The sequence below is a fragment of the Hermetia illucens genome, chromosome 5 (genome assembly GCF_905115235.1).
Source record: "Hermetia illucens chromosome 5, iHerIll2.2.curated.20191125, whole genome shotgun sequence".
Lineage (NCBI taxonomy): Eukaryota > Metazoa > Arthropoda > Insecta > Diptera > Stratiomyidae > Hermetia > Hermetia illucens.
Genome location: NC_051853.1, coordinates 112,599,422 through 112,887,779, shown reverse-complemented (window position 1 = coordinate 112,887,779; position 288,358 = coordinate 112,599,422). Strand labels below are relative to the sequence as shown.

At 43.2% G+C, this 288,358-nt stretch overlaps 1 protein-coding gene across 1 annotated transcript; it reads left to right on the top strand.

Moving 5' to 3' along the window:
* Positions 1–238,950: 238,950 nt before the first annotated feature.
* LOC119658214 lies at positions 238,951–240,072 on the top strand. The gene has a single exon (XM_038065480.1). The coding sequence runs from the start codon at positions 238,951–238,953 to the stop codon at positions 240,070–240,072; it is 1,122 nt and encodes a 373-aa protein (XP_037921408.1).
* Positions 240,073–288,358: the final 48,286 nt, after the last annotated feature.

Genomic DNA, 288,358 nt, shown 5'->3' with positions numbered 1-288,358 from the left:
ATTATCGACTCGGTAGTTGTAGGACAAGCAACTAGAGGCCAAAGAAACCTCTTCAGTTGCTATATCGATTATGCCAAGGCTTTTGATAGCGTTCCGCATACCTGGCTAATCGACATCCTACATCTGTATCGCATTGATCCGAAATTAATAAAGTTTTTGGCGACAGTCATGGAAGGGTGGCATACCACCTTGTCAGTCCGTACATCTGAGGGTGCTAATACCTCAGAGCCCATCCGTATTCGGAGGGGCATCTTCCAGGGGGATTCATTGAGTCCTCCATTGAGTGCGAACTGACACACTTGATGTACCTAGATGACATCAAGCTGTATGCTGGTACTGACAACCATCTTAGAAGTCTGTTGCGAATAATTGACATGTTCAGCCGTGATATTCGGATGGAGTTTGGATTAGACAAATGTCGAATCCAAGCCATTCGCAAAGGTCATCACGAGCCGCATGCCGGACATAGCATTGGTGACCTCCACATCGAAGCTATGACCGAGACAGACTTCTACAAGTACCTAGGAATTCTGCAACGAACCCATGCTCGAGTTGGTGATCTGAAGGAAGCTCTGCTGTCCGAATTCCTGCGACGTGTAAAGCTGGTGCTGAAATCGCATCTCTCGGGGAAGAATAAAATAAGCGCGTTGAATGTATTCGCTATCCCTTCACTGGCTTATGCATTCGGAATATTGCCGTGGACGAAGACCGACCTGGAAAACGTCCAGCGGCGGATACGGACAACTATGTCCAAATTCCGAATGCATCACCCAAAGTCTGCCGTGGAGCGGATGAACCTGCCTCGTGACATCGGAGGTAGGGGCGTGGTTGACGTGGCGGCACAACATCATCGCCAAGTCGACTCACTGCGCGCTTATTTTTACAGTAAAGAGCAGGCGAGCCCCTTGCATGCGGCTGTCTGTAAGGCAGACTGCGGACTGACTCCACTTAACTTGAAGGATCGATCCTTCAATCCTCTGAGTGGGGTGAAGTCGGACCAAGAGCGGATCGATGAATGGAAGTCGAAGGCAATGCACGGTAAACACGTGAATTGTCTTTGGCAGCCATTTGTCGATTTGCATCTGTCGAACAGATGGCTGTGTGCTGGGGAGCTCTTTGCTGAGACGGAGGGGTTTATGTGTGCCATTCAGGATGGCGTGGTCGCCACCCGAGCTTATAAAAAGCTCATCATGAAAGAACGGGTGGAGAACGACCAGTGCAGAATGTGTGGTTCGGCGTTAGAGACGTTGGACCATCTCATTTCTGGCTGTACTGTTATGGCACCGGTGCAATACATCACCAGGCATAATGCTGTATGTAAGGTTATCCATCAAAACCTTGCATATAAGCATGGGCTGATCACGGGGACATGTCCGGTTTACCGATATGAGCCGCAAGCAGTACTTGATAGTTCTGCTTACAGCATGTATTGGGACCGGCAAGTTCTGACTGATCGCCATACAGCACACAACAAGCCTGACGTACTGTTAGTTGACAAGACGGGTCGCTCCGCGTATATTATTGATGTTGCTATCCCCCATAATAGCAACATTGAACGGAAATACGTGGAGAAGAAGGTGAACTATGAGCCATTGGCTCGGGAAATCAAAGAAATTTGGCGTCTCGAGCGGGTGGTTGTAGTTCCCATAATATTGTCAGCTACAGGTATTGTACCTAAATCCCTCACGGCTTCCCTTGATGTCCTGGGACTTTCGCACAGTCTGGTTCAAACCATGCAGAAGTACACCATTCTGCATACGTGCTCGATGTTGCGGGGAGTACTCGACGGATTCTCCCACTGACCTACCACCGGCCACCACCACCAGTGCCCCTTTTAGTTTTTAAGTAGGCAGGATCGTCCGAGCCTAAATGCTTGGCACTTAGTGCTAGTATTAGGTAAAATCCGGCATCTGCCGAGATTGTGATAACTCGGAAATAATAATAATCGTTGGCGCAACAATCCATATTGGATCAGGGCCTTGAAGTGTGTTAGAGCACTTCATTCAAGACCGTAACGGTACACTAGGAGGTAATGTGGTCAGCATTGCGCTCGCCCGAGATTATTACCCTGATTTGACTCAGGTACTCATTCACAGCTGAGTCGACTGGTATCCGACGTCAAATCACGATGCAAATTCCACTGCCACCAGTGAGATTTGAACCGCGACCTTCCGTATGACAGCCTAGTGCTCTAACCACTGAGCTATCCGGAAACGTGGTGATGAATATTAATTAAATAAATAAAAAAAGATGGGGAAAATATTCAAACTGAGGCTAGTACAGACACATTTCCGAAGTCCAGGGACTTAACTCGTTGCTGCCGCTTGGATTTCTGATCAACCATTGTGTTGGGGTGACCCCTCAGTCTAGCTAAGTATTTATTAGCGGAACGCTCAATTTCTTCAACTGTTGTTCTGATCTCTATAACAATTTATAGTTCAGAGAAAGTGGTGATTTTTTGTGAAGCATCTATAACAAAATTTTGAAGTTTCAAGCTTTAAGTTTAAGTTGCTGATTAGGTATTTAACGTGATTCGATTGTTGTTGACCTTCATTTGAGGACAATTTTTCGTAAAGTGAAAGTTATTTGCACACACTTCGACTCGCTAACTTTCATCCTTTACATTTGAAGCCAGTTTTCTACTTCTTTTAAAGGCTATTCCAAGTCCAAAGAAGCTATTTTTGGAACTACGTGTGAACATAAGATTGAGGTGTTGTCAGCAAAGGTAACAGTGACGGCTAACCCGCTAACAGGAAAATCTGCCGTGTAGAAAGATACAGTACAGGGCCGAGTACACTCTCCTGAGGAACTCCTGCTCTGATCTTATCTTGCATTGTTTATTTCTGATACAATCTGGTTGTCTTGTTCTACTATATCGAGCTGTTTTCTAAATCCGAATTGATGATCAGGTATAATGTTGCTTTCCAATGATTCGGGAATTATCTGTAGCTGTAATATAGTAATTTGAGTGCTTTACTGCCCGCTGTTTCAACATGAAAGAAACAACTAAATCATTCCCTGGAGCCTTTCTAGGATTAACTTTTCTATCAATAATGCTTCCAATAAAAGGCAAAAAGTTGACTGAGGGTTTCGTCCAGATCATAGGCAGACGGGTTTCACTTAAATATAATTCATACCCATTACGTGTTTGCGATTATATTTAAGTGGAGCATTTTCCATCTATCGTTACTTTCGGTCCCGCTGCTCCCAGGGCAGAGGTGAAGCAGCGTCTGATGAGTTGCCTCTGCCCTGGACGAAACAGGTGCCATGACCTTGCTTTTGTGAGCACATGGTTTATGAAACGATTGTCCCATCTTCCTACATTTTTACCGACTATATTCTCAAAAGACGCCGACATTTTATCGACATCACTGACTGCAAAGCCGTTCCCTATGCCACCACACAGGACCTCAACATCGGTCATTAATTGTAACGTGATGAACTGATTGACCCGTCGCGGATTAAACGGTAGCGATTTCGTGAGATTGCTAACCATAACTAGTGTGGAAGAACCTTGAAACCAAGTAAAAGACGCGATTGACGCGAAAGACGTTTTTCAACCGAGATGCCTATACTGGAAAAAAGTCTGAAAAAATAAATAAAGAGTCGAAAGTTAGTTTTCTTAAACCTGTTTTAATTCTTTATGTCAGGAAATATTTCGTCAACGACACAAAGTTCCTGGTATGCAACTTCCAATATTTATTGATCCGATAACTCCGGAGATCTGAAATATTCTTAATTTTGATCCAACAGGGTTGAGTTTCTTTTGTTTTCATTAGTTAGATATCCCAAGCAGAATTCCAAAATATCAACGAAAAGTCAGGTTTACTAAAAAAGAACAGCGATAGAATCGACTGGACTTCTAATCCTAGCATAGGCTTTCAATTTACCTGAAACTGCAAACATTCTGATTTCGCAAATATTTGCACAAAGGCACATTTAATTGCCATCGCCATTATCCATTAGTGTAATAAATATTCACATAATCATTAACACCCCGTAATTATGGCGATTCCTTTTCCAGGCAGACAAATCGAGCCAGCCAGGCTTTGCCCCAGTGCATTTCCCGAAATTAGTATTCCAGCCAATTATTTTCATAATTTATTTATGACTCCAATCCAAACGACTAAATTCCTAATTTTCCCAATTCAATCCGTGAACGTTTCATTACCTCGAGTAAATCATGATGTCCCCTCCTACCGAACTCTTTGCAGTACGTAAGCTTCATGCAGGCAGCGCAGCGTTCACACTAACACCACGTGTGGAATTAATCCAAGTGAATGTGATTCCTTTAACGGGCACACCGAAGTCAGTCCTGCTCAATTCATGTGTTTAATATGCAGAGGAGTACTCCGAACGGTTTCCTGTAAATAAAATGCAAAACCCAAATTATTTATTGCAATCTGATCGCCCAAAACCACAGCTCCAATGTTTACTCTATCGTTATAATTTGAGGAAGGGAGTCCTTAAACTGAAATTGGACTACGCCACTGCCAGCTAATTGATGCATTTGCACAGCTTCCATTGGAAGGAGGAGTCAGAGCAGTAGTAATATTGGCAATGGAGCCAAGGATTTACGAAGTGTTCAGTGTTCAGTAGTAGAAACGCAGGTACGGAACTTTGTACTGCTGTTCAGATAGCATGAGCTAGAAAGGAAGCCAAAAAAGTCTGACAGGCAATTATACAGAAAATCTTATCAACCTTTAGTACTCGATTTTTCTGTTTTTTTTGAAAGTACCTTTTCTCTTTTTATAGTAAAATCCTTTTGAAGGCGCTCCTCGAATTAGTACCTCGAATACTTACTATGCAAATTATACTATGTTTGCATACATATATAGCATAGTATTTATTTGACTGGAAACAAACCACGTATGTATATGCATTTAGTTTGTCAGACAGCTCCGTTTAACATACATAATTCATACAAAGGAGGCAGGTTTTGAACTACTACAACTTTGTTATTAATCAGTATCAAGCAGTATCACCAAAGTTCATAATGGCCTGCTCTGCGGTGATAATCGCCTATATTATCACATTTTTATGATTCGGATAGTTTCTACTCAGTTTACCTGAAATATGGTAATATTATTATTAGTTTTAGCTGAATACATATTCCAAAGGTTGGCTCTTTGATTTTTTTTTCAAACTTTTGGACCAAGCGGCTTCTAAGAATCATCCCTTGAAATATGATCTCGTTCCAGCCCCAGCGGTTCCAATTTTACTATTAGTTCAACCAAGACTTAAAGGTCTTAAATACCACTAATCGATACCATTCACTTGTTTCTGACATACGTAGAATTGGGGATGCTCCTCCCCTCATACTGCATGCGTGGGTGTTCACATTTCCAACTTACCCATTAAATTCCACCCCACTTATTATAACCGTTTCTGAGAAAAGGGAAATAAGTCTCAATAAGTTTTTAAGGTTTTCTTCAAAAGACCTAAACCGATCCGGACACCATTTGATGGACATATGGGAACTATGAAATTCCATGCATGCGGTGAGTGACATAAATTTATGTGCCGTTTTAAAGGGGGTTCCCCATACATGTAAAGGGGGGATGTAACATTTTTTTTTCATCGAATATAGTCAAGTGGGGTATCAAATGAAAAGTCTCGATTAATACTTTCGGAACCCGGTCTTAGTTTTGACATTTGTTGGAGAGGTGGGGAGTGTTGGAGGTCGAAAGTGATCATTTATTTAACGGGCCCATTCTCTGAAACTACCCAAAGGAAAAATCTAAAAAAAATCAAAAGTTTGCCACTCTATGATGCCTAGGCTGCGAAATATATTTCATACCGATATCCTTTCAAATAAAGTTAATAATTGTATTTTACTATAACTTTTAGTAATTGGCTGCAAAAACCCGCTTAGGTTCATCCTAGTACTATGAAATGCAGTAATATAGACCATAGCATAGAGCATGATCCTACCAGGTTTGGTGGAAATTGCACTATGATTAATAAAGTTATAATAAGTCAAATTTGTCGTTTCTTTACAAACTCAATCCTTTGAATGTCAATAGCACCCGAAAGAGGACGTGTGTCTATGCTGGGAATCAAACTACAGTTTCTGACCATTCAGGCGGTTTTGGCCCATTGTACCCACCACCCGCGTCCAACGGAATATTCCGAATTCATTAAAGTATCGCAGGATTTACGTTAGTGGATGTGATGCTACCGGTCGCTACATCTACACCGAAGATTTGTTGCCTGATGCGTCCATAGGCGGGGCATTCACATAGGAAATGCTCCGTAGATTTCGCTTCCTCATTACAGAAGGGACACGTATCATCTTGAGTAATTCCTATTCTGAACATATGCCCAGCTAGTGAATTATGTTCTGTTAGAATGCCCACAATACACCTGCAAGTTCTCCTGCTTTTCAACAGGATAAACTTTGCGGTACGCATGTTCGGTTCTGGCAGGAAAAGTTTGGTGTATCGAGCAGCATTTAGGCTCTGCCATCTGTCATTGTGGGGAGCTTGTTTTCAAATTTTTGAAAATAGACTTAGCCAATGCTACTGATACTCCAATTGCTGGTTCCGGTCGCGGCATAGGGGAGGTTGACCCCTCTTTCGCTAAAGCGTCCAAGATTTCATTTCCCTCTACGCCATGGTGACAAGGTACCCAGAGTAGTTTCACCGCATTGAATCTAGAGATAGAGTTCAAACGGTTTCAGTATTCCTGAACGATTTTCGACGTGATCAAAGAACTACTCAACGCCCTCAATGCAGCTTGGCTCTTACTGCAGATTGCGATGCGGCTGCCCTTCAACTGTTCGTCAATCACGCAGTTCACCGCCCCTGGAATCGCATAAACTTTGACTTGATAAACCGCTGCATATTATCCCAAAGGAAAAGCCCACTTCTCGTTTTTATTCGAGAGGTAGACTCCGGCTCCACAACCCTCTTCTGTTTTTGAGCCATCGGTGTAGAAGACTTCCGTATATCCCGCCACGCATTCCTCTGGGACTTTCCAGTTCTCTCTAAGCTTCAGAGTAACTTCATATCTTCTACCAAACAGATGTATGGGGACACGACAGTCGGAAGGCATTGTAAGAACTGGATTCAGTCCCCCCAGTAATTCTTCCAATGCTCTATGCCCCCCACGTCCGTTGTTTTCCCATAGATCTAATCGAATTAGTTTATGAGCTGCTCTCATTGCAGTGCTTTGAATAAATATATCCAGGGGCTGCACATAGAGTAGCGCATTCAGAGCTGCGCGGGATGTCGTACTCATGGCACCAGTGATACCCAGACACACAGTTCTTTACAGTGCGGCTAGTTTACGGTGAAAACCTTTTTGTCTCTCCCTAACTCACCACACCACGGGTGCATATACGACCATCGGCCTAATGATGGCAACGTATATTCACATTACCACATGAGGCCTGCGTTCGTTTGCACAGCCCGTAAACGGTGAGAGCTCGTTTCATCTTTACCTCTACATGTTTGTTCCAAAGAAGTTTTTATCTAGAGTGACTCCCAGATATTTCACTTCTTGTTAAAGGGTAGTACCCCTCATCTCAGGGAGGCAAAGTCAATCCAATTTCCTCCTTTTTGTGAATAATGGTGATTTTATTTGGATTAACTGAAAGACCATGTCTGAGGCACCAACTGTCTATCAAATCAACGACACTTTGTGTATTCCTACACACTGTTTCAAGATCCCGATCAATAGCAAACACAGCCACGTCATCAGCATAAGGTTGAGCGTGTATTGACAAATTTTGCAGTTCGCATTGTAGTGAGTCGATGAGCATACTCCACAGAATTGGTGAAAGCACACCTCCTTAGGGGCAGCCCCTTCGTTACTTCTGCAATCAGATAGCGATCTACACCCACCTCAGCGCACAGCAATCTCTGCGTTAGCATAGCATGGATCCGCTCAATTAAAGTATCATCAACACCATTCCATCTGGCGGTATCACAAAGTTGTTGAAAAGGCGCATAGTCAAAAGCCCCTTCAATGTCCATGAACACCCCCATCGCGTACTCACCGTTCAAAGTTTCATCCTCTATCTTTGTGACCAAAGAATGAAGAGCACACTCACAGAAGTTTCCCCGATGGTAAGCATGTTGGTTTCATTAAGTGGGTGCAACATAAGTGCGTTTTCACGAATGTGACGCTCCACCAGTCCCTCCAAACTTTTCAGCAAGAATGAAGTCAAGCTGATCTGTCTGACGTTCTTTGGATTAGAATAGTCATCTTTCCCAGGTTTCGGTATGCAGACTTCCTTAACCTTTTGCCAAGCGGAAGGCGCGTAGCCCAGAGCAAGGCATCCTCGAAAAATGTATCTTAGAGGTTGCTCTAAGTACTCCGTACCCTCCTTAAGCATTGGCGGATAGATGCCATCCATGCCAGGTGCTTTGAAATGTTCAAAGGACAGTATGGCAGCTCTCACCTCTTATTTATTTATTTAATTAACGAACAACAAACAGATAGAATTCCAATTAATTATTGTCCTCAGGAGGAGGAGGAGAAAGCAAAAAACTTATCCTACTTTTAAAATTACTTAAAGTAGGGAAGTTAAAAGGACCAAGCTGTTTTGCATTATAATTTCGGGAAAGCCTGGGAATCGGGGAATGAAATAGACTTCATGGGTAACAACCCCTTTCGAAGAGTTTCGGTTCCCCTTGCAGCAGAACGGTCAACTCTCTTCCTGCCACTTCTCTCACCTGTCCTCCCAGGTGGTGTACTTCTTGGAGAGCCTGTGTCTCTCTTGCGCCTTCCCCAGTATGCTCTAAAGGAGTCTCGTTTCGAACAACTAACGAGCCTCTTATATTCATGCTGTGAGTTCCTGAGTTTCATCCTAGGAGTTCCTGAGTTCCATCCTAGGAGTACTAATTTTAGCACCAGCATACAGGACAGTCTCGTGCATACATATGCAAAGTTTAATGGAAACCCGATTATTAGTGTCAAAGTTCTAACAGTTCAAACTTATCCATTTCATGCGAATTTACCGGATCCTAAGCCATACAAATAAGATGCTGACGACATAATTGACGAGAATGATCGAAATTTGAATGAAATATTAAAATTCCACTCATGAAAAATCCACTTCTCCCCAGCCTACTTTAAAGTTTTGTGTGAAACAAAACCTTATTAGGATCGAGTCGATGTCTGTCTGTCCGTCTGTCTGTCACAGCCGATTTATTCGGAAACGGCTGGACCGATTGTCATGAAAATTGGTAAGAGTATGTGATCTGTTGTTCCCTTTACATGCAGCAACTAGCGCCATTTTGTGTTAAGTTTAAGGGGGGCTCCCCATACATGTGAAAGGAGGCTGCAAATTTTTTTTTCTCAGAATGTAGCCATATGGGGTATCAAACGAAAGGGCAGTTTATTTGATTAGGGTGAGGATAATATCTATGGGTGTAATATGTACGTATATCTTGTAATTTGGAAGAGAATGAAGGAATGAATGATGAAGGAATATTTAGGATTTGTAGCTATATAGGAATAGAAAAATGTGCGTTGAAGTTTCTTATATAAGATGAACACAAAACCTTTATACCTGAAGCGCGAGCTTCCGGTATTCCGACTTGTTTGTATCTGTTGTAGGTTAAATACTTCGCATTTCATAATAATACTAAACTCAGAGTGTGAATCATATGTGGCTGACTATTATCAATACAGGGCCTTCCATCAAATGATTTAGTTAAATCGCTTTCTAAAAAATAGAAGGCAATTGAATTTTTAGCTATGTGACACGCAGCTGTCGTCGTGATCGGTTTCGCCATTTTATTTTATCACGAGGCCTTTAAATCCCCATCCAGCGTATCAAGCCACCATTGTTTCGGCCGGTCTTTTGGTCACTTACTTCGATGTTCAGACCAATGTTGGTAAGTGAATTCTCTCACAATTTTTTCACGATCGGTGCAACCCCATATCGATCGCGGATACTCTCATTTCGGATGTGATCAAAATGTGTCACGCCACTAGTCCAAAGCAGCATCTTCGTCTCCATTACCGCAAGACACCGTTCATTGCCTTTAATAGTCGATCAACACTCGGAACTACAGAGAGTGGTAAATGGACGACATTCCGGTAAATTTTAGATTTGAGACGTTTGTTGATACGTCAATAACAAAGAACACCAGTTGTGGAATGCCATTTCATCCAAGTTGCGTTAATTCGTGAAGCGCTTTCATGGTGCAGTTCTCCATTGTCTGCTAGCATTGACCCGGGATATTTAAATCGCTCAGTTCTGGGCAGGTTACTGCCATTGACAGAACCGAGTTATGCTCCTCACATAGAGAAACACAAAAACATTTATACCTGAAGTATCAAGCTTCCGGTTTCCTGACTTGTTTAACATACCGAGGTAAACCGGTGCTCATCCGCAGCATCTTCAACTGGTCTCTCTGGAGGAACTCGATACTAGATGTACACGCTGAGCCCCACAGCTGGATTCCCAAAGTCCATGTTGGCATTATGACAACTTTGAAAAGTAGACGTTTGCAGTCGAGTTCCAGCTTGAAGTTTTCCCTTTGAAGTCAATACATATCTTTGTCCTTGTCAGTTCAGGGTGAAAGTTACATGACAGCATTTGTAAGTTTTTCGATGCTACCTGAGAATTGGTGTGGATTCTTAAAATGGCAGTATCATTTCCAAACGTTAAAGTAATCAGATTAGGATCAGTTGATAGATGCAACGTATAGATGAGGTAGGATGGCGGTCCAAGGACACTGCCTTGAGGGACCCCAGCTCGGATGTTTTACTCGAGAGATATGAAGCTTTCGTATTTCACCCTGAATTTGAGCTCCAAATGCAGCTTCTTCGTTTTGAAAATTAAGCCTTCTTGCTGCAATTTGTCGAAAGATCGCTGAACAATGCGTACTCCTTATCTCAGAGACGATCCTGTGAACTTGTTCGATTGCACCCTGCTTCTCTCGATAGCAAAAGTGGTGTCACGTGAGTGATATCAATAAATAGGTCATATCCTGGAGCTTCCTTTGGGTTCGCTTGATGAACAAGTTGCTCAAGCTTTTAATTTGGTTCTGAATAAGCTTTTCATCGGCGTAACCAGAAATATTTTTAGAAGTCTTGACTACATCTGCGGTAAGTAGGGGAGGTATACTTTTTTCACCTTAAAAATAGGGTTTTTGATGACACCAATAATACAGAAGCTATCATTCTCGAGACCAGCGATCAACCGAAAATGATTTAAGGTTCGTTGCTATCAATTGACGGCAATCTGCGCTATGAAATTGTTCATGCATCGGCGCAAAGTGGATGAACCGACGCTCTACAGCCAGTGCCTTTTTCGATTGTTGTCATAGCGAACGTTTCAAATTCAGTATCTACGTAATTCTCCCTGTCTCGCTTTGGTTCCGATTGCTGATCTACCACTAGAAATAATAAAGACCCGTCGTTTTATGATATTGTTGGGTCGGGGGCATAATATTACACGAGCATATGAGAATATCTGCGGTTGATATGGGATTGGTATAAGCATGAAATTCTCGCTACAGGAGGGATACAGGAACTAATATTAAGTTGGATATCGAAGTTGGTAGAAACGACCAAAGGATCACCGAAACGATGATATTTTGATACGACACATAGTAATTTGAGAGTATCTCGACCCCAAATAACTTAACCACTACTGCCTTTGTAGTCAACACAATTAAAATCCATTTATTTAAACCAGTGGTATATAAAGGTGAGGCATTCGGAGAAATGTGTAAAATTTTCAGGAAGAAATATTATAAAATAAAGCAATAATAGCAATTATTAGGAAACATCTCTGAAAAAAGAAAAGTTGCAGCGCCTCTCATAACTCGGTACTGGATAATCTATGTAAAACCAAAAATTTAAAGTTCCTTTATTATATAATCGCTTGCTCCAAGTAACAGTGAGATGGTTTTTCGAAAATTTTTGCCAAAAAAAAATCTGCTGTTATTGCAAAATAAAAAACATTAAGAAATTTTGTGCAGAAATAAACACTATTTCTTCTTCTATAAATTTCAAAAGGATAGACGCAGTAATTTTGGATTTATGTGGGGCACTTTCGGGGGACTTTGAAAACGTGAGTTGTGGGAAAAACGTTTTGAAAACTAGAAAAATAGGAATAAAACATTCGAGCGAGCTGTGTTTTAGTTCACACTGAATCATCGAACAGGGATGTTTCTGCCATCCATAATGTCTAAAGCACCTTTTTGGTCCTGTCTATGATGAATCCTGCTTTCTCCGCTCAGTTTATCGGATCCATTCACTAGCGCTTTGTCTACCACTGAGTCATATAAGCTGTAATCTCAGCGGTGTCAGAGGTTCCACTCAAGTGCTTTGATGCTATTTTCCAAATAAATTGGTTCGAATGCTCATGGTTGTTCTGCGGAAAGCATTCGACAAATTGGTCCAGGAGGACATCTTTACTCAGACCGCCACAGATAGGCTTGATGGCATCCAGAACATCCCTGTAAAGAGCACTATACATATGTTTGAACGAATCCAATGAATCAGCAGCTGCAGTCTTTTGCCATTAGAATCATGAGTCACACTCACCGAGTCCTGTATAAGACGTGGCTGCTTAAAACGCTGTATCTTACTTAATTTTGCTCCGAATCATCTCCAATTTTCTCACAATATTCTTAAAAGGTTCTCCATTCAGAAAATCGAATAGAAAAAATGAGAAAACGTTTGCAAGCCTTCCGCCCCCCCCCCCTCCCTCTTAAGTAAGCAGTTCTTCGTCTGAGGAAATGATGATAATCCAGTGTAAGGGTCCTTTTTGGGATATACGCCAGTTGCAGAACCCTGAATTGCCCCGTTTTGCAAACTTAATTAGAGAATTGTAATGGTTTATTCGATTGTGTGATTGCCAAAAACTTTCCGATCAAGGTTGACTAACAAGGCAGAGCTTTTCAAAAAACTTAAGAAAATGGTGTCCTTGACCGTGGCCGTCGACGTGGAGTTGCACGCCGCTGTGTTACCAGGCTCAAGAATGTGCACACTATAATCCATCTCTTGTCATTTATAAAATTTTTACGGGTCCTTGATTCAGTGTGTGGGACTTCACACGAATCAGGAGTCTTACAGAAAACAAACGGAAAGCTACAATGGGAAAACGAATAAAAACCCCTTAACTACGCTTGTCAAGGCATACAATTTGAGACCAGATAGAGAAGACCCAAGAAGAATCACATACTCAATCGATGTTGCTCCTCTAGGAGACGCGACTTTTGTAGTTGCTATTCTGCCTTCATATCATCATGTGAAAAGAAGTCAGGAAATCGGAAACTCAACAGTTCAAGTGTAAAAGGTTTTGTGTATTGCTTATATAAACATATTTGAGGCATTTATCCTATTCGTACCTAGCTCGGAATGTTTATGCATTTAGTTTGTCAGATCACTCACTTTAGCATAAGACTCAATTGCATAGCCTATATTACTGCGAAATTGATGATTCTAGGATAAACTCTGGGAGGTTCCTAGTAAATTTTTAAAAATATTTTTATAATGAATCTGAAAATGTTCTATTATTAATTTTATATAAAAGGGGAACAGCATGAAGAGGCCATTTTGAGGCCTAGTTACCATAGACGTGGACCACCATATTTCTTGTCAGATATTTGGGATGGGTATTTTCTGAGAACGGGCCCTTGAAGTAACTGACCCTTTTCGGCCCTCCGCACTTCTCCCCTTTGAAACTAATATCAAAATTAATACAACTTCGAAAAATACTGTTTAAGATCTTTCATTTGATACCCCACGTGACTACATTTCATCATCATCAACGGCGCAACCACCGGTATCCGGTCTAGGCCTGCCTTAATAAGGAACTCCAGACATCTCGGTTTTAGGTCGAGGTCCACCAATTCGATATCCCTAAAAGCTGTCTGGCGTCCTGACCCACGCCATCGCTCCATCTTAGGCAGGGCCTGCCTCGTCTTCTTTTTCTACCATAGATATTGCCCTTATAGACTTTCCGAGCTGGATGATCTTCATCCATACGGATTAAGTGACCCGCCCACCGTAACATATTGGGCCGGATTTTATCCACAACTGGACGGTCATGGTATCGCTCATAGATTTCGTCATTGCGTAGGCTACGGAATCGTCCATCCTCATGTAGGGGGCCAAAAATTCTTAGGAGGATTCTTCTCTCGAACGCGGCCAAGAGTTCGCAATTTTTCTTGCTAAGAACTCAAGTTTCCGAGGAATACATGCGAACTGGCAAGATCATTGTCTTATACAGTAAGAGCTTTGACCCTATGGTGAGACGTTTCGAGCGGAACAGTCTTTGTAAGCTGAAATAGGCTCTGTTGGCTGACAACAACCGTGCGCGGATTTCATAACGGTAGCAGTTATCAACGGCCTCAAAGTTGTATTCTCCTATCCTTATTCTTCTTTGTGTTTGACCAGTGCGGTTTGATGCTGTTGGTTGATTCGTCTTCGGTGCTGACGTTGCCACCATATATTTTGTCTTGCCTTCATTGATGTGCAGCCCAAGATCTCGCGCCGCCTGCTCGATCTGGATGAAGGCAGTTTGTACGTCTCGAGTGGTTCTTCCCATGATGTCGACGTCGTCAGCATAGGCCAGCAGTTGGGTGGACTTAAAGAGGATCGTACCTCTTGCATTTACCTCATCAAGGGCAGGTTAAAGAGGACACATGATAGGGCATCCCCTTGTCGTAGACCGTTGTTGATGTTGAATGGTATTGAGAGTGATCCTGCTGCTTTTATCTGGTCTCGCACATTGGTCAAGGTCAGCCTAGTCAGTCTTATTAATTTGGTCGGGATACCGAATTTTCTTATGACCGTGTACAGTTTTACCCTGGCTATGCTATCATAGGCGGCTTTAAAGTCGATGAACAGATGGTGCAACTGTTGTCCATATTCCAACAGTTTTTCCATCGCTTGCCGGAGAGAGCCAATCTGATCTGTTGCTGATTTGCCTGGAGTGAAGCCTCTTTGGTATGGACCAATGATGTTCTGGGTGTATGAGGCTTCCGGCCTAGCAAGATAGTGCAGAATATCTTATAGATGGTACTCAGCAACGTGATACCTCTATAATTACTGCACTGTGTGATATCTCCCTTTTTATGTATGAGACAGATAATGCCGCGTTTCCAATCTTCAGGCATTGATTCGCTGTCCCATAACTTCAGCATCACTTGATGAACCACTTGGTGTAACTTGTCGCCTCCATATTTAACCAATTCGGCTGTAATTCCATCGGCTCCTGGCAACTTATGATTTTTTAGCCGATAAATTGCACGGACTGTTTCTTCTATACTTGGTGGTGGCAGTATTTGTCCATCGTCTTCAGTTTGCGCTAAGTCAAACTCGCCGATGTTCTGGTTGTTCAGTAGCTCATCAAAGTACTCAACCCATCGCTCTAATATGCCCATTATGTCGGAAATCAGATTTCCCTCTTTCTCTCGGCAGGATGAGCATCGAGGTGTATAAGGCTTCATCCTGCTGACTTGTTGGTAAAACTTAACCACCTTGCTCCCTGTACTTTTCTAGTTCACAGACTTCTTGGTTCTCCCAGGTTTCCTTTTCCCGTCTGTGAAGTCACTTCTCCGCTCGACGGAGTTCGTGTTAAGTCTCTGCGCGTGCCCGCATGCTTTCAGAATGCAACATTACTCGGTATGTGGCATTCTTCCGTTCCGTTGCTAGTTTACATTTATCATCAAACCATCCGTTCCGACTCCTTTTGCGGCTGGGGCCATGTATGCTTGTGGCCGTATCCATGATAACATTCTTCAGGTGATTGTGATTCATCTCCAGGTCCTCTGTTGACTGCGGTTATTGCGGCATCCATTTCCCTCTTATAGGTGTCGCGGAGGACTGTGTTGTGGATGGCTTCAGTGTTCACTCTCACCTGATTGTCAGAGGGGAATCTAGGTGGTATTGTTATTCGAGCTTGGAGCACCATGCCAACGAGATAGTGATCCGAGTCTATATTGGCCCCCCTGTATGTTCTGACAGTCAGCAAGGTTGAGAGGTGGCGGCGTTCGATCAACACATGGCCTATTTGATTGAAAGTGGTCCCGTCTGGAGAGGCCCACGTATGTTTGTGGACCGCTTTCCGCGCAAACCAGGTACTTCCAACAACCATTTCGTGTGACCCTGCTGATTGAATAGTCCGCGGTCCGTTATCATTTGTTTTTTCGTGTAAGCTATGGGAGCCAACGTATCGCCTGAATACGGGCTCCTTCCCTACTTGGCTGTTAAAATCGCCAAGTATGATTTTAATATCATATCTGGGATAGGCTTGGAGGGTTCGTTCTACTACCTCGTAGAAGGTATCCTTCTCCAACTCTCCTCAGTAGGTGCGTGAATGTTAATGAGGCTTATATTTCTAAACTTGCCTCGCAAGCGCAGAGTGCATATTCGTTCGCTTATGTTTTCAAACCCCATAACAGCAGGCTTCATTTTCTGGCTGACTAGGAAAGCTACTCCGAGCACATGGTTTACTTGATGACCTCTCCAGGAAACCGGTCCCTGCCCATCGCGTCTCTTGTAACGCTGTTATATCAGCCCTATATTGAGACAGGGTATCGGCTAACTGATCATCAGCTTTATCTCTGTACAGGGAGCGCACGTTCCATGAGAAAATGCGGAAATCGTTAATCCGTTGTCGTTGCCGGGTTCGTCGTTATAAAGTCCATCCTGTCCGAGGTTCCTTTCGTGGCTTCTATATTTAGTGAAAAGAAAATTGACACCCCTCCTTTGCATGTATGGGAACCCCTTTCCCCTTAAACTTAACGTCTATTGTGGAGCTATGTGACTCTCCACATGCGAGGCGAATCACAGGTAGTACCTTTGAGAAATTTCGAATCAATAAGAATATATGTTTTTAAGGTATAAAGTGTGACAGACAGACTAGACAGACAGAGTAAACTGTTTTGAATAAGTTTTTTTTACATAAAATCACAAAACTTGAGGTTGCCCCTTACTAGTGCCAGTTGCACTTAGTGAATGAGGAGCTTTAATTAAACTAATTAAAGAAAATCAATTCAGGGAATTCATAAGTTAAAAAAGATAAGAAAGAGTAAAACATAGGAGAGCAAGAAAAGACTAAACTTCTTCCTAAATTCAAAATTGAAATTCATTAATAATAATATGAAAATGAACCATGGAAAATTCCTCTGAAACATCACAACATCACTAAGGCGGGATATTGCTAGACTGATTCAGATCAGCACTGATGATAAATAAAGTGCAGAGGGTTTACAGAAGCTATGCCATCCCCAGTGAGACACCCGTAGTTAAAATTCTGGACACACTAAAGCAAAAGCTTTCTGTCACATGCAGTGGGTTACGACGGCCGTGTGTAGATGAAAGGGAACCTAGTTAAAGTAGGGTAACTCCGCCACGTGATCTAATAAGTAATAGTGGGACACTGACAAGAGTCAGGGTTGCTTTTAATGGGTAATGGTCCCTCACAAAGAGGTCAGTATCTTTTGAAGAATTCCAACTCCTAATAAAGTTTCGTTGTCAGACCAAACTTGTGAGCAAGGGAACTATGGGTTTCGTTATACTTATAAGGCGCTCAACTTTTCGAAATTCTTGAGAAATGTTCATTGTTGCTTCCATGATTTTTTCTTCCGTGTTCAAACTATCAAATGAGGCAAGCTACTTTAACTGTAAGACCTGTTATATTAATTTTTTTAATTGAAGTCTCAAATCTAAACACATATTATTCATTAAGTACTCCTGAGCCACAAAATCGAGTACCAGACTAGCAATGGCCTTAACACCAAGAAACTGACAACACTATTCGTTTGCACACAAGTGACAAGTAATCTCTAACAGCACAGAAAATTTGTTGAATCAAAAGTTCATATGTTGTATGCATATATGGGTATATTTGCATCCAAGAGGAGGTTAGGCACATCATTCATTAGATAGTTGAATTCCACAAACGATTCTCGAGGGAATGATTCAAATTAAGAAAACATGGAATTCCGGTGACGGTTCATCTTCTGAAATTTCGTTGGGTTTAATTAAATTTTGAGTTTTTTTTTCATATCTGTCAAGATTAACATATATTCCACTAGGACACTGTGTAAGTTCGTTTGTTAATACGTTGAATGCCAAGGAGAAACGCTGTAATACTAATAGAGCTTCTTTGCGTTCAAGAGAAACTAGGGAGTCAAGAAATACCACTTGTATCAATGGCTCTGAATAATTGGCACTCAAGGCGCCGTCAAATAGATACATAACATATGACGCTCAAAGTCTTAACGACTGCCTTACTATTGTATATTCTGTCAAAGGCTGAAACGATTTCCTTCTTCATATTCTGTCAAATAAATAAGTTGCTTTTTCGGTAAGTGTGGAGAAATGAGAATTGTGTCTATACTATTAAGTACTGCATAAGAAAAGTTTTACTTGAACGTTTATTCCCGAAACTAGTTTATACACAAATCAGATGGAAATATGGTATACAGTTTGGTTAACCACAATAATTTCTCGGAACCTCTAAGCTTCATGGTAAAGGACCGTTCGAGACGGAATTTGAACTGGTTATTCTCATTGACAATGGCGCTGCCGTGTTAGCACCGGCGTTGTGTGATTTCTTATCGCAGTAGAAAGAGAGAAACTTTATTTATTACTATCTTTTTAGGAAACCACATGAGGGAAGCAATTACAAAGCGGAAATAATCCTAACCGTTGCGCGCAAAAGGAACTGTTCAGAATTAATGTTTGAGAAGAAATTAGAGGATTGCAGTGGGATTTTTATTGTGATTTGATGTCAGATACCAGTCGACTCAGCTGTGAATGAGTACCTGAGTCAAATCAGGGTAATAATCTCGGGCGAGCGCAATGCTGACCACATTGCCTCATACAGGGTACTGTAATCCTGTAGTGTACCGTTACGGTTTTGAATGAAGTGCTCTAACACACTTCAAGGGCCTGATCCAATATGGGTTGTCCGGCCAACAATTATTATTGTTATTTTATTAAAGAAAGCACGGCAAGACGAATATTCTCCGTGAAAATACGCTAAGTACAGGTTCGATTATGATGCTTTGCAAATAAAGGGTTAAAGGGGTTCAGATACATAACGAAAGTCTTCAACACGACATCCTTAACGATACTTGTTCATATCTGGATCAAGTCATCTCCCATTTCCCTCCCAGTGATAACTATTAGACAATCGACGTGTAGTGAACAAACATGAGGGGCGTCCTAGCACACACTCTAATACAGAGACCGCTGAACCTGGTAAGAGGTATAAATTGTGCCCACCCAAATGCAGTGGAATAAAACTGTGTAATATACGCCTTAGGTGGCAGACCAGTACAGTTATTACATTTGATCGACCCTTTTAGTAGGAGTTCGAGGACTACAAAATCACCATCATAGATCGAAAACGTGACCCACATTACAAATAAAATACCACCAACAACAAAGGAAGGGAAACCTAAAGCTATAATACGAGCTAGTAATGTAGTGAAAACATCTTAGGAAAATGAGGAACTGCGCCAAGAGCTGAACATGTTAGAGAAACAGCTAAGCTCGCAAAACGCAAGAGAACTCCAGCTAGTTCACTTCCAGCGAAGTGCTGCAGCCCTGGTGTAAATGAACCAAAAGGAAACCACACAGATGAAAAAGAATCGGCACGAGGAACTTCATCGGAAATCATTAGACAAATTCCCGCGTGCCAAAAATACGACATTGTAGAAGACTTAAAAGAAATGGGTTTCAAGATCTTAGACTACGTAAGCGCCAACACCCAACAAATTAGAGAGGCTGTGAGCAAAAGAATTACAGAAGCTAAGACATAAAGAGCCATTACTGCTTAAGTTAGCTGCTCACGGAAAACGGCAACGTGAGCCGTGGAAAAACACTACAACGCTTTTTCGGATCTAGAAAATAGAATATTCGCAGGTGATAAGATAAAACGCACGAACCAAAAATGACGATGGTAACCAAATACGGACGGAAACTATTTTACATACTAGTAAACTAACGTAACAAAAACACCCGATGTTATTTATTTTTTCGTAACTAAGCAGATTTCGGAAGAATACATCCTTGTCATCATCATCATCTTCTAGATACCCAAGGGCCTACATGCTTAACCCCAGTCAGAAAAATGGACCATTACCCAATATGCCGTGCAAAACTAAACGTGCCTCCTAATAAAGGTTCTGGCTATGAACTTGTTATAGGGAGAATACTAAAAGAGTTGCCAGAAGATGGTCTAATCAAATTATTGCAACTAATTAATGCAGCTTTCAGATTGAAATACGTCCCCTGACAATGAAAAATGGCCGAAGTTTATTTATTTAATGAGGACTATGCACAAAAAAAGAAGAAGAAGAAATTCCTTATTGCATATTATCCTCAGAGGGAGTAGCAAGTGAATGACTTATTTTACGCTTAAAACTAGAGAAGGAAATAGAGTCAAAGGACCCAAGCTGTAGGGCGTTGTAGGACCGGCATATCCTCGGGATTGGAGAGTCGAAGTAAATCTCGAGCTCCGCGAAGGGTACATAAAAAATGTACGCACTGCGTGTGTTATGAGACGAGGCGATACGGAATGTATAATAATATCCGAGTTTGCGGAATAGTCCATCAGGCAATTGCTGAGTTTGAAAAGAGTACACATATCAAGGAAGATACGGCGTTCCTATAGGGAGGGGAGATTAAGGGTGCGGAGTCGTGACGAATAATCAATCCGTGGAAGGTTCTTTTTGTAAAAGAGGGTCCGGGTGAATTTGCGTTGTACAACTTCAGGAGCGCGGCAGTCACGGATGCGGAAGGGGACCAGACTACACAGCAATATTCAAGAATGTTTCTGACAAGGGAATTAAAAAGTGTTAAGGAGGGCTGGATCGAGGTAAGGTCGGAGGAGGCACGTAGGATAAAACCAGACAATTTGGAAACTCTATTGACGATGTCAACGAAGTAGGAATTGAAACGAAGTTCTTCGTCGAATATTACACCCAGGTCCTTGCAGGAGGTCAGTAGTGAAAGGGGTTAGCCACTGAGTGAATAGGAAAAGGATGTTAGGGAGGGTTTATGCGAATAGCACATCCAGTGTCATTTGTTGACATTCAATGTTAGCTTGTTGATCGAGGCAAACCATTTAAGGTCGTCTGCGTAAAGCAAATACGTGCAGGTGAAGATGGAGGCAAGGCCATTGATAAAAAATAAGAAGAGTAGCGGGCCAAGTATAGAGCCTTGGAGAACACCAGGAGAAGGAGAGAAGGAAAGAGGTGAGTAACTATGAAAAAAAAAACTTTCAGGAACGGTATGAGAGATAGGAGGAAAGTCAGGAGGTGACTGAGGGAGGAAAATCTAGTAATGAAAGTTTAGAGAGGAGAATGTTATGGTCAGCGGTATCAAAAGCTTTGGAGAAATCGGTATAAATAGCATGTACCTCCTGTCGTGAATTCAAGCATTAAGCTTTTGAGAGTGAAATTATAAAGAGACGCCGCGTTCTAAATAAAACATTTGCTACCCTAAAAAACCAATCGAGTTCCCAGGTAAATAGTAATAATGTCGCGCATATTGATAACTACATAATAAACAAATCGAATATTGAACTCAGTAATAACGAAATGAAATTGTTAAATAACAGTCTTGCGTTCGCGGTACCACGAACCAAGGTTGTCGACGAAACTGTGGTGAATATCGAGGCGGGTATAAAATCCTTGGATAACGAAACCAAGGATGAAATTCGTTCGGGTCTAAGTAAAATCATCATCATATTTGGAAATTTATATCCAAGGGGGATTCCAGCCTGCTCCGATTTTTAAAATTAGCCCGCAGCCCCTCGTGAAGTTCGAGTTATTTGTGGTTTAGGTACCGAGGTACTGCATACAGGTTGTTACTATGGCCGGACAACTTTGTTTTCTAACACGAACTTACTTAGTCTGACAGCACTGCACGCTACAGCATATTTAATGTGGAGGTCTAGAGTACAATCAAAGTGTCTGCTGGGCATTGCGACAGGGCTCCAGTAGCACCTGCTCAGCCGGTCTGTTCTGCCTTATTGAATTTCGTTCTATTGTACTTTCTGCTTAGCGTCCGCTACCACACATTACAACAGTACCTTAGAATAGGGCGCGCCACACATTAGAACAGAATGGGGCAGACTACAGCTATGTACATCCAGGGAACCATCCTTCGCTGGAGACCTAATTTCTTTCCAAGGGCCTTTCGCGGGAGTAGGAGGCTCTGCAGGCCTTCTTAATCCGCTATCCGGGTTCTGCGGTCCACAGCCATAACTTTCCCAATGGTCCTTCTATGATTAGGCTCAACATGGAGGAAAACATCCCTGACAGCAATATCACCAAGTTGCCACCAAACGCCATCAGCTTTCATCCCACTTTGTTCAATATGCATAGAATTTCGTAAATCATTCTCAACCAGAGGACCCTCCCATTCTATACTGGTTAAGACTTCCTTGGTGACGTTCTCACTAATGTCGTCGAATGATCCCTCTATATGCAAGAATTTCTCCATACTCGAACCTAAATAGACATCTTCCAGGGTATACCAGCTCTTCGCAGGCATAAGTAGCGGCTATGTTTGTTTGAGGTGTGATATAACTTCTGATCAAAATATGAGTAGAAATTTTGACCATAAAACTATTATCAAAGCCAGTCGTCTCTCGGCTCCCGGATGAATGAACATGTAGTAGATCCGGCGATTCGGCAAGCTATTCGTATCGGCTTCCGTTCTTGCCTCTACGCTGACTGCTCCCCGATATCGGTGAAAAGTAGAATCTACTTGCATTATTTATCAGTTGCTGACTTGAGATTTCACGCGTTCGCTACCTACTCTAAATAGAAAAGAATTGACCCTCCTATGATACAACCTGGATACGGGAATGAATGAGGGAGGTCGCACACTTACAGAATAATAGCGATTTGTTGTGAGCACCGCAAATAAATGTGATAGCGGCAAATCCGCCGCCCCTCCTATAATACTACTGGAATGGGAGATCCTTATGCTCTTCCGGAGAAATTTCTGTATAGTTAAGAAGTCACTATCTTTTACCAGCCCCATAGAGTGGTCCTGTTATCCATATTTTGCTAGATTTTTATCATTCTGCTTAATAAAATTCATGACAACATTAATGGTGACACCCTTCGCGAAGCGGCCACTTTTACCCACTTATAAAACAAACCACTTTTACCCATTTTAGATCGGCAGTCAAAGCGTAGATAGGTCCCAACGCAAAACTTGGATTGGTCCCCACGATGGGGAAACGCCTGCAGAACCAACACCAACAACTCTACTACCAAACCTTATCCCCATCTCTACATCGTGATCGCTGGGAGTTTTTTCTTAATGAAATACTGCAGACGAAGAAGGATGAAGGCGAGTTTCCCGCGCCGAAAACGGGACAAATTGTACCAACTGGTCCTCCAGGTTGGGGTTGGGTAGGGCTAACAACGCCACACGGAAAACTGACGTTACGGAGCCACAGAAGTAGCCGACAACTAAAACTGTATAACGATTTACCCATTTTCTCACGGAACGTACACTCTCTGCACAGACCGAATGTTGCTGAGCAGCTAGCTGGTACCCTCTCCCAATATAAGGCTGATGTAACAGCGTTGCCAGAGATGTACTGGAAATGGACCGGTTTTTAATAGAAGAGGCACTTCACCATATATTATAGCGGCCATCCTGTAAACCACGTGGTCGGAGTAGGTTTCTTAGTCAAATGCAAAAAATGAAACCTGTTCTTATCGGCTTTGAAAATATAAGTGGCTTTGAAAATATAAGCTATGAACTCTGCGTTTGCGAGGCAAATTTAAAAACATAAGGTTCGTTAACATTCGCGCCCCTACAGAGGAGAATTCAGAATCGGAGAAGGATAACTTCCATGAGATAGTTGGGCGGACCCTCGAAGCCTGTACCAAGTATAATATCAAAATTATGCTTCGAGATTTTAACTGTCAAATAGGCATGGAGCCTGTACACATTTCGGCTCCCGCGGCTTACATAGGGATACCAATGACAACGGGCTGCGGATTATTCAGTTAGCAGTATTCACGAAATGGTTGTTGAAAGTACCTGGTTTGCGCAGAAAGCGGTCCACAATCATACTTGGGCCTCTTCAGGCGGGACCACTTTCAAGCAAATTAGCCAGGTGCTGCTTGGATGTAACCACCTCGTTGACATAGTGATCTGGCCTCGAATTACAACAACGTCTACAATTTCCTCTGACAATCAGATGAGAGCGAATACTGAAGCCATTCACAACACACGTAACTTCTATAAGGGGGAAATGGATGCCACAATAACCGCAGCTAACAGATGTGGTGGAGATAAAGCAGCAGCAAATGATCTTCACAACCACCTGAAGAGCGTTATGATTGACACAGCCACAAACATACTTGGCTCCAGCCGCAGGAAAGGTCGGAACGGCTGGTTCGACGATGAATGAGAGCTAGCGACGGAACGGAGGAATGCTGCATTTTCAAAGAACGCAGGCACGCATAGAGACTTATCACGAACACAAATATTACCACCACCAAGGATAGAAGAAAGAGTTACGAGGAGTTGGAATTACAGCCGATTTGGTTAAATATGGGACCGACCAATTACACTAAGCGGTTAATCAACTTATGATTAAGGTGTGGGACAGTGAATCAATGCCTGACGACTGGCAACGAGGCATTATCTGTCTCAGACATAAAAAGGGATATATCACGCAGTGCAGCAATTATAGAGGTATTACGTTGCTGAGTACCACCATCACCAGATATTCTAGGAAGGACTCGCCCAACACATTATTAGCCCATACCAAAAGGGCTTCACTCCAGGCAAATCAGCAACAGATCAGATTTTCTCTCTGCGGTAAACAATGTAAAAACTGTGGATAAAATCCGGCTCAACTGGTTGCATGGGTCTCCTAATTCGTATGGATGAAAATGATCCAGCCCGGAAAGTCTATAAGGGCAACATCTATGGTAGAAAAAGGAGACGAGGCAAACCCTATCTGAGATAGAGCGATGGCATAGCTTAGGACGCCAAACAACTTTTAGGGATGTCAGATTGGTGGACCTCGGCGGAAAATCGGGATGCCTGGAGTTCCTTATTAAGGCAGGCTTGGTCCGTGGGTTGCGCCGTTGGTGATGATGAAAGTTAGATCAAAGTCAAATGTGTAGCAAACATATCAACTAGATACAAAAGAAGTTCCAATAACAGGTCGAGCGGATGGTAATATGGTTGCTTTAGTGGCTCTGGATACCACGCATTCCATTCCAAAAGTATAATTAGGAAGAGTATAGACCATTGCACAAAAAGCGTAGGTCATAACATAAAACAAGTCGCGAAACCGGAAGCAGGACGCTCCAGCTGTGAAACGTTTTGTTGCTTTTTTAAGGAAGAAAATTTGGCTAGGCGATGGTTTCACTTGTATATAGCTCGTAACGCATATACGTTAAATATACCGGATACTCAATTGGATGTGGTACGGAAATTTTACCTCGTGTGGAGTAGTAATTTGACGAAAGGGGGAGAGTTTCACCTACTATAATTATATTTGTGACGACAGTATGATGGTTCCAATTAAAACCTGTTTTACTTCATGGATCTAGAATGGGCTTAACTGGGTTCGCAGCCTTCTTCTTTATCTTTGGCCTTTGCACCGTTTACAACCGGGGTCAAGCCGGAGTAACCGGTGGCGCATTTGGTTCTACGGAACAAGGTAGAATCTTCGTCTCCATTACAGCCAAACGCGGTTCATTGTCTTTTATAGTCGGCCAACACCCAGAAGCACAGAAGGCGACAGGGCGAATGACATTGAAGCGGATATTTGGTTTGAGACGTTCGTTAACATGTCGATCAGGAAGGACAACTGTTGTTGAACGCCAGGTTGCATTAATGCGAGAAGCAATTTCATAGAGCAGTTTTCCATTGGCTGGTAGCATTGAAATATTTAAATCACTCAATTCTGATAAGGTCATTATTACTGACAGTAGTAGTACTTGTTTCACGGGGACTGGTCCTCAAAAATTCAGTTTTATTCAGATTCAATCTGAGACCATGTTGCGTGAAGCAATCATTTAATTTTTGGGCAAGTTGCTCGAGATCATTTTTGCTATCAGCCGCCAGGAAAACATCATCTGCATATAGTCTATAAGGCGCTAGACGTAAGATTCCCCATGTGACAGTATCGTTATAAAGAACAAAGAGAGAGAGAGGAGAGGAGGAGAAGAGATAAACACCGACAGAGACGCGAAATATTTTATTATAGATACACTCGCCGCATTTCGAACTTTACTTGTCGGATGGTAACTAGTAGAGTAATTGAACCCAGCGCATGAATTCTTCTGGCACTAATTGTTGTCGTAGAGCGTACTAGATTAGTTCGTGTGGCACAGGGTCCAACGCTCTCTCCAGGTCCGGAAATGCAATGTTGAGAGGGCGATACTTCAGTAAGAAACTTGTCGAGGAGGCGTTTGTTTTCATGCCCCTTCATTTAAACATCGTCATTGCAAAGCTGAGCATCTCGGTTAAAGTACCGTTTACTTGGCTTTGGTTGCAGAGGCCGCTTTGAGGAATTTGGCTCCACGAGTCTTCCACAATCGTAATGATTGATAATCGTGTAAGTGATATTATTTGTTCTTTCTTCTCACGAAATCGCCACCATTTAATGCGCAGCCAGCCAGTGCGTACATCAAGCTGTTTTATCGGTGGCTTGGTTCGCAGGACGGCAATCAACTGCCGATGTTGAGCGCGATGGTTTCATGGGGAAGGGCTTTGCTATTAGTGACGGTGATACAATGTCGACGTCTTATGACAATAATGTTAGCTTGCGTTTTACTGTTCCCACTATACATAAAATCTAGGAAGATGAGCCAATCCTTTGATGAACCATGTATTCACAATAATAAAGCCATGGGCGTCCGTTAAGTCGACTATACACTCGCCACCCTCATTGCATGTTCCAAATCCTTTTGCTCCATGCATTTGTTGTCGTCTACCTTTTCCCCCACATGACCATTATGGTCGCCTACAATGAGGCATCATAAGGCACGTTACAGTCATAAGCATTTTAAAGTTGCCAGAAGGCATCTTTCTTGCCATTAGTTCCACCTCTCTGTGGTGAGCTTCATCAGCTGGTCATCAAATCGTTCGACTTCTTTAATGGCGTCACCGAGATGACAATGACAACACCATATTGAGTGTGTGGGCTCCCAAAATAGAGAATATCCATTTTGCCGCATACGCGTTCTATGTCGCTGCTCTTGACACCAGATCATCGGCTTTCCCGTAGGAATGCAGAAATCAATGCGCCTTTTTCGAAGGGCTCTTGCGAGTTCCTCGGGCTTTGCGTTTCTCCGCATGACCGGAACCCATCCTGCTGCGCAGACTGAGATGAAAGGCCCTGCGCTTCTCCGAGACTTTGGACTCAACACGATCTTTTTATTTTTAACCATATTTGATGCGTTTTTTCGGTGGCCTGTCGCGAAACCTGTCACCAAGAGAGATCAGATAAGATTTTGTATAGTGGAATAACTCCGACTGTATTTATGTCTTTCCCTGATCTCAACATTTTATTTTTGTTTTACTGATAATAATTCAAATTACGTTGCTTCAAAGGGACCTTTCGTTTGATACCCCACATGACTATATTCGGTTGAAAAAGTTGTATATCCACCTTTTGCATGCTTGGGGAGCCCGTTCAGCACCGGTTTTCGATTTTTTATTTCTTCAGGAATGAATTATTAATTTTAGGCAACCAAAGTGCTTGCTCAATTTAATTGTGATCAAGTATTAGCATTACTCCCGGGAAAAATGTGTTGCAACTATATAAAAGAATAACCAAGGTTCCAGTTATAAACACTCCGCACTGACTTTGCTTAGAAATGCTATAAAGTATAGGAGACGTAGAAATTATCCCTAATTACCTCGTGCTATCTTGCTGGTACGTTCCTAATAATATACTGATTTAAACAATCCTTTGAATGCTGCAATATTTTACGACAATGTCACTATATTTTAAGCGATTCAATTATGTTTTGAAAAGTTGATGTCATAAAAGGAATTACGAATGACCCATAAAAAATATTAATGAACGACATGGATGCAATTCTGGAAGTAATTTCCCGGCTCAGGTAACAAAAGTCACAACTTCTCATTTCGACTTGGACGAGAACAGGAACCAATTTGCTACTCATAATAATTTTTACCTGGGACTTGTTCTGGCTTCGGCTTTCCTATTTCTGTTCCGTCATTTTCTTATTTTGGTCCTAGCTAGGGCTTTCTGAGAATGTTTTTATGTATTTTATGAACGACACCACGTCCTTTGCACCTCCTTCGCGCAAGCTAGTTAGGCAAAGAGACGGCCATCCCGGCCGTCCCTTTATTAAAAGTAATAATTTATGTTCACTTAGAAGATGAGTTTCTTAAATTGGAGTGCATAACTTTTTTACGGTTGGACCCTAGTCCATTGCAGGACGCTTGATCTGCACATGATAGCTGAAATGAGATTGTGGTTGTAGTATTGGAAGGTACAGTGCGAGCATCAGCATGCAGAAAGAGTTGACCGCTAGTAGGAAGGCACCACTAATACTTGTAATAATCAGTAGGACGATAAAATATTTAGATCTTCACATAAACTCATCCTTTTTGTTTCCTCCTTTTTTCTATTATTTTGTACATATTCGTCATTATCATGAGTCCTAATATACCGAACTTCTTATATCCTTTGAAGTAGAGATCCCTATAAATTGTTGGAGTTGAATATTAAAGTTATCCCAGAAATATTTCACTCCTCCCGTTTCATGAATTTCTCGTAAGTTCGGAAAACAACGGTCGATTATGTCTCCTAACTCAAGGATTTCGTTAATCCTGAAGTCTATGGTGATACTACGATTTATGCTCTACTTTATAGGCGAACCATAAAAAAGCCATCACAGTTAATTTTGAGGCAATTTGTTAGTCTTGCAAAGTGGGAAACGGTAAAGCCAATGAAATTGAAAAGCAATATGCACCCTTAAATTTTATTGCTGTTTTCTATCATCGCAGTTGGGTTTGCTGATTATTTAATTGAGTGGCAAAACGAGATGGGGTGCTGCAGATCAATTGCCAGCTTTCGCACAGTCCTTGAAATCCATCCGATTAAAGCAGGTTGATGTTGAAATAAGCATTTTATTGAATGCCATTAACAGAGTTTTGAAGTAAAAGTGAAATAGCTTTCTAACGGTTAACGGACAAATACTTTGAAGACTACAAATTAGCAGAAATATTCTTGACGAATAGTATATAACTTGTTTGCATTTGTAGGAATCCAACGCTGTTTATTTTAGGTATCTTCAAAAGTATGGTATGAAAAAAGCCAAATTGAGATGGTTTCGTACACAATATTACACAATACAATACAATATTTAAATAAGAGATAGAGGTTGTTGTCCCCATTCGAAAAACTTTCATTTCACGATACTTTTTTAAGAATTGCGGGGTTGTAAGTCCGCATCCACTTGATGTTGGACCGGATCAATTGGACCAATTCAAGGGAATTCACTTGTCGGTATCGGATGAGCCCTCTATGTTTGATCACAAAATAATCACATTTGACATTGAGAGCAACTCCGAAATAAGAAGAATAATAAGGAATACCAGGAAAATGGATTGGGATTCCTATGCAGCAACAACATGGTTCACCTTCTAGGGAGCAGTGTCATCAGGGGCGAAGTGAAACTAGAAACAGTGGTGGAAAACCTCAACACAGTCGTCATTGACGCATATGACGCCAGCTGTACGGCTAAGATAGTTAAATCATAAAAGGATGTACCCTGGTGGAACCGAAACCCAACAAGAATAAGAACAGAGGTACGAAAACTCTTCAAACGGACAAAACAAACCGGCGACCGGTCGAGGTACAAAAATGCAGTGACTGCGTATAGCCACGCGGGGGGAAGGGGAGGCAAAATGGCACAACTTCAGGGAATTCTGTGAACGGATCGAACAAATCACAGAACAACCAGATTTTATAAGGCTGTAGCCCAATATCCGCTTCCTATTTGAAGAAGGAAGATGGGACATTTACCGAGAAAGAGGAGGACAGAAATCACCTGCTTCTCAGAATTCGTTTCCTGGGGTCCTACCACACGGCGGAAGGCGACAAAATTCTGCCTGACACCCCAACAACAAATAAAAGGGAAAAAGAAAAGCTGGAAACTACCAAAAGAGGTATGCTCAGAAGCTAGGCTAAGATGGGCAGTGGGAACTTTTAAACCACTGAAATCACCTAACACTAATCCACAGAGGCCCAGAAATTACCTCAGAGTCTCTTCAGAGGGTGGTAAGGGACAGCATAGTCCTAGGATATGCCAATGGCATGGAAACAGACAAAAGTGGTCTTTATTCCGAAGGCGGGTAAAAAGGATCCGTTTCACCCTAAATCTTTCAGACCAATTTGTCTAATTATATTAGAATTAACCTTCTAAAGTGTAATCCCCTACATGAGTGTCAACAAGCTTGCCGGGCAACCCGGCCAACTGAAACTGCTCTGTATCAGCTGACAGATGTACTACGCTATGTCATAGAAACAAAAGAAATAGCACTGTGTGCGTTTTTGGTTATCGAAGGAGCATTCGACAACACATCGCACAAAGAGATATAAGATGACCTAAGCCGGAAGGGAGTCCCCGGCTTTCTAGATGGGTAAAATGCTAGAGAGTAAGCAAATAGAAGTACCGACAGGTGCAAATTTTATTGTCATGAATACTACTCAAGGTTATCCACAGAGTGGGGTACTATCGCCGCTTATGTGAGTATGGTAGTGGACGAACTCCTGGACGTGCTAACAAATACTGGAATACAGGTCCAGGGTTACGCGGACGACATTGTTTTAATATGTAGGGGCAAATATGAGGAGACCTTATGTGATAGAATCCAAATTGGATTAAGGGTTACTAATGCCTGGTGCAGGAAAGTGGGACTTCGTATCAATCCAGATAAAACCACTATAGCACCATTCACTAGGAAACGTAGACTTAATCGCCTGATAGCCATAAAGTTATATGACATGGAGGTGAAACGAGAAACAGAGGTTAAATATTTGGAAATTACGCTAGACTCTGAAGGAAGCACGTCGGAAACACTTGTCGGAAAGCCACGATGGCTCTGATGACTTATAGGTCCATAGCAGGAAAAAATGGTGTTGCAACCCGAAGATACTACTTTGGATATACAGTGCGATAGTAAGGCCAATGATTACCTATGGGACGGGAATCTGGGCAGAAAGAACTGAACTCAGCACACTAGTCAGGGAGCTACACAAACTCCAAAGATTGGCTTGCGTGTGTGTTAGTGGGGCAATGAGGACATGCCCAACGGCATCACTGGAAACCCTTCTGGGATTACCTCTCTCCATCTGCACATACGAGTTACTGGTTGGTATATCGGCGGTGTATAAAAGATAAAGGACCGGTACTAACACGCAGCCTTGTGGTACGCCTGCTGTTATGAGGTGATTCCTACTGACACTGCCTTTGTACTTAACTTTGAATCATCTGTTTTCAATGTAGTTATAGCGAATCTGGTGGAAGTTATTATTAGGATGGCTTGAGGCTATTTCGTACTTCAGGCCTTGGTGCCACACCTTATCAAACGCTTTAGCTGCGTCTAGGAATATACAAAGACATATTTTCTTTTGTTCGGGGGCTGTTTTGATTTTATTTACTATATTGTGTACGTGCTCCATGGTGGAGTGTTTCTCTCGAAATCGAAACAGGTGTTTTGGAATAAGCTTTCTGCTTGTTATTATTGGCCTTAGCTTATCTAGCAGGTGCCTTTCGAAGATCTTGGAAAGGACGTGGAGGAGACTAATTGGTCTATATGATTTCATTTTTGTTCTGTCTTTCGCTGATTTCGGGGTAACTATTTTCTTATCGTCTTTCCAGTTTGCCGGATAGTAGCTATTTCTGAGGATTACGTTAAAGATATGATATAGGGTGTAGGGATTTTCTTTTTAGTAGGAGTTCTTTGATTAACCTGCCGGTTATCAAGTCATGCCCGTGGGATTTATTGGTGTTCACTTTTTGAAGCTTTCTCTTCAGAGATGCGAAGGAGAGTTTGAGTTGCCCAACGTTATTCGATATATTGTCTGTATGTGGGAATTCGAAGTTTGTGAGTTCTTTTATGTTTGCAGTCAAGTGTGTGAGTCGAAGCTTTTGTGATATTTGACCCAATTTGTCCTAGTCTTCACTAGCCTTGGCTCCGCATAAGTGAGAGCAGGGACATCGCTCGGAGTTATTATTGTTGGTGAGTGGTCCGATGAGAGATCGATCGTTGTTACAACCTTGATTAGGTGTCAGTTGACGTTTTTTACAACTTCGAAGTCGATAATATCGGGAATTTTGTTGGGGTCAGAAAGCCACTAGATGGGCGAGCCTCCTGTTATGCAATGTAAGTTGCTTTTAAATATTGATTTAAGTAACTCTTTCCTTTTAGCGGTGCTTAGTCGGGAGCCCCAGTGGGCAGATTTGGCGTTATAGTCTCCTGCTGCAAATAATCTGGTTCTTAGTGAGTTAAATAGCTCATCGAACTGGTCCGCTGATATTTTGTGCTTGAGAGGGCAGCAGATTGCGGCGACGCAGATATCACCAAAGAGACCCCGAATGCTAATTGCTATGTAATGATATTTTGCAGTTGTCTGCAGACAATTGGGAAATGTTTAATCGGGTTTCTCACAAGGATTAACGTGCCCCATGTGGTTTATCTTCCGCGTGGGTGGCATTCTAGCATGTAAAACTGTGGCGCGGCAAGATTGACAGCATTCGAAATTCACTGATCTAATGAAATCGCTCTGGTTGCGTCGGCTCCCGGAGGGCACCCAGGCGGTCCTCGCGTGCGTCTCCGGTTCCTTGGAGGCACTGGCAGCTGCGGCCGGCAAGGTGCACGAAGTGCATAGCGGCCGTTCACCAGTCGTCGGACGAGGTGGGCGACTTAAGACGCGAGATAGCCGCCTTAACAGCCAGTGTGATCGAAATGCGGGCGACGCTGGACGCTCAGCGTTCGGGCGCCAGATCACGATCTCCCTCGCAGTCTGCTGCTCGAAAAGAGCGATCGGGTAGCAGGTCGTCAGGACAGCCTACGGACTGAGGCATTTGCTGGTACCATCGAACATTCGGCGATAAAGCGACCAGATGTACGCTACTGTGTAAATTCGTGCCTACCGCAAAAAACTTGGTCCGCGGGGGGTCCTGGCGACGGCCACACAGAATGCAGCGCCACGTCGCCTAACGATTTTTGACCCCCTCAGCAGGCGCAACTACCTCGTGGATACTGGCGCGGAGTTTTCGGTTCTTCCTGTACCCCGGCACCATCGACTATTTCCACAAGCTTTAAAACTGGCAGCAGCAAATTCATCCCGTATCAACACCTACGGGTATAGGCAAGTGGACGTGAGTCTTGGCTTGCGTAGGACATTTGTGTGGCGTTTCAACCTGGCGGATGTCACCTTCCCCATACTAGGCACAGACTTCTCGTGTCACTATGGTTTGCTGGTGGACTTCCAAAACAAGTTTCTTATAGACGACCAACCTTAATTCGTCGGACATCACCACAAAACCATGGATTTTGAAAATGTTCTTGGTGGTGAGGTGGGTTACTGAGATAAGCATGATATGACTTCACAGACGGGAAAAGGAAGCCTGGGAGAACCAGCAGGTCTGTGAACTCGAAAAGTACAGGGAGCAACCGCACCAGGTGGGTAAGTTTTACCAACAAGTCAGCAGGATGAAGGCTTACACACCTCGATGTTCATCCCGGCGAGACAAAGAGGGAAATCGGATTTCCGACAGAATGGACATATTGGAGCGGAGGGTTGAGTACTTTGATGAACTACTGAACAACCAGAACATCGGCGAGTTGGAGGTCCCGCCAACTGAAGACGACGGACAAATAGTGCTACCACCAAGTATAGAACAAACAGTCCATGAAATTCTTCGACTTAAAAACCATAAGTCGCCAGGAGCCTATAGAATTACAGCCGAATTGGTTAAATATGGAGGCCAACTACACCAAGTGGTTCATCAACTTGTGCTCAAAGTGTGGGACGAATCAATGGCTGGTGACTGGCAAAGAGGCATTTCTGTCTCATACATAAAGGGGGAGATAACACACACTGCAGCAATTACAGAGATAGCTATAAGACATTCTCCGCCATCCTGCTAGGCCGGATAGTCCCATACGCTCAGTACATCATTGGCCCGTATCAAAGAGGCTTCACTCCAGGCAACTCAGCAACAGATCAAATTTTCTCTCTGCGGCCAGCGGTGGGAAAACTGTTGGAATATGGACATCAGTTGCACCATCTTTTCATCGGCTTTAAAGCCGCCTATGATAGCATAGCCAGGGTAAAACTGTACACGGCCATGGGAGAATTCGGTCTTCCGACGAAATTGATAAGACTGGCTAGGTTGACTCTGACCAATGTGCGAGGCCAGACAAAAGCAGCAGGATCAGCCTCAAGACCATTCGACGTCGACAACGGTGTACAACAAGGGGATGCCCTATCAACCTGGCCCTCGCGAAAGTTATCCGTGATGCTGAGGTAAATCCGAGGGGTTTTTTTTTTTTTTTTTGGGAGTAGGGTAGGTGAATGCGTTTACGCATAGAGTGTTGGACTCCCGCAACAGCACACTGGCGGACTACCAACTAAACACTTCCCTGTCATCAGAGAACTAGCCTGGAACCGTTTGACACATTACTTCGGGCTAGCCCTCCCGCTCTCCCGGCTTTGGGAGCCTTCAAGTCAGGGAATTCCTTTCACCAACGGGAGGGGAGGGGAGGAAGGGAGTTGTTAGTTCAGGGAACCCCTTACCGTCCGATCCCTCTGCCGGTTGAGTTCAATCTTCTTCGTAGTAAGAAGAGCCCGAACATAATGCGCAATACGATTCCAGCTGCCAGCGCTCTTCAGCATCTCTCTGACAATGTTGTCTGGAGAGAGCTCCCCTGTGTTTGCATAAAGCTGCTGGCGGAGGCCGTCCCACCTCTCGCAAGAGAAAAAGGTGTGTTCAGCGTCATCCGCCACTCTATTGCAGAACACACAGTCAGGAGATCGCGCCTTCCCAACCCTGTGCAGGTAAGACTGAAAACCTCCATGCCCACTTAGAAGTTGGGTAAGGAAGTAATCAATCTCACCGTGCTTTCTGTTCAACCACGGGTCTAATTTGTCGATGAGCCGCGCAGTCCACTTGCCCCTTGGCTCATTTTGCCAAGAAAGTTGCCACTCGTTAAGGGTGCGTTGACGTTCTTCACGGGCAACCACTTCTCTTAAGTTTTCGCCCTTACGGCGATAGATAGCTTTGCGCTCCTTGGCAAGGAGGGCAACGGGGATCACTCCCGCAATCACCATCACAGCCGGTTCGGAGACAGTGCGATAAGCAGACGCCACTCGCAAAGCTCCCCGCCTCTGCACTTGAGCGAGGCGTTTACGATGCACCTCCTTGTCAAGGGCATCAGCCCATACCTCCGCACCATAGAGAAGGACGGACTGTGTTGCTCCCATGAGGAGACGTCTCCTAGTTGATATAGGGCCGCCGACATTCGCCATTAGCCGACTCAAGGCCGCGACTCCTGCTGCAGCCCTGTCCGCGGCTGCTTTGATTTGCTCGAAGAAGCTCATCTTCGAGTCGAGCGTTAAACCAAGGTATTTAACCGTTGGTTTTGACTCTATAGTCAACTCGCCGATCGATATGGGACGCAAGGTCGGGATTCTTCTTCTGGTCAGGATGACTACTTCGGTTTTTTCCAGCGTAAGGTTGAAACCGTGAGCAGTCATCCATCCGCTTACCCGTCGCATCAATATGCCAAGTCTGCTTTGCGCCTGTTCAACAGTGCGTCCGGCAACAAGTGCCGCAACGTCGTCTGCATAACCGACCAGGCGCGACTCTTCGGGCAAATCGAGTCTCAGCAGACTATCGTAGGAAGCGTTCCAGAGGTCCGGCCCTAGGATGGATCCCTGCGCTACTCCCGACGTGATTTCCATCCTCCTCTGGCCCTCTAGCGTCTCATAGAACAGGGAGCGGTCTTTCAGATAATCCCTCAATATCCGCAAGAGATAGCTTGGCACGTGAAAGGAGTTCTCTAGTGTGCCCAGCATATCTGTCCATCTTACGGAATTGAAGGCATTTCTGACATCAAGCGTTATGATGAGCACTATCCGTCGAGATCGGCGGCTGTGTGCCCCGGCTCGATTAAACGCATCTACGACCTCCATAACAGCATCCACTGTAGATTTCCCTGTTCTAAACCCGAACTGCCTTGCGGATAAGTCCCCGGCAGCACGGATCGCTTCAGCTAGTCTACCCCTGATGAGCTTCTCGAGCACTTTTCCGGCCGTGTCAAGCATACACAGCGGTCGGTATGCAGACGGGAGCTCCGGATCTCCTTTACCCTTACGGATCAACGCGAGTCTGGCCACTTTCCAGCGAGAAGGAAAAATGCCCTCCTTCAAGCACGCGTTGAACGCTTCGAGCAGCAATTCTGGCCGTTGGCGGAGCACCAGTTTGTAAACTTCCGCCGGGATGCCATCGGGACCTGGCACCTTCCTGTTTTTCATAGTGAGAACCGCTTCTTCGAGTTCTCCCATTGTGAAAAGGGGGCAATCCACGACGCTTTCCGCGCTGTTTACATCAAGCCGTACAGGGTGTCTGGGGAACAATGCCCGCACAATGCGGTCCATCTGGTCGGTGCTCAGTATGCAGGGCTTCCGCAGAGCCCCGATTTTCCGAGTGACAAGCTTATAGCCAAGTCCCCACGGGTCATCATTCACCTCATTAATAAGATTTTGCCAGCCGCGAGCTTTGCTTTTATTTATAGCGCTGCGGAGTCTCCTTTTTGCTGATCTATATTGTGCCTTTATGGCACATGCCTCCTCGTTGGCGTACAAACGTTGTGCCAAACGGCGGAGCTTATGACACTCCTTCCGTAGGTCGGCAATTTCCGCCGTCCACCAGTACATAGAAGGCTTGTCGCGCCTGGGGCCTCTCCGGGGCATGGAAGCCTCACACGCCGTCGTTATCAGATTCATCACTGAATTTACGACGGTGTCAGCTGCGACACCACCACCCCCCGGAGTGCCCCCCAGTGCGGCCCTACCTGCTCCAAGAGCTTCGACGAACCTTCCGATGTTCACCTTCGCGATATTCCACACGCAGGGGGAACGTCGTGTTGGTGCTCGCCGGCAAGTAGCGTCAAACACTTCGAACGCAATGTACTGATGATCACTTGCCGAGAAGTCTTCTAGGACTCGCCACCCGTCCACCGATGATGCCAGAGATTCCGACGCAAAAGTTATGTCGGGAATGCTTCCTTCACAACCTGAGCGCCGAAACGTTGGCGTGGATCCGGTGTTTAAAATTACGAGCCCCGTTCTCGCCGCCATTTCCAGAATCCGTTTCCCTCTGGAGTCTGATTGAGGCATGCCCCATTCAAGAGCCCTGGCATTAAAATCACCGCCAACCAGGATTCGTCCCTCCGTGCTCGAAACGGCGTCCTCCAGAGCATCAAGCCGGCGTTGAAACTCCGGAATCGACTCATTCGGCGTCAGGTAAACGCTAAAAAACGTTATCCCTAAACACCGGATCCAGGCAAATCCGTCCCCCGGCCTTCGGCAAGAACACGAAGTCGAACGTCGTCCCGAACCCAGATGGCAGCGGTGCCCGATAAGTCGAGATACCATGAGGACGGGTCCTTGTTTCGGTATTGCTCGCTAATCAGCACTAGATCAGCATTTGCTTCCGCAGCGAACTGCGCTAGCAACTGGTGAGCGGTTGCACTCCGGTGCATGTTAATTTGCAAGATGCGGATCATGGCGTTCGCACCCTAGCCCTCTCCAATTCCGCCCTGAAGATCGGACACCGTCCCGAGCCCGCAGTGTGTGCGACGCTTTCGCCAGATGCGCCACGATCCCTGCAGAGAACACAACTCTCGCTTTCCTTGCAAGTCTTCGCTTGATGACCCGCTTGGCCGCATCTCCGGCATGCTGTCCTCCTGTCCGGACCCTTGCAAGCTGCTGATGTGTGTCCATAGTCCAGACACCTGTAGCACTTGGTGGGGACTATCCGCATTCGTACCCTGCATACTACCCATCCGATTTTGATTCTCCCGCTGTTAAGGAGTTTCCTCGCATATTGCTCGGGGACATCCACCACGGCAAGTTTTTGGCCTCGAGCATTTACAGAGGTAATAGCTACCCGGGCATTGGTTACCTCTGGACACGCTTTAGCGCCTCCTCTACTTCCACCTTTTCTGTGAGGCAGTCAAGATCCCGTATTTCCAGAGAGCACATGGGTTCTAGGCTGGAAACAAGGGCCTTCTCTCCCAATAGCCCCTTGACCGCTTCGCAGAACGTGCTCTTGTTGGTCGTCTTTGGGCCCAGTTCGACGAGAACTCCACCACTCCTCGTTTTTCGTATCGAAGACACCTCTGCTCCGTTCTCCTCGGGTTTCATCCTGTAGCGGATTTCACTAAGGACTTCCGCAAATGTCTTGCCTTCCGTCGGCTTAATGAGCAGAGCCGACGATCTAGTCCTTCTTCGTTTCCTCGTTTTTTCCGCTACTGGCTTTGGGTTGGCAGCCTCCTTGTTTTTGGACAGACGTGTCTCTGGCGCCGGAGTCCGTTGTTTCTTTTTATCCTTTTTCGCCTTCTTTTTTTGGGCCTTGGAGACTACTTCGATAAAGTCTCCTTCAGGCACGTCGTCCTCTTTCAGCTTTTTCCCCTGTTCACTTTGCAGAGGGCTCTCTGCGGTCCGTTTGACGCAAGCAGCATTCTCAGCGGGGAGTGCGACTGTTTCTGCTCTACAATCGTCCTCCGCTGCTCTCCACGTGCGTCTATAAAAGGAAATGCGGTCCAGTAGTTCCTCCAGTTCCATCAGCCCCTTTCGGATGAGCCTTTCCTCTTCGGCTCCAGCGAGGACGGTCGAATGCATTTCCACTCGATTTGTGTTCAAATCCATCTGCTCAGGACTAGCGTTTCTCACTGAGCTTACTTCCAGGACAGGGGCACTGCAAGGTAATGGAGTTGCCATCCCCGCACGGTCAGTCGCACCACTTGATGAGGCTTCCTCTTTATTTGGGCGCGAGGGGTACGATCCTCTTTAAGTCCACCCAACTACTGGCCTCTGCTGATGATGTCGACATCCTCGAAAGAACGACCCTAGACCTACAAACTGCCTTCATCCAGATCGAGCAGGCGGCGCGAGGTCTTGGGCTGCACATCAATGAAGGCAAGATAAAATATATGGTGGCAACGTCAGCACCAAAAACCAACCAACAACATCAAGCCGCACTGGTCAAACGGGAAGAATAAAGATAGGAGACTACAACTTTGGGACCGTTGATAATTTCTCCTATCTAGGGTTGAAAATCACAACCAATAACAAATCCGCACACGGTTTTTGTCAGCCAACAGAGCCTATTTCAGCTTACAAAACCTGTTCCGCTCGAAACGTATCACCATAGGGTCAAAGCTCTTACTGTACAAGGCAATGATCTTGTCAGTCCTCGTGTATTCCTCGGAGACTTGGGTTCTTAGCAAAAAACTCTTGGCCGCATTCGAGAGAAGAATCCTCCGCAAAACCGGGATGTTTAGAGTTCCTTATTAAGGCAGACCTAGACCGGATATCGATTATTGGGCCGTTGATGATGATGATACCGTTGGCATTCCATTGTACTATTTCAAGGGTGAATATGGTTTGGTTTGTTTGGCTAGTATCTCTATTTGGCGGGTGAACATGGACAACATCTGCTGCATGGTAATGGTTAATCGCTATGTTGCTAAGGTTTGTCACGACTCAGCTAGTGACAAAAGAAAACGCTTATATAGCAGTGGCTCAATTATATTTATTGATCCATAATTTATACCTTAAGAGCTAATTTCTAATCTAGGTTACAATATTGGTTCATATGCTCAAGCTGAGTAAGCGCAGGCTACAAGTCGGTTAAAGCAATATGATTCAGTACCAATGTGTTTTCTGCTTATTCATAGATAGCACATATTTTATTTAGTTTAGCTTAACTGGAACTAATGAATTTAATGCTATTATATTTTGATGGTACATTTCACATGAATATAAAGGTCCGCAGGTTATTAGAATATGAAGAATTTCACTTTGTTGCGAGTTGCTGCTATTGTCAGGGGGTTTCTGACTGCTTCTGAGTATCTAGCGGTCTTTTGTGGGTGGTAATTATTAGGTTGAGCGATACCATGACCATCCGGTTGTGGATAAAATCCGGCTCAATAGGTTACGGTGGGCGGGTCACTTAATCCGTATGGATGAAGATGATCCCACCCGGAAAGTCTATAAGGGCAATATCTATGGTAGGAAAAGAAGACGAGGCAGACGCCAGACCGCTTTTAGGGATATCGAATTGGTGGACCTCGGCGCAAAACCGGCATGTCTGGAGTTCCTTATTAAGGCAGGCCTAGACCGGATACCGGTTGTTGCGCCGTTGATGATGATGAGTTATTAGGTTGAGTGCTATTTGCAATTTGAAGGTTAGTTGCCTTGCTGCAGAGGAACCTGTTCTTTGGAACTGGGCCAGAAATCACGTTATTGGTTGCCATTTTAAGATTTGCTTGATTCCCCGTTTCTACATGGGCTGCCAGTGGTCCGCTGAACTGGTTTGCTTGTTTAAAATATCTCGAGCGTTGGCTGATTGAGAAGTAAACCGGCAGCCCCTGTTGTTTGTCGTGTGGTTGCCATGGTAGCGGCTGTATCTTTTATTTCTCGGTTATTTTCCTTTTTGTTGCAAGCGTTAGTTGGGTGAAATTCTCCACATAGCTTTTCGTGTTTCCGAATTCTTGGCAATTATGGCATTGCACTGGCGTCGATCTTTTGAAAAGCTCTTCAACGGTAATTTTTCAGTGGAGAATATAGCGTATATTGTATTTTGAATGAACTTCACCCTTAGGTGTTTTGCTAGATTTTGGGGTCAACTCAACCTTAAAGATAGACTGCGGTACCTTTGCCCTATTGTGAATATTGTCTTTTCAGATCCTCGATCGATATTATGGTCAACCTCTTTTATTACGACTCTAAGGCTTGGTACTTTTAAGCTGATTGGTGTAATAGTTTTTATGCAATGATTTTAACCAACTTACAATTTGAGTGTAGTGGACTTCTTCGGATGCTTGAATTGTTGTGCCCTACTACTGGATTCTCTGACATATATTGAAGGTGGTTTCAACTTTATCATATCCGCTGCATGTACGCCTTGCTGCTTTTGGGAGTTAGGATTAATATTAGCGTCCAATGTAGCGTGTAAGTTCTTATTTTTAGTGACTTTACCCGCTCGCTTAATAGCATTGATTTGGGGGCTACGTTTTCTTTTTTCTGTAATGATAACATACCGTTCGATGCCTGTTTGTATTATCCTACCTGTTGCTGATTTTGGGCAGGTGCTGGTAGGATTGATGGCGGTTGGATCTTGCACCTGCATCTCAGCGCAATCCGTGGTCATTGACTTTGCCAGTACCTTTGTATCAGTTAGCTGCTTACTATTAATGTTTGCTTTGCACAGTTTGCACAGCTGTAGGCTTGCACTTTCACAATGTGTCACTTATTGTGTGTCACTTGGACTATAGCACTCGCGTTTGCTTGCTTGCATTTTTATTCAAGCGTATTTTACATTTAAAAGATAAAAGTATTATAATTATGTTATTTAATCGGCTCTTATAGCATTCCATTGTGTATGTATGTATTTCTTAAGATTTTTCGCGACTTTAACCTTTCTATCTCTTCAAGTTCATTGTGTGAAATGGAAGAAATCCAAATAGATCATATGGGGTCCCTTGAAGCAGAGGCATTCGGGGCACGCACCATGTTCTCCATCATATGGAAAGAATAGAGCAGCATGAAAAGACCACATCAAAAGCCCCAACGAATAGTGGCTGAAAAAGAGGTCAAGCAAGTGTGTAAAGCCACAAGTGGAGAAAAAGGCACTAACCACAGTATGCACCTGACAGTATTATTCCTCGAGTCATGATTTTTCCACGGGTCCATTTTAAGGAGGGTATGACACAAGGAGCGTTTCCAGGCACACTTGGTTTAGCCACACCCCCACCGGTTGGATGACATCACAGCAACCGATTCGTCGAAGTTATTAAGAATTCTATTCCCCTGACCTTCAGTTCTGCAGGGAACCCTACTCTATTAATTTTTGAAAACGAAGAATGTCATTTCTCCCTTGCTATGCAAGGAAAATGGCATTTCAGTTTTGGCTTTACCTCCCCATGCAACAAATGAAACTGTGGTGCGGCAGGATTCGCAGCATTCGAAATTTATTTCGAAATTTATTTCGAATGCTGCGAATGCGGTCAAATAGATGGCGCGGAACTCTCCACTTGTTTTAGAACTCGCCACGGGAGTGGAGGATTAGCGGTGAGAAAGTGCCGTTGGTTGGGACAGGAAAAGACCGCATGGAAATAAGCCGGTCTCTTCTGTCTCCAACCTTGGCGGCGGACTGTCGCGTTTTAAAGAAATTAAAAAAATAAATATTAACAAATATATTTACATATACATCTTGAATAAAACCAAAGATCCAAGCAAATTCCTGGTGCCTTCGGTTGTGAAATATTTTTGAATTTTAAATGATATTAAAGAAATAAATTGCCAACTTAGAACTGCTTTTTGAAAACTACAGTGGTGACCCCGACGTGATGATAAATACTTTGACGCCGTCTCTTGCAGCGGTTATTACTTTAATTGATTCCTTTTTTTTTTAAATTGAATATAATATGAATGTTTAATTTAATATCGTTATTAAACTATTTTTTTTTTTTGAAAATTCTACGTAGTTCTTTAATTAACTTTTTCGCAGTTCACTGCACAGTTGAAATAAAATTTGGAGCAATATTATTCGACAAACTCAGCACCCTAGGCACTTTTCGTTGTATTGGACGTTGCAATGGTCCTTACAATTAAAGCTGGTGTTGGCGGCTGCTGCCGTGGCGACGGTTGTGGCAGCGGCTGCGTAAATGCTGCGCGTTCTCGGGGTCACCACTGTGGTTTTCAAAGAGCAGTTCTAAGTTGGCAAATTATTTCTTTAATATCATTTAAAAGGCCCATCGGACCCGCAAGTGACCGCCCTCGCGGTGCGCGTTCCTCCGTTTTGGCGACAGAACCTGGAGCTGTGGTTCATACATTTGGAAGCGCAGTTCCAAATGTCCGGAATCACATCGGACGCGGCCCGCTTCAACTACGCGGTGGTCGGCCTGGATGAAGGGTCGATTCTTCTGGTGTCCGATGTAGTGAAGTCGGCATCATACTCGCAGCTCAAGAGCGAGTTGATCAGGCGCCTGTCGGCAAGCGAGTCGGCAAAATTAGATCACTTGCTGACGGGTTTAACGTTGGGTGATCGATTGCTTCGCGAAATGAGGCAATTGGGTGGGAGCAAGATCGGCGATGATCTGATCAACTCACTCTGGCTGCGATGGCTCCCGGAGGGCACCCAGGCGATCCTAGCTTGCGTCTCCGGTTCCTTGGAGGAACTGGCGGCGACGGCCGACCAGGTGCAGGAGGTGTACGTACGCCCAACCATAGCAACCGTTCAACCACCGTCGGATGAGGTGAGCGACTTAAGGCGCGAGATAGCCGCTTTAACAGCCAGCGTGGCCGAGATACGGGCGACTTTGGACGCTCAGCGTTCGGGTGCCAGCTCGCGAGCTCGCTCACGGTCTGCCACACGAAAAGGGCGTTCGGGTGGCAGGTCGTCAGGACAGCCTACGGACAAACGTATTTGCTGGTACCATCGTAACTTCGGAGATAAAGCGACAGGATGTACGCTACCGTGTAAATTCGCGCTGACCGCAAAAAACTAAGTTCACGGGGGGTCTTGGCGACGGCCACCCAGAATGTAGCGCCACGTCCCCTAATTATTTTCGACCCCCTCAGCAGGCGCAACTACCTCGTCGACACTGGTGCGGAGGTTTCGGTTCTTCCCGTACTCCGGCATCATCGACTTTACCCACAGCCGCTCAAACTGGCGGCAGCAAATTCCTCCCGCATCAACACATACGGGTATAGGCAAGTGGACGTGAGTCTTGGCTTGCGTATGACGTTTTCGTGGCGTTTCATCCTGGCGGATGCCAGCTTCCCCATATTAGGCGCAGACTTCTTGTGTCACTATGGTTTGCTGGTGGACTTGCCAAATAAGTCCCTTATAGACCCCACGACCAACCTTAATTCGTCGGGCCAAGTGGTATCTCACACTGATAATAACCTTTCCGTTCTTTTGGAAGACATCACCGACTCTCGTGTCCGGACACTCCTCCAAAAGTTCAGCCACATTACTACCGAGTGTAGTTTCTCAAGACAAGTGAAGCACAATGTGCAGCACACATTATCACTACTGGTTCCTTCGAGAAGATCCGGGAACCAGTAGTGATAATGTGTGCTGCGTCCTCTACCATCCCAGAAACTGGCTATTGCACGAAAGAGTTTGAACAACTCGTTCAACAGGGTATCTGCAGGCCCTCAAACAGCTGTTGGTCTTCCCCACTGCATATGGTTCCTAAGCCAAATGGCGAATGGCGCCCCTGTTGGGATTTCAGAAAGCTAAATGCACAGACTGTTCCTGACCGATATCCAATTCCACTCATCCACGACTTTGCGCATCACCTCGCGAATTGCCGCATCTTTTCGACCTTGGACTTAGCCAAGGCTTATCACCAAATCCTAGTAGCTCCTGAAGACATTCCAAAGACGGCAATAGGCACACTCTTTGGACTCTTCGAGTCCACCCGAATGACTTTCGGATTGTGCAATGCGGCGCACACCTTTCAAAGGTTCATTCACTCAGTTCTGCGAAACCTCGATTTCTGTTTCGTATATTTGGATGATGTTTTGGTCGCTTCTTCCACTGAGTCTTAACCCATCTCGAGTGCATTTTTCAACGTCTCTTTCAGGCCGGTTTAGTCCTAAACGTTGATAAATGCAAATTCCTTCAAAAACAGGTGAGATTGCTCGGCCACTCCATTTCCTTTGAAGGAATACAGCCCGACCCAGACAAGGTGCAAGTAATTACCAGCTTGCCGCGTCCGAAGACAGTGAGGGAGTTGAGGAGGTTCTTGGGCATGCTAAACTTCTACCGTCGTTTCCTGCCCAAGGCCGCCCATCACCAGTCCATTTTGAACGCGTACTTGTCTGGCCTCAAAACAAAAGACACGTGAGAGATTGTGTGATCTGAAGAGGCTGTCCGCGCGTTCGATAAATCCCGACAGCAACTGGCTGATGCTACACTCTTGGCATTTCCTCTGCAAGATTGTTTTGGTTGATGCCTCTGACATCGCAGTAGGTGCTGCCCTTCACCAAAAGGTGGATCAGGTCTGGCAGCCGTTGAGTTTCTTCTCGAAACAGTTGAATCCTGCTCAACGGAACTACAGTACCTACGATCGCGAACTGCTCGCCGCGTACTTGAGCATCAAATACTTCCGCTTCTCTCTTGAAGTTAAGCCGTTCACAGTGTTCACGGACCATAAGCCTCTCACATATGCTTTGAAACAAAAGCCCGGCAAAGCGTTCCCTCGTCAGCTTCGACACCTGAGCTTTATAAGCCAGTTTACGTCAGAAATCCAGCACGTGTCCGGCAACGATAACATAGTTGCTGACGCTTTGTCTCGTGTCTCCGAGGTTAACATACCCGTTTCACTCGATTTCTCGGCTATTGCCAAGGCGCAGGAGGATAACGCAGCACTTCAGAGCCTCAAATCCAACCCCAAATACAAATTTCGGGAGTTGCCCATCTTCGGCTCAAACCTCTTGCTCTGCTGCGAAGACTCGGAAAAAGGACCCCGGCCATACATTCCGGCCACCTTTCGCAAGGAAGTGTTCCACGCAGTTCACGGCTTGGCGCATCCAGGCATCAGAACAACAAATGGGCTAGTCACCGAGAAATACTTCTGGCCCTCCATGAACAAGGATGTCAATTCCTGGGCCATCGCATGCCAGAAGTGTAAAGTATCCAGGCATGTAAGGAAATATTCGTTTTGAGAATGAAGGGGGTCCTAAGTCCGCATCAACTTAATGCAAGACCGGACCAACTGGGGAGCAACTTACTCCCTCTTTTCTGGTCCACGGACCCCTCGCTTAGGGCTTGCACCCAAACTTTTAAAAAAAGTCAAGCGACGACGGCTTTACGGTTTCTTACCAGGGCAGAGGCAAATCGTCAGACGCTGCCTCACCTCTGCCCTGGGAGCAGCGTGACCGTAGCGGCTCGCAGATGCTGAATGCTCATTTATATAATTCGTAGAACACGACATGCCTACGAATTATATTGAGCGCAAATCCGCCTTATTTACCAGAGCTTGGCCAGAGCTGAAATATTCGTTTTGAGAAGGGGCAGAGGCAGAGGTGAGGCAGCATCTGACGATTTGCCTCTGCCCTGGTAAGAAACCGTAAAGCCGTCGTCGCTTGACTTTTTTTAAAAGTTTGGGTGCAAGCCCTAAGCGAGCGGTCCGTGGACCAGAAAAGAGGGAGTAAGTTGCTCCCCAGTTGGTCCGGTCCTGCATTAAGTTGATGCGGACTTAGGACCCCCTTCATTCTCAAAACGAATATTTCAGCTCTGGCCAAGCTCTGGTCAATAAGGCGGATTTGCGCTCAATATAATTCGTAGGCATGTCGTGTTCTACGAATTATATAAATGAGCATTCAACATCTGCGAGCCGCTACGGTCACGCTGCTCCCAGGGCAGAGGTGAGGCAGCGTCTGACGATTTGCCTCTGCCCTGGTAAGAAACCGTAAAGCCGTCGTCGCTTGACTTCATGTAAGGAAAGAAGTTGGCTCATTCCCCCGCACTACCAAACGGTTCCACACGATACATCTCGACATAGTAGGACCTTTGCGAGGCTCACACGGTTACAAGTATTGCCTCACAATCATCGACAGGTTCACGCGGTGGCGTGAGGCAATACCTCTGAAAGACATTACGGCGTAGTCTTGTTCCGAAGCCCTCTGTCGAGAGTGGATACCTCGCATTGGCGTCCCTGCAGTGATCATCACTGACCAGGGAATACAATTTGAATCCACCCTTTTCTCGGAGAACTCGCTGAAAACCGCATTGTGGCACGCGACGATCGTCCTGGACTCAAGTCTTGCCTCTCGTCCTACTCGGCTAACGTACAACCCTCCGAGAGGAATTTGCTGCCAGCCCCGCGGAGCTGGTATACGGGGAGAACCCAAGACTCCCAAGCGATCCGGTCTTCGGCAAGAGATCGGATCTCACAGAATCGGGGTTGGTGCGTCTGCTGAGAGACAATCTCCGACGCATCAAAGCGCCACCACCCACCCGACACTCGTCCACACCTGCCTGTTCGCCCAAGGAACTGGACACGTGCACGCACGTCCTGGTCACGACGGATGCCGTCCGGAAGCCGTTGCAGCCTCCATATGAGGGCCCGTTCTCGAGCGGGGAGAACATTTCTTCCGGCTCGAGATCGGTGGACACAAAAAGCAGCATTCGAAATTTATTTCGAATGTTGCGAATGCGGACAAATAGATGGCGCGGAACTCTCCACTTGTTTTAGAACTCGCCACGGGAGTGGAGGATTAGCGGTGAGAAGGTGCCGTTGGTTGAGACAGGAAATGACCGCATGGAAATAAGCCGGTCTCTTCTGTCTCCAACCTTGGCGGTGGACAGCCGCGTTTTAAAGAAATTAAAAAATAGATATTAACAAATATATTTACATATACATCTTGAATAAAACCAAAGATCCAAGCAAATTCCTGGTGCCTTCGTTTGTGAAATATTTTTGAATTTTAAATGATATTAAAGAAAAAAATTGCGAACATAGAACTGCTCTTTGAAAAGCACAAAACCAACCCAACGACTGCATGTTGCTGTTTTCGGGCCATTTAAAACTAATTATAATGCAGACCTTGGCTCTTGGATGATGCAGAACCCTAGAAAAACATCATCAATTTATAATCCAGCATCCTTCATCAACACGACGAAATCTATGAGCGATACCATGACCCTCCGGTTGTGGATAAAATCCGGCTCAATAGGTTACGGTGGGCTGGTCACTTAATCCGTATGGATGAGGATGATCCCACCCGGAAAGTCTATAAGGACAATATCTATGGTAGAAAAAGAAGACGAGGCAGACCCTGCCTAAGATGGAGCGATGGTGTGGGCCAGGACGCCAGGCAGCTTTTAGGGATATCGAATTGGTGGAGCTCGGCGCAAAACCGGTATGTCTGGAGTTCCTTATTAAGGCAGGCCTAGACCGGATACCGGTTGTTGCGCCGTTGATGATGATGTTACAGTATAGTTTCAGGATTAAAAAAAAAGTGAAATACATCCATTAGTTTGATATGTTTTTGCCGAAGCAGACTTTTTATGCAGTTATGTGACTGATCGACTGCCTGCTCACATTGTGGATAATCAACCACCTAGGACACATGGTTACTCAAAGCAGAAGAACGAAAAACTGATCGAAAGTCGAGGACGAACTGCAAGAGTAGAGAGAAGTCGGTTCCACTTTCCAAGAAGAAGGTAGCCAAAGGAAGTTGTTTAGACCAAAGAACAACAAATTTTCACAACGGATGTTTATTTATCAACGGATACCGACGAAGACGTTCAATGAGTAGACACGGACGACGATAGGAACATTAATGTGAGCCTGATCACTTTGCAGCATTATTCCGTCTTCCTGCTTTAGATGATTAGTTGATTTCGAAACTAGAAGCCAATCCAACTTTTTCGCTGGTTGAATCACTAAGATGGAAAAATATATATAGGAGAATACCAGGTTCTACGATATCGAAAATGCAACACCTTCTTGAAGCCTCCTGTAGATGATATTGCCTTGGTTAATGGCGCAGACATACAGGTGCTGTTGACAGACAGAAAGTTTTTATCTCATTCCATTCATTCACTTTAGAAATTTGAATATGGCCTAAATGTAAAATTATTGCGGTTTTGCGGCTCAATAGGATCAGTTGAATTAATTTTTTTCTTCATATACCTTTTCTCGAAACGGTCGGCGTCGGAGCGTTGCCGTCGAAATGGCCTCCCTCTTATTTATCAACAAATAACTTAGATAAAATAGCCATGCAGAAATACAAACCAATGAATATTAGAACGGCATGATTACTAAATTAAGAAAACGATAAATTTGTATCGTGTTTAGGAAATGTTTTATTGCAAGGTATTAAGCTATCAAAAAACGCATATGTGACAATTTCCCAACAACTAATTTCTTCCTAGGATACGGACCTCACTTGAAACATAATCGGTCACATAATTTTTCAGAGTAACGCATTTGCCAGGAACATGCATCTGTCCATCGGCAGAATTGCAGATACATAGAAAATTCCTCTGTTTCCCTACATTTGAATTTAAGAATGAAATCAAAAGTTAGGAAGCTTTCTTGTTCTTTAAATGCCCAAACGACCACTAGCCTAATATGGCCTAGTGAGAAATAATTTAAGCAAGTTGTTCTGGGAAAAGAATTCCTGTATCTAGAAAAGAGGAGGAAGCTGTATTTGCAAACTGCAATACATTTTAATTTCCGTCAGTAGCAGGAATATGACCTCATTCTTTCTCATAAACGTAAAGTGTAAGAAATGGTTCTAGTATCTTTTTGATACAAAAACGAATTCCAGCAGAATATCCCCTTGAAGGAAATAACAATAAAATTCTTCTTGCCTTGGTGGGCAATGCAAAATGAACGCGAGTGATAAAACTTGGTGTACATATTTAAGGTAATTCATTCGTTAGAATGGTGGAAAGTACGTATTAGGTTTCCTTTCAATATAATATGTAAATCAACTAGCATATCCTGATTTAACAATTAGGAGTTCCCAAGCATGTGGGTCATACCAGCCGGTTTTGTATTCATCTTACGATTTTCCATTTGTACATAGTTAAGAATACAAAACATTCCGTCATATTCTGCCAAACTCCAAGATAGACATGTATATATACTTATGAACGACATAAATACTATGTTCATTATAAATAAAGAAACTAAAATTGATCTAACGCAACTTTACACATTTCCAAATTAAAACCCGTTGATAACCAGGTATTCACATGTCTATTATATTACGCGCAGAGACTTATCACGAACTCCGTCGAGCGGAAAAAACGACTTCACAGACGGAAAAAGGAAGCCTGGGGAAACCAACAAGTCTATGAACTAGAAAAGTACAGGGAGCACCAGCACCAGGCGCGGAAGTTTTACCAATAAGTCAGCAGAATGAAGCCTTATACACCTCGATGCTCATCCTACCGAGGCATAGAGGAAAATCTGATTTCTGACAGAATGGGTAGATTGGAGCGATGGGTTGAGTACTTTAATGAGCTACTGAATAACGAGAACATCGACGTGTTGAGATCCCGCCTATTGAAGACGGCGGACAAACACTGTCACCACCAAGCGTAGGAGAAACAGTCCGTGCAATTCATCGGCTAAAAAATCATAAGTCGCCAGGAGCCGATGGAATTACAGCCGAATTGGTTAAATATGGAGGGGACCAGTTACACCAAGTGGTTTATCAACTGATGCTAAATGTATGGAACAGCGAATCAATGCCTGACAATTGGCAACGAGGCATTGTCTGTCTCATACTTAAAAAGGGAGATATCACACAGTGCAGCAATTATAGAGGTATCACGTTGCTGAGTACCATCTATAAGATATTCTTCTCTATCTTACTAGCCCGCTTAGCCCCATATGCCCAGAACATCATTGGCCCATACCAAAGAGACTTCACTCCAGGCAAATCAGCAACAGATCAGATTTTCTCACTGTTGCAAGCGATGGAAAAACTGTTGGAATATGGACACCAGTTGCACCATCTGTTCATCGACTTTAAAGCCGCCTATGATAGCATAGCCAGGGTAAAACTCTACACGGCCATGGGAGAATTCGGTATCCCGACGAAACTGATAAAACTGACTAGGCTGACCCTGACCAATGTGCGAGGCCAGATAAAAGCAGCAGGATCACTCTTAAGACCATTCGATATCAACAACGGTATACGAAAAGGGGATGCCCTATCATGTGTGCTCTTTAACCTGGACCTCGAGAAAGTGATCCGTGGTGCTGAGGTAAATGGTTACGATCCTCATTAAGTCGCCCTAACTATTGGCCTATACTGACGATGTCGACATCATGGGAAGAACCATCCGAAACGTACAAACTGCCTTCATACAGATTGAGCAGGCGGCGCGAAACCTTGGGCTGCACATCAATGAAGGCAAGACAAAATATATGGTGGCAACGTCAGCACCGAAAACCAACCAATCAATAACATCAAACCGCACTGGCCAAACGGGGAGAATAAAGGTAGGAGAATACAACTTTGAGATCATTGATAATTTCTCCTATCTATCTCCTATCGAAAATCACAACCGATAACAGCTACGATGACGAAATTCGCGCACGGTTGCTGTCAGCCAACAGGTCCTATTTCAGCTTACAAAAACTGTTCCACTCGAAACGTCTCGCCATAAGGTCAAAGTTCTTACTGTATAAGACAATAATCTTGCCAGTCCTCATGTATTCCTCGGAGACTTGGATTCTTATCAAGAAAAGTTGCGAACTCTTGGCCGCATTCGAGAGAATAATCCTCCGAAGAATTTTTGGCCCCCTACATGAGGATGGACGATTCCATAGCCTACATAGCGACGAAATCTATGAGCGATTGCACCCAGATCAGGCATTCGATAGAGCCAAATGGCAAAACCGATCACGACAAGCCGACCCTGCTTGTGAACGGGACAAACGCTGAACGAAGAAGAAAGAACGAAGAAGAAGAAGAAGAATTGATGGACCTCGGCGCAAAACCGGGATGTCTGGAGTTCCTTATTAAGGCAGGCCTAGACCGGATACCGGTTGGTGTGTCGTTGAAGATGATGATATGATGATGATGATATGATGATGATGATATGATGATGATGTCATGCACGGATGCAATAAACTTAACTGAAATGCGAAACTTCGACCTTTTATAACCATCTTGATGATAGTTGGATTGAGTTCAAACTTTGCTGGATTATGTCCTATATTCGGCTATGCTGATACCAAATTTTGTACCTCTGGGAGGAACTTAAGGGGGGGGGGGGGTTCCAGTAAATTTCTAAAACATAGTTGCATACTATTATTTACTTAATTTGTGCAGATATCAGAGCCGGGTGTATTTTGAGGCCTAGATTTCATATAGATGCATCACTTTGATTTTTTTCGGATTTTTCGGTTGGATAAGTTCTGAGATCGAGACCTGCTTCTCTTTATGGGCCTCTCTCCTCTATGTTTCATCCAATATCAGAAACAAGATCAGTTTCGTAAAGTACTATTCAAGTCCTTTCATTTGATACCCCACGTCACCATATCCTGTGTAAAAAAGTTACACCTCCTTTTTGCATGTACGGTGAGCTATCCTTCAAACTTAACAGAAACTAGCATCACTGGCTGCATGTAAAGGGACACGAACAAGTTCCCACCAAATTTCGTGACAATTGGCTCAACAGTTTCCGAGTAAATCGGGTATGACAGACGGATAGACAGACACTGAATCTATTGTAATAAGCCCGAAATTTAATATTTTCCTGAAACCGGCGATAATGTCCCGGGTTTTCCTTTCAACAATTCTTTTCAATGTTTACAAGCCAACTGTACTTAGTAGATAGATTGAGTATCACAGCCTTCCTAGTAATTAACCAAAAAATATGGCGGGAAAACAGAAGCTTGAAGTTTTAGGTATGAAAAGTTTTGTGTATTTCTTACATATTTGAGTAAACTTTTGTCCCATTTGTATTTACATAGCTGGCAATGTTTATGCATTTAATATTGCAAACTAAGCACTTTCGCGTGATCCTCACTATTACAGTCTCAGACTGCATTACATTTTGACCTATTATAACTTAGTTATAAATAGTGCGATTTCCATCAAACTTAGCAATGTCGTACTGATTCTACGTTAAACTTTAGAGGACTTCAATTTCCAAAAAATATAGTAATATACCATTATTAACTTCATTTGAACAGATATCGTAGTGGAGAGTGTTTTGAGTCCTAGGCACCATCTAAGGGAAGTTTCATGTTTTTTTTTATTTCAGTTGGGTGGTTTCTGACAATGGCGCCTCTAAGTAAATGCTCACCTTCCAACCCCCAAATGCTCCTTCCGCCTTTGCAACAGTTGCCAAATCTAATACCGGCTTTTTAAAGTACCAGTCGGGACGTTTTACTGGATACCCAACATAACTATATTCGGTTAAAAAAAATATTTATACTCCCTTTCGCATATATGGAGCCTCCTAAAACTCAACATAGCACGATATTACTTACTGCACGGGTGGGCGCTCTTGGTTCCTCTTCACTGAATTTCGTGTTAATCGGGGCTGACGTTTCTGAGAAAATCGTAATTTTTTACACCCCCGACTGCCCGTGGAACCACCATTAGGTATTATATCAAGGGACAGAGTTAGTTTACTTTAGCTAGATCTCCTTTCATCTATGCGCATCGTTTACAGCAGCGTATTCCTCACCTTTTCCGCTCCTGAATTGTTGCGATCCAGGAATTCATCGCATACCAATTCTCCTGGGTGTTCTTCTGTAGACCGCAATTAAATTATGTGTGTTACATGAAGCACACAGCGGTGTTCCACGAAACTGCACAAAGCAAGATGGGATTTACCAGCAGAAAGCGATATACTCTATGTGCTGCTTAAAATTCAATTTTGCATCTATCATAACTCCCAAGTATTTGATGTCGAGCTTTTAAATGGTGATATGACCCCCAATTCTAAGAAAGTAATTATTAATTTTACAGTGCTTGGTGATGGGAATTGCTTCCGTCTTTTCCTCCAGAAGTGCAGTTCAGCGATAGCTTAAGGTCCCTATTTGGCATTCCATCCAGGTCCAAAGCTTTACTGTTGCTATTCTGCTGCAGGTCTTCAACAGCTCTTCGCTGTTTACTGCAGGAATTGCCACCAATTCCTTTATTTTTCTACATCTGCCTTCGAACAGGGCTCTTTAAAACATCCGCTCTTGCTCCACTGGCTAGCGAAATTGAGGTTTTTATGGCTCCCGTATACGCATGTACTATTTGCAGCTAATCGATCTTACCTATCGTCCTCTGAGTTATTCGTGTGGCTCGATGGCGGGCTGATCGAGAACAAGCCAATTCACAATTCCACCTGTAGTTGGATCTTCCACTGGGGAATGTCCACCTCCTAGGCATGAACGCGTCAAGCCAACTACGAAAACGCTTCTAATACACCTCGGCCCTTGGCGTTACTCTCCCTCCCCAAGGTTATCTAACATGTCTTCAAACTCACACAGAGAGGCCCTGACTGGGTGGGACGTAGCACATACACACCGCTTACTTTCGCCGACACGAAGCCGCTGGCTTCCGACTCTTAGTGGAATGAATAGCTTGACGATCGCGAGCTCATGTCGTGGCTCCACCGTTTGAAACCGTGACTTATTCGCGGTCGGGACGAGTACGTGGGTGACCAATTCAAATAAACCCTGTGCGACCTTTCAATGTTTGGAATGTATTCAAATAGATCTCATTTTTAACTTTGCTGTCAATGCCCATCTAAATTCCAGTCATTTACAACTTCCGGCAATATGATGATCAGCCTGTGCTCTGATATGGCTTTTCTCCCCACACCTTCTTCATCAATCGGATCGATCAATGCTTCTGGCGTATGCAGTCGCGAAGTGTTTAAACATGAGGCACTTGAAGGACTCCGTTAATGAAAGCTACTCTCTTAGACGGCAGATGGCTGATCCAATTCGCACCTTTCCGGCCAACAACAATTTATGCGCTGGTACTCCTATTATGGCCATTTGAGTATTACCATAGGCTTTCCTCGAACTCAAAGGAGTCGTTTTCCACTTAAATTGTTTTCACAGCGCAGTGCGAATTTCTTTGCTGTATGTCACCTCGTCAGGACCCTTGCATTGTACATAGGTTTCATGCCTTTGCCTGGAAATCTAACTATTATTAAAAGTGATAGAATGTGAAACTTCCCATGTTATGTAAATTTATAGTAGCCATCCAGTGAATCACGTGCTCGAAGTAGGTTCCTTAGTCAGCCAAAAAATTGAAATGGTCCCTACAGAGGAGACTGCAGAGTCCGTAAAGGATACCTTCTACGAGGCAGTAGAACGAAAACTCGAAGCCTATCCATGCAATGATATCAAAATCATATTTTGGGATTAGGACGAAGCCCGCATTTAGGCGATACGTTAAGTTCCATTACTTAAATCAAAATGCAAATGATAACCGACTGGAGATTATTCAATTAGAAGTGTGACACGAAATGATTGTCGGAAGTACCTGGTTCGCGAGGAAAGCAGTCGACAAGCAAACGTGGGTCTCTCCAGACCAGACCACTTTCAACTAAATTGACCACGTGTTTATCGAATGCCGCCACCTCTCAGAATTGATTAATATCGGATCCTATGCTCACCAGGCGTGGAACTTTTACCAACAAGTCAGCAGGATGAAGTATAAAGCACCTTGATGCTCATCCTGCTAAGATAAAGAGGGAAATCTGATTTCCGACGAACATCGTCGAGTTGGATGTCCTGTCAATTCAAGACACCAAGTGTGCAATTCATCGGCTTAAAAATCATAAGTTGCCAGGAGCCGGTGAAATTATAGCCGAATCGGTTAAATGTGGAGGCGACCAATTGCACCAAGCAGCTCATCAACTTATGCTCAAGGTGTGGGACAGCGAATTAATGCCTGGCGACTGGCAACGATGCATTATCTGTCCCATACATAAAAAGGGAGATATGACGCTATGCAGCAATTATAGAGATATCACGTTGCTGAGTACCATCTATAAGATATTTTCCGCTGTCTTGTTAGTATAGCCCCATACGCTTAGAACATCATCGGCCCAAACCAAAGACGCTTCAGTCCAGGCTAATCAGCAGCATATCAGATTTTCACTCTGCCGCAAGCGATGAAAAACTGTTGAAATATGGACAGGTCGTCTATGACAACATTCCCGATACAAAACTGTACATGACTCTGAGAGAATTCGGAAGGCTGACCCTGACCAATGTGCGAGGCCAGATAAAAGTAGCAGGATCACTCTCGAGACCATCAACAACGGTCTACGAGGGGGTGCCCTATTATGCGTCTTCTTTAACCTGGCCCTGGAAAAATTTATCCGCGATGCTGAGGGAAATACGAGGGTGACATCATCTTTAAGTCCCTTCAACTACTGGCCTATACTGACGATGACATCTTGGGAAAAACGACCCAAGATGTGCCTTCATTCAAATCGAGCAGGCGCCGCGACATCCTGGGCTGCATATCAATGAAAGCAAGGGAAAATATACGTCAGTACCAAATATCAACGAAGCAATAACATCAAACCGCACTGGTCGAACGGGGAGAATAAAGATAGGAGACTACAACGGTTGAAAATTTTTCCTATCTAGGGTGGAAGCCAAGCAGCTTTTAAGCATATCGAATTGGTGGACATCGGTGCAAAACTGAGATGTTCCTTATTAAGGCAGGCCTAGACCCGATACTGGTTGTTGGACGTTGATGATGATGATGTAAATTTAGGTAATTTTTTTTCGTTTTAGGTGTTTCCATCCGCTTGTATAGTAGTATGTATTTATATGTAGATGGTAATACAGTTTGCTGACTGTGCCTAATTCTGATAGACATACATGCCGGTACGTCTGTACAATTGGTATTCAATATTCGCACTGTATATGTACATATGTGGTCTTTCCTGCACGAAGTAGATTGGCAAATGCCTACAATCATATGCATATGTAAATATCTTGGAATTTAAAGAATTACAAAGGAGTACTTCGAATTTTTAACTGTATACGAATGGTTTAATCGTGCATAGAAAGTTCCTCCCATAGGATGAACACAAAACCCTTATACGCGAACCGTCCAATTTTCGGTTTTTCCACTTATGTATAGTTTGGTGTACGCTGTGCTTGTCCTTGAAAAGGTAAGATAGCTCAACAACTTTAGTTGCATGAAAGATAGTTCAGCCAGGTCAGACCTCTGTTCTACTTGAATCTGGACCGGATTACTACTTTTAAAGATGCCTTCGCGTTTAGCATTTAATGTAATTTCCAGGATTTAATTTTTTGCCGTCTTTGGCATTGGTCGAAATCCAAGAATTTAGGAACTTCTTCTGAATGACTCGATTCCTGGCTCTTTGTCTCTCTGCGGTCGCCCCTCTGGAAAAAATGCGGTAGGGGTCGAGACGGCCTTAGTTAGCAAGCGATTTCTTTCAACTCATTTTTCGTCTTCGTGCAGTGTTGGTGTTCCTGGCAAGGTCTTCCTTCTCCTGAATACCTCTTTCTTCAAATTTAGATCACTTATAGCATTAAATGGCCAAGTTATCCAACACAGGGGCACTCAAGTGATATCAACGCCTAGGAGCCCGCTTGCTCACCCCCGCTGGTACTGAGGTTCCCATCTTCTGCACCATAACTTCACTCCTTTTCTCATCTTCCATGTTGGTTTTATTTGCTGGGTATCCATCCCATGACCATTTTGGTCCACGCATGAGAGATGCGCAAACACGTCTTCATGTGTAGTCAAAAAAGAAAGTACATGAACACATATTTACACAACCTGGGTTCGTGCGGATGGGAAAATAAGATCTGCCTATCTGTTACACGTGCTTTTCTCAGAAACGGTTATACCTATTGACATAGATATTGGTAAAAAGGTTGGAACTGTGAACCCTCACACATGTAGTGAATTATATTGGTACACTTTGGATTTAAGGTAAAACAGGATCTGGATTAGTACGTTTCAAGGCAGGTATTAAGTTTAACATTGGTTGCAAAAGGGGCTAGTGTGGGGGTTTAAAATAGTCAATTGCTTCGCTCGAAATTCCTTCCATTATGATATCTACCCGAGTAAATTTAATAAGAGTATATTACCATCTTTCTAACAATTTACTGCGAACCCTTCTTTAATTTCTTAAAATTTTTCACCAATATATGTTATGTTGGTTATACATGAATATAATTTATATATGAAGCGACATACTGGAAATTTCGGTATAAACCTTACTATTAATAACAAAGCTACAGTAGACGAAATTGCTTCTTCGGCCTCAAATTACCATGCCCTAAGACATGACATGTCTGTATTGAATCTCGGGTATATTTAACGTATACTCACTAAGAGCCATGTACATATCAATGAAACAATTCTGTACCCGAAAATTCTCACATAAAAAATCAACAAAACGATATCCCCCTAGCTCATCCCTTTCCCCTTCCGCTACTGGTGCTCCAAGCAAGGCTATTAAAGAAACTCATCCCTAAATCACTTTAATGGTTCGAGACCGAGTTTTCTTCTTCCCTGGTTCCCCCGGTTGGGTTTTGTGTGTAGTTATCCTTGTTTAGGTCGGCCTTTTGGTCGTTTACCATCGAATTTAATGCTGAGATCAACGTTGGCAAGTGAATTCTTGTTAGCGCGAATTATGTGACCATACCATTGAAAACATCTCTCTCGCAGTTTTTCCATGACTGGGGCAACCTCATATCGATCGCGGATATCTTCATATCGGACGTGACTAAAACATATGCTAGTGCAACGCAACATCCTTGTCTCCATTACCACAAGACGCCGTTCATTGTCTTTTAAAGTCGGCCAACACTCGGAACCATAGAGAGCGGTAGATTTGAGACGTTCGTTGATGCGTCTATCACAAAGAAGATCAGTTATGGAACGCCACTTCATCCAGGTCACGTTAATGGGAGAAGCAATTTCATAATGCAGTTCTCCATTGGCTGACAGCATTAACCAGGCATATTTAAATTGCTCAGTTCTGGGCAGGCCACTGCGGCTGACAGTGATTGTGCTCGTTTCATGGAGACAGCTTTATGCATATCCAATCTGAGAAAGTGTTTCATGAGGCATTTTTGGAAAAGTTGCTTGAGATAATTTTTCTATTAGACGCTTGGAAGACATCAATTGCATAAAGCAGTGTATAGGGCACGGGACTTTGGATGTCCCGTGTGAAAGCGTCTATAACAAGAACAAAGAGAAGTGGTGAGAGGGGGCACTTCCTTCCTTTCTTCATGAACACCAACAGAGCACGAAGCTGTTTTAATACACCTGCAACACTTCCAACTTTACTTTTCGGATTCTTGTAGAGCAACTGAACCCAGCGCACGAGGTCTTCTGGCACCAAATTTTGTCGTATAGCATACCAGATGAAGTCGTGTCGGACACGGTCAAACGCTTCCTCCAGACCACTTCACACGCTTACTTCGCAACTTTGCGAATACGGTTGCCAAGAATATGTTCAAAATTGTTTATGGTATAGACAAGCAGAATCGGGTCTGATCGCTCTCCTCGAATACGTGGGGACGGCGCTCCCTAACGAGATAGTTGCGCTGACTGGTGGAACTGCTCCAAATGTCGACAATGATGGTGCAAGTGGACGATAGTTGAAATCTGCTAGAAAAATTTTCTCGCCATCAATGCGTCGCGACTCGACCGTTGGTAAGCAAAGTACCATTCTTGTCATAAACGCAACAGAAAATCCTGTGTGCGTTTGTTTCGGCTTTTGGTAAGTCCCATACAGAACTCTTTCGCTACCTCGAGTGTCCAGTTTATCGTAAAGAGTTTTGTAATAGACCGCTCGGGTGACAGCGATAATTTTTTTTGTGCTTCCTGGTTGGCATTCTTATAACTTTGCCAATTAGCGAACAGTTTATCTTCGAGAACTTGTGGTAGAAGCGTTTCTTTTCACGGACCTTCATTTCAACATCGTCATTCCAAAGCCAAGTCTGTAGTTGATGTACCGCTTACCTGGATTGGTGCCTCGAGTGTTGCAGACGCCGATTTGTAGATCGTGTCTTTCATTTGAGTGGACGAGTTTTCCACATTCGTAATAGTTGGTATTCGCGTAAGTGTATCAGAGATGGGCAGAGATTTTCCCATGCCTAGTTTCAAAATGGAGTCTTTGATCCTATATTTGTATAATAGTGAGAATATAACGGTACTTGTGGTTCCGCAATTAGGGCAATGACTACTCAAACATTTTGTCAAGTCGTTGTCTATTTCACTATGGCTTTGGCCAATCCATTTTGGAATATCTGAAATAATATAGCTCGTTCATTTTATCACTTCTGTTTTATGTTAGTGTCTTACAAGTTTTTTCAATACTCTAGGACGAAACCTTGTGGGAGGTCGCAACTGATCGGAAGGATAGCTGTTGTTTCCATAGTCTGGCTCTCAGCGCAGTGCTCTTCCCAGAGGAGATTTGATAAGAAGATGTACAGTATTTTGAACTCTTTTGTTTGACTGGCGCAGGGATGACTTAGTTCCATTTCATCTGGGTTCACAATTGCGGGGCAAGAACCTCCTTCCACTGTTGCTTGTCGGGAACACTTTCCTTTTCCATGCTCAAAAGTAGCCTATGAAATATTATCCTTTCATATAATCCGCTAAGCGGAGAATGTTCTTTCTTTAAGAAAACTATACTTAATTATCAAACTGTTATAGAGTAACTACGAACTACTTGTGAATAGAAGAGTTTTCAACTGGAATTATTTTCTGCTTCTTTAGCTTTTGTGCGGTTCAATGGCCTGGCTCGTCGAGATCATTAACGCAATAGATGTGTTCAATATCCTTGGGTTCTAGTGTTTTGAAGATTTTTGCAATGGGCTGCTTGGTAAACAACAATTGGTATCTTTACTCACAGTTCGCATTCTTATGATTTGGCCAGTGTTTTATCGGCCAACACTTATGATGGAGAAATATATATCATAATTTTACATCTAGGTGGACGTGCTTCCAATGTTATAGTGGCGATAATGTCAACTTATTCCGGTTTAGTTTTCATGTGACTCGATTTATCGACATAGACAATACTTATTATGATTTTAGTACACAGATTTTGCAAAAGATTGCTGTTGCTGGAGCTGAGGTGGCCTAAGAGAATTATCATTTACAGCCAGTTTGGGTATTAACCCAGTGTAAGATACATAGTACAGACAGATATTTTCTAAAGAGGTAAACTTGTCATTGGTTAAGTAACCTATCACTGTTTGACTCTGGTTTGCTAATGAAGCATTCACTCTCCAAGCCCAGAAGATCAAAACTGGAAAGGAGTGCAACAGACTTTACTACATAACTAGTTGAGACTTCCTTAAAATGTACATATTATTATCACCAAAATAGATTTCCTTTCAGCGCATTTTCCTTTTGAGTCGAATAATAAATGATATCATCCTAATACCTTTCATTTCATTATTTCCTTTTTTCCATCTTTCTTACAATCATCGCAAAAAAGATAAAATGTTCCGAGCTGGCTGAGGTATTATTCAAATTTTCAGAAAACGAGGGTCCGACGAGGGCAAGAGTGAGCGAAAAAAAATTAAACCATTTGAAAACAATTCAAAGGTATCCCGGACTGAAACCTATCATCTAAAAAATGACATAATCGAAAAGATTTTCAGCATCATCAAATGGAAAGCAAAAGCATTCCGATGGGAACGAAATGATAAAACGAAGATTGTGAAAAGCACTACTTCCCTCCAGAAGAGGAGATTAAATGCCTCGAAATAAGAAATGATCCCTTTTTCCCGATTTCAATAGACAACCGTCGATTTTATTTGATTCCTGCCTTCTGCTCCTCCCAGGGTGTCTGCCAGACGGAAAGAGCTGAAAATGTATATATTTGTATAGAAGAGGGATGGAACTGGATAAACATAACTTAGCTTGTTTGAGATGAAAAGGTAAAAGTTAAGTTGTAGGCCATTGGGGATTTTGGTTAACAGATTTTAGGAAAATTGGTTTCATGGACTGTAAACAAAAATTTCCCTGGAATCGTGTAATTTTATTCGTTCGCTTTGCTTTGAAGATTTTCTCGAGACAAACAAGATGTTTCATCTAATCCGAAAGGGGTGAGTGCGGTAGAAAGAGGGAGTGAAATCGTTGATGAAATTGGTGTGTAACATATACTCGTCTATACATATCTGGCGACATTCAATGGGAGAAACCACATTAGAAGGTCTATTTTCACGTGCGTTTTTTAGATTTTTTTAGTGGGAATAATTAATTGGAATTAATTCAAATTTGGACATTACATCAGTCACATTTTGAAAATATTTGAATAATTTAATCCGAAAATAACAAAGTTACGTGGTATTAATCCGTTGATGGTCCAACTAAAGTTCTCTAGCTGCGGGACGTGAAGCGACACCAACTTTTATCTGGAACCGAAAATCTTATAATTTCGCAATCATCATCATCAACGGCGCAACAACCGGTATCCGGTCTAGGCCTGCCTTAATAAGGAACTCCAGACATCCCAGTTTTGCGCCGAGGTCCACCAATTCGATATCCCTAAAAGCTGTCTGGCATCCTGACCTACGCCATCGCTCCATCTTAGGCAGGGTCTGCCTCGTCTTCTTTTTCTACCATAGATATTGCCCTTATAGACTTTCCGGGTGGGATCATCTTCATCCATACGGATTAAGTGACCCGCCCACCGTAACCTATTGAGCCGGATTTTATCCACAACCGGACGGTCACGGTATCGTTCATAGATTTCGTCATTGTGTAGGCTACGGAATCGTCCATCCTCATGTAGGGGGCCAAAAATTCTTAGGAGGATTCTTCTCTCGAACGCAACCAAGAGTTCGCAATTTTTCTTGCTAAGAACCCAAGTTTCCGAGGAATACATGAGGACTGGCAAGATCATAGTCTTGTACAGTAAGCGCTTTGACCCTATGGTGAGACGTTTCGAGCGGAACAGTCTTTGTAAACTGAAATAGGCTCTGTTGGCTGACAACTACCGTGCGCGCATTTCATCATCGTAGTTGTTATCGGTTGTGATTTTCGACCCTAGATAGGAGAAATTGTCAACGGTCTCAAAGTTGTATTCTCCTATCCTTATTCTTCTTCGTATTTGACCAGTGCGGTTTGATGTTGTTGGTTGATTCGTCTTCGGTGCTGACGTTGCCACCATATATTTTGTCCAGCCCAAGATCTCGCGCCGCCTGCTCGATCTAGATGAAGGCAGTTTGTACATCTCGGGTGGTTCTTCCCATGATGTCGATATCGTCAGCATAGGCCAGTAGTTGGGTGGACTTGAAGAGGATCGTACCTCTTGCATTTACCCCAGCATCCCGGATCACTTTCTCGAGGGCCAGGTTAAAGAGGACGCATGATAGGGCATCCCCTTGTCGTAGAGCGTTGTTGATGTCGAATGGTCTTGAGAGTGATCCTGCTGCTTTTATCTGGCCTCGCACATTGGTCAGGGTCAACCTAGTCAGTCTTATTAATTTCGTCGGGATACCGAATTCTCTCATGGCCGTGTACAGTTTTACCCTGGCTATGCTATCATAGGCGGCTTTAAAGTCGATGAATAGATGGTGCAACTGTTGTCCATATTCAAACAGTTTTTCCATCGCTTGCCGCAGAGAGAAAATCTGATCTGTTGCTGATTTGCCTGGAGTGAAGCCTCTTTGGTATGGGCTAATGATGTTCTGGGCGTATGGGGCTATCCGGCCTAGCAAGATAGTAGAGAATATCTTATAGATGGTACTCAGCAACGTGATACCTCTATAATTGCTGCACTGTGTGATTTCTCCGTTTTTATGTATGTCAGGCATTGATTCGCTGTTCCATACCTTGAGCACAAGTTGATGAACCACTTGGTGTAACTGGTCGCCTCCATATTTAACTAATTCGGCTGTAATTCCATCGGCTCCTGGCGACTTATGATTTTTTAGCCGATGAATTGCACGGACTGTTTCTCCTAAACTTGGTGGTGGCAGTATTTGTCCGTTGTCTTCAGTTGGCGGGACCTCCAACTCGCCGATGTTCCGGTTGTTCAGTAGCTCATCAAAGTACTCAACCCATTGCTCTAATATGCCCATTCTGTCGAAAATCAGATTTCCCTCTTTGTCTCTCGGCAGGATAAGCATCGAGGTATAACTTGCGCGCCTGGTGCGGTTGCTCCCTGTATTTTTCTAGTTCACAGACTTGTTGGTTCTCCCAGGCTTCCTTTTTCCGTCTGTGAAGTCGCTTCTCCGCTCGACGGAGTTCGTGATAAGTCTCTGCGCGTGCCCGCGTTCTTTGAGAATGCAACATTACTCGGTATGCAGCATTCTTCCGTTCCGTTGCTAGCTTACATTCATCGTCAAACCAGCCGTTCCGACTCCTTTTGCGGCTGGGGCCAAGTATGTTTGTGGCCGTATCCATGATAACGTTCTTCAGGTGATTGTGAAGATCATTTGTTGATGCTTCGTCTCCAGGTCCTCCTTTGACTGCGGTTATTGCGGCATCCATTTCCCTCTTATAGGTGTCTCGGAGGGCTGTGTTGTGGATGGCTTCAGTGTTCACTCTCACCTGATTGTCAGAGGGGATTCTAGGTGGTATTGGTTTTCGAGCTCGGACCGCCATGCCAACGAGATAGTGATCCGAGTCTATATTGGCCCCCCTATATGTTCTGACATTCATCAAGGCTGAGAGGTGGCGGCGTTCGATCAACACGTGGTCAATTTGGTTGAAAGTGGTCCCGTCTGGAGAGGCCCACGTATGTTTGTGGATCGCTTTCCGCGCAAACTAGGTACTTCCAACAACCATGTCGTGTGACCCTGTTAATTGAATGGTCCGCAGTCCGTTATCATTTGTTTTTTCGTGTAAGCTATGGGAGCCAACGGGCCTGAATACGGGATCCTTTCCTACTTGGCTGTTCAAATCCCCAAGTATGATTGTGATATAATATCTGGGACAGGCTTCGAGGGTTCGTTCTACTGCCTCGTAGAAGGTATCCTTCTCCGACTCTGCAGTCTTCTCTGTAGGGGCGTGAACGTTTATGAGGCTTATATTTCTAAACTTGCCTCGCAAGCGCAGAGTGCATAGCCGTTCGCTTATGTTTTCAAAGCCGATAACAGCAGGTTTCATTTTTTGGCTGACTAAGAAACCTACTCCAAGCGCATGGTTTACTGGATGACCGCTATAATATATGGTGTAGCGGCTCTTCTCCAGGAAACCGGTCCCTGTCCATCGCATCTCTTGCAACGCTGTTATATCAGCCCTATATTGGGACAGGGTATCGGCTAGCTTCTCATCAGCTTCATCTCTGTACAGGGATCGCACGTTCCATGAGAATATACGCAAATCGTTATTCCTTTGTCGTTGCCGGGTCCGTCGTTTTAAAATCCGTCCTGTCCGAGGCTCCTGTTGTGGCTTCGTAACAAGTTGTTTTCCGTGAAGGGTTGTCAGCCCTACCCAACGCCCAACCTGGAGGACCAGTTGGTACAATTTGTCCTGTTTTTAGGCGCGGGAGACTCGCCTTCATCCTTCTCCGTCTGCAGCTTTTCGTTAAGAAAGAGCTCGCGGCGGTCACCATGTGGAGGTGTGGAGGAGGGCTCCGTCGTGGGTACCAATCCACGTTTCGCCCCGGGCCCTATACTACCTTTTGACCAATTTCGTATTACTAACTTATTTTCCAAGAATATGCAGGTGCCTTAAAAAATAAGATATTATTCCAAGGGTTGGTATTATAACTCCAAATTTCATAGTGACCGGTTGGTTACTTTTTGGGTTACAATTCCTGCAACTGTGGAAAAAGTCATTTTGAAAGAAAGCCTAAATGCCAATTGTTTGAAAAATAATCTTTCGGATGTAACGAGATTTCTTATTCTTAATTGCAAATGCAAATACACTCGAAGAAGGGAATGATGCCCAGTATTTATAAATACGCCATTGACCCACCGCTACAAGGTTACGTAAGCCATAAAGCGGCTACCTCCTGGGCGGAGCCTGAGACCTTACCCGACATTCGCTCGGTCATAAAATCTAACATGAATTTCGCTTTGAAATTTTTTCAGATGGTTAGCTAAGTTAACGAAATGAAAACCTAATGCAGTTTCCCCCTTAAGACTTGGTTTTTAGTGTAGACTGAGAAATTTTCCAACAAGGATCAATCTTTTATTGTCGATACCGTCTCGTTGCACCCAACGTTCGATGAAACTCTGACCCTTCCTACTATAATATTACAAGCGCTTTCCGACTTGAGTTGAACTATTTTTGTTCCTTGTTCCATTGATACTCGTTTGAAAGTGGCCTTCCTACTCAAGGATGGTTTTGAACAAAGAAAGAACATGTTATGTTGTTTAGCATCTTATCAAAATTGAATACATTTTCGTCTGCAATGCCCTCTTGAATGATTGCATTACCTCAGCATTTCTCACCCTAAGTCGCCCCTTTGTCGCCAATTATGTTTACTCTTCCTGCGTTTACCCTTCCTATTTGTAGAAAGAATTGATTAACGGCTGGAACGTCTAACTGCAACTGCAACCTCCACACACTCAACTAACTTACTTATCCTAGCTCCTTGTTGTTTCCCTTTCACTATACTTATTTTCGCTTTATGATTCTTTGAGCTATTCTCTCGATTTTAAATCCTGTTTGAGCACTTTTTCGAATCAAAGACATGAACGATTTAATAGCCATCTTTGATGAACGGCTAAGTCGCAGTGAAGCGTAATCCGACTCTTCCCCACTTCCATCAAATTCGCTGGTATATATTATAATTCCCTATTTCTACGCTCCTTCAGGATGTAAACTCTTCTATGTCACAGGCTATTCTCCTTCTCATTCCTCCAACTTTTTGTACTCGATCTAATAAATACTAAGCCGCGCAGCTCCCTCCTTCTAAGCAAGTCGAAATAGATCGACTCCCAATCCTTGGAAAATATACCGTTATTATTTCATAAACTTAAAAAAATAGAGATTCTGTTCTTTCTGAAAATCACCGTTCTATTCAACGACTGATCGACTGCAAACCGTTTTGATTGTTAGCAAATTTTAAATTTTCTGGAACTTGATTAAAACTGAAATTTTCTGTACTTGATTAAAACTGAAACGCCAGTTTTGAAAATTGATGGCCTGCTCTCAACTCTCATTGGGCAGCACCCTCCCGTAGTAAGGTAGTCTGTAGTAATTCATTACTATTCTAACAGAAGCTTAGGATATTGTCTCTTCACTTAGTAAAAGGTCACACACTGAGAATCTACCCGTGACTTTTGGAAGCAATGTCGACGGCGAGGCGCTGGGAATGAGGACATGGAGGTGTCTGCACAATCAGGTGTAATAATGTCCACTGAAATCGGACCAAAGAATTTTCGACTTTCGACTTTTAGCCACTTATCATCGACTTGGATGTTCGGAACAATCTTGGCAAACGAATTCTCGTTAGCGCGAATAACCTTACCATACCATCGATGACGCCTGTCTAGCAGTTTTTCCACGATTGGTACAACCCCATCTCGGTCGCGGATAGCCTTACTTTGGATGTGATCAAAACGTGTCACGCACTTGTCCAATGCAACATTTTCGTCTTCTTTACTGCAAGACATCTTTCACTGTCTTTTATAATCGGCCAACACTCAGAGCCATAAAGAGCGACAGGACGGAAGACAATGCGGTAAATTTTAGATTTGAGACATTCGCTGATGCGTTAATCACAGAAAACACCAGTTGTGGAATGCTACGCTAGTGCGTGAAGCAATTTCATAACCCAGTTCTCCATTGGCTGATAACATTGGCCCGAGATATTTAAATCGATCATTTCTGGGTCAGTCGCTGCGACTGATATTGATAGTTCCTGTTTCATAGGGATCGGTCGACTAGGAAGCTATTTTATTCAGATTCGATCTGAGACTGTGTTGCATGGAGCTATCATTCCGTTTTGGGGAAGGTTACCAGAGATAATTTTTGCTTGGAAAACATCATTTGTGTAAAGCAGTGTATATCTCCTATTGGCTTGCCTCCATAACGAAAACCACGAGGACTGATAAGTGTTAACGTAGACCGTACCTGATGTGCTTGTGTGGCATGCGGTGAAACGCTTTCTCCAGATCCAAAAATGCAATGTAAAGAGGTGAATGATTCTCATGGTTTTTCTCCCTGAGTAACTGTGCAGTGTATATTGCATCAGTTGTTCTATCAAAATAGAGAAGTTTATAGCCATTTTCAGCGAATTCGCATTCTGTATGGCAGCTTTTCGTAGCACACCATCGGGTTTCTTGTAAAGCGGAGATGTCAAGGCGCCTTTTCCGGAGGGCTATTGGGATTTCCTAGGTATTCCCAGAAACGATGTCAATATTTAGCGTGCAGACACGCATATGTTTGCTCGGATTAACTTGTTTACGTCCTGACGCTGTCTATCCGTCAATAACCCTTGCGCTTCTTTCTACAAGACCTGGACACGCCCTGCTGCGTCGACTGAGATGAATGCCCGACATTCCTCCGAGGCTTAGGACTCAACACGATCATTTTGTTTTTAACGACGTTGTATGTATTTTCTTGGTCGACCTGTCGCTGGACTTACCACTAAGACGGATTAGATAGGATTTAGAAAAGGGGAATAATCAAACTATTCTTCATTCATCTCAGCATTCAAAATTGTTTTACTGAGGATAGTGCAAAGTACATTATCTCAAACCCTCCTCCTCCATCTGCTAAATCTAAACCAACAAAACAAAATCGACGAAATAGCAGAGAAGGGGGAAGAGCTGAGTGCGTTTGGGGGCAGCACAAAAATGCCTCGTTCACCGCAGCGATCAGCGAAAAAGGCATCGTGGGCTGAAATACCTGTTGTGACACGGGGACACCCAAATAAAGAGAAAGTCTTTCCAAGTGGTGCGACTTATGGCGCGGGGACGGATATTCCAATACCCTGTAGTACCCCTGATCCGAAAAAAAGCTCAGTTTTGGTCTTGATCAGGTGGATTCGGATACAAATTGAGTGGAAGTGCATCCTAGCTAAAGCCGAAGAGGAAAGGCTCATCCGGAAATGCGCAATAGTGGTGAAGCGTAAGCGGTCGGCAACGTCCCTCCAGAGGAACGTCAGCAAAAGCATCAAAAATGGGCTAATGGAACTAGAGGAACTGCTGGACCGCATCTCCTTCTATAGGCGAACGTGGAGAGCACCCGAAGACGATTGGAAAGCAGAAAAAGCGGCACTCCTCGCTGAGAACATTGCTTGCGCCAAACGGACCGCAGATAGCCCATTGCAATGCGAACTGGAAAAAAGCGGAAAGAGGACAGCATGCCTGAAGGAGACCTTATCAAAGTAGTTTCCAGGGCCCAAAAAAGAAGGCGAAGAAAGATAAAAGGAAACAACTGACCACGTCGCCAGAGACCCATGTATCTGAAGACAAGGAGGCTGCAAACCAAAAGCCACTAGCAAAAAAAAAACACGCAAACGAAGAAAAACTAGACCATCGGCTCTGCTCCTTGAGCCGACGGAAGGCAAGACATTTGTGGAAGACCTTAGTGAAATCTGCTACAGGATGAAACTCGAAGATAACGAAGCAGAGATGTTTATGGAAAACGAGGGGTGGCGAAGTCCAACCGACTTAACGAATTTATCGTCCGCGCCTGTTACCGTGTCACGGATTTGGAACGGAATCCATCAGAGTACAGACATCGACTCGATGACGCGTTCATAACCCGCTTCCCGGAACTAAGTCACGTTCCGGAGCAGAATGTTGTCAATCAATACCGGGTGATAGTGAATAACAACCGAATTGCCTTACCAACTAGGCAACAAATCTTCCAAGAGGTTTCACTTGAGCTCGGGGTTGGATCATCAAATTACCGGACTAGTCAAAGGAGTAACACAAGTACTCCACCTGTACGGCATTCCATGAATCCAGTAGTCAGGAGAAGCTTAGTAACTGGGGATATCGATCCAATTTATAATGAGGCTTTGACCGCATTCCAGGTCGCATTCACAGAGTATGCTGACGCTAGGCCAAAGATCCCAAAACGGAAGTTTACTTCGGCAACTACTAACATCATTGCTGCCGTTGACAGAATTTTGGCTGATCGTTTGGCTAGCGAGATTACTGCTACAGAGGTTCACAGCCTGATCTCCGTTGCAGCTGCCACGGTTATTCGTCTCCATAACCAACATCTTAGAGCGAATAACAGAGGTATGCGCAGAAGGACTTTATCGTTCTGGGTGTTTCGACTCAACAAAAGAGTCGAAAAGTTGAGAAAGGAGATTGGTCGTGTGACGCAAGCACTCCTTGGAAATCCATCACCAAGAGTGCACAGATGCGTTGCGAACATCATTGGAAACTACCATCTGTCCAATGATATGCCAATCGAAGAAATCCTCGAGGTGCTGAAGCGGAAACTTGCGGTATGCTCCAATCGCATCCGTAGGTATCAGAAAAGCTTTCAGCGAAGGACAGACAACACCTTGTTCTTCCAGAACCAACGGGGATTCTACAAAAATCTCACCAACTCAGATAGAGAAAGTAACCTCGATCTGGATCAGGCAGAAGACTTCTGGAGAAGTGTTTGAAGCGAATCCAGCCGTTGCAATTTAGAAGCAGCGTGGCTCCCACACCTCATGCTTTCATGCGAGGCCCTCCCCGAAATGACCATGCCTGACGTAACTGAAGTCGACGTTAAAGCAGCCCTTGACAAGGCAGGTAACTGGAAGGCGCCAGGAGTTGACAAGATGCACAACTTCTGGCTGAAGCGGTTCAGGAGCACTCACAGGATATTGGCAAATCAATTTAATCAGATGATTGCCGATCCTGATTTAGTTCCACCATTTTTCACCAAGGGGATAACTTTCCTCATCCCCAAGGAACAGGGTGCCTCTTGCCCTTCAAAAAGTCGACCAATTACTTGTCTTCCTACCATCTACAAGGTCTTCACTTCAGTTCTGTGCACGAACATCTCAAAACATCTTGACGTTTATAAATTGATAGCTGAGGAGCAAAAAGGATGCGCAAAAGGCTCCCGAGGCTGCAAAGAACAGCTTATAATCGATACGGTAGCTGTAAAGCAGGCTTTCCATCAGAAACGAAATATCTCGACAGCCTACATCGATTATAAATCAGCCTTTGACTCCATATCACATTCGTGGTTACTACAAGTGTTACGCTTGTATAAAATCAACCCGGATGTCGTTCTTCTTCTGAGAACAGTAATGAAGAATTGGAGCACGAAGCTATCGGTATCCTCACAAAAATCAGGAGAGATACCAATCGGGCGTGGCATTTTCCAAGGCGACTCTCTAAGCCCACTGTGGTTTTGTTTGGCTTTGAATCCGCTATCCTATCTTTTTCATGAAAGCAAATACGGGCTCCAAGCTACTGATTTAGAATCTGTCAATAGACGGGTAAGGGTAGTTCTTGCAAACAACAACATGCACAATAGAGCCGCCGAAAAATTGAGGATCACTATCCCACGTCATCAGGGAGGAAGGGGGGTACTTGATTTAAAAACGTTGCACTACAATCAAGTGCATTCTCTTCGTGAATTTTTCTATGAGAAACAATCCTCTAGCCAAATACATCAGGCTACCGTCATGGCAGATAATAAATTATCTCCTTTGAACTTGAGAAGCAGAGAATGGGATCCCATGTCGAATGTTACTTCAGTCCAACAGAAGATCGACATGTGGAAAGAGAGACCCATTCACGAAGGTCATATAGAAAATTTGTTGTTCTCAGGCATTCACATCGAAGCCTCCAACAAATGGTTGACAAATGGTGTACTTTTCTATGAGACCGAAGCATTCCTAACTTCATTTCAGGATGCTTCGCTCCCAACAAAAAATTATAAACGGTACATTCTTCACGACTCCTCAATCACCAACTCCAGTTGTAGGTTATGCAACTGTGAAGAGGAGACCATCCAGCACATAACATCTGTGTGCAGGATGTTGAGCGGTACCGAGTACACCAATCGTCATAACTCCGTCTGCAAGATTCTCCATCAAAACCTTGCGTTGAAGTATAACTTAGTGGCAACCTACTATCTTTACTATAAGTATACTCTGCAGAGAATCTTGGAAAATGATGGGGTCAAACTACTGTGGGATCACACTATTGCCACCGACCACAGTGTTAATCATAACAGACCCGATCTAGTTCTGCTTCTGAAGGAAGAACGAACGTGCTTTAACTAACTTAACTTTGCGTTAAAAAGCATCATCGCTGTGATGCGGGCCTTTGGATGTTGCCGTCAGCCCATCCTTAGGCTGGTCGCCCCTCGGTCCGGTTGGGCGGGAAGAGGGTCCGTGGGCTTTTTTAACTACATATATAGGAAGCGTCTAATTCCGATTTGTGACTTCATGATTTTGAATTGTAATCATAGATGGTTCTAACATTGAGAGTTTGTTATACCAAGATTTATTCCTTCGTCAGACCTTCAACTATGCTTTACTTTGTCAATCTATTCGGGTCAGCTGTGAACACCGATATGGCCCACATATCGATTTGCATGAATTTCGATGCGTAACATTCGAATCAGGTGAAATGTTCACTCACAAATCTGATATTTTAAAGTATTTAACAAAAGGTGTATCTAATGCACATTATTAAAGCTATTTCTTAGCGTATAAGAAGGAGAAAAGCCCCCTTTGCCTCGTTCATCTAACGAAAGCAAACATTACTGCATTCAAACCACCAAGGAAAACAAAGCGGATGTGTTGCGTCATATATTCTAAAGTGAAGCTAGCCCAAGTCCCTAATGTAATAATAGGGAAAGTGGAGTTGTGACAACGATAAAGTTTATCCACAATGATAGCGGGCTAAATATAGCGTCCATTGGTTAACAAAAACACAAATTCCTGTTAGTAGCTGTGCAACGTGCCAGTGGTATTCAACGCATTCGACAGCATTACATTTACAGGTATTTTTTGGGAAAATAACAATTGTTTAGTGTGGATGTTTTTAAGGCTTTGTGTAAAACAAAACCTTATTAAAATTCAATTCAGTATATGTTTGTCAGTTTGTCACACCCGATTTACTCGGAAACGGCTAACCCCTTAGCACATAGCAAGTGGCGCCATTTTGTGTTGACTTTGAAGGAGAGCTTACCATATATGGTTGTGGATAAAATTCGGCTCTATAGGTTACTGTGGGCGGGTCACTTAATCCGTATGGATGAGGATGATCCCACCCGGAAAGTCTATAAGCACAATATCTATGGTAGAAAAAGAAGACGGAGCAGACCCTGCCTAAGATGGAGCGATGACGTAGGTCAGGATGCCAGAAAGCTTTTAGGGATATTGAATTGGTGGACCACGGCGCAAAACCGGGATGTCTGGAGTTCCCTATTAAGGCAGGCCTAGAACGGATACCAATTGTTTCGATAACTTTAAAAGCTGTCTGGCGTCCTGGCCTACGCCATCGCTCCATCTTAAGCAGGGTCTGCCTCGTCTTCTTTTTCTACCATCGATATTGCCCTTATAGACTTTCCGGGTGGGATCATCTTCATCCATACGGATTAAGTGACCCGCCCACCGTAACCTACTGAGCCGGATTTTATCCACAACCGGACGGTCATGGTATCGCTCATAGACTTCGTCATTGTGTAAGCTACGGAAGCGTCCATCCTCATGTAGGGGACCGAAAATTCTTCGGAGGATTCTTCTCTCGAACGCCGCCAAGAGTTCGCAATTTTTCTTGCTAAGAATCCAAGTTTCCGAGGAATACACGAGGACTGGCAAGATCATAATCTTGTACAGTAAGAGCTTTGACCCTATGGTGACACGTTTCGAGCGGAACAGTTTTATAAGCTGAAATGGGCTCTGTTGGCTGACAACAACTTCATTGATGTGCAGCCCAAGATCTCGCGCCAATCGCAGCCTGCTCGATCTGGATGAAGGCAGTTTGTACATCTCAGGTGGTTCTTTCCATGATGTCGATACCGTCAGCATAGGCCAGTAGTTGGGTGGACTTAAAGAGGATCGTACCTCTTGCATTTACGTTAGCATTACCGATCACTTTCTCGAGGGCCAGGTTAAAGAGGACGCATGATAGAGCATCCCCTTGTCGTAGACCGTTGTTAATGTCGGATGGTCTTGAGAGTGATCCTGCTGCTTTTATCTGGCCTCGCACATTGGTCAGGGTCACCCTACTCGATCTTATTAGTTTGGTCGGGATACCGAATTCCCTCATGGCCGTGTACAGTTTTACCCTGGCTATGCTATCATACGCGGCTTTAAAGTTGATTAATAGATGGTGCAACTGTTGTCCATATTCCAATAGTTTTTCCATCGCCTGCCACAGAGAGAAAATCTGATCTGTTGCTGATTTGCCTGATGGAACATTACATGCATAAAGTGCAGTTACTTCTTGCTTCGAGTCACAGAACCCGAAAAAACGCAAATATTTCTTGTAACCGCCGTGTCCTGCAAGGAGCTGTGTGTGATGGTAATTCAATTCTCCTTGTTTTCGCTTGATCCATCTGCCAATACCCGGGATCAGTGTCTGGTCCCAGGGATCTTTTCTGGAATTATCCCTCCGTTGCTACCATTTCCTGAACAGCTCCTTTCTAATGCTCTTTTCTGGTGGAGACAGTGCGTCTCATTCGTTACAAGACCTAAGGGAATCATTCCCGTGGTAACACATCCTGTCTCACCCAAACCTGTTCTATTTGCGCTAAACACCCTTAGCGCGATTGGCCGGTATTCAGAACTCAGCAGCAACCGTGTTGTCCAGTGCTTCCGTCCTGAAAGAAGTCGCGTATACCAGGATGGATTTCACCACGCCTACAATAAGCATCCTCTGATGTTAGGCATCATCATTGCTAGAGATGAACTAGCTTCTTCTGCTTTTTCTCGCGCATAGTCCAAGTAAGTGAATCATCTTATTGCAGCTGACTACTACCAGAAATGACTTGATGGTAATTCGGCCGACGATTTAGGTTTCTGCCATTATCTGAGCGCTAATAGGCCGACTAGGAATACAAAATTTAAACTGCTGTCTTTCAGCAAAGGGAGCAGATATGGTGAACCTTTCTCCCCAAATTCATCTGCAGACTGTTGTTAGTGGCAGGTAATTTTACTAAATTTCTCAAGGAGGTAGTGTTTGAAACTCTACTTGATCAGAATTCCACTTTACCGTAAGGGGGGCATAATGCAGGAGAGGCGATTATTTAGCGTTTGGAATCTGATTTTCGCCGCTAAATGAGCTTCTAATATCAGTATGATGTCGACCATGTTGCTGGTCTTTGCGTGCGTACGTATGGGGTGGAAAAGGGGATAGGCTCTGAGCACTCAGATGGTAGTGACCCGAACACGTATTTCGCTTTGAAATTTTTGCATTTTATTGAGTTGGAAACAAAATTTGTTCACAGTGAAATGTGTTATTTAAGGTAGTGATCCGATCCATATTGGTCCCCGCATATGTTGTGACATTCAGGCGGCTTTCGATCAGCACGTGGTCAATTTGGTTGCAAGTGATTTCGTCTGGAGAGGCCATAAGCGACCGCTTCTACAAACCAGGATCTTCAAACAACCATTTCGTGTGATATTGCTAATTGAATACTCCGAAGTCCCTTTTTGATATCATACTTGAGACAGGCTTCGAGGTTCAGTCCAACTGCTCCGTAGAAAGTATCCTAGTGTCTACGGCTATGCAATCTGCTCTGTAAAGACGCGGCTTATATTTCTAAATTTTCCTCACCAATACAGAATGCATAAGGTTCTAAATTTCCTTCAGAAATGCAGAGTGCGTAGCTATTCGTTTGCATTTTCAAAGCCGATAATCGCAGGTTTCTTTTTGACTGACTAGGAAACAACAAGTTGCGGTGGGCGAGTCAACTAATTCGTATGGATAAGGACGATCCAGCCCGGAAAATCTGTAGGGTAATATCTATGGTAGAAGAGGAAAACGAAACAGACCTTGCCTGAGATAGAACGATGGCTTAGGTCAAGACACCACACAGCTTTTAGAGATATCGAATCAGTGAACCTTGGCGCAAAGCCGGGGTGTTCCTTATTAAGGCAGGCCCAGACCACTGGGGAACCTACTCCAAGCACATAACTAACCGAATGGCCGCTGTTATATATGGTGTTGCGAATCTTCTCTAGGAAGCCGGTCCCTGTACAACACATCTCTTGCAACGCTATTATATCAGCCTTGTATTGGTCTGTACAGGGAGCGCACCTTCCATGACAAAATTCACAAACCACTGCTCCGTTTTCTTTGCAGGTTTGTCGTTGTAAAATCCACCCTGTTCGGGGCTCCCTCAGTGTCTTCATAACGTCGGTTTCCCATGTAAGGTTGTGAGCCCTTCCCAACCCCCAACTTGGAGGACCAGTTGGTACAATTTGTCCCATTTTAGGAGCCGGAGACTCGTCTTCATTCTTCTCCGTCTGCAGTTTTTCATTAAGAAAGAACTCCCAACGGTCACCACGTGGGGTGCAGATAGAGTTTGGCAGTAGAGCCGATGGTGTTGGTTCAGCAGGCTTTTCCCCAGGTCTTGTACTCTATCGTGGGTATAAGTCCAGGTTTCGCCTTGGGCCTATACTACCCTTTCACCGCCATTAACTGGTTGCGAATTAGTTTCCACATCATTAGCTGGCACAGGGTTTAAGAATTGGCGCAGATATTACGAAAGTAACATAACCAATCCTTCTAGACTTTGCTCCTCTTTATGATCACAAAATTCTCCTTGAACATTTGCGTATGTAACTTGGGATTGAAGTTCTTTCTCTGGTATTCTGGCAATGGATTCGACTCTGCTTTTGATGGGATGAATTTAAACCATCTATCTATAATCTTTCGTATTTCATGACTATTTTCCCTTATTTTGTGTAATGTTACTTGCCACCGGTTACCCCAGATAGTACCCTTCAACTGGTCAGGGTCCATCAGCCAAGATTCAGGACCGTATTGTAACAAGCTACAACTAGCCTCCATATTCTAACGACATCATCTGGGCAATAATCTTTTGATAGTTTCCCCCAAATGAGTTCACGTGTCTCCGCGACTAAATGTGACCTGAATAAAGTACTTTTCGAACCCATTTGACATTTGTTGGAAAGGTGGACAATTCCGAGGGGGGTACAAGTGGCAATTTCTTTATAGCACCCATTCTCAGAAACTACTGAACCAAAAAATCTAAAAAAAAATCATGAAACGGTATGTAAGCCTCAAAATAGTCTCCATATTGATACCTGCTGACATTGCACTCTAATATACTTACATGAGGAACGTACAAAACCTTTAATACCTGAATCGTCGAACTTCTGGTTCCCGACTTGTTAAAGTTTTTTGTGAAACATTCCATGTCTATCGCATAAGAAACTTTTTACACAAGATGAACACAAAACCTTTATACCCAAAGTGTCTAGCTTTCGGTATTCGAACTTGTTTATATACACTTATAATTGCATGGCGTGTCAGCCATATCTACGGGCCATCACAAAACGTTTTTTCCGAGATCAGCTTCAGTGGACTCCACTGCATAGAATAACCAGAAATAGAATTTTTGACCCTTTTATCCAAACTCGGTTATATTTTCCAACCAGCATAACATATCTCTACATGATTGACACGTACCCCGAAATAGTTTTGCGTTAATGTCTTTTCAATCCAAAGTACCCCGATGAAACCCTGTAGACAAGAGGTTTCGAATGACACCCGCAGTCACTTTGCATGTGATGTTCAAGTGCAGCAGCACGAGAAAAACATTGACGCTATGTGTGCATATTTTGGATAAAATAGGGAAAGCAGGTATAGATGGTGCTGTTAATGCGACATCGAATTCAGCATCGGCAAATATGTCACAAAAATTAAATGACATTTTAGACCATATCCTTTGATGTCGATAGCATGCATCTTTCCCACGAATCTACTTGCCTCTCGTTCGAAAGCCATAGGTATGTGATCAAAATCAGATTATCTTGTCTTTGGCGGTATATATATGATCATTTTCAATCTGAGATGAATCGGTACAATAAAAACAGTTGTGACCGTTGAACCCCTCCACATCCGGTGAAGGTCCATGAAACGCATTATCAAGATCAAAGTGAAGACGTCTCATGGGACTTCAGGTCCCTTGCCTTAAGGGAACACCTTACACTTTGAACTGTTATATAATTATGCCACTCTAATGATATTTACTAGCTTCTGGGAAATGCTACTTTTGCGTATGCCTCTCCATATGTACTCCATGCTGACGATATCAATAGCTTTCTCGAAATCAATTGAGAGCGAGTATAATGATAACGTTATTAATATTAAAACAATCAAAGTATAAGTTGGAGAACCAAATGTCATGAATGATAAATCCAGGATTGTTCTCTATAGGAAATTATTATACTATAATATGGTTGCCATTTGAAGGAAGGTCGCATCAACCACACCTCCGCACTATCGTTCGGGGTCACCTAAAGTGCGTCTCAGCTCCCCAACGACTTCCCGAGACGCTCATCCTCCCTCTCTGCTATTTTGTGCCAAGTGCCCCAAGCCGACCTATTCGTTGGACATCCTGCACACTGAATAGTGCAGCCACGCCTGTGTGTCAACCAAGCTCTTCGTTGTTATTAGTATCACACAACATTAGGCTAGATTACTCCGATGATAAATCGTAGACAGGCGTTAACGAAAGTTTGGAGCTTTTGAGTAACAGTGGAGTTCACCTTTCATGTGATATAGCAACACAGTGAGAACACTATCGAAAAACAGTCCTAACTTGATTTTGGTGTAGAGATAACTGCTTTCCTAGACAGAAAAGGCGGCCAAAGCGGATCTGACGTTCTTTAAACGTTGGGCAACATGCAGTTCGGTCCCCTTGCCAGCAGAAACGATGCTCGATAGACATACAAAATGGTCGATAGATTAACGCAGACGGAGGAAGCTGCAATGACCCATCAGACTGGAGCAACAACCATCTGTTTTCTGCGATTAAGCTTTTGAGTTGGCAGGGAGCTCGCAGGTATTCCTTCTTGTCACATTTAAAACGAAACCCCATTTTTGGGATCTTAACGATCCCTAATTTCCATACAATTGGAACTAGCATATCTGCAGTAACTACATAAAGCTAAAGATAAAAAGTTCTGCGGGGAGGCAGTCAAGCCCAGCAGTTTTACTCCGTTTGAGTGCATTGATGGTTGAAATGTTTTGCCTTTTGCTTGGAGGAACAATCGGCATTTGCATGTAACGTGCACTAACCATTTCATCCACAAGAGGAGGAACCTCAACGGATGTAATACGGTAAAGGACACTAGTGAAGTGTTACTTCCACATCTGCAGTTGTTCATCATCGTGGTTGGAAAGTTGATCGTTAACGTCCTTCACAGGGCCATCAAAAGAATGCAAAAACCACCACGATATACAGAAATGTGGTCAGCATTGCGCTCGCCCGAGATTATTGAATCGACTGGTATCCGACGTCAAATTACAATACAAATCTCACTTCAAAAAATGGGATTCGAACCGTGACCTTCCGTACGACAGCGTTGTGCTCTAACCATGCAGCTATCCGGATATCCGGCCCAATACTCATCTATATTTACAGATGAGGTACTGAGTGTATCTGCCAAAATTGCTCCCCCCACTATCGAGCGGCCATTTGATCATCTCCAACCCTGCAAGAAGTGACGGACGCAATACGCAAGTGAAAGTAAACTACCTTCAGATGGTGATCCATTTCGGGACCGATGTCGGCGCCTCTCCTGCTACGCACATTCAGGGAATGCTCCTAAATCTACTACTGATCGCAAAGTCGTCGATCTGATTGCTCGCGCGATATCGGTCAGTTGGAACACAATTGACCTTATGGCAGGCTCTGCGCTCGATCAACGTATTGGGGCATAGCACTGCACAGTTTCGATACTCCTTAAGCGGTTTCAATGTCTAGAGAGCGCTTTTTGCCGTAGAAGTCGGAAACAACCCGACGCCGGATTCCTGTCTATTACCACTCGGCTTTCCAGAGTACAAAATTACATCGCTGCAAGAGGGAGAGGGGGGACTCCTCAGCGCTTCACCATTTTACTTCGCTTGCGTCCAGAATACCTAGCTTATATTGTTGGAAATCTCGCTCGAGTGGGAGAAAGCATGCATTTTGAGGACCTTCACTACCACTGTCGACAATATTCCCAAAACCAAACTTAGTACGCTTTTGATAGCCAAGGGTCTTCTACGTCAGGGCAATCCTTATCCAAGGCGTTGTTGACGTTTCGATAGCAATAAAGTTTCGAAATTTGCAAGTTGCAAGCCCACACATTTGTAGACCTTTGAATCGCCTTCAAGAAGCTGGGATGTCACAAGGCATAAAATTATTTTTTTTTTGAAATTATAGTAAATCAAGGTAGAGTTTTAAGGTATTCCTCAGAATCCAGATTCGGAATACAGGCAAAGGATAGCAGAATATCACCATTATTTGGTTTGAAGATGAACCATTTTTGTAAAAGCATTAATGGTACAGCACTGAGAAAAATGTTAAATATAAATAAAAAATATAAATATATACCTGGCGTACCAGGTTTATCCTCACCTGAGTTGCAAACGCAGAGCTGGATGCGACCAGGCGCGTGTCATGGGTTGCGGATAATGACATGACCCACCGGGTCAGCTACGAATATCGCAAGTTAATCTTGTAAATAAGTAGCCGTGGACAAGCAGAACGTTTCCCTTTGTGTTCGTCCTCCCTTACCGATTCTTCGCGTTCAAATCCGTAATCCGGGGTGAAGGGATCGACGCGCCTATCGGATGAATTGCAGTGACGTTACACTGTATTTCAGCGGCTCCCCTCCAAATACCTTCCCTACCTTTGGAGGTAACCATGGGGCATTGCAACATTGGGGCTCTGTTGCAGGGTTGACTGCTTCCCCAATACTCGTGGGAATAAAATTGGGGAAAACAATTTAAATTCTCTTAATGGGACCCCAGGGACACGAAGACAGTACCCAACACGGTTAAGGGTCGTTCAACAACATCAGAGCGGCTCTTCGCCCTTGGATGTTTTGGCGGTTATGCCGTCAACCACCAGGCACGGGAGACCTAGGCGTCGTATGGTTTGGACGAACCAACTCAACGAATTTATCGTCCGCGCCTATTACCGTGTCACGGATTTGGAACGGAATCCATCAGGGTACAGACATTGACTACATGACGCGTTCATAACCCGATTTCCGGAGCTAAGTCATGTTCCGGAACAGAACGTCGTCAACCAGTACCGGGTGATAGTGAATAACAACCGAGTTGCCTTACCAACTAGGCAACAAATCTTCCAAGAGGTTTCACTTGAGCTCGGGCTGGAGTCATCAAATTACCGGACTACTCAAAGGAGTAACACAAGTACTCCACCTGTAAGGCATTCCATGAATCCAGTAGTCAGCAGAAGCTGGAGATGTCGACCCAATTTATAATGAGGCTTTCACGGCATTCCAGGCCGCATTCACAGAGTATGCTGAGATTCTCCCAGACGCTAGGCCAAAGATCCCAAAACTGAAGTTTACTTCGGCAACTACTAACATCATTGCTGCCGTTGACAGAATTTTGGCTGATCGTTTGGCTAGCGAGATTACTGCTACAGAGGTTCACAGCCTGATCTCCGTTGCAGCTGCCACGGTTATTCGTCTCCATAACCAACATCTTAGAGCGAATAACAGAGGTATGCGCAGAAGGACTTTACCGTTCTGGGTGTTTCGACTCAACAAAAGAGTCGAAAAGTTGAGAAAGGAGATTGGTCGTGTGACGCAAGCACTCCTTGGAAGTCCATCACCAAGAGTGCACAGATGCGTTGCGAACATCATTAGAAACTACCATCTGTCCAATGATATGCCAATCGAAGAAATCCTCGAGGTGCTGAAGCAGAAACTTGCGGTATGCTCCAATCGCATCCGTAGGTATCAGAAAAGCTTTCAGCGAAGGACAGACAACACCTTGTTCTTCCAGAACCAACGGGGATTCTACAAAAATCTCACTAACTCAGATAGGGAAAGTAACTCAATCTGGATCAGGCAGAAAACTTCTGGAGAAGTGTTTGGAGCGAATCCAGCCGTTGCAATTTAGAAGCAGCGTGGCTCCCACACCTTATGCGTTCATGCGAGGCCGTCCCCGAAATGACCATGCCTGAGGTAACTGAAGTCGACGTTAAAGCAGCCCTTGACAAGGCAGGTAACTGGAAGGCGCCAGGAGTTGACAAGATTCACAACTTCTGGCTGAAGCGGTTCAAGAGCACTCACAGGATATTGGCAAATCAATTTAATCAGATGATTGCCGATCCTGATTTAGTTCCACAATTTTTCACCAAGGGGATAACTTTCCTCATCCCCAAGGAACAGGGTGCCTCTTGCCCTTCAAAATGTCGACCAATTACTTGTCTTCCTACCATCTATAAGGTCTTCACTTCAGTTCTGTGCGCGAACATCTCAAAACATCTTGATATTCATAAATTGATAGCTGAGGAGCAAAAACGATGCGCAAAAGGCTCCCGAGGCTGCAAAGAACAGCTTATAATCGATACGGTAGCTGTAAAGCAGGCTGTCCACCAAAAACGAAACATCTCGACAGCCTACATCGATTATAAATCAGCCTTTGACTCCATATCACATTCGTGGTTACTACAAGTGTTACGCTTGTATAAAATCAACCCGAATGTCGTTCTTCTTCTGAGAACAGTAATGAAGAATTGGAGCACGAAGCTATCGGTATCCTCACAAACATCAGGAGAGATACCAATCAGGCGTGGCATTTTCCAAGGTGACTCTCTAAGCCCACTGTGGTTTTGTTTGGCTTTGAATCCGCTATCCCATCTTTTGCATGAAAGCAAATACGGGTTCCAAGTCAAGCATGGCATATTGTTGAAATGTACATTGAGCCATTTAATGTACATTGACGACATCAAATTGTATGCCAAAGACGAGAACCAACTTCGCTCCTTGCTGGACATCACCATCCAGTTCAGCAGGGATATCGGCATGCAGTTGGGTTTGGAGAAATGTCGCATAAAAACAATTGTTCGGGGAAAACACATCGACAACGAAGGATACAGCCAAAATAACATCCGAATTGAGGGCATGGATTCGGACGACGTCTACAAATACCTCGGCATATTGCAAGCAACAACACCTGCTGTGGCAATAATTAAATCTAAGTTGCTGGGGGAATTTGAGCGGCGTCTGGATCTTGTCCTTAAAACTGAGCTGTACGGGAAAAATAAAATCATGGCAATCAACACCTTTGCCATTCCCGTCCTTCTATACACTTTCGGTGTGATACAGTGGAGTCATAGTGATTTAGAATCTGTCAATAGACGGGTAAGGGTATTTCTTGCAAACAACAACATGCACAATAGAGCTGCCGAAAAATTGAGGATCACTATCCCACGTCATCAGGGAGGAAGGGGAGTACTTGATTTAAAAACGTTGCACTACAATCAAGTGCATTCTCTTCGTGAGTTTTTCTATGAGAAACAATCCTCTAGCCAAATACATCAGGCTACCGTCATGGCAGATAATAAATTATCTCCTTTGAACTTGAGAAGCAGAGAATGGGATCCCATGTCGAATGTTACTTCAGTCCAACAGAAGATCGACATGTGGAAAGAGAGACCCATTCACGAAGGTCATATCAAAAATTTGTTGTTCTCAGGCATTGACATCAAAGCCTCCAACAAATGGTTGACAAATGGTGTACTTTTCTATGAGACCGAAGCATTCCTAACTTCAATTCAGGATGCTTCGCTCCCAACAAAAAATTATAAACGGTACATTCTTCACGACTCCTCAATTACCAACTCCAGTTGTAGGTTATGCAACTGTGAAGAGGAGACCATCCAGCACATAACATCTGTGTGCAGGATGTTGAGCGGTACCGAGTACACCAATCGTCATAACTCCGTCTGCAAGATTCTCCATCAAAACCTTGCGTTGAAGTATAACTTAGTGGCAACCTACCATCCTTACTATGAGTATACTCCGCAGAGAATCTTGGAAAATGAGCGGGTCAAACTACTGTGGGATCACACTATTGCCACCGACCACAGTGTTAATCATAACAGACCCGATCTAGTTCTGCTTCTGAAGGAAGAACGAGCGTGCTTTATAGTCGATGTAGCCGTACCGTTGGACTGGAACACTGTTGAAAAACAGCACGAAAAAATCGGGAACTACGGTCCCTTGGCAGACGATATGAAGCAGACTTGGAGACTACAAAAGATCCTAGTAGTCCCAGTGATAATTTCAGCGACGGGATTAGTCCCGCAGAACTTACATAAAGCGCTGAAAACGCTCGATCTTAGGGCTGGACTATACATGGAGATGCAAAAAGCGGTTATCCTTGCAACCTGTGCTGTAGTCCGAAGAGTCCTGTCCGGTAACAATCTGACCTAATGGGTTTCAGTCTTGATCCGCACTGTCTTCAATATAAGATCCATGTCTCTGTAGTGTAGGACCTCCGCGTCATTGGCTGAAGTGTTTGCGACAATCGGAATGTAGTAATACATTTTCGCATGGTCGCACACACTTTGCGTTAAAACGCATCATCGCTGTGATGCGGGCCTTTGGATGTTGCCTTCAGCCCATCCTTAGGTTGGTCGCCCCTCGGTCCGGTTGGGTGGGAAGAGGGTCCGTTGGCTTTTTTAAATATATAAATATATAAAATATAAATATATATTATATAAATATATATTATATATAATATAATATTGTACATATACAAGAATCTAACTCTATAGAGAGATCACATCTAATACAAGAACTCACACTCTATTTCGATTGATCTGCAACTCTTGTATGAACTACATTAATTTTTCAATCGGTTCTCCTTAATGTTTGCCAGTTACTTGAACTGCAAGTATCAGGTTCACAAGGCAGAAAATCAAGGTCAGCGACTTTAATACGCTTGAGTGTATTGATTTCATTTTCGACCATCTTCCTGTGTTACCTATATGTTCTATGAAAATTGTCATTTTCTGCGGTATAACATAATCTGAAACTTTGGTGAAAAGCTCCCTCAACCTCCGTTTATCATCGTGTTAAATCAGAGGATCATCGAAAGACTTACACAGAACAGTAGAGAAGGAGTCCGACCGTCTCGCGAAGTTGTACGGAATCCGAAGCGCATTTCAGGTAACCTACAAGGGGTGAATGGCAACCAATTATATATATTATATATAAGTACATACACATATGCTATATGGATAGGATTTCGTAGTTCCCATAAATCAAATTTCATTTCAATCGGTGTAGCCTTTCCGGAAATTGAAGATTTTCATGTTCAATAAGTTTGTTAATTTTTCCTTCAAATTTCAGGATTTTCGTTTTCTTTACCTCTTGTCCTTTTCACAAGCGGGATCGGCTCGCCGTGATTGGTTCCGCCATTTGACTCTATCAAATGCTTGATCTGGAAGCAATCGCGAAGCTTTTAAGTACCCATCCAGTGCATCAGGCCACCATTGTTTCGGCCGGCCTTTTCGTTGTTTCCCATCGACTTCGATATTCTGACCAATCTTGATAAGTGAATAATTGTTAGTGCGAATTACGTGACTATACCATCGAAGACGCCTCTTTCGCAATTTTGCATGATTGGTGCAACTTCATATCGATTGCGGATATCCTCACTTCGGATATGATCAAAACGTGTCACGCCACTAGGTCAAAGCAATATCTTTGTCTCCATTACCGCAAGACGCCGTTCATTGTCTTTTATAGTCGACCAATACTCACAACCATGGACAGCGACAGGACGGACGACATTGCGGTAAATTTTAGATTATAGACGTTCGTTGATACGTCAATCACAAAGAACACCAGATATGGAACGCTTTTTCATCCAGTCCTAGCTTTTCGCTTTCCAGACCTCAGATGCAATGTCATCAGGTCCTGCCACTTCCCCGATTTCATTCGTTTTATTGCTTCCTCGATTTCAGTTGCGCTAACAGGCGGAACTGCTCCAAATGTCGGCAATGATTGTGGAAGTGGAGGATGAAGAAATTCTTCAGTTGAAACCTGCTCAAAATTTCCTCACCATCTATCCGTTGCGGCTCGACGGTTGGTAAGCAAAGTACCGTTCTTGTCATTAACGCAACAGAAGTATTTGATATCCTGTGTGCGATCGCGTCGGCTTTTGGTAAGTGAATACAGAGTTTATCGTAGAGACCTTTCTAATGGACCGCTCGGGTGACAGCGATAATTTTCTTTGCTTCCCGATTGGCGTTCTTATAGATTTGCCAATTGGCGAGCGTTTTTCCGTCGAGAAATTTGTGGTAGAGGCGTTTATTTTCACGGACATTCATTTCAACATCATCACTCCAAAGCCAAGTATCTTGGTTGATGTACCGCTAACCTGGCTTGGTGACCTCGAGGGTTGCATAGGTCGCTTTATGAATCGTGTCTTTCAGTTGATTCCACGATAAGTAATCGCATAAGTGAATTTAAACGAAATCGCCACCATTTAATGCGCTGTTTAATCAGTGGCTTGATTCGCAGAACTGCAATTAACGGTCGATGTTGAAATGCGATGAGGGGGGGGGGGCTTTGCAATCAGTGACAGTGGTAAAATGTCGGCGTCTGGTGGGAATATAGTCGATTTGCGTTTTATTTTTCCCACTGTAAAATGTAGAAAGATGACAATCGTTTGATGAACCATATATTCATAAGTACAAGGTCATGGGCGTCCGCAAAATCGATTATACGCTCGCCACCCTCATTGCACTTGCAGGTCTTTATATAGAGCAGTTGCCACAAGGGATCTTTCTCGGCATCAGGTCGACCTGTCTGTGGTATGCATCTGGTGGGGAATTGAATTGTGCAATCAGCTGACATAATGGTGACTTTTATCAGCCGGTCATAAAATCGTTCGACCTCTTTAATGGCATCACGAAAACCTTCTGAGATGGCACTACCAACGCCGTATTGCGGACTGGCAAAATAGCGATTTTTACATCCACTTTTACCACGCTCGCGCTCTAAGTCGCAGCAGACGTTATTCAGCATATTCAGTCTATCAAGGCATTTCCATACCAGTTTGTGCTTTAATCGCGGCTTCATTGTCAGTCAGAATAGCAATTGCTGCCCCTGTAGCTCTTTTCTCCAAAGTATCCCATTAAAGTAGGAACATCTGTCTGTGGTATATATTTCGCCTGGAATATGCTAGTGTGCTTACGCATTGGCTCCAAGTACACACACCAAGTGTACACCCGTTCCCGCTGCTGCGAGGAATCCCTCAGTGGACCAAGTAATCAGTTAGTGGTTTAAGGCATATTTGGGTAGCTTCCCGCCTCACTGGTACTGCTGGTCATCGTGAAGCTTGCCCTCCTTGTGTACATCTCAATGTGCAGATGGAGAAAGGTTAATCCTAGGAGGACTTCCAGGGACGCCGTTGCGCATGTCCTCATTGCCCGCACTGATACACATACATGCCAGCGTTTGGAATTTGTATATCTCCCTGGCTTGCTTGCTAAGCTCAGTTCAATCTGGTCAGCTTACCGCTCCATAGGTAATCATTGGCCTCTCTATTGCAGTGTACACCGAAAGTAGTGTCTTTGGGGTGCAACGCCATTTTTTCCTGATATGGACCCGCAACTCATCAGAGCCCTTATAACTCTCCGACAAGTGTGTCCGACATACTTCGTCAAGAGTACTTTTTGATCTAGGGTAATTCCCAAATATTTGACCTCTGTTTCTCGTTTCATCGTTTCTCCATGCCATGTAACTTTCTGGCTCTCAATTGATAAAGCTTACGTTTTCCTATGAATAATACTATGGTGGTTTTGGTTGGATTGATTTGCAGCCCCACCTTCCAGCGCCAAGCACTTGTCACCCTTAGTCCAGATAAAACAATGTCGTCAGGACCAGGAGTTCACCTACTACCATACCCCACATAGGCGGTGATAGTACCCCGCCTTGTGGACAATCTTGAGTAGTATTCATGACAACAGAATCGATGCCTGTCGGTTCTTCTATTTGCCTACGGAAAGGTAGGATGTCTCCCCCTCATTGCGGATCCATGCATTTTGTGTTTCTGTATGCGATGTGTTACCAAATGCTTCCATACTCATAAACGCACACAGTGCTATTTCTATGGTTTCTATGACGTCCCGTAATATATTCGTGTGCTGATTCATCATATCTCAGTGAACAAACTTCACTTCATTCTCCAGTCTAGATCCGTATCACTCTGTTAATAGAAGGGTTTTATAGGGTGTGGCTATCAACGGCCCCACTAACGGTCTTGGTAGACGAGAAGCGTGGCTCCTAGAAAGCCGCATATTTCCTCGAAGAGAGGCAGCTCACTGTCAGAGAGAGGCCTAAGGAGGAATATTCCGCATCTATCCTGTAGTGCGTTTTTTGAAGTGAAGGCGAATTCGCCTTCTATTCCCAGCCCAGTAGACTGAAGTGGAGTGTGAGCGCTCCTTCGTTCTCGACCCGCAGACAACAGAAGTCGAGTGCGAGCGCTCTATCTCCACCGACTTGCAGACACATAGCGGAAACCTGACATAATTCTTCAAGTCAGCGCCGTATCCAAATAAAATCCTACGACACCGCTTGCCGCCAGGAACACAGTAGCTGCTTTGATGCCTAGCAGATAGCACTAACCCGACAAGTCCGTTGGCGATCACCAGGGTGCCAGGATCAGACGAACATCCCCAAAAAAGGAGCAACAAATTATATTTAACTAGTTTAAGCTTAGTTACAGTTTGAATGTTATTCTCCTCTTCTATTATTGTTGTGTAATAAAGGTAAAAAACGTTAGGCTGCAAATGCCGGTGGGAAGTTGTTAAGTACAAAGTTGGGCAGGCTGTGGCTTCTAGTGCTGCGCTGGTTCTCGTGGTTGACATTGTGCCAAAAGTGGTTCCGCTTCGGGGGTGAATTCCGTATCAGTCGTGGTACTGTTGGATTTTTCGCTCCAGTGTGCATCTCCGACGCATTTCTGCTCCGTGTGAGGCTCGGAGGATTCTTCACTGGGTTTCTCGTAGATCCTGGTTAAGTTCGCCCAATGTCATACGACAATAACGTTGCTAGATGATCTGCACAAAGGTCTCTTATAGACCCCGCGACCTCGTACAGGTTTGCAGGAAAACTTGGCACCTGCTCAATAGTCCGCCTTTCTATCGCTTTTAGAGAAGTAGCGGACACTAGTATTCACGCGCTCCTTCAAAAAAAAGGCAATATAACTACCGAAAGTAGTCTCTCATAGCAGGCTAAGTATGATGTACAGCACCACATCCGAACCACCGGCTACCCTATCTTCTCGAAAGTGAGTCCATTACCACCCCGGAAGCTCGCTGTCGCTAAAAAGAATTTGACATACTTTTAAAACCGGATATTTGCAAACCATCAAATAACTGCTGGTCTTCTCCACTGCACATGTGGTGATTATAGACATATGAATGTTCAGAAAATTACAGACCGCTTCCCCATACTACTCATCCATGACTTTGCGCACAACCTAGCTAACTCGACCTTCGACTAAGTTGACGCGTAACATAAAATCTTTGTAATTCCAGCCGATATTCCGAAAACGGCAATATGCACACCCGTCGAACTCTTCGAGTTTACACGGATCCCTTTTGGTCTGTATAATGTAGCGCAAACTTTTCAGAGGTTCATCCACTCTGTCCTGTGAAAATTTAACTTTTTTTTCGTGCTGCTCTGAGTCTGAGCATTTGAAACATCAAACAATGTAAATACCTCCATCAACAGGTGAAGTTTTTAAGCTACACGGTATCCCCTGAGGAAATCCACACAAATCCAGACAAAAATTCACACTGTCACAGACTTCCCACAACCAAAAGCAGTCAAACATCGAGTGCATGGTCTACAGAGACCACTAAGGCATTTGCGCTAGCCAAACGACAGCTGGCAGTTACTGCTCTTCTGGTATTTCTTGGGCCAGATGTACCCTAGCCCTATTCGTGGATACCTCAGGCATCGCAGTAGGTGCTGCCCTTCACCTAAACGTGAACCAAATCTGGCAACTTTTTTTCCAAACAATTGAATACAGCTTAATGGAAATACAGTACCTACAAACCTCTTACCTTCGCATTTTTCAAAAGGGACCTAAACCATAATATTCAGCCCCATAATATTTGCAAGGCAGTGTTCCATGCAGTACACGGTCTAGTGCACCCAGGAATTTTGACAACGAATCGGTTGGTCACTATCAAATATTTTTGGCCCTCAATGAATAAGGATTTAACTCCTGGGTCAGGCACGTGCAATCGTGTGCGGACAGAATCGTCTATTCTCATGTAGGGTGCCAAAATGCTTCGAAAGAATTTTCTTTCATGGCTAAGAGTTCACAATTTTTCTTGCTAAGAACCGAAGGTTTCCGAAGAATACATGAGGAGTGGCAAGATCATCGTCATGTACAGTAAGTACTATAACTCTATGGTGAAACGCTTTGAGCGAAATAGTTTTTGTAAGCTGAAGTAGGCTTAGTCGGCAGCCCAAAATCTTGCTTGGATTTGAGCCTGTTGGTTCTTCGGTTTTTGGTGCTGACCTTGCCACCATCTACTTCGTCTTGCCTACGTTAATGTTCAGCCGTTCCCGAGTAAATTAGGTGTGACTTACAGACAGAAAGACAGACAAACATTGAATTAATTTTAATAAGGTTTTGATTCACACAATACCTTAAAAAGAAGCCATGACGGCATTTTCAGTAAGTAAGGCTAGATGAAACGCAAAACACTCTTTACGATTGCTTCAGTAATTTTTGAGAAAGATATAAGACAAATCTACTCTACAAAAATAAACTCGCCTTAAGGGGCTCATCTCATGTGGCGTGTGGAAAAAGTTTATTTCTTTTGTTTTTGGGTAAATTTATTCCTAATCATGTTTGGAAAATGTTGGTAGATTCACTTTCCAATATTCGAAGTTGTTGGAAACTTATAGCAGCAGCGTTTAGATAGCTGGGGCATTAGGCCTGTTGTCAGATGTTGCTTGTTACCTGAGACCTTCTAATATAAATGTACGGATATATATACATGTATAGAATGAGATTTAAAAGTTTACATGTTTCTTCTAGCTGATTTTTAAATTTTAAGGCCAATTTATTATTGACTGGGCACTGTAAACCGGAACACGAGGTCAAGCAGTGCACTGCAGGATAGACTGATGCGTAACATAGCTCCCTGAGGCCAACCTATCTCCCCCTAAGGGTGAGCTGTCTCTCCTCTGGGACGGTGTGTGCCTTTTCAGGGGCCAAGCCTCTCGTCTACCAAAACCGTTAGTGAGTGGTGATAGCCACACCCTGTACGAGGTGACCCTACTATTAACAAAACGCTACGGATATAGACTGGGGAGTCGAAAAACACCTCCCCCAATCCAGGGTGTTATGCGAACCGTGCCCACTGGATAGTTTGCAGTCGGGGGTAACTGACTGTATTAGAACGGAGCCTCACTGATACCTGGTCGCCTCAGTGAGTAAGTTAGACCTTACCGTGCTACGGGGGGCTATGGCACGGCGGACCTTTTAACCCCCATACTCGTGGGAATCAAATGAGTAAAAAACAAGAAAAGAAAACGAAAACCAAAAAAACAGGGCCCCGTACCGCACCAAAACTGGTTAATCAGGCGGAAGCACGTCTTCGGATTACTGAGAGCCAGGTGACTACACCCAAGAAGGGAGAAGTTGGGACGTCAAGCAGTGGATCCGAGGTGAGCATTGGTATACTGCGTGGACAACAGCCAACGAACACCAGTGCTCAAAGAGCAGGGACCAGCAAAAGCACGTCTGAGATAAATATATCAGACGTCAGGAAGGAGACAGGTCTCAGTGGCGCCGGGGTTAAATGGTACCTGCGCTATCTGAAGGAAGGCCTGAAACCAGAAGAGGCCCTTAAGAAGGCTCAGGACAGACCTAAACCATCTCTACCGGAGCCGAGAAAGCGGGGAGCAGCGGAGATCAGCCCGCATGAAGGGAATGCTCCCAAAAAATCCAGACCTGAACCCACGGGGGGAGAAAACCCGGGCAGGTCAGGAGTGAAGGCAGGACCCAGGAATCCCGGCATTAGCTATACTAGTTCGGTCAAGGTCATTTGACTGGCCATACTGCCAAAAAGGTTTCCCGAGCAAATACTCACTCGGGAGGAACAGGAAATCATTGAGGACCTTGTCGTCAAGCAGATCAAGGGTTGGACGTCGAAACTGGTGTTCACCGGGATACACTTTCGACCAGGCCTTATACTGATGGACTGCGCGACGGAAGGCACCGCAGAATGGGTTAGAACCATAGTTCCTAGATTGCCAGGCTGGGAAGCGGTGGAACTGTCAACAGGTGCTGGGGATGATATACCAGGAGCCCACATGGTGACAGTTTTTCTACAAAAGGCCGCGGCAATAGAAACAGAAGACCTTATGAGACTCCTAATTGCTCAGAATGAAGATCTCCATACTCGACTATGGAGAGTCTTCAGAAGTGAGGTGGAGGGCAAGGGTAAACTCCTCACGATCGGGGTAGATGACCGATCCCTGGAGGCAATTAAACGTCGGAGTTGTCATATCAACTACCGATTTGGCAACATACCCGTGCATGTGCACAAGGAAAAGCCGAGGAAAAAGACCTCGGAGGAGGCATCGGGTGAAAAACTTACCGAGGTCCCTGAAGAAGTCGCGGAAGTCTTACAGGTGGAAAGAACTGGATCAACCAGGGAAATGGACCTGCTATCCAGTGAAGAGCAGAAGCTGGACGACCTAGACCTAGGGCTCCTAGGGCTCAGGGTGGACAGCGACGCGCAGGAAAGCGCCATGTCGGAGGAGGAGGGTGACACTCCGACAGTGGAGAAGAGCTCCAAACAATAACGGAGCCAATGGCCAGTACTAAGATAGCCCAGATAAACCTCCACCATGCGAGAGCTGCATTTGCAGTGATTGCAAGGGCAAATTCCAAGGAGAACATTGGAGTAGTGCTGGCTCAGGAGCCCTGGGTGTACCGGGGCAGATTCGCGGTCTTCAAGGAGGAAGCATGCAGGTAATTTGGGACTCCTCTTGTGAAAAACCAAGAACTTACTTACATAGTTCTCAAACGTAATTTAAAATACATATGTCTTTCAGAGTTCTTAACCGGGGACCTTGTGGCTATCCAAGTCTCATTGGAAGCCGGGAGGAGCACTCGAGAGGCGGTTGTAGCATCGGGATACTTCCCAGGAGACGAGAGCCGGGCTCCACCGGAACAAGTCGCAAAGCTGAAGAAGTATTGCGAGAAGAGGGCGTTACCACTTCTTCTCGGCTGCGATGCCAACGCCCACCACGAAGTTTGGGGAAGCAGCGACACTAATCATAGGGGTGAGTACCTTCTCGAATTTATTCTTAGCAATAAGTTAGAAATATACAACGCAGGGAACATCCCAACATTTGTGGCCAGCACCAGACAGAAGGTACTAGATATAACGCTAGGAAATTCCCTAATGAACGGGATTGTCAGGAATTGGAGGGTGTCGAATGAACCCTCAATGTCTGATCACAGGATAATCAGATTCGACATTGAGGGTAACTCCGAAATAAAAAGAATAATAAGGAATTTCAAGAGAACGGATTGGGAATCCTACACAACGCACTTGAACAACAGGTACGAAAACGCTTCAACCGGGCAAAACAAACCGGGGACTGGCGGAGATATAAAAATGCACTGACTGCGTATAGCAACGCGATCAGGGAAGCGAAACGGAACAGCTTTATGGAATTCTGTGAAAGAATTGAACAGATTACAGAAGGAACCAAGCTGTACAAGCCTGTAGCCAAAGACGGGGGAATATCCTCTGTCTGCTTGAAAAAGGAAGATGGGACATTCACCGAGAATGAGGAGGACAGGGTACACCTGCTTCTCAGAACTCATTTCCCGGGGTCCTACCCCTCGGCGGCAGGCGACAACAATCTGCCTGACACCCCAACAACGAATAAAAGGGGAAGGAAAGAGAGCTCGAAACTAGCAAAAGAGGTATGCTCAGAAGCTAGGCTAAGATGGGCAGTGGGAACTTTTAAACCAATGAAATCTCCTGGAGTGGATTGCATTTTCCCTGCACTTATCCAGAGAGGCCTAGGAATTATCTTAGAGTCTCTTCTGAGGGTGGTTACAAATTCTATTATCATGAACACTACTCAAGGCTGTCCACAGGGTGGAGTACTATCGCCGCTGATGTGGAGTATGGTAGTGGATGAACTCCTGGACGTGTTAACAAATACTGGAATACAAGTCCGGGGCTACGCGGACGACATTGTTCTAATCTGTAGGGGCAAATATGAAGATACCCTATGTGATAGGATCCAAACTGGATTAAGGGTTACTAGTGCCTGGTGCAGGAAGGTGGGACTGCGGATCAACCCAACCAAAACCACCATAGTACCATTCACTAGGAGGCGTAAGCTGGATCACCTGAAAGCCATAACATTACATGATATGGAGGTGAAACGAGAAACAGAGGTCAAATATTTGGGAATCACGCTAGACCAAAAATTACTCTGGAAGACGCATGTCGGAAACACTTGTCGGAAAGCCACGAGGGCTCTGATGACTTGCAGATCCATAGCAGGAAAAAAATGGGGTTGCAGCCCGAAGATACTACTTTGGATATATACTGCAATAGTAAGACCAATGATTACCTATGGAGCGGCAATCTAGGCAGAAAGAACCCAACTCAGCACACAAGCCAGGGAATTACATTAGCTCCAAAGGCTGGCTTGCGTGTGTATCAGTGGGCCAATGAGGACATGCCCAATGGCATCCCTGGAGCTCCTTCTGGGATTAACCCCTCTCCATCTGCACATACAGATGCAGGCAAGGAGATCAATATTCAGGATGGTCGGTAGTATGAGTGAGGCGGGGAGCTGCCTAAATCGAAGGAAGATTGATATCCTTTCTAGGCGGTATTCCGAATTACTGATACCGAGGGACAACATGACAACGAGCTTTCGCTTCAATAAGAAGTTTGAAACACGTTGGAGTAACAAGGCAAACTGGGAAAGCGTGGCTGCGACATACGGCTTAACCCAGCAACTGATTACTTGGTACACTGACGGATCCCTCACAGCGGGAGCGGGTGCCGGTGTCATTGGTCCAAGGCAAATGTACTTTGAGCCAATGGGTAGGTACACTACCATATTCCAAGCGGAAATGTACGCCATAGACAAATGTGCCTCCTTTAATCTGCAAAGGAACTACCGGGGGCAGAACATAGCTATTCTCACTGATAGCCAAGCAGCGATCAAGGCACTTAGGTCCAACCAAGTGAACTCTAAACTGGTATGGGAATGCCTTGAGAGACTGAATACACTTGGCTCGTCCAACAAGGTCTGGATACTTTGGGTTCCAGGCCACGCTGGGTTGGAAGGCAACGAGGCAACGGATGAACTAACCAAAAGGGAAGCAGGAATGCCTTTACACGGTCCTGAACCCTTCTGTGGAATCGGAAATGGTTTCATGGCTATGAATCTAAGAAACGAAGAGAAACGGTTGAAGGAACTATATTGGGCGGGCCTACCAGGGATGGAGCTGTCCAGGGTGCTTATTGGGGGATACGAACCCATGCGTACAAAGGATTGCTTAAACCTCACCAAGAAGAACCTCCGAATCATAGTGGGAATTCTCACTGGTCATTGTCGGCTGAACTATCACCTAGGGAAGCTAGGGATATCTACGGACACTGCCTGCAGGTTTTGTGAGGAGGAGGACGAAACCTCTATACACGTCCTGGGACAGTGTACGGCACTTGTGCAAAGTAGGTCGAGACATCTGGGAGAACACTTAATACCAGATGTAAAGCTGAAACATCTGGAAGTAGAGAACATACTAAAGTTCCTAACGGTTACGGTGCTTGAGATACCATGATAAATAGGTACAGGTAAGGACGCGGTGCGACTTTCCATTAACAGAATAATAATAAACCGGAACACCTACGATAATCAAATTTGAAATTAGCCATCAGTTTATAGGTTATTAGCCTTCGGAATGATTAGTAAAACCAGAAATAAGGGTGGTAATATTCATCCTGGCCTCCATAAATAAGAAAGCATTTGGCGGTGAAGGGTAAGTTTTTGTGCAAAGTCGTGATGAAGTGACAACACTCGCTCCGGGGGCCGCGTAAATCACGACGCAAAAAAACAAGGCAGAACTGAAGAAAACTACTTCCGAGAGGAAGGAGTTCTGTGTGGACAATCCTTTTAGTTTGTAGTTGCTAACCACTGTCCCCAACTTCAACAAGATATTTGATCCTTAACTAAGGCAATCCATTGCCCGATTTGTTTGTGAAATCTAGAGAGACATTGCCTTCCATACTGTCTTTAGTTCCCATTGTACTCGCCTGCTTCCTGAAACCTAAATTTGAGAAATTATTTTAAGTGGAAGCCAAAGATATTTTGTTGTTGCGATTTACTGAAAGTTATACCAGATTCGTCGACTTGTTTGTTTATTTGGCCCGATAAATGTCCTTGCAAGTTCGTCTTATTTCCGATGGGATTAATGGAAGGAATGCCTCCAGGTATGGACTTGCTTTGCATTTTATCCCAAATTCCAAACAAAGGGTACCAGACTGAGCGCAAAAGCAACCAATCCAGTTTATAAAATTATTGATTGATTCTAATTTGTTTTCAGATGTGTGCCAATTGAAATTTGAATACAGAGGCTATATTGCGTAGTCATAACCACGCTCGTCATCATTACAACAGAAATTGTAAAATACATAATTCAAGAGGTAGATATTATACTTTAGTGAAAAACAAACCTTTTTTTGAGGAGAATCGATAGTTCTATGAAAGGCGTGTTTTCTCGACCTTACCTTATATTATCATATATATATGTTCAAATGGCTTAGTGGTTAGAATATTTGAGTCTTGCAACGAAAGGTCGTAGTTCAAACCTCTCTCCATGTACTGTTCCTATACGCCACACATCCGCAATGCATAATCTCAACTAGAACTAGAACTGTTTATATTCAAAAGCTCGGACAAAATAACGCCTTTAATGCGCCGATTAACATCAACTTCGATGCCACAATTGACACAGCAATGCTACTTAGATGTAAAAATTGGTCCATGGCTCTCTATTTTGTCCCCTAATCCGAAAAGAAAGAGTGTTATCAGATGTAATATAAATATATTTATACACTGTCCAAAACACCTTGGATCCTTTTACAAATTCAAAGCCATTTGGCCAGGGTTCATGATTTTATCAGGTTAGGTTTGAATTTATCAGTGTCGTCGTATTTAAGAAAAAATGCCATAGAATCTCTGACCAAAATGAAGAATGTTGATGTAGCTTCTAATATTCTGCACAGTCATATCCTGCTCTGACGCTTTGAGGGTGCGGTGGTTGAGGAGGTAGAATGTCAGCCTCTCAATCTTGCTGCTCTGGCCTCGAATCCCAGTCGTCATAGGTGTCTGTGTTCGTTTTGTGTTTGTATCGTTGCTGTGAGTTTATCACTTGCACAATATTAAGTCTGATGATAATGAAGCTGAAGTACAGTCTAACTGTGTGGATGCCCTATACTCCACTAAGAAGTGATCAGGAAGCACTATATCCTGCTCTGCTAGATGCTTGCCGCTTCTCCAAAATGTCTTCCCTGAGTAGAACAAGATTTATGCCTCCCTTGTAGATTTTATGATAATCCTCTTTTTTTTCTTCCTCCCGGATAAATCTGAGTTCCCGAGTGGAAACTGCGAGACCAACAGCGAATATCTTTGGAGGACGAATCTTGGACTCTTCATTGTATTGATGGCTGGAATGATTTCACTCCAATTGGCGAGGGAATGCGAATCTTGTATCGGGCCACTTAATTCATGAGAGATTCATTCAATTTCACGTTTTTGCAGTTATCTGTTATCTCCTAAAAGACCAGTAGGGCGTCGATCACAGTTCCAATGATTCCTGAAAAGACGCCTGTGCTTCTCTTCTACCCACTCGTTTGTCATCTGTGGTGGGTCCCTCTGCATGGCATAACCAGTAATTGATCTGTTACATTTTCTAATGTAATCTGTGATCTACGTACTCCCACTTCCACCTGTTTCATACGCAGACGCCGTTCTTTGTTCACTTTACTGGTGTAGAGTATTCCCATGATATGCTTGGAACTTCTGACTACGAAACTAGGAGATCAGCAGGTTGCCACAGAACAAACAAACAACCGTGATGAGAAATTGTCTATATTAAGATATCGAGACAAAACAGTGACGCTGCTATCGTGTCGAGTGACATCAAGTTTGATGAAATTACGTGTGAGAAATTACACTGCCAAAACAGGCAAATCTACTGATTCTTTGATTACAATTTCCTTTCATGCAAATAGGCAAAGTAGGACGACTTTGTTAGTATTTCTCTTCGGTATTACTTGCTTGCCTCCTTCTCCAAATCCAGTGCCATTAGGCCAAAAGTAAGGGCTCGATGGTAGAGTGAGCAGATTTTTTCCGTACAGTCGATGTTTGGAAGATAGATTTCGTATTTCATTAATAATAATAATCGTTGGCGCAACAATCCATATTGTATCAGGGCCTTGAAATGTATTAGAGCATTTCATCCAAGACCGTAACGGTACACTACAGAATTACAGTACCCTGTAGGAGGCAATGTGGTCAGCATTGCGCTCGCCCGAGGTTATTACCCTGATTTCACTCAGGTACTCATTCACAGTTGAGTCGACTGGTATCCGACGTCAAATCACGATACGAATTCCACTGCCACCAGTGAGATTCGTGTGTGCTCTAACCACGCAGTTATCTGGACACATTTTTTCATTGCCACCCCAAATTGCTTTGAAGGAAACAGCAAAGAAAACTTGACCGACAATGAGGAGGTCCACTTATACCATGATAGAATAGGGATAGAAACCGAACCCCTCTGTAGCAAGTAGCATTTTGTGCAGACGTATGATAACTATTCATTTCACCGCGATTCCTCTCTTAGGCCGAGCAGCTTCTTCGCAACCAATGGAAAACAGGTGACGGAATTCAACTGATCTAATTTCGCATACAGTCCCACAATAATCCAAAGGGCGCTGATGGGATCACCATGTGAAGATCTAAACGGAAACTCACCTGCTCTCTGCTGATGAAACTTTCGAGATGTCTAATATTGTTTGTGGTGGTTTGTGGTGTGAAGTACAGGTAGAAGTAGAGGAGAAATTTAAGCTTCTTGGAAAGGTATAGAGGAGGCCTTGATTGTCACGGTGACTAGCCAGTTCATCTAAAACTTCGCCGGACAAAAAGTTGAATGCAGTTTTAAAGCGCTCCCTCATACCCTCATACGCTTCTCGTCCACGTGGATGAAGAGCCTACCAATTACGTCTGCTGAGCCACTGTAGATTGGGCCATTTGCAGATTGTCTCGTCGTGCATTCATTTGCAGCAGATCCTTCTTTCCCTCCTCTACTTGTCGGCGACCTAACATCATGGTACTCTGTACGGATACTATTTCAAACAAAGAACTGCATCAGCGCGCAGGCCGGGTATTCGTGGGGGATTTGTTCAGAAGGCGGAAGTGGCAATAAACAGGTCACACCTCAAAGAGAGGCGACAATTCTATTGTTGACTAGCGGGCTTCTCAAGAAGTCCTGGAAAATTTCGGCCATCAATAGGCGTAGTTAGCGCAATAAGCTTCAATAAGGGATGAATAGCAACCATAAATTCAGTTTTTCTAATTATCGCAATAGCAAACTTCACTTTCTCATAGCGCACGCTATGCTGTACTTCGATGGCTATGATCAAGCGCGCCGCGTTTGTCCCCATTTGTGACACAACGAGAAGGTTCAGATCAGCTCCTGCAGCCCATAAACTAATTTGTGATACAGAAAAAAGTCCTTTTAATGGCAACCCGGTCTACTTATATATAAAGATATATAACGATTATTTAGTTTCGAATTATTAAGATGCGCATGCCATTTTGGATAGAATAGGGGGAAATTATTAGTATCTAACTGGTCGTGCAATGTCTTGGCGTATGGCAAGGTCTCATTCGCTGTTGATAGTAGTCAATGTCAATGCTCTTCTTCTCCGACCTGCGAACGAGACTAGTGGCTAGAGTGAATGTGCGTGATAAAGATTAGTCGAACTTTTGTAGTACACGCTAATGCGATATGGCATTGAAACTGACAACTGATTTCAGATAAAATGTTGATTGCCAGGTTAAGGGATATTTCAAAAGTGTCAACGGAGATTTCCTCCACCGTTCTGCTCCATGTGATTCTAGGACTATACACTTGTCGGTGACTCTGGGAAACTAGGTTCTATTGTATGGAATAGCCAGTAATGCATTCATCGTTCTTGCGCCGTGTAATCCACATATCTACCGGTAACTGGCCTGTATACCCACAGAATTCATCAAGATTATCTCAGGCCAAAGTACGGGAACAGGTGTTCACGAAGACTTGGGGTTTTTGAGTAAAAAAGGGTAGTCAGTTTCCATTTGCTGATGCCATATAATAACTCAGAGTGAACATTCGCGCGGAACAATCTGCACTTGACTTTGACACCAATGATGTTCTGTCTGTTAATGTAGATAGGAGGAGCGCGATGGCAAATCACACTAAGAACCCCGACCGGTACGTTGTTGATCAGTTGAAACCCAACTGACCTTATGGAAGGCTCTATGCTCGATCGATGCGCCACCAATGATGAGGCAATGGAAGGTGCAGAAAGTTGGAAACTTCTCACCATTGTCGTTACGATCCCAAACCACTACATGTCTGAGCAAGCTGTCATCACAGTTCACCTTGGTATTCAGATCACCTACTACAACTTCAATGTCCCCTTTAGGAACCTTTTCCTGGGCTGCATTGAGCTGCTCATAGAAGCCTCCGTTGGTACATAGCACTGCGCCGTTCAGATGTTCATCATCCCGGACCGTAATCTCAGAGTTAGTATTCCGTCTGGTAGCGGTTACCGATCTAAAAAGCGCGCCTAGCGGATGCAGCTTATTTCTGGCTAATTTGGCACCATCTTACTTCGCCCAACAGTTAACATTTTCATGAAAATGGGAGCATTCCGAGAAGCCTGTATACCATCGTCGTGAATCCAATTTACGAAAGCAAATCTGGTTTGAAGGCGTGATAGCCGTATCCGAAGCATAACCAATTCCAAAAATTGTAGGTTGGTAGCCTCTAATCTCTGTCCCTTTTAGTTACCTTTTACGGGACCAGAGAATACTTTGGGTGAATTCTACAATCGACAACTCATAGAAGAGTAACTAGCTCTGTGGTGCACTGACTTCCCGTTTCATTTCTTAGAAAGGTGGCTTCCGAACGGCTTGTGACCCTCTATAGTGGAGGTAAAATTATTAAAAGGTCTAGGTAAGTAGGTAGGTAGGTAGGTATCATTGGCCGCTCCGAGGAGCCCAATTAGCGCTGTGGTGCGCCGTTTTGATGCCACAAAATCCTAAGACCGTGACTGCTGTTATGAGAGCAGGGAGGCGGAGTCTAAATGGCTCGGATCTTCAGAGCCAGTCCGTAGCATTCACGAACAAAACCAGCTCTCCCATCCTGCAGCCAGAAATTTCTTTGAGGTCCTCAAAAAATGGTTTGGATGTCCGTAGCTTGACTTTAGCTAGAGATGGGCAATTGCAGAGAAAGTACGTCAGGGTTTCCTTTCCTTCTCCGCAGTTTTGGCAATGCGAATTATAGAGTATGTCGAGCCCGGTGGCATAGTCCTCTATCGGTCAGTGGTCAGTGTCCCGTGCAGACTGCCGTAATCTTGAATGGATTTGCACGCGTCTAGCACAGAAGCTCTTCTGATCGGGCTGTATTATAAGCGGGCCAAATTCTCCTCGACTTGGCACAGCTCGTACGTCTTCGCCATCTTAGGCCCGCGGCTGCCAGGTAGTGCGAGTAGACTCCACCCCTGAGAACCGCCAGCGAAACACCGACTGTATTCACCGAAGGGCTGCCACGCCTGACCAATCCCTCAGCCCGCTCATTCCCCTCTATGTTCCAGTAGCACCTGCACACGCGGTTCTTTCAATCGTATTAAGCTTCATCCTATTGCATTTTTTGCTGCCACCATACAACAGAGCCGTACGTTAGGATTGGACGCACTGCAGCGGTGTACATCCAGAGAACCATCCTCGGATGGAGACCTCATTACTTTATAAAGGTTCTCTTGCAGGCATATAAGGCTATACAGACCTTCTTAACCCTCAGTTTTATGTTCAATCTCCAATTTAGCTTTGGATCCAGGATTACACCCAGATACTTTACATTAGAAGAAAGAACCAAATTTTGTTCATTCAGCCGTGGTCGGTGGAATCCAGGTATCCTTGGCTTGGTGGTGAATAGCATTAGTTCCGTTTTGGTTGGGTTTACGCCGAACCGCATCTTGCTGTCTAATCGATCAGTTGTCTGTCTGTCCGTCTGTCTGTCTGTCTCTCTGTCTAACATACCCAATTTATTCCGAAACAACTGAGGCTATTTCCACAAAATTTAGGAAGAACATGCGGTCTATAAATGCCTTTACAGCAAGTGGTGCCACTTTCTTCTGAGTTTAAGGGAGGCTCTCTATACACGCGAAAGGAAGAGGTACATTTTTTTCACAGAATTTAGTCATATAGCGTAGCAGGTCTCGTTCTCAGAATCTATCGAATCTGAAAAAAATTACAATGGCGCATCCATATGAGATCTAGCCCCAAAATGCATCCCCCATCAATACGTGAGTTAAAGGGGGCTATATTTTTTCACATTACAAACCAGATAATAGGTCGTTTTCAGAATCTATTCAACCGAAAATTTTGATAAAAACCACAATGGGGCATCTATATCAAATTTAGGCTTTAAAATGCATTTTTTCGATATCTGCTTAAATAAAGTTAGTATTATTTTATCACCATATTTTAGAAATTCACCCGTTATGTCGCTCTCTATTGTTCTGAGAGTGGGCCGATTATAAAAAACAATGAACCGCGTTTTGCGATAATGGAGACGAAGATGTTGCGTTGGACTAATGGTGTGATATGTTTTGATCACATCCGAAATGAGGGTATCCGCGATCGATATGGAATTGCTCCGATCGTGGAAAAATTGCAAGAGTGGTATTTTTGACGGAATAGTCACGTAATTCACGCTAACGAGAATTCGCTTACCAAAATTGTTCAGAACTTCGACGTCGATGGTAAACGACCAAAAGGGCGACCGCTGGATGGGGATTTAAAAGCCTTGAGATTGCATCCAGATCAGGCATTTTATAAAGCCAAATGGCGAAACCGATCACGACAAGCCGACCCCGCTTGTGAACGGGACAAACGATAAAGAAAAGGAAAAGATTTAACTCCATAAATTCACTATAAGTTTGATAACACTAAGCTGCCGCTGTTCATTATTTTGGGCTAAAGCGACAGCTTCAAATAAATTTTGTGAGGAAATCGAGTAGAAATGAATTAGGTCGGAATTATATAAAGATATCCTTTAGCGGCTTATGAGTAAAATACACCCATTTTGGCCAAACTTTATGACATGTCTGTTACTGTTTCCTTTCTTCGTGTCATTTCGCCTTTTCTATTCTGCTAGTTTCCCTTCTGGGAACCATGTCCTTATATCCTGGACACCCGCCGTAACTTGCGGGATGCACAGTTGCAGCAGTGCGGTCTCTATCTTTGGTCTTAGACATTCCTCTCGAGGGTGGCTTTTTGTACATTTAACGCACCTCTGTACGATCAGGCAGTCCCGGCAATATGCTCGAAGTTCCGGCAGTTAAAACACTACATATCATCGACACCCCCGACCCTATCAACAAAGATCTTCTGGTGAAGGATATATTTCGCTTTGAAATCGTTGTTAAGCTCCCGGTAAGGCATTGACTCCGTAGGAAGCGAAGGATTTTTATTGCAGAGAGCCTTGTCCATCTTTGCCAAAGGTGCTCCATATTAAGATCCGAAAAGAAATTCTTAGGATCCGCTTCCCTCTAAACACCTGTAACAATAACCAGCTGAGTCCCTAGGGTTGATAGGGTGTTTGTTGAAGCGTTTAACTCTTTTCCTCATCGATAAATTAAGGGTTATATCTGCATTTCTATTTTTCAAAGCCGTTTCCTTTAGTGGTTTTCAGAAATGATGGGGCATTCAATATCCAAAGGTTACTCGAATTTTGCCCGTTGGGTAAAATTAGAAGTTACAATTGATTGATGGAAGTTGATGGAGTCTTCGTCAGGACACATGCCTACTCTACTCACGAGTTCCACGTAGATGCTGCGGTGAATGCAGTTCGTTTTTGGAACTTTTAGCTTAGACGAAGACTGTTGCGCTGCAGATAGTTGGCAGCACGTAGAAATTACACTAGCTTAAACTTACTTTTTATGGATTTCACTAAATACCTTAGTTGGTTGACCGATCTAATCAGCTTTGCTATTCGACCCCGCGGTGCTTTATTCTCTGAACGGAACATGGAGCATTATCTTAAAGTCTTTGCAATTACCGAGCTTGGATGGCATGCTCAACTTCTCAATTATGCCATCTTCTGGAGCATTATCGAAGAGCGGCATTTCTCCTTCACCGTCTGTTTTGTAGCGTCCCGAACCCAAAGTTCCTAAATTAACAAAATGACATATAATAAAGGTTAGCAGACAAATACAGAATAAATTAGCTTCGGTTGAGAAAGGAATCTGGGCATACATGACTAAAACTTCCTAATGGTATGTTTGCTTCGAAGGACTTAGGGCGGAACAATTATTCGAAATCAATAAAAGTGATTATCGGCAAATTACGGGCAGTATAGAATAGAAAAATCCTGAAAACAGCACCCACCCTGATGATATACTTAAGTGGCAGCATTTGCGTGCTTCTTACTATTTCAAGGGCAATAGCTGCATTATTCGAAATAAAACCTCAACCTGAACGACATAGAGCATGCATCGCATCTGCTTTCGATCCTACTTAGAATTTAGGACCCCGTTTTACGTGACATATGGAAAAGGAGACCCTGAGCTACCGTCTGCATACCGACCGCTGTGTATGCTTGACATGCCCGGGAAAGTGTTCGAAAAGCTCATCAGAAGTAAACTTGCTGAAGCAATCCGAACTGCCGGAGGTTTATCCCTAAGGTTCAGATTCAGAGCAGGGAGATGCACAGTGCTGACGTGGAGGTCTTGGATGCCGTTAATTGGGCCGAGGCACACAGCCGCCGATCTCGATGGATAGTGTCCCTCACAACGCTTGATGTCCAAAATGCCTTCAATTCCGTAAGGACAGATATGCTTGGCACCTTAGAAAACTCATTCGACGTGATAAGCTATCTCTTGCGGATATTGAAAGATTATCAGAAAGACCGCTCTCTGCTCAGTGAGACCAACAAGAGCCAGAGGAGGATAGGGATCAGGTTGGGACTAGCACAGGGATATGTTCTAGACTGGACTTCTGCTAGTTTCCTACAATAGTCTGCTAAGACTCGACATGCCAGACATGCAGACGGTGTTGTGGCAGTTATTGCAGAATGCACTGCTGAACAGGCGCAAAGCAGACTTGGCACATTGATGCGGCGAGCCACCGGGTGAATGACTACTCATGGTTTCAGCCTTACGCTAGAAAAAACCGAAGTAGAAGTTGACCAGAAAGACAATCCCAACCTTGCGTCCAATACCGATCGGCGGGTTGACTATAACGCCAAAACCAGCTGTTAAATATCTTGGTTTTATACACGACTCGAAGATGAGCTTCTTCGAGCAAATCATAGCAGCAGCGGGCAGGACTGGAGAAGAGGACAGAGACCAGAAGTCCCGGCATAGAGTCGACTAATGAGTAATGTTGGGGGCCGTGTATCTACTAGAAGACGTATTCTTATGGGAACAACGCAGGGCACAAAGGTATTGGCTCTTGACAAGTAAGTCTATCGTAAGCTCCCTGCCAAATTGCAGAGACGGGGAGCGTAGCGAGTGGAACTGCGTATCGTACTGTCTCCGGACCGGGTGATGGTGGTCGCGGCAGTGATCGCCGTTGTCCTTCCTGCTAGGGAACCTAAAACTGTCTACAACCGCAAGGATGAAGATTTACGAGAGGTGGTTGCCGGTAATGAGCAATCTCAATGCAAACTTACCGAATGGTAACTCTCTTAGTAAAATGAGCCAACAGGCAGATGGACTGCACGGCTCTTCGACTATTTAGTTCAGTGGTTTAACCGGACGCATGGTGAGATTGATTACTTCCTTACTCAACTACACAAGATTTGCAAGGCATGATCTCGATCGATTGTGTGTTCTGCAGTGGAGTGGTGGACGACGACGAACACACCTGTTTCTTTTGTGAAAGATGGACGGCTTTCATCAGCAGGTTTATGCAGATACAGGGAAGCTCTCTCCAGACAACATTGTCAGAAAGATGCTGAGGAGCGCTAGTAAATGGAGTTGCGTTGCGCATTATGTTTGGGCTGTTCTTGTTGCGAAGAAGATTGACCTCATCTGGTGGTGGACCGGATGGCAAAGGGTTCTCTTAACTAATAATTTCTTTTCTCTTCTCCCCTCCCGTTGGTGAAAGGAATTCCCTGATTTGAAGGCTCCGCAAGACGGGAGAGCTCGTGAGCTAGCCCGAAGTAATGTCGCAAACGGTGCCAGGCTAGTTTTTTGACGATTGGGTGGTGCTTAGTTTGTAGGCCCACGACGTACTGTTTCGAGAGTCGAACACTCGGTGCGTAAACGCATTAACCTATCCTACTCCCGCGGTTACGCTGTGTCACAGATATTATTTCCTGCTGTGGTGGTAGCCTTCTCTAAGCCGCTGGAGGACGTGACGGAGTGCAGGAACTATAACAACTACGCTGATGGCAGGGACGTTTGTTAAATCGCTCTCCAGAGTTAGATTGAAGGTGAACAGCAATAAAACCAAGATTTGCTATATGACATATCATGGCATCCTTTCAACCTGCATTATGCGAACTTTAATCTCTAAGTGCAGCAGCATGCAAAAACACTTTAAACCACATATATCCACAGCACATCATAATTCTAGATAGCATTGCATGTAATTCAAGATTCCAGACGGTTTTTTTTTCACGTTTTCAAAATCATTTTTATTTTTAAGAAATAGGTAACAATAGTATATGGATTGGAAAAATGAACAATAAAAAAACAATCTTTTAAAATAACAAAAATAACTTAAATCTAATGGCCACTGTGGGCTCTCAAAATTTTTGAATAACGATTTACAGACAGAGAAGAGAAACAGTAAGAAATGAAAATCTAATTTTACAATAAGTTGTCGGGAAATGGTCAAAAACCCGACAGAATTCACTTGGCCTTAGTGGCAAATAAAGAAATATAAAAAGTAATAATAATTATTTAATCGCTTCAAAAGACACTTTTAACTTAAATTATTGTTCTTAAAACTATCATAATTATAGATTTTATATTACACATTTTTTCTTTTTTTTTAAAATAATATCCATACAAAAAAAAAAACAAAGAATAATAACGTATGTAAGTTACAACTGGAGACAAAATCAGCACCCGTTCAATGTATACATATTTACAAAGCCCCACCAAGAAACAAATGGCAGGACTGAGCACGGCCACCGCTAACCGGCATCCCGCAGCCACCAGTACCAAGATTTCTCTTTTTCATCCCGCTTAATGTCAATTGCTCTCGCTCTGGAGTATCTCCAGTCGAATCCCGGAGCCCCCACTGTCAAATTCGGGGGGTATTCTATCCTTTTGTCCGTGGCCCGCCTATGTATATGATACATAACCGGATCACCGGCAGAATCAAGAATTAGACCATTCCTGTCAAGATACACGAACGCTTCGGGAGGAATGAAGCCTGTCGTGAGAGTTTTCTCGAAATACCCATCATTTGAGTAGAACGGCTGCGAAACCCAAGGGTTCTCACCATGCGAAGCAGATCGCACTATATGATTCCGAATCAATCTGACGATAACTGTATCGATTCTTGGCACAGCAGCAGCTGCATACATCACTTCATTAGTTACATAGTGCTCATAGTTTGACGAAGCAGTCCTATTAAGCCCCGTGCAAGCACGCAGACATTTCCTTTCAAAGATCCTTATTTTCTCCATTTGGCTAGCACTCAAATTAAACCAGATAGCACACCCGTAGGTAAGCACCGGTCTAACCAAAGTAAGATAGCAAATAATCTTAACCTTCCGGCTAAGATGTGGAGCATAAAAGAGTCTTCGAAGAGACATGAATGCCTTGCGAGCGCTTTCTAGCGCGACTTTAACGTGCTCGTTAAATTGGAGACGCTCGTCAAGACGCACACCCAGGTATCTAACGCACTTCTTATGAGGAATGCGCTCTGAACTATCCTCGTTCGCGACAATGTGGAAATCTCTCCAATTCCTTTTCAAGTTCCTACTGGCATACGCCAAGGAATTTCGAAACAGAATCGTTTCACACTTTTGCGCATTGATTTTCATCCGCCAACTGTTCGTGAAGAACTTAATATCATTGAACATCTTCTGAAGTTCAACTTGCACCTCAGTTACCTTCTTGTGCGCCGTGTAGGCTATCAGATCGTCAGCAAAGGCAACCAACGACCTTTTAGGAGATTTATTAAAATCGAAAGAATTGAGCAATTCGCCGGCAAATACCGCAAAAAGTGTAGGCGCAGTCACTGTCCCTTGCTGTAATCCATTCAGAACATGAAATTCTCTGTTAGTAGTGAGATTTCCGTCCGTAATAACAAAGCACTTGCCATACAGCATACTACACATCATCGCTACGAGGTGACTGGGAAACTCATTCTTCAGGAGCCTGAAAATCAGTCCATCCAACCAGACGGTATCAAAGGCTTTCTCCATGTCTATAAGGCAAGCGCCTACGCACTCACCATTGTTTATCCGCCAGCAAATATCAGACGTTACCTTCGTTATTGCATGTATTGTCGAATGTCCAGATCGAAATCCGAATTGCGCGTTCGGCAATAATTCCTTCTTCTTGATATGCCCGTTCAAGGCTTTCAATACCAAAACCTCAAACACCTTGCTGATGTTAGGCAGCAAACTGATTGGGCGGTAGCTTTGAGGGCTGGATGAATCCTTCCCTCTCTTTAAAATCGGGAATACTCGGGCTTTCTTCCATTGTCCTGGAAAGAAGGAATTGTTCAATAAATTATTGAACAAAATGCAATAATTACGAATGGCAATGTCTGGTAAATGCCTGAGGACCACGTTGGGAATGCCATCCATACCGGATGATCTCTTATTGTTTACTCTTCTGAATATGGAAGTTAACTCAACACATGAGACAAAGTAATCAAGCAGATTATCACTCGGTATGAGATCAGCCTGCAACGCAGAGCTAAATTGGAGAACTGTGGTGCCGTTCAGGCTATATTTGAAATTGTGGACATCTCGTTCTACAATTTCCGAAAGTCGCGTTGGCTCTAAGTCCGTTCTGGGCCGATGCACCGATTCAAAGTGCTCCCCTATAAGTTCGAGTTTCAGAGCATCATCCATCACGATGTAATTGCCTTGCGCATCAGCAGTTACACTATTCGTGTCTATACCTGAGTCAATAAGGTGTTGTATCTCGCTGCCACCGACTTTAATTCTCGGCACAGTTATTCGTGACTTCTTCCGGAATAACGTATTTATCTTAGTAAACATGGAATCTGGATCGCTTGGTGAAATACCCTTTAACTTCTCCCGCCACTGGGAGTTCACTTCATTTACGTAATGTTGACGGATAAGATCCCGCGCGATCTTTAGAAGTGATTTGAACTCAACCAATATGGGATGATGATAGTCCCCATATCTCCGATAGATTTTGTTGACGCGAGTGAGCAGAAGGCTTTTCACTTTTTTCAACCGTTTTATGGCTGCAGTTTCATATCCTTCCATATTATTGCGAGGTTTAATTTTAGGGACGACTTGTTCAATTGTTTCCAGCGTCAAGTTCTCCAGCTTGAGAAGATACTGAAGTATTTCCTCGTTGCTCAAGTTCCTGTCACCTGGTGCAATTGTACTATCGTTTTCCCCATCAAGAGGTGGGCATTCCTCTCGATATCCCCGAATAAACCTCTCTTGGAATTTCTTCCAATTTGTTTGTTTAAAGTTCAGCCTGTGGACACCACTGTCCATCGGCAGAAGGCGAACTCTTCGTCCATCAAACAGAACTTCAATAAGAATAGCGTTATGATCGCTATCGTAAGGAAGAGTCTGTAGTTTCCGTTGAGGATTCCTAAAATTAAAGTTCAAGCGCGCGTCAGCAATGCACAAATCCAGATAGGAATTTGCCCTGGGCCAGGTTGGACTCTCTGACCCATATAATTCGCATTTATACTCTATCTGGTATTGCTCTATCCAAGATTTGAGGAATACCCCTCTGGGATTGTTTGTGGCGTTTAGCCACGAGGTATGCTTAGCATTCAAGTCGCCAGCTATAATATAGTAATTATGCAGCCTATTCAGTTCGAGTATCGTAAACAGAGAATGGAATTCCTCCCTGAACTTGGCTCGGTTGTTTCCCACTGCATAGACTGACAGAATGTATAAATTCCCTCCTCTAGGCAGTGAAAAAAGAATACATGAGACTTCGATACACTCAAAGGTTTCAAATTCAGGCCTATTAATATGCCTGAAACGATAATGGCGACCCACAAGTATTCCGGTACCACCTCCCCCATCACAATTTCGTCTATCGTTCCTCACGAATTCAAAATCCTTGAATGTTATCGAATGCCTCGGATTGAGGTGGGTTTCTGAAATCAAGACTATGTCAGGCTGTTGTCTAGCAGCGAAATCAAGGAGCTCCGCTCTTCGATGGATTCCTACGATGGAATTCACATTAATCGCGATGATCCGGAGACCATCCAGTGGTACCGCTGTGACTGCAGACCTAGCAGCGGGCATGCTGTTTGTGTAAATATTCTGTTATGCTATTTATTTTTGTATTATGTACGTGTAGCGTATGCTGCATGTTTTCACACATGGTTAGTATTTTATTGAGGATAGTGTTCATCCCGCCACTTGCATCTTGTTGGGGCTTCTTAGCTCCCCCTTGTCGAACTACTTCTGCAAATGGGATCCCCGAGACGATTGGTGCCGAAGGGACGGTACCATCCAACGCCGCTGACACCTTCGTTTTTTGGGCCGATCTCGGTGCTTGCTGCCTTGTGACCTTAACATTGCGGTATGCAGGACATCCACGGTACGAAGCCGGATGACCTCCGCTTCCGCAGTTAACACAGAAAGTTTTTTCCTTGCCATCTGCTTCAGTCAGCGAACATTCAGCTGCGGTATGGTCTTTCCCGCACTTTACACATCGTAAGGTCATTTGACAGTTCACTGCCGAGTGACCATAGCGCTGGCATCTTCGACACTGGACTATTTCGCCCCTTAGCAGGCGCTCAAAACGAATGGCCTGGTAATTAAGCGACCTGATGCCGATCAGATCGCTTCCCCGGCTCTCCGGGCTGATCTGCACGAGGAAGTGCGGCAGGATTTGTTTTTCTAAAACGGACCTCCTCGTACTAAACCGTGACACTGAGAGGAACTTAACCTCAGTTCCCGTCTCCCGGAGCATTTTGAGCACCTCGTCGGGCTCTTCCTCCGCATCCAAGCCTTTCAGAAGGAAGGTTTGCACCTTCTCTTCCTTTGGAGTGTAGGTGAAGTGAGGAGCCTTCACTCGCTCGAGGACCTCCCGTGCTTTTTTATAATCTGCAATTTTATTGCATTTGACTTGGGCTCTCTCGGCCCCCGTCTTTTTAATAACAAAATTTGAGAGCCCCGCGCTCCTATTAAGTAGAGTGGCTAAATCTCTACCACCTAATTTATAAACATTAATGGGGGGCACCCTTTCCCTCTTTTCTTTATTTCGGGTGCTAATTGTATCCCCAGTCGGACCATTTTTTAAATTTTCACTCGTACTTGCATTATTTTTTACATTATTTAACATTTTTTCTTGAGTTTTGTTTTTTTTCTTTAATTTTTTGGAAACATAGACCAAAAACTCACCCAATTTTCCATCTTCACTATTGCAACTTGCCTGGTTAGCATCCTCTTCTGGGACATTTCCCTCGCCACCGTTGTCGCCGACACTCGTATCGTCTGCTTTACTGCTCTCTATGTCCTCCATACGGACAGATTCGCTGTCGAGAACTTGTTCGCCCTCAAGGCAGCCCGGTTCTTCCATGATTGCAAAAGTAGTCGAAGATAGCTTAACCTTTTTTCTGGCTACCTTTGGAGACGGCGGGCCCGCCTCCCCAGCCATTAGCTGCTCGGTAAGCTTTTCATTTTTTTTTATCAATGTTGTCATTTGCTTTTTGAAATCTTCGAGTGTCTTCGCCAGCTCGCCATTTCTCCTTTCAAGATTGGCTATCCTCACTTTGGCTATTTTCAAGTCTGGATCCTCCTCGTTGCGGACTCCACGACCGATCCGAGTGCCCCTAGACCTTATGGTGGGGGGCCGGTCTGGCCCGCCACCCGCCGGCGGCTCACCGCTCATTCCCGCCAAGCCAAAAAAAACGAATGTTTTCTCAAAACTTTTTAAGGAAAAGTAACTTAGATAATAACTCAAAAGTAAATTAGTTTCGATTAAGTTTTAAATTATATATTATTAATTAAGTAATATAAATATCTTTTTATATTCTTGATAAAAGTTAATTTAATTTCAATTTTAAATTATTTTTATTAATAATATCAATTTGTAGACACGTCCGTTCTCTACAAATGTCAGCCTACTACCATTCCAGACGGTATACCAACACATATTGTTCACTATATGTTCTCAAGTAATTACATTGTTAAGTTATTGTATTTCAAGGAGAAATTCAACGAAATGTAGTTCTTGTTGGCTTAAGTTTTATTTTATTACACATCACATGGAACAATTTGAATATATGGTTAGCATTATTTCCCCCACGGTAACCTTTTTCGTGTGCTGGTATATCGAATGTTCGAAGCTTTCATCAACTTGCTTCTGCACCGTGTTATTAAGTCATCGCTAGGATAATATTAAGCCAAGAATACCATGAATAGGTTGATTAGGAACTACAAGTGGCGGTAGATACATAGGTTCCACATTGAGACTAAAATTGAATAGCCCTGACCTTTTCTATAGCTTCCTTGCTACAGCACTAAATATCCCAAGCAAATAAAAAATTGTTCGTGAAATCACTTATAAGCAAAGTATCTATTATGCACACAAATACAATATGAAGTAATCCAAACTGTCACTCACAAGGAACATCTTCAACCTATTTTCCTATTAACGTCGAGAAATGTCATTGTCTTGCACAAATTTCCACCTGGGTATGATTGATAGGAAGTTTAATTTCACAATAAAAATTCATAAGAAGACATTCGAATCTATTCAATATGACACTTTCTCACCTACCCAGAGCAATCGAATAGAACAAAGCCGAACAGATAAAGAAGACAATGGGCCCCTATCGTATTCCATCGAATAAGGGTTCTTTCTCACCATCCCCATCAACTACATATTATCTGAAAGGGATACGTAATGGTGTGCACATCCTGAGACAGATGTGTGCGGCTTGTGAATGGAAGTTCTCAATCAAGTTTGTAGCTTCTGATATCTACAGCAGATTGACATGTGTGACAAATTGCTACAGCAAAGCTACATTGGCTTATCGAAGGCACCCCTACAAGTCATCCGTTTACCTTGTGATCAGGGTGTCCTCAACGTCTACCGGAAAATCTCACGTTCAGTGATTTTTCTTCGTTTTTGTGCACACTCCATCGGTACCCAGTCCCCTTCCAACTTGTGATTCTGTCTGCCTTCCTCACAGTCGACAAAATTCATATCAAAACCATGAGAAAAGTTTAATGTTTATGGAGATGGTGATGAATATGTTTATCATTATTTTACAGGTCTGTTCTCGTATATTAATAATAATATCATAATAATAAACGATTAAATTTGGTTTGCCTATGGTGGGGCCAGAACTAGCTCTTGGAATCCGACCATCTACTGTCAAGTCTACTAAGGGTGAAATTGCAAGGATTCACGCAACCGAGTGGAGAAATTTGGACTCTTGCCGCCAAGCGAAAATCCTTGTGAAGAAGCCTAGGGCCACTAGAGCGGCACTTTTGTTGTCCCTTAAGAAGTAGGACATGAAAACCCTAGTAGGGCTTTTGACGGGACACTGCCCCTTAAACTACCATATGGAAAAGATTGGGGTACTGGTATCGGCTGTGTGCAGCCAATGTGAGGAGGAGGGGGAGACTGCCCTGCACTTTTTATGCAGCTGCCCGGCATCCTCAGATCTCAGACGAAGACACCTTGGCAAGGTTTTTTTCAATGAAGAATATGCACACTCTCTGCCTATTGAGAATGTTCTCAGATTCGCTAAAGCCTGCGAACACCGTATGCGGGAAGCCATTGAATTGGCAACTTACGGGGATAGTACAATGGGCCTAATAATGGCCTGAATGCTCGGAGCTGCGGCTTCCCCCAGTTAACTAAACTAACTAACTGGTTTGCCTATACAAGATATTGTGGAAAGTAAGTTAAAAATTTATACCAAAATCTGCTTCGCACCTGCCTGTCTGTCACATACGATTTGCACAGAATTATTTGTATTAGTAGAACTATGGAATCTCACGCATTGCATGCAAAACTTAAGCGAGGGTCTGCAAACCATACACTCGTAGGTGGAACAAATAAAATACCATACTTAGCACTCGTCAAAACTTTAGTTGCGAGAAAGAGCATTGAAGGACGTCAACGTATGTAAATCCCATCCTAACTCAAACCAATTATTCGGGCAGGGCTATGAGTTATTGGGCCACCACACGCTTTCTATGCATATAAAGCGCAGCTACCACAACTCTCCGCTGTTGTCCGCAATGCAAATTTGGCTGGTTTTAGTGGGAATGTGTCCGAATGTGTCCGGCCTCCACATTAGTCGACTCTGCTGTGAATAAGTACTTAAAACAAATCAGGGTAATAACCTCAAATGAATGTAATGCCGAACACAGTGCCTCCTGATGTACCGTTATGACCTAGAAACGAAGGCGGTCTAGCCTATGGGTAAAAATAATGGCCACTGTTTTAGATCTTTTTTTGCCACTCCCACTAAAGTACTATTATTATAAATAATAAAATGATAGAAGGCAAGATAGAATGCTTGGGAAATTTAAGCGAATATTTTTAAATACTAAAGACGAGAGTATTTTCATAATAATTAGGTAAACCGTTTGACAGTCAAGCGCTTGATAAATAAAAAGGGCTTGAACAATAGAATTTATTCTTAAGATTAGTGAAGTTAATTGTTGTTGAAAGTAGCAGTATTTGCATCCGAGATAGTTTTGAAAAATCATCGCTAGGATCGACTTCGTCCTAATCAATAAAGCGCTTCCCTTCCTCGTTAAGTGTGAAACTCACCCTAACCCGCTGGTTAGAGGGCAAATGAATATCGAATGCAGTATCGAGAATTATCTCCGCAGACACCAGTTCCCTCAAGCCCTCCTGCACCCGTCCATCCGAAGCAATATCTTCGACGAAGCTGGAAAGGTAATCCTTTACTCGGGTTCCTTCTCCAACGACCAGTTCGTGCCACCACCCAAGGCCAGTTACCCGTGATTTTTTAAACTTTTTCTTTCCCACTTCCCACCCTATCCCTTCCTTTATCCTTCCTCCTCATCCCAAATAGCGGAATCCTCAAAGTGCTGGAGGTTTTTTGGAATTTCCTCCACTAATAACGTTTTATTTTCAGCTTATCATTAAATTTAGTGTTACAATTATATCACATTAGGTTAAACCTTAGATTAAGTTTTATACTGTTAAGGTTCATTATGTCCTAGGTTAAGTAATTCTTAAAGTAGAATTTGTCGTTTAATAAAAAATGTATTTCTGTAAAAACTGTGTTTTTGTAATTTTTCTCACATGGAAAAACTTTTCGTGGCTGCAGCAACTGGTTTCTGCTTTTCAGCTTCAAAATAAACTGTCATTATCTCGATGCACTGTAACTATGATAAGTTCCGCAGACTTGGCAGTACAAGAGAGCTGTCGGAAAACGCGTTGACATAGACACATAGGCAGAGGAAAAAGCAAGCTGTCGACTATCAGCTCCGAAATTGTCTTACGAATCTTATTATATTCCGGCATTGCTATTTATTGGTTTAAAGACTATAAAGTAAATGGGCACTTTGGTATTTGCAAGAATAAATATTCATACCAACGAAAAAGAAACAACAAGTTTTTATTATTTCAAATAATTAATCGTTGGAAACACCGCATAATGTCACTCAGGCGTACAGTGAGTTGCATCGTTCTATGTGGAATTTAAGGGGAGATCTTAATAAATAAGGGGTGTAATTTGTTTCGCCGAATATAGTCACGTAACGTATCAAATAGAGGGTCTCAACTCGCATTTTTCAAAACTAGTCTCAGTTCCAAGAAATTAGATTTGTGTCTGCTATTTGGAGTTTGTTAATTCTAAGATTTAATTAACCAGCGATGGGGGGAGAGCGGGGGCTGAAAGGTGGTCACTTCTTCCACAGACTCGTTCTCAGAATCAATCCAATCGAAAAAGTCGGAAATAATTACTAAGCTGCCACTATACCGTGCCCAGGCTCAGAAATACAAGAATATTACTATATACAGAAATAATAGCATATTACTATAATTTTACATTTTTTGATTTTGCGATCATGAGATAATAGGTATAATATAAAGCATCATCGTACCAAATTTGGTGGAAGTCGCACTATTGCCGCTTCAGTGCAAATTCTAACACTTTGGATATCAGTAGCATGCAAAGGTGAATATGACATAATATATGCATATAGATTACGTGCGAGGTACTAATGGTACAAATGACCACTCAGATCGTTTTATATCAGAAATAAAAGACTACATTCAACCCTAGCGTTACTTATTCCATCGAAGATATTCCAAGGCCAATTCAGAAAAGCAGCTATATATTAAATAACTGAGGAGTACCTACGCTATTTAAGGAGTAAATGAGAGAAAACTCAGAAGCAATAAGTAGCAGTACTAATTCATACTACTACTTCCTGCGTTTCATAAAAGACAGTTTCATAAAAAGACAGCATCAATCTACAATTCAGGTATTTGTGCGGAGTTTTTAATGGGCGATCTGAATGCCAGGATAGGAGTCAGATCAGTAATCGGTTTAGGAATTCTGTTTCGGATGTGCGCAATGTAGAGGCACCTTCGTTGGGCACAAGGGAGAGCATTCACTTCGGTTACCAAAAAATGCAAAACTCACCTTCTATATATGTTAAGGTAAGCAACCCAAAAACTGAATGAACTTTAATTTTCATGTTGATGATGCCTCTTTCAATTATACTCTAAACACACTCAATTTTGGAATACCACGATGTGTGTCGATTTCGCCACCGTTCAGTGTACATTCCTCCACTGAATCCAGATGAATGTCTTTCCAATATTTTTACGGTGGTAAAGGGAAGACCAAGTGATTCGTTAGTCACTTGGATGTTGTTTTCGAAGGAAGCCTTAAACAGGATTTGATGGATTGAAGCCGTTTGAAAGCGGAAAGTGGCTTTTACCTAACTGCTACTTTCTTAGAGGTATTCCGGGCTTAACGGATGAATTCAGAATATTTGTCGGCATTTACTGGAAAATCAACTGATGAACTTGTCGATGGGTACACAGGAAATGATTGAATTTGACAACATCAAAGAGCGAACTTTGGGGATTGAAAGGTGTTCGAGTGAAGGAGCGGTGCGGATTTGAAACGAAATATTAGATACTTAATAAATAAAATTATCCACTCAGAACTGTTAACTGCTGATAAACTGAAATATGGGAATACACCATAAGTTCATGGATGTTCTATTTCAATAAGATTTGTCTCAGTAGCTAATGCTATAAATTGTGTTGATTTCCTCTCGGCAAATTTCTGAGGAGTATCAAACACGTGTTTCAGTTTACAGGAAAGAATGTTTCGGCTCTGTAAATACTTAATTGCATTTGTTGCCAGTTATTGCCAGAAGAAATTGATATTAATGAAGTGCAATCAGTTCTACAGTGCGTTCAGATTTATTAATCGATCTAGAAAATCACCAGATATCATCAAATTAAATTTGGATTTAGCATACTTGAGGAGGTCATCCCGTGTGAAGGTCGTTTTTCTGGTTTTTTATATATTTTTTGTGAAGAACTGGAGAAAGATACAAATACGAATTTTTCACCATAAATTTAATAATATCTTGAGCATTCATAGTAATTTTTCCAGCCCGATCACATAGTTTGTTATTGAAATACAGAGCAATTTATACACCCATCTCCAAAAAAAGGTGTTTTTCTGCTGCCACGCTAGAGGCCGCTGCGATCATCTTAGAGGAAAAAGGTAAACGGCATTTTAACGTACAGACTCAACTACAGTCTAAAAACTAGGATTATTAAAAAATATTGAAAACTAAATTTTTGGTGCCGTGTTAAATTTTTTTTTTAATTTTGGTGTTTTTTTATGGCTTCTTCAATGAATAAAAAAAAAAATTCTGAATGAATCGCAATTATCCTATTTTGCGGACCGTAGAAATATGTTCTGAATGAGTCGCGAAAATTTCAAAGAATTTGATTGGATAGATTTTGGGCTATGGTGGCAGCCGATTTTCAACATGCGGTTCCGAGAAAAACGCATTTAAAAAGTAGAATGCCATTTTTAGCCATAAAACCTTAACTGACCATTCATCTGCTATACCTAATCCATAAACCTTAGGCTTCTTGAAGAAACACATTTACGGCCTTGGCTTCAATTCTTGTCCGTTTAGCAAAGTCAATCGAACGTCATTCGGACCGATAAATACCAGCGATCGACATAAATCCAGCATTTGACTTATCGCGTGTTTAACACTATAATTTCCGAATGACTCCGAATATCAAAAAATCACTTTGCTCATATATTCTACACTATATCTAGATACAATTGATGGAAAAAAAAAATCGATTCGGGGGATCCGACACACGATTCAGCATTGCAGTTTTTCCTCACTTCAACAAATTGCTGCGGTATCAACTATTGACATAGGTGTTAAGAAAATATTGGTTAGACTCGTAAAAATAAAGATCAGGCTCAGCCCTGAAATTGTTTTTTAAAAACACAAACGGTGTTTCAATCCATTAACTTATATATACCTAATTAAATACCACTAGTACTAACGTACACACCATAGTGGACACTACTCGCAAACTCAATCAGCACATACGTATTCACAAATGTGCCTCCTATAATTCATATTGATATACACAGAAGTAAAAAAAAAACTAAAATCGGATAACAACAAAAATGTCCCCATGAACCCTGTCGTTCATATAAGATTGTCACACATGACTGAGGAGGCAATGTATTGAAATATAAAACTTGACCTTTTATAAATTTATAGTTTATAGTTGGATTTCATTCCCTGTTCCCTTATTTCCCTTATCCCTTATAACAATGCCAAATCTTGCACTTTTAGAATGAAATTAAGGGTGATTTCTGGGTAAACTTCCAAAATAATAATAAATAATAACTATTATTAACTTTACTGTCAGAATGGGATGTATTTTGAGGTCTAAATTTCATAAAGATACACCATTGTGAATTTTTCAACTCCGCCATGCTATTAACATAGTATGCTGGTCCCAAGCCCAGGTAAAGGAGGAGGGTTTGAGGCAACGTACTCGGTACTATCCTCAGTAAAGCGAAAATAAAATGCTGAGATCAGGGAAAGAGATAAATAGAGTATAGTTGGAGTTATTCTATTATGCTAAATCCTACCTGGTCTCTCTTGGTGACAGGCCCCGCGACAGGTCGACCAAGAAAATGCATAGAATGTCGTTACAAACATGATAATCGGATTGAGTCACAAGCCTCGGAGAAATGCTAGGGCGTCCACCTCAGTCGACGCGGCAGGACGGGCCCCGGTTCTGTCGAGAAATGGGCAAGGGTTCTTGACGCATTGACGGCGTCAGGACGTAAGCAAGTTAGTCCACACACAACGAACAAAACAAATACGTGTCTGCACGCTAAATGTTGGCACCCTAACTGGAAAGACCGAGGAACTCGCCAGAGCCCTTCGGAAAAGGTGCATTGACATCTGCGCTCTGCAAGAAACCCGATGGTCTGGGACCAAAAGCTGCGACATTGAACGCGAACGCGATAAAAATGGCTACAAACTTCTCTATTTTGGCAACCCACATACTCAATATAGTGTTGGCAATGCCATCTCAGAGGGTTTCCGTGATGCCATTAAAGAAGTCGAACGATTTGATGATCGGCTGATGAAGCTCACCATTATATCAGCTGATCACACTATTCACTTCTCCACCACATATACACCACAGACAGGTCGACCTGATGCCGAGAAAGATGCCTTCTGGCAACTTCTCGATGAAAAGACCTGTCACGTGCCTACTGACGATTACATAATCATTGCCGACGACCTTAGTCGCCATGTGGATGAAAAGCCAGACAGTAACAGGTGCCATGGGGAAAGGGATTCGGAGCGCGCAATGAAGGCGGCGAGCGTATAATCGATTTTGCGGACACCCATGACCTTGTACTTATGAATACATGGTTCATCAAACGATTGTCTCATCTTCCCACATTTTATATTCTCATAAGCCGCCAAAATGTTGGCGTCTTATTGTCACTGATTGCAAAGTCGTTCCCTATGAGACCATCGCACCTCAACATCGGCCGTTGATTGCCGTCCTGCGAATTAAGCCACCGATAAAGCAGCGTGAGGAACGCACTGGCCCGCCGCGCATTAAATGGTGACGATTTGGTGAGAAGAAAGAAGAAACGGTCTCACTCATACGATTGCCAACCATTACGAATGTGGAAGAATCATGGAACCAAATGAAAGACACGATCCACAAAGCGGCCTCTGCAACCCTCGGGGTCACCAAGCCGGGTAAGCGGTACACCGAGATACCTGGCTTTGGAATGATGATGTTGAAATGAAGGTCCGTGAAAAGAAACGCCTCTACCACAAATTTCCCGACGATAAAACGCCTGCTAATTCGCAAATTTATAAGAAAGCGGTCGCTGTCACCCGAGCAAACCATTTCAAAAATCTTTACGATAAACTGGACACTCGGAATAGCGAGAAAGATCTGTATCGACTTGCTAAGAGCCGTAATGAGCGCCCACTGGATATCGAACACTTCTGTTGCGTTAATGACAAGAACGGTACTTTGCTCACCAACCGTCGAGCCGCAACGGATAGATGGCGAGAATACTTGGAGCAGATTTCAACTGACGAATTTGCTCATCCTCCATTTTCACAATCATTCCCGACATTTGGCGCAGTTCCACCAGTGAGCGCAACTGAAGTCGAGGAAGCAATAAAACAAATGAAATCGGGGAAAGCAACAGGACCTGACGACATCGCATCTGAGCTCTGGGAAGCGAAGAGCTGGGACCCAACACCGTGGCTGAGTGAATTCTTTAACCGGGTTATTCAGGAAGGAAGAACACCATCTGACTGGCAAGAAAGTACCACTGTTCCAATATGGAAAAAGAAAGGTAGCCCAGTAGAATATTCAAATTACCGTTCAAACCGGTTACTTTCGCATACCATGAAGATTTTTGAACGCATTCTTGACAACCGTATTCGCGAAATCGTTGAAATAACCATGAATCAAACCGGATTTGTAAAGAACTGCGGAACCACTGACGCAATACACGCTGCGCGGTTACTCATGGAGAAACACCGTGAGAAGCATCGCCATCTTTACATTGCCTTTCTGGATCTAGAGAAAGCGTTTGGCCGTGTACCACACGAACTGATCTGGTATGCTTTACGACAACACTTCGTGCCAGAAGAACTCGTGCGCTGGGTTCAATTGCTCTACCACGATCCGAAAAGTAAAGTTCGAAGTATGGCGGGTGAATCAAAACCGCTTCGTGTCTCTGTTGGTGTTCATCAAGGAAGTGCTCTCTCACTACTCCTCTTCGTTCTTGTTATGGACACCGTCACACGGCGTGTCCAACGTCCAGCGCCCTACACACGGCTTTATGCAGATGATGTTTTCCTAGTATCTGATAGCAAAAATGATCTCAAGCAACTTGTCCAAAAATTGAATGATCGCCTCATGTAACACGGCCTCAGATTGAATTTAAACAAAACTGAATTTTTGACGACCGATCCCCATGAAACAGGCACAATCACTGTCAGCGGCAGTGATCTGCCCAGAACTGAGCGATTTAAATACCTCGGGTCAACGCTATCAGCCAATGGAGAACTGCGTTATGAAATTGCTTCACGCATTAACGCAACCTGGATGAAGTGGCGTTCCACAACTGGTGTTCTTTGTGATCGACGTATCAACGAACGTCTCAAATCTAAAATTTGCCGCAATGTTGTCCTTCCAGTCGCTCTCTATGGTTCTGAGTGTTGACCGACCATAAAAGACAATGAACGGCGTCTTGCGGTAATGGAGACGAAGATGCTACGTTGGACTAGTGGCGTCACACGTTTAGATCACATCCGAAATGAGGATATCCGCGATCATTATGGGGTTACACCGATCGTGGAAAAGTTGCGAGAGAGGCGTCTTCGATGGTATGGTCAAATGATTCTGTGAGTCCAGCTGGCTTTTTCCGACTGTTCCCACTTCTCTTGCCATTCCGCGACAGTTTCAGTTCGTGCGAATGGTAATAAGTACTACTTCCGGTTTATGTTCTTCAAGCTGTAGACCAACATCCTTTAACGAGGATTTAATCTCATAAACTGTTTCATTTGCGTAAAGCTCGACTTCTTCGAGAAGGCGTGCAACAACTGTCAGACCAATATCGTCCGCAAAACCAATGGAGGCCACACCAGTAGGAAGGTCAAGCGCCAGTATTCCGTTATATATAAAAATCCACAAGAGTGGCCCTAGGACAGACCCTGGTGGAACTCCGCATGTTGTTTGGTATAATTTCATTCCTTCATCTAATTCGCAGCATAGCACCCCATTGATTAAAAGTCGGCAACAATTCGCACCAGTTGATTAGCGACTTAAGTATCTTGCTGCATCTAACGGAATTGGAGACGTTTTTCACATCGAGCGAGATCACTGCACAATATTTGTCCTTGTCAAGTGCGGTCGTAACTATGTAAGCTACTAGGACAACTGCATCCGTTGTAGACCTCCTCTTTCGAAAACCGAACTGATTCTCGGAGAGACCGCCATCCTTTTCGGCAATTCGAAGTAATCTGTTATAGATTATTCGATCGAATAGTTTGCCAGTATTATTTGGAAAGCATATCGGCTGTAGGTCTAAGCTTCACCAAAAGGTTTGTTTGGCTTGGGGACTGGTATTAATTTCTGCTTCTTCCATTGTGTAATAAATGCTCCTTCTTTAAGGCATGTGGTGAACGCTTCTGCAAACATATTTGGAGCTATTTTCACTGCTGCCTTGAGAGCTTTACTGGGGATGCTATCCAAGCCAGGTGCTTTATTTCCAACTATTTTTTCCGCAGGTTCGAAGACCTCTTTTTCGCTTACCATGGGGTCGTTTAAAATGTTCGCTTTCACTTTTTATTATGGCCACATCTCATTTCTTCTCAGCGTATTTGTATTCTTCATGTAGCTGCTCTTCCAGATCGATTTCTATTTCACTAACTGCGCCTTCTGGCCTTGAGGCAGGCCTTGCATCATTCTCCGATTTCAGAGTTGCACCAAAAGTTCGGAAATCGCTTCTAGGATACAACACACCTTGGCATGGAGACGTCACGCCATAACTTTTCGCCGATCTCTAAAGCTTTATCTTCTGTGCTTCCTTCAAGCACTGTATTTTGCTGCAGAACTTCTTTCAAAAATCTCCTCATCTAACTTATTAGCTGAGCACCTTTCAGCTCTCGCCGGGACCATTTCATTCGTGTACCATGCGTGGTTTCAAAAATGATGGCCTGATGGTGGCTATGTGTATATTCTTCACTGAAATACCACTGGAGTTGCTTAGCTAAAACATCGCTAATGAAAGTGACATCTATCACTGACCCCATTTCTATCTATTGGAAAGTGTTCTCGCATCCAGTGTTAGCAACTACAAGATTCAGACGAGAGATAGCTTCGAGCAATATACGTCCTCTTGCGTTCGTTTCTCGGCGGTCCCATTCTTCAACCCATGCGTTAAAATCGCCAGCCACTATCTTAGGGCTATGGTCGTTTGCATCAATTGCTTGCCTCTCCACCAAAGAATGTAACTCCTCTCACGTAAGGCTTGTAGCCGCATAGCAGCTGTAAATAGACATTCCGCCTGTTTTTGCTCTAGTGAAGCCACTTTCGAGAATCTACGTCGTTCCTTCTATGGCTCGATTTCCGCATGTCCATATCACTGCTTTTACGCTCTTATCCGCGACCCAAACTCCACTGTTTTGATTTCTGTCCTGCTCGCAGATAATAGCAACGTCGATTTTGTCTTCAAATATCGTCGGGGAGACCAGGTCCTCAGCCGCTTGGCAATGGTTCAGGTTTAGCTGTAAGAACTTCATTTGCGCATACTGTCGATCGCCTTCCTATACACCGGACATGCGCTGCTGCCTGTGATATGGACGCCGTCAATACCGTTTGTTTGCCTGCAGAACAGACAATTGGGATTTTCTTCGCAGACTTTTGCAATGTGGCCTTTTTCTCGCATTTACGACACAGGTCGGATCTATCGTGAACGCTAGTACATTTTTTCGCCACACACCCAAATTCCAAACACTTGAAGCATCTTTTCCGAGTTATCTGCTCTCGTAGTCGGCGGACGACCCAATCAATTCTTCCAACTTTACTGGCAGTAATAGCCCTTTTGGCCGTTTCGAGTGTTAGACTTATGGACTTTTGTACCGCCATATGCCTTCCTTAGGCGTAGAATATCTCGCTCCTGGACCGACTGTATTCCCAGCTGAGATCGTAGCGCTTGACAAATTCCTTCCTTCGTTGTATCCTTAAATTCAATAACTACACGATTCTTACTGAGCTTCACTTCTACTGCCACTGATGATGATTCAATTTTTTTTTGCAAGTCTTCCGACTTGTTTTCATCATCATCAACGGCGCAACAACCGGTATCCGGTCTAGGCCTGCCTTAATAAGGAACTCCAGACATCCCGGTTTTGCGCCGAGGTCCACCAATTCGATATCCCTAAAAGCTGTCTGGCGACTTGTCTTCGCTTGGTTAAAATTCCACCAATAGGATGCCCTTCTGCGTTCGTCTTATGCGACCTTATTAACGAGGTGTCTATTTTGACCTTGCGTGTAATCTCAGCATACGTGACTTTTATTACTATCGGCTTCTCTTCTGTAGCTTTTTCCTTTTGTCCACTTAAGTCTGCCTGTCTATTTGTGTCAAAGGGTAGTATAGGTCCCAGGGCGAAACGTGGATTGGTACCCACGATGGAGCATAAAACCTGGGAAATGCCTGCTAAACCAACACCAACAGCTCTACTATCAAACCCTATCTCCACCTCCACGTGGTGACCGCTAGGAGCTCTTTCTTAACGAAAAGCTGCAGACGGAGAAGGATGAAGGCGAGTCTCCCGCGCCTGAAAACGGGACAAATTGCACCAACTGGTCCTCCAGGTTGGCGGTTGAGTAGGGCTGACAACCCTACACGGAAAACAACTTGTTTCGAAGCCACAAACGACGAACCCGACAACGACAACGGATCAACGATTTGCGCATTTTCTCGTGGAACGTACGCTCCCTGTACAGAGATGAAGTTGATGAGCAGCTAGCCGATACCCTGTCCCAATATAGGGCCGACATAACAGCGTTACAAGAGATGCGATGGACAGGGACCGGTTTCCTGGAGAAGAGCCACTACACCATATATTATAGCGGTCATCCAGTAAACCATGTGCTCGGAGTAGGTTTCTTAGTCAGCCAAAAAAATGAAACCTGCTGTTATCGGCTTTAAAAACATAAACGAACGGCTATGCACTCTGCGCTTGCGAGGCAAATTTAGAAATATAAGCCTGATAAACGTTCACGCCCCTACAGAGGAGACTGCAGAGTCGGAGAAGGATTCTTCTACGAGGCAGTAGAACGAACCCTCCAAACCTGTCCCAGATATGATACCAAAATCATACTTGGGGATTTTAACAGCCAAGTAGGGAAGGAGCCCGTATTCAGGCGATACGTTGGCTCCCATAGCTTACACGAAAAAACAAATGATAACGGACTGCGGACTATTCAATTAGCAGGGTCATACGAAATGGTTGTTGGAAGTACCTGGTTTGCGCGGAAAGCGATCCACAAACATACGTGGGCCTCTCCAGACGGGACCACTTTCAACCAAATTGACTACGTGTTGATCAAACGCCACCACCTCTCAGCCTTGATGAATGTCAGAACATATAGGGGGGCCAATATAGACTCGGATCACTATCTCGTTGGCATGGTGCTCCGAGCTCGAATAACAATACCACCTAGAATCCCCTCTGATAATCAGGTGAGAGTGAACACTGAAGCCATCCACAACACAACCCTCCGCGACACCTATAAGAGGGAAATGGATGCCGCAATAACTGCAGTCAACAGAGGACCTGGAGATGAAGCATCAACAAATGATCTTCACAATCACCTGAGGAACGTTATCACGGATACGGCCACAAGCATACTTGGCCCCAGCCGCAAAAGGAGTCGGAACGGCTGGTTTAACGATGAATGGAAGCTAGCAACGGAAGAATGCCGCATACCGAGTAATGTTGCATTCTCAAAGAACGCGGGCACGCGTAGAGACTTATCACGAACTCCGTCGAGCGGAGAAGCGACTTCACAGACGGAAAAAGGAAGCCTGGGAGAACCAACAAGTCTGCGAACTAGAAAAGTATAGGAAGCAACCGCACCAGGCGCGCAAGTTTCACTAACAAGTCAGCAGGATGAAGCCTTATACACCTCGATGCTCAACCTGCCGAGACAAAGAGGGAAAATCTGATTTCCGACAGAATGGGCATATTAGAGTGATGGGTTGAGTACTTTGATGAGCTACTGAACAACCAGAACATCGGCGAGTTGGAGGTCCCGCCAACTGAAGACGACGGACAAATACTGGCACCACCAAGTTTAGGAGAAACAGTCCGTGCAATTCATCGGCTAAAAAATCATAAGTCGCCAGGAGCTGATGGAATTACAGCCGATTTGGTTAATTATGGAGGCGGCCAGTTACACCAAGTGGTTCATCAACTTGTGCTCAAGGTATGGGACAGCGAATCAATGCCTGACGATTGGCAACGAAGCATTATCTGTCTCATACATAAAACGGGAGATATCACACAATGCAGCAATTATAGAGGTATCACGTTGTTGAGTACCATCTATAAGATATTCTCCACTATCTTGCTAAGCCGGATGGCCTCATACGCCCAGAACATCATTGGCTCATACCAAATAGGCTTCACTCCAGGCAAATCAGCAACAGATCAGATTTTCTCTCTGCGGCAATCGATGGGAAAACTGTTGGAATACGGACACCAGTTGCACCATCTGTTCATCGACTTTAAAGCCGCCTATGATAGCATAGCCAGGGTAAAACTGTACACGGCCATGAGAGAATTCGGTATCCCGACGAAATTAATAAGACTGACTAGGCTGACCCTACCCTGACCAATGTGCGAGGCCAGATAAAAGCAGCAGGATCACTCTCAAGACCATTCGACATCAACAACGGTCTACGACAAGGGGATGCCCTATCATGCGTGCTCTTTAACCTGGCCCTCGAGAAAGTGATCCGTGATGCTGAGGTAAATGGAAGAGGTACGATCCTCTTTGAGTCCACCCAACTACTGGCGTATGCTGACGATATCAACATCATGGGTTGAACCACCGGAGACGTACAGACTGCCTTCATCCAGATCGAGCAGGCGGCGATTTGCGCGAGATCTTGGGCTGCACATCAATGAAGGCAAGACAAAATATATGGTGGCAACGTCAGCACCGAACACGAATAACCAACAACATTAAACCGCACTGGCCAAACACGAAGAAGAATAAGGATAGGAGAATACAACTGTGAGACCGTTGACAATTTCGCCTATCTAGGGTCGAAAATCACAACCGATAACAGCTACGATGATGAAATCCACGCACGGTTGTTGTCAGCCAACAGAGCCTATTACAGCTTACAAAAACTGTTCCGCTCGAAACGTCTCACCATAGCGTCAAAGCTCTTACTGTACAAGACTATGATCTTGCCAGTCCTCATGTATTCCTCGGAAACTTGGGTTCTTAACAAGAAAAATTGCGAACTCTTGGCCGCGTTCGGGAGAAGAATCCTCCTAAGAATTTTTGGCCCCCTTCATGAGGATGGACGATTCCGTAGCCTACACAATGCCGAAATCTATGACTGATAATATGACCGTCCGGTTGTGGATAAAATCCGGCTCAATAGGTTACGGTGGGCGGGTCACTTAATCCATATGGATGAGGATGATCCCACCAGAAAGTCTATAAGGACAATATCTATGGTAGAAAAAGAAGACAAGGCAGACCCTGCCTAAGATGGAGCGATGGCGTAGGTCAGGACGCCAGACAGCTTTTAAGGATATCGAATTGGTGGACCTCGGCGCAAAACCGGGATGTCTGGAGTCCCTTATTAAGGCAGGCCTAGACCGGATACCGGTTGTTGCGCCGTTGATGATGATGATGATGTCTATTTGTGTAAACACAAAACCTTATTCAAGTCGGTTTACCGTCTGTCTGTCCGTTCGTCTGCCTGTCTGTCGGTTTTGTTTTATGGCCGGCTGAACCAATTGGTACAAAATTTAGTGAGAAGGTGTGGTCGCGAATTCCTGTAAAAGTAGGGGGTGGCGCACTCTTGTGTTGAGTTTGATGGGGGCTCCCAAATTTTGCAGAAATTTTAGACATATTTGGGTATCAAATGAAAGAGCTCGTATGTATATGTATGTGCTAATTGAGTTTGCGGGGATCGACATTTGTGTACGTTAGTATCAGAGGTATTTAATTTTGACAAGGTTCTTGTTCACGGGTTAAATGCCTGAAGATGCGTTAGATTAATTTAGATGAGTAAAGTTTGTTTATTCAATATTTATGTCTTTGATTCGTATGTGCATATGCAATTTCGAGTTTAGAAGTTAATTAAAGAATATTTTGCATTTTAGCTATGTTCGAAAACCGTGAATTGAGAATTCCTCACATAAGATAAACACAAAACTCGAAACGCCTAGCTTCCGGTATCCCGATTTGTTTGTATTTGTTGTAGGTTAACTTCTTCATATTTACTAATAATCTTGAACTCCTAGTGTGAAGCCTATGAGGTTGCCTATTATCAATACGGTACTTACTTGATCAAATTATTTCTGCAAATGGTTTCTTAAAGACTGTCATGCACTCATCGTTCCTCACATTGCGAAACACAAAACGTCTTATACCTGAGTTTTCTAGCTTCCGGTTTTCCGATAAAAGGGAAGATATCACAGAGTGTAGCAATTATAAAGGCATCACGTTGATGAGTACTATCTATCAGATATTCTCTGCTATCTTGATAGTTCGGGTAGCCCCATACGCTCAGAACATTATTGGCCCACACCAAAGAGATTTCACTTGAGACAAATAAGTAATAGATCTAATTCCCTCTCTGCATCAGTTGCAGCAAATTGATTGGCTGACCCTGACCTATGTGCAAGATCAGATAAAAGTAGCAGGATCACTCTGGCCGGGACGCGAGACAGCTTTAAGAAAAATCGAATTTGTGGACCTCGGCGCAAAACCGTGTGCTGGAGTTCCTTATTAAAGCAGGCCTATACCAGATACCGGTTGTAGTGCCGTTAGTGATGGCGATGAGCTAGTAAATTGAAAAAATGAAAGAAAAACAATCTTATAATGTAAGAAAAAAATTGCCTAAACATTATGCCTACTGTGGGCACTTAAAGTTTTTGCTAACAAGCAGCTAACCATAATTAAATGGCAAATAGTATGTAAGTTGTCGGGAAATAGGCGAAAACCCGACAAAGTTAACCGTGTCATGTTGACGAAACAAAGAATTTAAATATAATATAAGAAATATCCTAACTTCATATCTTGAAAAAAAACACTAGTTTCGAATTTAAAGCTTATTTTATTAGAATTAGTGTTTCTTGGAATTGTGTATATAAATTTAAACTTAAATCTATTAGAAAAATATCGTTTTCTTCTTAGCTTAAATTAATTAATTAAAATAACAGGTAATTAGGTTAATATTTTAATTTTTCTTTATAAGTATAAGTATAAGAGAACGGTATATTCGCAATTGTTTTTAGTAGCTTTGTACTGATGAAGCGGGTAAGTTGCTCCCAAAATATGTATTTATACTAAAAAATAAAAATTGTAGTTTGGAGTAAGCTGCTGGTCTATCAATGTTAGGCTAGACTATAAATAGAAGACAATATCTAACCTCTTATGAAATCGCCTTTATTGGTAGTGAAATTTCCATCTGTGATGACATAACATTTGCCGTACAGCACCATCATCGCTACGAGGTGGCTGGAAAACTCGTTCTTTGGAAGCTTCAAGATCAGCCCATTCAACCCGATTGTATCAAAGGCCATCTCCGTGCCCATAAGGCAAGCGCCTACGCCTACATTCGAAAATAATTCGTTCCTCCTGATATGGCCGTTCAAGGCTTTCAGTACCAAAACCTTAAACACCTTGCCGATGTTAGGCAGCAGCAACCGATTGGGCAGTAGCTCTTAAGCCCACCATGCACGTATTATAAAATGCTGTTTATCAGTTACGCCGAAAGAGTCCACGAGCACCAGGGCCAAGTTGAAATGACAGCACCATCCACGTTCCGGCAAGCCGAAACCTCATTAGTTCAACTCTGAACGTGGAAGGACTTGAGACCAGAACTTGAGATATTTTTGTGTGTGAGCGTTTATCAAAAATGTTCACCAGCGATAAAGCAAATCATTTTTCATTCGACCACCGGCTGCTGAACAGTCAAAACTGACAGACCAAATACATCGCAACCACTTTACGGCCGCTGTGCAAATACAGTCTCTTCAGGTGCAACTGACAGGTCGAAATCTACGTGGATGGCGGGCTTAAGGACTGGATGAATCTCGCCCTCTCCTTAAAATCGAGAACACTCGAGTTATCTTCCATGGTCCTGGAAAGAGGAATTGTTCAATAGATTATTCAACAGGATGCAATAATTTCGAATGGCAACGTCCAGTAAATGCCTGGCAATCATACGGTATAATCTCTTATTGTTTACTCATCTAAATATAGAGGTTAGTTGCTATATGAGAAAAAGTGATCAAACAAATTATCGGTCGGTATGAGATCAGCCTGCATCGCAGGACTGAACTGGAGAACTGCAGTTCAGACTGCTTTTACGATTTCCGAAAGTTGCGTTGGCCCTAAGTTCGACTCAAAGTGATCTCCTTTAAGCTCACGTTTCAGAGCATCATCTATCACGATGTAATTGCCTTCTGCATTAGCAGTTACATTATTAGCATCTATACCTGAGTCAATGAAGTGTTGTATTTCGCTACGACCGAGGTTGATTCTTGACATCTTTCCGAATAACATGTTCATCCTTGTAAACATGGTATCCGAATCGCTGGGTGAAATACCCTTTAACTTTTACCCGCTATTGGGAGTTCGCTACATTTATGTAATATTCGCGGATAAGATTCCGTGCACTTTTAAGGTGTGATTTGAACTCCATTAATGTGGGATGATGATAGTCCCCATATCTCCCATGGATTTTGTTGACGCTAGTAAGCACTTTTGCTTTTTTCAGTCCTTTTATGGCTGTTAGTTTCATATTTTGACATATTATTAATAATAATAATCGTTGGCGCAACAATCCATATTGGATCAGGGCCTTGAAGTGTGTTAAATCACTTCATTCAAGACCGTAACGGTACACGAGCAAATAGCTCGTCACCTGTCGCAACGTCTTCTATCGTTTTGCCCATCAAAAGGCGAATCTTCATTTCGATATCGCCAAAAACAAACTTTTCTTGGAATTTCTACCAGCATGTTTGTTTAAAGTTCAGCCTATGAACGTTGCTGTTCATCGGCAGAAGGCGAACTCTTCATCCATCAAACAGAACCTCCATAAGATTAGCGTTTCCGTTAGGAATTCCTAAAATTGAAGTTCAGGTGCGCCTCAGTAATGCACAAATCCAGACAGGAATTTGGCTTGGGACAATCTGCGAAATTACTTCATAATTAGCATTCCAATTGCATTCTCTAAAAATGCTTACTGCGCATTATGGGCCTAGTTCCCATAGAACTCAATAATGGCTCTATTGACGAATGTGTTCCGGATACGCAATCAGGAGTCTCCCAGTTTTTATATCAGAATGTAAACATGGAAAATCAAGTGAAGCTACCAATTTACTAGCTAACTAGCTACAATCGGTGAGTGAGTGATCCCTTAAATAATAACTTTATCAATATAAAGATAGTTGGGGACAGAGGACTAATCAGGAAGAGGCGAGCGGCAATTGCACTCAGGCAGGAATCCGTGCAGGTTTTTCCCAACTAGCTGTTTCGTCCGTACACTCGATTGGGTAATGATCTATCCAAGATTTGAGAAATACCCCTCTGGGAATGTTTGTGGCGTTTAGCCATGAGGTATCCCTAGCATTCAAACCGCCGGTTATAATATAATAATTATACAGCCTGTTCAGCTTTTGTATGGCAAACAGGGAACGGAAAACCCGCTTGGACTTGGCTTGATTATTTCCTACTGCACACATTAACAGAATGGATAAATTCCGTCCTCTGGAGGGTGAAAACAGAGCACAAGAAACATCCTTATATTCAAATTAAAAATTAAGGTCTATTGTGAAAATGATAATGGCGGTAACACCTAACTCGGCACAATTTCGTCTATCCTTCCTCACGAATTCGAAATCCTCCAATGAAATCGAGACAATGCCAGACAATTGCCTGCCAGTGAGATCAAAGAGCTCCGCTCTTCAGTGGATCCCTACGATAGAATTCACATTAATCGCGATGATCGGGAGACTATCCAGCGCTATCGTTTTAACTACAGGCCTGACGGTAGGCATGCTGTTTGCGTAAACATTCTGTAGAAGGCAATACGGTTAGCGTTGCGCTCGCCCGAAATTATTCTTGATTTAGGTTCTTACTCATAGCTGAGTCGACTGGTATAGAACATACAGCCACGGTAACAAGAGAGCTTTGAACCGCCTCCTTACGCTATGACAGCTCAGCGCTCTAATCACTTAAGCCATCCGGTTCAAAATATTGGCAGTGCTCAATCCGCCTTCGCTTCCTTTTCTTATTTCGGTTACACATATAGGAAGCATGAAATCCGGAATAACTGTATGTGGTTTTAATGGAGCGAGTGTAAAAGCTTATTCTACCAATATAGTTAGCTTAGATATATAATAATAGATCACTGTTGGCTGCAAAGTAAGCCATTACGATATCAAAAACACAGGGGAACTGAGACTCATGCTGAGGAAGAAGAATCCGGAAGGAAATACGGTGATATTTTCAAATACAATATAAGACTGCCGTCTTTTCCACTAATATCTACTCATTCAAAGTTACAAACAATATAGTACAACTATACATACCTTTAAATATGCCAAAACAGTCTCACCTTTGGTACAATTCTACCTAATAACTATTTTTGTACATCTATGAAGAAGTTTTGGAGAGATTTCCTGACATGAATGCAATCTCGAAGCTTTTAAATCCCCATCCAGCGAATCAAACCACAATTGTTTCGGCCTGATTTTTGGTCGTTTACTATCGACTTCGAAGTTCAGACCAATATTGGCAAGTGAATTCTCGTTTGCACGGATTACGTGACCATACCATCGAAGACGCCTCTCTCGAAGCTTTTGCACGACCGGAGCAACTCCATATTGATTGCGGATATCCTCATTTCGGGTGTGATCAAAACATGTCAAGCCACTAGTCCCATGGAACATCTTCGTCTCCATTACCGCAAGACGCCTTTCATTGTCAGGAAAACATCATCTGTAGTGTATAGGGCGCTGAATGTTATACGTCCCGCGTGATAATGTTCATAACAAGAACAAAGAGGAGTGGTGAGAAGAGGCTTCCTTGATTAACACCAAGAGAGACACAAAACGTTTTTAATACACCCGCCACACTTCCAACTTTACTTGTCGGATCGTGGTAGAGCAATTGAACCTAGTATACGAGTTCCTCTGGCCAGACGAGTTCGTGTGGCACACGGTCAAATGCTTTCTCTAGATCCGGAAATGCAATGCAAATAGGGCGATGCTTCGCACCAAGTTTCTCCATGAGTTACCGCGCAGCATGTATTGCGTCAGTAGTTCCGCAGTTCTTGACAAATCTACCTTGATTCACGGCTATTTCAAAGATTTCGCGAATACGGTTGTCAAGAATGCGTTCAAAAATCTTAATGGTATGGGAAAGTAACCAGATCGGACGGTAATTTGAACATTCTGCTGGACTACTTTTCTTTTTCCATGTTGGAGCTGTGGTACTTTCTTCCCAGTCAGATGGTTTTCTATCTTCCTGAATAACCCGATTAAAGAATTCACTGAACCACAGTGCCGGGTCCCAGCTCTTCGCTTTCCAGAATTCACATGCGATGTCATTAGGTCCTGTGGCTTTCCCGATTTCATACGTTTTATTGCCTCCTAGACTAGAGTTGCGCTGACAGGAGGAACTGCTAGGAAATGCCGGCAATGAGTGTAGAAGTGGGGGATGAAAACATTCGTCAGTTGAAATCTGCTCGAAATAGTATCGGCAGTTATCCGTCGTGGCTAGACGCTTGATAAGCAAAGTACCGTTCTTGTCATTAGCGCAACAGAAGTGTTCAATATCCTGAGGGTGTCCGTTTCGGCTTTTGGCAAGTCGATACCAGATTGCCTCCTACAGGGTACTGTAATCTTGCAGTGTGCCGTTACGGTCTTGAATGAAGTGTTCTAACACACTTCAAGACCCTGATCCAATTAGATAGTCGCGCCAACGATTATTATTATTATTTAGGAGAATCCATCTTTGATTTGTGTAAGCATTTCTTAATTCCCCACCACCCTTCTTGATAATTAGCGTTAAACCTAAGAGCTGTTCCGAAAATCACTAATCACTAATCACTACTTTTTATTTGTCTTTTGCCGTGTCTCAACATTAAATAGTAACGCTCTTCACATACATGGGGGCCATAGTTTCGACAGTTTTGCTAAACTTTGTTCAAATCGATGTAATCATTTCTAAGTAAAGTGAATATGGGAGGGAGTCAATTAGTAAGCCGATTTTAATAAAGTTTTGGTTTGGTTTTCCATACAAATAAAAGACTTATTCATTGTGAAGCTACTATGATTGTCATTTAATGTATGCGTATGCATTAAAATTTCAGACCAATGCGGAAAGCATTGAAGTCATAGTATCTCGGAAAATGTGCTCATGTCAGATGGCAGATACATAAATATATTTTTGTAGTCTTCAGCGCCTTGATCAATAATTTTTGGGATATAATCGGGCTACAAGGATGAAATTTCAAATCTCTATACAACCCAACTGAATGTCATAAAGGATCTGAAAATAATAAAAGATGAAAGGAAGTTATTGAATTCCAATACGTTACCACCTGTGAAAGTTCTTCAAAATCTATGCGAATAATAACTCATTACCGTATTAAAACTATACAAAAGAACAATTGACTTGATTCGACTATTCAGCAGTTTTAATCCGCTTAAATGATACCAAAATTCGGAAAATATATAAATAATAGATAATATACGAAACAGATTTAATACTCCTCTGCATCGTATTTGAATTCGATGTTTGCCTGAATCAACTTCTTATCAAATTGACGAAAATAGAAACTCAATTAAAATTGTTCACCTAGCAGTTGAACGAAACTAAGAAAATTTACAGAGAAATACCCTGGTCTGATTAGAGTGGGGTTGAAAGGGGCAGATTCACCTGGGCCCGGACTTTTGTCGTAGGCGGTAACATAAAATTCAATGAGAAAGGGATAATATGTGCCCCAGACTGATATAATTTTCATCCTGGCCCTGGTTTTCCTCTTTACGGTATCTTTGAGTAAAACTGATAATGCACAGATTAAGATACTGCAAGAAACAACTTTAAATTATTTCAAGGGCAACACTTAAAATAAAAACAAACGTAAACTCCTTTATGTAAAATTTTGTAAAAAGTGCCGAATAAAGCCTATTTCCTACCAAAGAATTACTTAACCACCACAGAAATCAATACTAATTTAGCAGTAAATGAGTTATACAATCTTTAACAAAGCACCTAGCCACTGTTTGATTAAGTCACTGAGCTCTGCTGAACGTGAATCGAGCCCTTGTACAATGTTTCTGAGCAATTAATATTAGGAACGTTGGTATTTAATCCAAGAAATCGGAGCTTCTATGATAGCAACAACACTAAGTAAGGGCAACTAGTGCTGGTAATATAGTGAACCTTATTCAGAAAAAAAGCTTTGTGCAAGACTCTCATGAATACCAGCTAAAGAAAACTCCTTGGGCATTCATATAACCATTCTCCCCACAGCAAAACACTACTCATGCAGATGCTTTTTATCTGTCACAATCCTCATCTTAAGATAATGGAAAAACTGCTTTCAAGACAGTGGCTTGCTGGAATTTATAGTCCTTGACCCGTTCAAGTGCATTGTTTCAGTTGAAATGGAAACAAGGAAGAAAGATGTAGCGCATTTGCCAGAGTATAAGGAAAGTAGATAATGCCCCAGCACCCAAGTGCCACAATGCCATTTGAATGTGGAAATATGAAATGAGGATCCACTACGACTCCTATTAGAAAAAGGTAACCACTGAGAAAATGCCAGCTTTGTTCCAGCACAATGGGAATGGAAAAAAATGTCATCCTTACAAATCGTTTTATAATGGCATTATAATAGCTGAAGTGTTGAAGGCAGGGATACATATAGACTGTCACAAAGAAGCGAATTCTTAAACGATCCCGGATAGCATGGATCCGGTTTCCAACAGATTTGTGTGGTTAATAGTGGCCACTTATTCTGTATCCTTGAAATATGAGGTCATATAACAGATGTTCGCACACTGGGTGCATTACCTCAAACGGAGACTACGAGATTCGTAAGAGGATAAAAGCAGACATAGTGGATTATGGAAGTCAAATTTCAAAAATTCACATGAGTTAGTGCAACAAATACAGATTAAGATTTTCAAGGAGCAAATCCTTACGAATTGCATATAATGGACTTTAAAAGAAATACCACTTTGGGCAAGCTACCGAATTACATGGTGGGGTTTAATTTGGGAACAGCGGAGATGGGTAGCCATCCGCGGACATAAAGAGCGTGTAAACATTTTTTTCTCTGCAGCATATCAAATCCTATTCTTATCATCCGTCGTGAAATTGATAGGTTAAAAAGTACAGACTTAAGGGGGTCATCCCGTGTGAAGGCCGTTTTTTTTGCCTTTTTTGAAAAATTATTTTGGAGGACTGGATAAAGATAGAAACGTGATTTTTTCACCATATGTTTATTGACATCTATATATGTGATAAATTTTTCAGCTTGATATCGTAGCTAGTTTTCGGAATACGTGTCAATTTATGCACCCATCTCCAAAAAAGGTGTTTTTCTGCTGCCACGCTGGAGGGCGCTGTGTTCATCTAAAGAAAAAAAACTAAACGGCATTTTATTGTGGACAATATTTCACGGTCCGCAAACTAGGATAATTAGAAAATATTAAAAGGTAAATTTTTGGTGGGCTTTTAAACTTAATTTTTTGGATTTTGGTGTTTTTTTACGGCTTTTTTTATGAATAAAAAAAACGACCTGTCCGATTGCAATTATCCTAGTTTGCGGACCGTAGAAATATGTTTTAAAGAAGTCGTGAAAATTTTAAAGAATTTGGTTGGATAGATTTTGAGCTATGGTGGCAGCCGATTTTCAAGATGCCGTTTCGAGAAAAACGCATTCGAAAATTTAAACGTCATTATCAACAGTAAAATTTTAACTCAGCATTAATCTGCTATACCTGGTCCATAGAGAGCACCCTCCGTTTTTTCAAAAAGTCGTGTAAGACCGATTGTTGCTCTCTGGTTTCAATTCTGGCTCTTTTAGCGAGGTTAGTCGATAATCGTTCGGACCGTCAAAATCGCGCTTAATTACGGCGGTCGGCATAAACCTGACATATGCGACCAACTTGACATCCCATTGTCACTAGGATTTTGAGAATGCCATTGAATCCTTCATTGAAAATAATTACAGCCAGAAAAGTGGCTATTTCTACGACCTTGGCCCCAGAATGAGAGTGTTTAGTAGCGAAAGTCCAGATTTAACGACTCATTGTTGTTCTGGTCTCTGCTTCTAAACATCAGTTCAAGAGATCATCTCGTGACAAATCTTCGTAGTTTGGAACTTCTTCAGTCAAAGGTGCCTTCTCGTGGTGTAAACCATCCAGTTCTCCTTTAACTTTGCGCCATTTGCACCAACTGTCCTCGCCTGCTGGAAAATTTTGATGCTGAGGATTTTCTTCTGTAGAACATTTATGGCCAAATTTCTTGCTTCATTCCTTCTATCGAATTTGCGTGTCGACGAATAGCTACCCCAAAAATGTAGTGAGGTCATTAATAACCTTATCGGTAAGTTTTCCAGCCCCTCTTCCACCAATGCCTTTGTGATTCTTCTTTGCTTTTCTAAGCCGCTTTCCCATTCTTTTCTCGACATGTCCTATGCATTCCTTTTTTACTACCACGTATATTTTATTATTTGAAGAAATTTGCAGAAATACCGGAGAAAACTCCAGCAAAATCCAATATACAATATGCAAAACTTGTCGCAATTGAAACATCCATGTTCACGCTTGCTAAAAGTTTCTTTGCTGATGTTGACGCGAAGTCGTTTTTCTTCTCTGATAAATGTAGATTCCCACGAAATACTCGTTTTTTAGTGCGAGTATGACGTCGAACGCTAAAGCGATCTCCCTTCGTACGATCCATTTAAAAAAATCACTGAACACACAAACAGCACAATACTTACTACAAAATATAATTGAGTATAGCTTGAAAGTCTTTCAGTGCTCACTCTAGACTGGATTATCCTTTTTATTCCAAACAGCAAATAAGTTTAGACAATTGATTAGTTTTTCATCTTTTTATATTTATACCTGTGTTCGAATTTATAAGGCTCAGGTAAAAAACTAACAGGTAAAAAAAGAGCTAGAGCTAGAGTACTCTAGCCGCGGCTGCAAACTCCTTACCTGTTTAACATTGTAATTTCTGAACGACTCGGAATATCGGAAAATCCCTTTGCCCACATATTCTCCACTAGATATAGATAAAATTCATGCAAAAAAAATCGATTTCTCCAACCCGACACACGGGATGACCCCCTTAAATGGAGAAACCACATTACAAGGCTTATTTTCATGTGTTTTCTGGATTTTTTTAATGGAAAGAATTATTTAGTATGCAATCAAATTAGACATTATATTAATTATATTTCGGAAAACTTTTGAGATTCTTTTGAATTATTTAATCCAAAAATAACAAAGTTACGCAAGATCTGATTTTTATCTGACACCAAAAAGGGTTTAGTTTTACATTACGTATTTATTTTCTAAGAATATGAAACTCAATGAAGGTGAAAATAATCAAATCTAAATATTTTGTAGTTGTGAAGGAAATATTTCCCTTTTCAACATTTTTTGCACTAATTATGGAAAAAAATACCTTTTAATAGTATTATATCAGCCGGAAGTACCTTCATATTCCATAATAATCAGTGGATTTAGAATTCCCGCAAGTCAGAAAAATGCATTTAAAAACAAGCATTTTGTATATGAACAACAGAAAGCTACGTCAAAACTGATATTAAATATATATCAATCGTTGTATGTATCCTCGTACCTATACCCAACAAGCATCTAATCCCGATATCCCCTTAAATTTAATTAATAATAAATAAATATCTTTAAAAATTGACTTCAAAACTCCCCTCAAATTAATCATTTAAGTACACAAATTTCCGTGAATTAAATCATAATATGGTGAGAATCTTACTATAATAGTTTCAACCAAAAATAGAAGTTCCAATTTGATCGTCACATTATGACAGTTTCACACTAGGGTGAACAGAATGAAACTCAACATATATGCATAACATGAGATGACATAACATAACATACATGTGTGGTATCCCCAACCCGGAATTATTTTCCAAGTGCAAGGTTGTAGAAATGTCATGCAATTATATTGCGATTACTACATTTACCATTGAGGAAAATCCAAAAACTTCAAAATATGCGCGCACACGGAAATATATACACAACGCCAGTTTCAATTTGAATCTCAAAGTACGCTGCCGCAAAAAAATAATTGTTAGAAACTATATTAAATAATCAAAATCTTATTTTTTCTATTATTTCATGCAAAACCCCTTCTTCTTTTGTCTTGCCGCGAAGGTTTCAAATCACCATGCAGCACATCAAGCCACCGTTGTTCTGTCCGGGCTTTTGGTCTACTCCTAGCGGCCTCGGTGTTCAGATCCATTTTGGCGACTGACAGCCCCTCAGCGCGAATTGCGAATGCATACCATCGAATGCGCCCAATACCGATCGCAACTATTTTCATTTTGGATGAGATTATTGCAACTAAACGTCTTCGTCTACATTACCGGGAGGCACGGTTCATTGCCTTTTACAATCGGTCAGCATTCACAAACTTAGAAGGAGACCGGATGGACGATCGTGTGGTAAACTTTGAATTTGAAACGATCGTTGATACGTCGATCAGGAAGAAACCCACATCACAAGCTGTGGAACACCACTTCAACCTGGTTGTGCTAATGCGTGTGGCAATTTCATTACGTAGTACTCTATTTACACCGATCAGTTCTGGGTAGTTCGTAGCCACTGGCAATGATAGTGCATGCTTCATGGGGATCAGTCGACAAAAATTCAGTTTTGTTCAAATTCGATCTGAGACCATGTTGCCTGGGGCGGTCATTCCATTTTTGCACAAGTTGACGATAATTTTTGCTATAGACGCTAGGGAAACATAATCTACATAAAGGAGTGTATAGGGCGCTGGACTTTGGATGTCCCGGGTGACGGTGTCCATAATGAGAAGAAAGAGGATTGGTAGGATGGTGCTTTCTTAATTAATATCGGCAGAGATACGAAGCGATTTTTTAACAACCGCCATAATTTGCACTTTACTTTTCTTATCGTACTAGAGGAATTGAACCCAGCGTATAATTTCTTCAGGCAGTAAGCATTGTCGTAAAGCATACCAGATGAGTTCGTGTGGCACACGGTCAAACGTTCTCTTTAGATCCAGAAATGCAATGTAAAAAGGGCAATGCTTCTCACTGTATTTCTCTAGGAGGAACTACGCAGTGTGTATTGCATCAGTAGTTTCCCAGTTTTTGACAAATCCGGCTCGATTCACGGTTATTTCAACGATTTCGCGAAAACGGTTGTAGAGAATGCGTTCAAAATTCTTAATGGTATGGGAAAGTAACCGGAGCTGACGGTAATTTGAACATTCTGCTGGACTACCTTTCTTTTTCCATATTGGAACAGTGGTACTTTTTTGCAAGTCAGATTGTGTTCTATCTTCCTGAATAATCCGATTAAAGAATTCACTGATCCGCAGTGTTGGGTTCCAACTCTTTGCTTTTAAGAGCTCAGATGCGATGTCGTCAGGTTCTGTGGCTTTCCCCGATTTCATTTGTTTTATTGCCTCCTCAATTTCAGTTGCACTGACAGTTGGAACTGGTCCACATGTCCGCAATGATTGTGGAAGTGGCGGATGAGCAAATTCTTCAGTTGAAATCTGCTCGAAGTATATTCTCGCCATCTATCCGTTGCGGCTTGACGGTTGGTAAGTAATTTATCGTTCTTGTCATTAACGCAACAGAAGTGTTCGATATTCTATGTACTTGGGATCCCGCAATTAGGGCAATGATTACTCAAACATTTTGTCACGTCGTTGTCTATTTCACTGAACTCCGCCATGCTATTAACATAGTATGCTGGTCCCAAGCCCAGGTAAAGGAGGAGGGTTTGAGGCAACGTACTCTGTACTATCCTCAGTAAAACAAAAATAAAATGCTGAGATCAGGGAAAGAGATAAATAGAGTATAGTTGGAGTTATCCTACTATGCTAAATCCTACCTGATCTCTCTTGGTGACAGGCCCCGCGACAGGTCGACCAAGAAAATGCATAGAATGTCGTTACAAACATGATGATCGGATTAAGTCACAGGCCTCGGAGAAATGCTAGGGCGTCCACCTCAGTCGACGCGGCAGGACGGGCCCCGGTCCTGTCGAGAAATGGGCAAGGGTTCTTGACGCATGGACGGCGTCAGGACGTAAGCAAGTTAGTCCGCACACAACGAACAAAACAAATACGTGTCTGCACGCTAAATGTTGGTACCCTAACTGGAAAGACCGAGGAACTCGCAAGAGCCCTTCGGAAAAGGTGCATTGACATCTGCGCTCTGCAAGCAACCCGATGGTCTGGTGCCAAAAGCTGCGACATTGAACGCGAACGCGGTAAAAATGGCTACAAACTTCTCTATTTTGGTAACCAACACACTCAATATGGTGTTGGCATTGCCATCTCAGAAGGTTTCCGTGATGCCATTAAAGAAGTCGAACGATTTGATGATCGGCTGATGAAGCTCACCATTATATCAGCTGATCGCACTATTCACTTCTTCACCGCGTATGCACCACAGACAGGCCGACCTGATGCCGAGAAAGATGCCTTCTGGCAACTTCTCGATGAAAAGACTTGTCACGTGCCTGCTGACGATTACATAATCATTGCCGGCGACCTTAATGGTCATGTGGGTGAAAAGGCAGACGGTAACAGGTGCCATGGGGGAAAGGGGTTCGGAGCGCGCAATGAAGGTGGCGAGCGTATAAGCGATTTTGCGGACACCCATGACCTTGTACTTATGAATACATGGTTCATCAAACGATTGTCTCATCTTCCCACATTTTATAGTGGGAACAATAAAACGCAAATCGACTATATTCTCATAAGACGCCAACATTTTACCACTGTCACTGATTGCAAAGTCGTTCCCTATGAGACCATCGCACCTCAACATCGGCCGTTGATTGCTGTCCTGCGAATCAAGCCACCGATAAAACGGCGTGAGGAACGCACTGGCCCGCCGCGCATTAAATTGTGGCGATTTGGTGGGAAGAAAGAAGAAACGGTCTCACTCATACGATTGCCAACCATTACGAATGTGGAAGAATCATGGAACCAAATGAAAGACACGATCCACAAAGCGGCCTCTGCCACCCTCGGGGTCACCAAGCCGGGTAAGCGGTACATCAACCGAGATACTTGGCTTTGGAATGATGATGTTGAAATGAAGGTCGGTGAAAAGAAACGCCTCTACCACAAATTTCTCGACGATAAAACGCCTGCTAATTGGTAAATTTATAAGAATGCCAACCGGGAAGCAAAGAAAGCGGTCGCTGTCACCCGAGCAAACCATTACAAAAATATTTACGATAAACTGGACACTCGGGATGGCGAGAGAGATCTGTACCGACTTGCTAAAAGCCGTGATGAACGCACACAGGATATCGAACACTTCTGTTGTGTTAATGACAAGAACGGTACTTTGCTTACTGATCGTCGAGCCGCGGCGGATAGATGGCGAGAATACTTCGAGCAGATTTCAACTGAAAAATTTGCTCATCCTCCACTTCCACAATCATTGCCGACATTTGGACCAGTTCCACCAGTCAGCGCAACTGAAGTCGAGGAGGCAATAAAACAAATGAAATCGGGGAAAGCAACGGGACCTGACGACATCGCATCTGAGCTCTGGAAAGCAAAGAGCTGGGACCCAACACCGTGGCTGAGTGAATTCTTTAACCGGGTTATTCAGGAAGGAAGAACACCATCTGACTGGCAAGAAAGTACCACTGTTCCGATATGGAAAAAGAAAGGTAGTCCAGCAGAATGTTCAAATTACCGTCCGATCCGGTTACTTTCCCATACCATGAAGATTTTTGAACGCATTCTTGACAACCGTATTCGCGAAATCGTTGAAATAACCGTGAATCAAGCCGGATTTGTCAAGAACTGCGGAACTACTGACGCAATACACGCTGCGCGGTTACTCATGGGGAAACACCGTGAAAAGCATCGCCCTCTTTACATTGCCTTTCTGGATCTAGAGAAAGCGTTTGACCGTGTACCACACGAACTCATCTGGTTTGCTTTACGACAACACTTCATGCCAGAAGAACTCGTGCGCTGGGTTCAATTGCTCTACCACGTACCGAAAAGTAAAGTTCGAAGTATGGCGGGTGTATCAAAACCGCTTCGTGTCTCTGTTGGAGTTCATCAAGGAAGTGCCCTCTCACCACTCCTCTTTGTCCTTGTTATGGACACCGTCACACGGGATATCCAACGTCCAGCGCCCTACACACTGCTTTATGCAGATGATGTTTTCCTAGCATCTGATAGCAAAAATGATCTCGAGCAACTTGTTCAAAAATGGAATGATCGCCTCATGCAACACGGTCTCAGATTGAATTTAAACAATACTGAATTTTTGACGACCGATCCCCATGAAACAGGCACTATCACTGTCAGCGGCAGTGATCTGCCCAGATCTGAGCGATTTAAATACCTCGGGTCAACGCTATCAGCCAATGGAGAGCTGCGTTATGAAATTGCTTCACGCATTAACGCAACCTGGATGAAGTGGCGTTCCACAACTGGTGTCCTTTGTGATCGACGTATCCACGAACGTTTCAAATCTAAAATTTACCGCAATGTTGTCCTTCCAGTCGCTCTCTATGGTTCTGAGTGTTGGCCGACCATAAAAGACAATGAACGGCGTCTTGCGGTAATGGAGACGAAGATGCTACGTTGGACTAGTGGCGTCACACGTTTAGATCACATCCGAAATGAGGATATCCGCGATCGTTATGGGGTTGCACCGATCGTGGAAAAGTTGCGAGAGAGGCGTCTTCGATGGTATGGTCACGCAATTCGTGCAAACGAGAATTCACTTGCAAAGATTGGTCTGAACATCGAAGTCGATGGTAAACGACCAAAAGGCAGACCTAAGCAACGGTGGCTTGATACGCTGGGTGGGGATTTGAAAGCCTCGAGATTGCACCCGGATCAGGCATTCGATAGAGCCAAATGGCGAAGCCGATCACGACGAGCCGACCCCGCTTGTGAACGGGACAAAGGCTGAAGAAAAAGAAGAAAAAGAAGTTGTCTATTTCACTGTAGAACTCCGCCATGCTATTAACATAGTATGCTGGTCCCAAGCCCAGGTAAAGGAGGAGGGTTTGAGGCAACGTACTCTGTACTATCCTCAGTAAAATAAAAATAAATTGCTGAGATCAGGGAAAGAGATAAATAGAGTATAGCTGGAGTTATTCCACTATGCCAAATCCTACCTGATTTCTCTTGGTGACAGGTCCCGCGACAGACCGACCAAGAAAGTGGATGCAATGTCGTTACAAACATGATGATCGGAAGCCGACCCCGCTTGTGAACGGGACAAAGGCTGAAGAGAAAGAAGTTGTCTATTTCACTGTGGCTTTGACCAATCCATTTTGGAATATGTTAGTGTCCTACAGGTTTCTTCAATACTCTATCGTACATGATCATCGACACAGAAAGATCTAGGATGAAACCTTGCGGAATGCCGCAATTGATTAGATGGATAGCTGCTGTTTCCATAGTCTGAATCTCAGCGCAGTACTCTTCCAAGGGAATATTTTCTTTCTTCTCAGCAAATCGCCACAATTTAACGCGTGGAGGGCCAGTGCGTTCCTCACGCCGTTTTATCGGTGGCTTATTTCGCAGGACCGCAATCAACGGCCGATGTTGAGGTGCGATGGTCTCATAGGGAACGGCTTTGCAATCAGTGACGGTGGTAAGATTTCGTCGTCTTATGAAAATATAGTCGATTTGCGTTTTACTGTTCCCACTATAAAATGTATGAAGATGGGACAATCTTTTGATGAAATCTTTTCATAAGTACAAGGTCATGGGTGTCCGAAAATCAATTACACGCTCGCCACCTTCATTGCGCGCTCCGGATCCCTTTTCCTCATGGCACCTGTTACCGTGTGCCTTTTCATCCACATGACCATTAATGTCGCCGACAGTGATGATATAGTGGTCAGCAGGCACGTGACAAGTCTTTGCATCGAGAAGTTGCCTGAAGGCATGTTTCTCGGCATCAGGTCGACCTGTCTGTGGTGCGATCAGCTGATATAATGGTCAGCTTCATCTGCTGATCATCAATCGTTCGACAAAAGAGCCATTTCTACCGCATTCGCGTTCAATGTCGCAGCTTTTGGCACCAGACCATCGGGATTCTTGCAGAGTGCAGATATAAACGCGCTTTTTCCGAAGGGCTCTTGCGAGTTCCTCGGCCTTTCCGTCCATGCGTCAAAAACCCTTACCCATTTCTCGACAAGACCGGAGCCCGTCCTTCCGCGTCGACTGAGATGAACGCCCTAGCATTTTATGGAGGCTTATTGCTCGATTCGATCATTTGGTTCTAACGACAATTGATGTATTTTCTTCGTCGGCCTGTCGCGGTACCTGTCACCAAGAGAGATCAGGTAGGATTTAGTATAGTGGGATAACTCCAACTATACTTTATTTATCTGTTTCTCTGACCTCAGCATTTTGTTTGTTTTCTACTAAGGATAGTACAGAATACGTTGCCTCAAACCCTCCTCCTTTACCTGGGCTTGGGACCAGCATGCTATGTTAATAGCATGACGGAGTTAGGCTTAGAACAGCATGGCCATAAAGCCGCCCCAACTGCAGGTTCGGCTATCAACACATTATTGCACTGGTTTCTATAAGGTCTGCTTGTTCTAGCTACTTGGACCTCTGATTTGTGCATGGTCTGCGAGAGCAGGTCTTGAGCGCTTCCAGCAATATGCTCGCTGTCCAGTCCCTACTTTTCATCAAAGATCATGCATTTGGGATCTCTGTTATAATCCCGAACAATGTGAATGCTTTTACTACAACGTCTGCATCGGTCAGACCGATCAACGACACTTGTGCATACTCTCGCCAGGTGTCCGTACAAGAGGCATTTGAAGCATCTCTTCAACGAGATTTGCTCGCTAGGGCGATAGACTATCCATCCAAGATGGACCTTCCCGGCATCCAGCAGCTTGCGCACTGCTTCTGCAGCGAGCCAATGGAGATTTCTGCTTTTGAGCAGCATTGCTTCTAAGCAAATTTTTGGCTTGGCTGCGGAAGCCTTCGTCTTTGCTCTCTTCAAACCTTTTCAGTTCCAGTATGCGATCTCCCGTTTGGTTCCTATGAAACCGACCTTCCCCAAGTCTTTGAGATCAAAGTTAGCTACATACTACCCGTGCTTGAAATGATGATCGCCTCGGGGCGGATACTCATTCTCTCCTTCTTTTTTTGTGACTTTCTTAGTCCAACCGTCATGCACCTTTCAATACATCGGCTCACTTGGTGGCGCCACTGTTTTAGGCACCATTTCCCCGCCTATCAAGGCTTTAAACCTCTTTCTCAAAGCGGATGATACGCGTTTTATTTTTTGGGAACGTGCTGACTTTATGAATGTTCGTCTTCATTTTCCCGAACCGGTTGAGTGTAACCTGTGTTAACTGCGTTATCGTCGAATGAGTAATTTTAGGGCTCTCCTTCGATTTTTTCGCATCTTCTCGTGATTTTTATATAGAACCCCGATGGATGTCATCATATGCTCGATTGCTTGGTGCACGTTCCGTTAATCTCCGATAAATTCCAACAACTCAACAATTTGGGCTCCAATGAAAATGAAGATTGACTTTTCCAAATCGGACATCTGTTCCGCAGCCTCAACTCTTCTTTCCGCACATATTCTGACATTATCGGGGCCCCTTTGGCCCAGGTTCTTTTCCGTCTTGGATATTGAAGGTCTCAATCGTTGAGCTTCTCCTAGACAGATGTAGCTCTCGATCCTGAGGAGCCTCCGCTAACCCTTTACGCTCGGATGCGGTTAGTGTCACTGCGGATTTTGAAGGCCTCCATTCTTCATTGAACATATTCATCTGCACTTTTTTAATGGGAGTTATGGGGAGCGATGTGCTCGGTTTAGTCACCTCCTTGGCTAAGCTGCTTGTAACATTAGGTGCAATCTATCCACTACCAAACACTCAAACGTCAATGGATATCGACGACCAGGAGCTTGCTTGCCCACTCCCAAAAGCCGCCGATACTGGGGTTCCGAGTCCCTAAACCATTAGTTTATACACATTCATTTCGTCCATATTAGTTTATTATTTCGCGTGACCTTCACATAACCACCCCTATCCACGAACGGGCATTTTTCTCCCACCTACCCGACCTGGACATAATCATGCCCATGCAGGCACACCCCCGAATGTATGCGCATCCGGGTGTCCGGTCCGTTTATTCGCCCGACATGGCCGTCTCTTGATCGGGTGCCAACCACTCATCATATGTGCTTTACGGCAACACTTAATGTCAAAGCACCTCGTGCGCTAGAAGACATTCTTCTACAGTGATCCGGAGAATAAATTTCGAAGTTTGGTAGGCATATTGAAATCACTCCACTGTCACTGTCGCTGTTCATCAAAGAAGTATCCTCTCTCTATCCTCACAGCGGACTCTATTGAAACAAGTACTGTCACTCTCAGTGGCACGAACCTACCCGCAATTGAGTAATTTAAGTGTTTCAGATCAATTCTTTCAGCTAACGGTGGACCGCAATTGCTTCACGTATCAGTGCAACTTGGAGGAAGAGCCTTCGCAACAAGTTGGTTGCGACAAATAAACTAACAGATAAACCGATATTGAATCAATTTTAATATATAACCAGCAGTTAATCATAAGAGTGGGGTAGTTCATAAAAATTAATTCGAAAATGGATGTACAGCTTTATATTGTAAAAAAATTGTAAAATTTGTACACCTCCCTTTTGCATGTATGGGGACCCCCCTTAATTTCAACGTGCAAGGATATTACTCCCTGCATGTCTGAACGTTCAGAGTTCCCACTTTCTCACCAGATTTCGTGTCAATCGGTAAACGACGAAGCTACAGATAAAATTGTTGGAAATAAAGCACCTGGATTGGATAGCATCCCCAATAAAGCTCTCAAGGCAGCAGTCAAAATAGCTCCAAATATGTTTGCCGAGGCGTTCACCACATGCCTTAAAGAAAGAGCATTTCTTAAACAATGGAAGAAGCAGAAATCAATACTAGTCCCCAAGCCAAACAGACCTTTGGGTAAAGCTTCGTCGTACAGGCCGATATGCCTTCTAAATAATACTGTCAAACTATTCGAACGAGTAATTTATAACAGATTACTTTGAATTGCCGAAAAGGATGGCGGTCTCTCCAAAAATCAGTTCGGATTTCGAAAGAGGAGGTCTACAACGGAGGCAATTATTGTAGCAGCTAGCACAGCTAAGACAGCACTTGACGAGGTCAAATGTTGTGCAATGATCGCACTCGATGTGAAGAACGCTTTCAATTCCGCTAGATGGAGCAAGATACTTGAGTCCCTAATCAACTTAGGCGTGGCGAAGTACCTAGTGCGTATCGTTGCCGACTTCCTAATCGATAAGGTTCTGTGCTGCGAATCAGGTAAACGAATGAAATTATACCAAATGCCAAGCGAAGTTCCACAAGGGTCTGTCCTAGGGCCACTCTTGTGAATTATTATATATAACGGGGTACTGACGCTAGACCTTCCTACTAGTGTGGCCTCCGTTTGTTTTGCGGATGATATTGGTGTGACGGTTGCTGCAGCCTTCTTTAAGAAGTCGAGCTTTATGCAAATAAAACAGTCTATGAGATTAAATCCCGGTTAGAGAATGCTGGTCTACAGCTCGTAGAACATAAGACGGAAGTAGTACTTACTACCAAGCGGAGAAAGTGCATTTCCATGAAGATTCAAGTTGGAACGCAAACAATTCATTCCAAGCCTTCGCTTAAGCACTTAGGCGTAACGATTGGCCAGAAATTAAACTTCAGATTGCATATGGAGGGTGCAGCAACCAAGGCTTTTAACATCGGAGCGCTGGTCGCGAAAATGCTACCAAATATAGGTGGCCCAAGGCCGAGCCGTCGATTCCTTATTTCGAAGGTAGTCAGTTCGATCCTACTGTATGCAGCCCTAGCATGGGCAGATGCACTGAAAAATACAGCAAATGTGAGAAAGATTGTAGCTGCGTATCGCATAAGTGTACATATGTACATGTTGCGCTTACAGAACAACGTTCAATGAAGCAGCTTGCAAGATAGCAGGAATGGTTCCGATTGAGATTCTGGCGAAAGAAAGACAACGGCTTTACAATCTAGCGTACCTCACCGACGAATCTCCTGCCCGTCGGTGACAGTTCGCACGAACTGATACTGTCGCGGCATACTAAAAGAAGTGGGGCGAGTCAGAAAAATGCTGCTGGACTCACAAGATCATATGGGATATCTGGAAATGGATCGAGCGACCCCGCGGCGAAGTAAGTTTCAACCTAACTCAATTCTTGAGCGGACACGGAGGCTATGTCCAAATATTGCAGAGGACGCAGAACACGTCTTTTTCCATTGCCCCAGATTCGAAGCCCAAAGGGCTACATTAGAACCTACAACCGGGGAGCACTTTACACCCGAAAATATAATGGAACTTATGGTGAAAGCAAAGGGGATATGGACCGAAGTTGAAGAAGCGATTGCAGCCATCGGAAAGAAGCTTAGACAGGAAGAAGTCGTCCAAAAGAATGAACGCGAGAGAAACACGAATATTAACATGAGCGCAGAACAAATTCTGATCAAACCCCGCGACATAATACGAAATAGGAGTCCGCGGAGAGAGTGGAAGGAGAAGGAGGTGGTTTTAGTGGATAAGAGTCCCACATGTGTGGCTGGAGCCTGCGGTAGCTTTTGAAGCTTTTCAGCTTGCATCTTCTTCTTTTTCTTCAGCCTTTGTCCCGTTCACAAGGGGTCGGCTCGTCGTGATCGGCTTCGCCATTTGGCTCTATCGAATGCCTGATCTGGGTGCAATCTCGAGGCTTTCAAATCCCCATCCAGCGTATCAAGCCACCGTTGCTTAGGTCTGCCTTTTGATCGTTTACCATCGACTTCGATGTTCAGACCAATCTTTGCAAGTGAATTCTCGTTTGCACGAATTGCGTGACCATACCATCGAAGACGCCTCTCTCGCAACTTTTCCACGATCGGTGCAACCCCATAACGATCGCGGATATCCTCATTTCGGATGTGATCTAAACGTGTGACGCCACTAGTCCAACGTAGCATCTTCGTCTCCATTACCGCAAGACGCCGTTCATTGTCTTTTATGGTCGGCCAACACTCAGAACCATAGAGAGCGACTGGACGGACGACATTGCGGTAAATTCTAGATTTGAGACGTTCGTTGCTACGTCGATCACAAAGGACACCAGTTGTGGAACGCCACTTCATCCAGGTTGCGTTAATGCGTGAAGCAATTTCATAACGCAGTTCTCCATTGGCTGATAGCGTTGACCCGAGGTATTTAAATCGCTCAGATCTGGGCAGATCACTGCCGCTGACAGTGATAGTGCCTGTTTCATGGGGATCGGTCGTCAAAAATTCAGTTTTGTTTAAATTCAATCTGAGGCCATGTTGCATGACGCGATCATTCCATTTTTGAACAAGTTGCTCGAGATCATTTTTGCTATCAGATGCTAGGAAAACATCATCTGCATAAAGCAGTGTGTAGGGCGCTGGACGTTGGATATCCCGTGTGACGGTGTCCATAACAAGGACAAAGAGGAGTGGTGAGAGGGCACTTCCTTGATGAACTCCAACAGAGACACGAAGCGGTTTTGATACACCCGCCATACTTCGAACTTTACTTTTCGGTACGTGGTAGAGCAATTGAACCCAGCGCACGAGTTCTTCTGGCATGAAGTGTTGTCGTAAAGCAAACCAGATGAGTTCGTGTGGTACACGGTCAAACGCTTTCTCTAGATCCAGAAAGGCAATGTAAAGAGGGCGATGCTTTTCACGGTGTTTCCCCATGAGTAACCGCGCAGCGTGTATTGCGTCAGTAGTTCCGCAGTTCTTGACAAATCCGGCTTGATTCACGGTTATTTCAACGATTTCGCGAATACGGTTGTCAAGAATGCGTTCAAAAATCTTCATGGTATGGGAAAGTAACCGGATCGGACGGTAATTTGAACATTCTGCTGGACTACCTTTCTTTTTCCATATCGGAACAGTGGTACTTTCTTGCCAGTCAGATGGTGTTCTTCCTTCCTGAATAACCCGGTTAAAGAATTCACTCAGCCACGGTGTTGGGTCCCAGCTCTTTGCTTTCCAGAGCTCAGATGCGATGTCGTCAGGTCCCGTTGCTTTCCCCGATTTCATTTGTTTTATTGCCTCCTCGACTTCAGTTGCGCTGACTGGTGGAACTGGTCCAAATGTCGGCAATGATTGTGGAAGTGGAGGATGAGCAAATTTTTCAGTTGAAATCTGCTCGAAGTATTCTCGCCATCTATCCGCCGCGGCTCGACGATCAGTAAGCAAAGTACCGTTCTTGTCATTAACACAACAGAAGTGTTCGATATCCTGTGTGCGTTCATCACGGCTTTTAGCAAGTCGGTACAGATCTCTCTCGCCATCCCGAGTGTCCAGTTTATCGTAAAGATTTTTGAAATAGTTTGCTCGGGTGACAGCGACCGCTTTCTTTGCTTCCCGGTTGGCATTCTTATAAATTTGCCAATTAGCAGGCGTTTTATCGTCGAGAAATTTGTGGTAGAGACGTTTCTTTTCACGGACCTTCATTTCAGCATCATCATTCCAAAGCCAAGTATCTCGGTTGATGTACCGCTTACCCGGCTTGGTGACCCCGAGGGTTGCAGAGGCCGCTTAGTGGATCGTGTCTTTCATTTGGTTCCATGATTCTTCCACATTCGTAATGGTCGGCAATCGTATGAGTGAGACCGTTTCTTCTTTCTTCTCACCAAATCGCCAACATTTAATGCGCGGCGGGCCAGTGCGTTCCTCACGCCGTTTTATCGGTGGCTTAATTCGCAGGACGGCAATCAACGGCCGATGTTGTGGTGCGATGGTCTCATAGGGAACGACTTTGCAGTCAGTGACAGTGGTAAAATGTTGGCGTCTTATGAGAATATAGTCGATTTGCGTTTTATTGTTCGCACTATAAAATGTGGGAAGATGAGACAATCGTTTGATGAACCATGTATTCATAAGTACAAGGTCATGGGTTTCCGCAAAATCGATTACACGCTCGCCACCCTCATTGCGCGCTCCGAACCCCTTTCCCCATGGCACCTGTTACCGTCTGGCTTTTCACCCACATGACCATTAAGGTCGCCGGCAATGATTATGTAATTGAGAAGTTGCCAGAAGGCATCTTTCTCGGCATCAGGTCGACCTGTCTGTGGTGCATACGCGGTGAAGAAGTGAATAGTGCGATCAGCTGATATAATGGTGAGCTTCATCAGTCGATCATCAAATCATTCGACTTCTTTAATGGCATCACGGAAACCCTCTGAGATGGCAATGCCAACACCATATTGAGTGTGTGGGTTACGAAAATAGAGAAGTTTGTAGCCATTTTTACCGCGTTTGCGTTCAATGTCGCAGCTTTTGGCACCAGACCATCGGGTTGCTTGCAGAGCGCAGATGTCAATGCACCTTTTCCGAAGGGCTCTTGCGAGTTCCTCGGTCTTTCCAGTTAGGGTACCAACATTTAACGTGTTTTGTTCGTTGTGTGCGGACTAACTTGCTTACGTCCTGACGCCGTCCATGCGTCAAGAACCCTTGCCCATTTCTCGACAGGACCGGGGCTCGTCCTGCCGCATCGACTAAGGTGGACGCCCTAGCATTTCTCCGAGGCTTGTGACTCAATCCGATCATCATGTTTGTAACGACATTGTATGCATTTTCTTGGTCGACCTGTCGCGGGGCCTGTCACCAAGAGAGATCAGGTAGGATTTAGCATAGTAGAATAACTCCAACTATACTCTATTTATCTCTTTTCCTGATCTCAGCATTTTATTTTTGTTTTACTGAGGATAGTACAGAGTACGTTGCTTCAAACCCTCCTCCTTTACCTGGGCTTGGGACCAGCATACTATGTTAATAGCATGGCGGAGTTAAGCTTTTCACCTTGCGTCGACAAAAAAAAACAAAACCTTAAAAATTAACAACCGGATCACCTTTAAAACCATTTTAGTAGAGAGAGGGTGGCATAAAAGCTTAAATCCAATTGAGTATTTGTGGACCTTTTCAGAAGTGAAAATTCCATCTGAAACTCGCGTTAATCTTCGTTCTTTGTGGAAAAGCATGCAAAATACCGATTAAAGTACCCGGGGATTTTCCAAAAACCTTAGTAAGCAGTATCCAAAGAGATTAACAGATACTATTAAAATAAAAGAGTACCAACAAAATATTTAATATTATTACTTAGGAGGTTGAATATTTGAATTTTTGGAGATTAGTTACTGTATTAAAGTAGGGAAATATAATAGAATTCTTTTTGGAAAAATAAGCTTGAATTTTTGTTTTTGCCTTCATTTTGTCATGCTAAATGTTTAGTAATATACCTGTCGTGATTTCAGGTTCACTAGGGTTCGTTGTTTGTTTTCGTGTTATTTAAATTTGTAATGAGAAACATTGCTTCGCGTAATTCACCAGCTTCAAATCTATAAAGCATTTAGATAATAATCATACCACCACCCTGATTCCCTGGATTAGCATATAAATGTAATGAATTTTCTCTTCATGATAGCGATTGCCTTTTTATTCTTACTTTACTCACAATTAACCCTCAAAGGAAACATAAATTTCATTTGCATCATTCGCACTCCTACACACACCAGTCTGCACTTCTATATATCTTCGAATGTATATATGTATAAAAAAACTATATTTCTACCCAAAGAGAAATGACGCAGGAAAGATGTGGGGAAATTTGTGGCAGTCCAGGGGCAAAGTCAGAGGCGATGTTATGGAGTTCGAAGGAAAAACTCCCAAAAGAGATATACAACATTCCGAAAATCCCGACATCATGGGATAGAGGCAAAAATATTTTTAAAACGTGACAAGAATTTATCGAGTAGATATATCACTTTTATCTGAGATGTCTATAAACTCGCCTGGATGACAAGTTTGGAGTATAGCGAGGATGATATTCGCTGTGAGTCATGGTGCCAGCGCGCTGGAGAAATCTGTCGTATCTACGAGTCAATCGCATTGACCTATTGCAGTTCCCTTCAACCCTCTTTTACATGAGTAGGAAGGCGACCTCTGCCCTTGCCCTTTTGGCACTTGGCTTTTAATGTCATTCCTTCCATCTTATTATGGTCGACGAACTAGCTTCGGTTTATGCCGTTTATGTGATTAAGTGAATGGAGCTAACCCGTCTGTCGGGGGTTAATGCTTTGACGTCTTCCTGAAATGATATATTTAGTGTTTTGGGTCTTCTTCTCGGAAAAATTCTCATTGAATTTAAGAGGGTCAGAGGCGTAGTAACGGAGTTGATGACTCTAGGGACAATTGTAAGTTCGTGGAGCTCGCTAGAATCTATAAGAATGATGTTTTCCACTTACATTAAAATATTGAATTTACTAAAAAGTTTCCCTACCGTACCTCGACACGTGGACATAAATCGACGAGATATGTAGTCCTTTCGCTGAAAAGTTTTCCCGTTTACAGTATACATTTTTGTATGATTACGATACGGGCTTGGGGACTTTGCTTCTTTAGTAATTTATATTAAATTTTTAAGAATGTAGCGTCAATGGGAAGCTCCACAAGTAGATTGGGAACTCATTTATTGTGCAAATTTGAGAAAGCTACAAATGTGCCAACATATGTGCATAAATAATAAAAATAATTTAAAATTGAAATTAAATTAACTTTTATCAAGAATATAAAAAGATACTTATATTACTTAATTAATAATATATAATTTAAAACTTAATTGAAACTAATTTACTTTTGATTTGTTATCTAAGTTACTTTTCCTTAAAAAGTTTTGAGAAAAAATTCGTTTTTTTTGGCTTGGCGGGAATGAGCGGCGAGCCGCCGGCGGGTGGCGGACCAGACCGGCCACCCACCATAAGGCCTAGGGGCAATCGGATCGGTCGTGGATCGAGGAGGATCCAGACTTGAAAATAGCCAAAGTGAGGATAGCCAATCTTGAAAGAAGAAATGGCGAGCTGACGAAGACCCTCGAACATTTGAAAAATTAAATGACAATATTGATAAAAAAAATAGAAAGCTTACAGAGCAGCTAATGGCTGGGGAGGCGGGCCCGCCGTCTCCAAAGGTAGCCAGGAAAAAGGTTAAGCTTTCTTCGACTACTTTGGCAGTCATGGAGGAACCGGGCTGCCTTGAGGGCGAACAAGTTTTCGACAGCGAATCTGTCCTTATGGAGGACATAGAGAGCAGTAAAGCAGACGATACAAGAGTCAGCGACAACGGTGGCGATGGAAATGTCCCAGAAGAGGGTGCTAACCAGGCAAGTTGCAGTAGTGAAGATGGAAAATTGGGTGAGTTTTTGGTTTATGTTTCCAAAAAATTAAAGAAAAAAACAAAACTCAAGAAAAAATCGTAAATAATGTAAAAAATAATGCAAGTACGAGTGAAAATTTAAACAAGTCGGGAAACCGGAAGCTAGACGCTTTAGGTATGAAAGGTTTTGTGTATTTCTTTTATAAAGAGATTTGTGTGTGCATTTGTCCCATTAGCATGTAGCACGTAGAATATCTATATATCATGTGCAAATATCCGCTTTCAAGTTATATTGACATTCATAGTCTTGAATTTGCAGAGAAGCGACAGTTTGACCTATTATAACTTTGTTAGTAATAGTGCGATTTTCACCGAATTTGGCAGGATCATGCTCTATGCTGTAGCCTACATTGTTGCAAAATGGTGATTCTAGGGTGAACTTAAACGGGGTCTTCCTGTCAATTACTAAAAGTTATAGTAATGTACTATTATTAACTTTATTTGAACAGTTCTCGGTATGGAGGGTATTTCGGAGCCTAGGCGCCATATAGTGGCAGTCCCTTGATTTTTTTCAGATTTTTCGGTTGGGCAGTTTCTGAGAATGGATTCGTTATAAAAATGACCACTTTCAACCCCCCGCATCCGCCACTTTTCAACAAATGTCAAAACTAATCCCGCTTTCGAAAAGTACTAACCTTTGATTTGATACCCCACATGACTATATTTAATGAAAAAAAATGTACACCCCCCTTTTCCATGTATTGGGACCCCCCTTTAATTCGACGTAAGAGGATGTAACTCACTATATGCGTGAGCGTTCACAGTTCCCACCTTTCTACCAGATTTAGTGTCAATCGCTACAATCGTCCCCGAGAAAAATGCGTGTGACGGACAGACAGACGGACAGACACACAGACAGACAGACAGTAAACCGATTTTAATAAGGTTTTATGTTTACACAAAACCTTAAAAACGGTCCGACTGGGGATACAATTAGCACCCGAAATAAAGAAAAGGGGGAAAGGATGCACCCCATTAATGTTTACAAATTAGGTGATAGAGATTTAGCCACTCTACTTAATAGGAGCGCGGGGCTCTCAAATTTTGTTATTAAAAAGACGGGGGCCGAGAGAGCCCAAGTCAAATGTAATAAAATTGCAGATTACAAAAAAGCACGGGAGGTCCTCGAGCGAGTGAAGGCTCCTCACTTCACCTACACTGCAAAGGAAGACAAGGCGCAAACCTTCCTTCTGAAAGGCTTGGATGCGGAGGCAGAGCCCGATGAGGTGCTCAAAATGCTCCGGGAGACGGGAGCTGAGGTCAAGTTCCTCTCAGTGTCACGGTTTAGTGCGATGAGATCCGTTTTGGAAAAACGAATCCTGCCGCACTTCCTCGTGCAGATAAGCCCGGAGAGTCGGGGAAGCGATCTGATCGGCATCAGGTCGCTTAATTACCAGGCCATTCGTTTTGAGCGCCTGCTAAGAGGCGAAATAGTCCAGTGTCGAAGATGCTAGCGCTATGGTCACTCGGGAGTGAACTGTCAAATGACATTACGATGTGTAAAGTGCGGGAAAGACCATACCGCAGCCGAATGTTCGCTGACTGAAGCAGATGGCAGGGAAAAAACTTTCTGTGTTAACTGCGGAAGCGGAGGGCATCCGGCTTCGTACCGTGGATGTCCTGCATACCGCAATGTTAAGGTCACAAGGCAGCAGGCACCGAGATCGGCCCAAAGAACGAAGGTGTCAGGGGCGTTGGACGGTACCGTCCCTTCGGCACCAATCGTCTCGGGGATCCCATTTGCAGAAGTAGTTCGACAAGGGGGAGCTAAGAAGCCCCAACAAGATGCAAGTGGCGGGATGAACACTATCCTCAATAAAATACTAACCGTGTGTGAAAACATGCAGCATACGCTACACGTACACAATACAAAAATAAATAGCATAACATAATATTTACACAAACAACATGTCCGCTGCTAGGTCTGCAGTCACAGCGGTACCACTGGATGGTCTCCGGATCGTCGTGATTAATGTGAATTCCATCGTAGGAATCCATCGAAGAGCGGAGCTCCTTTATTTTGCTGCTAGACAACAGCCTGACATAGTCTTGATTTCAGAAACCCACCTCAATCCGACGCATTCGATAACATTCAACGATTTTGAATTCGTGAGGAACGATAGACGAAATTGTGATGGGGGAGGTGGTACCGGAATACTTGTGGGTCGCCATTATCGTTTCAGGCATATTAATAGGCCTGAATTTGAAACCTTTGAGTGTATTGAAGTCTCATGTATTCTTTTTTCACTGCCTAGAGGAGGGAATTTATACATTCTGTCAGTCTATGCAGTGGGAAACAACCGAGCCAAGTTCAAGGAGGAATTCCATTCTCCGTTTACGATACTCGAACTGAATAAGCTGCATAATTATTATATTATAGCTGGCGACTTGAATGCTAAGCATACCTCGTGGCTAAACGCCACAAAAAATCCCAGAGCGGTATTCCTCAAATCTTGGATAGATCAATACCAGATAGAGTATAAATGCGAATTATATGGGTCAGAGAGTCCAACCTGGCCCAGGGCAAATTCCTATCTGGATTTGTGCATTGCTGACGCGCGCTTGAACTTTAATTTTAGGAATCCTTAACGGAAACTACAGACTCTTCTTTACGATAGCGACCATAACGCTATTCACATTGAAGTTCTGTTTGATAGACGAAGAGTTCGCCTTCTGCCGATGGACAGTGGCGTCCACAGGCTGAACTTTAAACAAACAAATTGGAAGAAATTCCAAGAGAGGTTTATTCGGGGATATCGAGAGGAATGCCCACCTCTTGATTGGGAAAACGATAGTACAATTGCACCAGGTGACAGGAACTTGAGCAACGAGGAAATACTTCAGTATCTTCTCAAGCTGGAGAACTTGACGCTGGAAACAATTGAACAAATTGTCCCTAAGATTAAACCTCGCAACAATATGGAAGGATATGAAACTGCAGCCATAAAACGGTTGAAAAAAGTGAAAAGCCTTCTGCTCACTCGCGTCAACAAAATCTATCGGAGATATGCGGACTCTCATCATCCCATGTTCGTTGAGTTCAAATCACTTCTAAAGATCGCGCGGGATCCGTCAACATTACGTAAATGAAGTGAACTTCCAATGGCGGGAGAAGTTAAAGGGTATTTCACCAAGCGATTCAGATTCCATGTTTGCTAAGATAAATACGTTATTCCGGAAGAAGTCACGAATAACTGTACCGAGAATTAAAGTCGGTGGCAGCGAGATACAACACCTTATTGACTCAGGTATAGACACGAATAGTGTAACTGCTGATGCGCAAGGCAATTACATCATGATGGATGATGCTCTGAAACTCGAGCTTATAGGGGAGCACTTTGAATCGGTGCATCGGCCCAGAACGGACTTAGAGCCAACGCGACTTTCGGAAATTGTAGAACGAGATGTCCACAATTTCAAATATAGCCTGAACGGCACCACAGTTCTCCAATTTAGCTCTGCGTTGCAGGCTGATCTCATACCGAGTGATAATCTGCTTGATTACTTTGTCTCATGTGTAGAGTTAACTTCCATATTCAGAACAGTAAACAATAAGAGATCATCCGGTATGGATGGCATTCCCAACGTGGTCCTCAGGCATTTACCAGACATTGCCATTCGTAATTATTGCATTTTGTTCAATAATTTATTGAACAATTCCTTCTTTCCAGGACAATGGAAGAAAGACCGAGTATTCGCGATTTTAAAGAGAGGGAAGAATTCATCCAGCCCTCAAAGCTACCGCCCAATCAGTTTGCTGCCTAACATCAGCAAGGTGTTTGAGGTTTTGGTATTGAAAGCCTTGAACGGGCATATCAAGAAGAAGGAATTATTGCCGAACGCGCAATTCGGATTTCGATCTGGACATTCGACAATACATGCAATAACGAAGGTAACGTCTGATATTTGCTGGCGGATTAACAATGGTGAGTGCGTAGGCGCTTGCCTTATAGACATGGAGAAAGCCTTTGATACCGTCTGGTTGGATGGACTGATTTTCAGGCTCCTGAAGAATGAGTTTCCCAGCCACCTCGTAGCGATGATGTGTAGTATGCTGTATGGCAAGTGCTTTGTCATTACGGACGGAAATCTCACTACTAGCGGAGAATTTCATGTTCTGATGCGAGCGACTCCAATTTAACGAGCACGTTAAAGTCGCGCTAGAAAGCGCTCGCAAGGCATTCATGTCTCTTCGAAGACTCTTTTATGCTCCACATCTTAGCCGGAAGGTTAAGATTATTTGATATCTTATTTTGGTTAGACCGGTGCTCACCTACGGGTGTGCTATCTGGTTTAATTTGAGTGCTAGCCAAATAGAGAAAATAAGGATCTTTGAAAGGGAATGTCTGCGTGCTTGCACGGGGCTTAATAGGACTGCTTCGTCAAACTATGAGCACTATATAACTAATGAAGTGATGTATGCAGCTGTTGCTGTGCCAAGAATCGACACAGTTATCGTCAGATTGATTCGGAATCATATAGTGCGATCTGCTTCGCATGGTGAGAACCCTTGGGTTTCGCAGCCGTTCTACCCAAATGATGGGTATTTCGAGAAAACTCTCACGACAGGCTTCGTTCCTCCCGAATCGTTCGTGTATCTTGACAGGAATGGCTAATTCTTGATTCTGCCGGTGATCCGGTTATGTATCATAACATAGACGGGCCACGGACAAAAGAATAGAATAGCCCCCGAATTTGACAGTGGCGTCTCCGGGATTCGACTGGAGATACTCCAGAGCGAGGGCAATTGATATTAAGCGGGATGAAAAAGAGAAATCCTGGTACTGGTGGTTACGGGATGCCGGTTAGCGGCGGCCGTGCTCAGTTCTGCCATTTGGGGCTTTGTAAATATGTACATATTGAACGGTTGCTGATTTTGCCTCCAGCTGTATAATAACTTATACATACATACGTTATTATTCTTTGCTTCTTTGTAAATATTACAACTGTTATTATTACCTTTTCTATTGTATTGTTATTGTAAAAAAATAAAAAAAAAAATATGTAATGTAAAATCTATAATTATGATAGTTTTAAGCACAATAATTTAAGTTAAAAGTATCTTTTGAAGCGATAAAACATTTATTACTATTATTACTTTTATATTTCTTTATTTGCCACTAAGGCCAAGTGAATTCTGTCGGGTTTTTGACCATTTCCCGACAACTTATTGTAAAGTTAGATTTTTTTTTTGTTACTGTTTCTCTTCTCTGCCTGTAAATTGTTATTCGAAAACTTTGAGAGCCCACAGTGGCCATTAGTTTTAAGTTATTTTTGTTATTTTAAAAGATTGTTTTTTTTATTGTTCATTTTTCCAATCTATATACTATTGTTACCTATTTCTTAAAAATAAAAATGATTTTAAAAACAAAAAATGTGCATAAATATGTATTTATATAGAAAATACTGAAGTAAATGTTGCTTACAGGCTTTGAGTTTCGCTTCCGCAAGCAAGTCAATTCAAACGTTTGCCCTGTACAGGTGTTTTGTTAGTGGAAAGCTATATTCTTGTGATTGCTTGATTGATCAAAAGAAACTGCTGTAATAAAATAATATTTTCTCAATTATTGTACTTTTAAAATTACCTATGCGCTAATATCCTACTAGATTACGTACATATTATACATACTGAAATAAGAGTCAAATAAATTATATCAATAACGGAAGCAAGCGTTGGAATTAATCACATATTGCAGCGCATTCCCTGTCAGTAAAAGTGTTTTACATACACCTCAAATCCAGAACGTGACATGATGACTCAGGTGAAAATTTAACAAATGGTTGACTGGCCACAACGAGAATTTTAAAGGAATTCTCGCATGCAATCATGCAATAAATTTTCTGCAAAAAATCTTCACGACTTCTAAAAATATTCTACATACCCTCGTCGGGTTTGTCTTTTCCAGCTGTTGGTTGTGGAGATTAATGTTTTACGTTTCGCATTGCATATGGAAGTGGATACATAAAGTAGACACAGCTTGAACTATTAAATACTGTTGAAAAGATAATCCCATTTGTTTCTATTCATTGACTAACGTAAATAAATAAAAGTGGCTCTCGATTATTTAATTGGGTGAATGTGTCAGAAAAATTGAAAAAAAAGTTTTTGCTGCAAATAATGCTGATACCTCTCCTTTTAGCTCACAAATGTCCCATTATTAAGCAACCAGTTGCCGGAATTAGATTCGCAGTTTAATACTTTCGAACCCCCGTGTATCTTACAGGTTGGTTCGACTTCCACAATTGTTTCCGTTAAAAGGACGTGATGGGTTCAATTTTTTTTTTAGGATTGATTGATTGAAAATGCATCTGAAAATATGTGAGAAGGATATGAAAGTCATATTCGAATTTAGAAATGAGTAGTTAGTTTATATCGCGCGGCTGGTCAAAGCTCAACGCCTCTTACTTCTTCTATCGCGTCTTTCAAAACGTCTGCTTTAGATGGGTGTATTATACATTCTCGTTTTGTTAACATGTTATATAAATAAAAGGGAACACTTCCGAAACTATTTTTACCACTTTACTAAAAGTCACTACTGTAATAAATTTTTAAACTCAAAAACAAGCTGTTTTGAGTAGGCGTGGAGGATTAAAAACAAACCACTTGACTATTCGCTTTGGAATTTTAATATGTCATTGTACATATTCCAAGCAACAGAATGAACCCTGGAGATGGAGATAGGTGCTAAATATTTCGACGTATATCTAGTTTTCTAGATAGATAGATAGATAGGCAAAAACCAAAAAATAGCCGCAATTTTTGTTATTTTTTGGCAAAATTTGTTGATTGTGATTTATTCTATAGAGAATTTTATACCGATCAAAACCCCGTTTTTTGTTTTTTTAGACATCTCAGTGACCCAAAATTATCCCCGCCGTTAATTTTTGACGTTTTATTAAAAAAGTTGTACCAAAGAAATAGCAGCCTGAAAAATTTCATAAATAATGTTTCTGAAAGGTTTTAAGTGAAACAAAACTGAAAAAACTGAGAATCGAGTCGATGTCTGTCTGTCTTTTTTTAAGGAGGTGGAACTCTTCCAAAGATTTTGGCCTGGGCACGCCAGACTGTGGGATTTTTACCCACTAAAACCACCACCGACTCCCCCCTACCCCTTGGAACCAACTTTAGGTATTACATCAAGGAGCGGAGTTAGCTTACTTACTCCAGACAAAATTTTCCGGTGATAGTACTTCACCTAGAGTTTTTCCTCTAGGTTCCTCCTTTCTTCCACGAACCTAGGACATTGGAAGAATACGTCCGCTGGGTCCACTGTGACCACGTCACGGTTTGGACAATTAGGTGAGGTGTCCTATTTAAACCTGTATAGGTATTGACGGTATACTCCATGGCCGGTGAGAAACTGGGTGAGATTATAATTGATCTCCCCATGCTTTCTCTCCAGCCACTCCTCGATGGAAGGGATCAACCTGTAAATCCAACTACCCTTTTCTGACTGGTCCCATCGCTCTTGCCATTTGCTTATGGATCTCTCCCCTTCGGCTTCTTTCACCTGGGATACGGGAGAGATGGACCTGGTGTTATAAATGTTCATCAACCGCAAATAACCGTGCCGAGAACATATCGTCCAGGAATTCTCCTGGAGCATAGGTCGGTTCGCATGGTACCAGATAACTTCCGGTGAGGCTTCGTGGCAAAGCCACTTCAGATGAGTCCCTTGCAGACTCGGGTCTGATCGCCCTCCCCGAGTACGTGGGGACTCTCTAACCAAGCCTTAATAACATTGATTCCTTCGCTTGACTACAACTCAGCATCCTCGATATGCTTTGCGATCACAACCAACCTATATTATTGGCGTAACCCACCAGCGTGGCCTCCTCCGGAACCGGAAGGTTAAGCACATCATTATACATGATGCTCCACAGTAGTGGGCCCAGTATAGACCCCTGTGGGACACCCGCGGAGACAACGTACTTCTTGGGTCCATCATCGGTATTATTCCAGAGTGTTTGCTCATGTAAGTAGCTATCTATAATAGCGGCGAGGTAGGTGGGAACACCAATCGTCGCCAGAGACTTTCGTATAAGGTTCCAATTGGCCAAGTTGAATGCATTCCTCACCTCGAGGGTTACCACCACACAATATTTGCTGGTACAGCCCCTTTTCTGAATTGCATTTTCGGCCAAACCAATAACCATTTTGATGGCATCAATGGTTGGTTTGGCTTTACGCAACCCATAATGCCTATCTGCAAGGCCCCCTTGGCTCTCGACGGCTGGGAGTAGTCTTTTATAAATAACCCGTTCCAACATTTTCCCCATAGTGTCTAGAAGACATATGGGTCTAGAGGAGGACGGTTCCCCTGCTGCTTCCATGGTGCAGGAAAGATACCCTCGGACATGCACGTTTCGAACAGTTCCGCGAATATATCCGGTTTTTATTTGCGGGCAAGTTTGAGGGCCTTATTCGGTATGCCGCCTATACCCGGGGCTTTGTTGTCACCTATTCAACCGCAGATCTCCAGGAGCTTGTCCCTGGTGACTGGTGGAATCGGCGTCAAATTCAAGGGGCACTAGAAGGTGCCAGTACCCCCTCTTGTTGAGGAAATATCCCCTGGATTATTTTCAACAAGAGCATACAGCACGTGATCTGCGGAGATGATCGGCCTCTGAATCGTCTCGTCGCGATATTATAGGCGCTACCCCACGGGTTTATGTCCGCTTCCAAACAGAGCTCCTTAAAACATTACCTCTTACTCCGCTGGAAGGCGAGCTTGAGGTTCTTGCGAGCTTGCCTATAGGCATGTTCCTTTTGCCCTTGATCGATCCCACCTATTGCCCTCTGAGCAGTTCGTCTGGCTCTGCTGCAAATCGATCGAAGGCTGGCAAGTTCACTATTCCACCGATAATTGGGTCTTCTAGTAGGGAATGAGCATCTCCAAGTCATCGACGCGTCACATGCCTCAGAGTTGGTTTGTGTAACATGGAGAGCTCTATTCGTGGAGGTGCCTGCTTTGCTAGGCAGGTCTAGCCACACTTCCATGAATGTTTGCCCATCCACCCCTTTTGCAGACCGTCATGATGTTCCTTTGGATTCCGGCTTCCGGGGTGCGGGTCTCTTGCCGTCCTTAGTTCAAAGGTGGTGATCGCTGTACGTGAAGTCCTCGCTCACTAGCCAGGACAAAAGTCAGATCTATAATTGAACCAGTTCCCCCTTTCCGAAGGTTTACATCGCCTTCGCTGGCCAGAACTACATCTAACTGGGCAAATGCATCTAATAAGCACTGCCCCTTGCGTTAGTCTTTTTGCTGCCCACGTATTAAAATTACCGACTATCACCTTTGGACCTCGTCTCCTTGCGTCGTGAGCACGATCGTCTAACTGGTCTTCAAACTCTGGAAGTGTGAGGCTCGGTGGAGCGTAACAATTGTATACGAATATACCGCATATTTTTGCCCACACAAAGCCACTAGATGCCTGACCCATGCTATGTTGTATGGCTTGACTATCGTACGCCCATATCGCCCATACCACTTCGGGCAATATGGTGGTTATCCCTTTCCTCATTTCCTTTGGACAAAATGCATTTGGGTCCTCTATAGCACTCCTTGGCAATATGTCCTTTCTCCCCAAATCTTCGACATCGATCAATGCCGCTAGTGCATCATCATCATCAACGGCGCAACAGCCGGTATTCGGTCTAGGCCTGCCTTAATAAGGAACTCCAGACATCCCGGTTTTGCGCCGAGGTCCACCAACTCGATATCCCAAAAGCTGTCTGGCGTCCTGACCTACGCCATCGCTCCATCTTAGGCAGGGTCTGCCTCGTCTTCTTTTCCTACCATAGATGTTGCCCTTATAGACTTTCCGGCTGGGATCATCCTCATCCATACGGATTAAGCGACCCGCCCACCGTAACCTACTGAGCCGGATTTTATTCACAACCGGACGGTCATAGATCATAGATTTCGTCATTGTGTAGGCTACGGAATCGTCCATCCTCATGTAGGGGGCCAAAAATTCTTCGGAGGTTTCTTCTCTCGAACGCGGCCAAGAGTTCGCAATTTTTCTTGCTAAGAACCCAAGTTTCCGAGGAATACATGAGGACTGGCAAGATCATTGTCTTGTACAGTAAGAGCTTTGTTAGGTGAGACGTTTCGAGAAGAACAGTCTTTGTAAGCTGATATAGGCTCTATTGGCTGACAACAACTGTGCGCGGATTTCATCATCGTAGCTGTTATCGGTTGTGATTTTCGACCCTAGATAGGAGAAATTGTCAACGGTCTCAAAGTTGTATTCTCCTATCCTTATTCTTCTTCGTGTTTGTGTTTGACCAGTGCGGTTTGATGTTCTTAGTTGATTCGTTTTCGGTGCTGACGTTGCCACCATATATTTTGCCTTGCCTTCATTGATGTACAGCCCTAGATCTCGCGCCGCCCACTCGATCTGGATGAAGGCAGTTTGTACGTCTCGGGTGATTCTTCCCATGATGTCGATATCGTCAGCATACGCCAGTAGTTGGGTGGACTTGAAGAGGATCGTACCTCTTGCATTCACCTCAGCATCACGGATCACTTTCTCGAGGGCCAGGTTAAAGAGGACGGATGATAGCGCATCCCCTTGTCGTAGACCGTTGTTGATGTCGAATGGTCTTCAGAGTGATCCTGCTGCTTTTATCTGGCCTCGCACATTGGTCAGGATCAGCCTAGTCAGTCTTATTAATTTCGTCGGGATACCGAATTCTCTCATGGCCGTGTACAGTTTTACCCTGGCTATGCTGTCATAGGCGGCTTTAAAGTCGATGAACAGATGGTGCAACTGTTGTCCATATTCCAACAGTTTTTCCATCGCTTGCCGCAGAGACAAAATCTGATCTGTTGCTGATTTGCCTGGAGTGAAGCCTCTTTGGTATGGGCCAATGATGTTCTGGGCGTATGGGGCTATCCAGCCTAGCAAGATAGTGGAGAATATCTTATAGATGGTACTCAGTAACGTGACACCACTATAATTGCTGCACTGTGTGATATCTCCCGTTTTATGTATGAGACGATAATGCCTCGTTGCCAATCGTCAAGCATTGATTCGCTGTCCCATACCTTGAGCACAAGTTGATGAACCACTTGGTGTAACTGGTGGCCTCCATATTTAACCAATTCGGCTGTAATTCCATCGGCTCCTGGCGACTTATGATTTTTTAGCCGATGAATTGCACGGACTGTTTCTCCTAAACTTGGTGGTGGCAGTATTTGTCCGTCGTCTTCAGTTGGCGGGACCTCCAAATCGCAGATGTTCTGATTGTTCAGTAGCTGATCAAAGTACTCAAACCCATCGCTCTAATATACCCATTCTGTCGGAAATCAGATTTCCCTCTTTGTCTCGGCAGGATGAGCATCGAGGTGTATAAGGCTTCATCCTGCTGACTTGTTGGTAAAACTTCCGCGCCTGGTGCGGTTGCTCCCTGTACTTTTCTAGTTCACAGACTTGTTGGTTCTCCCAGGCTTCCTAGTGCATGCCCTCGCGAAGTGTCCAAACATTAGGCATTTGAAGCACCCGTTTAAATAGATCTGCTCCCTTAGCCGGCAAACAACCCATCCAATCCAAACCTTCCCCACGACCAACAACTTCTACACTGACTCCACTGGCAGTCGCATTGTGGCCGTTCGAATACCGCCATAAGCGAATGCGCAATTTTGGTTTCTTGTTTCTTTTCTTGTTCACGACCTTAGCCCAACCACCGTCCTTATTTTCTTTCGGTTTCGCTTCGCTAGCCGACATTCGTTTAGTTCCTTTGTTGGCCTGGTCAAGACTTCTTTTTTCCTTTTGGTGCTGTTGATTCCCCAAAGCTTTCCCTTCTTTGTCTCGCACTCGCTCACTTGATCGAAGATTGATGACCTTGTGCGTTGGTGTCACTTGGGCCGCCTGACACACTGTTGGGGCTGGGATGCCCGGCTTATCCTTAGACTTTCTTACTTCTTCCTGGGACCTATTGTAAAGCACCCTGATGGTTCGCACCATGTTCTTAATGGCTTGGTGCACGTTGTGCTTGTCCTTGATGAATTCGGACGGTTCAACTATTTCAGTCCCCTCTCTTCTCGGTGAGTCTTGGCCAGATTACTCCTTTTACTGACTCCTTCGCCTTTTTTCAAATCTGAGCTCCCATGGACTTTCTATTTTGTCGGCTTTGGTATTGGAGGCGATCGTAAAATTAATGAGCTTCTCCTGAATGGATCAATTTGCTGCTGCTGGAGTACCTCTTGATCAAATCCGATGGGTGTCGAAATCGCCGTTTTTGGCCAGCTATCTCCTTTTAGCCCATCGTTCTTTGCCTTTGTTCTTGGCAGAGTTCCGCTAGGTTTGAACACCTCTTCTCCAAATCTAAAACACTTGTAGTATTGTGTCCAGCACCGAGGCACTGCGGTCGACAGATGTCGACGCCGGCAGCCCGCTTGCTCACTCCCACAAGCCGCCGGTACTGGGGTTCCGAGTCCCTGCACCGTAAATTTACTCCTTCTCAATTCGTCCATCTTGGTTTTATTTTCTGGGTGTCCTTCCTATAGCCATTTTGGTCCACGCACCAGAGATGAGCAAACACTAGTCCATGCACAGCCAGAAAAGAAAAGTGCATGAACTCATATTTACACATCAATAAGTATGCCCCCATCCGCCAGCTGGGGTCGCGCTGTCTTGCACACCCGATTTATTCGGAAACGGCGAGACCGATTGGCACGAAAATTGGTAGAACCATGTGATCTGTTATTCCCTTTACATGCAGAAAGTGGCACCATTTTATATTACGTTTAAGGGGGGGGGGCTCCCCATATATGTGGATGGAGGATACACATTTTTTTTTCATAAAAAGGGTTCAATTAGTACTTTTCGAAACTGGTTTGATATTTGATATTAGGTGAAACATAGGGGAGTGAGAGCCCACAATATGACCATCAAAAAGTGTGACAGGTCTCATTCTCAGAACCTAGCAACCGAAAAATCTGAAAAAAATTACAGTTGTGCATCTCTACGAAATCTAGGCCTCAAAATACACCTGGTTCCGATATTTGCACAAATGAAGTTAATAATAGCATATTTCTCCATTTTAGAAATTTACCCGGCAACCTCCTTATGTCCATCCCAGTAGTACAAAATGGCATTGGTGTAAGGGAAAACATAATGCACAATTTGGTAAAATTTGGAGAAAATCCAACTATTATTAACAAAGTTATAGGGAGTGAATTTCGTCCATTTTACAACGTGTATGACGATGGGGTCGGAAAGAATTATTTTGTTTTAGCTTTTTAGTCATTTGTATATGAATATCAATTACTCCAAACAGACATTTGTGTATGTTGATGTATAGTATATGCATGCTAATGAAGCTTGCGGGTAATGTCTAATTCAGATAGACATATTTGTACATTAAACCAGCCATATTTAATATACGTTCCATATATGCACATACGTATGCTTTTGTGGACATAGTAAATCGGGAATATTGGTACGATATATTTATATATGCATATATATGTACATTATTCGGAAACAGGCAGTTGTTTGTTTAGAATGAGGATAATATCTTGGGCTTTAATATGTACGTACGTCTTCTAGTTTGGAAGAATAGGAAGAAATATTTTGGATTTGTAACTATATACGGATAGAAAAATGTGCGTTAAAGTTTCTTACATAAGATGAACACAAAGCCTTTATAACCAAAGTGCGAGTTTTCGATATTCCGATTTGTTTGTACCTGTTGTAGCTTAAGTTCTTCACATTTACTAATAATATTGAACTCAGAGTCTCAAGCGTATGGGTTTAACCATTATTATTAGAGTGCTTTCCATCAATTGATTTATTTAAATCACTTTCTAAAAAATTGAGAGTTATGGAATTTTTAGCTATGTGACGCGGAGCTGTCCATACTATCGAAGACGCCTTTTTCCCAGTTTTTCGATGATCGGTGGAACCCCATATCGATCGCGGATATCCTCATTTCGGATGTGATCAAAATCTGTCATGCTAATGCAACGTCTTCGTCTCCATTACCACAAGACGCTGTTCACTTTCTTTTATAATCGGTCAACACTCAGAACCACAGAGAGCGACAGGACGGACGACACTGCGGAACGTGGAACGCCACTTGATCCATGTTGCGTTAATGCATGAAGCAATTTCATAACGTAGTTCTCCATTGGTTGGTAGCATTGGTCCACGCTCAGTTCTGGGCAGCTCATGCCACTCATTTAATTGAGCGATTTAAAACCTTTTGTACCTGAAGCGTGAAGCTTGCGGTTGCGACTTGTTTTGCTTTGGAATCGTTTGCTTATTTAAATCTAAACATATATATATATATACATATTCGCATTCATATTTTTCAGGGTGGTAGAAAATTTCGTGATCATTTTTTCCGGTAGGCTATAGTCCTTGAAGATATGTTATCAGCCTCTATTTGCTATTATTGCTATTATTAATGTAAATACCTCTTCTTCTTTTTCTTCAGCCTTTGTCCCGTTCACAAGCGGGGTCGGCTCGTCGTGATCGGCTTCGCCATTTGGCTCTATCGGATGCCTGATCTGGGTGCAATCTCGAGGCTTTGAAATCCCCATCCAGCGTATCAAGCCACAGTTGCTTAGGTCTGCCTTTTGGTCGTTTACCATCGACTTCGATGTTCAGACCAATCTTTGCAAGTGAATTCTCGTTTGCACGAATTGCTTGACCATACCATCGAAGACGCCTCTCTCGCAACTTTTCCACGATCGGTGCAACCCCATAACGATCGCGGATATCCTCATTTCGGATGTGATCTAAACGTGTGACGCCACTAGTCCAACGTAGCATCTTCGTCTCCATTACCGCAAGACGCCGTTCATTGTCTTTTATGGTCAGCCAACACTCATAGAGAGCGACTGGACGGACGACATTGCGGTAAATTTTAGATTTGAGACGTTCGTTGATACGTCGATCACAAAGGACACCAGTTGTGGAACGCCACTTCATCCAGGTTGCGTTAATGCGTGAAGCAATTTCATAACGCAGCTCTCCATTGGCTGATAGCGTTGACCCGAGGTATTTAAATCGCTCAGATCTGGGCAGATCACTGCCGCTGACAGTGATAGTGCCTGTTTCATGGGGATCGGTCGTCAAAAATTCAGTTTTGTTTAAATTCAATCTGAGACCGTGTTGCATGAGGCGATCATTCCATTTTTGAACAAGTTGCTCGAGATCATTTTTGCTATCAGATGCTAGGAAAACATCATCTGCATAAAGCAGTGTGTAGGGCGCTGGACGTTGGATATCCCGTGTGACTGTGTCCATAACAAGGACAAAGAGGAGTGGTGAGGGGGCACTTCCTTGATGAACTCCAACAGAGACACGAAGCGGTTTTGATACACCCGCCATACTTCGAACTTTACTTTTCGGATCGTGGTAGAGCAATTGAACCCAGCGCACGAGTTCTTCTGGCACGAAGTGTTGTCGTAAAGCATACCAGATCAGTTCGTGTGGTACACGGTCAAACGCTTTCTCTAGATCCAGAAAGGCAATGTAAAGAGGGCGATGCTTCTCACGGTGTTTCTCCATGAGTAACCGCGCAGCGTGTATTGCGTCAGTAGTTCCGCAGTTCTTGACAAATCCGGCTTGATTCACGGTTATTTCAAAGATTTCGCGAATACGGTTGTCAAGAATGCGTTCAAAAATCTTCATGGTATGGGAAAGTAACCGGATCGGACGGTAATTTGAACATTCTGCTGGGCTACCTTTCTTTTTCCATATTGGAACAGTGGTACTTTCTTGCCAGTCAGATGGTGTTCTTCCTTCCTGAATAACCCGGTTACAGAATTCACTGAGCCACAGTGTTGGGTCCCAGCTCTTCGCTTTCCAGAGCTCAGATGCGATGTCGTCAGGTCCTGTTGCTTTCCCCGATTTCATTTGTTTTATTGCCTCCTCGACTTCAGTTGCGCTGACTGGTGGAACTGGTCCAAATGTCGGCAATGATTGTGGAAGTGGAGGATGAGCAAATTCTTCAGTTGAAATCTGCTCGAAGTATTCTCGCCATCTATCCGTTGCGGCTCGACGGTTGGTAAGCAAAGTACCGTTCTTGTCATTAACACAACAGAAGTGTTCGATATCCTGTGTGCGTTCATCACGGCTTTTAGCAAGTCGATACAGATCTCTCTCGCCATCCCGAGTGTCCAGTTTATCGTAAAGATTTTTGAAATGGTTTGCTCGGGTGACAGCGACCGCTTTCTTTGCTTCCCGGTTGGCATTCTTATAAATTTGCCAATTAGCAGGCGTTTTATCGTCGAGAAATTTGTGGTAGAGGCGTGTCCTTTCACGGATCTTCATTTCAACATCATCATTCCAAAGCCAAGTATCTCGGTTGATGTACCGCTTACCCGGCTTGGTGACCCCGAGGGTGGCAGAGGCCGCTTTGTGGATCGTGTCTTTCATTTGGTTCCATAATTCTTCCGCATTCGTAATGGTTGGCAATCGTATGAGTGAGACCGTTTCTTCTTTCTTCTCACCAAATCGCCACCATTTAATGCGCGGCGGGCCAGTGCGTTCCTCACGCCGTTTTATCGGTGGCTTAACTCGCAGGACAGCAATCAACGGCCGATGTTGTGGTGCGATGGTCTCATAGGGAACGACTTTGCAATCAGTGACAGTGGTAAAATGTTGGCGTCTTATGAGAATATAGCCGATTTGCGTTTTATTGTTCCCACTATAAAATGTGGGAACATGAGACAATCGTTTGATGAACCATGTATTCATAAGTACAAGGTCATGGGTGTCCGCAAAATCGATTATACGCTCGCCACCGTCGTTGCCCGCTCCGAACCCCTTTCCCCCATGGCACCTGTTACCGTCTGCCTTTTCACCCACATGACCATTAAGGTCGCCGGCAATGATTATGTAATCGTCAGCAGGCACGTGACAAGTCTTTTCAGCGAGAAGTTGCCAGAAGGCATCTTTCTCGGCATCAGGTCGACCTGTCTGTGGTGCATATGCGGTGAAGAAGTGAATAGTGCGATCAGCTGATATAATGGTGAGCTTCATCAGCCGATGGCGTTTGTGGTTTTGCTGGTTCAGTGCGATTGTTTTGTTTTCGAAAATGACAAAATAGAGCTTTGAAAGCTTGAAATAAATAAATAAATAAATAAAAATGAAATATTTGTAATTTTACTTCACACAAAACCTTAAAAACCAACGCTACAAATAAAACTCAAATTTCAATGAATTACTAATAAACTTTTTCCATCACCGAACTGAAGTGTATAATTTGAGCGAAATAGCATCGCACATTAAATGGGGGGAAGACGCATTAAATGATTTACAACTAATAACAGTGTGTTTTGATGTATTCTGACAAGATTGGTTATTAGCAATCATTATAGGCTAAAAAAGGATTCTTTTCTATCAATGTGATTTCATTGAATTGTTTTGGTACTTATAATTCATTCCATCCTGCTGTCGGCTCTTTCTATATTGAACAGCCCCCCATTACCATATGTATTTGAAGTGCAAGAATAAATTTCACAAGAAGATATTTTCTATTGAAGAGACATTTAAAGTGTAATGCAGACCGAATTGGCAAACTGCGTCGAAATAGAGAGCACTTCAATTAACAACTAATGGAAGTCGTGGCAATCAGCTGACCAAGCAGCTCCTTCCCGATGCAATCTGTGCTACCTATGAGTATGTCATCGGTGGGAGAGTAAAGTATCCTTCAAACGAAAGGACGTCTTTTATGCATGATTTAATCGTTGGATCTCTCCGTTTGCAGTGGAATCCTCATATGTATATATGCAGCTAGTTACATTGCAAACACTTATCGCATTACTAACGTAAAGTCGGAGCTCCTCTATTTGTCGAAAATTTTAATTAGATTGTACGATTTTCAAGTGGAATTCTTGCCTAGAAGTCTGAGTGCAGCTTGAAGTAATGCTGTGGTCTGCCAAGTGTGCTTGAGATATGACCTCGTCGGTAAAGTCAGTTGAGTACGCTTTTAAGCTCAGAGGCAAAGGCCCATTTAAACTTGACCATAACGTCAAGAGCACACTCACACTCGGGGTCTTTAAAGCAAACCCAGTTTGCCACTAACAGTCAAAAATTATGAAAGCAAAAATTCAAGACGACACAATACATCGCCGTCGAAAATTTTCGCTTAAAAAGTAATCTTTTGGGCCTTTTCAGATTTTCAGTGTACCCCAACCACAAAAGAGAAATTTGAATCGGCTTGGCGGTTATTTGCAATTTCCAGCCAATGCAGGGAGGAATTAAATATTCTACCTCTGAACTACTTTTGCATCGAAATCCATAAGTGTAACTCCATTAGGAGATGATATGCAATCCAAAAGTCATACGTATAGAATGCAGTTTGCATTGAATTTGGTTATGGAGCGAGAAGTACCTTCTTTAAAAATCAGATTATTGGGAATTCAGAACGAATCGAAATCGATTGGTAACCAATCTCATGCATCACACTGACCGATATCATGAGAGAGAAATATAGATAATTCAAATAAGTAGTTTGTGACCGTTTACTGAGACTTCAATCTGAGTACATCAGCGATTTTGAAAATGGTAGACAGCAATGCATTTCGTTAATTAAAGTATCAAACTAGTAAAGGTGGGCTGGTGTGGGGAGGGGTGGTCACAGTAAAAGGGCTTTAGCACAACAAACTGAATGCAACTGTGTAACTATCTGAAGAAATAACTGTATTCACTATCTGTATTCACACTCCTTATTCAGTAAACGTGCCTGTATATTTCCAACGAAAATACTGGGTGTCCCGTTCACGATGATAGAAATTTTCATGGTAGATAGTACCACTTGTTTGAGAAAAATTGATCCTTGGAATGACTACTCTATCTTTTACCGTTCCAAAGTTATAGCGATTTTAGTGGTTAGTGTCAAATAGCTTGACCTTCCCAAGAAAATCACAACTTTCCACGGAAAATCACAACTTTCCACTTCCTTCATCATTCAATCCCAGATTTCATATCATTTTCGGAAACTATATAAAATTTGCTTGAAACGAATATTTTCAAAATTGTATGTGAAACAAAACCTTTGTAAAATCGGTTCAATGCCAGTCTCTCCGTCTGTCCGATTATCCGTCCGTCTGTCTGTCTGTCGTGTGTTACACGAGATTTATTCCGAAACGGTTTAAGCTATCATCACGAAATTTGGTGAGAATATGCCGTCTGTGAACCACTACACGTGCAACGAGTTGCATCCTTTTGTGTTGGCCTTAAGGGAGGGCCCTTTTTCTGTAATAAAAAGAGTCAGAAATTGCAACCACCGAAGCAAATTGAAAAGGTGAATATTGAACAAATTCGTAGGCTCCATTTACGGTTTACCACGGAAGACGAATCTTCGTGATCGATCGCAGATCGGAAATTAACATAAGGACTAATTTGTCACGCGTACATAACTACCACCATTCCACTAAGCTAGTGGAAAGTAACAATTCAATGAAGTTCACTTCAATGATTTTCCCAATTTTTTCACACCAGCCCAATAGGTAATATGCAATCAGGTCAGCAATTTTTACATAACATGCATGGATATACCGATGTTATAGTGAATGTTGTAAAAGTACAAAGTCCTTATCAATCCATAATACATCAGACAATGCCAAAACTTATTCGTAATTTACTACTTCCCAACTATTCCTAGTAATTTCTACAATTCAACAAGTTAAATTGAATCCCGGAAAGCAGTAATATTCCCGAATAATTGAATGCAACTATCCATCTGCCGAGTACGTACAGCCGCATCCGCACGTTGAAAGCACCAGACAGTCGGAAGATAGGAAGGAATGGAATGATGAGAGAAGCGAAGCAACATTGCAGGATATATCAATCAATAAATTTCCGATTTCAATTAAATCTTTCAAGGCAGCGCTCTTAAAGAAACCACTTAATCGGATCCAGCAGTTAGAGGTTTTGGTGAAAAACAAAAAGTTTGGAGTGCTGGTACGTGCAATACCCTCTGAAAACCTCGCTCGGTAGAATCTGCATCTGATCATAGCGTCAGCCACTCGCCAATACTATGGAAACATAGCTATACTTTTGTACATTAACATCGTTAGAGTAACTGTTCCAGGACAAGAAGCCATACTCTCTGCTCCCATCTATCTTGCCAATGTGCCAAAAACTCTCTATCTGTACCTCAGCCCAAGTCGCAAGCAAGTTTAATGAGTTTTCTCGAACGTTGGGAATTTCTTAATTTGAATTTTGCAGATTTCCACGTTTTTCAACAGAGCAAGGGTGGTGGTAGGAACAGGCAGGACAAGAATCATTTCAGCGATGAGCTCCATAATAACGCCGAAACAGCTTCCGGGAAGCAACGCTTCCGTATTTGGCACTACTTTCCGATGTAATTCGGCAAGAACCAGCATCTGGGCACTAGCGTCGAAATTAAGACAGTAAATATTCACATGTACGCGTTTCTATATATTTCTTCCGCCGCTTTGATAGTTAAGTGAAGCCTCTCGTCAGCTTTTATTACTCAGAGTTGAAAGACTACTAGAGAAATAATTTCAATAATTGGCCTCAGGCAACTATTAGGAGGTGACCAGCAATTTATGATTCGAAAAAATATCAAACAGGTTCCTGATTGCTACTGCAAGTAAATGCACTGGAAAACAAGTTACTTTTTCCCCGCAAAGTGCGAAATTGCACATTCCACTGCAACTTGCCGTTTGAATAATGCTTGCGGTTTTTGTTTCACCTTATACTCCTTTTTATGACGCGAGTAGATTAATTAGGCTTTAACAAACCTTAAACGGAAGAACTACATGGAATAAAGCTCCATTAATTTGGTTATATACCATCGAATAAGCGAAAATCGAAAGCTCTTTCGAAATACCTAACCAATATTAGAAGTTTCGTTTCACCATTTAAAATTTAAAAGTCATTTGATATCCCACATTCTTACATTCTACAGAAAAAATACACCCTCTTTGGCATATATGTGAAGCCCCCTTAAATCCGACAACAAACGACGGTACCCTTTGTCATTGAAGCGGTTCATAGACCACATATTCTCACCAAATTTCGTAATGATAGCTCCAACCGTTTCCGATTGAAGCTCATGCGATCGGCGGCAAACAGGCAGACCGAGGAGTAGATGGGCAAACAGACATTGAATTGATTTAATAATATTTTATTTCGCACAAAACCTTGAAGTGACCGCGGCTTTGGGATGGGAGCGGAATCTCATTCGTCTCTTTCTAAATTAATTTGCTCAAATAATGCATTTCATAATGTCCAATTACCCTAATATTCGCCGCAGATTGCACATTATTGAATGCTTTCGGGCGAATTGATCTTGACAGAGGGGAATGATTTGCCGCATCACAAGGTGCACGCGCATGTTGCCGCAACATGAACTCTCGGAGTTGAATAGAGTTCAAGGCGAGCGTGGCGGCATGGGGACCGGTTCGTAAGGGATCAGCTGGTCAACGGCCGGTGAGACGAGGAGAAAGGTTTTGATTGGCACCGGGAGCGGCCGTGAAGGGACGTTGTGGAGGACAATTTTGGGAGTTTCCTTTAAGGAGGAGTGCTTGCCATCGCGGAAAAATGAGGTGTTCTTTTTGAGACATTTCCAAAAGTTCTATGAAGTGACATAGTGAATCTCGTCCGCCCTTTGATTCGAGCAATCAAAATTTGAAAATCTCAAGTTCGCACGGTCCTTGTGCTGTGTGTTTGTCAAAAGCGAGAAAAATATAGCAAAAAGTTTCTAAATAAGGAAAATTAATTGCGGGAATTAACGAAGAGAAAAATCGCTCGACGCGGTTAACAGTTCGACTGTGTAGTTTCGTTATTTGCGAAAAAGCATTTAAATCGTAAACTAAGTGAATTGTCGACGGTTCTAGTAATCTCCTAGAAGATTTAATTATGCAAATGAGTTTACACTAATTAAAATGGACTACGTTTAGGAACTTCTTAAAATTATTGCTACAACGGTCGAAAACTACTATAGTTAACAGTGATTAACAAAAATGTGCGATTGGAAAACAAGAGACCCATGGTTTCAATCACGACAGATTGATTTAAATGTTTTGTCGGTGAATTCGACGGGTTTTATACTTTACCAATCGTTAATTTCATTTTTTGATCAATGATTGTGAGATCGTTTCGTTTTTTTTTTTATCCTAAAAGAAAATCTGTGGGAAAAAACACGGAATGATAGATTAGATTGCTGCGTTATCAAATTTGAGAAAACGTTTACTAATTTTCGAATTTTGAATATTGGGGCAACGTTTTGTTGACGCACTTTACGTGTCGAGTTCCTGCCAAGCGAAAAGTTTTCAGTTTATCTCATTTATTTTGGTTGTAGAACATCACAAGCAAGTTAGCGAGGACTTCACGTACAGCGACCGCCAGGCAATCACCTTTGAACTAAGGACGGAGCCACAAGGCAGAAGACCGAAATCCAAAAGAACACCAGGATGGTTTGCCAAAGCGATGGATGAGCAGACATTCGTGGAGGTGTGGCTAGGCTTGCCTAGCAAAGCAGGCATCTCCACGGATAAAGCTCTCCATGTCATACAGAGCATCTCTAAAGCATGTGACGCGTCGTTGCCTAGGAGATCCTAGGCAATAGGAATAGTGAACTCGCCAGCTTTCGATCGATTTGCCACAGAGCCAGACGAACGGCTCAGAGGACAATAGATAGGATCAATCAAGGGCAAAAGGATCATGCCTATAGGCAAGCTCGCAAGAACCTCAAGCTCTGAAAGCAACAGAAGCTGGTGCTGTTGCCTGAGGCTGGCAAACCTCCAGGGGAACCGTCCTGCTATAGACCCATATGTCTTCTAGACACTATAGGGGAAGTGTTGGAGCGGGTCATACCAGCAAATATTGCGTGGTGGTGACCCTGGATGTGAGGAATGCATTTAACTCGGCCACTTGGAAACTTATACGAAAGTCTCTGGCGACGATTGGTGTTCCCACCTACCTCGCTGCTATTATCGATAGCTACTTGAAAGAGCGGACACTCTGGTATGATACTGATGATGGACCCAAAGAGCACGTTGTCTCCGCGGGGGTCCCACAGGGCTCTGTACTGGACCCACTACTATGGAACATCATGTATAATGATCTGCTCAACCTTCCGGTTCCGGAGGAGGCCACGGTGGTGGGTTAGGCCTATGATATAGCACTGATTGTGGTCGCAAAGCATCTCGAGGATAACCCCGCGGGTAGACGAAAGGAGACCTAGCTAAAGTAAGCCAACTCCACCCCGTGATGTAATACCTAAAGGTGGTTCCACGGACTAGAGGGGTAGTCGGGGGTGGTTTTAATGGGGAAAAATCCCACACTCTGGCGTGCCCAGGCCAGAGTCTTTTGAAGATTTCCACCTCCTCAAAAAGGAAAAAAGACAAACAAATAGACAGATGGACAGATAAACAGACAGACAGTAAACCGATTGTAAAAAGATATGTAGTACTCTTCAGACGTTTTTCCCATGATTTCCGACTTTCTCTTTTCCAGGAAACCGGTCCCGGTTCAGTGCATCTCTTGTAGCCCTGTTACATCAGCCTTATATTGGGATAAGGTATCGACTAGCCGCTGGGCAGCATTCGGTTTGCACATGGAGCACGCGTTCCATGAGAAAACGCGGAAACCGTTAGGCCATTTTCGTTGCCGGGTTCACCTTTGTTAAATCCTTCCAGCCCGAGGTTACTTTTGTGGCCTGGTAACTTCGGTTTTCCGTGCAGGGCCTCCTTCTGTCCCACACACTCCAAACACTCCAATATTACCTGCTGACTATGATTTGGCCCTGGTTTCATCGGTTATTGGTTGAAGTAACTCGGATATCGTGATCGGCAAACATTGCTTTGATAATGTAGTTATTATACAAGCCATTCTCTAGATCCAGAAAGGCAATGTAAAGAGGGCGATGCTTCTCACGGTGTTTTTCAATGAGTAACCGCGCAGCGTGTATTGCGTCAGTAGTTCCGCAGTTCTTGACAAATCTGGCTTGATTCACGCTTATTTCATCGATTTCGCGAATACGGTTGTCAAGAATGCGTTAAAAAATCTTCATGGTATGGGAAAGTAACCGGATTGGACGGTAATTTGAACATTCTGCTGGGCTACCTTTATTTTTCCATATTGGACCAGTGGTACTTTCTTGTCAGTCAGATGGTGTTCTTCCTTTCTGAATAACCCGATTAAAGAATTCACTGAGCCACAGTGTTGGGTCCCAGCTCTTCGCTTTCCAGAGATCAGATGCGATGTCGTCAGGGCCTGTTACTTTCCCCGATTTCCTTTGTTTTATTGCCTCCTCGACTTCAGTTGCGCTGACTGTGGAACTGGTCCAAATGTCGGCAATGATTGTGGAAGTGGAGGATGAGCAAATTCTTCAATTGAAATATGCTCGAAGTATTCTCGCCATCTATCCGTTGCAGCTCGACGGTTGGTAAGCAAAATACCGTTTTTGTCATTAACGCAACAGAAGTGTTCAATACGTGTGCGTTCATTACGGCTTTTAGCAAGTCGATACAGATCTCTCTCGCCATCCCGAGTGTCCAGTTTATCGTAAAGATTTTCGAAATGGTTCGCTCGGGTGACAGCGACCGCTATCTTTGCTTCCCGGTTGGCATTCTTATAAATTTGCCAATTGGCAGGCGTTTTATCGTCGAGAAATTTGTGGTAGAGGCGTTTCTTTTCACGGACCTTCATTTCAACATCCTCATTCCAAAGCCAAGTATCTCGGTTGATGTACCGCTTACCCGGCTTGGTGAACCCGAGGGTTGCAGAGGCCGCTTTGTGGATCGTGTCTTTCATTTGGTTCCACGATCCTCCCACATTCGTAATGGTTGGCAATCGTATGAGTGAGACCGTTTTTTTCTTTCTTCTCACCAATTCGCCACCATTTAATGCGCGGCGGGCCAGTGCGTTCCTCACGCTATTTTATCGGTGGCTTAATTCGCAGGACGGCAATCAACGGCCGATGTTGAGGTGCGATGGTCTCATAGGGAACGGCTTTGCAATCAGTGACAGAGGTAAAATGTCCGCGTCTTATGAGAATATAGTCGATTTGCGTTTCACTATTCCCACTATAAAATGTAAGAAGATGAAACAATCGTTTGATGAACCATGTATTCAAAAGTACAAGGTCATGGGTGTCCGCAAAATCGATTATACGCTCGCCACCCTCATTGCGCCATCCGAATCCCTTTCCCCCATGGCACGTGTTACCGTTTGCCTTTTCACCCACATGACAATTAAGGTCGCCGGCAATGATTATATAATCGTCAGCAGGCACGTGACTAGTCTTTTCATCGAGAAGTTGCCAGAAGGCATCTTTCTCAGGATCAGGTCGTGGTGGTGCATACGCGGTGAAGAAGTGAATAGTGCGATCAGCTGATATAATGGTGAACTTCATCAGCCGATCATCAAATCGTTCGACTTCTTCAATGGCATCACGGAAACCCTCTGAGATGGCAATGCCAACACCATATTGAGTGTGTGGGTTACCAAAATAGAGAAGTTTGTAGCCATTTTTACCACGTTCGCGTTCAATGTCGCAGCTTTTGGCACCAGACCATTGGGTTTGTTGCAGAGCGCAGATGTCAATGCGCCTTTTCCGAAGGGCTCTTGCGAGTTCCTCCGTCTTTCCAGTTAGGGTACCAACATTTAGCGTGCAGACACGTATTTGTTTTGTTCGTTGTGTGGGCACTAGCTTGCTTACGTCCTGACGCCGTCCATGCGTCAAGAACCCTTGCCCATTTCTCGACAGGACCGGGGCTCGTCCTGCCGCATCGACTAAGATGGACGCCCTAGCATTTCTCCGAGGCTTGTGACTCAATCCGATCATCATGTTTGTAACGACATTGTATGCATTTTCTTGGTCGACCTGTCGCGGGGCCTGTCACCAAGAGAGATCAGGTAGGATTTAGCATAGTAGAATAACTCCAACTATACTCTATTATCCCTTTCCCTGATCTCAGCATTTAATTTTTGTTTTACTGAGGATAGTACAGAGTACGTTGCCTCAAACCCTCCTCCTTTAACTGGGCTTGAGACCAGCATACAACGTTAATAGCATGGCGAGTTATCGTACATATACCTGATCCTGAGAAAGATGCCTTCTGGTAACTCCTTGATGCAAAAACTTTGCAACGTGTCCGCTAATGAACAGCTGATCTTAATGGCCAAGTGGGTAAAAACGCAAATGGTAACAGGTGACATGGGAGAAAAGTGTTGCAACGCGTAATAAGAGTGGCAAGCATATAGTCGATTTTACTGACACCAATGACCTTGTAACTATGAATATGTGGTTCAGTAAACGGGGCAATCTTCATACATTACAACAGTAAAATGCGATTCGGCTTTGTTCTCATAAGACGCCAATATTTTACGATTGTTACTGACTGCAAAGCCGTTCCCGATGAGACCATCGCACCTCAACATCGACCGTTGACATGATTCACAAAGCGGCCTCTGCAGCCCTCAGCAAGCCAGGTAAGCGGTTCATCAACAGAGATACTCAACTTTGGAATAATGATGTTGAAATGAAGGTCCGTGAAAATAAATGCCTCTACCACAAATTTCTAGGCGATAGAACGCTCGCCATTTGAAAAATATATAAAAATACCAACCGGAATGCACAGAAATCGATCGCTGTCATCTGAGTACCCCATTAGAGCCACAATCAACGATGGGAACTGATCGTGGATAGCGGCCTTCACAAAGTTCTCTATGATAAATTTGAGACTTGGGATCCGACACCGGTTCAGTGAATTCACCAATCAGGTTATTGAGGACGGTAGAACACCATCTGATTAGCAAAGAAAGAAAGTACAACAGCTACTATTGAAAAAGAGAGATAGTCTAACAGAATGCACTAATTCGCGTCCGAACCGAGTGTTGTCCTATACCATCAAGATTCCTTGGAGTTCTTTGTGATCTGGTTATCAACAAATGTCTCAAATCTAAAATCCCCTGTAATGTCGTCCGCCCTGTCGCCCTCTATGGTTCTGAGTGTTAGCCGAGTATAAAAGATAATGAACGCCGTCTTCGATGGTATAGTTACGTAATTCGCGCTACCAGGAGTTCACTTACCAAGGTTGGTCTGAACATCGAAGTCGATGCAACCAAAAGGCCCACCGATACTATAATGGCTTAATACACTGGATGGTAATTCGAAGGTCTCGCGACTACATCCAAATCAGACTTTTGATCAGTTAAAATAGGGCAGTGTCCGAATAGCTTAGTGGTTAGAGCACAAGGCTGTCGTACGGAAGGTCGCGGTTCAAATCTCACTGGTGACAGTGGAATTTGTATTGTGATTTGACGTCGGATACCAGTCGACTCAGCTGTGAATGAGTAACTGGGTCAAATCAGGCACCACATTGCCTCCTACAGGGTACTGTATTCCTGTAGCGCACCGTTAACGTCTTGAATGAAGTGCTCTAACACACTTCAATGCCCTGCTCCAATTGGATTGTTGCGCCAACTATTATTGTATAAAATACCGCAACCGATCAGGACCGGCCGATCCCGCTCGAAAGGCAAAAGGAAAAGAAGAAGGATTCAATTGGATGGGGTGCTGACATTTCGCAGGAGTAGCAATTTGAACCCAAAGAGGCAGCTCTGACTTACTGTAACGTTGTGAGGGCAGCGGCAGCAGGATCTCCACCAAACAGTCCAGTACGCTGTTTGATATCAGATCCTATATTACTGCAATGGTAGGAAGTAAATTTTCAAAATATAATAGTAAACTATTATATTATTTACTTTATTTGAATAGATATCATAATGGAGAATATTTCAAGGCCTAGATACGATAATGGGTCTTTGAAGTAATTGAGCCCTTTTTTGTCCCCCACTCCTCAACTTGGAATCGATGTCCTACCTCGGAAAGTACTAATTGAGGTGTTTCATTAGATACATTATAATAATAATAATAATCGGTGGCGCAACAATCCATGTTGGATAGAGCACTTCATTCAAGACCGTAACGGTACACCACAGTAGACTGTAGGAGGCAATGTGATCAGCATTGCGCTCGCCCGAGATTATTACCCTGATTTGACTCAGGTACTCATTCACAGCTGAGTCGACTGGTATCCGACGTCAAATCACGATACAAATTCCACTGCCACCAGTGAGATTTGAATCGCGACCTTCCGTACGACAGCCTTGCGCTCTAACCACTCAGCTATCCGGACACATTACCCGACTATATTGTGTCTATTTTGCATCCGTTTTAAGGTGGAAGGAGAACCTCTGTTGAGAGGGTCATCCCGTATGTCGGGTTGGAGAAATCGATTTTTTTTGCATGAATTGTATCTATATATAGTGGAGAATATGTGGGCAAAAGGATTTTTTGATATTCCGAGTCGTTCAGGAATTACAGTGTTAAACAGTTAAGGAGTTTGCAGCCGCGACTAGAGTACTAGATGAGAAAGAGCGTCGAATCTTTTTTTACCTGTTAGTTTTTTACCTGAGCCTTATAAATTCGAACACAGCTATAAATATAAAAAGATGGAAAACCAAACAATTGTCTAAACTTATTTGCTGTTTGGAATAAAAAGGATAATCCAGTCTAGAGTGAGCACTGAAAGGCTTTCAAGCTATACTCAGTTGTATTTAATTGTAAGTATTGTCCTGTTTGTGTGTTCAGTGATTTTTTTAAATGGATCGTACGAAGGGAGATCGTTTTAACGTTCAACGTCATGCTCGCACTAAAAAACGAGTATTTCATGGGAATCGATACTTATCAGAGAAGAAAAACGACTTCGCGTCAACATCAGCAAAGAAACTTTTAGCAAGCGTGAACATGGATGTTTCAATTGCGACAAGTTTTGCATATTGTATATTGGATTTTGCTGGAGTTTTCTCCGGTATTTCTGCAAATTTCTTCAAATAATAAAATATACGTAGGATTAAAAAAGGAATGCGTAGGACATGTCGAGAAAAGAATGGGAACGCGGCTTAGAAATGCAAAGAAGAATCACAAAGGCATTGGTGGAAAAGGGGCTGGAAAACTTACTGATAGGGGTATTAACGACCTCACTATATTTTTTGGGCTAGCTATTCGTCGACACGCATTCGATAGAAGGAATGAAGCAAGAAATTTGGGCAACTTTCTTCCACAAATGTTCTACAGACGAAAATCCTCAGCATCAAAATTGTCCAGCAGGCGAGAACAGTTGGTGTAAATGGCACAAAGCGGAAGCTAAAGGAGAACTGGATAGTTTCCACCGCGAGAAGGCACCTTTGACTGAAGAAGTTCAAACAGTCATCAAACCAATCTACGAAGATTTGTCACGAGATGATCTCTTGAACAGACGTTCAGGAGCAGAGACCAGAATAGCAATGAGTCGTTAAATCTGGACTTTCGCTCCTAAACACTCTCATTCTGGGACCAAGGTCGTAGAAATAACCACTTTTCTGACTGTAATTATTTTCAACGAAGGATTCAATGGCATTCTCAAAATCCTAGTGACAATGGGAAGTCAAGTTGGTCACATATGTCAGGTTTATGCCGACCGCAGTAATGAACCGCGAATTTGGCGGTCCGAAAGACGATCGACTGACCTCGCTAAAAGAGTCAGAATTGAAACCAGAGAGCAACAATCAGCCTTACAAGACTTTTTTGTAGAAACGGAGGATGCTCTCTATGGACCACGTATAGCAGGTTAATGGTGAGTGAAAATTTTGCTGTTGATAATCACATTTAAATTTTCAAATGCGTTTTTCTCGAAACTGCATCTTGAAAATCGGCTGCGACCATAGCTCAAAAGCTATCCAACCAAATTCTTTGAAATTTTCACGACTTCTTTAATACATATTTATACGGTCTGCAAACTAGGATAATTGCAATCGGATGGGTAGTTTTTTTTTTTTATTCATAAAAAAAGCCGTAAAAAAACACCAAAATCCAAAAAATTAAGTTTAAAAGCCCACCAAAAATTTACCTTTTAATATTTTCTAATTATCCTAGTTTGCGGACCGTGGAATATTGTCCACATTAAAATGCCATTTAGTTTTTTTTTCCTCTGATGAACATAGGTAGAGTATCAGTAGAGCAGTCATCAATATTCTGACACAATATGTTTGAGTCATCTGAAAGGGCACTGAAGGCAAAAAAATATATAACTAAAAGCTCTCATTACGTGGAACAGTAAATTATTCTTAAAATGAGAACTAATTTCATCCATTTCTCCGAACTGCCTGGATTTATCTGCACCATTTTTAATCAATGCGGATTGAAACTCAATCGAATATAATACAACATAGCCTCAACGTATTATCAGTATTAAATTAAGAATGCAAGAACAATGCACTTCTTCTATGTGCATCGCGCAATTTTTCTACCCTGACAGTTAGCATAAGCATAAGATAAGTAGTTCATTCGGCAATATGTTGTCTCAAGTCAATGGTAATCTGAATTTAATCAGAAACCTTTCCTTGGAGATAAATTACCTGGCCGGCAGCCAACAGGAAAGACATACTTTTTGCAACCTCAACATATTTTTAAAGCCTCAGTCGGATCTTAATCAAGTTGAAATCCTCAGGGAGAAAGATCTACTGAAAAAGAAAAGACCAACGAGCAAAACAAAAGAGAAAAGGAATTTTAAATACCACAAAGTAGGGAAAATACTTCGTATGCCATCAGGACTGCTTCCCACAATCAGGTTATCTGTTAGGGAAAAAGAGCTGACCCAAACGAAAACCAACATTCGAGCAGTCTTCATTTAGTTTATTCTAATGAGGGTCACTACCCATTAAAGGTTAAATGTATGTTATCCCGGCGATATGCTGGACGATGAACTGGAGCTTTTCTGTGCGGAGGTGTGTGAGCCGCACCGACAAAACAAAGATGTAATTACTCCAACAACGTGAAAACAAGGCGGGGGGTTATCTAACAATCGCTTTATCACCATTTGTTTTATCCCTTAACCGCTGACCATAAATTCACACTTTCGGCTAATGCCTCTTTTCGTATCCTATTTTCTCGCCTTAGCCGCGCCCCGCACTCACCTGAGCGTAAGAACAAAGGGATGTGGAGAACGCTCTTATTTGCCCCATCTGAATCATCAAACATACGTTTCGTCGTAAACGTGGAAATGGACTATCCGAAAGGCCACCACCAACTCACCCACTTACTCAAGCATTTATTCTGGTCTGCAGGCATTCCAGTCCTTACAGCCGCACCACGTTGGGGTTGCGTATTATAGCTTTCGTATCTAGGTCCAGGTCCAGGTCCAAACATCATCACTAAATCAGACATTTAAGGAAAACGGAGGATTCGTGCATCGGGAGAATAAAAAGCTGGGAATTAAGAGCAAAAATAGCCGCACTAGCGAATTTGGGGTAGTTAGCAGTAAAGCACGTTTAACAGCTAATAACTATGGAACGTCGCTGTAATCCAGGGGCGTATCAGAGCGGGTGTTTTGTGCGTCTCCAGCTCTATGTATAACGCAAAATAATTACCACATGATTGTAAACAAGAACAATTAGTATCAAATTGTAAATTATATGATTTAAAATTGGGTTAGATTTTGAAGGAGACAAACATTGAATAAGGACCAAAAATAAAAAAAAGTGTTTCCTTTCTTAAAAATATAATAATTTAATGTCCACGCAATTTAACCGCCTCTAGATACGTTTCGCAAGAGGTATTCACTATTTAGAAAGAGATCACCTGATTAAACCGGCAATTCTGAGACTGCAATGGTAATTAATTATATAACTTACAGTAAGCATTTTTCATCTCTCCTTCGAAATAAAATGTAATCATTATCGTTTAGTCAAAATCTTGACCCTTTTATTATAATATTTCAGTGCAAACCACTACGTTCCCGCCGCCATATTTCAAAATTGCAGGATAAAAAATCCCTTTTCGTAAAACTACAAACCCCTTCTTGTTGCACGGAAAATATGGAATTTTCTTTCGTCCGTCGAAAGAGTTGCATGCAATTCATCAGTCAACGATGCCATCTTAACTATCCCTCTTATGATCGGTGCTCCTTAAGGCCGGCCTAGACTGGACACCGACTGTTCCGAGGTGTGACAATTTCTAGGCCAAGAGCGGAAACGGGCGGAGAAGGTCGCGCTTAAATGGGAGACAAATAAGCCCATGACTAAGGATCGCATAGCGGAGGGAGTATAGGAGGTATATCATATTCCATACCTAAGTGCATTATGTCACAATATACGGTTGCCGCGACAGTTGATGGATATGTTGCGGTCATACACAGTCTTAGGAGATCCGGAAAAGATGTCTAGAAGAAGGGTTACTCTTCTTAAGTCAAAAATGAACCAGGGTACTCAAGCATGTACCATCCTAAAACTGAATGTGGAGAGCGTAGTGCTTCTGCTGGAACTAATTACAGTTACACGCAACAGTTTAGGGAATACCACAACACTGGTCTATACTGACTCTGAGGTGGCTCTGTGTGAGATCCATAATCAAAAATCCAGTAACTTTGCAAATAAGACAGGAAAACAAAAGATCGCTACTTTAGGTATGAAGGGTTTTTTTAGATCGCGCCTGGTGAAAGAGATTATTACCACTCTGTTTCCTTACCATGGGAATGACAATTGGTTGTTCAGCTCAACGAGTGCAGAATACCTCCAGTAGCTGCAGAAGAGCTGGGGGAAAATGTCGTACGATCGGCGAAAGGTTTGGATGTCAGATCAGATGTCTAACAGAGCTTTGAAGCTGGCAGTGAAGGTTAGACAAAAGTTGTTGTCACTTTCCAATACCAATAGGCCACCTGGAGACCAAAACACCCTCACTGATGCTAGACAGCAATAATGACTTGTCGGAGTGCCCACTGTACGGCGGATACAATAAACATGGTCGTGAATTTGACAAAAGGTGCACTGCTTTCTGGCGGCTGGTGCGTCATGTTGGATATCACAGGATGTCAAAAACATTTTCAACTCAGCCAACTGGAACCGAGTGGCGGCATTGACTGACATAGATGTTTCCAGGTATTTTGCAAGCACCCCAGGGTGTGGGTGCAGGGTCCCCTGTAGTGCAATGTCATATATAATGGGGTGCTTGCTCTTTCCGTCCCAGAGAGAACTACGATTGTCGGATTTGCGGATGATCAAGCTGCAATTGTTAATGCAAAACGCACAGAGGATGTGGTGGAAACAGTGAGAGGGAGCAAAGCGGTCTTAATAACAAACCCTAGAAAAAAATAGAAAGATAGCCTAAAGCGGCTATCAATTACCTGTGATTGATAATTGACTCCAAAACGAACTTTAAGGAGCAACTAGAGTTGGCACGCCAAAAGATAGCAATTGCGACATTTGCGAGTATTAAAATAAATATTAGCACGCCGAAACACTACCGGAGGTTACTTTTAGCTGGAGTGGTGGGAAACATTCTTCTTTACTAGTCATCTGTGTGACCAAATGACGGAAGTAACTACGTTCGGTTTACCGGTTGACTCAGGGTTTGCAGTGATTTTGAAACCACATTAGATGAGGCAGTACTGATGATCATGAGCATGGTTCCTGCCGACATTCTAGCGCAAAAAAATGACTGGGCTGTATCATGCAAAAAGGCACACAGAACGCAGGAAAGGGACAAGATGATCCTTGACAACGAGGATGCGACGAGTCTATGAAGGTTCAATGGTCACACAGCCAAATTCCCAACATTAGGGTGTGGCTTCAGCGGAAATACGGGAAAACCCGCTACCACATGTTACTAACATAGTATGTTGGTCCCAAGCCCAGGTAAATGAGGAGGTTTGAGGCAACGTACTTTGTACTACCCTCAGTTAAACAAAAATAAAATGCTGAGATCGCGACAGGCCAATTAAGAAAATGCATCAAATGTCGTTAGAAACAGCATGATCGGATCAAGCAACAAGCCACGAAAAAATGCTAGGGCCACCACAGTCGACGTAGCAGGACGGGCTCTGATCCTGTCAAGAAATGGGCAAGAGTTCTCGGCGCAGGGACATCGCCAGGACGTAAGTAAGTTAGTCCGAGCAAAACAAATACGCGTCTACACGCTAAACGTTGGCACCCGAGGAATTTGCAAGAGCCCTTCGGAGAAAGCGCACTGATATCTGCGCTCTGGAAAAACCCGATGGTCTGTCCCAAAAGCTGCGATATAGAACGCAAACGCGGTAAAACTGGTTATCAACCTCTCTATTTTGGTTGCTTACGCACTTAATACGGTGTTGGCATTGCCATCTCAGAGGGATACCGTGATGCTATTAAAGAAGTCGAACGATTTGATGACTGTTTGATGAAGCTCATTGTTATATCAGCTGATCGCACTATTCACTTCTTCACGGCGAACGCACCACAGATAATTCGATCTAATTCCAAGAAAGATCCCTTCTAACAACTTCGCGATGCAAAGAATTGTTACATGCCTGCCGATCATTATATCGTCATTGCGAAGTATCTTAAGGGGGGTCATCCCGTGTGTCGGGTTGGAGAAATCGATGTTTTTTTGCATGAATTGTATCCATATATAGTAGAGAATATGTGGGCAAAGGGATTTTTTGATATTCCGAGTCGTTCAGAAATTACAGTGTTAAACAGATAAGGAGTTTGCAGCAGCGGCTAGAGTACTAGATGAGAAAGAGCGTCGAATCTTTTTTTACCTGTTAGTTTTTTACCTGAGCCTTATAAATTCGAACACAGCTATAAATATAAAAAGATGGAAAACCAAACAATTGTCTAAACTTATTTGCTGTTTGGAATAAAAAGGATAATCCAGTCTAGAGTGAGCACTGAAAGGCTTTCAAGCTATACTCAGTTGTATTTAATTGTAAGTATTGTCCTGTTTGTGTGTTCAGTGATTTTTTTTAAATGGATCGCACGAAGGGAGATCGCTTTAACGTTCAACGTCATGCTCTCCTTAAAAACGAGTATTTCATGGGAATCGATACTTATCAGAGAAGAAAAAGGACTTCGTATCAACATCAGCAAAGAAACTTTTAGCAAGCATGAACATGGATGTTTCAATTGCGACAAGTTTTGTAAATTGTATATTGTATTTTGCTGGAGTTTTCTCCGGTAATTCTGCAAATTTCTGCAAATAATAAAATATACGTGGTAGTAAAAAGGAATGCGTAGGACATGTCGAGAAAAGAATGGGAACGCGGCTCAGAAATGCAAACAAGAATCACAAAGGCATTGGTGGAAAAGGGGCTGGAAAACTTACTGATAAGGTTATTAATGACCTCACTACATTTTTTGGGCTAGCTATTCGGCGACACGCAAATTCGATAGAAGGAATGAAGGAAGAAATTTGAGCAACTTTCTTCCACAAATGTTCTACAGACAGAAATCCTCAGCATCAAAATTGTCCAGCACGCAAGGACAGTTGGTGTAAATGGCGCAAAGCGGAAGCTAAAGGAGAACTGCATAGTTTCCACCACGAGAAGGCACCTTTGACTGAACAAGTTCAAACAGTTATCAAACCAATCTACGAAGATTTGTCACGAGATGATCTCTTGGACAGATGTTTAGGAGCAGAGACCCAGAATAACAATGAGTCGTTAAATGCATTGATATGGAGTTTCGCTCCTAAACACCTTTATTCTGGGGGGTCGTAGAAATAGCCATTTTTTGGCTGTAATTATTTTCAATGAAGGATTCAATGGTATTCTCAAAATCCTAGTGACAATGGGATGTCAAGTTGGTCGCATATGTCAGGTTTATGCCGACCGCTGTAATAAAGTGCGAATTTGGCGGTCCGAACGACGATCGACTGACCTCGCTAAAGGAGCCAGAATTGAAACCAGAGAGCAACAATCGGCCTTACAAGACTTTTTTGAAGAAACGGAGGGTGCTCTCTATGGACCAGGTATAGCAGATTAATGGTGAGTGAAAATTTTACTGTTGATAATCACATTTAAATTTTCAAATGCTTTTTTTCGAAACTGCAATTTGAAAATCGGCTGCCACCATAGCTCAAAAGCTATCCAAAAAAATTCTTTGAAATTTTCACGACTTGGCGGCCTGGTCTGATTATGCTTCAGGTTAAAGTTGCATAATTAGGCAAGTCCTCACACGACCTCCGCGTGGTGACCGCTGGAAACCGTCTTCGGGCGGGCCAAGAGTGTGTAGGGCCGGGCTGGGAGTAGGCTCATCCAACTGACGAGGATCTGCTTGTCTGCTGGTCATGTGTTAGGGGCAAGTAGATCTGGCGGGGGGATGGACTGAAGCAACAGCCCGGGGATCGTCCTCCCTGCACCTGGAACCCACTGCTGTAAGGCTGGGTGTAGCGAGTACCAGACATAGTACTCCTGACCCGAAGCCCTCAGGGTCGGGGGATCCCTCGAAAGCGAAAACCGACAAGAATCGCCGGAAACCGGCTAAGAAGCGAAGGTCCACCGGTGTCCTGCTCAAGAGTCAGTACCAGAAGGCCATGCATATTCTCGGCAAGATTGCCAAGAATAAGGGGGCCGGTACTGTCGACGAGTGGGATGAAAAAGACCTCGCTAAATACCAGGCGATTGTTGATGAATACAACAGCAAACGCCGGGCTGACGAGCAGAAGGCGAAGCCCATCGCTCTAAAACGCAACCGATCTCAAGACGAGGTCGATCAAGATAAAAAGCGGAGTAGAGTGGGCAAGAGCGCAGACGCCAAGCAACATATGAAGGAAATTGTACAGCAGCCGTCAGCCGGCGGGCCACGTACTGCGAAGACCTTCAGCGATGTGGCCAGGAGTCACTTATGGGTGGCGCTGGCGGATGGCAATTCTGCTAGCGGCAAACTAACGCTGGAGGTGTGGACCAGTGTTGAGGCTAGGCTGTCGGGCATGGTCTATGAACATCTCGTGGAAACCGGAGGCAAACACCCGGGACTCCCTCCCCACTTTGATTCATCTCATGTGGTCCGTGGGTTCCACGTAATAGCTTGCATGGACCAGTTCTCTAAGGACTTTCTCGGCTCGTGCGTCGCTAAGATCAGCGACGCTTGGGAGGGCGTTAAGCTCAAGACTATCCCTTACGACGAGATTCCCAGGAGACGGGTCGTTCGATGCTGGGCAGCGAAGTCCTACGGCCATAGCAACATTCTAGATGAAATACCTCGAGAAATCTGGGCATCCCGCACGGACTATGTCACACGCAAGCTGAACTTCACGAGAAACTTTGCTGTGGACCTTCCAGCCAAGGCAAAGTGGAAGACCGGCGGGAACTCAACGATTTAAATATCTCGAGTCAATGCTATCTACCAATGGAGAACTGCGTAATGAAATTATTTCACACATTAATGCAACCTGGATGAAGTGGCATTCCCCAACTGGTGTTCTTTGTGATCGACGTATCAGCGCACGTCCCAAATCGAAAATTTACTGCAATGTCGTCCGTCTGCCGCTCTCTATAGTTCTGAGTATTGGCCGACTATAAAGGTCAATGAACGGCGTCTTCCGGTAATGGGGACGAAGATGTTGCATTGCACTGGTGGCGTGACACGTTTTGATTACGTCTGAAATGAGAATATCCGCGATCGAACGGGTTTGCACCGATCGTGGAAAAACTGCAAGAGAGGCGTTTTCGATGGTGTGGTTACGTAATTCACACTGACACTGATTCAACAACCAGTATTGGTCAGAACATCGAAAGCAATGGTAAGCAACCGAAAAGCCGACCAAAACAATGGTGGCTTGATATGCTGGATGAGGATTTAAAGGTCTCAAAATTACATCCTGATCAGGCATTTGATAAAATAAAATAACGAAACCGATCACCACAGGCCGACCCCGCATGTGAACTGATGGCTGAACAAAAAGAAAAAGATGTGAAGACCGACGAATGCACGACAGCTCCGTGTAATATAGCTAAAAATTCCATTGCTGTCTATTTTCTAGGAAACGATTTAAATAAATCGTTTGATGGAAAGCACTGTGTTGATAATAGTCAACCTCATACGCCCCACACCCTGAGTTTAATATTATTAGCAAATGCCAACAATTTAACCAACATCAAATATAAACAAGTCGAAATACCGGAAGCTCGCGCTTCGGGTATAAAGGTTTTGTGTTCATTTTATGTAAGAAATTTCAAGGCACATTTTTCTATCCGTATATAGCTACAAATCCAACATAATCCTTCATATTTTTCCAAACTACGAGACATACGTACATATTACAGCCATAGATATTACGCTCAACCTAAACAAACAAACTGTACACATATATGCACGTATATAAATTGATCGTACCCATATTTCCGATTTACTTCTTATGTCTATCTGAATTAAGCACTACCCGCAAAGTTCATTAGCACGCCTATACTATATACCTACATATGCACATATCTGGTTGGAGTAATTGATATTCATATATAAATGACTAAAAAACTAAAACAAACTAATTCTTTCCGGCCCCATTCATAAGAACTCATTTCGTTGTGGTATTGACGGATTGATATGTGATGATGACGTCATGCAGATTATAGAGTACACGAAATTCACAAAAAATTGTGAAGTTTCACCCCCCATAACTTTGTTAATAAGAGTTGGATTTTCTTCAAACTTGACCAAATTGTGCATTATGTTCTTCATTACACGCATGCTAAATTTTATACTTCTGGGATGAACATAAGGGGGGTGCCGGGTAAATTTCTAAAATATGGAAATATACTATTATTAACTTGATTTCTGCAGATATCGGAACCGGATATATTTTGAGGCCTAGATTTCGTAGAGGTGCGCCACTGTGATTTTTTTTAGATTTTTCGGTTGGATAGGTTCTGAGAACGAGACCTGTTACACTTTTTGATGGTCATATTTTGAGCCTTCACTCCCCTATGTTTTACCTAATATCAAATATTGAACCAGTCTCGAAAAGTACTAATTGAGACCTTTCATTTGATACCCCACATGGCTATATTCTGTGAAAAAAAATTTTGCAGCCTCCTTTCACATGTATGGGGAGCCCCCCTTAAACATAACACAAAATGGCTTCAGTTGCTGCATGTAAAGGGAACGGCAGATGACATACTCCTACCAATTTTCGTGACGATCGGTTCAGCCGTTTCCGAATAAATCGGGTATGACAGACAGACAGACAGACAGACAGACAGATAGACAGACAGACGGACAGACAGACATCGAATCGATTCTAATAAGGTTTTGTTTCACACAAAACCTTAAAAAGGGCTAGGGAGAATTAGATTCTTCTTGAATGGAATTTTAATATTTCACTCTAATTTCAATTATTCTCATTAATTATAACGTCAGCATCTTATTTGTATGGCTTAGGATACTGTTAATGAGGACGAAATTGATAACTTCTATAACTTTGACACTAATAGCTGGATTTTCATGGAACTTGGCATATGCACGAGACTGTCTTCTATGCAGTGCAAAATTTGGTACACCTGGGATGAGCTTAAGGGGAGTTTTTTAGTCAATTTCTAAAAGTTGATAATATGCTATTAGTAAATTTATTTGAGCAGATACCGGAATGGGACATCTCTCGAAGATTAGATTTTACATAAGTGATTTAAACAAAACCTTAAAAAGGACTGCAGATAAATAGATTCTACACAAATGCTACTTTAATATTCCACGCGAATGTCAATTATCGCGGGTAATTATGATGTAAGCATCTGATTTGCATGGCTTTGGAAGCAGTAAACTCGCGCGAAATTGCTAAGTTTGAACTGATATAACTTTGGCGTTAATTACCTGATTTCCATGAAATTTAGCACATATATACGAAATATTGTCCCCTATGCTGGTACAAAATTCGGAAGTTCTAGGATGAATTTAAGGGGGGTTTTTCAGTAAATTTCTAAAAAGTAGTAATATACTATTAGTAAGTTTAGTTGAGCAGATATCGGAATGGGACATACTTTGAGGCCTAGACTTCATCTAGGCGCACCACTCTGAATTTTTTCGGATTTTTAGGTTGGGTAGTTTCCAAAAATGAGTCCTGTCTCACTTCAAGTGCATACATTTTGACTCTTTACTCACGCACTTTGCAATTTATGCCAAAACTAATGTCAGTTTCGGAAAGTACAAGTCGGGACCTTCCATTTGATACCCTACACAACTATATCCGGTGAAAAACATTTTTGAATCCCCCCTTTGCATGTATGGGGAGCCCCCTTTAAGCTCCACCTAAATTTATGCCACTCGCTGTATGCGTGAGATTTCATAGCTCCTATCTGTCCACCAAATTTCGTTCGGATCGGTTTAGCCGTTTTGGAGAAAAGTGCGTATGACACACAGACAGACATTGAATCGATTTTAATAAGGTTTTGTTTTACACAAAACCTTAAAAAGCCGTAAAAAAACACCAAAATCCAAAAAAATTAAGTTTAAAAGCCCACCAAAAATTTACCTTTTAATATTTTTTAATTATCCTAGTTTGCGGACCGTGGAATATTGTCCACATTAAAATGCCGTCTAGTTTTTTTTCCTCAGATGAACACAGCGCCCTCCAGCGTGGCAGCAGAAAAACACCTTTTTTTGGAGATGGGTGCATAAATTGAAACGTATTCCGAAAACTAGCTACGAAATCAAGCTGAAATTTATCACACATACTAGAGATATCAGTAAACATATGGTGAAAAAATCACGTTTCTATCTTTATCCAGTCCTCCAAAATAATTTTTCAAATAAAGGCAAAAAAAACGACCTTCACACGGGATGATCCCCTTAACGGCCATATGGGTGAAAAGGCGGACGGTAATAAATGCGAGGAGGAAAAGGTTTGGAAGTACACAGTGAAGGCTAGCAATTTAGCCGATACTCAGAACATTGTATTTTCAAATATATGGTTCATAAAACGATTTTTTTATCTTCCTACATGTTATAGTGGCAAATCGACAATATCCGCATAAGGCGCCTACATTTTATCATCAATGCTGACTGCAAAACCATTCCATGTGAGACAGTCGTACTTGCAAATCGAGCCACCGATGAAAAACGTCAGGAACGACCAGGCCCGCCGTTGTGGCCTTTGGTGGACAAAAGCCGTAATTTGCATATGTTAATTCACCTTTACGAAAATGTGGAAGGGCAAAAAGGTTTTAAACCAAAGAATTCCGAAGGTATTTTTGAGAAAAATTTGAAAGTGACCGCTTGGGATATTTAAAAAACCACTAAAAGTGGAACCCCAGACGCAAGGCAAGTCAAGTAGTCATAAAGGGGAACGGTCGTTCGAAAACTGCATGGGTCCTGGAGGGGTATCCGGAATTATGGGCCACAGAAGGTTGAATATATCTGTCTGGACAACGTCGATCAAACTGTGCATTCGCTTGTATCTCTTCCACCGAAGGAAGAAATAATACAACCCCAGAGAAATAGCTAGACTTCAAGAATCAACCTCTAGAATATTCTCATGTTCGTTTCCGGCTAGAAACGCGTAGTAAAAGAGGAAACCCAAAACTGTTGGACCAGCGTAAAATTCTCAAGTGAGATGCAATCCAATGCACTTAATGTAACGCAGCTCTCCCCCCTTGGAAGAATCCGGCCACTCAGGATGCTCGCCTAACTCGTTAAGTCGCAAATATTGAGTTTTCTGTGGACAGTGCTTGCTTGCCTCTTTCCTAAACAGGTTCGGGAATGTGAGTGGTAATGAATACTTCTCATTTATATTATAAATCATTTTCTTACTTTTCATATTTTATATTTAGTCCTGATTTTTTATAAAATTTTGTGTAAAAGACGACCCTATTCAAATCGATTCATCGCCTGTTTGTCTGTCTGTCTGTCTAACTGCCTCTCACACGCACTTTTCTCCAAAGCGGCTACACCGATTCAAACGAAATTTCGTTGCCATATGGGAACTATGAAATCCCACACATACAGTTTAAACGGGGCTCCCCATACACTCAAAGGGGTGATGCAACATTTTCTTCTCCGAACTTATCCATTCGTGATATCAAACGTCATTTCTCGATCAGAACTTTCACAAGAAGATCCTAGTTTTGACGTATATTGTCAAATGAATCAGTGAGGAGTAAAAATGTGCAAACTTAAAGTGAGATAGGACTAATTTTCGGAAACTAAACAATCCAAAAGTCTGAAAGAAAATCAGGGCCATACGCTTTTATGATATCTAGGCGTCAAAATATATCCCATTCCGAAATCTGCTCAAATAAACTTAATATTAGTTTATTACCAACTTTTTGAGGTTAACCGGAAGACCCCCTTAAGTTAGTCCTAGGTTTACTAAGCAGCAGTATATATAATAGTATCGTGCATAATACTACAAAGTTTCGTGAGAATCTGTCTATTAGTATCAAAGTAGTAGCAGTTCAAATTTATCACTTTCGCGCGAATTTGCGGTATATAAGCGATGCAAATAAGATGCTGAAATATTAAAGCCTTTTACCGTTATCGGGTGAGCCTTTTTTAAGGTTTTTTTATGACACAAAAATTTTATTAAAATCGATCCAATGTCTATTTGTCTATCTGTCTGTCACACCCGATTTACTCAGGAACCGCCGAACCTATTGTCACGAAATTTCATGAGATGGTGTGGTAGGTGAATTAATTTTCACACAACAAGTGGCGCCATTTTTTGTTGAGTTCAATAGGGGGCTCCCCGTATATGCGAAAAAGGGGTGCAAAAATTTTGTTCCCTCAATATGGCTACGAAGGGTCAAATAAAAGGGGCTGTGCTATTACTTTTCTAAACTGGTTCTATTTTTGATGTTACGTAGACCATAAGGGAGTAAAGGCTCAAAATTAGGATCAAAAAGTGCAGCAGGTCTCATTCTCAGAACCTATCCAACCAGATATTCTGAAAAATTTAACACGAATGCTCCTATTTGAAATCTATGCCTCAAAATACATCCCATTCTAATATCTGCACAAATCAAGTGAATGAAAGTATATCCCCGTATTTTAGAAATTTACCCGGAACCCCCCTTAAGTTCATCGTAGAAATTGGCACCAGTATAAGTGATAAGATAAGATATCAGCCTGAAAAGTATAAGTATAATGAGTAGGTTTCTTAGTCAGTCAAATGAAACGCGCTGCTATCGGCTTAGAAAATATAAGCGAAAAGCTGTACACTTTGCGAGCAAATTTAAAAATATAATCCTCATCAACGTTCACGTTCCTACCGAGGAGGCTGCAGGGTCGGAGAAGAATACCTTCCACAAGGCAGTTGAGCGGACCCTCGAAGCCTGCCCCAGGTATGATATCAAAATCATTCTTGGAAATTTCAACAGTCAAGTAGAGACGGAGCCCGTATTCAGACGATACGTCGGCTCCCTTAGCTTATGTAACGATACCAATGATAACGGACTGCGGATTATTTAGTTAGCAATATCGCACGAAATGATTATTGAAAGTACCTGGTTCGCACGAAAGCGGTCCACAAACTTACCGGGGCCTTTTCAAACGGGACCACTTTCAACCAAATTGACCACGTGTTGATCGAACGCCGCCACTTCTCAGCCTTGATGAATGTCAGAACACATAGGGGGGCCAATGTTGAAGCGATGGGTTGAGTATTTTCATGAGCTGCTTAACAACCCAAGTATCAGCAAGTTGGAGACCCCGCCGAAAACGACGGACAAATACTGCCACCACCATAGAAGAAGCAGTCCATACAATTCACCGGCTTGAAAACCAGAAGTCGCCAGAAGCCGATGGAATTGCAACCGAATTGGTTAAATATGAAGGCGGCCAACTACACCAAGTGGTTCATCACCTGATGCTGAAGGTGTGGGGCAGAGAATCAATGCCTGATGACTCGGAACGGGGCATTATCTATTCCATACATAGGTGCTCAGAGGTGGCGTTGAGGAAGACGGGGCGGCGACCCTGCCGGCCAAACCAAAACCAAGTGGCACCGGGAGGCCCTGTATCGTATTGGTTTGCCGGCCGTGATGCAGTAGGCGAACACTCTAAAGGCCTAATTAGGGTGATCAGACTCGAGTCTATACGGGGACTCATCTGAAGTGGCAAATTGTCACGAAATCTTGCCAGGGGTATAGTAGTACCATAGGAACCGGGATAGCCCCTGAACCCTCATACTTCGGGCGAACTCCCGGTGTATGTGAGTACAGCTCGGTTGTTTGCGATTGGCCCCCTAGTTGCAGATTCATGGGGGTTGTGGTGATGTTCAAGCAAGAAGAGACCTTCGGGCCTCGGCGTGGTGTTGCGTTTCAACGCGGGTGCCGTACTGCTTAGTCCGGTAGAGATTTAGTATGTCCTGCATCCACCAGTATGAATGCTAAGCCATGCACTTGGTATAGACTGGTGCCGTTGTTACTTGTCACAGCGGATTGTGGTCCCAAAGTCAATACGTGTCGTAAGAATACCGTGGGATTTTGTCTCTACAACAGGTACCCCACGTAAAACACTCTAGGACTTGTCCCATACATAAAAAGGGGGGCATCACGCAGTGCAGCAATTATAGAGGTATCACATTGCCGAGTACCATCTATAAGATATTCTCCGTTATCTTGCTAGACCGGACAGCCCTATTCGCCCAGAACATCATTAGCCCATACCAAAGAGGCTTAACTATAGGCAAATTAGCAACAGATCGGATTTTCCCTCTGCGGCAAGGGATGGAAAAACTGCTGGAATATGACCATCATTTGTACCATTTTTTCGATGACTTTGAAGTCGCCTATGATAGTATAGCGAGGGTAAAAAAGTCCACCAAACTACTGCAGCCTTCTTTCATCTAGATCGAGCAGGCGGCGCGAGATCTTGGGCTGAACATTAATGAAGGCAAGACGAAGTACATGGTGGTAACATCAGCGCCAAAGAACAAAGAACGAAAAACATCGCATTACACTGGTCAAACGAAAACAATGAAGATAGGAGACTACAACTATGAGGCCGCTGAAAATATCTCCTATCTAGGGTAGAAAATCACAACCGATAACAACTATCACGATAAAATTCGCGCACGTTGTTGGCTGCCATCAGAGCCTATTTCAACTAACAAAGACTGTCTCGATCGAGACGTCTCACCATAGGGTCAAAGCTTTTGCTGTGCAAGACTATGATCTTGCCAGTCCTTATGTATACCTTGGTACTCTTGGCCGCGTTCGAGAGAGGAATCCTCCGAAGAATTTTTAGCCACCTACGTGAGCATGGACGATTCCGTAGCCTACATAACGATGAAATCTATGAGCGATACCACGACTGTTTGGTTGTGGATAAAAGCCCGCTCAACAGGTTGCGGTGGGCGGGTCACCTAATTGCTATGGATGAGGAGGATTTAGCCCAGAAACTCTACAAGGGCAATATCTATGGTATAAAAAGAAGACGAGGCAGATCCTGCCTGAGGTGGAGCGATGGCGTAGGTCAGGACGGCAGACAGCTTTTAGGGATATCGAATTGGTGAACCTCGGCGCAAAGCAGCGGTGCCTGGTATTCTTTACTAAGACAGGCCTAGACCGGATACCGGTTGTTTTTGTGTGATTTTAGTTTGCCATATGAACCTGCTTGGATTTTATTTGTTTCATTAAATTATAACAACATGCGGATAAATTAAGTTCTTTGACTTGAGCACTCACTCCCTCCTCCCTTCCTCTCTAACCCGCGAGGATCACATTAATAAAGGGGGATCCTCTAATTTTATGGTTTGAAGATGCTAAGGTAGGGTGGAAGCCCCACGTTTCTTTTCAGTTTTAGCCGTGTGTTTGCTTACTCCCGTTAGGTAGCGCGATATACCCACTCTGATTTGTTTTTCAAATTTCAGTGCGGACACGTGTGACAAGTGCAGTTTTATTAAATAACACGTGTTAAAAGGACCCCCGCATTTCCGAGCTTGGCTCTGTTTCTTGCTCATAAGCAAGCGCGCATCGGCGAAACACTTCGGTGGAGTTTCAGCGTTTTCGGGCGGACCTTCAGATCAATTTCGCCAACTGTTTAGGTTTTCGTGATAGTTCTTGAAATAAATACCAATAAAACTCGGATGCTTAGTCTGATGTGTTATCGCAATTTTCCCATCCCCATCAAAGGGCAGGATGTGGAAGACATTGCACCATGTATGTTTTTCTGTCGAAAAGTCATTAATAACACCAACGACTTATTCGCAATTTTGTCCAAAATCTGGAAATGTAGGTATCTCAACACCAACAGCAAGCTGGGGGAGCCCTGCATCGGTTTTCCTCCCATGTTGCTTTGTGGAATTAGGCTTACGTAATATTATCATTCCTGTAACTCGAAAGATTCAAGCTTTCGTTAACAGGTGTTCATCTCAAATTGAGGAGAAGCGTCAATTCAATTTCGAGCTATGTCATTTAATGGAATTCACTACCCCAGAATGATCGACGAGTGGTCGCACTAAACAAGACTAACGCAGAACAATGAAGGAAGAATGGAAGCTTCTCTGGGGGATGATAGAGGAGCACATTGGCAGGAAACGAGACTGAATTGGACGCAAATTTGATATTTGACATTGAAAGAGGCTGAATATAACGCTGACATTACCTATCTGAAGTATGAAATAACGAACAGTATCACTATAAAAATTCTGCTGGTGTGTGCCGTGTCGAATAGAAAAGTACACCCGCATAATTCTAAAAGAGATTTTAGTAGTTTTAGGTCATAATAAGATGAATACGCATATATGCTACTAACCTAAAGCTAGTAACAGTTTACCTTGTCTATGAATACAGTGTTGTAAAATATTTTTTACCTGAGATTTCACCCTCCGAAAGCTTTCTAATTTTACTTGGATAGTGTCGACCACTATATGCACAACTGCACACAACTTTGATTCTGAAGCTAACAAATGGCGCCACTGAATATTTTCCCCAACATAAAACACAATCTTTAAGTTTTAGATCCCAATAAATTTGATGATGTGATTGGGATGTTAACCACGGTATCATTATCACCGCATTGAGATGGAGAATCCTCTCTAGATAAGAAGCATCCGATACTTCTCGCTGAAGTGAAAGAGGAGAGGCCAGATCCACATCGGCTATAAAACTGTGCAGCAGAGGAATTAAGTCAAGTAACCAATTATAACATTTGAACATCTTTGCCTACTCTCCTTTATCGCTAGGAGACAAATTCGATATATTACTAATGCGATTGCATCGGGAAACTAATTAAATAGAATTCATAGATGAATGATGATGATCCCCATAAATAATAAAACAAAATTGTGGAACATCACTCTACTTTGAAACTATTCTCTCTCCTCCTGCAGTAAACTGAATAACAGCCTACGCACGTTACTTAGCGAATTAAGCTCTTCAGACGTTTGAACGATGGGCTGTGATTAAAGAAATGATAAAAAGATAAACTAACAATAATTTCTTCCCAACTTCCCTGTGAATTTATGGCAGTATGTATTAAACTATTGGGACTAATTAAATGTGAAAACAAAGGTGCTTGGAGAGTCCTCTTAGGTCCTGTCAGTCTGTTCTTCATTCACTGATTTCCAAGATTTCTTACGAAAAGATTTGTGCATCCACGCACCAGCAACCAGATTTCTGATGCTGAAGTACTCCAGCTGTAGCAGAAAGTATAACATACACTAATGGAAATTCGGGCATAAGCGAATCTGAGATTTTTCGGCAGACGGGGGAATCGAGTATGATAGAGCGCTACTGTCTGGGTGCGCATCCTCCACGTGGAGACACACACACATAAAATTAAATTAAAAAAATTATTCTTTAAAATCGATTTCGAAGGGACAATTCTAAAGTAATCCTTATCAATTGCAACGTATTTATGCCACCGTTTAACTCGCTTCATCCATTTTAAGGTTTTGTGTAAACACAAAACTTTATTAAAATCGATTCACTGTCTGTCGTTCTGTCTGGCACACTCAATTTACTCGAAAACGGCTGAACCGATTGTCGCGAAATTCGATGAGAACGTGTGGTCTGTAAATCCCTTTACATATAGCGCCATTTTATGTTGGATTTGACGGGGAGCTCCCTATACATTCGTCTTTCGTCAGGATAAATAATAATACTCGTAATAATAATAACTCCGCCGAAACCGGTCTCAAGCCTGGTTGTAAAAGGAGGAGGGATGGATAGCTTCAGTCTGAATGACTGTACGCCACCGCATCGTCTCAGGGGGGTAGGTGAGAAAAGTGCAGGAACTTTGCAGTCTTGCAGATTACTCACTAAGGAAGCTATCTCAATACCTGGCAGCTAGCGATAAAATGCACCACCAATAATGAGAAGAAGAAGAAATTTGAGGTCCGGTACGGATAACCGGCGGGAGTCGTCTGACTTGGTGTCTGGGTCGGGCTCTCGTAATGGACAGCATGGCGGCGAAACCGGTAGTCGTGGGGCGGTTCGACGTCTAGGCGCCACGACGACCAGGAGCACAGCTCCGCCTGTTGCAGCTGTTTCGCCACAATCTGTGGCGACGACTTCAGCAGGTTCACGTAGGCAGCGAATGAAATGGACTGAAGAAATGAACCTCTTCATCATCCGCTTCTACTACGAAATAACGGCAGGGGCGGGTACAACATCTTACCGCCCCTTGTTGTACCAGAGATTCGTCGAGCGTTTCCCGCAATTCGCGCACGTGACTGTGCAGCGAGTCGCAGGCCAGTATCGCTTTTTTATGTTATTCGCAGCGACACAATCCCGGCCACCATCAGCGAACGTGTTCGACTTGAAATCATCGAGGAAACTGGTGACCGAGAGTCGATGGGAGCAGAGGCGGCGGCATCAACAATACCACGCCGCACTGCAGGCAACAGGTTCAGTACTCGCCGAAGCACTCTTCTCCACCGTCCAGCTGAGGTTTCCGCTCAGGTTCGGAACGAATTCCAAAGAGCGTGTATAGAATTCTCGGATATGGACCCTTTGCATAGACCAGGTATTCCCAGGCTCTATGCATCTCCAGCAACTCCGGGAATTCTATCTCAAATCAATGATGAGATTGCATCTCGACTGTGTGCTGATATGTCGCTGCTGCAAATACAATCACTTGTGTATTTTGATGCAGTTGCGGCTATCAGATTGTACAGTCAGAAGATTCGCTTTCGTCTTATTGGTTTGAGCGACCAAAGAGATCCACCATGGGAAATTCGGCTGAAACGTCGGCGGGACTCACTAAAGCAGGACATTCCTAGACTGATTCAGATCAGCGCTGGCAATGCTAGCCGACGGGTGAGAAATAAAGTGCAGAGGGTTTACCGGAACTATGCCATCCCCTGTGAGCCACAAGCTGTTGAAATTCTGGACACACTAAAGCAGAAAATTTCTGTCATATGCAGTCGGTTACGACGGCATGGCGAAAGTTATTCCAGACGTATCCAGAATGCAACATACGTGAGGAACCAGCAGAGTTTTTCAGATCTCTTAACGAATCCCAACAGAGCGTCCAGACAATACAGTTCTCGGTAACCGGAAGCGAAAGAGCATTGGAATGGACTTTGGGGGTTACCAGCCCAACATGCTGAGCATGCCGAGTGGATCACCGCCGAAGGCACCCGCCATGCCAATACACCTGGCCCAGGTCTGGATCGGGTGCAGAATTTTTGGTATAAGAAATTTACCAGCGTACACAGCCGGTTGGTACGCAGTATAAACGAGGTCATGAGTCGGCCGGAGGAATTTCCACCTTTCCTCACTCACTCTACCTTATCCCTAAGAAGGACGCGGTACAGGAATCCGCAGACAGAAGACCGATCACTTGTTTACCAACATTCTACAAATTCATCACGTCCATTATTAGTGGAAGGATCAATGCGCACCTCCAGACCAACAACATTCTGTCCGAGGAGCAGAAGGGCTGCCGAGTTGGGTGACGGGGTTGCAAAGAGCAACTCATTATCAACTCGGTAGTTGTAGGACAAGCATCTAGAGGCCAAAGAAACCTCTTCAGTTGCTATATCGATTATGCCAAGGCTTTTGATTGCGTTCCGCACACCTGGCTAATCGACATCCTACATCCGTATCGCATTGATCCGAAACTAATAAAGTTTTTGGCGACAGTCATGGAAGGGTGGCATACCACCTTATCAGTCCGTACATCTGAGGGTGCTAATACTTCGGAGCCCATCCGTATATGGAGGGGCATCTTGAGTCCCCTTTGGTTTTGTATGGCACTGAACCCCCTTTGATGGCTACTGAATGAAGCTAGAAGGCATGGTTTTGCAATAAAGTATGGCCTACGTGCTAAGTGGGAACTGACACGCCTGATGTACCTAGATGACGTCAAGCTGTATGCTGGTACTGACAACCATCTTAGAAGTCTGTTGCGAATAATAGACATGTTCAGCCGTGATATTCGGATGGAGTTGGATTAGACAAGTGCTGAATCCAAGCCATCCGCAAAGGTCATCACGAGCCGCATGCCGGACATAGCATTGGTGACCTCCACATCGAAGTTATGACCGAGACAGACTTCTACAAGTACCTAGGAATTCTGCAAGGAGCCCATGCTCGAGTTGGTGATCTGAAGGAAGCTCTGCTGTCCGAATTCCTGCGACGTGTAAAGCTGGTGCTGAAATCGCATCTCCCGGGGAAGAATAAAATAAGCGCGTTGAATGTATTCGCTATCTCTTCACTGGCTTATGCATTCGGAATATTGCCGTGGACGAAGATCGATCTGGAAAACGGCCAGCGGCGGATACGGACAACTATGTCCAAATTCCGAATGCATCACCCAAAGTCTGCCGTGGAGCGGATGAACCTGCCTCGTGACATCGGAGGTAAGAGCGTGGTTGACGTGGCGGCACAACATCATCGCGAAGTCGACTCACTGCGCGCTTATTTTTACAGCAAAAAGCAGGCGAGTCCCTTGCATGCGGCTGTCTGTAAGGCAGACTGTGGGCTGACTCCACTTAACATGAAGGATCGATCTTTCAATCCTCTGAGTGGGGTGAAGTCGGACCAGGAGCGAATCGATGAATGGAAGTCGAAGGCAATGCACGGTAAACACGTGAATTGTCTTTGGCAGCCATTTGTCGATTTTCATTTGTCGAACAGATAGCTGTGTGCTGGGGAGCTCTTTGCTGAGACGGAGGGGTTCATGTGTGCCATTTAGGATGGCGTGGTCGCCACCCGAGCTTATAAAAAGCTCATCATGAAAGAACGGGTGGAGAACGACCAGTGCAGAATGTGTGGTTCAGCGTTAGAGACGTTGGACCATCTCATTTCTGGCTGTACTGTTATGGCACCGGTGCAATACATCACCAGGCATAATGCTGTATGTAAGGTTATTCATCAAAACCTTGCATACAAGCATGGGCTGATCACGGGGACATGTCCGGTTTACCGATGTGAGCCGCAAGCAGTACTTGATAGTTCTGTTTACAACATGTATTGGGACCGGCAAGTTCTGACTGACCGCCACACTCTACACAACAAGCCTGACGTACTATTAGTTGACGAGACTGATCGCCCCGCGTATATTATTGATGTTGCTATCCCCATAATAGCAACATTGAATGGAAATACGTGGAGAAGAAGGTGAACTATGAGCCATTGGCTCGGGAATCAAAGAAATTTGGCGTCTCGAGCGGGTGGTTGTAGTTCCCATAACATTGTGCCTAAATCCCTCACGGCTTCCTTTGATGTTCTGGGACTTTCGCACAGTCTGGTTCAAACCATGCAGAAATACACCATTCTGCATACGTGCTCGATGTTGCGGGGAGTTCTCGACGGATTCTCCCATTGATCTACCACCGGTGACCATCACCAGCGCCTCTTTAGTTTTTAAGTATATAAGATCATCTGAGCCTAAATGCTTGGCACTTAGGGCTAGTATTAGGTAAAATCCGGCATCTGCCGAGATTGTGATAACTCCGAATAATAATCGTTGGCACAACAATCCATATTGGATCAGGGCGTTGAATTGTGTTAGAGCACTTCATTAAAGACCGTAACGGTACACTGCGATACACTGTAAGAGGCAATGTGGTCAGCATTGCGCTCCCCTGAGATTATTACTTTAATTTGACTCAGGTACTCATTCACAGCTGACTCAACTGATATCCAACATCTTCTCACAAGTGTCTTCGTGAAAATCGTTTACTTCAAATATATCCTCTTCATTGACTTTGTCAAAGCATATAGTTTTCGTAATGTGAAAAATTTCTTTGTTGATGTTTCTTAGATCGCTTCCGATTTCAAGGCTCAACCGCGGCCACGTTTTCCACATTTACATTTTCCAGGAGCAATACCAGCAGCTAATAGCAAAAGTTGGAGTATAAGTAATTCTTCCGTATTCAGTATTCCTTGACTTCTGGACAAAATTCAGTCCTGAACTATTTAGTGAATAACGCTGAAGTTACCCAAACATTTCTACTATGTTTCTAAACACTTTTTAAGGTTTTGTGTAAACACAAAACCTTATTAAAATTGGTTTACTGCCTGTCTTTCTGTCTGTACGTCTGTCTGTCTGCCTGTCCATCACACGCATTTTTCTCGGAGACGGTTATAGCGATTGACAGCAAATTTGGGAGAAAGGTGGAATCTGTGAACGCTCACGCATACTGGGAGTTACATCCTCTTACGTCGAATTAGGGGGGGTCCCCATACATGCAAAAGGGGGGTTTAAATTGTTTTTTCGTCAAATATAGTCATGTGCGGTATCAAATAAAAGGTCTCGGTTAGTACTCTTCGAAGCCGGTATTAGTTTTGATATTTGTTGGAATGGTGGGGAGCGCGGCGGGTAGAAAGCGATCAGTTCTTTAAGGGGGCCGTTCTCAGAAACTACCCAACCGAAAAATCTGAAAAAAACAGGAGGCTGCCACTGTATGGTGCCTGGGCTCCGAAATACCTTCCATACCTATATCTGTTAAAATAAAGTTGATGATATTATATTACTGTAATTTTTAGTAAATGGCTGCAAAACCCCCCTTAAGTTCGTCCTAGCACCGCGAAATTTTGTGGTAATGTAGGCTACAGTACAGAGTATGATCCCACCAAGTTTTGCGATAATGTAGGCTATAGTATAGAGTAGGATCCTATCAAGATTGGTAGAAATCGCAATATTACTAACAAAGTGCTTCTTTGCAAATTCAAGACTATGAATATCAATCTCACCTGAAAGTGGATAATCTAACATAATATATGCATACATTACGTGCTATGTATTATACTAAGAAATACACAAAACCTTTCGCACCTGAAGCGTCCAGCTTCCGGTTTCCCGACTTGTTTCACCACTGTTTGATTTTTCTAACGGTACAGCAATCGACTTTAGCATTTCCACTCAAAAAAAGAGAAGCCCACCGTTTGGAGACTGCTGTTGTAACTTGAAAATAAATGTACGTGATAGTAAACGTTTCCATTACAGTTCATTCTTTTCGATATTAAAAACATGTTTTAGGCTGCAACCACCTTCGTCAAAAGTCGGAAAGCCTGCCGCCGCCTGCCCGATCTGGATGAAGGCAGTTTGTACGTCTCGGGTCGTTCTTCTCATGATGCCGATATCGTCAGCATAGGCCAGTAGTAGGGTGACTTAAAGAGGATTATACCTCTTGCATTTATCTCAGCATCACGGATCACTTTCTCGAGGGAGAGGTTAAAGAGAGCGCATGATAGGCCATCCCTTTGTCGTAGACCGTTGTTGATGTCTAATGGTCTTGAAAGTGACCTTTCTGTGTTTATTTGGCCTCGCACATTGGTCAGGATCAGCCTAATCAGTCTTATCAATTTCGTTGGGATACCGAATTCTCTCATGGCCGTGTACAGTTTTACTCTGGCTATGCTATCATAGTTGTCCATATTCGAACACAGGCCGCAGAGAGAAAATCTGATCTGTAGATGATTTGCCTGGAGTGAAGCTTCTTTGGTATGGGCCAATGATGTTCTGGACGTATAGGGCTATCCGGCTGAGCAAGATAGCAGAGAATATCTTATAGATAGTACTCAGCAACGTGGTACCTCTATAATTACTGCACTGTGTGATATCTTTCTTTCTATGTATGAGACAGATAATGCCTCGTTGCCAGTCGTCAGACATGGATTCGCCTTGAGCACAAGTTGATGAACCACTTGGAGTAACTGGTCGCCTCCATATTTAACCAATTTCGCTGTAATATCATCGGCTCCCTGGGGACCTTTGATTTTTCTGCCGATGAATTGCACGGGCTGTTTCTCCTAAACTTGGTGGTGGCAGTATTTGTCCGTCGTCATCAATTGACGGGACCCTCGAACTTGCGGATGTTCTGGTTGTTCAGCAGCTCATCAAAATACTCAACTCATCGCTCCAATATGCCCATTCTGTCGGAAATCAGATTTCCATCTTTGTCTCGGCAGGATGAGCATCGAGGTGTATAAGGCTTCATCCTGCTGACTTGTTGGTAAAATTTCCGCGCCTGGTGCGGTTTCTCCATGTACTTTTTTGGTTCACAGACCTGTTGGTTCTATAAGGCTTCCTTTTTGCATGTGTGAAGTCGCTTCTCCGCTCGACGGAGTTCGTGATAAGTCTCTGCGCGTGCCTGCGTTCTTTGAGAATGCAGCATTACTCGATATGCAGCATTCTTCCGTTCCGTTGCTAGCTTACATTCATCGTCAAACCAGCTGATCCGACTTTTGTGGCCGTATCAATAATTCAGGTAGTTGTGAAAATCATTTGTTGATGCTTCATCTCCAGGATCTCCGTTCGCTGCGGTTATTGCGGGATCCATTTCCCTCTTATAGGTGTTTCGGAAGGCTGTGTTGTGGATGGCTTCAGAATTCACTCTCATCTGAATGTTGGAGGGGATTCTAGGTGGTGTCGTAATTCGAACTCGGAGCACCATGCCAACGTTCTGTTCTGATATTCATCAAGGCTGAGAGGTTATCAATGAGCAGGTGGTCAATTTGGTTGAAAGTGGTTCCATCTGGAGAGGCCCGCGAATGTTTGTGGACCGCTTTCCGCGCAAATCAAGTACTTCCCACAACCATTTCGTGCGAAAGGGCTAACTCAATACTGCTAACTGAATAATCTACAGTCCGTTATCATTGGTATCCCTATATAAGTTATGGGAGCCGACGTATCGTCTGAATACAGGTTCCGTCCCTATTAGACTGTTGGAATCTCCAAGTCTGATTTTGATATCATACTTGGGACAAGCTTTGTAGAAGGTATCCTTCTCGGACTCTGCAGTCCCCTCTGTAGGGGCGTGGACGCTTATGAGGCTGATATTTCTAAATTTGCCTCGCAAACGCAGAGTGCATAGCCGTTCGGTTATATTTTCAAAGCCGATAACAGCAGGTTCCACTTTTTGGCTGACTAAGACACCTACTCCGAGCACGGGGTTTACTGGATGGCTGCTATAATATATGGTCTAGCGGCTCCTTGAGAAAATACGCAAATCGTTAATCCGTTCGTCGTCATAAGATCCATCCTGTGCGAGGCTCCTTTCGTGGCTTCGTAACATCGGTTTTCCGTGTAGGATTGTCAGCTATACCCAAATCCCAACCTGGAGAACCAGTTGGTACATTTTGTCCCGTTTTTAGTCGCGGAAGACTCGCCTTCATCCTTCTCCGTCTGCAGTTTTTCATAAAAAGATAACTCCTAGCGATTACCACGTGGAGGTGGAGAAAGGATTTGGTAGTAAAGCTGTTGGTGTTGATTTAGCAGGCGTTTCCCAATCCACGTTTTGCGCTGGGACCTATACAACCCTTTGACCGTCATATTTAAGTGGGCATTTGTCCCATTTGCACCTAATTCACAATATTTATGCATTTAGTTTGTCATACCATTCACTACACTCAGTTGTCAATTTTGACTTATTATAACTGCGTCAGTAGCAGTAGGATTTCCATCACACTTGGTATTATTATGCTCTGTAGTATTTGCTATATTACCGCAATGATCCTAAGATAAAGTTAAGGTAGGTTCCCAGTCTTTTTCTAGAAAATTTAGTTATAATAAATATGTCAATATACTATTATATTATCAACTTTATTGAAACAGGTATCGAGAATATTTTGAGACCTAGATACTATATCCATGCAACGCCTTATTTATTTTCAGATATTTGCGTTGGATAGTTTCTGAGAGCAGGTCCTTGAAGTAACTGACCGTTTTCGGATCCATGCAATTCTCCCCATTCGCACAAAAAAAAAATAAAACTAATACCGGATTCCGAAAGTACTAATCGGGACCTTCCATTTAATACGTGGGGTATGACTGTATTTGGTGAAAAAAATTGTACATCCCCTTTTTGAATGACAGGCAGAGAGGCAGACCGGCGGACAGAGAGACAGTAGACCGATTTTAGTAGGGTTTTATTTTACACAAAACCTGAAAAAGCAAGAATAATGTTAGGCATCCTTGATCTTGAGTTCTACCTTGAAAATTTAATTAAAATTTGGGAGGCATCTTTTAGACGCCCGATAATCATGTATACAATTGGGTGCTTTTCAATATATATTTGCAACATCCTTTTAGGCTTGATTTGTTTGCATGCATCGAATTCTCAGCGTTTTGTACAAATGTAATTACCTAACTCGATTTCAATGTTTATTTAAGAATAATCTTCTAATACCCTTCCGTTTTCATGTAAATTTGCATATTAACCATAATAAGCCACATTAAGTGAATAAGATGTCTCCTTTTATTCACAACCATTGAAGTTTGTTCATATGTATTCAATTCTTCCCTTTCAACAAATGTGTTAATACCTAACTAAGGATCCAGAAAACCAAGAATGAATAAAACGCATTCATACCTCTTCAATATTTATGATGATCGAAATCACCAATCGCCTGTGTGAACATTAAGAAACATACATACATATATATATTTAGATATTTTATTTGTTTGAGAGAAAGTAATGTAACTTGCACTTAAAACTAAACAAGTCAGAATACCGGAAGCTCGCGCTTCGGATATAAAGATTTTGTGTTCATCTTATGTGGGAAACTTCTTCTTCTTCATATTTTTCCAAACTACAAGCCATACGTACATATTACAGCCATAGATATTATCCTCACCCTAAACAAACAAACTGCCCAGTTCCGAATACTGTACATATATATGCACCTATGTAAACTCGTACCCATATTTCCGATTGCCTCCGTGCACAAAAGCATACATATGTACATATATAGTAAGGATATTAAATACGGTTGGTTTAATGTACAAATATATCTATCTGAGTTAGACACTACCCGCAAATTTCATTAGCATATACCTACATACACACATGTCTGTTTGGAATAATTGATATTCATATACAAATGACTAAAAAACTAAAATAATTCTTTCCGACCCCATTCAAGAGAACTTATTTCGTTGTATATATGGGGAGCCACCCTTATATATTTAACCACAAAATGACGCCACTTGCTGCATGTAAAGGGAACAACAGATCATATGCTCCTACCAATTTTCGTGACAATCGGTTTAGCCGTTTCCGAATAAATCGGGTGTGACAGATAGACAGACAGACGGACAAACAGACTTCGACTCGATTCTAATAATGTTTTGTTTCACACAAAACCTTAAAAAGGAAACAAAACTAAAGGACCCGAGCTGTGGGGCGCGGTAGAACCGGACGAGTCTCGGGATCGAGGAGTGAAAGTAGCTGTCGAGCTACGCGGAGGTGACTTGCGCACTACGTGTACTACGAAGGCGACGCGGAAAATAATATCGGAGCTCGCAGAGCCGTCTATCAGCTAATTACAGAGTTTGAAAAGGTTGCACATATCAATAAAGATGCGGAACAGTTGCAGGGAAGGGAGATGAAGGATGCGACGTCGTGGCGGATATTCCACACGGAGGAGATTCCTTTTTAAAAAAGGGGGTCCGGGTCAATTTACGTTGTACAACCTCTCAGGCGCGAGAATCACAGTTGGGGAGACTGGATTACACAGCAATATTCAATGACGTTTTTGACAAGGGAGTTGAAAAGTGTTAAGGAGTGCTGGATTGATGTAAAGTTGGAGGAGGGACGTAGAATAAAACCAGATATTTTGGAGGCTCAACTTATAATGCCAATGAAATAGGAACTGAAACGAAGTTTTTCATTGAAGGTGAGACCCAAATCTTGAAAGGAGGCCAGTAGTAAAAAGGGTTGTCTGCCAAAAGAAGTGGTGAATAGTACATCCAGTGGCATTTACTGATACTCAATACTAGCTGGTCAACTGAGCCCAAACGGACCAAAGTATCAAGGTTGGACTGCAAGGTTGGACAGCAGAGATGAAATAGAGACAAATAATTTAAAGTTATAAGCGTAAAGCAAATATAGACAGGTGAGGATGGAGGGGAAGTCATTCATAAAAAACAGGAATAGTAGCGGGCCTTGGGGAACCCCACAAGAAAAACAGAAGAAACAGGATGAGATGGTTGACCCCACACGATCAGTATCTCATCAGTCTGCCGTCAGTCTGAATGACAGAATAATGGCGAACTAATCGTCTGTCGCAATGACTGATGGATTGATAAATATCTAAATGTTGTGTCAGCCTGGTTGGACTGATGACATTCTGATAGTTCTGCAGGTGCCATTTTGCAGTTGGTCACTGCACGAGTTGCAAATGCCCGGATATGCAAATTCGAGTGGATTCATTTATTATTCTGCGAAGATGTTAATTTTTTTTTTAAATCATCAGGCGCTTTTAAAAACAGATGAATACTAAACCTCTCCCGCATCTTTCAAAAATATTATTGAGGGTTTCAAGGGATGGTCAGGAATAAATTTAAATTTTTGTTGTGTGATAATGGAGGTATCAATTAGGCAAACCTTGGGTGTAATATCGATTGGGTAGGTAGGGAGGTAACTAGTCGGCCCAGCTCTAGCAACTCATTAAAGAAAATTTCCTCCATTCGCAACAAACAGGTTTAGATGAGCATATTTTTGTTTTCTTTTAGAAAGATTTATGTCGAATTCTGGACGATGACGGACGTCAGTCTGGAATGATTATTTAGGAACGCATATCGGTCGATCAGGTTTTCATCAGCAAATTTTTGATGATTTGATTCACGCCGAAATGACATCTATCATGTACGGCCTTATGAAAAACATTCTGCAGCAACAGTTTGAGATGTAGAAGGAAAGTCAACAGATGACTAAGACGGGTTGAGTAGAGAAAGTTTGGATAGTAGATTATTATGTTTAACGGAATCTAAGACTTTGGCGAAATCGGTATAAATAGCGCACACTTCCTTTTCTGAATTAAGGCATTTAGTAATGAAAATTCTTAAGACTAAAAGGTTTAAAGCAGTAAATCGATTTTTCACGAAACCATGCTATTCTTCCAGCCGAATTGGTTAAATATGGAGGCAACAAGCAACACCAAGCAGTTCATGCACTGCTGCTTAAGGGGTGGGACCGCGAATCAATGTCTGACGACTAGCAGTGAGAGAGCAGAGAGAGCGCAGAGAGAGGTATTATCTGTCCCATACATAAAAAGGGGGAAATTACGCAGTGCAGCAATTATGGAAGTATCACGTTGCTGAGTACCACCTATAAGATATCATTGGCCCATTCCAAAGAGGCTTCACTCCATGCAAATCAGAAGCAGATCAGATTTTCTCTCAACAGCAAGCGATGGAAAACTGCTGGAATATGGTCATCATTTGCACCATCTTTTCATCGAGTTTACGGGCAATTAGCCGCATAGCAGGGGTAAAACTGTACACAGTCATGAGAAAATTCGGTATCTCAACCAACTTAATAAGACTGACTGGGCTAACCCTGACCAGATAAAAGCAACAGGATCCCTCTCGAGGCCATTTAACGTGAACAGCGGTCTAAGCTAAAGTGATATCCTATCAGGTCCTCTTTAACCTGGCCCTAGAGAAAATGATTAGCAATGCAAATGTAAATGAAACAGACACCATCTTCTTCAAGTCTACCCAACTACTGGCCTACGCTGACGATACTGACATTACGGGAAGAACAACCCAAGACGTACAGTCATTCAGATCGATCAGGCGGCGCGAGATTTCGGGCTGTACATTAATGGTGGAAGACGAAGTACATGACAGCAGCGTCAACACCAAAAACCAAAGAATGAACAACATCGTACCGCACTGGCCAAACGAAAACAATAAAGATAGGAGACTACAACTGGAGTCCGGATAGCTCAGTGGTTAGAGCACAAGGCTATCGTACGGAAGGTCACGGTTCAAATTTCACTGGTGGCAATGGAATTTGTATCGTGATTTGCCGTCGGATACCAGTCGACTCCGCTGTGAATGAGTACCTGAGTCAAATCAGGGTAATAATCTAGGTTAAGCGCAATGCTGACCACATTGCCTCCTACAGGCTATTCTGTAGTGTACCGTTACGGTCTTGAATGAAGTGCTCTAACACACGCCCTGATCCAATATGGATTGTTGTGCCAACGATTATTTCCGAGTTATCACAATCTCGGCAGATGCCGGATTTTACCTAGTACTAGGACTAAGTGCCAAGCATTTAGGCTCGGACGATCCTACCTACTTAAAAACTAAAGGGGCACTGGTGGTGGTGGCCGGTAGTAGGTCAGTGGGAGAATCCGTCGAGTACTCCTCGCAACATCGAGCACGTATGCAGAATGGTGTACTTCTGCATGGTTTGAACCAGACTGTGCGAAAGTCCCAGGACATCAAGGGAAGCCGTGAGGGATTTAGGCACAATGTTATGGGAACTACAACCACCCGCTCGAGACGCCAAATTTCTTTGATTTCCCGAGCCAACGGCTCATAGTTGACCTTCTTCTCCATGTATTTCCATTCAATGTTGCTATTATGGGGATAGCAACATCAATAATATACGCGGAGCGACCCGTCTTGTCAACTAACAGTACGTCAGGCTTGTTGTGTAGAGTGTGGCAATCAGTCAGAACTTGCCGGTCCCAATACATGTTGTAAACAGAACTATCAAGTACTGCTTGCGGCTCATATCGGTAAACCGGACATGATCCCGTGATCAGCCCATGCTTATATGCAAGGTTTTGGTGATGTATTACACCGGTGCCATAACAGTACAGCCAGAAATGAGATGGTCCAACGTCTCTAACGCTGAACCACACATTCTGCACTGGTCGTTTTCCACCCGTTCTTTCATGATGAGCTTTTTATAAGCTCGGGTGGCGACCACGCCATCCTAAATGGCACACATGAACCCCTCCGTCTCAGCAAAGAGCTCCCCAGCACACAGCCATCTGTTCGACAAATGCAAATCGACAAATGGCTGCCAAAGACAATTCACGTGTTTACCGTGCATTGCCTTCGACTTCCATTCATCGATTCGCTCCTGGTCCGACTTCACCCCACTCAGAGGATTGAAAGATCGATCCTTCATGTTAAGTGGAGTCAGCCCACAGTCTGCCTTACAGACAGCCGCATGCAAGGGACTCGCCTGCTTTTTGCTGTAAAAATAAGCGCGCAGTGAGTCGACTTCGCGATGATGTTGTGCCGCCACGTCAACCACGCTCTTACCTCCGATGTCACGAGGCAGGTTCATCCGCTCCACGGCAGACTTTGGGTGATGCATTCGGAATTTGGACATAGTTGTCCGTATCCGCCACTGGCCGTTTTCCAGATCGATCTTCGTCCACGGCAATATTCCGAATGCATAAGCCAGTGAAGAGATAGCGAATACATTCAACGCGCTTATTTTATTCTTCCCCGGGAGATGCGATTTCAGCACCAGCTTTACACGTCGCAGGAATTCGGACAGCAGAGCTTCCTTCAGATCACCAACTCGAGCATGGGCTCCTTGCAGAATTCCTAGGTACTTGTAGAAGTCTGTCTCGGTCATAACTTCGATGTGGAGGTCACCAATGCTATGTCCGGCATGCGGCTCGTGATGACCTTTGCGGATGGCTTGGATTCAGCACTTGTCTAATCCAAACTCCATCCAAAAATCACGACTGAACATGTCTATTATTCGCAACAGACTTTTAAGGTGGTTGTCAGTACCAGCATACAGCTTGATGTCATCTAGGTACATCAAGTGTGTCAGTTCGCACGTAGGCCATACTTTATTGCAAAACCATGCCCTCTAGCATCATTCAGTAGCCATGAAAGGGGTTCAGTTCCATACAAAACCAAAGGGGACTCAACGAATCCCCCTGGAAGATGCTCCTTCGCATACGGATGGGCTCCGAGGTATTAGCACCTTCAGATGTGCGGACTGATAAGTTGGTATGCCACCCTTCCATGACTGTCGCCAAAAACTTTATTAGTTTCGGATCAATGCGATGCAGATGTAGGATGTTGATTAGCCAGGTATGCGGAAAGCTATCAAAAGCCTTGGCATAATCGATATAGCAACTGAAGAGGTTTCTGTAGCCTCTAGTTGCTTGTCCTACAACTACCAAGTCGATAATGAATTGCCCTTTGCAACCCCTTGACCCAACTCGGCAGCCCTTCTGCTCCTCGGACAGAATGTTGTTGGTCTCGAGGTGCGCATTCATCCTTCCACTGATAATGGACGTGATGAATTTGTAGAGGGTTGGTAAGCAAGTGATCGGTCTTGTGTCTGCGGGGTCCTGCACCGTGTCCTTCTTAGGGATACGGTAGGTAATCCCCGCAGTGAGGAAAGGTGAAAATTCGTCCGGTCGACTTATGACCTCATTTATACTGCGTGCCAACCGACTGTGTACGCCTGGTAAATTTCTTATACCAGAAATTCTGCACCCGATCCAGACCTGGGCCCCTCCAGTTCTTCGAGATGTTTATGGCTCGTCGAACTTCCTCTTCGGTAACATCCGGGAAATTCATGCCAGGCGTATTGGCATGGCGGGTGCCTTCGGCGGTGATCCACTCAGCATGCTCAGCATGCTGGGCAGGTAACCCCCAAAGTCCACCCAATACTCTTTCGCTTCCGTCACCGAGAACTGTATTGTCTGGACGCTCTGTTGGGATTCGTTGAGAGATCTGAAAAAACTCCGCTGGTTCCTCGTGTATGTTGCATTCTGGGCACGTCTGGAATAACTTTCGCCATACCGTCGTAACCGACTGCATATGACAGAAACTTTCTGTTTTAGTGTGTTCAGAATTTCAACTACGGGTGTCTCACAGGAGATGGCATAGTTCCGGTAAACCCTCCGCACTTTATTTCTCACCCGTCGGCTGCCACTGCCAGCGCTGATCTGAATGAGTCTAGCTATGCCCTGCCCTAGTGAGTCCCGCCGACGTTCCAGACGAATTTTCCATGGTGGATCTCTTTCGTCACTCAAAACAATAACACGAAAGCGAATCTTCTGACCGTGCAATCTGATAGCCGCAACTGCACCACAATACACAAGTGATTGTAGTTGCAGAAGCGACATATCAGCACACAATCGAGATGCAATCTCATCATTGATTTGAATTCCCGGAGTTGCTGGAGGTGCATAGAGTCTGGGAATACCTGGTCTATGCAAAGGATCCATATCCGAGAATTCTATACACGCTCTTTGGAATTCGTCCCGAACCTCACCGGAAAACCTCAGCTGGACGGTGGAGAAAAGTGCTTCGGCGAGTACTGAACCTGTTACCTGCAGTGCGGCGTGGTGTTGTTGATGCCGCCGCCTCTGCCCCCATCGACTCTCGGTCACCAGTTTCCCCGATGACTTCAAGTCGAACACGCTCCCTGATGGTGGCCGGGATTGTGTCGCTGCGAGTAATAAAGCGGTACTGGTCTGCGACTCGCTGCACAGTCACGTGCGCGAATTGCGGGAAACGGTCGACGAATCTCTGGTGCAACAAGGGGCGGTAAGATGTTATACCTGCCCACGCCGTTATTTCGTAGTAGGAGCGGATGATGAAGAGGTTCATTTGTTCAGTCCATTTCCGTTCAGTTTCCTACGCGAACCTGCTGAAGTGGTCGCCACAGGTTGTGGCGAAACAGCTGCAGCAGGCGGAGTTGTGCTCCTGGTCGTCGTGGCGCCTAGACGTCGAACCGCCCAACGACTAGCGGTTTCGACGCCGTGCTGTCCATTACGAGAGCCTGACCCAGACACCAAGTCAGACGATTCCCGCCGGTTATCTGTACCGGACCTTAAATTTCTCTTTCTTCTCATTTTTGGTTGTGCATTTTATCCCTAGCTGCCAGGTGTTGAGATAGCTTCCTCAGTGAGTAATCTGCAAGACTGCAACGTTCCTGCACTTTCCTCACCTACCCCTTGAGACGCTGCGGTGGCGTACAGCCATTCAGACTGAAGCTATCCATGCCTCCTCCTTTCACAACCGGGCTTGGGACCGGCTTCGGCGGAGTTATTATTATTATTAGACTACAACTATGAGACCGTTGATAATTTCTCTTATCTAGGGCCGAAATAACAAACAATAACAGCTATAAAGATAAAATTCGCGCACGCTGTTGGGTGCCAGCAGAGGCTATTTCAGTTTACAAACACTGTTTCGCTCAAAACGTCTCAACATAGGTTCAGAGCTCTTATTGAACAAGACAATGATCTTGCCAGTTCTCATGTATTCCACGGAGACTTGGGATCTTAGGAAGAAAAATTGCGAACTTATGGCCTCGTTCGAGAGAAGAATCCTGCGAAGAATTGTTGGCTCCCAAATTGGCCAGCGACTGGCAAAGAGGCATTATCTGTCTCATACATAAAAAGGGAGATATCACACAGTGGAGTATGTATCACGTTGCTAAGTACCATCTATAAGATATTCGCCGCTATCTTGCTAGCCCGGATAGTCCATACGTTCAGAACATCACTGGCCCATACCAAAGAGGCTTCATTCCAGGCAAATCAGGAACAGATCAGATTTTCTCTCAGCGGCAAGCGATGGAAAAACTGGTGGAATATGGACATCAGTTGCACTATCTTTTCATCGACTTTAAAGCTGCCTTTGATAGCATAGCCTGGGTAAAACTGTGCACGGCCATGAGATAACTCACTATCCCGACAAAATTAATAATACTGACTAGGCTCATCCTGACGAATGTGCGAGGCCAGATAAAAGCAGCAGGATCACTTGCATGCTTAGTACCATCTATAAGATATTCTCCACTATCTTGCTAGGCCGAATAGCCCCAAACGCCCAGAACATCATTGGCCCATACCAAAGAGGCTTCACTCCAGGCAAATCAGCAACAGATGAGATTTTCTCTCTGCGGCAAGCGATGGAAAAACTGTTGGAATATGGACAACAGTTACACCATCTGTTCATCGACTTTAAAGCCGCCTATGATAGCATAGCCAGGGTAAAACTGTACACTGACTAAGCTGACCCTGACCAATGTGCGAGGCCAGATAAAAGCAGCAGGATCACTCTCACGACCATTCGACATCAACAACGGTCTACGACAAGGGGATGCGCTATCATGCGTCCTCTTTAACCTAGCCCTCGAGAAAGTGATCCGTGATGCTGAGGCAAACGCAAGTGGGACGATCCTCTTCAAGTCTACTCAACTACTGGCCTATGCTGACGGTATCGGCATCATTGGAAGAACCACCCGAGACGTACAAACTGCCTTCATCCAAATCGAGCAGGCGGCCATTGGCGCGAGATCTTGGGTTGCACATCAATGAAGGCAAGACAAAATATATGGTGGCAGTACCGAAGACGAATTAACCAACAACATCAAACCCCACTGGTCAAACACGAAGAAGAATAAGGATAAGAGAATACAACTTTGAGACCGTTGACAATTTCTCCTATCTAGGGTCGAAAATCACAACCGATAACAGCTACGATGACGAAATCCAAAATGTCAGTCAACAGAGCCTATTTCAGCTTACAAAAACTGTTCCGCTCGAAACGTCTCACCATAGGGTCAAAGCTCTTACTGTACAAGACAATGATCTTGCCAGTCCGCATGTATTCCTCGGAGACTTGGGTTCTTAGCAAGAAGAATTGCGAACTCTTGGCCGCGTTCCAGAGAAGAATTCTTCAAATTACATGAGCGACGACGATTCCGCCTACATAACGAAGAAATCTATGAGCGATACCATGACCGTCAGGTTGTGGATAAAATCAGGCTCAATAGGTTACGGTTGGCGGGTCACTTAATCCGTATGGATGCGGATGATCAAGCCCGGAAAGTCTATAAGGGCAATAACTATGGTAGAAAAAGAAGATGAGGTAGACCCTGCCTTAGATGGAGCGATGGCGTAGGTCAGGGTGCAGGACAGCTTTTAGAGATATCGAATTGGTGGAGCTCGCCGCAAAACCGGGATGTCTGGAGTTCCTTATTAAGGCAGGCCAAGACCGAATACCGGCTGTTGCGCTGTTGATGATGATGATGAATAGCTCGAAATTGTTTCGTTTGAAAAAATTAGTGGATTCTTAGGCTTTGAGTATCACTAACTGAACAGTATGATAAACTAAATGTATAAACGCTAGGTACTTGGCTACAAATGGAACAAATCACCCATCAAATATCCTTATATAAGAAATACACAAAACCTCTCGTACCTAAAGAGTTCAGCTTCCGACTTTCCCACTTGTTTCGAGATTATTTCCCTGGTGGTCATATTACATGGTATTTCACATTCGTTACGACTGTGTTGGCTCATTTCGGATCAAATTAAAAATATTCGTACATTTAAAGTTCCAAAAATTGTTAGTAAACTGTTCAAGTGTTCAATAAAGCTGCACTTAATTGCTAATTGCAGCTAATATATGTATGTATAATATAAACCGTTTATTAACTGTAATATATAATACATATTTATAAAATCGAACATTTGTTTCAGCAATTTCGACAATAGCAAAGAAATAAGAAATGAAATCAATTGTATGGGGTGAACGTATTACGAAATTTTAAATGACCATGGAAGCAGTTCACCCAATTTAGTCTGGAGTATTTTTAATTTTGAGATACTGAATCGACAAGGTTTATAAAGGAAATTTTCCGCATTGAGAAATTCTGGCATCTTGCTGAGGAAAGCAAGTACTGATAACATCCTCAACTTTGTTGGAAGCATTAAATTTTCCGCCCATCCGGATCTCTTTCAGCAGGAACAATGCTCACCTTTTAAGAATTGCAGAAAGTAGCTGCTCATATTCCGTAGTACTCACGATATTTCTGATTTCCAAACTTCTCGGAACCCCCTCCGGGGGAAAATCGATCACCTAGACGACATGCTTTTTCGTGTTCGAGGTAAGCCTTTAAGCTCGTTAACAAGAGTATTTCGAGTCTTTTGTTGGGTTTGTTGTTTCGATTGTTTCCGGCTGCGGGTCTTTTGTTGTCGTCAATGCAAAGGATTCCCATTCATTGCCAACTGTTGAATGGCTGTTCCCTATTAAATGATTCATATCCTTTAATAGGGGATTGTATCGATTTCAAGGAACAGTACGCTTCATTCTCGTGTGGTAGCTTATCGGGGTATTGTTGTCATTTGGAGAAAAAACGTGGCAGCTTAGACTCTATTGTTATACCCTTGTAGATGTTTCTTGGAAAAGCACGAAGTACTCTATACTCCCATTCTAATTTTATATGTAAGGCAACATGGCACACAATTTTATTTCGAAAACGTCTAAATAAATGACATGAAATTTATAAAATTTATTGTATCCAAAAAACGAAATTTAATAAGATTTAATAGGGGCTGCAGGCAAAATGTTTCGTCAATCACCTGATTAATCTGTTTATTCATTATTCGAAAATAGACAAACTTTAATTCAGCAGGGCAGCATTGTTTTTGAAGAATCGCAATAATATTTGTTTAATATCTAAATCTTCTTTTCCTTCAGCCTTCATCCCGGAATTTGACAGGTACGACAGGACGTCAAAAATTCAGTTTTATTTAGACTCAATCTGAGACCGTATTGCATGGGACAATCATTCCATTATTTCCATTTTTGGATAAGTTGCCCGAGATAATTTTTGCAATCGGATAATAGAAAACATCATCTGCATAAAGTACGGCATGGATGGATTTTGACGGTATCCATAACAAGAAACAAGTCGGGAAACCGGAAGTTAGACGCTTCAGGTTTCGTGTATGTCTTTTATAAAGAGATTTGAGTGAGCATTTGTCTCATTAGTATGTAGTACGTAAAATATGCATATATTATGTGAAAATATCCCCTTTCAAGTGATATTGACGTTCAATGCCTTGAACTTGTACAGAAGCGACAACTTTGACATATTGTAAATATTTTTAGTAATAGTGTGATTTTCACCAAATTCAGCAGAACCATACCGTATGCTGTAGCCGACATTGCTACAAATTTCCTGATTCTAAGATGAGCTTAAGGGGGGTTTTCCTGCCAATTACTAAAAATTATAGTATTGCACTATTATTCACTTTATTTGAACATCGGTATGGAGGGTATTTCGGAGCCTAGGCACTATATAGTGGCAGCCACTTGATTTTTTTCAGATTTTTCTGAGAATGGGGCCGTTAAAAAATGATCAGTTTCAGCCCCCCGCACTCTCCACCTTACCAACAAATGTCAAAACAATGACCGGTTTTGAAAAGTATTAACCGAGACCTTAATACCCCACATGACTATATTTGATGAAAAAAAATGTACCCCCCCCCCCCCTCTTTTGCATGTATAGGGACCCCCTCAAATTCAACGTAAAAGAATATAACTCACTATATACGTGAGTGTTCACAGTTCCCACCTTTTCACCATATTTGGGGTGAATTGCGAGAAAAATGCGTGTAAATCCGAGAAAAATGCGTGGGATGGGCAGACAGACAGACAGACAGTAAACTGATTTTAATAAGGTTTTGTATTTACACAAAACCTTAAAAAGAGGAGTGGGGACAGGGCGCCACCAACATCACCGCCGTAGCCGATACCGTCGTAGCCGACACCAGCATCACTGACGCAGCCACCATCGTTGCCGCAGACACTATCGCTGCCGCCGCAGTGGCAGCCATCGCCACCATCACCATCTCAAACGCTGTAGCCGCCGCCAACATCACCGCCGTAGCCGATACCGTCGTAACTGACACCAGCATCACTGCCGCAGCCACTGCTATCAGGCTGAAGCCGAAGACTCCGCCACCATCGCCGCAGCAGACGCCGCCTTTTCTTTTATAATAGTTCAAACCGCCTTCACATCGACGCCGTCTTCACCAAAGACGCCGCAGCCGTCGTCACCATCGCCGCCGCAGCAGCGAATCATTATTTTAATTTATTTTAATTGAATTTTAATTTATTTTCGTTGAATTTATTTATTAAAAAAATCAATAAATATTATACCCGCTGCAGGAGACGGCGCGGAGGTCTTTAAAGTGCTCGTCATCGTTGGTTGTCCGCTCTCTGGGCGAAGTTCTGAGAGGTGATTTTTTTGTGCGTGCGTGCATTTGTGGGTTCGGCCTGCCGTGTCGACTAGAACAGTTTCACCGCGTCTTCGCTTTAACACTCGCGTCGAAAAGAAGTTTTCGTTTTGTTAGTCAAGATGTCGATTGACAGTAAAGACGCGGCAGGCCCATCGGACCCGCGAGTGACCACCCTCGCCGTGCGTGTTCTTCCATTTTGGCGGCGGAACCCGGAGCTGTGGTTCATACATTTGGAAGCGCAGTTTCAAATTTCCGGAATCACATCGGACGCGACCCGCTTCAACTATGCGTTGGTCGGCCTGGATGAAGAGTCGATTCTTCTGATGTCCGACGTAGTGAAGTGGGCATCATACTCGCAGCTCAAAAGCCTGTCGGCAAGCAAGTCGGCAAAATTAGACCACTTGCTGACGGGTTTAACGTTGGGTGATCGAACTCCCAGCCAATTGCTTCGCGAAATGAGGCAATTGGGTGGGAGCAAGATCGGCGATGACCTGATCAAGTCGCGACGGTTCCCGGAGGGCACCCTAGCGATCCTTGCTTGCGTCTCCGGTTCCTTGGAGGAACTGGCAGCGACGGCCGACCAAGTGCAGGAGGTGTACGTACGCCCAACCATAGCGGCCGTTCAACCACCGTCGGATGAGGTGGGTGACTTCAGGCGCGAGATAGCCGCTTTAAGAGCCAGTGTGGCCGAGATGCGGGCGACGTTTTTTTTTGGGAGTAGGGTAGGTGAATGCGTTTACGCAGAGAGTGTTGGACTCCCGCAACAGCACGCTGGCGAACTACCAACTAAACACCTCCCTGTCATCAGAGAACTAGCCTGGAACCGTTTGACACATTACTTCGGGCTAGCCCTCCCGCTCTCCCGGCTTTGGGAGCCTTCAAGTCAGGGAATTCCTTTCACCAACGGGAGGGGACTCGAGGAAGGGAGTTGTTAGCTCAGGGAACCCATTACCATCCGATCCCTCTGCCGGTCGAGTTCAATCTTCTTCGTAGTAAGAAGAGCCCGAACATAATGCGCAATACGATTCCAGCTGCCAGCGCTCTTCAGCAACTCTCTGACAATATTGTCTGGAGAGAGCTCCCCTGTATCTGCATAAAGTTGCTGGCGGAGGCCATCCCACCTCTCGCAAGAGAAAAAGGTGTGTTCAGCGTCATCCGCCACTCTATTGCAGAACACACAATCAGGAGATCGCGCCTTCTGAACCCTGTGCAGGTAAGACTGAAAACCTCCATGCCCACTTAGAAGTTGGGTAAGGAAGTAATCAATCTCACCGTGCTTTCTGTTCAACCACGGGTCTAATTTGTGGATGAGCCGCGCAGTCCACTTGCGCCTTGACTCATTTTGCCAAGAAAGTTGCCACTCGTTAAGGGTGCGTTGACGTTCTTCACGAGCAACCACTTCTCTTAAGTTTTCGCCCTTACGGCGATAGATAGCTTTGCGCTCCTTGGCAAGGAGGGCAACGGGGATCACTCCCGCAATCACCATCACAGCCGGTTCGGAGACGGTGCAATAAGCAGACGCCACTCGCAAAGCTCCCCGCCTCTGCACTTGAGCGAGGCGTTTACGATGCACCGCCTTGTCAAGGGCATCAGCCCATACCTCCGCACCATAGAGAAGGACAGACTGCGTTGCTCCCATGAGGAGACGTCTCCTAGTTAATATAGGGCCGCCGACATTCGTCATTAGCCGATTCAAGACCGCGACTTCTACTGCAGCCCTGTCCGCGGCTGCTTTGAGTTGCTCGAAGAAGCTCATCTTCGAGTCGAGCATTAAACCAAGGTATTTAATCGCTGGTTTTGACTCTATAGTCAACTCACCGATTAATATGGGACGCAAGGTCGGGATTCTCCTTCTGGTCAGGATGACTACTTCGGTTTTTTCCAGCGTAAGGTTGAAACCGTGAGCAGTCATCCATCCGCTTACCCGTCGCATCAATATGCCAAGTCTGCTTTGCGCCTGTTCAACAGTGCGTCCGGCAACAAGTGCCGCAACGTCATCTGCATAACCGACCAGGCGTGACTCTTCGGGCATATCGAGTCTCAGCAGACTATCGTAGGAAGCGTTCCAGAGGTCCGGCCCTAGGACGGATCCCTGCGCTACTCCCGACGTGATTTCCATCCTCCTCTGGCCCTCTAGCGTCTCATAGAACAGGGAGCGGTCTTTCAGATAATCCCTCAATATCCCCAAGAGATAGCTTGGCACGTGAAAGGAGTTCTCTGGTGTGCCTAGCATATCTGTCCATCTTACGGAATTGAAGGCATTTCCGACATCAAGCGTTATGAGGAGCACTATTCGTCGAGATCGGCGGCTGTGTGCCCCGGCTCGATTAAACGCATCTACGGCCTCCATGACAGCATCCACTGTAGATTTCCCTGTTCTAAACCCGAACTGCCTTGCGGATAAGTCCCCGGCAGCACGGACCGCTTCAGCGAGTCTACCCCTGATGAGCTTCTCGAGCACTTTTCCGGCCGTGTCAAGCATACACAGCGGTCGGTATGCAGACGAGAGCTCCAGGTCTCCTTTACCCTTACTGATCAACGCGAGTCTGGCCACTTTCCAGCGAGAAGGAAAAATGCCTTCCTTCAAGCACACGTTGAACGCTTCGAGCAGCAATTCTGGCCGTTGGCGAAACACCAGTTTGTAAACTTCCGCCGGGATGCCATCAGGACCTGGCGCCTTCCTGTTTGAGTCTCCTTTTTGCTGATCTATATTGTGCCTTTATGGCACATGCCTCCTCGTTGGCGTACAAACGTTATGTTAAACGGCGGAGCTTATGCCACTCCTTCCGTAGGTCGACAATTTCCGCCGTCCACCAGTACATAGAAGGCTTGTCGCGCTTGGGGCCTCTCCGAGGCATGGAAGCCTCACACGCCGTCGTTATCAGATTCATCACTGAATTTACGACGGTGTCAGCTGCGACACCACCACCCCCCGGAGTGCCCCCCAGCGCGACCCTACCTGCTCCAAGAGCTTCGACGAACCTTCCGATGTTCACCTTCGCGACATTCCACACGCAGGGGGAACGTCGTGTTGGTGCTCGCCGGCAAGTAGCGTCAAACACTTCGAACGCAATGTACTGATGATCACTTGCCGAGAAGTCTTCTAGGACTCGCCACCCGTCCACCGATGATGCCAGAGATTCTGACGTAAAAGTGATGTCGGGATCCGGTGTTTAAAATTACGAGCCCGGTTCTCGCCGCCATTTCCAGAATCCGTTTCCCTCTGGAGTCTGATTGAGGCATGCCCCATTCAAGAGCCCTGGCATTAAAATCACCGCCAACCAGGATTCGTCCCTCCGTGCTCGAAATGGCGTCCTCCAGAGCATCAAGCCGGCGCTGAAAGTCCGGAATCGACTCATTCGGCGTCAGGTAAACGTTAAAAAACGTTATCCCTAAACACCGGACCCACACAAATCCGTCCCCCCGGCCTTCGGCAAGAACACGAAGTCGAACGTCGTCCCGAACCCAGATGGCAGCGGTGCCCGATAAGTTGAGATACCATGAGGACGGGTCCTTGTTTCGGTATTGCTCGCTAATCAGCACTAGATCAGCATTTACTTCCGCAGCAAACTGTGCTAGCAACTGGTGAGCGGTTGCACTCCGGTGCATGTTAATTTGCAAAATGCGGATCATGGCGTTCGCACCCTAGCCCTCTCCAATTCCGCCCTGAAGATCGGACACCGTCCCGAGCCCGCAGTGTGTGCGACGCTTTCGCCAGACGCGCTACAATCCCCGCAGAGAACACAACTCTCGCTTTCCTTGCAAGTCTTCGCCTGATGACCCACTCTCCGGCATGTTGTCCTCCTGTCCGGACCCTTGCAAGCTGCTGACGTGTGTCCATAGTCCAGACACCTGTAGCACTTGGTGGGGACTATCCGCATTCGTACCCTGCATACTACCCATCCGATTCTCCCGCTGTTAAGGAGTTTCCTCGCATATTGCTCGGGGACATTCACCACGGCAAGTTTTTGGCCTCGAGCATTTACAGAGGTAATACCTACCCGGGCATTGGTTACCTCTGGACATTCACGCTTTAGCGCCTCCTCTAATTCGAACTTTTCTGTGAGGCAGTCAAGATCCCGTATTTCTAGAAAGCACATGGGTTCTAGGCTGGAAACAAGAGCCTTCTCTCCCAATAGCCCCTTGACCGCTTCGCAGAATGTGCTCTTGCTGGTCGTCTTTGGGCCCAGTTCGACGAGAACTCCGCCACTCCTCGTTTTCCGTATCGAAGACACCTCTGCTCCGTTCTCCTCGGGTTTCATCCTGTAGCGGATTTCACTTGTTCCTTTTTATCCTTTTTCGCCTTCATTTTTTGGGCCTTGGAGACTACTTCGATAAAGTCTCCTTCAGGCACGTCGTCCTCTTTCCGCTTTTTCCCCTGTTCACTTTGCAGAGGGCTATCTGCGGTCCGTTTGATGCAAGCAGCATTCTCAGCGCGACGGGCGACGTTGGACGCTCAGCGTTCGGGTGCCAGATCGCTAGCTCGCTCACGGTCTGCCACTCGAAAAGGGCGTTCAGGTAGCAGGTTGTCAAGACAGCCTGCAGACAAAGGTATTTGCTGGTACCATCTTAGATTCGGTGATAAAGCGACCAGATGTACGCTCCTGTGTAAATTTGCGCCTACCGCAAAAACCTAGGTCCGCGGGGGGTCTTGGCGACGGCCACCCAGAGCGCAGCGACACGTCGCCTAACTATTTTCGACCCCCTCAGCAGGCGCAACTACCTCGTCGATACTGCTGCGGAGGTTTCGGTTCTTCCCGTACCTTGAGAGCATCAACTTTACCCACAGCCGCTCAAACTGGCGGCAGCAAATTCCTCCCGCATCAATACATGCGGGTATAGGCAGGTGGACGTGCTTAGGACGTTTTCGTGACGTTTCATCCTGGCGGATGTCAGCTTCCCTATATTAGGCGCAGACTTTTTGTGTCACTATGGGTTGCTGGTGGACTTGCAAAATAAGTCCCTTATAGACCCCATGACCAACCTTAATTCGTCGGGCCAAATGGTATCTCACACTGACAATAACCTTTCCGTTCTTTTGGAAGACATCACCGACTCTCGTATTCGGACACTCCTTCAAAAGTTCAACCAGATTACTACCGAGTGTAGTCTCTCCAAACCAGTGAAGTACAATGTGCAGCACCGCATTATCACTACTGGTTCCCCGATCTTCTCGAAGGTACGCCCTCTACCGCGGAAAGAATTTGAACAACTTGTTCAACAGGGTATCTGCAGGCCCTCAAACAGCTATTGGTCTTCCCCACTGTATAAGCTCCCTAAGCCAAACGGCAAGTGGCGCCCATGTGGGGATTACAGAAGGCTAAATGCACAGACTATTCCTGACCGATATCCAATTCCACTCATCCACGACTTTGCGCATCACCTCGCGAATTGCCGCATCTTTTCGACCTTGGACTTAGCCAAGGCTTGTCACCAAATCCCAGTAGCTCCTGAAAACATTCCAAAGACGGCAATATGCACACCCTTTGGACTCTTCAAGTTCATCCGGATGACTTTCGGATTGTGCAATGCGGCGCAAACCTTTCAAAGGTTCATTCACTCAGTCCTGCGAAACCTCGATTTCTGTTTCGTATATTTGGATGATGTTTTGGTCGCTTCTTCCACTGAGTCTGAGCACTTAGCCCATCTCGAGTGCATTTTTCAACGTCTCCTTAACGCTGGTATAGTCCTAAACGTTGAGAAATGTAAGTTACTTCAAACACAGGTGAGATTCCTCGGCCACTCCATTTCCCCTGAAGGAATACAGCCCGACCCAGACAAGGGTGCAAGCGATAACAAGCTTCTCGCGTCCAAAGACAGTGAAGGAGTTGAGGAGGTTCTTGGGCATGCTAAACTTCTACCGTCGTTTCCTGCCCAAGGCCGCCCATCACCAGTCCGTTTTGAACGCGTACTTGTCTGACCCCAAAACTAAGGAGACACGATAGATCGTGTGGTCTGAAGAGGCTACCCGCGCGTTTGACAAATACCGTCAATAACTGGCCGACGCTACACTCTTGGCATTTCCTCTGCAAGATGCACCCCTAGCCGTTTTTGTTGATACCTCTGACACTGCAGTAGATGCTGCTCTTCACCAAAAGGTGGACCAAGTCTGGCAGCTGTTGAGCTTCTTCTCGAAACAGTTGAATCCCGCTCAACGGAAGTACAGTACCTACGATCGCGAACTGCTCGCCGCGTACTTGAGCATTAAATACTTCCGTTTCTCCCTAGAAGGCAGGCCGTTTACAGTGTTCACGGACCATAAGCCTCTCACATATGCTTTGAAACAAAAGCCTGACAAAGCGTCCCCTCGTCAGCTTCGACACCTGAGCTTCATAAACCAGTTTACGTCAGACATTCAGCACGTGTCTGGCAAGGACAACATAGTTGCTGACGCTTTGTCTCGTGTCTCCGAGGTTAACATCTCCGCCTTACTCGATTTCTCAGCTATTGCCAAGGCGCAGGAGGATGACGCAGCACTTCAGAGCCTCAAATCCAACCCCAAATACAAATTTCGGGAGTTGCCCATCTTCGGCTCGAACCTCTCTCTCTGCTGCAAAGACTCGGAAAAGGGACCTCGGCCATACATTCCGGCCACATTTCGCAAGGAAGTGTTTCACGCAGTTCACGACTTAACGCATCCAGGCATCAGGACAACAAATCGGCTACTCACCGAGAAATACTTCTGGGCCTCTATGAATAAGGATGTCAATTCCTAGACCAGAGAGTGCATCGCATGCCAGAAGTGTAAAGTCTCCAGGCATGTAAGGAAAGAAGTGTGCTCATTCCCCCGCACTACCAGGCGTTTCCACACGATACACCTCGACATAGTAGGGCCTTTGCGAAACTCGCTCGGTTACAAGTATTGCCTCACAATCATCGACAGGTTCACGCGGTGGCCTGAGGCAATACCTCTGAAAGACAATACAACGCAATCTTGTGCCGAAGCCCTCTCGAGATAGTGGATACCTCGCTTTAGCGTCCCTGCAGTGGTCATCACTGACCAGGGAATGCAATTTGAGTCCACCCTTTTCTCGGAGTTAGGCAAACTCCTGGGTTTTAAACGCCAGCGGACTACGGCATACCACCCGCAATCCAATGGGATGCTAGAACGTTGGCACCAGACGCTGAAAGCCGCCATTATGGCACGCGACGATCGGTCCGGGACTCAAGTCTTGCCTCTCGTCCTACTCGCCCTACGTACAACCCGCCGAGAGGAATTTGCTGCCACCCCGCGGAGCTGGTATACGGGGAGAACCCTAGACCCCCAAGCGATCCGGGCTTCGACAAGAGATCGGGTCTCACAGAGTCGTGGTTGGTGCGTCACACCACTCACCCGACACTCGTCCACACCTGCCTGTTCGCCCAAGGAACTGGACACGTGCACGCACGTTCTGGTCAGGAAGCCGCTGCAGCCTCCATATGAGGGCCCGTACCGCGTTCTCGAGAGGGGAGAACATTTCTTCCAGCTCGAGATCGGCGGACACAAAAAGGTGGTCTCTCTGTCCAGGCTGAAACCCGTGTGCGCCCCGAAACAGCGTCGTGTCCGCTTTGTGGATTGACGGTGAGTGGAGTTCCGGGATCGGTCGCTGAAACCCCTAGGTTTCATCTGGGGGTGGAGTGATGTGGCGCGGCAGGATTCGCAGCATTCGAAATTTACTTCGAATGTTGCGAATGCGAACAAATAGATGGCGCGGAACTCGCCACGGGAGTGGAGGACTAGCGGTGAGAAAGTGCCGTTGGTTGGGACAGGAAAAGACCGCATGGAAATAAGCCGGTCTCTTCAGTCTCAACCACCAAGAAGTATAGGCGTTTTCTCACGCGGCTGATTAATTAAAATAACTTTCAACCTTCATCGTGTAACTAAATAAAATTCAATTAAAATTAGTGACTAACTAAATTCGGTGTATCGTTTTATTTAAACCGAGAAAATAAACAGACTTAGAACTAAAGTGAAATTGTGTAGCAATTGATCCCAACTATAACTAAACAGACAACGTGAAACTTTGTTCTGCCTAGCATTAACCGTAAAGGTGCAGGAACAATATTTTGGAAATTACAACCAAACTACTACCAACTTTTATAACTCTGACATAAACTTAGGGGGGGTTTTGCCAAAATATTTTCCCAAAAATACGGTAATATACTATTATTAACTTAATTTGAACAGATATTGGTATGGAGAGTATTTTGGGGCCTGGGTACCGAGTAGAGGCAGCTTCATGATTTTTTTTCGGTTGGGTAGTTTCTGAGAATGGCTCCGTTAAAGAAATCATCACTTTGCACCCCTTCCACTCTCCGCCTTTTTAACAAATCTTAAAACTAAGACCGGCTTCGAGTACTAATCGAGACCTTTCATTTGATACCCCACATGACTATATTTAGTGAAAAAAATTTTTACAACCCACTTTTACATGTATGGGTACCCCCACTAAATCTCAACGTAGGAGGATATTACTCACTGCATATCTGCGCGTTCACAGTTCCCACCTTCTCACCAAACTTCGTGTCAATCGGTATAGCCGTTTCTGAGAAAAGTGCCTGTGACAGACAGACGGACAGACAGACAGACATTGAACCGATTTTAATAAGGTTTTGTTTTACAAAGAAAACCTTAAAAAACATGGACATTAATTTCAACTGAGTATATACAATCCCTTCTCCATTTTTAAATTCAATTCATGAAAACTGCTTGCCTTCTGCAAAGGTCTTAAGACAAATTAAAAGTACGTTTCTACCTCCCATGAATGTGACTGAAACAACTGCAGTAATATCCTTGCAGGATGTACTAAACTTTACAACAAATAGTATTATGAAAATGGTTGACACTCCCGAGCTCTCTCCCAATTTAAATCTTATTTGTAACTGAGGGTTTGACGGAAGCTCAGGTCATAGCGCACACAAACAAAAATTCGTCAATTCTTCCACAAGGACCGACGAGTTTTTGTTTGTGGGTGCCTTAGTGCTTCCTAAATTGAAAGACGTAAATAACTAAGACCTATGGGTAAATTCAAGCGCAATGCTGACCACATTGCCTTTCACAGGGTACTGTAATCCTGTAGTGCACCGTTTCGATCTTGAATGAAGTGCTCTAACACACTTCAAGGCCCTGATCCAATATGGATTGTTGCGCCAACGATTATTATTATTATTACGGGTAAATTCTCGTCCATCATCAACATTTTTTTGTCGGCCAATAAAATTTATTTACATGAAGGAACGTGCATCATTAATAAGAGAATATGGACATAACATAAACGATCAATTAAAAAACCTTTTTCCGTGTGTAACCTATTTAAAGGGTGAAACTGTACAAATAAACTTTCAAATTAATTTTACAGTGGATAGACGGAGCAACATTTTATCAAACACAAACTCTTCATCCAATTGTTATATTTGCAACCCCAATGGAGATGAATTTGAAAAGAGTTACTGAAAAATGTCCAAATATTGACCATTATCGTTTTGATTTATCCATCTTACACTGCTGGATAAGATCTTTGAATGTTTGCTTCATATTTCGTATAGGCTGCCAGTGGCCAGTGCGAGGTAAAGAAAACAAGATAGTATTTGCCAACAATAAAAAAAAATCCAAGAGAAATTTATGTTCCGTTTAGGCTTCATTGTTGGCAAGCCAAATCCGGGATATGGCTCCACAAATGATGGGAATACCGCTAGGAGGTTTTTCTGTAACTCTGAAATCAGTTTCCAAATAACAAACGTTGACAAAGGCTTAATATACTTTTAAGAGTTCTATCTTGTGGCAATAAAATAAACACAGTCACATTTTGCGTACTGCTGAAGGATACTTTGCCGCCTTCTTCTTTTTCTTTAGCCTTTGTCCCGTTCACAAGCGGGCTCGGCTCGTCGTGATCGGTTTCGCCATTTGACTCTATCGAATACCTGATCTGGGTGCAAACTTCAGGCTTTTAAATCCCCATCCAGCGTATCAAGCCCCCGTTGTTTAGACCTGCCTTTTGGTCGTTTACCATCGACTTCGATGTTCAGACCAACCTTGGCAAATGAATTCTCGTTAGCACAAATTGCGTGACCATACCATCGAAGATGCCTCTCTCGCAACTTTTTCGCGATCGGTGCAACCCCATAACAATCGCGGATATCCTCATTTCGGTTGTGTTCAAAACGTGCCACGCCACTAGTCCAACGTAACATCTTCGCCTCCATTACCGCGAGACGCCGTTCATTGTCTTTTATAGTTGCCCAACACTCAGAACCATAGAGAGCGACAGGACGGACAGCATTCCGATAAATTTTAGATTTGAGACGAGATGTATTACATCGATCACAAAGAACACCGTTTGTGGAATGCCAATTCAGGTCCACCAATCCGATATCCCTAAAAGCTGTCTGGCGTCCTGACCTACGCCATCGGCCCATCTCAGGCAGGGTCTGCCTCGTCTACTTTTTCTACCATAGATATTTCCCTTATAGACTTTCCGGGCTTGATCATCCTCATCCATACGGATAAAGTGTCCCGCCCACCTATTGAACCGGATTTTATCCACAACTTGACGATCATGGTATCACCCATAGATTTCTCCTATCACTTTCTCGGGGGCCCGGTTAAAGAGGACGCATGATAGGGCACCGCATGTCGTGGACCGTTGTTGATGTCGAATGGTCATGAGAGTGATCTTCTTGCCTTTATCTGGCCTCGCACATTGGTCAGGGTCAGCCTAGTCAGTCTTATTAATTTCGTCGGAATACCGAATTCACTCATGACCGTGTTCAGTTTTACGCTGGCTATGCTATCATACTGATGTCCATATTCCAACAGTTTTGGTCGTCAAAAATTCGGGTTTGTTTAGATTCATTCTGAGACGGTGTTGCATGAGGCGATCATTTCATTTTTGGACCAGTTGCTTGAGATCATTTCTGTTGTGTTTGAACCTATCTAGTTGGTATTATATGCCAATCACTGTACGTAAAATGGTATTTCATGGTTGTGACATAATACAATTTTTCAATCTTTCGATAGGCGTACTTTCTGAAGAAGCCTTAGAAGCCAGACATAATCGGTTATATCATACCCGCAAAACAAGTCGGGAAGGTAGTAATAACAAGTCGGGAAACCGGAAGCTGGACGCTTCAGGTACGAAAGGTTTTGTGCATTTCTTAGTACGTAGCACGTAATATATGCATATACAATATTATGTGAGAATATCTACTTTCGGATGATATTGACATTTATAGCCTTGAATTTGCAAAGAAGCGGCAACTTTGACGTACTATAACTTTGTTAGCAATAGTGCGATTTCCACCAAACTTGGTAACATCATGCTCTATATTACACCCTATATTGTTGCGAAATTTCGTGGTCCTAGCATGAATTTAAGGGGGGTTTTGCAGCGAATTACTAAAAATAATAGTAATATACTATTATTAACTTTATTTGTGCAGATATCAGTGTGGAAGGTATTTCGGAGCCCAGGCACCATATAGTGGCAGCCTCTTGATTTTTTTCAGATTTTTCGGTTGGGTAGTTTCTGAGAATGGCCCCCGTAAAGGAATGGTCACTTTCAACCCCCCGCACTCCCCACCTTTCCAACAAATGTCAAAACTAAGACCGTTTTCGAAAAGTACTAACTGAGGCCTTTAATTTGATACCCCACATGACTATATTTGATGAAAAAAAAAATTACACCCCCCTTTTGCATGTATGGGGACCCCCCCTTAAATTCGACGTAAGAGGATGTAACTCACTGTATGCGTGAGCGTTCACAGTTCCCATCTTTTTACCAAATTTGGTGCCAATCACTATAACCGTTTCCGAGAAAAATGCGTGTGACGGACAGACAGACAGACAGACAGACAGACAGACAGACGGACAGACAGACAGACAGACAGACAGACAGACAGACAGACGGTAAACCGATTTTAATAAGGTTTTGTGTTTACACGATATCTTTATCTAGAATATAGAATATAGAATATACTTTATCTAGAATATAATGTTAACTCGCAATAATTGCATGCAAGGTATTAGGTTCGATTGTCAACAACGATGGTAATGAATTCGCGGTAAAATGTATTGAACAAAATCAGCTAAAAATGCATTGGATGAGAAATTGGTTGACATAGTGTTTTTTTTTTTGTAATATTCGTACCTATGGTTTTTTAGTCTACTAAGAATTTTACCTGTAAGCAAAAATTGTGTATATAATAAGTGTTCAAATGCAATAAAATTTCAATATGGTTCAGCACACAAGCCTTCAATTTGTTTAAAGCTTAGGTGAGACTGCCTAAGCACTTGGCCATATTCAGTCTGATTTTTTTAGAAAAGTTAACATTTTCTGGTCCGTCGAGCCGGATACTGAACGAGTTGGAGAAATTGTTCTCTACCGCAATCTTTGCGCTCAATATTTTCCACCGTGTAAATTGAACAAATCAATTTGGTGCAAAAGGGTGACAAGACTCCGGTGCTACAGAGCTTAAAAGTACCCATCCTTGTAGATCCGTGACGTCGCAAGATGACCAAGGAGGTGATCTTAGTCCAGCGGGATAATTTCGCCAGTTTGAACAGACTGAGCCGAAATCATTTGAAGGACAGGAAGGAGAGGCATTCACTTGGCTATTTCCAAGCCAGAACACAACGTCTGGAGAATCTGTGGCAGGCTTGCCAGGAACGACATGGAGCAGTCCTGGATGACCTTTCAGGAGATTCCAGTAAACAGAAGTCCTACTTGGAAGAGTATGAGAGCGCCGAAGAAACGTATTTGGATTTGCTTACTCGTTTCAAGTCGGGCTTGGCGGCATACCAGCCAATCACGCAACATATGAACAGCAGCGGTTCAGCGGCGACGAACCGGGTGCAATTGGAAAGATTGACTATCCCGAAGTTTGATGGGAAATCAATGACATGTTCAATTCGTTAATTCACTGCAATGAGACGCTGTCTGCGGTTGAAAAGATGCAGTACTTGAAAACTCATGTTCAAGGTGATGCTGCAAGAGTCATTCAACATTTGGATGTGAACAATGAAAATTACGAGGCAGCAAGGCACATGCTGCGAGAACGGTGTGACAACAAGCGAGCCATGGCATGGAATTACTTGCACAAGTTCCACAACTTGCCAATGGCAAAGGGAGATTCTGATTCCTCTATCAAACGAGTAATGGACGCCACTGCAGAGTTCATCGCTAATATGAATAGCATCGGCGTCACTGAGCATTGGGACTTATTAGTCATTTTCGAAATAACTCAGAAATTGGACCAACAATCTCGACGATTATGGGAGGCATCACTGGGTGGTAACGCAGAGTTACCCACCTTGAAATCGTTTTTGGAGTTCCTGACGAGTCGGTTCAGGACACTCGAGGCGTTGAACATTCCTCGGAAAACTTCTAAGGTTGACTCACTGACGACTACAACGACAAAGGCATGCAGCATTTGCACCAAGGACCACTACGTGAATCAGTGCGACAAGTTCAGAGAGATGAACGAGCAACAACGGAAAAATGAAGCAAGGAAAGCTTTAACTGCTTGAGGAAGGGACATGGCGTCAACCAATGCCCCTCGAGTAGCAGGTGCCGGACATGTTCGAAGAAGCACCATTCGTTACTAAATAACAGCAGTTACTAAAACAGTTACTAAAACAAGCATTTCAAAAAAATTGACAGTCGATGCTAAACCGTTCATCCCGACTACCCAAGCGTTGTTGGCTGGGGATGGAACGCTGGATCAAACAGTACTACTCGGAACCGCTCGAGTTGATGTACAGAGTGTTTCGGGCGAATTTGTGACTTTGAGAGCTTTACTAGATTGTGGGTCGCAAAGGAGTTTCATCACGAAATCAGCGGTTCAATTGCTTGGTCTACGAAGGCGGTTCCCAAAGACACATATATGCGGAGTCGGAGCGCGTACAAGACTGCAGAGTAGAGGCAGTGTGGAGTTAGTAATCAAGGCAAAGTATGGAGACTTCACAATCAACGTGTCCACTTTAGTACTACCGACCATAATGAACTTGCATTCGTCAACCGAAACCCCAGTCAAGTTACCAGCGGGACTATCAGTCAAAAAATTAGCTGATCCCCAATACGGAACTCCAGGGCGAATCGACATTCTGCTTGGAGCAGACACCTACAACGAGATCGTCTTAGCAGGGTTCAAAAGGGGATCTCCTTGTGCAGTGAATACCAGATTTGGCTGGATTTTACTCGGTCCGACTTCTACTCGAAACAATCAAGAGGGCATATTGACATTTATCGCTACTGAAGACAGCACGGATAGGCTGGTCAAGAGGTTTTGGGAAATCAACGAGATACTGAGCAAACAGCCGGTAACAAGGGACGAGCAGGCAGCTATGGAATGGTATCAGCAGACCACCAGGAGGGACGAGTCTGGCAGATACATTGTTCGGCTCCCGTTTAAGCAAAATGCGGATCCCGGAAAAACTGTGTGCAACTCGCAGCAGAAGGCGTATATTCGCTTCTCGCAATTGAAAAAACGATTGAACAACGACGATGACTTAAGGAACCAATATGTAGCATTCATGGAGGAATACCTTGAGCTAGGTCACATGATGGAAGTGCCAGTCGCAGATAAGTTTACAAAACAGACATATTACTTGCCTCACCATGCCGTACGCAAGGATAACAGTATCATCACAAAGCTTCGAGTCGTTTTCAATGCATCTCAAGCAACATCAACAGGCAAGTCACTCAACGATATCTTGCTCATCGGTCCCAACATTCAGAATAGCATCACTCATGTATTGATGAGATGGAGAACGTATAGATACGTGATAGCAGCTGACATAGAAAAGATGTACGGACAGATAAGTATACATCCTCAGGATCAGGACTATCAACGAATCCTGTGGCGAAGTCATCCATCTAAACCGATTAAACATTTTAAGTTAACAACAGTTGCATATGGCACGGCCAGCGCCCCGTACTTGGCGATGCGCACTTTGCATCAGCTATCGGATGACGAAAGGGTGCACTATCCAAAAGCGTGTCGAGCCATTAAAGAAGACTTTTATGTGGATGATGTCCTAACAGGCGGATATACAATCAAGGAAGCGCAGACCTTACAGCAAGACCTTATCAAAGTACTACAAAAGGGAGGGTTTAAATGACGGAGATGGGCAGCAAATCACGATAGTCTGTTGGAGTCAATTCATGTTTCCGATAGAGAAGCGAACCCACCGTTAAGCATCCACGAGGTAGCAAAATTATTCGATCCAATGGGATGGTTGCAGCCGTGTATTGTCGTAGGGAAAATAATGATGCAGCAGCTGTGGTTACAACACAGAACCTGGGATGAACCAATCACAGAAGAACTTGATGCGAAATGGCGAAACTTCCGTTCACAGTTGCCGGTTCTCCAGAAAATTGCTATTCCAAGGTGGCTACCCTGTAGCGATACTGTAACTATTCAAGTCCATCGATTTTGTGACGCCTCAGAAGCAGCATATGCGGCAGTCATCTATGTACGCATTGAGGAACGTGACGGTTCCACAACTGTTCAACTCATAACGTCGAAGTCCAAAGTCGCACCGTTAAAGGTCCAATCGATTCCACGGTTGGAGCTGTGCAGCGCTGCGCTCTTGTGCGACCTGATGTCAACTACATCCATGGTTGGAAGGATGTCATTCCCTATTATTGGACAGATTCGATGATCGTACTACAATGGCTCCAAAGTCCAGCAGCTAAATGGAAAGTGTTTATCGCCAACAGAGTCAGCCACATTCATTCTTCCTCCGATTCCAAACAATGGCGACATATAAATAGCAAAGCAAACCCGGCAGATGTCGCATCCCGTGGAATTTTCCCTAACTTTTTGAAGAATCATGTACAGTGGTGGAACGGCCCGGACTGGTTAAAGGAACATCAAGACAAATGGCCGAAATGCAGATTCATATGCAACAAAGCAGTCACCAATTTAGAAGTACGACAAAAGGCAACATGCTTCACAACTATAAAGGCAGAAGGGAGAAGGAGAATTTAACGTAACGATTCTCATCATTCACGAAACTCGTAAGAGTCATCGCTTACTGCAGAAGACGGAGGTCTAACTCTCACCACCCATTTTTAAAGTCAGATGAGCTCCGACAAGCGGAAATCGCTCTCTTTAGGATAATTCAGCGAGAGGCATTTGCAGATGATATCAGTTTACTCAACACCAACAAACCCTTGGGCCAAGACTAGTTCGCTGATTAGGTTAACACCGTTCCTCGATTCAGACCAGATGTTGCGGGTTGGTGGAAGGATACAGCAGAGTGCTGTAAATTTCGATACAAAACACCCTATACTACTACCCCGAGGACATATGGCTAATCTGGTCATAAAACATTACCATCATCTAATGCTGCATGGTCCCGCTCAGCTAGTACACTCGACGATTCGTACGAAGTACTGGATCATTGACGGGCTCACCGCCGTGAAACAATTCGGGAGGAAATGTACCCACTGTTTCAGAATGAACGCCAAACCGAGTCAACAACTGATGCGAATACTGCCTCAGGAACGAGTACGGCCAAGAAAACCTTTTGCTCGGACAGGAATTGATTACGCTGGGCCAATCACAATTAAATGGAGGAACGGTAGATGGACCAAGACCACCAAAGCATACATAGTTGTGTTCGTATGTCTATCTACAAAGGCTATCCATCTTGAGTTCGCTAGCGATCTAACAGCGAAAACTAGTATCGCAGCAATAAGACGGTTCATTGCAAGGAGAGGTATGTGTCACACCTTGATAAGTGACAACGGCACCAACTTTGTAGGAGCTGACAAACTGTTGCGTGAGACGGCACGAAAGATGATTGAGGAAGCACAAGTAAAATTAGCTGTAAACAACATCAACTGGAAGTTTATTCCACCAGGAAGTCCTCACTTTGGAGGGATCTGGGAGGCAGCAGTCAAAAGTATGAAGCGCCATTTGATCAAAACCATCGGTGCGCACTTGTTAAACGTGGAAGAAATGTTCACGCTGCTAGCACAGATCGAAGCATGTATGAACTCGAGGCCCTTGACACCATTGAGCACTGATCCCCATGACTTACCGCTTTGACTCCTGGACACTTCTTGACGGGGGAACATCTGTTTGAACTGCCGAATGGAAATACAGAAGACAATGTGACAAAAAAGTGGAAACTAGTACAAAGGCTCAAACAACAGTTCTGGCATCGATGGAGTTTGGAGTATTTGACACAGTTGCAGCAACGAGCAAAGTGGTTTAGTGAGAATCGAAAAATAAACGTGGATGATCTAGTCCTCATTAAATGCGAAAATCAACCGTCTGACCCGTTCGACCTATTTCGAAGATTTGTCCTTTGCCGAACAACGGGGAACGTACAGTAGAGCCAACGATAGCTGATATTGGTATCCACCCAAATCGGCAGAAAAGGAAACAAGAATCCCGGTCTGTGGGAAAGACATCAAAAATGTCCAAACTGATGATAAATTTAATCACTTTATTAGTTTGTGTCACAGGGGCAAAAAGCAACTATACCATCAAGCACCCTGAACCAGGGATATATGTCGAGCATTTGGGTCAGGTCCGACTAATAAAAGGACAATTCCGGTTGGACGTCAATGTCTCTAGTGAAGAGATCATGTCTGACCTAGAGCACACTCGACAGATATATCAGAATATGTCCAATATCTGTAAAGAAGGCCTACGATTATACCCAGATATACCGTGTGCGGAGCTTGAACAAGAAGTCAACATAACAATAGACGCTATCAGTCCATGGGTTAAAGTGAGGAGTCAACGCGGTCTTCTAGAAAATCTACTGCAAGGAATCTTCGGAGTAAACGACGAAGTCTACACAGACATCGACAAACTGGATGAAAATCAAAGGCAGGTCATTAAGACTTTGGAACACCACGGCAACCTGTTGTTAAGCACTACCGCACTTGTGAAAGAAACACGGGAAGCTCTTCCCACTAAATTACACCTCATCGCTAGGAAAGTAGATCACGCCTATAAGACAATGGCAGAAATGGCCACCTGGTACACCAATCACAACAGAATCAATATTCAACTCTTGGCAGCGTATCAGGCAGCATTCACTTGGCTGGAGCACACTCAGAAGCATTATGAAGCGATTTACAAAATTAAATCAGGAACAGGAAGCTTTTCGGAAATACTACCAGCATTAACCATAGTGACTACCCTCTCTCGGATGCAAGAAAAGCTAGGAGGTGAACTAATCATAGTTTCACAAGAAGTAGGCAAACCTGGCAGTTCTACCCAGGGAAACGGAATTACGATTTCCGGCTGGTTCCACATCGTTGAACGAAAGAAATTCGAGCTCACGCATTTCACCGGAATTCCACACAATTTAGGAAATGGAAATTTTTCAGTTCCAGATATCGCTCAAAATTATCTCGGAGTGAGGTATGACGACCAAACGTACTTCACGCTGACTCCGGAACAATTTAACCAATGCAAAAAACAGCAAGTAACTGAATTTCATTGTTCAGTCACCATATTGTCGAGCATCGATGACCACCCGAATTGCATCTTGGACGAGATCTACAACGGATTCAACAAGACACCATGCCCGCAACACATCATTCATGTGAAGAACATGTTGTGGAAACAGTTAATACGACCCAACACTTGGTTGTTTCTTGCTTCCATCACGAATCCTGTCGTCCTCACTTGCAAGGGACAAAAGCAAGACCTGCAACTCGAAGGCGTAGGCATCTTGGAAATGGACCCAAGTTGCAGTCTGAAGAGTTCTACAGTTATTCTGCGAACCACTCCCACCGATATCAACAACGCCATGGTCCAGTACATCTACGTGAAACCCGTCATCATCCAACGACTTGACACAATCAACACGACAGTTGTGTACGTACCATCAAAAACAATTCTCGAACGAGACGACAACTTCATTGAGGAGACTCAACATCAAGAAGGCCAACTTCGAGCCGATATGAAGACTACTACTTGGCACGACCTTAGGCACCAGACCATCGTATTAGGGTCCGGGCTCGGGTTCGGGTTCCTGATTACCAGCATCACCATCACGGCGCTCCTTTGCAAATTCTGCAAGTCACAAAGCTTTCAGTCAACTTCATCACCCAGAACATCTCCTGAATCCACGGTCCAGTGGTACGACCACGATAAATAGAAGAACCAGTGGTTCTTGGCTGGGCAGAATGTTTAGAATATAATCAGAATAAGTCTTTTTAAGAAATATATATACTTTATCTAGAATATAATGTTAACTCGCAATAATTGCATGCAAGGTATTAGGTTCGATTGTCAACAACGATGGTAATGAATTCGCGGTAAAATGTATTGAACAAAATCAGCTAGAAATGCATTGGATGAGAAATTGGTTGACATAGCGTTTTTTTTTTTTGTAATATTCGTACCTATGGTTTTTTAGTCTACTAAGAATTTTACCTGTAAGCAAAAATTGTGTATATAATAAGTGTTCAAATGCAATAAAATTTCAATACGGTTCAAGCACACAAGCCTTCAATTTGTTTAAAGCTTAGGTGAGACTGCCTAAGCACTTGGCCATATTCAGTTTGATTTTTTTAGAAAAGTCAACATACTTTATTAAATCAATAATATAAAAGTTTCAGCGAAGGAAATAAATTTAAGAATTCAATGTTTTGTCATCAACACCATAAATTAAGCATAAAATAACAATGTTTGTAGTTTTTCTATTATATATATTTATAAATAAATAAAATCGTAGTGTTTAACAACCAGTTTCGTTTTTTGTCTCAAAGCCTCATTGATCGGCCGCACTGTGCGTCGTGCATCCACATATTTTTACATCGCATGTAATCCACAAACCTCGAGCCTTTTGTTCCTGACTTGTTTAGTTTTTTAACATGTGAGGATCCCAAGTTCATTTATCTTTTTTTAAGAAAGAAAGTTTTTCACTTTAGCGTAATAAATGAAGTGATTCAATGTAGGGGGCAAGTTTCAGCCTTCTGTAAATTGAACCAAAGTGCAAGTGGCAGACTTCTGAAGGTTAATTATTGCAATGAAAAGCTACACACATGTAAGTGCAAGCAATCACGCACCGATGCATTATACGAAGAACTCCAACAGTGTATTTAAAGGATACATATATAAGCAGATTTTAACAGTTTCTGCCCTGCAGAGATCCCAGTGTTCAGACTAAAACACGATATCGTATCGTAAATGAAGTAATATCAACTCAAACTAGATTGTAAACTACACCTAAAACTTGTTATAGAATGCTGTAAAAAGTGCAATATAAAGCAACAGAACGTCCAGCACATCCAGCGGTAGCTCGTCCAATTTATCTCAAGTCCAGTTTGGTCCAGGTCAGGTTAACTCCATCCAGAGCTGTTCACTGCACTCCTATTTATCGTTGGACTTCTCAAACTTTGCCTTCTGCGTACATTAGAGAAAATGAACATGAGTCAGATTTACTCCCAGTGAAATTTTTACTTGTCTCTATAAAGTTGGGAGTGCTTACGAGTAAGTGTCAGGAAAAATAGCTGGGAAGCTTAATAGAGATGAGCAAGGTAGCGAACATTTTATGGGGCTGTAGACTTAATATGTTTGACGAATTAAATTGATTTTCTAGTAAACTTCAGATTCCTCCCTTCCTGCTTCCTGTTAATGAAGGGCGGTCTTGAGATGATTGCGAATATTGATATTCTGAGTGGTAGTAATGTAAAATGGTAACAGCTACTCTATCTTCCGTGGTACCACACGCATATATAGTAGAAGTCGTAAGCGACATGATGAAAGAAGCTTTATTACACATACATATCCATACGCATACCTCCTTCGAGTAATTATAGAAAAAAAGCAAGAAAAGGAAAAGCAAAACGTCTCATGGATCCCGCCATTCATACAATTTTACTTTATATGACGATGACGTCATACACGCCTTAGGGTGCAAAAAATCTACCTCAAATGCGAAGCTTTGACCTTCAATAACTTTGTCAATAATAGTTAGATTGCCTGAAAACTTTTCAATTAATTCCTATATTATGTATGACTTGCGGTTTCGTCCAGGGCAGAGGTAGCCCATCAGAGGCTACCTCACTTCTCTCCTGGGAGCAGTGTGACCGGAGTGGTTATAAGGTGGTATTTGCTCCCTTTTACTAATTCAAAAACACGTCATTCATACATATGAATTATAACGAACACAAATCCGTCTTGCAAAATTTTTAGGCCTAAGCCGGCCGAGGCTAAACTAAAATTTTGTTTAAGAATCGAGGGGTTCCTAAGTCCGTAATCCACTTAAGGGGGTCATCTCATGTGTCGGGTTGGAGAAATCGATTTTTTTTGCATGAATTGTATCTACATATATATAGTGGCGAATATGTGGGCAAAGGGATTTTCCGATATTCCGAGTCGTTCAGAAATTACAGTGTTAAACAGGTAAGGAGTTTGCAGTGGGGGCTAGAGTACTCAATGAGAAAGAGCATCGAATCTTATTGCTGTTTGGAATAAAAATCTTATTTGCTGCTTGGAATAAAAAGGATAATCCAGTCTAGAGTGAGCACTGAAAGGCTTTCAAGCTAAACTCAGTTATATTTGGTTGTAAGTATTGTGCTGTTTGTGTGTTCAGTGATTTTTTTAAATGGATCGTATGAAGGGAGATCGCTTTAACGTTCAACGTCATGCTCGCACTAAATGAGTATTTCATGGGAATCGATACTTATCAGAGAAGAAAAAGGACTTCGCATCAACATCACCAAAGAAACTTTTAGCAAGGATGAACATGGATGTTCCAATTGCGGCAAGTTTTGTATATTGTATATTGGATTTTGCTGGAGTTTTCTCCGGTATTTCTGCGAATTTCAGCAAATAATAAAATATACGTAGTAATTAAAAAAGGAATGCGTAGGACATGTCGAGGAAAGAATGGGAAGGCGGCTTAGAAATGCAAAGAAGAATCACAAAGGCATTGGTGGAAAGGGCGACCTCACTGGCAGCAAGTGTATATCCTGTATACGGGCTCGGCCCCTACTTGGCTGTTAATATCAAAATTATCAGGCTTCGAGAGTTCGTTCAACTGCATCGTAAAAGGCATCCCTCTCCGACTCAGCAGTCTCCTCTGTAGAGGCGTGAACGTTAATGAGGCTTATATTTCTAAATTTGCATCGCAAGCGCAGAGTGCATAGCCTTTTGCTTATGTTTTCAAAGCCGATAACAACAGGTTTCATTTTTTGGATAACTAAGAAACCTACTCCGAGCACATGATTTCTTGGATGGCCGTTATAATATATGGCGTAGCGACTCTTCTCCAGGAAACCGGTCCCTGTCCAACACATCTCCTGCGACGCTGTTACATCAGCCCTATATTGGGACAGGGTATTGGTTAATTGCTTGGCAACTCCATCTCTGCACAGGGAGCACACGTTCCATGAAAAAATATGCAAATCGTTATTCTGTTGTCATTGTCGGGTTCGTCGCTGTGTCTTCAGTCCAGTCCGAGACTCCTATCGTCGCTTCGTAACAACTTGTTTGCCATGTAGGTTTGTCAGTCATATCCAACGCCCAACCTTGAGGACTAACTGCTGCAATTAGTCCCGTTTTTAGGCGCGGGAGATCCGCCGTCATCCTTCCCCATCTGCAGCTTTGCGTGAAGAAAGAGCTTCCAGTGGTTACTACGTGGAGGTGGAAATAGGGTTTGGTAGTAGAGCTGTTCAACAGGTGTATCCCAGGTTTTATGCTACATCGTGGGTACCAATCCACATTTCACCCTGGGATCTATACTACCCTTTGACCATCAACCCGCGTTCATACTTAACGTAAAATGGTGCTGCATGTAAAGAGGAACGTAGACCACATGTTCTCACCAAATTTCGCGACAATCAGAGTAGCCGTTTCCGAGTAAATCGGATGTGACAGACACACGGACAGATAGACAATCATTGAATTGACTTTGATAAGGTTTTGTTCCACACAAAACGATAAAAAGTTAGGAAAAACTCCGGACGCTATTGTCACTAGAAATTACGTCTAAATATTTCACTTCCATAAGTGCATAAATGTAATACTTCCTTCTGACATCAATTTCCTAATCGTTAATTGGACAACAACACGCATTAAACAAAATACATCCGACGAAATTTTCTTACCAATTTAGGGGAGTGTCCGGATAGCTGAGTCGTCAGAGCACAAGGCTGTCATACGGAAGATCGCAGCTCAAACCTCACTGGTGGCAGTGAGGTTTGTATCGTGATTTGAAGTCAGACATCAGCCGACTCAGCTGGAATGAGTACCTGAAACAAATCAGGGTAATAACCTCGGACGAGCGCAATATTGACTACATTGTCCCCTGCAACGGATAGATGGCGATAATACTTCGAACAGATAGCAGCTGAAGAATTTCCTCATCCTCCACTTCCACAATCATTGCCGACATTTGGGCCAGTTCCACCTGTCAACGCAACTGGTGCTCAGAGGTGGCGGTGAAGAAGACGGGGCGGCAACCCTGTCTGCCAAACTAGAACCAAGTGACCGATGAGAACCTCCATAGTGGTGGCACCGGGCGCTTTACTCGCTTGCCGGCCGTGATGTAGTAGGCGAATGCTCCAAATGTCTAATCAGGGCGATTAGACCCGTGTCTGCACAGGGACTCATCTGAAGTGGCAGATTAGGGACGAAACCTTACCACGGGTATACTGGTACCATGGGAACCGGGATTGCCCCTGGACTCTCATACTTCGAGTAAACTCCCATTGTATGTGAGTACAGCTCGGTTGTTTGCGGTAGGCCCCTTAGTGGGAGTTTCATGGGGATTGTGGTTGCGCTCAAGCGAGAAGAGACCTTCGCGCCTCGACGTGGTGTTGCGTTTCAACACGGGTGCCGTACTCCTTAGTTCGGTAGAGATTTAGGTAGGTCTTGCATCCACCAGTATGAATGCTAAGCTTGCACTTGATATAGACTGGTACCGTTGTTGCCTGTCTCAGCGGGGCTTTGATTGTGGTCCCCAAATCAATCCGTGTCCTAAGAGGACCGTAGGATTAAGTCGTCCAGACAGGTGCTCACGTAAAACGCTCAAGGACTTAACTGTCAACTGAAGTCGAGGAGGCAATAAAATAAATGAAATCGGGGAAAGCCACTGGACCTGATGACATCGCATCTGAGCTCTGGAAAGCGAAGAGCTGGGACCCAACAGTGTGGCTCAGTGAATTCTTTAATCAGGTTATTTAGGAAGGAAGAACACCATCTGACTGGCAAGAAAGAATCACTGTTCCAGTATGGAAAATGAAAGGTAGTCCAGCAGAATGTTCAAATTACCGTTCGATCCCATACCATGAAGATTTTTGAACGCATTTTTCACAACCATATTGGCGAGATCGTTGAAATAACCGTGAATCAAGCCGGATTTGTCAAGAACTGCGGAACTACTGACACAATACACGTTATGCGGTTACTCATGGAAAAACACTGTAAGAAGAATCGCCCTCTTTACATTGAATTTCTAGATCTAGAGGAAGCGTTTGACCGTGTGCCACACGAACTCATCTGATATGCTTTACGACAGCACCTAGTACCAGAAGAACTCGTGCGCTGGGTTCAATTGCTCTACCGCGATCCGAAAAGTAAAGTTGGAAGTATGGCGGGTGTATTAAAACCGCTTCGTGTCTCTGTTGGTGTTTATAAAGGAAGCGCCCTCTCACCACCCCTCTTTGATCTTATCATGGGCACAGTCACACGGGATATCCAACGTCCAGTGGCCTACATATTGCTTTATGCAAATGAGTGTGCTCCTAGCATCACATAGCCAAAATGATCTCCAGCAAATTGTCCAAAAATTATATGATCGCCTCATGCAACACGGTATCAGATTGAATCTAAACAAAACTGAATTTTTGACAACCGATCCCCATGAAACAGGCACAATCACTGCAAGCGGCAGTGATCTGCCCAGAACTGAGCGATTTAAATACCTCGTGTCAACGCTATCAGCCTATGGAGAACTGCGTTATGAAATTGCTTCACGCATTAACGCAACTTGGATGAAGTGGCGTTCCACAACTGGTGTTCTTTGTGATCGACGTATCAATGAACGTCTTAAATCTAAAATTAACCGCAATGTTGTCCGTCCAGTCGCTCTCTATGGTTCTGAGTGTATGCCAACTATAAAAGATAATGAACGGCGTCTTCCTGTAATGGAGACGAAGATGTTACGTTGGACTAGTGGCGTGACACGATTTGATCACATCCTAAATGGGGATATCCGCGATCGTTGTGGGGTTGCACCGATCATGGAAAAATTGCGAGAGAAGCATCTTCGATGGTGTGGTCATGTAATTCGTGCTAATGAGAATTCATTTGTGAAGATTGGCCTGAACATCGAAGTCGATGGTAAACGATCCAAAGGCCGGCCGAAACAGCGGTGGTTTGATACGCGGGATGGGGATTTAAAAGCTTCAAGAATGCGCCCAGATCAGACATTCGATAGAATCAAATGGGGTTTACAGTCAATTACTAAAAATTATAGTTATTTACTATTATTAACTTTATTTGTACAGATATCGGTATGGAAGGTATCTCAGAGCCTAGGCATCTTGTAGTGGCAATTTCATTATTTTTTGAGATTTTTCGATTGGGTAAGTTATGAGAACTTTTCACTTTTCATCCCCCACCCTCCCGGCTTGTGCATTAAATGTCAGAACTGCTTTAAAAAAACTAATAGAGACCTTTCGTTTGATACCCCACATGACTATATTCGATGAAAAAACCATTTACGCTCCCCTTTTGCATTCATGGAATTCACGTAAAACGATATAACTCAGTGTATGCGAGAGCGTTCACAGTTCCTACCACCCTAAATTTGGCGCACTCGGTATAACCGTTTCCGTAAGTACGACATGGAAGATTCACGTCGGATCATATCTTCGATCGATGTTCCTGCTACCACAGATGTTTGGTGAGGCGCGGCTTTAGAGCTTAATTCCCTGCCATGGCATCCTCAGGCCATTCTATTGGATAATGCCATTATTAAATTGAGTTGTAGGGGAAAAGGAGATCCTCAAATCAAAAGGAATTCGTCTGAAATTCATACTAAAAATATGTTTTTACTTATTCACTAAATAAATAATAAAGTATTCAATTCAGTCGTAAAAAGAAAAAAACTTCACAGCACCAGCTGTTCCTTCCGTCTTTACGACTCGAAGAACCAAAATGATCTCCCCGTGCCCAGTTTATCAGCTGTCTTTGTAATCGGCCTGCCTCGGTTTGGTTCATTTCTGATTGCGTCCGCCGTGGCTTTTTCAAATTCAACGTCGGCTCATCGGCAGCAAAAATTTTGCATGGCTAAGTGCATGCACATTCGTTTTAGACCAGGTCACCCGTGTCTATGTACATTCAATAATACGTAACCCGGGACAAGTTTAGGTACCAGGAAAAAGGATCAACGTACATACATTTTGCCTGGTCGATGTTCGATGGCGATAAAGAATATTTATCAAATTGAAATTTGGTCAAATGAAAATGGATTCTTGAATTTAAGGGAAAGCGGCCAATTGTTAGCTTTTTTCAAAAAATAATACAAATTAAGTACTTTAAATATCAAATATTGGATCTAAAGGAATGTCCTATAGTAATTAAAAAAATTGTGAATTGGAAGTGATTCCATTCTCCTTTCATCTAATGGAAGAAACACGATGGCGTACCGTCGATATGATAAAGAGTGATGAAAAGTAAAGGCGTCCTCCGGATATCAAAAAGCTAATTAATTTGAATTGTCTAAAAAATAAACGTAAGAGGTGTTTTTCCCATACTCAACACATCATACGTTCAAGTAGTAAACAAACATTCCTTCCATTCATAAAATTCGTCTGCTCCTCGTTTACTAGAACGCGACCATATGGAAGAGTAGTTGGACTCATAAATTTTAATTACAAATTACTTATGAATAACCACATTCACAATGTGTATGAACTCTGGGAATTAGTGCATCGTTTCAAGTGACATGCCCAGAGCTTGAAACGTGATTCGCATGGAGTCACATCGCTGATAAGCGATATTGAATATGCGTTATTGACCTATTGGTAGAAAAGTTAGGTCTAAGCAACATATCATGTAAATTATTGCTTTTGATATAGTATATAAGCAAACCGAATCGTTTAATGAATGTTCACTTATTTGGAAACTATTGACTTTGTTGCTATTGTTGCTGGTTCCTCCATGTAAGGACCTATTCGTGGAAATGAATATGAGAAACCACGGCAAATGTTTGCGTGTAACAACGTTAATTACTATCTAACCGCTGGGTTAGGTAAGTATTCTGTTCTGTCGGGATACTTAAACTATTCTTTGTTTCTATTATCCGCTACAAATCTAGTCTATTGGAGATAGACTACCATTCTAATCTAGCATCTCGAGATCTAACGCTATTACATTCTGATCCAACATTATTACAAAACTTATCATGTCAATGTAAAATATATGGCATGCGACCTTGTTAAACTAAATTTATTAGACTACACTTCAATGTCGAAAATGTTCTTCTTTAGCCTTTGCTTTGTTCGGTCGCGGCTAGATCAACTTTGCCACTTTTCCCGGAAATCGAGAGGGAGTCGAGGTTCTCTTAAATCACCCACTGCATCAAACCATCGCTGTTTTGGTTAGTTTTGTGGTCATTTCCCATCGACTTCGAAGTTCAGACCAATATTAGCTAGTATGCTATCATCAGCGAGAATGTTCTTATTACGTTACTAATCCAAAGGAATATCATTACCGCAAAGTTGAATGATGAAAATGTAAGAGAAATATCCATTTGCTGGAGTGATAACAAAACTTTATTAAGATCGATTCAGTGTCTGTCTGCCCGCCGGTCTGCCTATCTGTCTGTCCGTCTACTACACCAGATCTACTTCGAAATGGCGGAAGCTATCGTCAAGATATTTGGTGAGAATATAAATGGCATCACGGGAACCCTCTGAGATGGCAATACCAACACCATATTAAGTGTGCGGGTTACCAAAATAGAGAAGTTCATAGTCATTTTTACCGCGTTCGCGTTCAATGTCGCAGCTTTTGGCACCAGACCATTGGGTTTCACGCAAAGCGCGGATATCAATGCGCCTTTTCAGAAGGGCTCTTGCGAGTTCCTCAGTCTTTCCAGTTAGGGTACCAACATTTAGCGTGCAGATACGTATTTGCTTTATTTGTTTTGTTCGGACTAACTTGCTTACGTCCTGACGCCGTGCATGCGTCAAGAACCCTTGCCCATTTCTCGACAGGGCCGGGGCCCGGCCTGCCGCGTCAACTGAGGTGGACGCCCTAGCATTTCTTGTGACTCAATCCGATCAACATGTTTGTAACGGCATTGTATGCATTTTCTTGGTCGGCCTGTCGCGAGCCCTGTTACCAAGAGAGATCAGGTAGGATTTAGCACAGTGGAATAACTCCAACTGTACTCCATTTATCCCTTTCCCTCATCTCAGCATTTTATTTTTGTTTCACTGAGGATAGTACAGAGTACGTTGCCTCAAACCCTCCTCCTTTACCTGGGCTGGGGACCAGCATACTATGTTAATAGCATGGTGGAGTTCTCAGTCGGGCAGCATTATCAGCACTAAAGAGCAACGATGAAGTCAGTTGGTGTGGAATTGTCATCAGGTGCTACTGAAGCCGATTGAACGAAACATTCGTGATATGAGTGCCATGGCACTCAAACATCGCTGTTAATGAGGAAGCTGGCAGACTGGCACACCAAGGCTCTGAATCCACAATGGTGGGGCCAGAAGTAGCATCTGGAATCCAGCCATCTACTGTTAAGCCTACTCTGAAGGGGGAAATGGCGAGGATTCTCTCAACCGAATGTAGCTAGGGCGGAATTTTTGTTGTCCCTTAAAAAGTGGGATTTGAAAGCCCTACTAAGGCTTTCAACAGGACACTGCCCCTTAAGCTACTACATGGAAAAAAATTGACGTAGTTAAATAATAGGTGATCATATAGTTATAGAACGTACCAAATTTACCTTATTTTTAACTAAAGTTGTGTTCTTCATAGTTATTATCCATACTTCAAGATTTCGTTGAGGGTTATTTCTTGAAAATTACAATAGCTGATGATATCCTATGTTTCACTACGTTAAAAACTTTCCAAATTGATATCAGTGTGTAATCACACTGATTATGTCCGAATTGAAGACGTTCGCGATCAATACACACATCATTAAGAAATTGTGAGAGAGGCTTCTTCAATAGTATGCTATAGTCCGCCCGGATGACAACCCACTAGCTAAACTGGGCCAGAATATGAAAGTTAATGGGAAACATCCAGAAAGCTTTAATCCAGCCTTTATACAAGCGATGGCTTAATGCGTTAAATGGTGATTTAATGACTTCTCAACTTGATCCGTACTTAACTTACGACCGGACCGGCAGTAAACCCGGTCTAGATGAAACGACCTTGCCATCGAATGGTACAAAGGTTAAAGAAAAAGAAAACGAAAAACCGGTACCGTGTGCCATACCATCATTTTGGTTGCTCCAATTATGATAGTGGGCATGATTATGATAAAACTGAATATCAAAATATATGTATATACATATGTCCAGATATTTTTGGAATATTCACAAGAATTTACGAACCTTCAACATAATCGGATCTTCCAATAGCATCTGTGTTACATTTTGTACAGGGTCCTCCGTTTTCTCTAAAAACTCCAAAGCCTCCTTCAAGGACCCAGCACCTCTTAGTTGCTCACCTTTTTTAAAATATGTGTTTCTCAGATGAACTCGGTCGTTCTGCAATTTGAAGGGCCTGAAAATAATTTAATAGTCAATCACCTCCTTGGATACTTTGTTCACTGTACCTCATCTAAGCGCCCACAAGCTTGCAACAGTTTATTCAATAAGTCAAATCTACCACTATATAAGTTCTTAGCCTCCTAAATCATTCCCAATTCGATGGCTAGTGCAGCGACCTTTGCTTGATACTCCAAACTATCGTCTTCCATGGCTTGACGTAACGCTAGAACAGAACAGGCTTTTTTCAAGCGACCCAAACAAACACGTGCCACGTCTAAACGACCAGTTTGTACGCACATTTTAGCTAAGTTCATCCACACAACTTCCGACTGGATTGAACGGATACACCTGAAAAATGAAACAATTGGATTGATTGACTAGTTGATCAGATTGTACAATTATGGCAAGGGAATACCGAAAAGCCTGATCCATATTTCCCTGAGCGACATTCAAGCTGAAATCGTTGTCTCATCACATTTATCCATTCCTTTGAAATTGCAGAGTGATGTATGAGCGACAGTGTTTATGTTCAATGTAATCTACAAGAGAGCCAACTTTCAGATTAAGATACAAACTTCAGTGGCAGTGTAAATTCATTTGAGTGATTAATCAATGAACATTTAATAATCCTGTGTTCACAAACTTCGAACTTTTTAATCATGGGGGTAGTTGATGGAATGGGATGGGGATGAGAATCTGAAATGAAGGGGAGTTGAAACCCATTTCGAAAAGGCCAAATCTATCGGACAACCACCACCATTCGATACTTAGAGAAGAGAAAAACAGAGAAGCTTAGAAATCAGATGCTACAGGAATTGAATAACAAACAAAACCGTCCATCATACAAAATCTAGACTCATTTGTAAGGTTTTGTGTAAACACAAAACCTTATTAAAATCGGTTTACCGTCTGTCTGTCTGTCTGTCCGTCTGTCTGCCTGTCTGTCTGTCTGTCTGTCTGTCTGTCTGTCTGTCTGTCTGTCCGTCACACGCATTTTTCTCGGAGACGGTTATAGCAATTGACACCAAATTTGGTAGAAAGATGAGAACTGTGAACGCTCACACATACAGTGAGTTACATCCTTTTACGTTGAATTTAAGGGGGGGTCCCCATACATACAAAAGGGGGGTGTAAAATTTTTTTTCATCAAATATAGTCATGTGGGGTATCAAATTAAAGGTCTCAGTTAGTACTTTTCGAAGCCGGTCTTAGTTTTGACATTTCTTGGAAACGTGGGGAATGCGGGGGGTTGAAAGTGATCATTTCTTTAAGGGAGCCATTCTCAGAAACTACCAAACCGAAAAATCTGAAAAAAATCAGGAGGCTGCCACTATATGGTACCTTGCCTCCGAAATACCTTTCATACCGATATCTGTTCAAAGATAGTTAATAATAGTATATTACTATATTTTTTTGTATTTGGCTGGAAACCCCCCTTAAATTCATCCTAGTGGCACGAAATTCTGCAGTAATGTAGGCTATAATGTAGAGCTTGATCATACCAAGTTTGATGGAAATCGCACTATTACTAACAAATTTATAATACGTCGAAGTTGCTGCTTCTTTGAAAATTGAAGACTATCAATGTCAATATCACCCGAAAGTGGACATATGCATATATTACGTGCTACGTACTAAGAAATACACAAAACCTTTCGTACCTGAAGCGTCCAGCTTCCGGTTTCCCGACTTGTTCATATATCGGAACGAGATCAAGAAGATGTACCCGTATTATAAGCTCACATACAACCTCAATAAAAAAGAAAACCCAAGTCACTCCCACAGCGATAAGCAATAAGATGCTGACGTCATAAATAACGAGAATAATCGACATTCGAGCGAAATATTAAATTTCCATTCAAGAAGAATCTAATTCTCTCCAGCCCTTGTTGAGGTTTTGTAAAACAAAACACGCACTTTTCTCCAAAACGTCTAAACCGATATGAACGAAATTTGGTGGACAGCTGGGAACTACGAAATCCCACGCATACAGTGAGTGATATAAATTTAGGTGGAGTTTAAAGGGGGGCTCCTCATACATGCAAAGGGGGGATTCAAAACAAATTTTCACCGGATATAGTCGTGTAGGGTATCAAATGAAAGGTCTCGATTAGCATTAGTTTCGCCGTGAATTGCAAAGTGCGTGAGTAAGGAGTCAAAATGTACGCACTTAAAGTAAGATAGGACTCATTTTCCGAAACTATCCAACGTAAAAATCCAAACAAGTCGGGAAACCGGAAGCTGGACGCTTCAGGTACGAAAGGTTTTGTGTTACTCTACGTGGTGAATTTTGAGTGCATGTCAGTTGCACTTGCATGATAATTTAAAATTCATTTGCACACCATTTTTCAATAGCCTATTGCTATCGATTATACTTAATTCCAAATGCTCCATATTAAGAGCCGAACGCTATTAGGAAATGTAGAGAAGTTCACTCCATGCAGATACAAGGAAATCTGCAACCGGAAGCTAGGCGCTTCAGGTATGAAATATTCATATATTAGAAATTCAGTTGTACGAAAATATGAAGGAAAATGGACACATAAAATTTAAGAGAATATAGCACTATGTGTGGTTCGTCACTAAACCTTACATAAGCGGTTTCGCGCTCGTTATATGATGTTTCAAAATATTAGAATTTCATCGTTACAATGAGGAACCGTGCGACCGCGAAAATGAAATCAGCGTAAAGTTGCACTTTAACATTAACCATGGAGATGGTATAACCATGGAGATGGTATAACTATCAACTGGGTTGGAGGGGGTTTGCCAGATATATCAATAGCTCATCAGGCACGGTTTCATAGCTAATTGGCAATTGTTGTAAAAGAAGTCAGAGAAGTAGATACTGATTATAACCTTTCACCATTGTTGGAATGCAAGTTTTGTCGATGTTGACTTCATTTGTAAATGCATATATCTATGTCTAGAATCGCGCCCATAAAGACCTATGGCAGCTGAAAAATATTTCATACACATCCGCATCAACTGAAATATTAGAAAAAATGTTGTCTATTTGAGTATGTCCTCTAGTGGTGGGTATATTTTGAATTATGGGTCTTAAACCATTACTCGCGAAATATGCTTCGATAGCGGTTTCTTTTCCACTAATGAAATTTTCATTAAAGTCACCACAAACTATGATTGGGTTAGCTTGAGATTTTCCAGCTGAGAATAATTCCTTGTAAAGAGTAGCAAAAAAGGAATTTAACGAGTAGTGAGGAGAACGGTAAATAGCTACCAATTGGATATTATCTATTACAAACATGACTCCTTCGCAATGACCCTGATTGTCGGAATTATGAATAAAATGCTTAATTGACTCTTGCATAAGTCGACCGGTATTCAAAATATTATCTTTCACCCATACAATAGTTCCAAAGCCGCGATTTGATGCAGTTGCATGAGGTCCATCCACTCTATCGATTTCAATAAATCCATCCAGTTTGTAATGATCTGTGGCGCAGCTCCAAGTTTCAACTAGCATTACTATATCTGATTTGTTTATTCCTGGATCAGCAGATATGTCTGAAAGATGCTTTCTTAAAGACTGGACATTGTGAAATAGGATTTGGCGTATTGTTGGACTTCTTTCTTCCCTCAAGAATTTGAACATGGGTTCAAATGGTTGTTCAGTTAGCCGTTTCATTTCCACTGAAAGAGGACTTAAATGTGAAAGTGGCTCGGGAAGCTTAAACTCTTTGTCATTTATAATGGATAAACCTTCCGAAGAAGTAGCTCTCGAACATGCAACGTACATCAATGCTCGGTGGCAATTTGAAGGCAAGTGTACTGCTACTTTAGCTATTGTTGATCCTTGGCTTTTATGAATTGTAATTGCTTCAGCCGGAACAACAGGAAATTGTGTTCGTCGCACTTGCAAATTTGATGCTTTCCATCTCTTAATCGTTGAAGAAAGATACTCAATTGGAGTCCAATTTTTTCGAAGCTTAGCTTCGAATATGCGCGAAGAATGCGAAATATTAGCCCTTTTGGTTTTACCGATTTTAACATCAGGAAACTGAAGCCAAATGCGAAGAGGTCTACATTCACCCGTGCGCTTATTGGTTCCATAGTCTAGCGCTTTCAGAACTCCGTCCGCACCATTTACCAAGCCATCTGATGTGTCAATATTCCCGGTGAGCATATAACGCGCATCTACTTTTAGTAGTAACTTATGTGGTAGACCATAGGTTTGAGATGTTGGGAGTAATGCAACATTCTGAGGAGCTTTGTCTTTTGCTGAAGTGGTCGGCTCACCAAACACCTCATCTAGAGCAATAACGGTTGCGTCTTCTGTTTTCATTTTCCCAAGAACAAGTTCATTATGTGCACAAGCATGCTTATTACTGTGAAACAAATGAACAACATGTTCGGCACCGGGAGGAAAGTCTTCCTGTTTGAAACACCTTGCCTTCATTAAAAGCAGATCATTATCTGTCATTGTCCCAGAGGCCATGTCATTCAAGGCGATCGCAAAAGGTGCATTTATTTTTCAATTCGAAAAATTTAAAAAGTGCCCATAATGGTGAACCTGCTAAACTATCTAAAGGATTCCTTGAATAATTGGGTTGGAAAATCCAATTGTCCCCAATTGCCTCAAATCCCCAACAACAATTACTGACACCCCACCGAAGTATTCGTGTGTACAGAATATCTGCTGCAGTCTTAGATTAATCTGGTGAAATGTCCGAGCCCCAACCATAGAAATTTCATCTATAATAATGAGTTTTAATTTAGCCAACTTACAGGCTAGTGTATTACTTACACTTGCTGACAAATTTGGCATTGAATAGCCCACTTGGGAAACAGGTAAAGCAAATGCACTGTGTACTGTTTGACCTCCAATACCGAAAGTTGCTTTTCCAGTTTGTACGCAAAGAAGTATTCGAATATCATCTGGATTAGAATCTGCTTCTCTGTTGAAGACATGAGACACACTCTGGTATATAGCTCTGATTAATACGCTTTTCCCTACTCCTACTCCTCCACTTATAAATGCGTGTATAGGAGGGGTCGAAGCCGAAGCTGTATTGAAGAAGTATGTTATATGCTGCAAAAAATCCCGCTGGTCCAGATTTAGTGAACGAGTCATTGCTTGAAACTCTACCGTAGATAAAAATGAAGGTTGCTTTACAAATTCTACCACACATTCATTTTGATTTCCCCGCGGATTACCTCCAAGAATTATGTCGTCCATTACATCTCCAATCTGTTCGTCGAATTCAAACTCATCCTATGGCTGATGCCCTATGTTGGAAAATTCTGCCCGATTGGCTTCTTCGTCTGCTTCCCGGACGGTTTCTAGAAGTAGATCAAATTCACGGTCCCCTCCCAACTGATTGAATGGAAAGCTTGCCGACTTTATCACTGCTGAACAAGCTTCAAATTTGGCACGGAGGTTAACACTCGGGTTCAATAAGTTTTCATACTGATTACGCCATGGGCAGTAAAGCATAAGCTGTTCGCGATAGAAGTCTTCACCATTTTCTGCAAGATGGAAGCGACAGAATCGAATAACTTTTGTTTTTCTGCGGCGACATATGTACCCCAAATCATTGGTTAATTTCATCCAATTGCTATTATCACTCATATCATCTTCGGCGTTTTCCTCGTAATCTGAAAACTCCTTTCTGCCTTTATTACATATTCGTTTAGAATATGTCTAATATGATGCGAAGAATGCTAAACACATTTTTTCAAAGTATTGTGTGGTTGGTCGATTAATGTAATGATCGAGAAAACCTGCTGCTACGCTTCTTGGATCCATGTCGTTGAGATCCTGCATACTTTTCAATAAATGAACTCGGGCTTCAGGCCGGTTGGTATTTATGAAAATTTCCATTTCACTACTTTTCGATGTTGGCAAACCTATCAACGAATATACTGCTTCTTGTGCAGATATTTCAGATGCGTTCAAAAACACATTCGAAATGCTGCGGAGGGATTGTTGGACACTTGTATTGCCTTTCTTAGCTTCTTCAGCAGCTGCTCTCAACAGTCGAGATATGGAACGATCACCTTTGTTTATATAATCAACTATATATTAAGAGCAGGCAAAAGGATCCAAAATGAATTGAATATCCATATCGGCTTTATGCAATTGGATTATTTTCCTTGAGTAAGGATTTACGTATACATCCCTCGGCGACCGTTTCAAAAATATTTTCGGTTGTTTTAACGCACTTCTTATGGCTAGTATATATTGTTCGCGGGTGACGCCAGTAAATGCTAAAAAGTCCTGGAAAGTATTCACATCACTTGGGATGTTTTCCAATTTTTCTCTTATAATAAAATGTTAGCTAATTGTTTGTAACTTTTCACCCTAGAATCTGAAGTTTCTAATTCGAATAGTACTTCAGTCTAATCCATGGGGAAAAACGGTATTTCGAAACGACAAAATCTTCCGGGTTTCGGATAACAAGAATGCGTGTGTTTATGAGTTTGTAAATCAACAAGTTCTTCCTCTATCTCACAACTGCTACATGAGATTATTTGATCAACAAACTTTACTATTTCGGATGTAGACATTGGATTATTTACCTCAAAAGAAGGCGCTTTATCTAGCCATAGCATCATGTGGGCATGTGGGGAACCTCTGTGCTGAAATTCAATTCGATAGTAGTAATGATTTATTCTATACGAATCGAATGGGGAATTTCAAAATATGTTGCGCAAATGAACGGATCTGATTGAATGAGTCGAGCCTTCTCCAAATAAGGAAGTCTTACAGCTTCTTCTTCTGAAATATTTTCCCTATCTACCGTAAATTTTAGCATCTTTAATAATTCCGGCCACCTTGTTTCAGCAGCGGAAAGGGTGATGAATAAAGAAGGTACCCCAAATTGTCGGATCATTGCCAGAACCTTTTTCTTCTCCACTTCCCAATGTGATGGTGAATTCCTTATTGTACTTAAGGCTCGATATCCATCATCATGCTGAATAAGATTACTGACAAACCCAGCATCTAACATATTACTCGCAAAAATAGGAGCACCTTTGAGCATTTTCTTGCGAAGGCAAATGGATATATTATTTTTTATACTTTTATACTGTTGTTTTTTTAACGCCGTAAACAAATAATCTGTCCTCACGGCACGGCGGTCTTCCCTCGATAGTTCTGATTTTATAATATCAAGATGAGACAGTTTCACCTTAAAAATTCGTTTTTGCCCGCAGTGTATTTTGATGAAACCTAATTCCTCCATGTTGTCATCATAAATTAAGGATAAAGGTGTTTTTCCCTCTCCAGGTGCCATTACTAAAGTATAATCGTGCTCCAAATCTAACATAGTCTCTCTCTCAGAAATATCTTCTAATGGAACATCATTGCCCCACGTATCGTTCAATGTTATTCCCAAATCTTGAAATAAATTTCCGTTGGTAAGATAAGAACCAGCTTGCCGAACCTTGTCAGGTCTAATAAGCTCCTTCCTCCCATGCTTATAGCACATTTTTCGTTTCAATTCCACGGTAATTATATGGTTGTCAGAACTTGCTCGAGGTAATATAGACACCATAATGTCAACTTCAACGGGAACATTTATAACGTTCCCGGCAAGTGCATGTTGATATCCAAGACCTGACCCTTTCCGTACGATTTTCAGGAAAATGTGTCGCGTTGAGACAAGTCTGTCTTCAAGTGGAGTTAAATCTCTCAATACATCGGGAATAGGTGGGAAAACCAGTCCCTTCACTCTAGTCAACTTTGGTATTTCATTCGCTAGTATACTTTTGGTGCATGTACGGCAAAATATTCCGCTATCCTCTTCAGTGTGGAGAGAGAAAATGCTCCCTATGTATTCGGCGGTGAAGGTTAAATTACCTTTTCTTTTAGCTATCAACGATGCTTTTGTAATTCGCCTAACCGATTTTATAGGCCATAACCTACCGCAGCAGTGGCAGGCATGAGTATACCCACCTTTGACATTCTTTGCGTACGCCTTGCTTACTGTTTCCCAGTCTGTAACATGCAGTTGCTTCCGGACCGTTTCAACAGAAATTTCTCTTAGTAAATATTGAGGATCGGATCGGGCACTCCGTCGCGCTCTCAAATCTCGTTTCCGTTTCACTTTCCTGTATTCTATATTCCGCCGTGCAACTTGTCGCAGCCTCTTGTCACGGCATCGTTCTTTGTCCCTAAATGAGGAATGTTTCCGAGCCTCTCGACGTGCTTCTGTGCCTCGAATTTGCTCTTTCGTTCTGTATATCCGTATCCTTCGAATGAGTTGTCGTGCTTCTCTGTTTCGTAATTTCTCCTCCCGCCTATACCTTTTACTGCTTCTAGCTTTCTGTTTGCTAAGAGCGTCTCTGGCCTTTTCCATTGCCCTAACTGCAACATTCCTTCCAGCATTTCGCCTGCTAAGAGCATCTCTGTCCTTCTCCACTGTCCTAACTCCAATATCCCTTCTAGCTTTCTGTCTGGATAGAGCATCTCTGGCCTTTTCCACTGTCCTAATTGCAACATCCTTGCTAGTATTCTGAGAGCAATTCTATCACGATTTTGATCTTTTTTTCTAAATGCTGTGTTTTGCCGAACTTTACCTCTAGCTTCCAAATCGCGACATTTCTGTGCGGCTTTAATCTCTGGATTCTCGCGTGCGCGCTTTAAAATCACGTGTTTTCTCTATTTTCCTAACTTCGTTGATATCCCGCTTAACTTTACGCGCCATTTTATCACGCAATCTTTCTTCCGCTCGTTTAGTTACGTCACACGTGTTGGATATCCCCCGGGAAACCCTTTTACCTGAACCCGATACAAGATGACAATACGTTATTACGAAACACACCGCAATAAACAGTCACAAATATAATTAGGGTTTTACGCGAATTTGTCGGGAGAGTAAAACCCGCAATTAAAGGAATGAATCCTGGGGTTTTTTTTTAGCGATATATATAACTGGCTTTTCCAGGATAGTAACTAAGGACATTATGTAAATAGAAATAAGAAAGAGAAAGGAATAGAAAATAAATGTATAAATACGCTGACTCACAGCGTGTTAAAGGAGTCTGAGTTCGAGCTACGTATTGATCTAAGTGTAGAATCGAGTTTTTTCTTCGTTATTCGCTCAAGAGGATTGGAAACCGCAACCACGACACCCTCTACACGTAACTGGCGCAGTCGGCCGTTCAACTACCAAGGAATTTATTTTCGGTGTTATAAGCGAAAACTCCGTGGGGTACAAGATTTATTGGATGCCCTACCGACGTTGGAGCGTAAAGAAAATAATCCGCAAGTGAACAAATACAAAACGAAGAACATGGACTTCAAAACGAGAACTGCACACATAAGCTCGTTGCCCAACTTCATGGGGGACCAGCACGATCTTCATACTTTTATAGGCTCAATCGACTCAATCCAAAAGATGATTCGGACTTTTTCAGAAGATCAACAAGCGCTCATCAACTATCAAATCATGGGAAAGCTTCTGGGAAAACCGAAAGAAGTCGTCAACGCCTTGCCATCAACGCAGTGGACTTCGATTAAAGGAGCACTTCTATTGCATTTCGACGAACCGGAATCAGAATCCAGACTTATGGAGAAAATACTAGCAGCACAGTTCACAACTCCCGCCGAACTATACGAGTATGTAAGTAAATACTTGAATATTATTTGCAACAAAATTAAAACGAATGTTGCATATACAGCAGAACAAGCTGCAAATGAGATTAAATTAAGAAGGGAAATGGTGAAATATTGCTATATTGATAAATGTCCAAAGCCTGTAAGGGGAGTGCTCTGTGCGCATAAGCCCGACACTTTAGAGGCCGCTTACGCAGTTTTAGTGAATGCGGGATATCTTCGATTTAGTGTAAATCAGAACAGAAACTCATCCCAATACAATAATTATAATAATACTTTCCGAAATCATGTTCTTCTTCTTTTTCTTCAGCCTTTGTCCCGTTCACAAGCGGGGTCGGCTCGTTCCGAAATCATATTAGTAATCGTAATAACGCTCCGAATCAATTCAACCGAAACACAAATTTTTCTCAATATGATAATATTTTTAGGAATCAATCACCATAATCTTAATCATAATTACCCTTCGACTCAATTCAACACAAGCAGAAATTCTTCTCAAAATAATTATTCCAACAACAATTTTCGTAATCAAGTTTAAGAACCTAATAACAATCAGACTCAATTTAATCACCGTCAGAATTCAGAAAACTACAATCAGAGACCACATACTTGGAATTTCAGGCAAAATGATCTTTCAATGCCTACCGATGTCTCAATGAATACAGCTACTACTCCAGGATCTTCATGACATATGGGCTTCGAAAAATTTTCGATTACCAGCCTCGGAAGACTCCCAATTCTTCGATTAACCATCGAAGGAAGACCTTTAAAATGTCTAATTGATACTGGCAGTACTCATTGCATTATGAACTCAAAATTAGTAAAATTAGTAGGTCATAATCGGTGATATCCATTAGATAAACCCTTCATCATGAGCACCATACATAAAAAAGAAGAAATAAGATATGGTTTAAAGACTGAATTTCCATCCGAGTTTCGTACAAAACATTATATTGGGTGGAAATTAATCGATTTCGTATCCAATACATTCGACTGTATTATCGGTCAAAACGCCCTCTCCGGTACGCAAGCAATTTTAGACTTTTCAAAAAATATAATTACAATCAATAATATTTCACTGAGCTTTATCCAAGAAGGGGAAAATTATTCAATGATAGCAAACGAAGTAAGTAACATTTTAAATAAAGAGAGTTCTGAAATTCCCGAAATTTCAGTTCTTCTTCTTTTTCTTCAGCCTTTGTCCCGTTCACAAGCGGGGTCGGCTCGTCGTGATCGGCTTCGCCATTTGGCTCTATCTAATGCCTGATCTGGGTGCAATCTCGAGGCTTTCAAATCCCCATCCAGCATATCAAGCCACCGTTGCTTAGGTCTGCCTTTTGGTCGTTTACCATCGATTTCGATGTTCAGACCAATCTTTGCAAGTGAATTCTCGTTTGCACGAATTGCGTGACCATACCATCGAAGACGCCTCTCTCGCAACTTTTCCACGATCGGTGCAACCCCATAAAAATCGCGGATATCCTCATTTCGGATGTGATGTAAACGTGTGACGCCACTAGTCCAACGTAGCAGCTTCGTCTCCATTACCGCGAGACGCCGTTCATTGTCTTTTATGGTCGGCCAACACTCAGAACCATAGAGAGCGACTGGACGGACGACATTGCGGTAAATTTTAGATTTGAGACGTTCGTTGATACGTCGATCACAAAGAACTTCAGTTGTGGAACGCCACTTCATCCAGGTTGCGTTAATGCGTGAAGCAATTTCATAACGCAGCTCTCCAGTTAATCCAAATAATGAGATTAATTATACAACCGAAGAGGATTTGATGATAGAAAGAGTTAAGGATGAATTTACCGACATCCAATATGACAAACATAAGAAACTAACTTTCATTCATGAAATAAAGCATGAGTTGAAGCTAACGACTTCTGAACCCATAGATCAACAAAATTATAGGTATCCGTACTCCCTTAGAGATTTCGCCAAGCGTCAAATAAAGGAAGATTTAGAACAAGGTATCATCGTACCCTCCAAGTCTGCGTATAACTCCCCAGTATGGGTTGTGCCTAAAAAAAGCAACGAACATAGGTTGGTGATCGATTTTAGGAAAATCAATAATTTAACCACTGCTGATAAATATCCGATTCCTCAGATCGACGATATACTTGGTCAATTAGGTAACGCTAATTATTTTACAAGTATAGACTTGGCAAAGGGCTTTCATCAAATTGAGATAAGGCCCGAGGATAGGCATAAAACCGCATTTTCAACAGACGAAGGACATTTTGAATTCACACGGATGCCTCTTGGTCTAAAAAATGCACCGTCAACCTTTCAGAGGTTGATGAATTCAATACTAGCCAAATACATAAACAAAATATGTATCGTATACATGGATGATATACTTGTCTATAGTACAACTCTGATAGAACATGAAATCGCCCCAAGGAAAGTGTTTCAAGCTTTACGAAACGCAAATTTAAAGATTGAAATGTCTAAAACTTCATTCCTAAATAAATCAACGGAATTTCTAGGACACGTCATTACAAAAGACGGTATTAAACCGAACCCTAAAAAGCTTGAGGCCATAGACAAATTTCCATTACCAGCAACACAAAAACAAATTAAATCATTTTTGGGACTAGCAGGATTCTACAGGAAATTTATTAAGGATTTCGCGAAAATTGCGCGACCAATGACTAGATTTTTACAAAAAGACGCCAAGGTCGATTTAAATAACACTGACTACAAGGAAGCATTCCAAAAATTAAAATTTCCAAATTTCAATAAACCGTTCGCAGTCACAACGGACGCTTCAAATTTTGCGATAGGAGCAGTGTTGTCACAGGATAATAAACCAATATGCTTTGCATCCAGAACACTAAATTCTTCAGAAACAAAGTTAGCAACAATCGAGAAGGAGCTACTAGCCATTATATATGCTTTAAGCTATTTCAGACCTTATATTTACGGACGGAAGTTGGAATTGCACACCGACCATAAACCTCTTACATATTTGGAAAATCTTAAAACTGATAATCCGAAACTGCAAAGATGGAAACTAAAGTTAATGGAGTACGATTTTCAAATCAAATACATTAAAGGCAAGGTAAATGTAGTAGCAGACGCATTATCTTGTATAGAAATAAACGCTTTAGAGGGTGAAAGTGATTTAGCAACGCAGCATACTTCTTTCGAAGATAATTCACATTATATTCCAATATCCGAAAAACCACTTAACTGTTTCTCTACCCAAATTGTTATCAAAGTAGGCGCAACAAAGGTTACCAAGAAGGAAAAAATTAATCGAAAAAAAAGGACTACATTTTTTTTAAAGAGTTCACTGAGATGCAAGCTAAGTACGTGCTGAACAACCATGTACCTTTAATAGGAACTACAGGAGTTAAGGTCCCAACTAAAAAACATTTATTGATATTACAAAAAGAATATAATATTTGGCAACAAGCAAATAGTAAAGCAACACTGGTTAATGCTAAGTCTTTACTATATGATTGTTCGCTCAGCGAAATCATGGAGATAATTGCAAAAATGCATAAACAAACAAACCAAGAAAGAAAGAAACATTGACATTGAAACATTGACCCCTAGTAAAATTAGAGAAGTATACCACATGGATATATGGTACAAACATAAGAATCAAATGTATATAACATGCATTGACAAATTTTCCAAATTCCTCGCAATTATACCAATAAAAAATCGTCAATGGGATACTATCATAAATGCCTTGACGACACTCTTCAATAAAATTGGTGAGCCTACAAAAACTATTACAGACAACGAATCAGCTCTCATATCACCAAAAACACAAGAATGGTTTGAAAGCGAACAAATAGAGACTCATTTTACGAGTCCCAACCACAAGACAGGTAATTCAGATGTTGAGATCGCACACAGAACTCTTAACGAGCATATACGAACCTTTTTACTTAGGCAAAAATTAGATCACTATCTCGTTGGCATGGTGCTCCGAGCTCGAACAACAATACCACCTAGAATCTCCTCGGACAATCAGGTGAGAGTGAACACTGAAGCCATCCACAACACAACCCTCCGCGACACCTATAAGAGGGAAATGGATGCCGCAATAACCGCAGTCAACAGAGGACCTGGAGATGAAGCATCAACAAATGATCTTCACAATCACCTGAAGAACGTTATCATGGATACGGCCACAAACATACTTGGCCCCAGCCGTAAAAGGAGTCGGAACGGTTGGTTTGACGATGAATGTAAGCTAGCAACGGAACGGAAGAATGCCACATACCGAGTAATGTTGCATTCTCAAAGAACGCGGGCACCCGCAGAGACTTATCACGAACTCCGTCGAGTGGAGAAGCGACTTCACAGACGGAAAAAGGAAGCCTGGAAGAACCAACAAGTCTGTGAACTAGAAAAGTACAGGGAGCAACCGCACCAGGCGCGGAAGTTTTACCAACAAGTCAGCAGGATGAAACCTTATACACCTCGATGCTCATCCTGCCGAGACAAAGAGGGAAATCCGACAGAATGGGCATATTAGAGCGATGGGTTGAGTACCTTGATGAGCTACTGAACAACCAGAACATCGGCAAGTTGGAGGTCCCGCCAACTGAAGACGACGGACAAATACTGCCACCACCAAGTTTAGGAGAAACAGTCCGTGCGATTCATCGGCTAAAAAATCATAAGTCGCCAGGAGCCGATGGAATTACAGCCGAATTGGTTAAATATAGAGGCGACCAGTTACACCAAGTGGTTCATCAACTTGTGCTCAAGGTATGGGACAGCGAATCAATGCCTGACGATTGGCAAGGAGGCATTATCTGTCTCATACATAAAAAGGGAGATATCACACAGTGCAGCAATTATAGAGGTATCACGTTGCTGAGTACCATCTATGAGATATTCTCCACTATCTTGCTAGGCCGGATAGCCCCATATGCCCAGAACATCATTGGCCCATACCAAAGAGGCTTCTTTCCAGGCAAATCAGCAACAGATCAGATTTTCTCTCTGCGGCAAGCGATTGAAAAACTGTTGCAATATGGACAACAGTTACACCATCTGTTCATCGACTTTAAAGCCGCCTATGATAGCATAGCAAGGGTAAAACTGAACACGGCCATGGGAGAATTCGGTATCCGGACGAAATTAATAAGACTGACTAGGCTGACCCTGACCAATGTGCGAGGCCAGATAAAAGCAGCAGAATCACTCTCAAGACCATTCGACATCAACAACGGTCTACGACAAGGGGATGCGCTATCATGCGTCCTCTTTAACCTGGCCCTCGAGAAAGTGATCCGTGATGCTGAGGTAAATGCAAGAGGTACGATCCTCTTCAAGTCCACCCAACTACTGGCCTATGCTGACCATAGCGACATCATGGGAAGAACCACCCGAGATGTACAAACTGCCTTCATCCAGATCGAGCAGGCGGCGCGAGATCTTGGGCTGCACATCAATGAAGGCGAGACAAAATATATGGTGGCAACGTCAGCACCGAAGGCGAATCAACCAACAACATCAAACCGCGCTGGTCAAACATAAACACGAACAAGAATAAGGATAGGAGAATACAACTTTGAGACCGTTGACAATTTCTCCTATCTAGGGTCGAAAATCACAACCGATAACAGCTATGATGATGAAATCCGCGCACGGTTGTTGTCAGCCAACAGAGCCTATTTCAGCTTACAAAGACTGTTCCGCTCGAAACGTCTCACCATAGGGTCAAAGCTCTTACTGTACAAGACTATGATCTTGCCAGTCCTCATGTATTCCTCGGAAACTTGGGTTGTTAGCAAGAAAAATTGCGAACTCTTGGCCGCGTTCGAGAGAAGAATCCTCCGAAGAATTTTTGGCCCCCTACATGAGGATGGACGATTCTGTAGCCTAAACAATGACGAAATCTATGAGCGATACCATGACCGTCCGGTTGTGGACAAAACCCGGCTCAATAGGTTACGGTGGGCGGGTCACTTAATCCGTATGGATGAGGATGATCCCACCCAGAAAGTCTATAAGGGCAATATCTATGGTAGAAAAAGAAGACGAGGCAGACCCTGCCTAAGATGGAGTGATGGCGTGGGTCAGGACGCCAGACAGCTTTTAGGGATATCAAATTGGTGGACCTCGGCGCAAAACCAGGATGTCTGGAGTTCCTTATTAAGGCAGGCCTAGACCGGACACCGGTTGTTGCGCCGTTGATGATGATGATGAAAAATTAGAAAATAACGAACTAACCCTATTAGGTCCAGTACAAGAATGCGTTAGATATTACAATACAACAACACATTCTGCACACAAATATAAGCCATCAGATGTGTATTTTGGTGAAGTAAATACTGAAATCGTCTACGAGAATTTGAAACATACCAAAAAGAAAAATTTAGAATACCACAACAAGAGTAGACAGTCAGCAGAATTAGACTCTAACTGGATTAAAAACCCAACTCCTCAAAAATTAGACCCCAGATTCAAAAAAGCTAAAAATAATAAAAAAAAACACCCACAAAATATGAAAAGGCTCAAACATGCATTTTCTATTTTCTGATATCTGATGGATGAGACAAAAACCTAACAAAATAAAACTGATATGAATTAACTCAGATATCTTGGTTGAATCGAGGATATATTGTGGTATGATATTAATCTAATATATAATAAATACTATTACTGTTAAGCACATCTAATAAATGAGTAATTGTAACTCCAAAATCAGATGTAATTGGAACAAGAAATAGAATGTATTATTGCAACTGAAAAAAAAAAAACAGATTCAGTACATAATTAATTAAGATTGTATACGATGATGTATCACCATTAGAAGCGTAAATCATAGAAAGTAAGCAAATCCTATACAAAACTTACACCTACTCAAACTGCGGACAGTTTGTACTTAAAGGGGGGAGGAGTTACGTCACACGTGTTGGATATCCCCCGGGAAACCCTTTTATCTGAACCCGATACAAGATGACAATACGTTATTACGAAACACACCGCAATAAACAGTCACAAATATAATTAGGGTTTTACGCGAATTTGTCGGGAGAGTAAAACCCGCAATTAAAAGAATGTATCCTGGGTTTTTTTTTTTAGCGATATATATAACTGGCTTTTCCAGGATAGTAACTAAGGACATTATGTAAATAGAAATAAGAAAGAGAAAGGAATAGAAAATAAATGTATAAATACGCTGACTCACAGCGTGTTAAAGGAGTCTGAGTTCGAGCTACGTATTGATCTAAGTGTAGAATCGAGTTTTTTCTTCGTTATTCGCTCAAGAGGATTGGAAACCGCAACCACGACACTCTCTACACGTAACTGTTTTTTTTGCCCAAGCCGGACTGTGCGGCGTGCTGCTCGATCACGAGCCCTTTCTTTGCTCTTCAATTCATCTATTTTTCCCGCCTCTCGATGTGCATGTGCATCACGATTTCGTTCTAGTATCCTGTAACTGCGTAAACGGGTTTACGCATTTCGCGTTTCGCTTGGCTATCCCGATTTCTCTCATTTGCACGATAATTTGTTTGTGATCGGGCGATCCCACGCGCAGTTCTATCCCTCAGTAATTCCTGTTTGCGATAACGTGTTAACCTAATATTGCGCTTGCGTATTTGATCCGTCTCCTTTTCTTTGTCCGCAACATCTTTCCCGGTCCTCGACATCCGTTTACATTCCAAGTTGTTTTCCTTTTTCTGAAATGTATCATGGTCTTTGCGCGACTTAACTATAGTTTTATTACTTGACTGATTTCCCTTCTCAAAATCTGCAGAGTTAACAACAGGCGAAGATGTTAACGCCAGTGTGCTATGTTTTTGCCTCAGTCGCTTAAGATTCACTATCGACGGAAATATGTTCTTTTGTTTGATGGGTTGTTGGGGAACGAGACAAGTAATTATTCTGTAACATGCACAGCAGATGACGCCGCATTTCAGGTATTAAATAATTCTCTGAAGCGGGATTCCTACATAGTGCAATGCTAGTTGCATAAGCAACTGCGAAGACACCACAATCAAAACTATCACTTTGCCTTTGAACATCTACATATTGGATAGGTGGATTGAAAGGGAACAAATTTGAAATAAATGCTTCTTGTAAAGGCGAAAAATCTTTATATAGCAAACTATCATATATCCGTAAGATTTTTGTGTCATAATAAATACACACCCAATGCCCTACAACTCCCAAATCTCCCCGATATAAAATTTGCAAATGTGTTTTGTTGGAATTGTATGAGTTGGAGTTGGGATCGATAGATTGCGACGGATTAATTTATGTATTCCTAACTTAAATTCTTCAGCCCGGACACTTTTAGAGAGGGCGGAGAAATCGGTCGAACCGAGATTTGCATTTGATATCCTGGTTATCGATGCCGAGAATGGACTCCAGTAATGAGGGCCAGGAAGTTGTCTAGGAGTGAATGAGCTCCGAAAATTATCAGTCAAGGAAGGAGAAAAAAAAACGAAATTTCATACACACCCTCATATTACCTTGTCAGTGCAAACCAGCGAATGACACTGCGGTGTTCACCTTCCAATATATTGGGAAAATCTCTTTTTTTGCAAAATTTGCAAGCACATTTACGAGTATATTGAATTGCCAATGGAAAGATGCCAGAAAATCGAAAGTATTTTAACGGAGGAGGAAAGCTCTTCGAGCCGAGTGATGCTTAGTAGTTTTTTAAATAAATTTGAATACAAGCCCTCATATTCGAAATTACTTTGTTCTGACAAATTGAGACAAGCACAAATTGAAAGTAGGTCATCGTCATTCATAGATTGCAATATTTTCTCTGTTCTGCTGAATCCTTGAAAAAGTTTTAATACTGCTTTGGCGTGAAGAACTTGCCAATTCTTCCCGAATAATAGCTTTGCACGCTAACCCCTTGATAAATGGTTTATCAATTTTCATCTCCCTATTTGATCCCACAAACGATGGTCATGATCATATTTCATGGCTTACATAAGTATAAAGTATGCGTATGTGGGAATGTAAGTGCAGGCAAAGTATGTGCATTCTACCAGGAGTATCACCCGTTGATGCCATTCTCTGGGAAAAGCTGTAGCTTCAGCAGAAACTCGGTAGCAATTCTGCATGCATTACAAATAAGTTCACCTGGAACGTTTTACGAGAGTTTTAAAGCCCCTCGCCCCCGTAGATGCTGTGCCGCTTATCATATAAGGAACGACAGTGGCCCATCAACATTTTGCTGCAGTTTAACTTGCGGGTCCTTCGTACCTGGTAATAAATATTAGTAGAATTTAATACTATTTGAATTTAACATGAAACTTCACAGTTTTTTAAGGATGTTTTTTTTTCGTGAACTCTTTGACCCTTTGCTTAATTATGCCAGAAATGAGAAAATTTACTAACTGGGAAAAGTTTTTTAATTGCACCGCTCATCAGTAGTGAGTTACACACTTGACTCACCAAATTGTCTATAATTTCCAGTTTGTAGGATACATTTGGAATAAACTTCAAGAGATAGTTTAAAGTACAGCAAAAGAAATGAAAACCGAAGAATCTCTTCAATCAGTTTATGCCCGCCACACTTCGAACTTTACTTTTTGGATTACGGTAGAACAATTTAAACCAACGTAAGAGTTATTCTGGTACTGGGTGTTACCGCAGAGCATTCCAGATGCGTTTACCATCGACTTCGATGTTCAGACCAATCTTGGCAAGTGAATTCTCGTCAGCACGACTTACGTGACCAGACCATAGAAGACGCCTCTCTCGTAATTTTTCCACGATTGGTGCAACTCCATATCGATCGCAGATATCCTCATTTCGGATTTCAAAACGTGTCACGCCACTAGTCCAACGTAACATTTTCGTCTTTATTACCGCCAGACGCCATTCATGTATTTTATAGTCGGCCAATCGTCAGAACCATAGAGGCCGGCAGGAAGGAAGATATTGCGGCAAATTTTAAATTTGAGACGTTCGTTGATACGTGGATCACAAAGAACACCAGTTGTGGAACGCCACTTCATCCAGGTTGTGTTAATGCGTAAAGCAACTTCATAGTGCAGTTCTCTCTTGGCTGATAACGTTGAGTCCAGGTATGTAAATGGTTCAATTCTGGTTTCATGTGGATCGGTAGTCAAAAATTAAGCTTTATTCAGATTCAATCTGAGACCGTGTTGCATGAGGCGGTCATTCCATTTTTGGTCAAATTACTCGAGCTCATTTCTGCTATTAGATGCTAGGAAAACGCCATCTGCATAAAGCAATGTATAGAGCGCTGGACGTATGATTTCCCGTGTGACCGTGTGCATATCAAAAACAAGGAGGCGTGGTACGAGGGCGCTTCCTTGATGAACACTAACAGAAGCAGGAAGTGATTTTGATGCACCCGCCACATTTATAACTTTACTTTTCGGATCGCGGTAGAGCAATTGAATCCAGCGGGCGAGTTCTTCTAGCACGAAGCGTTGTCGTAGAGCATACCAGATAAGTTCATGTGGCACACGGTCAAAAGCTTTCTCTAAATCAAGAAATGCAATACAAAGAGGCCGATGCTTTCTCCAAGAGTAGCCGCGCAGCGTATATTGCGCCAGTAATCCCGGAGTTTGTGGCGCGAATGTTGCGAATGCAAACAAATAAATGGCGCGGAACTTTCCACTTTGTATTGAGCGCATATTGCTGGCTTTGAAATTGCCCAAAATATCGGATACGAAAACACCCATAAATACTTGATCAGAATTATTTATACATGTCTATACTCTCTATGCACAAACTAAAACTTTATTAATTTTAATGAATGAGTTTAAATTAATTAAAAACTGCACCGCGTGATAACCGACTATCCAAACGTTAGAGGCAGAAGAGAACGATCTCACTTCATGTGTTTATTTCTGCCCCCTAACTCATGGCACACTTTCCTCGCTAGTCCTCCACTCTCGTGGCGAGAGTTCTTGGCAAATTCGGCTCGATTCACGGTTATTTCAACAATTTCGCGGATAATTCTTCATAGTATGGGAAAGTAACCGGATCGGACGGTAATTTGAAAATTCTGCTGGGGTACCTCTGTTTTCTCATATTAACAGCCAGATAGAGTTCTACCTTCCGCAATAACTTGATTAAAAAATTCACTGAGAGCTCAGACGCGGTGTCGTCAGGTCCTGTTTCTTTCCCCGATTTCTTTCATTTTATTGTTTCCTCGACATCAGTTCCCCTGACAGTTAAGTCCTTGAGGGTTGTACGTGAGCACTTGTCTGGACGACTTAATCCTACGGTCTTCTTAAGACTCCGATTGATTTTGTGACGACAATCAGAGCCCCGCTGAGACAAGCAACAACGGTACCAGTCTATACCAAGTGCATGACTTACCATTCATACTGGTGGATGCAAGACATACCTAAATCTCTACCGAACTAAAGAGTACGGCACCCGTGTTGAAACGCAACACCACGCCGAGGCCCGAAGGTCTCTTCTCGTTTGAGCATAACCACAAGCCCCATTAAACTCTCACTAGGGAACCAACCGCAAATAACCGAGCTGTACTCACATACAACGGGAGTTCACCCGAAGTATGAGAGTCGAGGGGCTATCCCGGTTCCCATGGTACCAGTATACCACTGGTAAGGTTTCGTGACCAAATTGCCACTTCAGATAAGTCCCCGTGCAGATTCGGGTCTGATCGCCCAAATTAGGCATTTGGAGCATTCGCCTACTGTTTCACGACCGGCAAGCCAAAGTGAGTACAGTGTCCCCCGATGCTACCACTATGGAGGTTCTCCTCGAGCACTTGGTTTTGGTTTGGCCGACAGGGTTGCCGCCCCGTCTTCCTCACCGCCACCTCTGAGCACCAATTGCGCTGACAGGTGAAACTGGTCCAAATGGATTGTGGAAGTGGAGGATGAGCAATTTCTTCAGTTGAAATCTGTTCGAAATATCTTCGCCAACTACCTGTCGCGGCTCGGCGGTTGGTAATCAAATCCCCGTTTTGGTCATTAACGCAACAGAAGTGTTCGATATTTTGTGTGCGTTCGTTTCGGTTTTTAACAAATCGATACAGATCCCTTTCACCTACACAGTAGAGTTAAGATTTTTGTAATGGGCCACTCGGGTGGCAGCGACTGCTTTTCCGGTTGGCATTCTTATAAATTTGACAATTGGCCAGCCTTTTATCTTCGAGAAATTCCAGCATCATCACTCCAAAGCTAAGTATCTCGAATGATGAATCGCTTACCTGGCTTGGTTACCCCGTGGATTGCGACTCACTTTGTGGATGGTGTCTTTAATTTGGCTCCACGATTCTTCCACATTCGTAGTTGTTGATAGTCGCGTAAGTGAGATGATTTCTTCTTTCTTCCCACGAAATCGCCACCATTTAATGCGCTGCGGGCCACTGCGTTCCTAATGCTGTTTTATTGGTGGGTTGATTCGCAGGACACCAATTAACGGCAGATGGTGAGGTGCGATGGTCTCATAGGGAACGGCTTTACAATCAGGGACGGTGGTAAAATGTCGGTGTCTTATGAGAATATAGTCGCGTTTTACTATTTCCACTACAAAATGTAGGAAGGTGAGACATTAGTTTGGTGAATCATGTATTCATAAGTACAAGATTATGGGTGTTCGTAAAATCGATTATACGCTCACCACCCTCATTGCGCGCTCCAAGCCCCTAAGCTCCTCCTTGGCACCTGTTGCCGTCTGCCTTTTGACCCACATGACCATTAAAGTCGCCTGAAATGATGATATATTAATTAGCAGGCACATTGCAGGTCTCTGCATCACGTTCGATTTCTTTAATGGCATCACGGAAACCCTCTGAGATAAATTCCAGCACCGTATTGAGTGTTTCGGCTACCAAAATGGAGAAGTTTATAGCCGTTTTTGCCACTTTCGCGTTCAATGTCGCAGCTTTTGACACCAGAGCATCGTTTCTTGCAGGACGCATATATCAATACGCCTTTTCCGAAGGGCTCTTGCGGGTTCTTCGGTCTTTTCAGTTAGAGTGTCAATTTTTAGCGTGTATTTGTTTTGCTCGGACGAACTTACTTACCTCGACTGAGGTAGACATCCTAGCATTTGTGCGAAGCTTGTTATTAGAACCGACCATTTTGTTTCTGGCGACGATGGATGCATTTTCTTGGTCGGCCCGTGGCAGGACCTGCCAACAAAAGAGACCAGGTAGGATTTAGCACGAAAATTTAAATATAGTCTTTAGAAAACCAAGTATCTCAATTGATGAACCGCTTACCTTGTTTCATAACCCCGAAGGTTGCTTCGGTCGCTTTGTGGATTGTACTTTTAACTTGGTGCCACGATTCTTCGATATACGTAATGGTTCGGAATAGCATAAGTAAGATTATTTCGTCTCTTTTCTCACGAACTCGCTACCGTTTAACTCGCAGCGGGCCAGTGCATTTTTCCTGGGGCAGCGGTTAACGCCGATGAAGAGATGCGACGGTCTGACAGGGAATGGGTTTGCACTCAGTGACGTTCATAAAATGCCGGCGTTTTATGAGAATATAGCGGATTTACGTTCCACTGTTCCCACTTTAAAATGTAGAAAGACGAGACAATCCTTCAATAAATAATGTGTTGGCAAGCATAAGGTTGTAAGCCAGCAAAATCGACTGTACCCTCGGCATCCTCAGCCTCGAACCTCATTACTCTTGTTTCGAATCGCAGTCCCGGTTGGACGTTATCATTTGCACTGCGTTAAATCTGATGATAGTGAAAATGAGGCACCGTCTGATTGTGTGGAAATTACAGGTCTTTCTATCGAAAAGTTGACAGAAGGCATATTTCTCGCCATCAGATCGACTTGTCTGCTTTTTGAGTGGCATCACAGAAACCCACAGAGATGACAATGCCGGTACCATATTGAGTGTGAGGTCTACCAAAATAGAGATGTTTATAGCCACTTTTACCGCGTTCTCGTTCAGCGTCGCAGCTTTTGTTTCCTGTGGAACGTAAATATCGATGCATCTTTTCCGATGAGCTCTTGCGAGTTCCTCCGTGTTTCCAGTGAGGGTACCAATATTTAGAGTACAGAGAAGTATTTGTTTTGTTCGGGTTCATTTACTTATGTTCAGATGCCGTCCATACGTCAAGATAGAACTGGAGCCCATTCTGCCCAGGCCCAATGTTTCTCCGGTGCTTCGAGTTCAACATGGTCATTTGTGTTTTTAACAACATTGAATGCATCATCTTGGTCCATCTTTTGAGAAGCGACTATTGAAAAATCAATATAAAACCAAGTTTCTTAAAGCCCCGAGCAGTCTGTTTCTGATTTGTTTGCATCTGATTGCGACTGCGAGTTTGTTGTAAGGTGCTAATCAAAAAACGTGGCAATGCCAACAATAAACCAAACATTCACTTTTAACATCCTATTATTATATTACATAGGTTACGGTGGCGGGTCACTTAATCCGTATGGATGAAGATGATCCCACCCGGAAAGTCTATAAGGGCAATATCTATGGTAGGAAAAGAAGACGAGGCAGACCCTGCCTAAGATGGAGCGATGGCGTGGGCCAGGACGCCAGACAGCTTTTAGGGATATCGAATTGGTGGACCTCGGCGCAAAACCGGGATGTCTGGAGTTCCTTATTAAGGCAGGCCTAGAGCGGATACCGGTTGTTGCGCCGTTGATGATGATGATGATGATTATATTACACATATTTCATTAGTGGATCACTGACCCTGAAAACTTGTTCCTCTGATTGGGATTGAAATAGCATCGCGGCGACCATTGAGACCTGATGATACAGAGTTATTATCTTTAATTATTACGAGTAAATTTGATTTAGCCAAAACATCCGACTACGTCAGGAACTATCGAACTGTGAAAGGGATGAGTTACTGACGGAGAAACACGGATCTAGAGAAGGCGTTTAACTGTGTGTCAGACTCATGGGTTTTGTGACACACCTGGTGTCAGAGGAACTCGTGTCCTGGGTTCAATTGCTCTAACGCGATCCGGAGAGTACATTTCAAATTGGGCAAGTATATCAGAACCGCTTCTTGCTTCTGTCGGTATTTATAAAATCCGTCTCTTTTTTCTTATGATGGACATTTCCGCGCAACAGTCCGACGCATTATGTCTCATAATAGAGATGATTCCGGGAAAGTTCTCCAAAAGTGGAATGATCGCCTCAGGCAACATAATTTCAGACTGAATTTGAACAAGTCCGAAAACCGAAAGTTGGCGGTTCAGATATAGAAGTTTTGTGCTTATCTTATGTGAGGAACATTCTCTGTACGTTTTGTTTAGTGCATACATAGCTAAAAATTCAAAGTATGTTTTCATATGTTTCCAGGTTGTGCCGTGGCTTTTCGAGATTTACCGGAGCTGTATCTTTTTGGGATACGTACCGCAATCTTGGCGATGCCCACGAGTGGTTTCCATACCAAAAGCGGGCAGTCGAGGCAATGAGTCTGTGAAGGACTTTCGACCAATCAATCTTACCTCTTTCGTGTTAAGTAGCTTCGAGCGCGTCCAGGACAATCGTGAAGAGAACGCCTTAATCTAAGTCCCATCATGCCGACCTCAAAGGCAAATTCACAAAAACCCCTCTTCGCGAGGTACGCTTGAGGGGCCACTGCAGCACAAACAGTATAGTCTAGCCGCCTTCTTGGATAGAGAGGGAGCATTCAACAATGTTAGTTTTACGGACACTAGGTTAGTCCTACGGTAAACCATTTTTTCAGAAATTTCAGAGAGATTTCTAGGTGAAAGCTGAGAGAACTGCTTTCCTTCTTTAATACTACGGGCTGGCTCTGAAGATTTGAGCCGGCTGGACTCTGCCTCTCTGCTCTCATAACAGTTATCACACTCTTTGAAGTTTATGGCATGACGTTGCTAAAGGGAGCGGCCACTGACACTTACTCGCCCCAAGATGATGCCAGGCGTGTATGAGTTTTCAAATGCAATGAATTCACATGCAATACAAAAGTTCGACTTTCTATAACTTTGTTAGTAATAGTTCGATTGACTTCAAACTCCCCAGAATTGTGTCTTATATTATCACCTACGATGCACTTGAGCCCAGTTCCGTGCGAATTTCGAAAGTATTAGTAGTACTTTGCATGCAGATATCAGGATGAGGTATATCTAAGGCCTAGATGCTTGTTATTTTTCTAGAATTGCCAATTGGGGGGTTGGGTAGGGTTGACAACCCTACACGGAAAACAACATGTTACGAAGCCACAACAGGAGCCTCAGGCTGGATGGATTACACATCGACGAACCCGACAACGACAACGGATTAACGATTTGCGCGTTTTCTCATGGGACGTGCGCTCCCTGTACAGAGATGAAGCTGATGAGCAGCTAGTCGATAAGCTGTCCCAGTATAGGGCTGATGTAACACCGTTAGAGGCGATGCGTTGGACAGGGACCGGTTTCCTGGAGAAGAGCTGCTAGACCATATATAATATTATAGTGACAATTCAGTAAACCATGTGCTCGGAGTAGGTTTCTTAGTCAGCCAAAAAATGAAACCTGCTGTTATCGGCTTTGCAAACATAAGCAAACGGCAAGTGACGGAAAAACTATTGGAATATGGACACCGGTTGCAGAATCTATTCATCGACTTTAAAGTCGCCTATGATAGCATAGCCAGAGTGAAACTGTACACGGCCATGAGAGAATTCGGTATCCCGACAAAACTGATAAAACTGACTAGGCTGACCCTGACCAATGTGCGAGGCCAGATAAAAGCAGCAGGATCACTCTGAAGACTATTCGACATCAACAACGGTCTAAGACAAGGAGATGCCCTATCATGCGTCCACTTGAGCCTGGCCCTGGAAAAAGTGATCCGCGATGCTGAGGTAAATGCAAGGATATGATGTTCTTTAAATTCACCCGACTACTGACCTATGCTGACGATATCGACATCATGGGAAGAACCACCCGAGACGTACAAACTGCCTTCATCCAGATCGAGCAGGCGGCGCGAGATCTTTGGCTGCATATTAATGAAGGCAAAACAAAATATATTGTGGCAACGTCCGCATCAAAAACCAACCAGCCAACAACATCAAATCGCACTGGTCAAACGGAAAGAATAAAGATAGGAGAATACAGCTTCGAGACCGTTGTTAATTTCTTCTATCTAGGGTCGAAAATCACAACCGATAACAGCTACGATGATGAAATTCGCGCACGATTGTCGTCAACCAACAGAACCTATTTTAGCTTACAAAAACTATTCCGCTTGAAACGTCTCACTATAGGGTCAAAGCTCTTACTGTACAAAATAATGATCATGCCAGTCCTTATGTATCCCTCGGAGACTTGCGTTCTTAGCAAGAAGAATTGTGAACTCTTGGCAGCATTCGAGAGAAGAATCCTCCGAAGAATTTTTGGTCCCTTACATGAGGATGGACGATTCCGTAGCCTACATAACGAAGAAATATATGAGCGATACCATGGCCGTCCGGCTGTGGATAAAATCCGGCTCAATAGGTTACGGTGAGCGGGTCACTTAATCCGTATGGATGAGGATGATCCAGCCCGAGAAGTCAATAAGGGCAATGTCTATGGTAGCAAAAGAAGACAAAGCAGACCGTGCCTAAGATGGAACGATGGCGTAGGTCAGGGCGCCAGACAGCTTTTAGGGATACCGAATTGGTGAACCTCGGCGCAAAACCGGGATGTCTGGAGTTCCTTACGCACCGTTGATGATGATGAGTAATGACGTGGCATCTTATTTATTACGATGCAGCGAATTGATAAGCTTTAGCTGCTATGACTTTGACAATCATGGCCTGATTTCCATGAAACTTTGCACTATCAGGTGGGATACTATCCTCTATGCTGCTTTCAGCATAGAGCATACAATAAGTTTATAATATACTATTAGTAAGTTTATTCGAGCGAATATCGAAATTGGACATATTTTGTTGCCTAGATTTTGTATATACGTATCGTCTTGATTTTTTTACAGATTTTTTGGTTGGGTTGCGAAAGTGAGTTCTTTTTCAGTTGAGATTTTTACATGCTAACCCCTCACTCACCTTTTTGACAATCTAGTTCAAAACTAAGACCTGCTTGTGAAAGTACCAATTGAGACGATTAATTTGATACCCGACACTGAAAGAAAAAATTGCATTCCCCCTTTGCATGTATGGGGAACCCTCTTTTAATCTCCACCTAAATTTATGCCAGACACTGTTTGCGTGGTGTTTCATAGTTCCCATATCCAATAAATTTCGTTTCGATCGCTTTCGGAGAAAAGTGCGTGTGACAGACAGGCCGGCAGACGCACGAATGAGAGTCTTAAATTCATAACTTACGGAGGTGTTGTCCAACCTTCTGCCTTCTATGACTCTGAACGGTACCCGACTATCAAGGACAGTGGACGACACCACGCAGTAATGGAGACAAAGATATTGATTTGGACCAGAGCCATGACACTAATACGAAGGCGTCTGCGTATAGCGTAAAAATGACATGGTAGTGACCTGTAATTCGCACTAATGACACTTTCTAACATTTGCGTGAGTATTAAAATCAACGAGAAACGACTAAAATCGGAAGAAGCGATGGCTTGACACTCTAGATAGTGGATTTGAGAGCCTCTCTCTAAATCGACTCAGCCTATGAGTGAGTAAAACGGCGAATTCGATCTAGGCAAGCCCCAAGAACCAAAGAAGAATATCCAATATATCACAGTTAGATACTAGACAGCTACCACACTCCCCTTGCCCCTCAAGGGGGGAAATCAGTGCGAGTACGCATGATTTCAAATTGTTTTGCCCTTGAGCATGAGCGAGATGTAATAAAAATCCGATCAGCTGTGTTTGACATATCGCCCGGACTTGCCAATGGATTGGTGAGATCGGCAAGTTTTTGCTTATGTATAAGTAAATACGTGAAACAGCTTTTTGCTATATGGGTGAGCATGCCGTAGTTCCAGAATAGCAAAAGTTCACCGTTCTCTCTCTTACCAATACGATTTGACGAAGATTATGCCTTTTCCTAGTTTAGCGTCTCTGATGTGTACAAATAAGCTTCTGCAAGCACATTCGCAAGTGGGGTCATTTTGGTGTGGGTAGTGCCTATAGTAGATCTACTGTGCAATATATGTTTGTTGAGCACGACATTTATGCCTTCAATGTGTATATATATCTTGTAATTTGGAGATACATGAAGGGATATTCCAAATTTTTCCCCATGTACAGCTTCCGATTTCCCGACTTGCTCTTTAGTTTACAATAACCTTACCACGAACTTTTCAAAATAACAATAAACAAGCGAGACTGCGGAAACGAACGCTTCAGACATGAAAAGTTAAGTTGAAAGTAAATGATTCAGTTGCGTGAGAAACCGAAACGCCTGGGTTACTTATACGTAGCGAAAAAAGTCAAATACAGGGTACAGCAGCATAACTTCCTGTTTTCAAAACTCAACAAAAACTATTGTATGCATCGGAAAATATTTATTTATTTTTTATAATGTAGGTACATGTCTAAAGTTTTTATTTACATTGTTTTGAAGATCAAATCTGTTAGGTGACGTCCCCCACACATTGCGTAAACCGATTTCTGGCGTTTGTCATGAGTCTTGTTAGCATAGCAGGTGTTATGTTGGCAATTTCTTCTTGGATGTTGGTCTTCAAATCTTGTAGGGCTCTTGGACGGTTCACATAAACACGGGATTTCAAAAAACCCCATAGAAAAAAATCACAAGGGGACAGATCGGGAGAGCGTGCCGGCCATTCCAAATCGCCTCTAATTGAGATAAGGCGCTCTGGAAAGTGTTCCCTCAAAACAGCCATCGATGCTCTTGAAGTGTGTGCCGTTGCACCGTCTTGTTGGAACCAAGTGTCCCCCAAATCCAAATTTTCTAGCAGTGGGAAAAAAAAATTCTGTAGCATATTTACATACCGGTCCGAATTCACTGTCACTGTAACCTCATTTTCCTCAAAAAACCAGGGACCAATAATTCCAGTTGAGGAAATTGCACACCACACTGTGACTTTGGGTGAATCCGAAGGCTTTTGATGCAATTCTCGAGGGTTGGTGTCAGCCCAGTAGCGCATGTTTTGTTTGTTAACCGACCCACACAAATGAAAATGGGTTTCTTCGCTAAAAAAGACAATAACCGAACATCCGCTTGAAAAGTAAACCTCAACGGCAAAGGCACGCTCCTCACTATTCCATCGGATGATGGCGACTGAACCGTGTCGGGACAAAACTTTACAGTATCCCCTCTTGAAAGAGACCACTAGCGCTCCGCTATGACATCAACTAACTGAGTGGCGCGCATTTTAAAAAAGGAAGTTATGCTGCCGCACCCTGTATTTACTATTTTTCTGGATTCATTTCTATTACGAGCTCGTTCGGGAGAATGCTGTTTCAGGAATAGTCTACTTACGTGACTGTCTTCCCTTCACGGTGAAATTTTAGTATTATTTAACAAACATACAAAAATAATAAATACCACAACGGTTAGCCATGTTGATCGAATGAGGACCGTTTTTCAACCATTCTTTAGCTAATCAGAGTTTCTTAGCAGTCACTATTGTAATGTTGTGGCGCAGCAGGGTTAACAAGATTCGAAATTTATTTCGCGTGTTTTTAATTCGATTGACACTTGCCATCACTGGTGTTTTCGGTGGCCTTGATTTGTCGAGAAAAATAATTGAAGTTAAAAAGTGGATTCTGACATTTGAATTTCAAAGAAGCAGCTCTAATATCGATGCAATATTAAAAATAAAAGTGTGTTTCTAGTGCGATGCATTTTTGCTTTCTTCTAACATTCTCCCGGTACATCAGTATTCGAAAGTGCATTCATTAATTACTGCGTGAAGTGAATTTTTACTGAAAGAAAGCTCTAGGAATTTAAAAGGAAATTGCTACTCATTGAAATTAAAATAGATTATGGTTCACTTCGGTGACAGCATTTTGACTCCGAATCGAAAGCAGTTGTTAGCGATACCCATATCCAATATATATGTAGAAGAAAATTACAATCAAGTCTTATCAAGACTAAAATGTAATGTACATTTATTGTCCATATGAAAACAGCTAGCAGGAATACGCTGGTTCTCAATATGTATTTGTAGGTCTAACGTGGTATCTTTCTATCATCTTCACAAGAGAAAGGCAACTTTCTCAATAATCGTGGGATTCCAACAAAGCATTACAGTATCATATCCTATGCTATAAAAGTCTTTTACAATTAACTGAAAGAACAGAAAACATTTTCTCTCCTTAAGACTCCACCCTCACTACGTACTGCCATCCCAATCTATAAGGATACCTTTAGTTTCTCATAAATTGCCTGTGACGAAGGGATACACAGGAAATAAAATTTGCTTTTTATAAAACATTAAAAGCGATGAACAAATTGCAGATATCCTTCGAATTAATCAATAAAACTACAAGACATCTCGCCTGAAGTTTACTTCCTGCTTGAGTTTTCCGCGCATACAATAGTTCACTTCTGAAGCACTGACTGACAAGGTATTCGCCGGAACAACGACCTTTATAGAGTTTTATACTATTCAAGGCCCGGGTTACGAGCGGATATCCATTTTTATCGAAATGCTTGAATTATTATAATCCTGATGCTGGCTATGTTGGAGCAGAGAACACTTTCGAGTTCAGTTACAGTCGAAACTTTCAGGACAGTTTTTACGGAGCCAGCCCACATGTGTGAGGATATTCCATATTTACATGAAGGTGCAAGTGGCCAAGTATTACGCTCCATCAGAGCGGGAGCTGCTGGCTGTTTCGACGAGGTTGAAGTAACATATTGGATGACATTTTACGAAAATAAAGTGAGCCAGGAAGGCTCCGGGTATACACTTTACAAATGGAGAGCAGAATGCCACTAACTTTTGACTGCGATGCATATGATAAATGTATTCTAGAGAAAGTCTTGGTAACATATTTTGCAATTCTGTAGTTATTGCAAAATCCTCTAAGCAAAAGAGATATCGCATAACATTATTCGAAATGCTGTCGTGCAAGGAAGAGAAATCTTTTTAAACTTTCTCCCAGATAACATTCTATCTATAATGTGATGTATTCCTGGAGGATTTATAAATCTGGGATGCCAGTATGATGAGAGGAGAAAGAAATGTCTGACCAGCATTATGCATCGCATATCAATCATCTAATAACAGTTCAATCTTCTCTAATAATCAGAAAAAATGAAGACCTTCTTAAAACAACCACTTTAGCTTCGAGTTCAAAAACAGCCGTTTGACCGCCTTTGGATACTCGTACATAAATCCGTTAACTATATAATATCTTCTGTATTTTGTTTGTATAATGTAGCTGAATTTTCCTAATTTCTGTATTATAGCAACAAGCATATTAAGTAAACAACCTGGCGCTTCGGGTATAAAGGTTTTGTGTTCATTTTATGTAAGAAATTTCAACGCACATTTCTCTATCCGTATATAGCTACAAATCCAACATAATCCTTTATATTTTTCCAAACTACGAGACATACGTACACATTACGCTCACCCTAAACAAACAAACTGCCTATTTCCGAATACTGTACACATATATGCACGTATATCAATTGATCGTACCCATATTTCCGATTTGCTTCTTATATCTATCTGAATTAAGCTCTACCCGCAAAGTTCATTAGCACGCATATACTATCTACCTACATACACACATCTCTGGTTGGAGTAATTGATATTCACATACAAATGATTAAAAAACTAAAACAAAATAATTCTTTGCGACCCCATCCATAACAACTCATTTCGTTGTGGTATTGACGAAATGATATGTGATGATGACGTCATGCGGGTTATAGAGTGCATGAAATTCACAAAAAATGGTAAAGTTTTACCCCCTATAACTTTGTTAGTAATAATTGGATTTTCTTTAAACTTGACCAAACTGTGCACTATGTTCTTCATTATACGCATGCTAAATTTTGTACTTCTGGGATGAACATATGGGGGGGGGGCGGGTGCCGGGTAAATTTCTAAAATGTGGAAATATACTATTATTAACTTTATTTGTGTAGATATCGGAACCGGATATATATTGAGGCCTAGATTTCGTAGAGATGCACTATTGCGATTTTTTTCAGATTTTTCGGTTGGATAGGTTCTGAGAACGAGACCTGTTACACGTTTTGGGGGTCATATTTTGAACTCTCACTCCCCTATGTTTCACCCAATATCAAATATTGAACCAGTTTCGAAAAGTACTAATTGAGACCTTTCATTTGATATCCCACATGGCAACATTCTGTGAAAAAAAAATCTGCACCCTCCATTCACATGTATGGGGAGCCCCCCCTTAGGCTTGACACAAGATGGCGCCACTTACTGCATGTAAAGGGAACACCAGATTACGTACTCTCACCAATTTTCGTGATAATCGGTCTAGCCGTTTCCGAATAAATCGGGTGTGACAGACAGACAGACAGACGGACAGACAGACACCGTCTCGATTCTAATAAGGTTTGGTTTCACACAAAACCTTAAAAGACGGAGAAGAAACAAAAATACTGGTGTCAACTTAGTATGGAAAAGGAGTGGTACTTCTTAAAATGACCCTGAATACATTTTATTTTGAAAATTATGGTGAATAAACGTCAAGCGACAAGCGATGGAAAAACTGTTGGAATATGGACACCAGTTGCACCATCTGTTCATCGACTTTAAAGCCGCCTATGATAGCATAGCCAGGGTAAAACTATACACGGCCATGAGAGAATTCGGTATCCCGACGAAATTGATAAGACTGACTAGGCTGACCCTGACCAATGCGCGAGGCCAAATAAAAGCAGCAGGATCACTCTCAAGACCATTCGATATCAACAACGGTCTACGACTAGGGCATGCGCTATCATGCGTCCTCTTTAACCTGACCTCAAGAAAGAGATCCGTGATGCTGAGGTAAATGCAAGAGGTACGATCCTCTTCAAGTCCACCCAACTACTGGCCTATGCTGACGACATCGACATCATGGGTAGAACGACCCGAGACTTACAACTGCCTTCATCCAGATCGAGGAGATGGCGCGAGATCTTGGGCTGCTGAAAGCAAGACAAAATATATGGTGGCAACGTCAGCATCAAAAGCCAACTAGCGAACAACATCAAATCAAGAATAAAGATAGGAGAATATAACTTTGAGACCGTTGACAATTTCTCCTATCTAGGGTCGAAAATC

Coding starts and splice junctions, on each gene's coding strand:
- LOC119658214 (XM_038065480.1), top strand. CDS start 238,951: ATGAACTTGCATTCGTCAACCGAAACCCCAGTCAAGTTACCAGCGGGA.